The sequence below is a fragment of the Carassius carassius genome, chromosome 30 (genome assembly GCF_963082965.1).
Source record: "Carassius carassius chromosome 30, fCarCar2.1, whole genome shotgun sequence".
NCBI classification, from domain to species: domain Eukaryota; kingdom Metazoa; phylum Chordata; class Actinopteri; order Cypriniformes; family Cyprinidae; genus Carassius; species Carassius carassius.
Genome location: NC_081784.1, coordinates 7,447,278 through 7,681,771, shown reverse-complemented (window position 1 = coordinate 7,681,771; position 234,494 = coordinate 7,447,278). Strand labels below are relative to the sequence as shown.

General features: G+C 37.0%; 15 protein-coding genes and 3 pseudogenes across 26 annotated transcripts; 6 read left to right on the top strand and 12 right to left on the bottom strand.

The window, feature by feature from the left end:
- Positions 1–2,953: 2,953 nt before the first annotated feature.
- Positions 2,954–6,412, bottom strand: LOC132110513 (synaptojanin-2-binding protein-like). The gene is made up of 4 exons (XM_059517194.1): positions 6,244–6,412; positions 4,474–4,610; positions 3,883–3,978; positions 2,954–3,788 (listed from the first exon to the last, which is right to left on the bottom strand). Exons 1-4 carry the CDS (start codon positions 6,305–6,307, stop codon positions 3,621–3,623), a joined length of 465 nt encoding a protein of 154 aa, XP_059373177.1. The 5' UTR covers positions 6,308–6,412; the 3' UTR covers positions 2,954–3,620.
- A 1,924-nt stretch (positions 6,413–8,336) lies between these two features.
- Positions 8,337–14,327, bottom strand: LOC132110509 (galectin-3-like). 2 transcript variants are annotated; one of them, XM_059517188.1, is made up of 6 exons: positions 14,135–14,325; positions 13,847–13,864; positions 12,728–13,396; positions 10,376–10,464; positions 10,150–10,306; positions 8,337–9,102 (listed from the first exon to the last, which is right to left on the bottom strand). In XM_059517188.1, exons 2-6 carry the CDS (start codon positions 13,859–13,861, stop codon positions 8,947–8,949), a joined length of 1,086 nt encoding a protein of 361 aa, XP_059373171.1. In that variant the 5' UTR covers positions 13,862–13,864; positions 14,135–14,325; the 3' UTR covers positions 8,337–8,946. The 2 variants fall into 2 exon arrangements, with proteins under 2 accessions (XP_059373171.1, XP_059373172.1); XM_059517189.1 differs by lacking the exons at positions 8,337–9,102; positions 10,150–10,306; positions 10,376–10,464 and adding an exon at positions 12,144–12,456 and having other exon boundaries at positions 14,135–14,327.
- Positions 14,328–15,052: 725 nt separating this feature from the next.
- LOC132110515 (glia maturation factor beta) lies at positions 15,053–18,758 on the top strand. The gene is made up of 7 exons (XM_059517197.1): positions 15,053–15,208; positions 16,331–16,427; positions 16,524–16,573; positions 16,688–16,739; positions 16,842–16,922; positions 17,023–17,096; positions 17,215–18,758. Exons 1-7 carry the CDS (start codon positions 15,206–15,208, stop codon positions 17,284–17,286), a joined length of 429 nt encoding a protein of 142 aa, XP_059373180.1. The 5' UTR covers positions 15,053–15,205; the 3' UTR covers positions 17,287–18,758.
- Positions 18,759–24,815: 6,057 nt separating this feature from the next.
- Positions 24,816–29,446, top strand: LOC132110514 (protein cornichon homolog 1). Its single transcript, XM_059517196.1, has 5 exons — positions 24,816–24,977; positions 26,154–26,222; positions 28,448–28,560; positions 28,710–28,853; positions 28,976–29,446. The coding sequence occupies exons 1-5, from the start codon at positions 24,897–24,899 to the stop codon at positions 29,001–29,003; spliced, it is 435 nt and encodes a 144-aa protein (XP_059373179.1). The 5' UTR covers positions 24,816–24,896; the 3' UTR covers positions 29,004–29,446.
- On the bottom strand, positions 28,443–34,590 carry LOC132110511 (cyclin-dependent kinase inhibitor 3-like). 2 transcript variants are annotated; one of them, XM_059517192.1, is made up of 9 exons: positions 34,536–34,590; positions 34,115–34,200; positions 33,960–34,015; positions 33,562–33,606; positions 32,724–32,946; positions 31,476–31,507; positions 31,289–31,392; positions 31,087–31,197; positions 28,443–28,579 (listed from the first exon to the last, which is right to left on the bottom strand). In XM_059517192.1, exons 2-8 carry the CDS (start codon positions 34,189–34,191, stop codon positions 31,108–31,110), a joined length of 627 nt encoding a protein of 208 aa, XP_059373175.1. In that variant the 5' UTR covers positions 34,192–34,200; positions 34,536–34,590; the 3' UTR covers positions 28,443–28,579; positions 31,087–31,107. The 2 variants fall into 2 exon arrangements, with proteins under 2 accessions (XP_059373175.1, XP_059373174.1); XM_059517191.1 differs by lacking the exon at positions 28,443–28,579 and having other exon boundaries at positions 30,903–31,197; positions 34,536–34,587.
- A 2,248-nt stretch (positions 34,591–36,838) lies between these two features.
- LOC132110508 (uncharacterized) lies at positions 36,839–45,400 on the top strand. The gene is made up of 14 exons (XM_059517186.1): positions 36,839–36,964; positions 37,267–37,431; positions 38,060–38,145; positions 38,239–38,375; positions 39,296–39,343; positions 39,425–39,524; positions 39,624–39,762; positions 40,119–40,213; positions 40,413–40,494; positions 41,778–41,923; positions 42,062–42,250; positions 43,055–43,694; positions 44,237–44,325; positions 45,040–45,400. Exons 1-14 carry the CDS (start codon positions 36,923–36,925, stop codon positions 45,125–45,127), a joined length of 2,046 nt encoding a protein of 681 aa, XP_059373169.1. The 5' UTR covers positions 36,839–36,922; the 3' UTR covers positions 45,128–45,400.
- LOC132110504 (son of sevenless homolog 2-like) lies at positions 44,266–67,972 on the bottom strand. Of its 3 annotated transcripts, XM_059517165.1 has the most exons (24): positions 63,736–64,575; positions 61,457–61,582; positions 59,754–59,885; positions 59,504–59,668; positions 56,949–57,155; positions 56,677–56,820; positions 56,461–56,571; positions 54,833–54,931; positions 54,624–54,751; positions 53,883–54,538; positions 53,660–53,741; positions 53,300–53,422; positions 51,737–51,849; positions 51,388–51,610; positions 51,193–51,312; positions 50,892–51,054; positions 50,681–50,798; positions 50,389–50,561; positions 50,188–50,304; positions 49,354–49,615; positions 49,203–49,244; positions 49,007–49,113; positions 44,879–44,924; positions 44,266–44,373 (listed from the first exon to the last, which is right to left on the bottom strand). In XM_059517165.1, the coding sequence occupies exons 1-23, from the start codon at positions 63,808–63,810 to the stop codon at positions 44,880–44,882; spliced, it is 3,531 nt and encodes a 1,176-aa protein (XP_059373148.1). In that variant the 5' UTR covers positions 63,811–64,575; the 3' UTR covers positions 44,266–44,373; position 44,879. The 3 variants fall into 3 exon arrangements, with proteins under 3 accessions (XP_059373148.1, XP_059373147.1, XP_059373146.1); XM_059517164.1 differs by lacking the exons at positions 44,266–44,373; positions 44,879–44,924; positions 63,736–64,575 and adding exons at positions 45,386–47,332; positions 67,786–67,972; XM_059517163.1 differs by lacking the exons at positions 44,266–44,373; positions 44,879–44,924 and adding an exon at positions 45,386–47,332.
- A 3,915-nt stretch (positions 67,973–71,887) lies between these two features.
- LOC132110294 (putative nuclease HARBI1) lies at positions 71,888–73,094 on the bottom strand. The gene is made up of 4 exons (XM_059516863.1): positions 72,860–73,094; positions 72,745–72,780; positions 72,091–72,646; positions 71,888–72,021 (listed from the first exon to the last, which is right to left on the bottom strand). The coding sequence occupies exons 3-4, from the start codon at positions 72,560–72,562 to the stop codon at positions 71,888–71,890; spliced, it is 606 nt and encodes a 201-aa protein (XP_059372846.1). The 5' UTR covers positions 72,563–72,646; positions 72,745–72,780; positions 72,860–73,094.
- A 3,391-nt stretch (positions 73,095–76,485) lies between these two features.
- Positions 76,486–82,688, top strand: LOC132110293 (ATP synthase subunit s, mitochondrial-like; annotated as a pseudogene).
- Positions 82,689–82,738: 50 nt separating this feature from the next.
- LOC132110292 (cyclin-dependent kinase-like 1) lies at positions 82,739–85,803 on the bottom strand (annotated as a pseudogene).
- Positions 85,804–89,169: 3,366 nt separating this feature from the next.
- LOC132110502 (mitogen-activated protein kinase kinase kinase kinase 5-like) lies at positions 89,170–125,167 on the bottom strand. 4 transcript variants are annotated; one of them, XM_059517159.1, is made up of 33 exons: positions 124,970–125,167; positions 124,119–124,300; positions 120,236–120,293; positions 110,353–110,443; positions 110,154–110,218; positions 110,006–110,061; positions 109,826–109,873; positions 109,675–109,717; positions 109,524–109,596; positions 108,079–108,210; positions 106,123–106,185; positions 100,966–101,047; positions 100,309–100,428; positions 100,009–100,087; positions 97,000–97,058; positions 96,762–96,829; positions 96,176–96,220; positions 95,924–95,966; positions 95,626–95,842; positions 95,065–95,150; positions 94,931–94,972; positions 94,726–94,810; positions 94,226–94,305; positions 94,073–94,133; positions 93,524–93,641; positions 92,983–93,041; positions 92,799–92,902; positions 92,482–92,659; positions 92,281–92,349; positions 92,086–92,178; positions 91,898–91,968; positions 90,806–90,861; positions 89,170–90,116 (listed from the first exon to the last, which is right to left on the bottom strand). In XM_059517159.1, exons 2-33 carry the CDS (start codon positions 124,224–124,226, stop codon positions 90,029–90,031), a joined length of 2,640 nt encoding a protein of 879 aa, XP_059373142.1. In that variant the 5' UTR covers positions 124,227–124,300; positions 124,970–125,167; the 3' UTR covers positions 89,170–90,028. The 4 variants fall into 4 exon arrangements, with proteins under 4 accessions (XP_059373142.1, XP_059373143.1, XP_059373144.1 ...); XM_059517160.1 differs by having other exon boundaries at positions 93,524–93,638; XM_059517161.1 differs by having other exon boundaries at positions 100,309–100,410.
- Positions 125,168–127,671: 2,504 nt separating this feature from the next.
- On the top strand, positions 127,672–135,775 carry LOC132110500 (atlastin-1-like). The gene is made up of 14 exons (XM_059517157.1): positions 127,672–127,844; positions 129,786–130,036; positions 130,149–130,283; positions 130,576–130,680; positions 130,758–130,808; positions 131,256–131,312; positions 131,461–131,553; positions 131,645–131,783; positions 131,888–132,015; positions 132,912–132,968; positions 133,090–133,161; positions 133,242–133,673; positions 135,097–135,111; positions 135,244–135,775. The coding sequence occupies exons 1-14, from the start codon at positions 127,811–127,813 to the stop codon at positions 135,352–135,354; spliced, it is 1,680 nt and encodes a 559-aa protein (XP_059373140.1). The 5' UTR covers positions 127,672–127,810; the 3' UTR covers positions 135,355–135,775.
- Positions 135,776–137,310: 1,535 nt separating this feature from the next.
- On the bottom strand, positions 137,311–144,917 carry LOC132110501 (protein salvador homolog 1-like). The gene is made up of 5 exons (XM_059517158.1): positions 144,503–144,917; positions 143,582–144,040; positions 139,092–139,362; positions 138,854–139,003; positions 137,311–138,001 (listed from the first exon to the last, which is right to left on the bottom strand). The coding sequence occupies exons 1-5, from the start codon at positions 144,594–144,596 to the stop codon at positions 137,788–137,790; spliced, it is 1,188 nt and encodes a 395-aa protein (XP_059373141.1). The 5' UTR covers positions 144,597–144,917; the 3' UTR covers positions 137,311–137,787.
- Positions 144,918–146,276: 1,359 nt separating this feature from the next.
- Positions 146,277–171,219, bottom strand: LOC132110498 (ninein-like). Of its 4 annotated transcripts, none has more exons than XM_059517152.1 (26): positions 171,010–171,219; positions 167,935–168,126; positions 167,549–167,636; positions 165,825–165,997; positions 164,067–164,112; positions 163,823–163,995; positions 163,168–163,311; positions 162,930–163,088; positions 162,701–162,837; positions 161,540–161,680; positions 158,429–158,603; positions 158,158–158,268; positions 157,694–157,783; positions 157,487–157,613; positions 157,258–157,349; positions 155,907–156,985; positions 152,456–152,554; positions 152,327–152,378; positions 151,100–151,237; positions 150,906–150,983; positions 150,533–150,679; positions 150,166–150,333; positions 149,967–150,092; positions 148,855–148,950; positions 146,983–147,099; positions 146,277–146,897 (listed from the first exon to the last, which is right to left on the bottom strand). In XM_059517152.1, exons 2-26 carry the CDS (start codon positions 168,115–168,117, stop codon positions 146,682–146,684), a joined length of 4,155 nt encoding a protein of 1,384 aa, XP_059373135.1. In that variant the 5' UTR covers positions 168,118–168,126; positions 171,010–171,219; the 3' UTR covers positions 146,277–146,681. The 4 variants fall into 4 exon arrangements, with proteins under 4 accessions (XP_059373135.1, XP_059373138.1, XP_059373136.1 ...); XM_059517155.1 differs by having other exon boundaries at positions 146,983–147,096; XM_059517153.1 differs by lacking the exon at positions 171,010–171,219 and adding an exon at positions 169,172–169,257.
- Positions 152,569–155,686, bottom strand: LOC132110499 (uncharacterized; annotated as a pseudogene).
- An 898-nt stretch (positions 171,220–172,117) lies between the features above and the next one.
- LOC132110497 (glycogen phosphorylase, liver form-like) lies at positions 172,118–181,475 on the bottom strand. The gene is made up of 20 exons (XM_059517151.1): positions 181,197–181,475; positions 180,631–180,732; positions 180,481–180,559; positions 180,263–180,366; positions 178,072–178,206; positions 177,879–177,990; positions 176,882–176,964; positions 176,508–176,645; positions 176,231–176,323; positions 175,390–175,536; positions 175,006–175,169; positions 174,809–174,923; positions 174,613–174,714; positions 174,352–174,499; positions 174,107–174,165; positions 173,473–173,614; positions 173,190–173,397; positions 172,926–173,060; positions 172,786–172,852; positions 172,118–172,476 (listed from the first exon to the last, which is right to left on the bottom strand). The coding sequence occupies exons 1-20, from the start codon at positions 181,437–181,439 to the stop codon at positions 172,288–172,290; spliced, it is 2,565 nt and encodes an 854-aa protein (XP_059373134.1). The 5' UTR covers positions 181,440–181,475; the 3' UTR covers positions 172,118–172,287.
- Positions 181,476–183,250: 1,775 nt separating this feature from the next.
- On the bottom strand, positions 183,251–208,203 carry LOC132110495 (E3 ubiquitin-protein ligase TRIM9-like). 2 transcript variants are annotated; one of them, XM_059517149.1, is made up of 11 exons: positions 207,242–208,203; positions 201,276–201,371; positions 201,051–201,173; positions 198,514–198,624; positions 197,099–197,252; positions 196,820–196,965; positions 192,531–192,669; positions 190,532–190,570; positions 190,010–190,313; positions 184,956–185,118; positions 183,251–184,737 (listed from the first exon to the last, which is right to left on the bottom strand). In XM_059517149.1, exons 1-11 carry the CDS (start codon positions 208,070–208,072, stop codon positions 184,660–184,662), a joined length of 2,184 nt encoding a protein of 727 aa, XP_059373132.1. In that variant the 5' UTR covers positions 208,073–208,203; the 3' UTR covers positions 183,251–184,659. The 2 variants fall into 2 exon arrangements, with proteins under 2 accessions (XP_059373132.1, XP_059373133.1); XM_059517150.1 differs by lacking the exon at positions 190,532–190,570 and having other exon boundaries at positions 207,242–208,198.
- A 5,574-nt stretch (positions 208,204–213,777) lies between these two features.
- LOC132110494 (thioredoxin-related transmembrane protein 1-like) lies at positions 213,778–218,263 on the top strand. The gene is made up of 8 exons (XM_059517148.1): positions 213,778–214,014; positions 214,616–214,731; positions 214,815–214,860; positions 215,171–215,299; positions 215,532–215,577; positions 215,785–215,886; positions 216,601–216,664; positions 216,777–218,263. The coding sequence occupies exons 1-8, from the start codon at positions 213,842–213,844 to the stop codon at positions 216,953–216,955; spliced, it is 855 nt and encodes a 284-aa protein (XP_059373131.1). The 5' UTR covers positions 213,778–213,841; the 3' UTR covers positions 216,956–218,263.
- The last annotated feature ends 16,231 nt before the right edge of the window (positions 218,264–234,494 follow it).

Genomic DNA, 234,494 nt, shown 5'->3' with positions numbered 1-234,494 from the left:
CCGTCACAATCAGGAAACTTTCACCGTGTCTAGAACTGGCGCGAGCTGCCAGGCCCGTTTCTACGAGCTGTGTGTTAACAAAAGCAGTGCTGTCTACATTGGATGCGGCGTCGGGCACGCTACACAACAAATGACCAACAACTGATCGTGCGCGCGCTCTGTTTCTGACGCACTTCAAGCACTCGATGGGCGGGGGAAGATTGAAGAGCCGGACTTTTTTTTTTTTTGCTTTATTTGGTAGTATTTCGAATTAATGGTTTTTAAATAGTAGCCTATTATAAAAAAAGATATGTAAAAAAAAAAATTATTCACTCGTTCACTCATTCTGGCGCCCCTATGGATGAGTGGCGCCCTTAGCATTTGCCTATACCGCCTATGCCACGGGCCGGCCCTGGTCTTGCGTGTCCATCTATATTGCACCAAATGACACTGCACTCCCTTGTGAAGCCGACTGGATGAACGGTTCTCGAAATAAAAAAAATGCAAACGGACATACAGACACAGATTCCTGCCTTAATTAGAGAGAAAATATGTTAATTACTACCGAAGCTTCGAAGCTCAAAAAATGATATTCGGACCTCCTTAAACTTTTTTCCTCTTACAAGGCTATTCCTTAATTCAGTATTATTCTGGGGGCCGGATGGAAATCTCTGGCGGGCCGGTTTTGGCCCGCGGGCCAGTTGACGTTGCATGGTGTAGAGTATCTCACGTAAATACAGTCGGTTAGATTAAGTGAACTTGAACAGGTGTGTGAAAACTGAACGTGAGTCAGTATTTGATGCATGCCTTCCGTCTGAAAAGGACATAATTCCAAATAAAATACCTATGTCATTAATTTTAACCAACAAAAGACGGTAAATAAATGTATACATGTTAAGTAAAACCCACAGTATCTGAAAAATTTGTTTAATTTGTATCTCTATTGTATTTGTCTTATTGTGTTTCTTTAACACACACACACACACACACACACACATATATATATATATATATATATAAGTTGCTCCTTTTTCACTTCTGTTAAATGGATAGTTCACCCAAAAATTAAAATTGTCATAATTTATTCAAGATTTTCCAAATGTATTCCTTGATTCAAATTTCTCATAAGCTTAATTGATTTGGTCTAAAGAGAGAAGAATTAATGATTATTTTAATTTGAAAACTACATATAAATTAGCTACTACTGTGTTAATGGCTTAGCATCATTCCCGGGACTCCAGGGAGGCATAAGTGCCTTTCACCCTGTTACACTTGATGAACCACTGAAACGATTTTGGAAACATTATTTTAAGGTAAAAAATGTTACATAGTGTTGCTTTAAAGACATTTTCATGGTGGCTTTTAATCTTGCATCAAATAGTGAACTTCATACTGTATGCAGATTTGCATTTACAAATCACCAGCAGTAAATATTGTGCTAGTACTTGTATTGAACTACAAGCAGCAAGACAGTTGCAAGCCTTTGATTAGAGTTATGTAAAGCTTTTGATGGGACAGTTAGGTCCTAGAGATGTGGTGACAACAGCTGCGCAGAGGGGGCCCAATTAGATTTTTTTGTCATGGGGCCCAAAATTCCTGGCAGCGCCCCTGGGCTTGACACAAGGAATGCGACAGCTGAAACCCATGTCTTGCATACATCTGTGCGTAGTGGTTCTTGAAGCACTGACTCCAGCTGCAATCCACTCTTTGTGAATCTCCCCCACATTTTTGAATGGGTTTTGTTTCACAATCCTCTACAGGGTGCGGTTATCCCTGTTGCTTGTACACTTTTTTTCTACCACATCTTTTCCTTCCCTTCGCCTCTCTATTAATGTGCTTGGACACAGAGCTCTGTGAACAGCCAGCCTCTTTTGCAATGACCTTATGTGTCAATGATCGTCTTTTGGACAACTGTCAAGTCAGCAGTCTTCCCCATGATTGTGTAGCCTACAGAACTAGACTGAGAGACCATTTAAAGGCCTTTGCAGGGGTTTTGAGTTAATTAGCTGATAAGAGTTTGGCACCAGGTGTCTTCAATATTGAACCTTTTCACAATATTCTAATTTTCTGAGATATTGAATTTTTGGATTTTCCTTAGTTGTCAGTTATAATCATCAAAATCAAAAGAAATAAACATTTCAAATATACCAGTCTGTGTATAATGAATTAATATAATATACAAGTTTAACTTTTTGAATGGAATTAGTGAAATCAACTTTTTGATGCTATTCTAATTCTATGACCAACACCTGTATGCTTGGACAGTGTCATCACAGGAAATCAGAATTTATGTAAAATCCTGAAGGGGGCAGTAAAGACACTTATGCAGCTTCTTTTGGGTAGGACTGTGATGTGTGATGTTTTTATCATTACTAACCTTTGCCTGTGGCCAAAGGTCAACATGCCCTTCCACAAAACCAATTCATTTTAATAGCTTTTATTAATTCAGGTAAATGTTAATTTATAAACACTCTAATGTTCATTCCTTTTAAATTATCCAACTTGATGTAAAGAAATGCACTCATAAGTACATGAAGTCAACACAATTTTAAACCATTTCAAACACTGAGAAGCAAACAAACATAAACCCGTTTTTTTTTTTTTAAACAAATTATTTATTCAATGCATGATGCATATGAATGAATAACATTAGTCTCAATGTGAAGCGTGAATGAGCATTTCATGAAGACTTTACATAGGGCTTCATCCACACAGACCTGCAAAAGAACTGACAACACAAACACATTTGTCAGTTACAGAACAGATAATACAGTCAGAAACAGAAAGACTGCAGACAGGGAGCAGCACTGAGACCTGCAGCTCAATGTGGCAAGGCACGATTTGACAGAGGTGCAGAGAAATATTAGTGTACGAGACAAGACTATTCCAGAAACACAAGCCATATACAATATCAACAATATATCATTTTCATTCTGATTTTGAATTCTAACCAGTGCCGCATCAAGTTTATTTCCCCCAAGGGAGGAAAACCAAATACAAGGCAAAGCCATGATGGCAAATAAACAGTTTAAACATCTTTACCTCCCCCATCACTAATGCTGCAACGCACCCTGCATGTATGGAGTGAGAAATTAAAGTATTAAAAAAGAAAAAGCTGACTCCATTCACATCATGCACGCTTTCAAACATACTCTTGCACAAGCAGGTACCTGAGAAGACCTCAAATAATGTAATGGCACACCTTGGGCTCGTTCCAGCACTCTGGCAAGCCAGAAAAATCATTCTTCTGTGGGCCCATCTTCTGCCCAGAAACACAGTTCCACCTCGGCCTCTGTCTCCTGCCTGTGGTCCCTCTGTCTAGTCCAGAGATTTCTGATGCTGTTGATCCAAACACCGTGCTCATCATCCCTGTTCCCTTATTCCACCCTGCAATCTCATCAGGCATGCTGGGTATTCTGTTTAAGCGCCAGTGATTATCACCAAATGAACTGTGAAAACCTGTTACATCTACAAGTGTGTGGTCATATCATGGTCTAAACAATTAAAGAAAATCTGCAAGTTCTGCTTACATTAACTGGTTTCCATTTTCAATCCCTGTTAATGTTTGGGCCTTCAGCAGAAACGGTCCAAAAAAAAAAGAAAAATTTAGTCTGTAAAATGTCATTTAATCATGTAATGGGTTAAAATGGGCCTCGTGACGCCCGGGGATGCAAGCGTAGGCGTTTGTAAGCCATGAAACCTGCTGCTATTACTGCCAAGGCGACTACAGTATACATTGTCCATGTGCTGAAAGCAGATGAAGATTCTCCATCGGCACGAGAGCTGGTGGGGCCGTTCTGCAGGTTTAGCTGTAGACAAACACGTGTCAGTGAAGTGATTAATTTACTGCCAATTCTCAGAGACATCATCAACATCATGATGGCCATAGCCTGCAGTACTTACTCCCTGCTGTACTCGAAGATGCACTTCCTCTCCTGCAGACCGAAACAGCTCCACTGCTGCACCGTGAGACAGATTGTCCAAATTCTGTCCATTTATCTACACACACACATAACAATCAAATATACATTATTCAGTTTAAAGGGAACATATCATTTTCCTTAATATTTTGTATATACACTATTTCGTTCAAAAGTTTGGGGTGGTAAGTTTTTTTAGTTAGCATCAAAGAATCCTGAAAAAAAGTATCATGGTTTTCATGCAAACATCAAGAATCACAACTGTTTTCATATAAATAATAATAATAATAAATATTTCTTGAGCAGCAAATCAGTAACAAGTAATAGCTGCTAAAAAGATAAAAAAATAGATTCTGTAGCATCATTATTCTGAGGATTTGCATTAAAGCAGAGTAAGGTGATCTGCAGGATTACAGCGAGCATTGATTTTAAAATAAATCACTCATGTACAGTTGCGCTGTTGTAAAGTGAAGCGGCATTATTGATTCAAAGTTAAGTATAGTGATAGTCAAGCATTAAGTGTTAGTATAGTATGATTTTTTCAACAATGTACAGTAAATTACAGTGGTTTTACCGCAATAATTTTGTCTCCCTCCTGCAGACGTCCATCCAGTGCAGCTGCTCCATCTTCTTTGATTCTTGCCACATAGATTCCACTGTCATTCATAATATACTGCTGGTCAACTCCACCCACTATATTAAACCCCAGACCTGTCAGAGACAGAGAGGATGTTACACACACCACATGTTTGAACCACTTACATCATTACACTGAGCCTGAAATACGTTCAGAAGGCCTTAATGTGATTTCTGGAGAAATGGGGAAGGGAGAAGAAACAGACATGATCCCAGCCAGATGTCACTTCTTCAGACAGAAGGGTCTCGTTTCTCTTTTTAAAACAAACACAGAAACAACGAGACGCATGGAAAATATCAATGTCAAATGCAATCCTTGCAGTACAAAACACTTCATATCTTCCATAAAGGTTATGATTCAGAATTTAACATATAACGCATATTTAAGTAATGCTAGAGGAATCATTCACCAAATAATGAAAATTTGATGAAAAATTATACACCCCAAGCCATCCAAGATGTAGCTAAAATATAAATCCTCTATCCATAATATTGTTTTCTCCAATTAAGCAGTCATGAATCAGGAGAGAAAATTTTGGCAAGAAGTGATGGTTTAAAGTTAAAACACCTTAATGACGGAATTGTTGACAAACACATGGCTTTTGGGTGGATTATTGTGAATGTGATGTTTTTATCAGCTGTTTAGACTTCTCATTCTGACGGCACCCATTGACTGCTCCATCCATTCGACAGCAAGTGATGTAATGCTACATTTCTCCAAATCCGTTCTGATGGAGAAACAAACTCATCTACATCTTGGATGCCCCAAGGTTGAGAAAATTTCAGCAAAATTTCTTTTCTTTTTTTTTGTTTTGTTAACTATTCCTTTAATTAGTCACCAAAAATTGTTTGACATTGTGCAGTGGATAACCTTGTATCTGTAATTTTCACCAGAATAACCAATTATGACATTCTGATTAAACATGCATGGATCCTTCATAATAACATTTATAATATGGATTTTTAACTAAATAAAGTACAGCATGGCGACTTTGCATCTGATATGGTTTTATAGTAAGATAATGTGTTAAATATTATATCAGTACAGGGGGCTAAATATCAATTCATTTATCGGGATCCAAAACAGGATATTTTCTTTCCAAGACTGAGAATTTGATTGTCTATAGTGGCAGGTCTGGGATTAATTAAATTAATTTGACCCTGAGTGTTGATAATGTATAATGTCTCTGCTACCGTTTTGAGTCATACTATTTAATCACAAGTCAAAGTCCAGGGCACTCAGAGCGGTCCAGTCCATGCCCTCACAGAGGTCACACACACCAACGCATTATATAACAACAGTTTAACCAAAGCCAACAACAAGTGAAGACTGTCAGCCCTCGGAAACTGAACTAATGAATCGGAACCAGACCCACTACTGGGGAAAAACTTCATCAACAGCCAAATACAGTGTTCTTGAATGTGTCTGTTTGTACATGTAGGTCCATTATCATGCTTATGGCGTATTGTGCTGGTTATGATCTAAACTTAACTTTCGCTTTCATAACAACACATACGTCTCTTAATAAACCCGATCTGATCGTCTGCAGAACACATTCGGGTCAGGACTATCTGTTCGGGTTCACTCCGCCAGTTATGTCAGCATTTCTTTCGGGAGCGGGCCGAACCAGCATCACCGAACCGCCGGGCGGAACCGCTTCAACAGCTTCAACAGTGAAGGAGGAGTCGAAGAGAGAGCCAAACTTACCAGCCGGGCCTCTTTTCAGCGTCATTTCTACAACACTCGGCGCGCTGTGTGAGGAACCGTTCATGATGTCGGAAAAGTTTCACTTTTTATTCCCGAGCAGCTCAAACCCTCCTAAAGCGTGCGGAACCCCGCCTTCTTCCGCTAATGCTGCCGGGATACATGCGTACTCGCCAGCGCCCCCAACGGACACCACCGGAACACTTTCACAGTGAGGGCAAGACCATAGACGGTAAAAGACGTACACATTTCCGAGAATCGGTTCTTGCAAACAGTTCAACACTGGTTAAAAAAATGGATTCGGTAATTACGTCATGACGTGTTCCTTGACATTCCAGCGTGGCATTAAAAGTAATATGTTTGCATATATTGATACTTACGATAAACTATGTTTATCGTAATTTTTTTTTAGCACACAAAGGAAATAGCACATTAAAATATATATTTTTTATATCTTGGTTGAAAAAAAACCTGTTTTTAACCATTTACTTATTAATACACATTTTCCAGTAGGTTTAATTTGTAAGATTTTTGCTATTCAGATTTTATTAAGTACTTTCGCCAGACCGTTTACCAGTCAAATGCTGTCGACGCATCGAATCTGTTGTTTGACGGTTCAAGGTTCAATCAAATCATTAGATTCAAAAGAATGATTCAAGAATTTAATGATCAAAAAAATCGAATTGCTTCATCAATGCATCGTGTCCAGAAATTGTTCATATTCTGTCTATCAGAACATGTTAATGTATATTTTTATTTATATTATTATTATTTTGTATTGGGAGTTTGTTATCTGTCAAAAACAGGAAAGAGCATCATGGTCCCCAGGTTGCATTTTTAAATGTTTGAACCCAAGAGTGTAGTGCTGATATTGAGTTATAACAATTGTAACGAAGCTTATACTTACACACAGATGCATTCAGGACGGTGACGAGTCAGCTTACAGACAGGAGGTTAAAGAGCTGGCTCTCTGATACACTCTCAACAACCTGGAGCTTAACACGCTCAAAACTGTGGAGATGATAGTGGACTTCAGAAGAAACCCCCCTGCTCTCCCCCAACTCACCATCATGAACAGCACTGTGACTACAGTGGAGTCATTCAGGTTCCTGGGCACCACTATCTCTCAGGACCTGAAGTGGGACATTCACATTGACTCCATTGTGAAAAAGGCCCAGCAGAGGTTGTACTTCCTTCTCCAGCTGCGGAAGTTTAACCTGCCACAGGAGCTGCTGAAACAGTTCTACTCCATCATCATCGAATCTATCTTTTGCACTTCAGTAACTGTCTGGTTCAGCTCAGCTTCTAAATCTGACCTCAGAAGACTACAGAGGGTAGTCCGGACTGCTGAGCGAATCATCGGTACAACCCTCCCTTCTCTTCAAGAACTGTACTTATCCAGAGTGAGCAAAAGGGCTGGCAAAATCACTATGGACCCTTCAAACCCAGCACACTCCCTCTTTGAACTGTTGAATCTGGTCGACTCTACAGGGCTCTGAGCACCAGAACGACCAGACACAGGAACAGTTTCTTCCCTCAGGCAATCCATCTAATGAGCAATTGATAAAAACTGTGGAACACACTACACTATTTATATTTATATACACATACACTTATTTATCTAACACACATACTAAGTTTACACTTACATTTTGCACATTATATACCTGTACATACATAACTGCCTTTTGTAATATATCTGCCATACATTGTCAATTTGTACATTGTCATTCCTTACCTACTTATTTGTATTTTTTGTATTTTTTATTCTTTTATTATGTTTTTTGTTCTGTCGCTGTCATTCTGTTGCACTGCGGAGCATCTGTCACGAAAACAAATTCCTCGTATGTGTAAACATACCTGGCAATAAAGCTCATTCTGATTTTGAAACAGTATGGGACAAAGGCACATTTTTTGACATGGCAGTTTGTCCCAATACTTACACTTCCATCACATTTCCATGACCAGTGAAATAAATACTTATAGTGCACAGCAAAGCTAGTGTTTAGAAATGAAGCGTGTCATTTTTTACGTTAAATTACTTCCTCTTATCTCAGGTCAACATGCAGAATACAATATGACCAAGCACATTTCAATTGGGGTAGTACAGCATTTATTCGGACATAATTGTTTGCTTATCTCCATTATAACAATGGTATCATTAATATGGTTTTATTGAAAATAATTAACATTTTCCAATATCCATACTAAATCAAATAATTGTCAGCCATTCAGATCTGATGTAATTCAGCACAGTGTCACAGTTCTGGTTTGTAGTTTCCTGAATTAGAGTTTATGACCCCTCATGGGCCTTGGTACTGTACCATCCTAATACTTAAGGTCATATAATAGGTGTTTGGAACAGTACGCTTTTACTTTTTTACAAAAAAAAAATCTACATGCTGAAAAGTAACTAGCATAATGCATTCCGACAGGAAAAACTGAAAGTTATAGTAGACGTATCAATGATATCAATGTGCTGGTGACCTCTCAGAGGGGCCGGAACCCTCTCTACATTTGTATTTAATTGGTTTAGATCATGTGTTTGAGTTTGACTTATCTGCAGAGGCAGATAACAAATATATCATTATAGCTTTTAGAAGTTTATGTTCGGCACACTTTTTTGGAGATAATCTATACTTTTCAAGGACCAATGACTTAATATGTCACCTCAGCGATGTAAAATCGCTCCTATGCCCGTAGGTTTTAGATCATGCTGGGGACTGCACTGAACAGAATAAGGTCTCCCTCTATGTGCAGGCGAGTGACATCCTCCATCCCGCCTGTTCTGTGCTCAAACTCCAGCAGATGCATGCCATCAACGGCCACTTTAAACCCGTCTGTCTCCACCAGGATCTTCAGCTGTACACACAAATACATTATATGAAACCTCAACTGAAACCCAATATTACTTAAAGGAATAGTTCACCCAAAAAATTGGCTGAATATTTACTCTCCCCATCCATGATGTAAATACGTTTGCTTCTCCATAGGAACAGCTTTGGAGAAACTTAGCATTTTACGTCACTTGCTCACCAATGGATCCTCTGCAGTGAATGGGTCACAGAATGAGAGTCCAAACAGCTGAAACATCCCAACAAACCACAAGTAATTCACACAACTCCAGTCCATCAATTAACATCATGTGAAGTGAAAATCTGTGTATTTGTAAGAAACATATCCATCATTAATATGTTCTAACTTTAAACCATTGCTTCTGGCCAAAATATGGGCCCATAATCCATTACAACGCCTCCTCCAGTGAAAAAGTCCATGTCCTGTTGTCCTCTTACATCAAAATCCACCAATATATTTGTTTTGAACGATGCTTGATCTGTGCATATTCACACAGATCAAGCAACAATGCATATTTCTTTTCCAGTACAGAAGTAACAACAGTTTCACTGGAGAAAGCAATATTATGGATGGAGGACTCTTATTTTAACCAAAAGCATCTGTTTAATGATGGATTTCTTTATTACAAATAGGGAGCTTTTCATTTCGCAAAACATTAATTGATAGGCTGGGGTCATGTGGGTTACTTATAGATTATTGGGATGTTTTATAAGCTGTTTGGACTCTCATTCTGAATGCTAAATTTCACCAAATCTGTTCAGATGAAGAAACAAACTCATCTGAATTTTGGATTGCCCAAGGGAGAGTAAATTTTCAACAAATTTAAATTTTTGGGTGAACTATTCTAGTTTGTTCCATAGTATGAAGTCAGTGGGTACCAGAAACTGCTTAGTTACCCACATACTAAAATATCTTCTTTTGTGTTCAGCAGAAGAAAGAAATTAATTCATACAGATTTGCAACAACTTAAGGTTGAGTCAGTGATGGCAGAATTTTCATTGAGTAAACTATTGCTTTAAGTTCCTTCTCCATGGGTAAATCAGAAGGCTTTACCTCGAACTGTCTGCCCTGTACAAAGGGAAAGCCTCCCTCCCTCTCCTCAGGACCCCAGCTGCCCCCGAGCTGTGTGTTCCGTACGATGGTGTTCTCATGGAAACGAGGGTTGAAATGGAAAACCACATCATGCCCCCTCACAAAATCTACATGGAACCTGAAAAAAGAGAAGCGAGAGTTTGCTTTGGACACACAGAAGTAATGCTGTAGTCTGTTGTTTTATTACCTGTTTCCTCCTGGAACTGGCTCACCCACTATTGTAATCAGGAGACGGGGCATTATCCCCGCATGCAGCGGAAGATCATACGGCAATGGCTAAAACACACACATACACACAAATTATTTTGAGTTGCTTAACAGTAAGAACACATGAAATAATGGAGCTCCAGAATCTATCCTTGATCCTTGTTATTGTGCATTGTGCGATGTACAATATTTAAAAAAATCACCATTAACCAATATAGTATAGATATCCTAACCTATCCTAACATGAAGTCTATATCCCAAATTTTAAACAAGTACACTACCATTCAAAAGTTTGGGAACAGTAAGGTTTTTTATATGGTTTTGAACAATGAAAACTTATGCTCAAAAAAGTAGCATATTTTTTTTACAGTAAAAGCAGTATATTGTGAATATAGTGTTAAACTAACTGTTTTCTATTTTCATATTTTAAAACGTAATCTTTTTCTGTGATGGCAAAGCTGAATTTTCAGCATTATTACTCCAGTCTTGCTCAAGAAACAAGATTTGGTGCTCAAGAAACATTTCTTATTATCATCAGTTGAAAACGGTTGTGCTGCTTAATATTTTTGTGGATCCCGTGATACAAGATTCAACAATGAATAGAAAGTTTAAAAAACAGCATTTATTTGAAACAGAAATCTTTTTGCAACATTAAATGTTTTTACTGTCAGGGTTGATAAGTTTAATAGATCTTTGCTAAATTAAATAAATTTTTACTGACCCCGAGCCTTTGATTAAAATGATTATAAAGTATAAAGCACAATTTCATCATCTCAGTGTTGGATCAGCCCTATTACCCTGAGAGCTTTAACATGAAGTGTAGAGACTTGACAAGCTTCGTCATTGGTTAATACACTTTCCCATGATGTCTCGGAGTTTCTTCCATTCTCCATCATAAAATTCCATCTCTGACTTTTCCATAATGTACAAAATAACATGAAGCCCTCCCTGACATTAAACAGGACTGTTAAATTCAAAGGAATATTTACCAGCTTGAATTGAACAAACATTCTAAGAGAAGCTAGTTACCATTCCCCATGAAAACCTATGTATGCTAAAAAGTGAGTTTGGGATCAGTTTGGGATCAGTGGAGATCAGTAATTTTTTTGAAAGAAATACTTTTATTCAGCAAGGATGCATTAAACTGATCAAAAGTTACAGCAAATAAATTTATTAAATTACAAAAGATTTCCATTGAACATTGATAATAATAATAAAAGTTTCTTCAGCATCAAATCAGCATATTAGAATGATTTCTGAAAGAACATGTGACACTGAAGACTAGTAATGACTGCTAAAAATTCAGTTTTGCTATCACAGGAATAAATTACACTATAAAATATATTAAAACAGAAACAAACTGTAATAATATTCCACAACATACTGCTTTACTGTATTTCTGAACAAATAAATGCAGCCTTGGTGAGCCTAAGAGACTTCTTTCAAAAACATTAAATCTTTCCAACCCCAAAATGTTGAACAGTAGTGTAATTATTAAAAGGTTTATAATTATGTAATCATGGAATACAAATTAAAATGTATCAAATTGCTTAAATTCAATGTCAAAGGTTTACGTCCTTATACTCCTCTCTTCCCTAAATATCAATGAAGAACATAGAGTATGTCAATGTATGTGAACAACACCAACCTCTCAGTATTATCTACAATTTCGACAAAAGCTGATGTTGACAAAAAATAATTTAAACCCATAAAAAAAACTTTAATTACAATAATACGGATTTCATCTGTTTGTTGTATAAACACAAAGTGCATTATTTATTTGTCAAGCAATAATATAACAATTACATTTTAAAAGTATTATCATCTTAATAGCTAATGTACTGTGCAGAAATGAGGTAGCTCAGCTACATTAAATAAGTATATTTATTTGCAAAGGTGATATGCTAATATATCAGCATGAGTTATGTGCTCAGTGTCCAAAACTCTTTGAGCTCTGATTGGATGTAAATTGGGGACTTTGTGATGGCTGTGATGCAGTCCTCCTCCTTCGATTGGATGAGCTGTTCATTGTGCTCAAAAATATGGTGGTCTATATGGTGGCTGAAAAACAAGAAGAGGTGCTTTTGAGATCTGCATAAGAGATGCTTGAGTTTTAGATCTGCAGGTTTAATATGATCCAGAAGAATAAGACCAGAGCAGGAGCATCCCAGAACTCAAGAGCCGAACCTATAACCCTGAAAGCAACGTTTGTGTCACCAACACTCTGACAAAAACAAACTCCAGCAGATTAAAGCAGAGCCATCACCAAACCAACCCATAACATACACTTTTATGCAGACTTAACCTTTATAGACCCATTATAATTGCTCACCAGCATTCCACCTGGAGCTGCAGGCCCTTCGTATGGTCCCATGGGTCCTGGCCCGAAGCCTCCTGTTGGGCCAGGTTGAGGAGGGAAGCCCCCTCCGGGTGTACCCCAGGACCCTGGTGGAACTGGGGGAAACATTCCTCCTCCGTATCCCGGGGCTCCATCTGGTGGAAAGGCACCAGGGCCTCCTGGGCTGTACATGCCAGGCCCAGATGGACCAGCTGGGTAAGGCACGTTTGGATATGGGCCCTGTGGAGCCCCAGGTGGGGAGGGGAACTGTCCAGGAACGGGGTATGGCATGGGTGCCCCACCTGGTGGGAACTGACCTGGCATCGAGGGGAACTGTCCGGGAGCTCCAGGGTTGGAGGGGAACTGTCCAGGTACGCCCGGTCCTGGAGGGTATCCACCTGGGGCAGCAGGGGCTCCAGGAAATTGGCCCGGAGCTCCTGGGCCTGATGGAAGGGAACCTGGGGCAGACGGCCCAGTCTGAGGGAAGCCAGGTGCTGTTGGTTGGGCAGGTCCTCCTGAGGATGGGAAATGAGGGACACCAGGGGCCGCCCCAGGCCAGCCAGGATTAGTGGGTGGCGGAGCCCCATTTCCAGGAGCTGATGGATTGGTGTGCTTAGTTTTTGATGCTTCACTATAAACATCATCTGGGATTGCATCAGCAAGCTACAGAAAAAGAATGCAGGAAATAAAACACTAGCTGGGAGTTATCAGAGAGACAAAGTCAAAGACTAACTAGGGCAAGCAGTTGGGTCCAAAAGTCTGAGACCAGATTGAAAATATGAGATTAAAAACTAAATTAAACATGTAAAAGAAAAGAAAATTTTAGGACTTTACAAAAATAATAACATTATGACGTCAAATTAATCATTTTTAATATTCTGCAATACTTCTAGTAACTACCAGCTAATTAATTGAATATATTGAACATATGTGCTGAATAATATTACATTAATTAAACTGTCGAGAAATGTAAATAACGGAGTCTACTAGTATATTCATTTCTACTGCTGGTAACAGATAAGAAAAATAACACAAAGTTTATTTACTAACAGTCCAAACCCATAGAAGTGAACTACTGAACAAGATTATTTATAAAACAGTTAAAACACTTACCGAAAAGTCTGCCATGGCCTAAAAAAAGATACAAACAGTGACACTTAATGACATGCAACTGTATACAAATCAACCTTTGTCATAAATCAAGTACATGCACACAACTAATTATACAGACGCCATTAATAGAGCATAACGTCACTGTATCAAACATAATCTCGCAACTATTTAAATTATACTTTAAAATGTAAGATTAAATCAGGAATTCCAACTACACACAGAACAATCTGTGTAAGGCTATACATGCGCATTTGAGTGAAATGTAAGCAGTTTTGTGGGCTTCAGCACCTCGACTGTATCAGGGCCTGCGGTCCGAAGATTTGGGCTTCTGAACAGCACCAGGTCCCGTCACCCGAAAAGATCCGAGAGCAAGAATTACTAAACTATACGCAGGAAGTGAGGTAATAACTGGAACATTCAACGGCGTGTTTGAAAACATTGTGAGCATCAAGTAATCTGGATGACACATTAGCCACTTTAGTTAAAGGCACGGAACAATCTATTGCGTTTAGAGATCAGATATGAGCGCTATGCACGCGCACGCTCCCCGATGGGCGTGTCTTTAGAGGGATGGGCCGGCTCATCTGCGCGTGCGCAGGGGTCACTGTGACGAAGGGGGTATTTTCGACCCTTGGACGCTTAAAATTAAACAACCGTAATCAAATGAATCACAGCCTTACAACTGATTTAGAAACTTTTCCAGTTTTCTAAATACCACTATCCACGAATAGAGCCTGAAAATGTGAAGTTTTTTTCCAACAAATGGTGAATGTTGAAGTGAAGTTTGACAAAAATTTTCCTTTTAGATACTGATAAATGCATATTTCCCATCAATTAATAAACATATATTAAGATATTTTCTCAATGCATATTTCGTTTACAAATAAAAAAGACTCAAGTGCTTAAAGGATTGCGATTTTAATTTTTTTAATGATTATTATTTTCTGAAATTTGCTTTTTAATACGTTCTGTATGTTATTATTACTATTTTAAACGTCAAAGTACGTTGTTCATTAAATATTACTTTAAATAAATTAATGATGTCAGTATTTTAAGGCATTGAATGCATTCACTTGGGATACATTTGCGTGCATTCCATATCTAAATCCTCTGATTTCCCCCTAGGGTGCAGAGAGAAGCCTGCATCCGATAGTTCTTTCCATGAGCATCAGTTCATGCTTAAATGCTGCTGTTCTGGGATCAGACAGAGCTCGTCCTTCTATGGGTGAAGTAAACTGATCCTAGTACAGCCATTTATGTAAATCCTGGCGCATTCCAGCGCTGTGATTGGTCGAACGAGCGTCACGAGACGCGGCACGGTAGAACTCCTGCACTGCTGAGCTCGTGCTGTCTGTGAAAATGGTGAGTACAAAAACTGTCTTGGATTAATACAAATATTTTTATGGTGGCCCTCTCTTTCTAGGATGAATAGTAATACGGAGGCATTTACAAATAACGCCGTACGCCTCAATGGCCTGTGATATGTGTGTGATAGAAGGGTTGTTTTTTTGAGCCCTGTTGCAGTTCCACCCAGTGCTTTGTGATGAGCTGCATGTCAAACCCTCTCTTGCATTACACCGAATTCATAAAGTTGACCAAAATAAAGGCACGTCTTGCGTTAAATATACCCCAAAACTCTGTTTAGAATTATCATGAGACAGGATCGCCTTACATAACTGAAGTATGATGGAATTCCGGCGGCTCCGGGGGAATTCTCATTTCCTGTTGCAGACGTGCTCACACCTCAGTATTTCAAGGGAATTTGGGAAATCTGCTGAGCGACAAAGAGACGGCGCGGTTCCTTTGCTTTGAATGGCACGTCAAGTCACGATCAAACAGTGTAACTAAGTCAGAGCAGAAATGACAATGTAATTAAATACACGCGGATTCTGTGCATTCCACCGGCAAATGCACGTCAAAACAAGTTTGACCACTTTGTCCGCCACATCACCAGCTAAGAACGTGATTGTCCTTCTGATGACATCAGTGTGATGACCTACAAAGGTTGTCATGGTGCATGCCTTTTGTGAACTCTTATTCCTTGTGATGTTATATCAGAGTAGACATGTGTTTTATTGTTGAGATGGCTGCATCTAAGCTTTCGTGATTTAAAGTTTGTTAAAGTGTTACTCTCAACTTTTTGGATTTCATTGCCCCCTTTGTCCAGGACAATATTTGATTGTCCTGCTATCCAAGCTAATATACCTCTGGTACCCCCGAAACATTATAAAAACCACAACTCCGGCCCCTGTTGATGATACACTGCTTTAGATATACTTTCAATTGACAAACTCTCAACCCTGAGTGTGTCCCTATGGCTCATAATCAAAGAGATGAATTGGAAGTTTCTCAGGTTTTGTGGCTTTATGAATTATGTATAAACTACTACTAGTCAAAAGTTTGGACACAATTAACTAAGCAGCCTGACAAAGTAAAAAAAAAAATTGTAATAACATTAATGTGTTTGTGTGTGCATGCATGCAGAGTGAGTCTTTAGTTGTGTGTGAGGTGGATGAAGACCTGGTGAAAAAGTTGCGGGATTTCCGCTTCAGGAAGGAGACTAATAATGCCGCCATCATCAGTAAGTCGATCTGAAATTGTTTCATAAATGCTCACACTTTCGCAGATTCTGTGAGGATCGAATGGTAATATTGCTGTTTTTGTCCTCTGGTTGCAGTGAAGATTGATAAAGACAAACAGCTGGTGATTCTGGAGGAGGAGCATGAGGTAAAATACATACACAAGATCACTGTTATTTCATGATTATGTAATACACATATTTCGAGGACTAATAATTAAGCAGCTCAGTGGCATAAGCTAGGATTTGATTTCTTCTTGTAGGATATTTCTCCTGAAGACCTGAAGAACGAGCTACCAGAAAGACAGCCTAGATATCCTTCACTAAAACAAAACTCAACTCTGTGCTGTGCTGCAAACTCAAAATATGTGTAAATTCAACATTGACTATCATTGGATTCCTTAACCTCTGACACATTTGTAGTCTACAGCTATAAGTACCAGCACGATGATGGGAGGGTGTCCTACCCTCTGTGTTTTATCTTCTCCAGCCCCGTTGGTAAAGAAAATACACACATTCAATAGTCAACATGCACAAACAAAGTAATATAAAGCAGTGCTATTTCTCCAAGTCTCTAAAATGAAACCAAATTTTCCAGGATGCAAACCTGAGCAGCAGATGATGTATGCTGGCAGCAAAAACAAACTGGTGCAGACGGTTGAACTGACCAAGGTGAGTTCTAACTAACACACCTAACCTTACACATAAGTGATGTTGTTGTTGTTGTTGTTTTTTAAAGCAGTGTAGTGGGAATGTGTTTTTAAATTTGTCTGAATCTGCTTTCTCTCAGGTGTTTGAGATCAGGAACACCGAAGACCTGACAGAGGAGTGGCTCAGAGAGAAACTGGGCTTCTTCCGCTAAGAGTGACCCGAACAAACTAATACTCGTGTTTAAAGAGTGACCGAGATGGGACCATCACCTCCAAACGGAGAGAATACCATAGTCCATCTGATACTGTCTGTTTGTGTATGTTTGAATGCTTCTGCCCAAACTCTAAACCTGCCTGTACCAGTTTAAGATGACAGAAATTTAATGTGCAAAGAAAAGAAACCGTGAAGGCAAATTCCACAAATACTCTGAACTATTCCTTGGAGTTTTAGAACCATTCCGTTCTCGTCCCTGAGCGGTAATGTATGTACTGGCATGCAAAGGTTGTCCAGTCTTACTGCCATGATAGTTGGGTGACATGTTGCAATTTTAGGCACACTTATGTCAGCTGTCCTTCATGATAGATGACAACGCAACAGATTTAAACATGTTAAAACTATCATGTGGTATGTTTTGCCAGTTTTGGTGTAAAATCACATAAGTCTTCGTGTAAAGGGCCATACCTTTTCTTCTTTTGTAATGCATTTTCTACCTGTAATTTGACCAAACATGATTTTTTTCTTTTGATATCTGTTGAACTATAACAGTAGGTGAAGAGGTCGGAAGTCTTACTGATATTTTTGGGAGAAAGCATTTGGTTACTGTTTCTGGCCTGTTGTCTTGAGTGTCATAAATTCATTCTTTTTTGCCTTTTTAAATCTGCGCTCAGCCTGATAAACAAATCTCCACTAAAGATCAAGAATCTGTGAGGACAATTGAGTGAAAGTTCTTTGACTAATTTTTCTTGATTTAGTGTTTTTAGGAGAGGTGATATAGTATCTGTCACCCAGATGTCCTTAGTCACAGATCTATCTTACCTTTTTGGAAATGTGCAGGTTTAGATGTACAGTGGCAGAGATGTGCTATGGTGTTATTATGCCACAGGCAATCATCTTGTAATTAATTCCTCTGTTAGTTATTCTAAATGACTCCTTCTCACTGTCCAACTAAACGCTGGAATAAAGCTGATGTCACTATTCTTAAGTTACTGCAAAGCATCGCTCTTTCCATATGTTTCTATTGGCAAAATGTAAACACTCGAAATGTCTTAAATGTTCAAAGCTTAACAGGATAATATGAATCGTTTAAGGAAGTGATATTATTCTGGTTTTGATAAGTAATACCTCTGCAGATCTCAAGTTTTTCTGAATTTGTGAGCTCTAATGTGGGTCAGGCTCATCTCTGTACATCTGTAGAACCCGTAACACCTGTGATTAGTGCCATTTCCTATTAAATGCAGATTGCTCACTTTGGTGGTTTATATGATGTGGGCATAAAATGATATGTCCCATGCAGTAGTGAACTGTGTATATGTTTAACATTTAATTTTTAATGACTGAAGATGCTTTCCCTGGTCATTTATAACTCAAGAAAGCAGAAAAATGGTTATTCGTTCAATATGTGTCTCAATTACATTTGTCTGCTGTTTCCAATAATTAAATAGAAGGGTTTTTCCTTTGAAAATTTGACCATGTGCTTAACTGTGTTTTTGATTGATATTCACACCTTGTTTTATTTGAAAACTTCTTAATTGTACTGTGCATAATGTGTGTTCATGTCATGGTAGTAGTTTTTTTCCCCCAATCATTTATACTGTAAGCAAAGGATGAAATAATGTCTGATACAAAATATAATTACACTGAACATTAACATGTTTAATATTGCTATCTTGGTTTAGCAAAGTTTACTGGTGGGAGTAAATAATTAAATATTCAATTAGTTAAGAGTGAAATGGAGATTTAGTAAAGGATTTTCTGCATTCTACATATTCTGCTTACTCGGGTCTGCTAAGAGAGCAAATGTAATTTCATTACAAACAGACAAGGTGATTTAGCAATGGTCATTATTACCTTGTGGCAAGTCTATTTAGTGTCGCACATATGCTGGGTTTTCATTAGTAAACCAATGGCACAAAGCATTAGAAGATCCTACTATCATTTTCATGAAGTTTTGATTACATCAATTTGGTTTGGCTTTATTGATCTAGTCCTTAACAAACATGCATCATCTGATGACCACGTATAGTCACTTTCTTTGCCTCAGAAAGTGAAAATTCCAATCAGAAAGTGTACTTGTTTGTTTGCAGTTAGCTGACTTTACATTTCCATCCTATGTCTGAACATATCTCAGTGAATAATTCCTCTTTATTTCTCAATTTTATGTTTTACATTCAGCACAACATGCCATAATCTGCAACTTAAAAGATAAAGTTTTTTAAAAGATTTTTTTGATGTCAGTCACAATGGTGAGATTCAGCAGGATCACTTTTTTCTTTATGTTCCTAAGATAAGTTAAATGTGTTAAATTATTTTTTAAGATTTCATGATTTCATTTCAACAGTCGTAACCTAAATTTGATTCAGGCATGGTGGATAAAACGTTGCATTGTTACTTAACTTGGGATGGGCCAAAAAGACTTAACACATCAGTTTACAGGCAAAATAAAGAGAAATACAAGATGATCTCTGGCTCAGCAATTGTATATTTCTATATTCAAGCAGATTCAACTCGCTTCACTTCTGCCTCACACAAATCTCATAAAATATGAAACCCTTCACGCCTTAATGTTTGTGAATCATATTTATCATAATTTTATAAAGTTTATTAATAAAGTTTTCAGTTAGATATAATCAATAAAATTTGGAATGAAGATTGAGATTTTTTATCTTTGGCAGAGATAAATATTATCAGTGAATATTAGCCAACATCTTAGTCTGTTCCTCACACAAAGGCTATCATATGTCTTCAGAAAACTTGGAATATAGTAATATGTTTACTATGCACTATTTTAATGGTAATTTTAGTTTAGGAATAGAGCAGTGTAAACATTCTTCAAATACTGTCCTTTTGTGTTCCGTGGAAAAATGGGTTCCAAATTTCTTCTTCTTATTTTGTGTTTAATGACAATTTGCAAACCAGATTAAGGTGCATTTCCACCACCTACTGGGATGGAGTGTGAGGCCTCGATGAACGAAAATGGTATATACTATATAAAATAATAATTATTATTATTATTTTAATCAAATCTATTTCTCTCAAATATTTAAGAAGAAAATCATAAACCCTTAACTCTTTCTGAGCATTCTGAAATATATTCTTAACTGAAATGTCATTGATTTCCATATCTCTTGGTTTTTCAACAAGCTGCTTTCTTTGTCTATTATGTAAGAGGACATGTTCAACTGTTTCTGTTATTCTACAGTAATTGCAGCAATCTGACTCACTTTTTCCTGTTATATGCAATGAATAAATAAGGTTAGAGTGTCCTATAGACCCCTTAAAAGTTTGTAAACATTCCAACGTCTTCGGGTGGGCGGGGCTTAGCTGGAGGCAAAAAGAGGCGCGGACGCAATGTTGACAAGCGTAAGCTAGCATGTTTTAGGAGGGATTTATTAAACATGGATGCAGAAGAAGTTTCTGAACTGTCCGAATATGTACAGTCCCTGACTCTGCGGGACCGTGAGAGCTTGCTTTTTTTTTTTTTTAAATATTATCGGGGAAGTCGTGGCCTAATGGTTAGAGTCGGACTCGCAATCGAAAGGTTGTCCGGGTGTGTGTTCACAGTGTGTGTGTGTTCACTGCTCTGTGTATGTGCACTTCGGATGGGTTAAATGCAGAGCAAGAATTCTGAGTATGGGTCACCATACTTGGCTGAATGTCACGTCACTTTAACTCTCGTGGATGGAAGCAGGCTACCTGACCCGTGTGCCATATGAATTACTTTTGGGTGGTATGGGGAATTTTGTCAAGGCTTATTTTCTAATGTAACCTATGCTGGGCTAACTATGATTAGCAATGTGTATTATTTTAAGAGACCATTCAAAGGATGGCACACACATCTATCGCTGTATGTTTGTTTTTTAAACATTTAAACTCGCTAGTGGGCTGAAGGTTGGCGACTTTTCACCTATAAAAATGAAACTTGCTGATTTACTAGATAAAAACAACACACCAGTTCATATGCATAGATTATTTTACCTGATATGAAGTGTGCACTGCAAACACAAGCATTATTTATTATCATCTCCGTCCAGTCTGTACGCCGTATTGCATTCAACCAATCTTGATTTCTGTGAAGGAATGTCTGTCGGGATCCGGTAAAAAATTTAGTTTGAAACAAACGTGCTGTTCCTTCTATTCTGGCAGCCAAAAACCCAACAAGAAGACATTTTAAAGTCAAAACCTCAAACTTTTAGCGCACCTGCTATGAGTTTTGCCTTATGTTTTTTTTTTTTTTTTTTTTTATTATGCTTGCAAACAATAGAGATGACAAACATGGTATACAATTTTGTATCAGAATTACAAAAATGTCAATACAAAATATAGTAATAATGTACAGTACAATGTCATCTGAACATACAAATTATCAGAACATAACTAAGACAAATAAAAATAAGGAGAAATGAAGAAGAAGAAAAAAAAATCATGAGGGTAAAACATCTTATACATCATTTAGTGTATACAAATTAAAATCATTACAATTTGAAATAGTTTTAATAGCTTTCTTATTTACTGAGGATGAAATAGTGTTAAGGTACATTTTAAATTCTTTCAAAAAAACAATAAAAATTGGTTTGTTATTGGTGAATTTACATTTATGAATGTAAAATTTGCCAATAAAATAAAATAAATTAATAACAAAGCAGGCTTTTTTTTATTGGGGTCAGACTCAAAATATCCAAAAATAATGTCTTTAAAGGTTACTGATATATCTTGCTGGATATTATCTTTAATAAATATTTCAATATTTTTCCATAGTTGTTCAGTATAGAAACAAGACCAAAATAAATGATAAACAGTTTCTGTGTGAACTTGGCAAAATGAGCATTTTGTGTCAATATTACTTTTATATTTAATCATAAAATATTTAACAGGGTAGAATTTATTTATTATTTTAAAGGACACTTCTTTTACTTTATTAGTTAGAAAATATTTCTGTTGTAAGGACCAAATCTTGTTCCAATTTAAGTTTTTAAATAAATTACTCCAATAAGAAATTGCAGGAGAAACAGAAATGATATTATCAAGAAAAAGAGATCTAACTTTATTATTTCTTTCTTTTTTTCCTGAAAAACATATTTTACCTATTGGAGTTTCGGTTGGCTCAGGAAAAGTAGTAATTATAGAAGGAGAGTGAATGTAGTTTTTAAAGAGGACACAGATTCCTGATGGTATTGCTCCCATGACTATGGCAAACTCTTTGGGGGTAACTGGCATATTGTATTCAGAAAGAAATTCACTGTAAGTCATTAAAAAACCTTGGCTGTTAAATAGTTGACATACTAAAAGTAAACCGTTATTAAACCATTTATCAAAAAATAAAGATCTATTTTTGTATAAAATATTTTGATTATTCCAAATAAAGAATTTATGGGGGGTGAAATTGTGTTTATATATTAAAGACCATGCCAAAAGTACCTGTTGGTGGAAATTTGAAAGTTTGATGGGAATTTTAGACATGTTGTAATTGCACATTAATAAAAAATTTATACCCCCAATTTTTGAAAATGCTTGTTGTGGGAAGATATTCCAGATGGAGTCTTGATTTTTCAAATACCGATGAAGCCAGTTTATTTTAAAAGTATAAAGAACTAAAATCAATAAAATTTAAACCACCTTTGTTATAGTTGTTTAGAATAACTGATTTCTTCATATAGTGGTTCTTATTTTTCCAGACAAAATCTGTCAGATCTCTATCAATCAATTTACATGTGGACTTATCAACATAGAGAGATTGGGCCGCATAAGAGAGACGTGAAAGTCCCTCGGCCTTAGTGAGCAAAACTCTTCCTTTAATAGAGAGATCCCTTTGAAGCCAACAATTACGTTTTTTCTTTGTTTTAGCAATAATCGGATTAAAGTTTGTTGCAGTTCTGCCTTATGTTTTGCCTCCTCCAGCTAGAGCGGTGACGTCACAGTGACGTAGGCGATTAAGGGGTCTATACGGATCCTACTACATAATTTAATTGGCTAACTATTGTTCTCTCCATCACTTTGCATAAATTAGATGTTAAAGAAACTGGTCCATAATTTGATGCGTTGAGTAATCTTTTCCGGGAATTATCCATAGACAGTAAAAGAAATTATCACGCCGTGTTCACAACATTGACAGTAAAAGAAATGGACACAGCGACCCCATTGGAACTCAATTGAGACAAGTGAAGCCCATTTTTAGCGATTTTTAGCACTTCGGGTCTAGCACGCGCAGACTCAAACTAAGCTTGATGATGTCAGCAACCTGTCTGACAGATGTAAATCTTCTAGTAGCTGTGCGTGCAAACTGCCATCGTTAATCTTGCAGAGACGGCGAGCTTGAGTGGGGAGTTCTTTGGCATGAGTGAGCAGGAGTAAGTATTCGGATTAATTATTTTGTATAGTATTTTAAAATGTAATGCCAGTACGCCATAGTAAGTTTGCCTGCGAGCTTCTCCTCCTGTCTGTACGGTGATTTCTCTACTGTCCGACAGAGAGTCGAGTGGTTATGATGCAATCGTTAGCCTATTTTTACAAAAACTGTTTCTACGGGGCCATAATGTAACATAGAAGGTAATGGAACCCTTTATACATTGTCGTGTATTTTTAGAAATAAATAATGGACAAATGGAGTCTTTAAACGCCTCAGATGTAAAGTTATTCGCTGTCAAAGTGACGGCAAAATGAATGGGAGTCAATGGGATGCTAACGCAAGTTAAGTTCTGCTACAAGATGGCAACACGCGGCCGACTTCAACTTCCGGTCGACTTCCTTCCCGCCTGGTTCACAAGAGCTAGTGAGTTTTAGTCATAGACAGTAAAAGAAATGGACAAAGCGACCCCATTGGAACTCAATTGAGACAAGTGAAGCCCATTTTTAGCGATTTTTAGCACTTCCGTTTCTGCAGACTCAAACTAAGCTTGATGACGTCAGCAACCTGTCTGACAGATGTAAATCTTCTAGTAGCTGTGCGTGCAATCTGCCATCGTTAATCTTGCAGAGACGGCGAGCTTGAGCGGGGAGTTCTTTGGTGTGAGTGAGCAGGAGTAAGTATTCTGATTAATTATTTTTTATAGTACTTTAAAATGTAACGCCAGGGCTTGTATCTATGGGCTTCTCTCTTGACGTCTCCCCGATTGCCTGCGAGCTTCTCCTCCTGTCTGTACTAATTTCTCTACTGTGCGACAGAGAGTCGAGTGGTTATGACTCAATCGTTAGCCTATTTTTACAAAAACTGTTTCTAAGGGGCCATAATGTAACATAGAAGGTAATGGAGCCCTTTATACATTGTCGTGTATCTTTAGAAATAAATAAAGGACAAATGGAGTCTTTAAGCGCCTCAGATGTAAAGTTATTCGCTGTCAAAGTGATGCCAAAATGAATAGGAGTCAATGGGATGCTAACGCAAGTGAAGTTCTGCTAAAAGATGGCGGCACGCGGCCGACTTCAACTTCTGGTCGACTTCCTTCCCGTCTGGTTTTAGTTCCACATTTCATTCCGAATCCTTTTTTTCTCCCATCATGATCTCGCGTTTTTTCGAGTATCCATGTGACTTTTCCAGTCACGTGACGTACAGCTGTCTGAACGTCACAGCAGTCGTCGTCGGTCTGGATAATTCCACATGAGCGAAAAATGGCGTTCACATTCGCGGCCTTTTGTTATATGCTGGCGTTACTGCTGACGGCGGCGCTTATCTTCTTCGCTATTTGGCATGTAAGTATTTTGATTAAACTACAACCGAACTGGTGAGGCTTTGAGCTCACAGATAATTGGCGGAGCGTGGCATTAGATAGACACAAAGCAGAGCGCGAGACAAACCGCGAATGAATGACACGAGCGAAAGCTGATGACACCCATTGTTATCGACACCGCTATTCTTCCGTTAAACCTTTAGGTGCCTTCCGTTTATTTAACCGTGTTAAATACAGAGTTATACAGACTGTTTATCAATTTGTCATATCTGTTAGTGGTGACTACGGGCGGATGGGGCGCGCGCTCTCGTTTAACTCTCGTGCACGTGTTTACAGATCAGTGATAAATCAGAACTGCTTCTAAAATCAACAACATAAAGCAGACGATAATAAAAAAGAACCGACGCAGTGAAACCTTTTATACCTCTCAGTCTGGAGTCACTGGGCCTGTCTTTATCATTTTGGCCTTTAAATGTTAGATTTAGACCGAACTGTTATGTTAAAATTGGGAACCACACAATTTATTACGAGTTATTTACGAGTTATTTGCGAACTGAATAGCACCATTGTTCAGATCTCTTAGGCTGATTCATTGCTGCCTGTTGCTATTAACCTGTTTCAGAGATAACCCTTTCATAACCAGCATCACATTTCTGCCTAATATGCCAGATGCATACAAATGTGGACAAATGTTACTACAGTGATAGGAATATTGATTTCCACGCTTTTTTTCCCCAAGATTAAGGGTAAATGTTTATATTTCATATAATAATATTACTTTTGGTAATCAATTTGATTTTTAGTATTTATGACAACAATATATAATTTATATAATTCAAGAGTAAATTATAATCTGAATGATTCAGGTATAATTGATAATACACTGCATATGTTCTGAATTTGGGATGAGTCAAAAAGATTTAACACTTGAGTTTACAGACTATTAAAGCAGTTTACATTTACATATACGCATCTCAAAACACAAAATATTAAAGGTCCTCAAGCTTTTATGTTTGCAATTAATCTTTGTTAGCATTTAAATCATTCATTCAGCACAACTATATTACTGAATGTTTATATTTTTTTATATTTCTGAAAAAAAAGAATACCATATTCCTGACATATGATAATGTGGAAAAGTGATTGGATATTTACTCCTGGATCATGTACCCTGCCTTTTGTCACCACTGTTTTACAGATAATTGCATTTGATGAGCTGAAGACTGACTATAAGAATCCTATAGACCAGTGTAACACGTTAAATCCGGTAAGTGAGAGGTTTTTGAGGGATGATGTATAATGCATGCACTCCTGTTTCTTCTCTTCTATCTCAACACTGTTCTGCTAATCGATGAAATCATCTGCAGTGAATGTTGCTTTCCAACACTAACACTACTTTGGTTCGATTTGTCTGATTTGCATTTTGTCTTATTTTTCTCAATATTTGCTTTTTACCCTTTTTCTCTGACTGGCTCAAAGACAGTTGACAGGGTGAAAAAAATTAAAAGGGTCAGGCTTGCTCTGAAGGTTGGTACCAGAATTCAGTTTTAGACCAGTAACAGTCTCTCTTTGTGCACGAGCGGAGTGTTTACAAATGTCTTTTCAGTTAACTAACACCTCACAACTGACAAAACAACCCATGCGAAGAGACAGGACCTGGATTACGGCAACTAGACATCTTGAAATCAAAGGTCATCTTTGTTAGAAACGCCATCACATCTGCGGAGTGAACATAACCCAGATTGCTCCTTTAGGGTTGCTCTTATTTTGTTCATGTTTGGCTGGTTGAGTCCGTTACTGTGGGTCTGGGTACCATCTGCACAGGTGTTTATTTGAGTGTAGGAAAGACAGTGGTTTACAGGGAAAAGTGTTAACTGAAAAGACTTGCAAATGCTCAGAACATGCATGTGCCGTTCTGTCCTCCCCTCCGTTTGCTCTTTACCCAGAGCAACTAACTCCATTTATGACGTCTCACTTAGAAAGTGCATTTCTAAAATTGGCTCCTCTGTAAAACAATTGCACCATTAAGAACATGCAGAAGTCGTCATTATTTCAAGTGCACTTGAGTGATGATGAAAGGGAAAGAATAACGGGTGTATTGAGCATCTTTGGTGCACATTAATTTAGACTTTAGCAGTAGTATCCTTTAGATAGGGGTATTTCTGGTTAGATGTGTCCGATCACTATCTAAGTAAATGTTTGATGAATTTTGAGGCCATTTTACTTATGTTCTTCATAATCGCATAATTGCAAAAGCAGAATACACACACTTTCTCTTGCATGGGCTTCATGTGTTGTCTACATTTACTGGTTATGATCAGGCATGGTGGGGCAGCCTGGGGTCCTCGTAGCTGCTCCCTCCGTCAGCATGGCTGCTGTTTTCACTCTGCCTGGCATTGTATCCCTGTGAAAAACACAATCCTGCCTCTGTTCCCATATCTTTGTCTGTGGGCTGGGGGTGTAGTTAATGTCGACTCATCTGTTTTTTTTTTTTTGCAGTAATTTGCTAATGGCCAGATGTTCTATTTGCCTAATAAAAGAAACTATATCCAATAAGAGCACTCTATATTTAACTGAATCTAAAGCAGATGGGTTACAGTATGCTCTTTACAAACTTCCAACAGCTTTAGGATATGATAGATGGACTGTTTTTAGAGGTTATTGAGCAGAGATCATTGGCAGGTGAGAGGGCCTCTAAACTTGATGTTTTAAATTCTTAAATGGTTCAAAGGTTCTTAGGCCATGTGTACACCAGCACAAAGCATTATTAGCCTTCTGAAAACACCTAGTTGTGTGAGTGCTTGAGAGCATTTCTACATTTGCTTGCAAAGAAATTTGCTGAAACTGTACTTGTCTGTGGCCATGCATCGTTTAGACGAGTTTGTCTCTTCATCAGAGTTTATTTGGAGAAATTTTGCATTGCATCACTCGCTCACCAATGGATCCACTCTAGTGAATGGCTACCGTCAGATTCAGAGTTCAAACATCACAGTTAACTAACTACTAGTAATTCAGACTACTCCAATCCTACATTTAATGACAAAAAGCTGTATGTTTAATAAATCCATTACCTGTGGATTATTGTGATGATTTTTATCAGCTGTTTGTACTCTCATTCTGATGGCAGGGTTAGGGATCCATTGGTAACCAAGTGATGTGATGCTAATTTTCTACATTTTTACAGATGAACAAATTTAATTACATGTTGTATGACCTAAGGGGGAGCAGATTTACGTTTTTGGGTGAACTATTCCATTAATAGATAATTTATGATAATTATTCTTAGCAAATCCTGCTCTTTTGAGGTTCAGAGAGATTTAAATGTATTTAAGCAGATCAGTAAGTACTAGAGCTCATGGGATGTGGGTAATACGAATGCACCTGATTGGCTAGACCTGGGACGAAGGTTTCAGGCGCAGTAGATCTCTAGTCTCTGAGATAGATCTGTGTAAATGTGTTGTTCACTGACCATGTATTATTTGGCTTCCTCAGCTCGTCTTGCCGGAGTACCTCATCCATGTGTTCTTCTGCGTAATGTTCCTGTGTGCCGCAGAATGGCTGACGCTTGGACTCAACATGCCCCTGCTGGCCTATCACATCTGGAGGTGGGTGGGGCTCTCAGCCCTAAATGAATCACAGAGAATATATAAAACACCTCAGCAGATGTGTCACATTAGTTTCTCTAAAGTTAATAAGTGATTAGTCAACATTGTTCTTGCTCAAAGTGCAACGTCAACTGTTTGTTTGTGTGCAGGTATATGAGCCGCCCTGTGATGAGTGGCCCTGGATTGTATGACCCCACTACAATAATGAATGCAGATATTCTGGCGTACTGTCAGAAGGAGGGCTGGTGCAAACTTGCATTCTACCTCCTCTCATTCTTCTACTATCTTTACGGGTTGGTAGAGTTTAAAAATAAATAAGTTTGATATATTTTTATTTTAAATGTATATACACTACCATTCAAAACTTTGGGGTCAACCTTACAGCTTATATTTTTCTCTGGTGTTTATATTCTAGGATGATCTATGTTTTGGTGAGCTCTTAAACTGGATAGAGTTTAAGAAAGCATATATGGAAGCATTTGAGATGCTGATTTTAAAACCCAAATGGAGCTGAATTTGGACTCTGCCATCTCTCTGAGTTCTGCTCGGCTGTTTAAAATGGACATTGACTTGACTTCTCATTGGCAAAGAAAGATCCAGGAAATCAAGCAGCCTGCACAACTCCGGAACCACACACACAAAAATGAACGATTACCAACCCTTCAGTACAACTAGACTAGACTCATATACACACATGCCACACCAGTGCTAAAGCACTTCACACACTGAGCATTAGTAGATGAGAGGAAACGGTTTACATTGACCAGATCATGTCCAAAGCAGAGGCACAAGGGCTTCAACACTGTACTACTGAAGGATATGTGCAAAGACTTTACTCTTGTGTTTTCAAACTGTAGGACAAAATGAAGTCTTGATTTGTAGCATTTTTACAGACTTATTTTATCTTTTATATATATATATATATATATATATATATATATATATATATTACTAGATAAGTCAGTTCTTTAATTTATCCTTCAGAGTCTTGTGCTGCTTTGGTGGTTCATGATCTTTTAAGTCCATGAATTTGAACTCATGCTGGTGGTCTGCTTCATGCTGATGGTACTTATCTGATGGATGCTCCATTTCAAGTGTCAAAACCACTGTTTACTGTCTTGTTGGTAGCAAATGAGAACTGATGCTTTCGGTGTGTTGAAGGCTTTACTTCCCCTCATACACCCTGGAAACACCCTTTTTTTTGCGTGCATTTTGTATTTCTAAATGTTATTTGTTTTCTGATTTAGTTTTACTTCCGTTATGTTTTTGTGAGATAAAGATGAGTGTGGACACTGTTTTGAGTATTTTTGGTTTGATCTTAGCATGATCTCGGTGTTCCAAGATGCCATTTTATTTAAGACTGTCAGTAATCCCAAACAGGCTTCAGTCCTGAGGTGATGCTGTAAAGTTTTTACCACACTGACAGTTGTTCATAATCACCAAGGTTGTATTCCAAGTTATAGGTTATCTTTGATTTTGTATTTGATTTTCCCTGTTATTTAGATTTTTTTTTGTTTTGAATGTAATAAAGTCTGGCAAGAGCTGTAGTAAATTTATAGTAGATTTTTTTTTTTATGTTTTAAAGTTTAAAACAATAAAGCCCACCATAGACAAATCATGACAAATGCTCATAGCCTATTTTATGATGGCATTCTGTGTAAACTTGTATAAAGTGTTCATGATTAAAAATGGGTTTTGTTTAAACTAAAAGAATAGGACAATAGTTGTTTTTTTATATTATTAATATAATCATCTTATGAATAATATTGCTGATTTTGTGACGTAATACTTATAACAGTTTTTCAGCTTCGTTAGTCATTTTAACTTTTAACAATGAAAACATGATCTACATACATTTTCAGTAAAAACAATTCCAATGTTAAAATTGACAAAAAAATATTACACAACAGTGATAGTGCTTTTCACAAAGCTATATTAGTCATAGTTTATTGAAAAGTACACCCATGTGGCAAACATGAAATATATGAAAAATCTTTTTCATATTTCAGTAGTATGATAGCATTTGATTGTATGACAATTAGCATTGCTTTGTTTAAATGAAAGGTTTGGTTTACTTAAAAGGTAACTGATGCGATATATTTCTTTGGTAATGACCACTTTGATAAGAAAGAATTGTCAGGAATTATTGTAAACAGCTGCATAATGATTTGATGGGGTTTGGTCTGATCGGTCCAATCCACTTTGTTTTTCCCTTATTTACACGGCCAGGACTATGTTCAAACACAATTTGTTTTAGCACACACAGAACAAAATTGTTTGTTTGGATCTTGATAATTTCCAACAGTGTTTCTCAGAAATCACTTACTGCACCTTTAAGACTCACTGAACAAGACCCATTTAATTGCAAAATTAAAGCTCTATATTAAGCACAATATTATTAGATAGACTTATAAAAATACAGAATTTTTAAAGTGCCATCAGAAAAGAAACGAATGCATTCATAAAGTAGAGAAAATCTAGAGCAAAAACACCAATTAAAGTAATTTGTCTTTTTTCTGCTTTTACATCATCTGGATGTCAGGTTGATCATCGAGACACTGATCTCTCTGAAAGCCGCTCTTTGGTTTCTTGATATGCTTCAAACTTCTCACGAAACTCATGAAGGAAGTTGTATTGCTATAAGAGACGAATGAGAAAGCATTGGTAACAGCTTGGCTTTACGGTTAGGGGAAGTGAAGCATTTAGGTTTTTGGATGTTGCCTCTTACCTTGATGGTCTGAATGGCTCCGCCTCCTCTCAGCTCCCTCAGGGTCTCTAGAGCAGCGCTGGGCGTCATGGCGACGGAGAGCTGCAGCAGCAAACATGCAGCAACTGTGACAATGAAGCATAAGATAAACTCCTAATCACACACACGGGACGCATATTAATTGTGACATAGAGCATTTGACACTTACTTAACCCTGAGCGTCCCAGGCCTCCATAGCAACTGTGGGGGAATAAATGCACACAATTAAAACCTTTTCTTATATATATATACACACACACACACACTGTATATATATTCTAAGATTTAAGTCTCTTATTCTCACCAAGTTTGCAGTTAAGTAGTAAAATCAGTAATATTGTGAAAAATTAGATTTTTATTTTAATATACAGAATTTATTAATAACAATAACAAATTCATTAATTGTAATAGCTGTTAATAGTAATAGCAAAATTGAATTTTCAGCACATGATCCTTTATAAATCATTTTAATAGGCTGATTTTGGGATCAAGAAACATTTATCATTATTATGAATGCATTTATTGTTTATTTAAAATATAATGTTACAAAAGGTCTCCTACGTTTACTTCACTATATTACAAATCCTAATCTAATCATGACAAAACTGTATATCGTTGGAAAGGTCTAAGACTCCCAAATAGATATTTTACAACCCTCTACATTGCGAGTAAATCACTCGCATATGTGACTAAATCTTCACTCTGGCAACTAAATGATGTCTAATATTAGCCAATGGCTAATAAATTCTCAGATTCTACTTGCCAGTGTGTTAGTTGAAGGCTAAGTATAAGTTATAGTCATGGCGTCATCAATCTGGTGAGTAAACTAAAAAATTTACTAGCCAATGGCGATTCAATTGCCAAGGTGTCCGTAGAGGGTTGTTTTACCAATCTTTAAAAAAAAAAAAAAATTATGTAATCAAATAATAGATTAATTTATGGCAAGAGTGAACCTCAAAAACCTACATCATAACAGGAGTTCTGACCTCTGTCAAAAAAAAGTCACACTTTAGAAATCATCAGAAATGATAAATCACTTGAAAACTTAAAATCTCAAAATTCATCCTTTGAAACCCATTTTAAAATCAAACATTACTTTACCATGAAAATGGTACATCAAAGTCATGTTACAAAATGTTTTCAGTCATGAATTATAAAAATGTAGGTTTGGATCATGCACTTTCAAGTCTGTGTTTCAAGTCTGAGTGACAGTTAACAGGTTAAATAAATTATTAATATCATATTTTAAATAAATATAAAAATAAATAATAATAATACAGATTTTAAATATATTTTAAATAAAGGTCAATTAAAACAAAAAGGTTCGATTTAATATAAATATAAAATAAAAATAAATATAAAAAAATTCACTGGTGCAAGAATATCTCTGAATGGAGTAAGAGAGAGTGTTTTTTACTGTATGACAGTCCTGCGTTGGTTCTGCAGGCAGTCCTGCAGTTCTTCCAGAATGCAGCAGCATTGAGGAAGCTCTGGAGCGCAACCGTCTGGGAAGGGGGTGTGGTGCACTCTGAGTCCATTCTGAGAATAAACCTCTAACAGACAGGGCACCCTGTAGCGCACCAGCTCTCCTCTGGTACAGAACACAAACACGTCCTCCACACCCTGATCACACATCTCAGCTACACACGAGATGAATCACAGTCAGGACATCAAGCGGTGAACCAAAGCAGTGAAAAATTATTGTATTCAGAAAACCAAAAATATCCAAACACTGAAATGTATTAATATTACATAAAACAGCAGGCCCTGCTAAATGCATGGCATAGACTGAATAAGAAAATGAACTGGTTTGTTGAACCCTATTGAATTTTCTAATAATTCATTGCACAACATTTTTTTGGGGGGTTGGCACAAACCATACTCATGCAAATTAACTCATATAGGTCAAAATTTAATGGAAATAATTGTGGTCTTTTCTCCCTTATTGTGACACATCCAAATGAAACTGTTTCTTGCTTCAAATGAATGAACTTCTCAATGTTTTTATCTAAAGAATTTGTACCTAAATACCACAGATTTTGATTGATAAATGTGTTCTGGCATCACCTTTAAAAGTTAAAAAGACTATTTATTTTGCTACCCTAATTATTCAAGATCAAAAAGTTTATTTGTGAATTTAGCACTGATTTTACCTCGCTCCTTCACAAACCGATCAGAACAGACCTGTAACCAATCAGTCAAGAACCACTAGTTTTGACCATTACTGTATGTGTGTGACAGACAGACAGACTCACCAACATCTTTCTGCAGGTTTCGTCTGATGTCTTTATATCTGCATCCTGAAATGAGCAGAAATTAGGGCTGCATGATTAACTGAAATAAATGCGACATCATGTTATGGCTTAGTGCGACTATTCATAGTGAACCGCGACACTGTGTTCATTTACGCACAAGTAGCTCATGATCTAGTGTTTTAAGTTTGGTTTAAATTAGTATTAGTATTGCAATTTTACAGTTGTATTGAAAAATTAATTTATTATTTTTCTTGAAGTTTTTTTTTAATTACAACCAACATTTTCATAGGATTTATACATAAAAAATGTATTTCCCCAAATTATGCAGGCCTAGCAGAAATGTTTATTAATATTTATGGCATGAGCACACTAAGACATTATCTATACATTAAGTTTACCAGGTAAGGAACAAATGCCAAGAGACTGGGAACACTCCACCACTGACAGAGACAACCTGCAAAACACACACACACACACACACACACACACACAAATCACTCAATCTATGAATATTTCTCCAGCTGTTTAGAAAGTATATGCATGTTTTGCTCACCATGAGATCTGAAAAGGTGTAGCTTCCTCTTCACCGAAGTCCTCTTCGTCAGATGAATCAAACTCACTTGTCCTCATTGCCTCAGTCTACAATACACACAAGTGTAATGACACCAAGACCATTAATCAACCCGGACACTGACATATGAGAGCTGAAATGTGAAACTGATATCCAAACAGCAGCTTGTTCTGATTTCTTTGCTTATCATGTAGGAGTGGAACTGAGAAATTTAGATGATTTCAATGTAAATTGATGAGAAATAAAAGCATCATATGCTGTGAGACATTACTAACGGTTTAGTATATATTTTCGTATGCACAACTAATTCTATTTACGCACTTGAAGTAATTCAAATGAAGCATTCAATTTCTATATACAAACATAAGACTGTAAGCGACAGAGAATAAACAACCGAACTCACCTAAACACACCACTCCGCACTGCGCATGCGCGGCTATTTTAAAACATACTTAAAGGACTCGCCCAATCATGTCGAACATGTTTGAAGCCACGCCTCTGTTTGTAGAAGACACGCCCACCTGTCAGTTTCGCTTACTCTGAGGATTAAATATTAATGAGACTTAAACTTGATTATTATTATTTTTTCAGCTGTTTCGGAGTGAGCTACGACAATGTGTGTATTTATTCAAACTTTGATTATACCTTTGAATTTCAAAGGTGTAAACAAACAAATAAAATATTTTGACCCAAGTTAAAATAATCAAAAAGCACGTGAAAAGTCCCTAATCATCTCAGTGCATTCTAGACCTCTAATATGTGAGAGGAAAACAAATGGAGCTCTAATCAGCCGAAAAATTGCTCTTTTGCTGACTGCGCAGGAGCGCGTGAACGTTCCCGAGACGCTGGACGGCGCGCGCACTCGCGCACTCGCGCAATCCGTGCTCTGTTTCTCCTCCCGCAGTCGGAAAGACGCAGTGTACGACACCAGATAAACCGGACACCGGGACACAGAGCTCAGGGATAGACACAGAACTGCAAAAACATGAGGTTGTCGCTATGTTAAAGAAATGGAATAACATTTAAACTTAAAAAGAAATCTTAAAGATTTTCTCTCTGGTAAGTGAGCGTGAACTGTACAGTCACATTTCTCATAGTAGGCTATTAGGCTATTTTTAATAATAATTGCCTTAGTTTGATCATTATGATTTGTGTTGATGAATAGGCTGAAATACTTAATTTTTTTTAATGACTTTAGTGACGTTTTCAGGCTGCTACTTTTGATAGGACACTTAGTTTTACATCTGTATTGTACAATACTTTAAAATGCTTTTAATATTATGAAAATATGTTTGGGGAAAAAGGAAACTGAACATTTTAAAATCTTTTTTCACTCTCTGCTGTAGGGTGGAGCTCTTTGGCAGGTATCTTTCCACCACCTGGATCTCACTGATAGGGCGACCAGCTTAGGTAAAACACAAGCGCGCGCCTTGCTTTTTCATTGATCAGAAACATTCGCACGCATTATATTCTTTACTAATAATTGTAGTATTTATTTCAAGTTTTGTTCTCATGCTATGGGTGATTTCACGTTTTGTTATTCATGCACTGGAAAAAAAATTGCCAGGAATTACAGGATTAAACAGGATTATTTTACAGTAAATTACTGTAGTCAGAAATTTATGAAATCAATGCATACTGTGTCATTTTCTTACAAATGACTGTAAATGAACAGCACAATGATGCTAACATCACAGTAATTTACTGCTCTTGTTTTACTGTGAATTCAGATGATAAAATTGCCTTTAACTGTGCCACTGAGAAATGTAGCTGTTTACTACTGTAATTGTTTTAACCATAAAGGTGATTGGTGATCCCATTTGTTTGAGCTCTTTGACCTTGCATGTTCATAATCAAATTTCTGATCGAATCATGTCAAAACATTTGTCAAAACATTGACAAGCTAGAATATGAAATAAGCAAGTTTCCGGACTTTATGATAGTCAAAATATTCTTTGCATGAACATGAAGATTTTATTTTAGCATTGTTTAAGCATGAAGATTAATCAGTTACTTATTTCATATTCATAACTGTTTGTTCACAACAATGAAGCAACTACTGAGAAACATCTTTGAAAGATGTAACATCAATATTCGACACACAAAACATAACAATGGTAACACTCAACAAATAAAAACAACACTACCAATGTAAACCAACAGTACAAATTAAACATACAATATAAACTGCTATAAGTGAACCAAAAACAAGTTCAATAGCACAAATAAAACCAACAAGAAGGAAAAATCTATTCATGCATGCTGGGTGCCTTCAGACTACATCTGCACTGTGGAAACACAGACATTTCTGAGAGTGCAGTTAGATACAAGAGAAGTCCCACTGTGAAATTACTGTGAAAGTAATGCAATTATTAACCTGGAATATACTATAACTTCACACTAAAATTTGTAACAGTGTGTGATGACGAACTTGGATATGATGATAATGGGTTACTATTCTTGTGGTGATAATTTGTTAAAAAAAGGGATAAGATGGGTAGGTTAGTACAGGATAAGAAGGTTAGTATTCTCCTGGTGACTAACCTCTCAAAAACATACAATGGATAAGATTATCACAGATTGCTTCATGTATTGAGTAACTTCTTATAAAACATACAATGGATAAGATCTGCTAAGCAAGCATCAGACATAAGAACTGAACTGTTGTGCATCTTACTACACCAACATAAATCTCAGCAGTCATCTGGAGAATAAAGCCTCTCCACAGAGTGTATTTACAAACCCTTGAGACTGGGGCTTAAATGATGTTTGTGTATCCTCACACAGAAAATGAAATCTCATGAGGGAGAACTGGGGAAAGAGATCTCGAAGGTAACAAACACACACTGACTTTCTTCAATAGCCTTGAAAAATAACAAGAAATGTATATGAGCATTGTAAACATTCATATGTCTGTTAAAAACACATTTTGGGTTAGTATGTGTAATTACTTGTGATTACTAGGCCTGAAAAAGTCATGGAAACTATGTCTTAAAATCATGGACATTTCTAGCTATACTCCAAAATATTAAACTGAATAGAAATTGTTCTTTAACAGCTTAATCTACATAAAATGTTTTCACATCTACATTGGAGTGTTTCTTCTCACCTGATGGTCCTGTGGATGTGTTCAGGTTCAGGGCATGGTGTGTGAGTTGCGGGCAGGGTTTTCTCGAGCGCTGCTGGAACTGAATCAGATTCAGCAGGGAGACACTGAGCTGCAGAGCCAGCTTGAGGACACAAGACATGGCTGCAACAAGCGCTCCCTTCATCTAGAGAGTCTGGTGCTGTCCCTCAAGGTTAGATCAGATTTGATTCCTTTTAAATGCTCAAACTGGTGCTTCCTCGTTTCCTCGCTCCTTTATCCTCAAGCCCAAGACCCAGAAATGAATCAAAGTTTGATCTTGAAAGACATCTCAAATCTCAAATTGTACCACTAGAAGGTGAGGAACGAGGAGCTATAAGCGAGGTTATCCTTTGTTGAAGTCTTTCTTGTCGCAAAACTGGACACATGTATGAATTCTCCTCCTGCTACACATCTGTAATACTAATTTCAATTTATCTTTTACTTTTGCTGTAAATAAACCACACGTCTCATATATTTTTACACGGTATCTTGCTTTATTAATATTTATAATGAATGTGTTAAATAACCAAACTTTAACATGGGCAGATCACCTGAGCGCATTTGATGATGCAATGAAGTGACGCTTGAGTAATCAAGAATATAATAATGTACAAATAAGCTCTCCTTTGATACCTCCTTCCACATTGTCTTTCCTTGTATCCTTCCCTCTCATCCTAAGGGGGGTGGAGCTAAGACATGAGGAAAGGAAGCGAGTAAAGGAAAAGGGGATGTGCAAATAAGAAATGAGAAGCACCCTTTATGTGTTTGTCATAGGTATATTTTGATGTGTGTCTCTTTAGGAGGAGCTGGAGGAGGTACGTTGTCAGTTTCGTCAGCTCTGTGAGGCACAAGAGAGAACGCCACCAGAGAATCCAGGAAGAGAGAAGTAAACACACACTGACATGCACAAATTTACATTTAAAGTATGACTGAAACTGTGCTATAGTGTGAGTGCTGAGGTGTGTATGTGTGAATGCAGTAATGGAGTGGACGACAGTAGCGGACAGAGTAATGGTGCTGCAGAGGCTCCTCCCCTTTCATCTGTGGGTGGAGATTTCCTCATACACTGTTACCTGCAGGGATTACAGGTGTGGAAATGGGCCAGACAGAATTCAGGTGAGCTTTCCTTTTTTGGGGGGGTAAAAAGAAAAAAAAGGGTTTCAAAGTGAAAGTCATGTGCATGCATATTAAATTTTTATTCTACTGGAATGCATATTTTTGCAGGCGCAAACTACTGGCCTGGTGTGCCTAATACAGCATTTTTAGTCTTTTTACAGATCGTTTTGACAATGTTGTCAGTTGTACGCGTGACTTTTTTCAAAAACTTCTCTGTTTTTAGTACAATCATTGTTTATTAAACATAACCTAAAATATATATTTTTAAATATATGTTCAAACAACACTATGTAACCTTTTCTGCTCCTAACCGTGTTTTGTCCTTAAATCACTATGGGAAGCCTATAATAACTGTCTATATTTTAGAGTGGTTGGAATTAATTTCCTCGTTAAATGCATACTTTCATCATTTGTCTGTGTGCATTTCCATATTTTTACTATTGTTTTCCTATTTAATATATTCTGACCAATAGTGTGTAGGCATTGTACATAATCAACCCTACAGAAAGCGGTTAAAGCAATGCAAATATGCATATACATATACAGAGGACTGTAGAGAGCATGTCAGTAGGAAAATAAAGCAAAAATACAGACATTTTAGGCAATTTAGAAATCTCAGCCAGGACATGTCCCGGAAAAAGAGTATGGTCTTATGTTTAAGTAATCTCAGCATGGCCAAACTTTTGCACCTTATCAAATTCATCCCCAAACACTATATGCATAATTACTAAAACAGTGTTTCTCTGGAAATAACTTGTATTTTTATGCTACAGCCTACATAGTGTAGCTTTAATATATTGAAATAAAATGTTAAGTAATATATAATATGTGGCAGAAACTAATTAAGGTGATGTAAATAGTAAAAAAAAAATGCTTAAACCATCTAATCACAGTACAGTCAATTTTGTTTACTGTTTCAGGTGCAGATTCTCTATCCTGCCATGTAACACACAGCTGCCTACGGCGGGGTAAATAATCTGCCCCCCAAGCCTTTTAACTGCTCATCATTCACAAGTGGATCCTCATGTCTCTCTGTCTCTTTGTGTCAGGCACGATGCGGTGTGTGGTGGAGATGCTGTTGCAGTCCGAACGTGATTATGTGTCTAGTTTGAATCAGCTCTACGAGAAATACAAATCTGCTGAGCAACAGTAGAGAACTATAATCATTATCAGTGTGTTTCATGTAATCTTTTTATTTCTGTCTGTACCAGGCACTATAACCCGTGTATTTGTGTGTTTGTGAGACAGTGTGTCGTTTGTAAAGCATATTGATCAGATGCTACAGCGCCACCTGCTGTTCTGTAACACCCTAGAAGAACGACTGACCACCGATGAGAGAAGCTGTGCTGCTGGGGATGCTTTCCTCAACCTCACTGGACACAATAATGTAATGGCATTGACAACTAAAATAATAATATGGAGTCCAGTTTAAAACTGATCAAAAGTGACAGTTAAGACTTTTACATTGTTACAAAAAAAAAAAAACTGATATTATAGAATGCTGTTTTTGACCTTTCTATGCATCAAACAATTCTAAATTGATATCACATTTTCCACAAGTATTTTCAAGATTAATAATAATAATGAATGTTTCTTCAGCAGCAAATCAACACATTAGAATGATTTCTGAATGGAGTAGCTTTGCATCACAGAAATGGGTTAGAACAGAAAATGGTTATTTTAAATTGTAATCATATTTTACAATATTACCGTTTTAATATTTCATTGTTTGTCCTTGTGCAGAAGTCTTTCTCTGATGCATATCTTGGATACGTGGCCAGTCTGGGAACTGTCCTGAGAACAGAGATCAGTACAACTTCACCCCACAGCAACCCACAAAATGCACAGGCAAAATATTATGAAAGATGCTTAAGTACAAAGTGGTGCCTGTTTTGTGTTTAACTTTGCAGTAGTGAAAGGACTATCAAATTAATCTACAGCAACCAGGCCCAATTATATATGTTATAAGTGCAAGTCTATTGATTTTTTACTTTTGCATAATATTGGTTTCATGTGTTTATTTATGTTTTTCTGCTAGGAGGAGAAAGAGAGCTTCAGATTGCTTTCATTACTATTTGCTCCTGTTTCCCGCATCCACAAATACCTGAACATCATACAGGTGAGTCACATACTTAGGAATAAGCTTGATACAAATGAAAGAAAAATGTTAGCAGTAAAACACACACAATGCTTGGTAATCTATAAAGGCGTGAATCCTTTAGTTGAGACTATTCAGAGGCACGAACTTCAGCATAACCCGTGATGTGTTTGTGTAAACAGCAGAGATTTTCACAGGAAAAAAAGGGATTGGAAACTTTGGGTCTGGAAATCCATGCTTACCGGATCCTGTATGCATTGTAAAAATCTTGTAAAAACATTTAGTAATAAAAAGATCTGATTTATGTAGTGATTAATGCTATAGTAGCTGTCACAACACACCCTACTTTAACTTAAAACAGCTATTAATAATTTCATATCTCATATATACGACCGTTTAAAGGTTTGGGGTCATTCAGATATTTCATTGTTTTTTATATATATTATTATATATAAAAGAAAATTATTACCCCCCCCCCCCCTGCACTGCAGACGGAGTATGTGTGAAACAGGCGTAAGGTTGTTTGCACCTTGTACCTGCAATGTGGAATTAGTTTACAGCTTTTTCAAGCACTTTGTAAGGCATTTTGGAAACAGGAGATGAGCCCCTTTTCTAATGCACCACCTAGCTTGATAAACCCCTTCTCAAAGACTTACTGTTTGTCAATTGTTTGTTACAATTTTATTTGGGTAACACACATATTCTGAATGCCTTAGACAGAATTCGAATGAGCCATTTTAATCTAGATTAATTTCAAGATCACAGTGAGATTAATCTAGATTTAAAAAAAATTAAGCTATGCCCACCACTACTTCAAACATTTTTTTTTACTAAGTGTCTTAATCATTTTCTATGGTGATTGACAGCAGGACATAGACACAGTCAACAGGTCAAGAATCTTTAGTTTCAGAGTCAGTGCTGAAATGTATAATCGGACTCAATTAAACAACTGATGCTATGTTGAATTTAGGTCAAGATACTTCTGAACCTCTAAATGCAGAAATATGGAAAATGTTGTGATGCTAGACGTGACACTGGGGTTGTAGCCAATGAGTGGGCAGTGAATGCTAGAGCACAGTTGAGCAAGGTCCAGATGGCATTACCGCATTGCTGAACTCTTGCCACCATATTCTGCTTTGCACACGACTGCACTACTGTCTGAGACAAGTAGTGCAAGCAGTCCAGTACATACAGTATACATTTTCTTCCTGAAATGCAGTCTGCTATTTTCGAAGTGATTTTAATTTGCAGTGTTGCTACAAAAGATATTTCATCTTCTCTGTTGCATGCCCTGCTTCCACCAGGCTCTGTTACGCAGTTCTGGCACTCGACATATAGACTGGTGTTCACTGCAGGAGAGTGAGCGGGTGCTGTGGGACCTCTGCACAAGCTGTCACATGACTTTAGCAAAGAGGGGACCATGCGAAGAAGGGGAGGGGCCTGAACAAGGGTCAGTCTTATTATTTTGCCGGTTTGTCTGTCATGTAAAGCTTCAGTAAATGTAAATTTAATGAAGTGCTCTTCTATTTAACTAGATGAAACTGGTTTTTGTGGCAGGTGGTTGATGCTAATTTTAGTGTGTCTGCAGTTTTAGAAGCAGGTGCTGTGCCGAGAGTCCCGACTGTGGCCCTTCCGCTTTTACCAAGTACTGTGCCAACACTAATGCAGATACAGCCAGTGTCACAGCGGGAGCAGGCATAGACAGCACTGTACACCAGAGGAAATGCTGTCGTGTTGGCATCTCACAGACGCTACCTCGGCCCAGTGGCATTTTAAGGTACTCCAGCGTGTTATACAGAAATTAGAAGAAAAAAAAAAATTGATGCAGCCTAATAATCTTTTAAAATCTGACTGATAAAAAAAAAATCTGATCAACCGCGATCTGAAAGCAGTTTCTATCTGATCGCAAAAGATAAATATGTAATTCCCATATAAACGTTTGAATGTAGCTACTTTCATAATTGGATACAAATATATTATCATTGTTGAACACACTAAATAAACAAAAGAAAAATGTTGATTTCTATATTTAATTTAAGTTTGATACTAGACCTGAAAATTAATATTAGTCTTAAAATCATGGGCATTTCTAGTTGTACTTAGTTCTAAAATATGAAATTAGCTTCTTTTGACAGTGAATTGCTGTTGAAATCGTTCATTGATAGTGCAATCTGGATAAAATGATTTTTAAAATTAAATAATTTATAAAGAATTAATAATGAATAAAGAATTAATAATTAAATAAATAATTGCATCTCTCTCTCTCTATATATATATATATATGTAGTTTTAAGGCATTCCTTTTTATAGCTGCTTTAATGCATGACAAAAATGGCATAAAATTTGGAACTGCAATAAATCCAAATGTATTAATGTACTGAATAAAATAAATTTGCAGGTACAGATTATGTGTATAGGAAACAAATGGCAATTTTATTATTATTTTGTTCTTTTTTTTTTTTTTTTTTTTTTTTTTACAAATGTCTACTTTTGTAAACAGCAGTCAAATTGAATGGAATTTGAATTTATTCTTTCAAATAATTTTTTTTTCTTATTAGTAAACAACAATGTCTCCCCTCAGAAATGGCCGTGAGCATGTGTGTGATCTGACCCCTGGTGGCTGGATTGCAGAGTACATGTGGAATGGCAGCGCAGGGCAGAGCCACACGGGTCCCATCTGTGTACCCTTCGCTCGTCATTCTAGAGGAGGCCGCTTTCTGAATACTGTGCCACCTGTAGGTGTCGGGGGAAACCTCACTACTGCTGACAAGAGTAAGAGCTCTTCGGCTGGTCTGGCCGTGCGTGGGTCTCCAGGCCTCAACGGACGCATATACACATCTGACCTGTACCCTCCGTCACAACGTCTCGATGACGGGGACACAGACTGCGATGTGGCTGATGCATCCATTTTTGACTTCTCTTCTGTAACGACCTGTAGCCCAGATGAAACTCTGAATCGACTCAGGGGAGTGGAAGCACGTGATGATGAGGATAATGATGAAGAGAACAGTGAGGTTCCAGTTCTCCTCAAACCTTCGTACACTCACAATTCTTCAGCTTTGCAGACAGGGGGAAGCTTATGCTTGCAGTGGCAGATTCCTAGACGGGCTCCTATTCCTGCTGAGGTTTGCATTGGGGCTCAAGGAAAAACGCATGCCCCAAAACCACACAGAATCCTTGCCAGTGCCTTCCGGCCGATTTGGGACCCGACTTATTCACAGGTTTGAGACGTCACTCAAAAATTAGCACAAGCACCTCCTGCATCCTAAAATTTTGAATCACAATTTTGTCCATCTGAGGCCCACTTCTAATGTTGGTCAAGCTGTTTGCACCTAAACATGGTCTGCCTCTGAAATCACATACTTTGAGTAGGTACTCCTTTAGTAATTGCTTCATGACCTTAAAAAAAAAAAAACTATATTCTATATAGTATGAACATGTATAATATGAATGTAATCTGGACATCAATCTACAATCATTATGTTGTCATCATCATCATGTGACCTACCAGCATCAGTTTCACAAATTTTGTCCTGTGGCCTCATGGGATAGTAATGTATTGATCTGATGTTACTTCAGAATCATGCCAATAGTAGTAAGACATCCAGGAACTTTTCACCTGCTGTTTTATGAATACCATGAAGTCAAACATACTACTGTTCTCATGTTTTTGCTATGTAGTGGATAATTATGTGATTTTAGATGCAGCCACTGAAATATCACATGAACCATTACTAACAAAAACACTCACCTTCTCTTTCAGGGTGATGTGACTCCTGCAAAAGAGAACTCTGTATCTTTCAGCTCAACCAATCAGATCATTAATCAGCAGCAAGAGACTGACCAATCACGGTAAGGGGCATACGGTAGGGTTCAGGAATAGCATTCTACCTGGATGACCTGCCAAAATGTGCATCATACAACAGATCATTTAATAATCTGTTATAATAATCTGTTCAATTTGAACTGAAGGCCATTTATTTTGCATTTGGCATTCTGTGTTAATTATGGATGCTGGTGCCATCCATTTGTGTAAAATACTTAAAATAATTATAAAATAAAATTGTATACCGGTAATTCTTATTTTCTAAATGGAATATTGCAATGTTTATTTAGATTTTTCTATGCACATTATTAAAAAAATTATGTACCCTTTTAATCTTTAATAAAAAAAAATGTCCCTTGACACAACATTGTCTCCTTGCACAGAGGCAAGACAACAAATCCTTCCCTTTAGCAAAATGTCAGAATGGTTTTTTTTTTAATGATGCACAAGATACTGTAATGATAAAGGTCTGAATTACATTACAAATTGGCTTAGAATTCATCCTTTTTTTAGTGTAACTTTAGTTTGTTTAATTAAGTGTGTTTACTTCATTTTAGATACATATTAAACAGCACTTACCTCAGAGATATCTGCAGTTCCAATAGTATGCCATTCCAAAAGATCTCTGAAATCCAATAAAAATGTCATTAAATTATGCGCAGTAATTATGCTAAACTTAAAATGGTGTGATCCCAGTTAAAGTCACTCCAAAGTAGTAATGTGTGTACATGTTGTTTTAGATCTGCATATAGAGCGACTGGAGTCCAGCGGGCTGAAGCAGTGTGGCATGACAGTGAAGACAGTGAAGGACCCTGCAGTACAGTCTGACACACTCCTCTGCCAGCAAACAATTAATATTATGCACTGGTGCAACTAACACAGGGAACTTTTCTGCTTTATCCAATGAAATGACGGGAATCTTATCTGAGATTACAAATGATGACTTCTTCTCACTGAATTGACATGAAGCACCAGCACCCCGACCACAGCTAAATTCAACAAAAGTCTTCCAGCATGATTTGATCTGTCAGAGAGAAATAAACACTTTGATGTAACAGAATGCACATAAACAGAGGAATAAAAACGTTCAGTAGAAAATAAGACTGCGAGTTTATTAATGAGTCTCATGGAGAACATGGTACAAAAGCAGTTACAGGCTTTGTATGCGCACGCACGCACACACACACACAAACAGTGAGTTTTCGGGAATTACTAACACTTCAGACCAACTGACCAATTATCTCTGTGGTAGTGACCAGGATGAAATTCTACACATACAGGATGTGACATCACTACAAAACACTCCAGTCCCTCTATGGCTGATCGCCTCGGAGACCATTTCCGTGGTCGATTGGATAGGATTTGCTCTGGTGATGAAGCCCTTCCTGTATGGACCTGGTTTGGTTGATGAAGCGGACCTGAATGAGAGCAGGAGGCGTGATTTACAATAGAATACAATACAACATTCTGACCCCAGCGCGGTGTCCCAAAGTTCATGAGTTTTGGGAAACAGCCCGACGGTTGTCCTGACCAGCCCAGAGGACGGGGGTTAGCAGGACAGGGTCATAAGGTCACAGGATTGTGAGTTTGAGTCCTCTGCTTCTCTGTAACAGTACTGCCCTAAAGTGCAAAAAAGGCTCACCGCACACTATTAAGACACACAAACTAGACACTGGTCCACACAAAACACTCTACAACAGTGTGTGAATCCGGTGGGTCTCAGACTGCGATTGTCAGTAGATATATCAGCATCTGGGCCGCCACGGCACCGAGCTGAGCAGTGAGGGCAGATATGTCACTGTACAAAATACTTGGAACGCACGCACACAAACGGACGAACAGAGGTGTTGTCTAGACATTTGTTCTAAGCATGGTAAAGGCAAATTCTTTCAGACACTTCAATTTTGTTCAGTACTGATATTGAAGGCACATTAAGAGTCTGGTGCGGAAATCGTGGGTCGTAAGCATCAGAAGAGGGGTGTGGCTTGTGATGAATCCAGGAATAGATGAGTATGCCTTTGAGGGGAGGGGTTAAGACATCATATTGGCTTTAAATAGTGTAAGGAAAAAGCTCTCACCAAAACTTCAGGAAAAAAGCTCTCACCAATCTCTGGTCAAGGTCACGGCAATGAGTTAAAGGCAACCGAAGAGAAGCGTGCTGAGGGTGTTTGGGTTGAACCCTGGTTGACCCTTGAACTGCAACCAAATAAACATCCACAGCAGAGTCTGACGGTGGTGAAAGGTCTCAGAGCAGCATTCCCATTAGTGAAGTGGCTGTTGACGAGCACATGACCTTGCGTAGTTCTGCATGCTGAACATCATGTGACGGATGTGAAAAATGAGAGATAATAATATTCCTCAAGAGCAATGAGCATCTTCAGGTTTTTATTAGCTTCAGATTGTCTGGTTCCAGGTTAAACGTTGTTAACACACACACACACACACACACACACACACACTGTATTTCAGGGAGTGATGCTCTTATTCGTTGCTGTCCCTGTTGTCAACTAGTGAAAGAGTGTGTATGGATGGCTGTGAGAGCGTGTGTGTGGATTGAGAGAGTTCTCTTTTGTAAGTCTTGGGTGGCAGTTTTGGCAGCGCGGGGGTGGAGTTGTGCCGAGGTGGTATTGGAGGGGCCTGAGTGGGTGGGGGGAGGTGGACCAGCATGGGTTGACTGACGCTGTGTGTGCAGGGGCGCCGAGGCACACGTGGAGAAGGTGTGCCGGGGGCCAGAGCACGGGGTGAGGGAGTCCCAGGAGGGGTGTTGGGAGTGCTAGGCGAGCTGGTGAAGTCCCAGGCGAAACGGCCTCCTGGAGATGGCTGCATGTTCACTGGGTAGTTGATGAAGATCTCTGGTGGTCGTTGCGGAACTGGTGGAGGTGTGTCTGGAAGGGGATCGCGGGGCAGAGGGGGTGGAGGGCTCGGCAGTGGCCCATCTGTTGGCCCATTGATCACTGGAACACGTGGCTGCAGGCGAGGAGGTGGTGGCTGTCGTGGTGGAATGGCAGGGGGACTTTCAGACCTGAAACTTAACTTAAGACAGGACAGAATGCACTCATGTAAATGGGACAGCACATGATGCAATGATGAAAGCCTGTGAAAATGACTAAATATTATCTTAGTAAACAGGAGGACAAATTCATTTAATTCATAATTCATTGAAGTAATGAATTAGAAAACAAAATACAAGTTAATAGAAGCATTTTCACAAGTCTCACAAATGCTTAAAGTAATGTGCTCTTTTTTTCCATCTTTTTTAACCTTGTAGGTCAAAATTATTTGAATAGGGAAATTTGTCATTTAAACTTGAAATGGTATTTTGTTAGTGTGATCTGCCGATACCGATTTTTTTGCTGATTAAATTTTATTTCCCCTAAGAACTATAATTGACAGCACAAACAAAAATCTTTTTTTCTTCAACGCAAATAAAAATCATAAAAAAAACACAAGTGAAAAGACATTTATAAAATAAGAGCAAATTAAAAAATTGCAAACAACAGCACAAATTAATGCAATCGAATAAAGCTATGAAACTACATTTTTCAATTTTACAAAATTTTTATCAAATTTAATTCCTATAGTCTTCATTGTAAAAATTAAATACAAATTAATGCTTACCATTAAAGTTATAGAACGTATTCATTAAGAGCAGAAAGGATTTTCTTTGTCTTTTCTTCTTTGATTATCTTGACAGACAGAAGCAGGGATATTTGTCTGCAGTCCCTTTAAGAGTTTATCCACAGACCGAATATACTGTTACACAACATGCGTTCTCTTTCTCAACTATTTAATGTTCCAAAAACTGACTGTTTATTTTGATACTTGCCGAGACTGGCATTTTGACATAATTTAGTATGTATTTGAACTTTTTAGTGCAGTTAGTCATTTATTTTGGTATTTGTGGCCCACAAGCTCTTTTGAGACTTAGCATGGCTTGTGCGCTCCACTAATATAGATCAGTGAGTGTGTGCGCGCTTTTGGTGTAGGCACGAAAGCTGCCGGAATGATTAAAATAATGCGCAGTACAAGCACTATTTAACCGGTGCGAATGAGATGTGTGTGAAAGAGAAGTGGTCATCAGAGAGAAGAGAATGAGAATGTATGGCTGACATTATTGCCTGTAACAAAACTGATCGGCTTGAAGTCGGAAAGAAGAGAAGACTTATCGGTCAGTCACCGATACGAGGCAATCGTAAGGAAAAATCATCTGATTCTGATCCCTGGCCGATCGATCGGTGCATCTCTAAAGAAAACATCTAATCCTATACAAATTAAGCCAACTAACATGATATTATTTCGGTTTCTATACCTTATATTTAAAAATAAAAGCAAATGAAATTACAGGTATCGTTAAGTACCAAAAATACCTAAAAAAGTAATGATTAAAAAAAGATTCCATTTTGTAGTAAAATATTTTGTTAAAATATGTTAGTAGCTATGTTGTCAACTCTTTAAATCATGAGTATCATGTATAGTTTCAAAGAAATGCAAAAAGGTGAGCACAACCAAAAAGACCCAAAAAAAAAAAGGCTTAAGGAGCAGGACAGAAAATGATACATATAGAAAACAAACACAATGTCAGCGTGTAGGAAATTATAGCTCCATATAAAAACAATTTTTTAAAATGTTTTTTGGAGCTTTAATTTTCAGTGTGTGGACATTATAGCATGTTTCAAAGTTACTTCCTCAACACTGTATGCAAGTCACCTTGGTCTCTGAAGAGGTATCTTTCCTGCGGGGAGGTAATGGAGGGGGTATAAGCAGCTCATCCCCAGTCAAATGGTGTAAACTGCCACACGACACAGACTGAAACTCTGACAAAGAGAGAAAACACACAGTCTCACAGTCCATCACATAAAGCAAGAGAGCTCTGTTTTGGAAAAAAATATGACTTCACACTTACTGCACTGAGGCAGGAAAACTGAGGCAAATATGCTGTTGTTACCTGCAGCAAAACAAACAAAATGACATTTAAGCATGTCTAGGGAAAAAATGATGCACAAGTTTACTAGCTGATCCTTAACCCTTGAGTTACTGCCTCTCCCCTCTCTCACCATAGGAGCTGCTCAGGTCATGCTCCATGAACACAGAGTTGAGGTCAGAGCTGGCAGACTGTGGAGGTGTGGGTGTGTTTGGAGAGGTTGGGAGAGAAGGGGGGATCTCAGGTTCTGCTTCTGCAATGCTCCTGAAAGTGATTTTGTGAGGTGGTTCTCGTTCTAATGGCACTGGGTGACCTTTCAGAGTGCCTCCTCCTCCTGATGCTTGCCGCACTGGTCGAATGCCAGGAGACTTCAGAGAATACGTAGTCTTTCTGGGCTAAAAGACACCACATGCTCAATTGTAAAACCAACACACTGTTATAAACTTAGACCACCTCACTTTACTCATCAAAACAGTGAAGAAACAACACAACACAATCTCTCCATTATATTCATCTCAAGAGATTAATCTTTTATAGAAATCCATCTTGTCCCATCAATGTTCATAAAGAAGGCGTGGATCTGTAATAGGGATGTGCTAATCTACAGATTTCAACATCAACAAGCATCAACATGAACTGTATACATAGAAAATAGGTTTAGAAAATATTTCACGCAAAAATGATTTCCCACAAATGTCCAGTCGATTAGTGAGATTTTTTTTGTTCTTATTTTATTACTACTACTATTTTTACTAAATAAATAATTCATAAATAAATAAATACAATAAATAACCCAACCTCACCCAATAAACTATAAACTATATAAAACAACAACAACATCGCTGCCAAATAAATAAATTAGTTGTCAGTAGACATTTTTTGTTGTTTTAATTATTTGAAAATTAAAACTGATAAATTTAGACATATATATTTATATATAGACAATGCTTTTAACAAAAAAACTCACAAATCTGGGTGGCTGTCTGCAGTTCCGTGGTTCAATCTCTAGAGACTTGTTGAACAGGTAGTCAGAAAACTCCTTCTCGCTCATGTTTTCCATGGGATTCAGATTCTCAAAAAACCTCTACAAGACAGACAATCTCTTAGACACATAAGAACTAGATGGAGGAAAACAAAACAGCCGAGAGTGAGTGATGAACATGTAAACCTTTATATCGTATTCGACTTTGAGGCAGTAGGGTTGGTTCTGGTACTGCTGGATTTCTCCAGTGATTTCTGCTACTTTGCGTCTTTTACTAAAGTTGATCAGTTCTTTTCCATCACGTTTTAGAAAATCTGGATTTCCCTCTTCAGTCTTCAGAATGTTAGTCAGGTAGATACCTGAATACACAGAGCATACAGACAGGAAACATCACATATGTACACACACACACAATACTGTTCAAAATGTTGGGGTCAAAATGTATGCTAGTTTGTTACAAAGCAGCTCTTTCTCTTACCAAAGAAAGGTACACAAGGTGGGTTGATGGATTTGAGCTTGGCGAGGTATTTCTTAAAATGATCTTGACTGAGTTCAACAGCTTCCTCTAGAATCCTCCTTTTCCTCTCAGGCACGTACTACATATACACAACAAAACCACATATTCCATTATTATCTATCAGTTACTTTTCTGATTCACACTGTGAGTGCATAATGAATGAACAGGTCACCTCAAATGTGTGGTCGAGACGATACACCGGTACTGAGTTAATGGCGCTTACAATCTCCAAAACTCCATTAAAGTTATTGAGCTCTTGAAATACCTGCAGGATTTCAATAATACGAGAGAATACAGCAACCCTCTCGTCCACATTTTCAGCCTCTACTATACACCTGAGTGACAGAAAGAGAAACAAAGAATTTACTTACAGAACTGATAGCATCAAGAATGGAGATGATGTTTTTTTGCAATATAAAATGTGTTGTACTGTTTGTGGAGATGATCCAGCTGGCTATGAGCTAGTTACTCACTTTTCAAACCACAGTGTCAGGTTGGTTGTGTGTCTAATCATCCTTAGCAGATTAGGAGAATTCTTCTCTTTATCTTCCTTTGTCCAAACGCTTCCTACCAGCTCAGATGGACGAACGGCTCTACGTACACAAATGTACAATAGTCAGTCAGTGTATTGTTATCCAAACATATGCTTATAGTTCTGACTGGCTCACCTGTACAGATCAGACTCTAGAAGTGTTAACTGACGAGCAATTTCTATTGGATGAAGGGTCATGAGATCGAAGGTGTCAATATTTCCGGGACGGCTGATGTGCCATTCAATAGGAGGAGGTGGACTCTCAAAGGTGATGTTGTGACTGATCCCATTAGATTGAGTTTGTTTCTTCCGTCTCATGATCTTGATGATAGACTCCACCCACTTGCGCATCGATTTACCTGAAAAACAGAATATCAGAACCCAGTCTCTAAATCTGTGTTTGTCTCACGGAGTATGTGTAAATATAATATCTACATGCTCATACATCATGCATGCATCAGAAATGTTAGAGTGTGTGTACGTACCTCTAAGTTGTGTGGTGCTGATGAGGTATTCTTCAAGTCCACAGCTGAGTTCAGGATCATTCTCAAAGTCATAAAAATGATGTTCTACCCACTGACGGAATACATTCAGAACCCTAGACACACATACAGACATTAGATTGACGTGCTCACAGGCACTATCAGCAGGACTGTATGGGGTAACACTGACTGAAATGAACCAAAAGGGATGGTTGAGCCTTACAAAAAAAATAAAATAAATTATATATATATATATATATATATATATATATATATATATATAAAAGGGCCCTATGAAATCTGTTTTATTTTTTCCCAAATTGTAATGGATTACATTATTTTCTGTTTTAATTTTTCTAAACTACTTTTTAATGGTTAAATGTAATTGTATTAATAAAAAAGCATGTCTAAAAAGCATGTTTAATTAAAATCATAACACTTATACATTTTCACAACTATTTATTAAAAGTTTATCAAAAATTACATGTATAGGGCCCTATGAAATGTTACATTTTTTCTTCACCATATGTTTTATTGTTATCTAATTCTGTGTTTTAGCATCTAATTTTAGTGTCTAATTATTTAAATGCATAAAAACAACAATTTATTATTTTTTTTCTTCAAATAGCCTTATGAAATGTTTTTTTTCCCTCAGTAATTCTGTTGTGTATTTACATTTTTCTGTTTATCAAATGAAGGCATAAAACATTCATTTAATTTTTCTTTTAATTACTGAAAATTAAGCAAACTTAATTTTTTGGTAAACAAAGGGGATTTATTATTAAAAATAAAACATGGAAGAAATGTGTGATTATTCCTTAAAAAATATGATTTAATTTTAGTAGTAGTAGTAGTAGTAGGCTATAAACGTTCTGCTGAACAATAGTTCTGGCAAATACTTGCCTTTACATTAAACCGGATTTTTATTTTGACGGGTGACCGTGAATACCTTTACAGTTCTGTGTGATGTGATGTGACGCTAGTTTTACTCAAATCAAACGGTCAAATACTCATGCAGTGACTCTCAGTGCAATTCTGGAGATGTTCTTCATGTGTTTACGTCCTCATTTAGAGAGACGTCAGAAGCTGAAATCACCGCAAGAGTCACATGTGCTTCCGTGTGTGTAATAAATGAAGTCACCCTTCTGCGCCATTCATTAACACAGACACGCAGAACATGCATGCATTCAATTTATCAAAGTGACATTGAAGACGTTTTGCTGTTATATTGCAAAATATTTAAATTTCAACTAAATGCTGTTCTTTTGAAGCTTCGATGAATCATGAAAAAAATGCATCATGGTTTGCACAAAAATATTAAGCAGAACAACTGTTTTCAACACTGATAATAATTAGAAATGTTTCTAATTATGAGCACCAAATCAGCATATTAGAATTAATTTCTAAAGACTGGAGTAATGGCTGCTGAAAATTCAGCTTTGCCATCACAGCAATAAATCAAATTTTTAAGATATATTCAAAGAGAAAACAGTTATTTTAAATTGTTATAATATCACGAGTGCATCATGCTTGAGTTTGCTTGGCGAATGAGAATGTGTGTTTTACCTGAGCTGGACAGGCTGCACATATTCTCTGCGAAATCTCTGAAGCTCAGCTGCCATTGGTTGCTCTCCATTCCAGAGTGCCTCTCGGTCTGCTTCTGATGGCTCTGGCTCTGGAATCTCAATCCTGAAGCATCATGGGGAAACAAGTAAAACTAAATTGCATGCATATACACTGTATATCCTAACATGAAAGGGAAACAACAAGAAACAGCAAACAATGTTCAGTTGTGTAAATGCAACAAACTCCCTGATGGACAAGCAGGCATTTATAGAGTGATGCCAGAGCTATGAATAATTTAATTTAATTCCTCTCTTCTCAGTGGCTGAACATGTGTGCGACATAAGTGTATGTGTGCTTTACCTTTCAATCAGTAGTGTGAGCAGGTCTTGTGGTTTACAGAAAGAACGATATGTAGTCAGAAATGTACGCACAAAATTTGGGTCTGTGTGGAAAAGAAGAACAGTACTTATAATGGCATGCAGGGACAGACACAAATAACAGAGAAACACTAGTAGGCAAAGATTTGGTGACTGAATTTCTTTCTTGTAGACCCTTAGATCTAAAGGAGTGTTTTATTCTGTACCTGCATACATGTGGTACGTCAGTCTCTCGATAAGCTTGACAACTGTCCCAGCCTTAATAATGGGGATTCCAGTCTTGCGCTGTGCTCCCTCCTCAAATACAATGTTCTCCTCAGAATCCTGTATAGCAAACCGGTAGATGTCCGGTGACGGCAGCCTCAGCGGTTGTGCTTGTTCCTCGCGGTGCAGGACGGTGTCCAACATGCGGTCCAGAGTGGGACGGTACTGTAGCGTGACCAGCGCAGCCATCCATGCACTCTTCTCTTCCGCTGAACGCGCGCTGAACACAGCACTGCTTTCCTCGCGGCCCACCAGCTCAAATGCGTGACAAAAATCTGGTGAATCCTCACGATCTACAATGCAATACTTGCGTAAAACAAACTTCTCTTTCAGACGAAACTCGGCCCCACTGCCTGCTCCCGGCAACCTGGAGCTCTGGTTGGCTTTGCAGCTAATCATGAGGCCATCAAACAGGAAGTTGTGCCGTTCGTGTTTAGCTCCGGTCCGTAGAAGCGCCCCCTCCATGATGAACTGGCTGCAGCACTGGCCGATATCTCTGCCTTCCCAGCCATCAATGCACCTCTGGATGTCATTCATACGCTTTATTGCTGCCTGTTTGCTGCGAGATGCACGACTATATAACCGATACAGAGGCTCCCTAAAAAAGAAAGACACAAGAAAGAAAAATTTAAATGGGATTTTGTACTGACATATAGGTGTACAAACCATGAAGTTTGCATTACCCTTGTTTGCGTCGTGGTTGTTGTTTAGCATATATCCGTTCAATGCTGCACTGTAGGTTGATCAGTGCAGTCTGAGCCTGTTTTAAACACTCTCTGTCGTCTTGGTCCTCACTGCACTCCTGCAATTGCTACAGAGACAATGATACATAAACCTCAAGTAACACATTACACCGCTGTAGGTAACTGATTGAGTGAAGTGTGTTTAGTACCTGTAACAGTTCAAAGTAGTGCATGCAGTGGTAAACGGGAACCATCATCAACTGAGGAAGCACATACTGCACTGCCTCCTTAAAACCCTCTGCAATTGACTGAAACACACAGAAACACACCACAGGAGACAGAAGATCTGAGCTCATGCCAGCAGAGATGAAGGCTTTAATTCAAAATAGGGTGAGGCGATGTCTACAGTGAAACATCGCGATGGACGATGACATCGGGGAGTGGTGTTAGGGGGTGTGCCCGAAGCGTGAATCCTTATAAGGAAAAACAACTAATGATTCCTAACACGTGTCTACACCAGATGCGAGAGGAGCAGCATCACACCACAAATCCCTGACAGTAAACCTCTGCCGCATTCTATTTATGACGTGCTGACAGAGATTTCACTTGATTTTTAATGGTCGCTTTGTCGCGTCCAGTGTAGAAGACAACTATCGCATCTGGTGTGGACACAGTGTAAGGGGAGATGACTGATAGAAGAAGTTCAAGCGAACACAAATCTCAAAAGTGATAGTGAAACTAAAGCAATCGTGCATTCAAGTTCAATTAGTCTAATTTCTAAGATGCACAGTAGTGGATAAAAGTGAAGCAAACATGGATTAAAATGATCCATGCAACACTAACCTACATCTTAAAAACAATATCTCTACAAAAACAATTAAACTGATTAATAAAGAAGTTTGAAACTTAAAAAGAAAATAAACAACAACAACACAATCCCCAGTGTCTGGAGATATTACATGTTTTTAAACCGGTTTAAATTTATTAGGTATATATCAATTATCCGTGTTGATATTGTTAACAAAAACTAAAATATCAGATGAAAAAAGATAACTTAAAATCAGAAATGCTGTCTTGGCAACTAACTGGAATAAAATAAGTTTTAGTACTAAAATTACTAAAACTAATTTAAATCAAAGCTACACAGAAATATTCAAAAAGTGCAAAAAAATATTACTAAAACTTAAACTAAACCTAAAATTAAAATAATAAGCTAATTCAAATATTAACGAATACTAAAAAACATAAATAATACTACAATAACAGCTATCAACCAATATTATTATTTACATTAATTTATTAGTATTTGTTGAAATTGGATATTTAATTATGCATACTTCTTTCCACAGTAAAATGTAATCTTTATTAAATCTCAAAATTAATATCAACTTTTCAAACTGTGCAATGCTGTGACACCTAAATTTCAACAAAATTATATATATTTTTAATCTCACCAATTTAGTGGTTACATGCCATAGGTAGGCGTTACTCGTGGCCTAATGGTTAGAGTCCGAATTTTAACCCAAAGGTTACGGGTTTGAGTCTCTTGTCTGGCAGTGATTGTCAGTTGGGGAGTGAATAACCAGCGATTTCATCTGCCCTCCACGACTGAGGTGAGACCCTAGTCCAAGGCACCGAACCCCCAACTGCTCCCCTGGCGCCACAGCAATATGACTGCCCACTGCTCTGGGTGTTTGTTCATGGTGTGTGTGTGTGTGTGTTCACTACAAATTCCGAATGTGTGAATATCACTTTCATTTTCACTTTGAAACTTCCAAAAAACAATTCAAGATTGAGAAAAAAGATGAACCAATCAGAGGCCAGTATTGGTGCTGACCTGGAAGTACAGAGCAACAGTGGGGCGGGACATCAAAGTGTTGAAATGTTGACAGTATTCTTTAGAGAGGATATCCTGAGAGAGTGTCTCATAAGGATCAAACGCCTGTTCCTGTACACAACAGATATGCACAAAAACATTTCTAACAGCACAGTAATGTACATCATACATGTATTTCTCCGTTTTAGACTCTCATGAGTGTTTGAGTTTCTGTACCTCAGCAAGGTCTTCAAAGCAGCTGCCCACAAGGGGGTGCGGACTCCCATCGGCTGTCATTTCCACGGCATCCTCAATAAGACCCAACAGCTTAACCGTTAACTCGTGAACCTCTAGAATATTACTGAATGCCAGCTCCACATCCTACACACATTGCAGGCAGAGAGAAAACTGACAATAAATGATAATAAAGAGAAAGCAAACAGCGAATCTCTGCTAGTATGAATGCTTATTTCCATTAGCTCATGTTCTGATTGGTCAGAAGAACACACCTGAGTGGAGAAGAGTTTGCTATTGGACGTAAAGGCTTGCCGGAATACTTTGATGATGAGATCGAGTTCCCGCAGATACTGACGCTCCTCGGCGATCTCCAGACGCACAAGGTCATCATATGTGAGCACACCAGAGGAAGACACCTCCTCTACACCCTGAGACACCAGACCCATCTCCTCTTCCTGATCGAACATATCCATTAACACCTGAAAGTGACACACACACACACACACACACACACACACACAAAAGCAATACTAGGAATGTTAATACATTCAAATAAATAAAAACTATTCACAATAATTTATGCAGTTAATCTTTAATGGTTGTGGTATTCAGACATACAGATTCAAAATAATCTTTCATTATTATTTTTAGTTCTGTAGTATAATGGAATAGAGCAGATTTGCCTGAAATAATATTTGAAAATAACAGCAACAAGAACAATAATAAACATAATATAAAAGATCCCTGTACAGTCGTGGCCAAAAGTTTTGAGAATTACATAAATATTGGAAATTGGAAAAGTTGCTGCTTAAGTTTTTATAATTGCAATTTGCATATACTCCAGAATGTTATGAAGAGTGATCAGATGAATTGCATAGTCCTTCTTTGCCATGAAAATTAACTTAATTTCAAAAAAACCTCTTCACTGCATTTCATTGCTGTCATTAAAGGACCTGCTGAGATCATTTCAGTAATCGTCTTGTTAACTCAGGTGAGAATGTTGACGAGCACAAGGCTGGAGATCATTATGTCAGGCTGATTGGGTTAGAATGGCAGACTTGACATGTTAAAAGCAGGGTGATGCTTGAAATCATTGTTCTTCCATTGTTAACCATGGTGACCTGCAAAGAAACACGTGCAGCCATCATTGCGTTGCATAAAAATGGCTTCACAGGCAAGGATATTGTGGCTACTAAGATTGCACCTAAATCAACAATTTATAGGATCATCAAGAACTTCAAGGAAAGAGGTTCAATTCTTGTAAAGAAGGCTTCAGGGCGTCCAAGAAAGTCCAGCAAGTGCCAGGATCGTCTCCTAAAGAGGATTCAGCTGCGGGATCGGAGTGCCACCAGTGCAGAGCTTGCTCAGGAATGGCAGCAGGCAGGTGTGAGCGCATCTGCACGCACAGTGAGGTGAAGACTTTTGGAAGATGGCCTGGTGTCAAGAAGGGCAGCAAAGAAGCCACTTCTCTCCAAAAAAAAACATCAGGGACAGATTGATCTTCTGCAGAAAGTATAGTGAATGGACTGCTGAGGACTGGGGCAAAGTCATATTCTCCGATGAAGCCCCTTTCCGATTGTTTGGGGCATCTGGAAAAAGGCTTGTCAGGAGAAGAAAAGGTGAGCGCTACAATCAGTCCTGTGTCATGCCAACAGTAAAGCATCCTGACACCATTCATGTGTGGGGTTGCTTCTCATCCAAGGGAGTGGGCTCACTCACAATTCTGCCCAAAAACACAGCCATGAATAAAGAATGGTACCAAAACACCCTCCAACAGCAACTTCTTCCAACAATCCTACAACAGTTTGGTGAAGAACAATGCATTTTCCAGCACGATGGAGCACCGTGCCATAAGGCAAGAGTGATAACTAAGTGGCTCTGGGACCAGAATGTTGAAATTTTGGGTCCATGGCCTGGAAACTCCCCAGATCTTAATCCCATTGAGAACTTGTGGTCAATCCTCAAGAGACAAAACAAACAAAAACCCACTAATTCTGACAAACTCCAAGAAGTGATTATGAAAGAATGGGTTGCTATCAGTCAGGATTTGGCCCAGAAGTTGATTGAGAGCATGCCCAGTCAAATTCCAGAGGTCCTGAAAAAGAAGGGCCAACACTGCAAATACTGACTCTTTGCATAAATGTCATGTAATTGTCGATAAAAGCCTTTGAAACGTATGAAGTGCTTGTAATTATATTTCAGTACATCACAGAAACAACTGAAACAAAGATCTAAAAGCAGTTTAGCAGCAAACTTTTTGAAAGCTAATATTTATGTAATTCTCAAAACTTTTGGCCACGACTGTAGATCATAATGATGTGTCAAGGTCAGTGAGCCTCACAAAACTTTAGATCATTTGGTTTTAATGATATTATGGTCTCACAGTATTTAAAAAACAAAACAAAATAAGAAACATATGAAAACAGAATGAATAAAAACAACACTTCTCTGAATTTTTCTTTGAATCATCTGGATAAAGATTTATGTAGACCCTAGTGCCAGTGTCAACATATTTCACAGGCTTCAGATTTGATGAACTTAAATTAAATTTAGTGAGAATTATAATTACTTAATTGCAATTTCTTAATTAATTGCCCATCTTGATTTAATCTATAATTTAATTAGGGATTAAGAAGGCCTTTCTCCATCTTGTATCAGACATATTAGAAAGAAACGGTTGTAATAATTGTCATAATTAAATGTGTATCATCACTATTTATTTAATTTCATCAATAACTTCACTCGTAACATCCTTTAAAGAAACAAAAACTATTTATACAGACATAACGAATCAGTAACTTTTTAAACACACACACACACTTCTGACCTTGTCAGCACACATGGAGACAGTGATGTCTTGCTGGCTAATCTCGAAATGTCGAATGTTGCTCACGTAGTTTCCAGCCAACTTGAGGATGTCGGCTGCAATGTACTCCAGTACAGCAACAATATACAGACACACATTATAGTCGATCTTATAGCCCAGAACCTCCTGCACACACAAAACCAGATGCATGTTACTCTGTGTGCTAGCTAGCAGTATGTGAATACTGTTGATGTGTTTAAAGTTTTCGCACCTTCAGTAGTGGATGTATCTTATCAACTGGTAGCAGCAGTGGATTCCTTCGCTTGCGCTTCTCTATCGCATTCTGAGCATCTGACATGGCCCATTTATCGATGGGATTCGGGAACGTCTTCTGGACACGATCCTATGATAACACATCAAGCCAAAGGTGACAAAACTAATCAGGCAAACACATACTGCCAGAGAGTGTTTATATGCATTTGTGTTTAATTATGTCAGGTACTATTCAGGGTCATGGCTACCTCTTGATTTTACTATATTCATAAAAATATATGATTTAAAGAGATTTTGACTGAATGAGCTTCATTTGAAGCTAGTTCGCTACATCAGCTGAATATTATGTAATTTTCATGCTTTAGTAAAAAATAAACTTCCTTGTCTTGATTGTTTAGGTCACATACCAATCTGTATTTTTACATTCCTCCATGTATCTCCACTGTCACATGTAAATAATTTAAAGCAGTAATACTCACTTATAGCAGCAGAATTTAGAGGTGGGCAATATGGCAAAAATATCATATCACAATTTTATATTATTTTTTAAGGAATATCACGATTTAATCACGATTCTTCATGTTGGTTTTACTATTTTGCAAGTTGTCTGAGCAGTACAGCCTAATTTCCCTATTCTAAAAACAAATCCTTATATGGTAAAATATAAAATAAAAAAAGAATGGAAGATATTTCGGCCAAAGTGGGCGAAGATAAAAATCTTTGTCATTATTTTATCTTTGTTATTAAAAATAAGAACAAAAATATACATTACAAATACACATAATAGGCAAATAAACAAACAGTGCTTTATTTTTCAGGTACAGTAGGTGTATTTAGCAGTAGCATTCAAGAAACTGAATTAACAAATATAAATATAAAAATAAAACACTATTTACATCACTCTCAAGTTGAAACCCAAATGAGTTTCTTTTTTCTGTTGAACACAAGTTATTTTGAAGAACGTTGGTAACCAAACAGTTGCTGGTCCCAAGTGACTTCCATAGTATACTTTTCCTACTATCAAAGTCAATGGGTACCAGCAACTGTTAGGTTACCCACATTCTTCAAAATATTGTTAAAAAATGGTTCAGCACAAGAAATTAATACAGGTTTGGGACAACATGTGAGTGAGTAAATAATGACAGAAATGTAATTTCTGTGTGAACTATCCCTTTAATGGCAATCGGCAGCATGTTTAGTACTAGACATAACCAACTGTGTTTATATGTAAGCCTTGTGTATTTCTGACAGTATCAGCGCTATCAGATGCGAAAGATAACTTGGTCCAATTGTGTGCTGCTTCAGGTGTTCATGTCAGAACTGCACACAAATTTAATTTTTAACTGGCAAGGCTTTAAAGCACATGCAAATAATGTACTTTTGTGAGCAGTGTTCTGTTAGAGTAACTCTACCACTGAGTTAACATTTGTTGTGAATCTACGTCGCATTGTACAGTTTATTGAGATGGAAGTGCCAGAACTGCAACTGACAGAATGTGCGCTGAAGCACAGTACTACAATATTTCTTCAAAAGCAAATAGTGGAGATATTTTAATCGTCCACAATCAAATCACCATATCGCACATCCCTAGCATAAATATATAGATATGTATAGCACAACTGCTGCCAGCAAACACATTTCTCCCATAGTACACTATACAGTATCTCATAACGCCCATCCCTGATGTGTACTTATGTTAACCTCGACATCAGCTATTGTTCTGGGCTGTGTAACACACAGCTTGTTCAGGAGCTGTAGTATGAGCGCCTCAATGTGCTGGAGTGCGTCTTCTTTAGCAGACAGGTTTGGATGCACTTGTACCTGCACCTGCACATATAAAAACATAGCAGTGTTATAACTTCATTGTAACACTGAATCACGGATGCATTTGAATGGTATAACCAAGACAAATGCACATTAAAGAAAATAAAAGAAAAAAATGGTAAAAATAAAGTTAATTTTAAATATCTGGTCTGCGATCACAGCTCTCTCACAGATTTATAGATAGACATACTGTTGCAAATGCAACATGACGTCATCTGACATACACACTCACACACCATCTCAGCTCACAGTCTGTGGTGGACAAATAAAACAAACAAAAAAAACCCTCTTTCTGATTATATCCCCCTCCCACCTTTCTGGGCTGTGTCCTGAAATAGGAATGCAGTCTGTTCAGGTAGTGTAGCAAAACCAGTCAGAGAGACACAGCAAACAGAAGCGGTTTCAAATCAAATAAAAAATAACATTTGTGTTATGATGGGTGAAAGGTTAAAGGTGAACACAAGTTCACACACAGATTTAATCCACTTCTGCAGTGCAACTGTGAAATACTGACCAAAAACAAAGCAAATGCATGCAAGCACATACACACACTCACACAAATACACAGATGAGAGATGGCTTGTGCTCTCTGCTCTAGTGTCTGATTACATGCTGTCCTCCATTAGGCACTGAGAGCTACTCTACAGGGACCCCACAACACACACACACATGCAGATACAAACACACACTCTACCCCTCGGTCTTCTCCAGGGATGGGGGGGATGATAGTAGCAGACAGAAAAGTATTGATGTGGAGAATGGGAGAGCAGGCAGACAAAATGATAGATGTGAGCGCTAGTGAGTGTATGTCCAGAGTGAAAAACATACAGGATGAGATTTAAAACCAATTCTCCATATATTTATATTTTAAAGCTTTAGATTTGGATGAATAATATAACTTGTATGGAACAGTTCTGAGACTGATGGATAATTCTGATAATATTTGTTCACCCTCATAACGTTCAAAACATTTATGATCTTCTTCTGGGGAAGGCATTAATTATTTTGAAGAAAGTTGGTAACTACTGAGCTCCATTGTTAAAACTTAAGTATTTTCTTTTATGCTCCACAGAAGAAAGAAAGGCATAAAGGTTTGAAATGACATATGGATGAGTAAATTAATATTTTTGGGTGAGCTTTTTCGCATCATAATGATCAGTGAATATGTTGTTTATAATATATAAGTTCTTTATCTGTCTCAGTGTGTCACTCACTTCACATTTATTTTTAAGGATTTGTTTGGTTGGAAACGCAAATCATTTTCAGCATCAAATCAAATGCAGCCTAAATCTTTCGTTCTCTCACAGCCAAAAACATTCACAAACACCATCTGCTCCCACAGACTCCTGATGGTGCCGAGATATTTTTCTTGCAGTAGTGAGAAGATCAAGACGGAAGGGAGATCTGGAATACATTTTGTCATTTATTCTGGCAGGGAAGCCCTGGAATCCCTCAATCTCAAACATAAATAAAAAGTAATTAACTAAATTAGTGTGTGTTTGTGTGTACCTACTTAACTATATTTTGGGGACAAATTTGTACCAAAAAGTGACCAAAACCGCCAAAAACCTCTATTTGGGGGACATCCCCATTTGTAAAACTGGTATAAAATGAACGTTTTTTTTAATTGTAAAAATGCAGAAATTTTCTGTGAGGGGTAGGCGTGGGTTTAAGTTAAAGTGTATCGGTATATAAAACAATAGAAGTCTGTGAATTGTCCCCATTTAGATAGCGAAGTAAACATGTGTGCGTCTAATTTTTACTTTTTAAAAGGACTAACCTGATATTATACTTACACAGTGGACTGCTTTTTTTTTAAAGGTGAAACTCAACTAAAAAGTAAAAGCCAACCAACTGATCTCTCCAAACTAGACACTAGACCAAGACATGTCGTGTCAAAGTGTATGTCAATTATCAAACCGTGGCTGTATGGGGTTTAGGCCGTGATATAATTTTAAAGAAACATTATTTGCATCTTGCATAGCTGCATCCATTAGAAACGTCTCAAAGCAGACACTACGTACAGCTGTGCAAATCATCATACGGAGCGAACTCCAGATTTCAGTTTTGCAGAAATGCTCCTTAAAACTCACTCATTAAGCTTGAGATTCAATATAAACAACAAGAGTAAATGACGGGCCGAACAGGGTCAGTACCTTTCGTAGCGCCTGCACGAACAGGCCTCGCCATCTCGCGCTGCTCTCGTCGCTGGAGCTGAAGTCGTGCTGCATGCCTGCGGCTCTGCATCGGCCCCGCGCGCTCCCAGCACCGGGAACAACCACACAAGTTTATCCGCACTCACGGCGCGCACACACGGTCAAAACAAACTCAAACTCTACCACATTTACGAACCAATAAGGCTTTTCGACACGTGAAGCACCTCATTCTGTTGCGAAAAAACTGTTTTTAATCAATCTAAGCAGTTTTGAAGAGTGTAAAAGTGTCCGGATCTCTGTCCTGACAGCCGTTGGAGTGTCGCGGGTGTCTCGCGAAGCGCTCGTACGCTAATTAGCCGCTAACATATACCGAAATTAGCCGCACATGCTAGTCGGGCAGTTCCCCCAGCTGCTCCTCAAATAGGACAGCCGATGTCATGTCTTTCTCAAAAGGGGAAATGTTAATTGAGGCTTTGGGTGTCGTCAGGCTGGCGTTCGTCTCGCGCTACTATTGTGTCCCTGCGGTTAACTGCAGCACATCTGGCGGCGCGCGGTGGCTCTGTGGCCTCGAGACTTTTCATGAAGCGCGCGAGCAGCAGTTTCTCCAACGGGAGACTGTCATGTTGTGGGAGTCCTTCTGCTTGGCATATCCCAGTCACCAAAGCGACGTCGGAATCCGTTATAATCCGATGAAAATTCGGGGAGTGCTAATGTCTTTGTTTTTGTTGTTGGCAACGTCCCGATTCAACTCCAATGTAGTGCGCTCGTGTCTATGACGGAGTAATCACAGCTGCTCACTGCGCGCGCTTCCCGCATCTGCGCAGCCCGGAGGGAGGGATCGCCCGCTGTGTGCCCGCGAGAGAGCGAGCGAGCGAGCGAGCGCAGCAACACAGCACACACGAGAGATGCCTTATTTTGGCACAATAAACACACATGCACACAAGGGTATATTCCAAAATCATTTTAACAATTAAACTATTGTATTTGACTTTAAGAAAATGTCACTGAGTAATAATTAATTAAATAAATAAAATAATAATGAAATGTTTAAAATAAGTTTAAATAGACCGTGGCCTCTCGCCAGTGCTACTTCCTAATATTACTGATTATTTTAGTTACTATAAATCTTAAAAATCCCCCAAATTTCCAGCCAATCACTGCCATCGTGTGGTCAAGAGCGGAATGGTCACGTGGTACGATCATTTAACCACTTCATGAATCTGATCATGCGGTAATTTCATTTATCCCATAAGTTATCACACATAATTTACTCACCCTCCACTTGTTCCAAACCTGTATGAGTTTCTTTCTTCTGCTGAACACAAAAGATGATATTTTAAAAAAATTTTGGTATCCTAACAGTTGATGAGCACTATTGACTTACATTTCTCTAGTATGGAAGTGAATGGTGCCTGTCAACAGTTGGGATACTAACATTTTTCAAAATATATTATTTTGTGTTTAACAGAAGAAAGAAACACATTCAGGTTTGGAACAAGTGGAAGGTGAGTAAATGATGCCAGAATTTTCATTCTGAAAGAGAAATTTTCCTTTAATCAAATTATGCTCAAGAAAAGGGTTGAAAACCAGGGTTGCAAGGGTTGCAAACCTTTTAAATAAGACAAAACAAGCATTAAATTAGGTTAAAACAACTAAAAATCAATTCCTCTCAAAAACATGGATATATGAGATGTCTTATTACCAGACAAATATTCAAATATTATTACAGACAACGGGAGGCCTTGGAGTCAAAAAAGATGAGAACCCTAATTCTACAATGAACAAATCAGAAGAGTTTTTTTTTTTTAATGATCCAATATCTTTCTTCAGTCATGAGAGATTCGTGATCATTTAAAGACCCATCAGCTAACAAAATTTGCCATGCTTTATTTTATAACAAATTCAGATATGGAGTGAAAGCATACATTTATACATTGTTTCAAGGCAGTTCTTTTCCCTCATAAATCATCAGATTTACAAATATTAACATAATAAACCTCCTAAAATCTGCATCATTTTCAAAAGATACATTAGAAAAGAGCACCAGAAATGTCCTTTCATTATTACTGTTCCACACTACTATAAAAGTAACACTTATTCTATAGTTAAAGTTCTTTATACTCTGAATTGGTTATGGCAACATCACTTGAGGTATGTCTACAGTTGAAATCTTTTCTCCAGCTCATCTGCGATCATCTCAGTGATGGCCAGGGAGCAGCTTGCAGCTAAAATCATATTAACACACATTATAGGACCACAAAACCAGTCTTAAGTGTCAAATTTTTTAAAATTGAGAATTATACATCATCTGAAAGCTGAATAAATCAGCGCATTGATGTATGGTTTATTAGGATCGAAGAATATTTGGCAGAGATACAACTATTTGAAAATCTGGAATCTGAGGGTGCAAAAAAATCTAAATACTTTTGGCTATTGCTACAAATGTACCCAGGCGACTTAAATTTGGTTTTGTAGTCCAGGGTCACATTTAGTCAGGTGGCTATACTATTGAGTACAATGAGTATTTTAGCATTTAATGATTGACCTCATTCACTTCCACTGTAAGTACAGTATCTCACTGTAAACTTCTCACTATTTTTTTTTTAAGAAAACTAGGTGAAATTATTTTTTTTAGTAATCAACATTATGCCACAGGTGCTGTCTACTGAGATTAACTAAACCTTGAATATTTCTTTAAGTGCACTCTATGCATAAGAATGTGTTAATATAAGTATACACTACCATTAAAAAGTAAGGTCTGTAAGATTTTTTCATGTCATTTTTTTTTTGCGCTTGTGCATTTCTTTGAGCAAAAACACAGTTAAAATAGTAATATTGTCAAATAATAATGCACTTTAAAACATTTGTTTTCTATTTTTATATATTTTCAAATAAAATGTATTCTTGTGATGGCAAAGGTGAAGTCTTCAGCATCCCATGATCTTTCAGAAATCATTCTAATATCCTGATCTGGTCAAGAAACTGAAAAAAAAAATTGACACTTTGACAAGTATTTTTACTATCACTTCTGATCAATTTAATTTGTCCTTGATGAATAAGTAAATAAAGTTTACTGACCCTAAACTTTTCGAGTTATAGATGTATAGATAGCATTTCATTGTACCTGTAGGAGACCGCATTAATGAAGTCTTGTGTGATGAAGTCAAACAGTTTATATCCCTCCCGTTTAAAAACCCAACACAGCATTGGGGGCCAGCCAGATGCTACCGTCCATACGAGGGGTGAAATGGAATCCAAGAAATGGGAACCATGGGTTTGGCACCTCAACATACAAACAGAGGCCTTAAACACACGTTCTCATATATCTGTGCATTATGTGTGTGTGTGTGGGGTATTTCTATTCACAGGATAGATGTTGCCCCTGACCAGGTAGCTTGAGGACCAGGATTCATTAAATTGATCAAAAATGACACTAAAGATATTTATAACATTACAAAAAGTTTCTATATCTAATAAATTCTGTTCTTTTGAACTTTCTATTCATCAAAGAATGAAAAAACTCAGTATTGATGATTATAAGAAATGTTTCTTGAGCACCAAATCATCATATTAAAATGTTTTCTGAAGGATCATGTGACACTGAAGACTGGAGTAATAATGCTGAAAAATTAAACTTTGCCATCACAGGAATATATTCAATTTTAAAACATTAAAAATAGAAAACCGTTTTAAATTCTAAAAATATTTCACAATATTAAAATGTTTCCCGTATTTTTTATAAAATATACACAGCATTTTGACATCTTCAAAAACATCTTTAAATTCCTGTAGTGTATGTGAGGGCCAGTTTAACATAAACCGACATAACCAGTGAGGTTAAAACACGTTATACAAAATACAAATTCATACATGATAGTCAAAATTAAGTTAATGGGTCTGTGTTTGAAACAGTAGCCCTAAATTCACCTGAATCAGGTAAAAGCCTGATGACAGCACTTGCAATCTTCAAATAAATCAAACTTATGGATGGTACAAGAGTGGAAAATATGAACCCCATTTTTCATTAACACACAAACAGATGTCACTCACCCTGCAGTACAGCTCTGTCTCTCGGATGGCCTTGGCGTCAATCAGATGGAGATCTTGTACATCATTCATTTGACCGCGCTCATATAGAGCTTTCAGTCAGGGAATGTCCTTTCTCTCCACTGTTACTATGAGCTGAAGTCACATACATACACACTGGGTACTATAGAGTGGGAAGGAATACACAAAAGAAATGAATAAGAAATCAAGGTGGATATGAAAAAGTATCTAGAACACACACACACTTACCAAGTTGCTTTTCTTTCTCCAGCAGGGTAAAGGAGAGGTTTGGGTGCCTGAGGATCAGCTCTCTATAGGCCAGTCCAACAATCCCTACACAATCCCTAACCCTCCACAAGTTACACATTATTATGGTATAAAATCAGCCGATATTGGATATTCAACTCTGCACAATCATATCTCAGATTTATACATTTAGAGTACAACTGCCTTCATCTAACACTCTCTTAAAGTCACACCTAATATAACATCTAATTAAATTTTTTAATCACGTCATATCACTGCTAAATGAAAACTTTAGAAAACTGCATAATGCATATCCCTTTTTAATACTATTCATTATAATGCTGGGATGCCTAAATTGACATTTAAAATGTCTGATTTTAGTTTAAAGTGTTTTATTTTTCATTTGGTGCCATTTTAAACTTGTTTGACTTTCCATTCTCTGTGGAACACAAATTAAAACATTTTGATAAATCGTCCTTTTGGAATTATACGGTTCTATCTGACATTTTTGTCAAAATTGAGTTATTCACATATTCTTATTCTGTGTCAACGTATTTACATTATGTGATAGATTTTTTAATGTTGTGTACATTATAGGACTTTTTATTAAAAAAACAATAAGGTTCTAACTACACAGTCGAATGGAACACAAAAACTTTGAAGCTCAATATCTCAAAACTACTCGGAATGCAGATAGAACCTTTTAATTCCAAGGGGACGAAATGTCTCTGCCTTTTTTCTCAACTTACTTTTTTTTCTTACTTACTTGTTGTAGACCTGGGGCCTGTACCATGATGGTAGCTGAACAAATTCAGAGTTACAGGATTAGTTTTGAGTTGACATAACCAAACCTCTCCAATCCGGTTTTCTTGGTACCATGATGCTGTTCATCAACTTTCTTTGTCAGGCTTTGATCCTGAGTTTGTGGAGCGTGTGCACATAAATGTGTGACATCACTGGCGAACAGCCAATAATGAGCCTTGCAACACAAAACAAGTTTGATTTACTTCTTTCGAGAGACCATGCGAGATTCAAAACTAAAGGTTAAAGGTTTTGCTAAAGGTTAAGACATTGAAAAATATGACAAATTTAAAAGTCATAGGAAAAATGGAGGACAAATAAAATAAATAATATTGCTCTATCAGAACAGTGACAGGTGAAACTTGTTAACTTAGTTCATACATTTGAAAATATATAGTGATAGAGACTCGAACATGTAAGGTCAGATTTTTTATTTTTTAAATAGTGCAATCTTCTGATACTACAGCTTATTTATAGTACATTATCTGTATACATTAATATTTATTTAAAATAAACGATTTATAATAACTGTTAAACTAAAATTGCTTGTGTGTAAAACATTAATAATAATAATAATAATAATAATAATCACAATAAAATAAAAAACAATCATAAAATGAGTAATTATCATTAAAGCCAGAGTTCTTCAAAAAGTTTTTTTTAGAATTAGTGACCTTTAATTTGGAGCAAGATAAACTGGAGCGACTTTGTGTCAGACATGTGTCACTTCTCTCACATTTGATTGGTCCAACTTCAGTTTGAGATCTCTAACCCAAAACATAACCTGCCCCGGAGTAGGTTAGCCATGGAGTGTAAATTACTATGGCAATGAATGCTGCTAAAAGCCAAGCTAATCTAGCTTCATGGTACAGGCCCCAGGTATGGTCTAATCTCAGGTGAAGGAATCTTCAGAATCGGGTAACCCCGCCCCCGACGTACACTCACTGACCAATGAGAGCGCGAGACGTTGTGGCGTCACGGGTGAAAGATCAGCAAGCGCGGGATGTAAATAACAGACACTCCGCGCATATACAGAACAGGACAGACCCAGCCGCAGCATCAGGCTTGCAAATTTTACACTATATTACTATATGGGTTCTAGTTATGGTATGAACCGATTATCTCTGAGCTTCACGACATTTAGAGGTTTGATAAGGTACGTTGTCCTCCGCGTAACGTTACACGGATTATTCCATTAGAAAGAGTCATTGAACTATGCTTTTTCATGCGTTGACATCTCGTCTCTTTCTCTCTGTTTATCTCAGCCATAGACATTGTTCACCTGGGGCCTGTTGCACAAAACTAGGATAAGGGATTAAGCCAGGATATCTTGGTGATCCTGGCTCAATTGATCCGTTATCCGGTTGCACTAAAGCTGGATAGGGGGCAGGAGGATATGTTATGGTATAAATTACCATGGAGATTTATTCTGTGGAGCTAGCCTGCTCCAGACCAGGCTAAATTCCAGGATCTATTTAATCTCATCCCTAATGTCAGTCAGCAGTCACCACAAATGGAAACCAAGTTATTTCACTGCTCACTATACATTGTTATCACATATAACTAGACCCGCTGTCATTATTTAAACGTTTGTGATCATTAATTTCAATCATTTTGGATAATGATTTTTAGATGATGTTGCTATCATTAGATAATTTACAGTTTCCCATAGACTATAAGGCTATATATAAAATGATAGAATATTAGGGCCACAGAGGGAAAAAAAAAGACAAGTCATAATATTGTAACCAGTTGTTTTAAAGGAGGACAGTTGTTAAAATGACAGATGTGGGGCATTTCGTGAAATTTTACTTCAGTATGGTTTCATAAACAAAGACATGCTGATGTGTCAGAATATTAAGTATCACATTGTCATAAGTAATCAAAACTGTAAAAAGAATATTTAGCTTTTCTGCAGAAAGAACCAGCCTCATAAATTTATGACTATCCTTTTTCCTCAGTGTGGCCCTAGTACTCTGTCATATAAACAAATACACATTCCATATGAATATAAAAACACAATGTGTAACATTATGTTCCTTTATTGAATAAGGATAAAACAAAGCAGGTAAACCATCAGCGCCTTTCGAAACTGAAATCACAGTGACTCTACAAGATGGAAAGCACAGAATCAAAGCATATTATACAAAATGATACATACACATTCAAAGGTCTGTATAACACACCCTGCATGTCTGCACACTAAAATAAATGCAGGACAAATCCATACACATCAACTGAACAGACAAATGAATGGATGCAGTAGCCTCCCTGCAGCCTTGTATTACACACAGTATACCGCACAAACATCATAAGAGGCCAAATTCTTAAAAAAACGAACCCAAAAAAACCCAAATTCCTCTGCCACCGCAGGACATATTTAACCAAAATTGAAAGCACACATACTAACTAAAATAATTCAACACATATTGGTCCCTCAGCAGCCGACCACTGTCGTCATCAGGGAAGATTGCCGGATTGTCCCAGTCCATGGCTGGTGGCACTCTGGGGGCCCTCTCCTTCCTCAGGCAGGCCACATTGTGGAGGACAGCACAAGCCACAGTAATATCACATGCCCTAACAGGGCTGACCCTTAATTTGTTAAGGCAGTGAAAGCGTGCCTTCAGGAGGCCAAAGGTCATTTCAACTCTGGCCCTGGTCCTGGCATGGGCATGGTTGTAGGCCTGCTGTGCTTCCTGGGGGTCTGTGAAAGGTGTCAGGAGAAAAGACTGGCAGCCATACCCCCTGTCTCCCAGCAACACACCAGAGAATTCACCTGTCAACACAATCTCATCATTACTACCTCATAAACACAGTGATATTCTTGACACAGCCATGATGGTTATAAATAGGGGTTGTGTGGCTTACCTTGTGATAGGCACTGATAGATTTCAGAGGCCCGAAAGATTCTGGAGTCATGGACTGAGCCAGGCCATTTTGCCACGACATTGCTGATCACACAGTCAGCATTGCAGACCATCTGAAATCATAAGATGAGGAATATTACACCAATCAATGCACATCACTGGCAATGCAGAGTGTTCGTCAATGGACAATATCAAAAAGTTATGTTCACCTGAACATGAATGCTGTGAAAGGATTTCCTATTCACAAAATCGGCCTCATGGGCACCTGAGGGGGCTTTTATCCTTATGTGTGTGCAGTCCACTGCACCAATGACATTGGGGAAACCTGTCACACAAAGTAATGAGTATCCTACTATGTGTTAACAGTTGTCCTGTAATTTGTAGATCCTCTTACCTGCAATCCTATAGAACTCCTCTTTGATGTCACAGAGTCTTCTGTGGCCAGGGAAGGAGATGAAGACATCTGCTAATGCTTTGATAGCCAGACACACACTCCTTATTGTGCGGCAAATTGTGGCCTTGTTCAGCTGTTCTGCATCCCCCACTGAGTACAGGAAGGCTCCACTAGCAAAAAAGCGCAAGGCCACACAAACCATTTGCTCCACACTCAGTGCATGGCTCCGCGCAGTGCGGTGCTTAATCCTGGGACCCAGTAGTCTGCATAGATACCGGATGCCATCTGCAGAAAACCTGTATCTTTCATATAGATGGTCATCAGGGAAGGCCAGTGGGTCCAACCGGTCCCTGAAGACCCTTTCTTGCCTGAAGGCTCTCCTCAGCACAAGTGCTTCTTCATCCACCACATCTCGCAAGAATGGGCATGCCATTGTCAGAGCAGAAAGGAACACACAATTTTGGGCCTTCATATAGGCTAGTGGCCACACCTGGTGCTGGGGGGGGTGGGCAAAAGAGGCCGGTGCCTTATAACGATGACTTGGTTGTACTGATTGCTGGGAAAATAAAAAAAACCTTAGAAAGATGCCACCGTCCTGTGTGCTTACAATAAAAGCTCATAGGTCATGGCTCACTTGACTTTACGAGAATATACCTAATTTTTATTTTGAGCTGTGTCATCTTCTTGGAGCTGGTGGAGGAAAGAAAAATAATGATTAATACATTTGTGTTACAGTTAGCATACAGTGTACATTGAAGGTATATCTCACCTCCCTCTCAAGTTTTTTTATTTCAAGGTCCAGTTTCCTAATTGTCCTCTTTTTTTATTTCGGACTCCAGTGCAAGATTTTCCATCTTTTTCTTCTTGTACTGAATGTCTATGTCTGCCAGTTCTATTTGGCGCCGGAGGTGGTTGCCATACAACTTTCTGATAGCTTGTGAGCTCTGTGAACACAATACAATTAGCGCAGCTGGAATTTGGCAGGATGTGGTGTCCTTTTATTAATACGCACTATGTTGCCAGGCTGGTTTTCCCCACTGTATAGCATCTGGGTCCTGTAAAAGAAATTAGATTTTGATGAGGACTCCTCACCATTGTAGAGTAAATAGTACTTTCACAGTCTTAACATGATACCTCACGCCTTCTGGAATCCAGAGAGATGGTCTCCTCCTCATCATCGTCTCCATCATGTGCTGTTGCACTGGGGCTTTCACCCTATCACATTTAATCGGATTCATATTGAAGCTAGTAGACAAGACATGCCAGGCCTACAGTATGCCTTTGATGGAGTACTCACTGGATCAGCATCGTCTGGTGCTTGTGCTGGTGGCTCTAACAGGAACACAGTGCTGCCAGACACTGCAAGGCAATAGGTAAACCAAAGTCAGACAGTCCAAATTGATTCAATATGAATGTGGTTGTATCCCATGTAGAGATGGAAGGACATACCTTGAATGAAGCGGGTGGCATTTTGGGAGGAACCTATGCTCGTCTCTTTCCCCCCAGGGATCCCCTCTAAGACGGGCCTGCCTTTATTTAGCTCCAAGGCCATGTCCTCTGCTGGGGTAAGGTCAGCCTTTGGTGACCCACCACCCGTGCCTTGTCTGTGGGTATTCTTTTTCACTGCTAAAACAGTACAGACAATGTGTGAGCAGGCACCTTCTGGGTACAATATATGCTTGTGCTTTGTTAAATATTAGTCAGGGACCATACCATTCTGCAGAATGTTCTTGTATTTGATTTTGACCTGCTGCCATGTCTGTTTTGGCCTGTTCATGTTTAATCTACATCACACACACACACACTTTATCACAAGAACATTTAATGGAGTCACACTGCAAAAAATGACTTTGTGTTTTTGTCTTGTTTTCAGTAAAAATATCAAAAAAAAAAAAAAAATCTTAAAGATGTATTTTCTTGATTTGCTAAATGACCTAGCAAAATAAGTATAGTTTAGACAAAAAATATAAACTTTAAGTAAAGGTGTGCTTAAAACAAGCAAAAAAATAAAAAATCTGTCAATATAAGAAAAATTCTCTTGAAATAAGGTTTACTTTTTCCATAAACACTTAATTTTAGAAAAGTTCTCTTGTTTCACTGGCAGATTTTTTTGCTTATTTTCCTAGGTTATTTTGCTCAAGAAAATATTTAAGATTTTTTTTAGATATTTTTTTTTTTACTGAAAACAAGACAAAAATACTAAGTAAGAAAGACATTTTTGCAGTGCAGTAAGCAACCGACCTTGGGTCCTTTGAAAGGCGCTATATAAATTAAAGTGATTATTATTATAGCTCATCTATTTATTCAATTAAATTTTATTTATATAGCACTTTTCACAATTGTTTCATTCTGTCAAAGCAGCTTTACATTAATAAAAGCAGGAGAAACACAAAAAAACGGTGGACAACATAAGAAGCAGAGTACAACGGCTAAGATTAAACCGTACTGAGCGTAGTAACGTTAAATAATAATGTAAGGATTTAATAATAATTTATCATAGCTTTGTACAGTGTGATGGAGTTACTTTACACAATTTCACTCATATCTGCAGTGCATTTCAATTAAAAATTTAACCGTTTCATAATTACACTACAACTGCGTTTTTGGAGATGTGAATTAAATATTTGAATTGTAATTGTGATGTTTCAGCGGAGCGGTGAGTGTGTAATTGTGCACTACTTACCCCCAATTTCCACCAGATGCGTAACGGCTCCGCTGCGTGACAGCTCCGTGTTCCGTCGTCCGTCAATACCCACCAGGTCCGTATTTGTTGCGTAATGGCTGCGGTCATGACTGACAGCTGACGTCACGATGCCCCATGTAATCTCGCGAATTCTGGTGTGATCGCGCGATATGTAGCTTCTATAAACAGAACTACCAAACCAGGAACAGTTTTCCATCCGAGGGAGTATAGGATAGAACTCTTTTCTTTTCTCTTTTCATTTCTTCATCCATCGTGTCAAGGGGGTTAAAACTTCAACAAGCCTGTCTCTGCGTATCTGGTCCGGAGGGCTGCGGATCGCCGGAGTCGGAACGCAGCTGTAACGCATTCAGTGGAAATACACTCATTGACTTTAATGGAAACCTACTGACTCCGCCGCCGTAACGCAGCCGTTACGCATCTGGTGGAAATTGGGGGTTACGCATTCAGGCGGTCTGCAATACTTTGCCACGCTTTTTCTCTTTGCTTTATCACTATGGCGGTGTTGCCTTTCTTCTTAATTATATCTTTTACCTCCTCGTATGCCTCCATGAGGATTTGTGCTTCCGACGGGGAAAAGTACGCGGCTCTAGTTGCCATGGTAAATCAGTTAATTTGTGATCTGTGGCGGGGTCTATTTGAGTGAGCCGTGAGCGCGCACCTATCCAGGATTGGTTTCACCTGGCTTAATGAATCCGTGTCTGCTCATCCTGGCTTGGTCTTTGTGCAACCAATTAAGCCTGGACGCACATGTTTTGGCTTCATTGAGCTCAGCTGAGTCATTTATCCCGGATGTCTTAATTCTACTTTTGTGCAACAGGGGCTCGTTCTTCGTACGTCGCTAACTCAGTTAGCTGGATTTGATTGTTGACGATTTGGTATGATCTTGGATTGTTTGGTTCTTCGAAGCTCATCCCGGACTTGCTGTCATAGCAACAGGTGCGCAATCTTAAACCTGCTTGCGAGCAGGCTTATTTCATTTCATATATATATATATATATAATTTTTTTTTTTTCGTGACTCTTGAGATTGTCGTTTAAATTATTAATTTGTTGGAAAGGCACATTTATTTTCGACTTGTCGGAGTCGGGCTTTAACTACAGAACAAACTGCGAGTGGCTCTTTCCTTTATAGCCTACTATTGGAAATGCGGAGAACTTGATGGAAAGTGCTGTCTGTAGTGCCATTCGGAGTTTGCCTGGTGCTTTTAGGTTTAAAAAACAGTTTTAGTTTTTTTTGTGACATTTCCAAGCCACTTTAGACCCAAAGTTGTAAACTAGTTGTAGACTATTTAAATATTTTTTTAATGAAGATCATGCAATCATGGCCATGCTGATTACAGTATATGTCACTCAGGCTTATGCTAGACCATAGACTGCCATCAAGGCCTCAATGAAGGGGATTATGTGAACAGAAAGGGGGTTCACAATGTAAATGTGCAGCCCAATTACTATTGTGATTCTTAATATTCCAGATTAATAATAATATATCAAATAAAAAAAGGCAGTTGACAAATCTTCCATATCACAAATGTGAAAGCAAATGGCCAGGATCTGTGCATGACTTAAGAATTTGCAGAGATTCACATTTATGCACATTATTTGAAAAGTGGTAAGGAAAGTTCCACAATTAAATATCAAGCTATATTACACTTATGCTGATCCTAACAGAACTGCATTATTTCATAGGTGATTATGACATGTTCCTGCCTGCAGACAGGTGTTTTATGACCCCATTCCCTGACCCAAACCAGTTGCAGCTCCAGGACAAGGGCACACAATGAGATTAACTTTGGCTATCTAAAGGGAAGATTTCAGTGTCTGAAAAGTCTGAGGGTTGCACACCTGACAGGGCCTGTGACATTGTTGCATGTGCCATATTACACAACATTGCCAAAAAAACACTTTTCATTAAAAGTTTAATAAAAGACAAATATGCTTAGTTCCTTGAGTTTTATTTCAATTGTTCTTTGTAAAGAAAAGTCAGTGGTCAAGTGCCTGCAATAAGAGATATTAGACACATGCCTCTTGCAAAAAATAAAAAGGAAAAGTTGGCTATACACTGCCCACCTGTAGGTCTATGTCTCCACTGTCTGTGCAGACTATTCTGTAGGCCTTTCTGTAGATGTGGAATCCTGCAACTTATACTGCAGCCATAAAGCATACAAGTATAAATTAAGTAAAGTTATTATGCACTTGCAGGTAGGCTAGTTCCTCCATATGACAGTTATCTGAGAGGGTTTATTCACTGTCCAGTGCAATGGAAACAAATAGACATTTCAAAGTCTTATACTTTCTTTCCTTTGGAAAGTTAGAAAATGTCCACTTAAGTTAACAAGTGTTGGTGTATTATGTAAAAGTGCACAAAAGAGGAAAACACAATGTCATTACGATGAACTACACTTGGGAAAAATGTGATCAATAACTCTTTTTGAACTCTTCTTCAATAAATAGTTTTACATTAACATAAGTTTATCAGTTTTCACTTTCACAAGTCAAAGCAATTCATCATTACTCATGATTTAACAGTTGAAATGACTATACAGCCTTAATTTAATGCAGTATTTAATTGCTATTATAAACAGACAACCATTTATTTAACAGTGCCTTTTATAGAAGAGAAGAGACTATAATATAACAAAAAAATACCATGTAGAATATTTTGTACTTCACTTTTATTTGTTCCCATGTTCTAGTGTGGTGACTCTGACATTACAATGAACAAAATAATTATGCAATTATTAAAATACAAAAATATAGGCTAATAAGTGATAAAAAAAAACATATAACATGGCCACTTCTAACGGATTTAAATTGTCTGCTACTTTTTTGCCAGCCCTCTCTCCTGGCTTTTGCAGACTTTGAGGTGTTCCCTGGCGTTTTGATTAAACATTAAAATTCCGAATAAACTTCGACTATCTTGCTCTGCTAAGGAGAAAAACTGTGCGCGCTCTTTGGCCACGCTGAGCAGCCAATAGCAGCGTTTCTGATCAATGTTTCTACTATCGATACATATCCCCTTTTAAGCCAGCGCGTGAACGCACAGTTATCTCAGATAACTCAATCCAGCGATACTAATCATAAACAACAGGTGTGTTCGAAGAACTCAATTAGCCGGATTATGATTAGCACGATGAAATCATCTTGGATGTGTCATTTGATCTCGGATGTAATAAGCAACGTACGAAGAACGAGCCCCAGGCCTCTGGTCAACGCGGAGGATTTTATCCGCACATAAGCAGCCGTCAGGGGGCAGTCGTGAGTTCTGGGGGGTGGATCAATGCTGTTTTCAACAAGTAAGTTTTGGATAATTTTCAAAACAACAGTTATTTAACTAGTTTAACCCTCTGGGCTTCTTCGTAAATGGGTCACACTTAGCTTCCTCCCGCCCGAAAACGGGCGAAGCCTTAAAATTGTACTTTACTTTTTCCCAGGATAACCAATCAAATATATTTTTGTTCTATAATTTTTTCTGATTATTATTTAGAATTTTTAGATTTTTTTATGATACTTTGCATTAATTATATAATTTTTATGAGCTATTTTTTCCATTAGAATTAATATATCATTTTTTATTTTATATTTATTTAAAAAAAAAATTCAATAAATGCAGCATTTCACATCAAAATAGAGTGCCAGCCTAAAAAAAAAATGTTCCAGGAGAAGAACTTCATCTAGTGGCTTTAAAAAATAGCCACTTTTGTGTAATGTCCTGTACCAGCCTGTAGGCTGTCTATAGCTTCCTATATATCCTATATAGAAAGGCTTTTTGATTCCTTTTGTTGTTTTAGACATGATTTCTCTATCTTATTCGTTTTTTTTTATTTAGATATACATTTAGATATTCTAAAAGATGATTACTTTATTTTCTTAACAAAAATGTTTAGATAAGTATCAGGTTTTGCATTATGATTACAATCAAACTATAGCATTTGGTTAGAAAGGGAACACAATGTGTGTGTGTGTGTGTGTGTGTGTGTATGTGTGAGTGAATGTGTGTGTGTGTGTGTGTGTGTGTTGCATTTGAGCGAGTCTCTTTTTGTATTTTTTATTTATTTATTTTTGCATATTCTCAAAATTTGCTGTTGCAGTCTTACCAGTCTCTCTCTTTCTTTCTCTCTCTCTCTCTCTCTCTCTCTCTCTCTCTGTGTGTGTGTGTGTGTGTGTGTGCATTTGAGCAAGTTTTTTTTTTCATTTATTGATTTTTATGTGGAATATTCTACAAATTTGCTGTTGCAGTCGCCAGTTTATCTGTGTATGTGTGTGTGTGTGTGTTTGTGTGCGTGGGTGTGTGTGTGTGTGTGTGGGGGGGATCTTATTTGCACTCTTGATGTTCTAGAGTGTCACCCCTTCATTGCTGTACACTTTTTTTCAGCACAGTTGCTGATCTGTAGCTTGTACCACCAAAAGTTTCTCTGAGTTTTCCTATTTTTTCGTATTTCCCATTCATTTCCTATGTCGCCCGTTTTCGGGCAGGAGGAAGCTAAGTGTGACTTTTTTTTTTACGACCCTTTAACATATCAGAATCATCTCCTTGATTTTTTTGTGTGTTCATATAGGTAATACAACAAAAGTCACCAAGTTTCATCCCCATCCGATGAAGCAAAAAAATTAAACATTTCAAAACGTTCAAGTTTTCGCCCGTTTTCGGGCGAAGAAGCCCAGAGGGTTTAGTTTTATATTATTCTAATGTCATAATTTATTTATTTTCCAAATCCACAGTAGACTGTAAAGCACATGAGGCCAACAAAAATGTTAGAGCCATAAATATAAAGGGACTAATGTTATAGTGATTAGTCTGTTCCAGTGAGGAATCCCTACAGAGACTAAAATAAGTCCGCTGATTCACAACAACAGCTCTTATTTAGAGTCTGATCTTGAAAATAATAGCATCTAGTGTATGTTTAATGTGCTTTTACTGGCCATTGTTTATTTTTAGTTTCTGCAGTTCACTTGAACAGTCCTGAAGTGTTCCATGAAGAACATTGCTGTACAAAAAGTGAATAGCGGTCAACAAATTTTTTTCAAAGTTTTTCATTCATCAAATACCGATGCCAAAAATACAGATGTGTTGCTACTGGCTGCTATAATATTTAAAAATACATTTAGTGCAGTTACCGATAAGATCTACAGTGCCATTCAAAAGTTTTTTGATATTTTATTTGAAAAACAAAAATACTAGTATTAAGCAAATTGATCAAAAATGACAGTAAAGACATTCATAAAAAATAGTTTATCTTAAACTTTAATAATTTTCTGTAATATTACTGTTTTGCTTGTATTTTTGATGAAATGAATGCATCCTCTGTGAGAATAAGAAACTTCTTTAAAAAAATAAATAACGCAAAAATAAAAACTTATGAATGGTTTTCCAGATGTAGTGAAACATAAATGTTGTGTTCTTTGATCAATATAGAGTTAATTATGAACATATTAAAGAGGTGGGCCCTGATCGAGCTGCTGCCGAGTGGCTCCTGAGGTGTGGTGCAAAAGTTCGGTTCTGTGGTTTCGACCGCTGGCAGCACGACTACAATGGACTCCCGACTGGGCCGTTGGGACGGTACTAGATAGAAGCTATTGATGCCACAGAGTCCTGCATCATGTATCGTGGTTTTGATAATCTGGGTATGTGATTCATTAAACGCATAAACACCATTCTCATTGCTCTGACCCAGTTACCTTTATGTAGCAGAATTATCTTTGAACCTTAAGCATTGTGACATTACTTTTGTAATTTTGCAAATTTAATGAAATAATCAGTGAATGGAGAAGGTCAATAACCTGCTTCAACTCGAAGATCTCTTACTCCGTTTGCTTCAGCAAAACACTCATGCATTACATTATTTATTAAATTAGACCCCAGAGAGGGAAAGTTTGTGAAGACGCTTGTGTGTGAGAGATGTGGTGAGACACTGATACACCATGTGTGTGTGTGTGTATGTGTGTGTGTGTATGTCACAGGAGGATGAGACACTGTCTGTGTGTCACAGGTGAGGATGCAAGGTTCATTTGTGGGAAAAAGTGATGTAAAGCTGAGGGGTGTTTTACACAGACAGATACAGTGCAGTCCTGTCTTTCACACATCCAGTTTTACTATACAGTACACTACATTTTACATTTTTACACTTAATTTGAAAGCACCAGCAAACTTTGACCATTTCATCTAGTTATAATGCTGACCAAATGATTATCAGAAGATGGCAACCTTGCATTTGTGGTTTATTTTTGGATTTCTGTGGATGCAGAAGACAGAAATGATAATAAGTCGAAATATTTAGTAAAACACAATGACACTGACGCTTAAATTATTGTAATTTAATATTTATTTATACAGTTTAATGTATATGAAATTCTGCTATGTAAGGTAACTGATTGAAAGTGACATCAAAGACATTAATAATGTTACATTCGTTTTATACAAATACAGTTCTTTTGAACTTTCTATTCCTCAAAGAATCCTAAAAAACACAGTTACCAGAAAAATATTAATTGGCACAACAGATCAATTTAAGGCATTTATCTTTACTTAAAAATGTATTTCTTTAAAAAAAGACCTCAAACTTTTGAATGTATTAATTATATATAAATAAATTATACATACAACATATTTATTTGTTTTAAAAAATAAATAAAATGTACGTTTTTTTTTTTAAGAATTGAAAAAGTAAAAATGGTTGCTGACCTATTGGACTATATATTTATTAATTAATATTTACCAAAGGCATCTAGAATTGTTGGTACTAACACGCATTTGTTTTTGTGTTTAGAGGGTCTCGAAGCATGTAGAGGAAATCAGGTTTAGTAAGTGTATTTATATAGAAGATGCCTGTCTGGAGCATTTGAGTCAAATAAAGACGCTGCAGGACAGTTTGAAAACATGACGGTAGTTTCCTGTGGCAATGTGACAGATGAAGGAATCATTGCTCTTCATCACCTCAGGTATGACAACAGCATCTTCAATTTCAGTTTGGCTCTCAGTATTGCCCATAACTGTTTGTATTCCATATGGGCATGTAATAGTAATTGGGTGATGTTGATAATCTCAAATGACCCAACTAATGGAGAATTATTCAGCAAGGGTTGTGTTTCCCAGAAGCAGTGTAAAGCAGTTAAAGGGGTTGTTCATCCAAAAATGAAAATTTGCTTAAAATGTTCTCATTCTCAGGCCATTTTTTGGAACAATTTATAAGAACTGTAGCATTACATCACTTGCTCACCAATGGATCCCCTGCAGTAAATAGGCGCTGTCAGAATGAGAGTCCAAACTGATAAAAACATCATTGATTCATAAGTAATCCTAGCAACTCCAGTCCAGCAATTAATTTGTCCATAAATAAGTCTTGTGAAGCAAAAAGCTGCATGTATTATGATGTTTTTATCAGCTGTTTGGACTCCCATTCTGACAGCACCAGTTTACTGCAGGGGATCCATTGGTGAGCAAGTTATGTAAAGCTACATTTTTTTTTAGATCTGTTCAGATGAAGAAACAAACTCATCTACATCTTGGATGACCTGAGGGCAGATTTTCAGCAAATTTTCACTGCAGAGGATCCAATGGTAAGCAAATAATTGAATGCTAAAATTCTCAAAATCTGTTCCAAGGAAGTAAAAAAACTCATCTACATATTAGATGACCTGAGAGTGAGTAAATTCTCAGTATATTGTCATTTTTGGGTGAACTGTTCCTTTAAGTTGATCATAGAGACCAGTGCTGCCAAAAGAGTAAAATTAGTGGCTTCTGCTACTGACATAAGTGTTACCTCTGACTGTGTGCGTGTATTAGGAACCTGGACTGGCTGCTTCTCAGTGATCTGCCTGGTGTAAAAGATAAAAATCAGACTGTGGAAAGACTCCAGACTGCAGTTCCCAGACTCACCATAGAATTGGATCTCGATTAGCCAATCACAGCGCTTCTTAGAGCACATTTGGTAAACCACAACACTCAGCCTCATGACCCGGCCAGACATCCCTTCTGGCTGATGTCCATGACTTGCTGTGGCAACAGTATCCAAGTAACTGAGCATCCCAGGGTCAGATGCAGAGCGCTGCTCTGCTCGGTCAACAACACCGAATTAGCTTTGATCAAACAACATGGAGTTTTATTATATTGCCATTATCAATACATTACATAAAATACATACATAAAAACAGTTGTTGTTTCATTTTTATAAAGAAGCTATAGAATCAAATATTTGTTGCAGAAAGATCTTTAATGATTTAGTCTGAAAACAACCAAAAACTTTACATCTATTATTTTTAACACACACACAAAACAATTCACATATTTGTGCATCACATCTCTCAAATTTGGCATCTTGTGCAAGTAAGTGGCTCAATTACTAGCACCAGTCATAAAGGCATAAAAAACATGTCCACAATGGGGTAAGAAATGCCCACACAGAAAGATCCACAGATTTCTGCACATCCCCAAACCCTTCATTTATTAAATAATTTGGCTAACTTGATAATGCTTTCAGCAACTCAGAATTCAGATTTTTAAAAAGCCATACTGGAAATGTTTTCAAATCCATACTGAAAAAAATATCTAGATGCAAAAAAATGCATCAGGGTTATTATAGTGAACATTTTTTTAAATAATTTATGATTAATTTAAATATAATCATTTAATATTATTCAATAGTAATAAAAAAAAGATACATTTAAAGTTGCCAGGCCAACATCTATTTACAATAGATTTTTTTGTTGTTGTTGTTGTTGTTGTTGCTTGTTTTAATTTAGTTTAACTTGATGTACTAAAATAACATAAAACTGAAATAAAAAATAATAAAAACTATACAGACAAATAATAAAAACTATTTAAAAATAGCAAAAGTAGGGAAAAAAGTAAAAGTACCTCAGTGGTAAAATAACACTATTCTTTATAATATAAGTCAATTTCACACAAAAAATTATATAAAAGCATAAAAGTATAAAAGCAGCTGCCTTTGAATTTTATAAAGGGGGTACATTTTTACTCTTTAATCTGGGCTAAGGTATTAAATCTGAAAATAACACTGATTAGAAGGCAATAGAGTGTGAGACAGCAGCAGCAAGTTTGAAATTCTTACGTTTTGTTTGTGGCAGAAGTTCACAGCCTGAAGTGTTTGCCAGATGATGCTTTTAACCATGTGCTCTGGAACACTAAATGAACATACACACAAAAAGCATTACAATGCAGTTGAACTCAAACCTCACTTTAACCATTCATTCTTCTCCATTCCTTCTGTCTATCTCAACCCTCCTACTGAACTACACACTAGCCCTATAGGTTCTGAAGATATAGTGTGTATTTGCATGTATGAGTGCTCTATTGTGTGAGATTTGTTGATTCTTGACTTGTAAATCAAGAGGACAACACATAAAGAGTTAAATGCTGTTAAATGTTGTTAAGTGCACCACAGAGGACAAATGCATCCTGCTGTAAATATTCCACTAAAGACATGCTGGGCATCATAGCAACAAAAACAAGATATGTGTGTTAGTGCAAGAAACACAGAGCTGTTTTATAGGTGTGTGTGTTCTCACCCTCTTGGGTAACTTTCCAGCTCATTTAGGACGGTGTGGTCACAGTACTCAAACACCAGGTGCAGTTTTCTCTTTCTTCTGAACACCTCAGTCAGATTCACCAGGTTTGGATGTTTCAGTTGCTAAACACACACATAATGTAATGAATGAATCAAGATTTTTATGAGTGGAAAACATATCCAAAAAAAGTCTAAGAACACTAGAGAAAATGCTTCTTATCTGATTCTAATTGAATCTAGTTTTTCAGAGGATGTTAGTATTTGGTTAAGTCCCCTTTTTGCTTTAAAGATGAACGCTACAAATTTGGGTAAAACCTAGGTTTTAAAGAGCAATTTGTGCTTTAATGAATGGAAGAACAATCTGATCATCTGTTCAGAGGACTTCACATAGCCAATGTCAGAAATGTTCTTACTTTTATAGTGAGCAAAATACTGCAGAATCTGAATCAGAATACTGCAAAATATTTCTTATTCATTTTGCATCATCAAAATCCTAAAACTTTGAAATGTGGCATTCAAGCATTTACACAAATATGTAAAAAAAGATGAGCAGCTTTCAGTCTTATCAAATGTTTCATAACACACAATGACAAACACACCCCATTTCAGTGTTGATATTGTGAACTAAAACAAAAACTTAATTTCTGATAAGTATAAAAAAAGAAGCTGAAATAAAATAAAATATATTAAATGGAAAAAGTTTATTGGACTGAAATAAATTGAAGTGCTAAAATTACTCATAAACTGAAATAAACCAAAATAAATCTTGAACTGCAAGAGTTCAGAATAAGCTCCCTTTAGAGACAAAATAATAAATCACTAAATAAATCAAATAAATGGATTAAAGTCTGTTGTACAGTAACTTCTTGTAAAAAAAAAAAAGCCCTCAAGGGAAGAGAAGGGAACAACAAGAATATTCATCCATCCTTTCATGCATAACTTTATTAATTGGTAAGCCTGTGTTGGCTGATATATCAGATCTTCAAAGGGCCACTGCTTTGCTCTCAGCTCAAAGGAAAGAGTTTGCAAATCACACAAGAGCTCCAGACACTGATTATTAAAACATCCTGTCCCACTAATAAAACCAAAATACTACTAATACTATTCTTCAAGTCTACAAACGACGATAGTAACAAGACAAGAATCAAAAAGACTGCTTGGCTGGTCTTACTGTCTGGTTTTAAAGGGGATCTGGGCATACCTTGCCATCCAACAAAATCATCTTGTCCAGGATGGGAAATACTTTAAACCATTTCAGACCAACAAACCATTTTATGCTGGTTTAAACTGGGATTATTCCAGGAGTTTCAGACTGAATATTTACCTTCAGCATGCGGATTTCATACGCTATTTTCCTGATGATGGGATCATCCTCAGACTCCACAAACTTCTTGATGGCAATGATCTGCCCGGTTTATTTATTCCTGCACTTGAACACCACGCCGTATGAGCCTTCCCCGATCTTACTGATCTTCTCATACTTCTCCATCTCTGTGACACCAGCAGAACACACTTGAGAGCCTGCTTCACTTTGATGTTGATCTAAATGTTGAAAAAAAGCCATACAGGACTGGAGATAAAATGTTTATATTTTATTTCAACCCAGTTAGATGTAATTACACAAAAAAGTGTATATAATACATATAACAAGGACACTGTAAAATAAAGTGTTACCAAAAATTCTTACTGTATATTTTTCTGGGCCCCTTTCCCCTTTAAAAAAAAAGGTCCCCTCAGTTTATAAACCGTGCTCACAAATTCTTTTTTTTTTGTATCATATATTTATTGAATCTTACAGCACATTTAACAAACAAATATAACATAACATACATTTCAATACAAGCATACCTTATTCAAATCCCTCCCCCTCCACTATAACCCTGGCAGTCTTTTAATATATATATATATATATATATATATATATTTATATATACAGTACAGACCAAAAGTTTGGAAACATTACTATTTTTTATGTTTTTGAAAGAAGTTTCTTCTGCTCATCAAGCCTGCATTTATTTGATCAAAAATACAGAAAAAAACAGTAATATTGTGAAATATTATTACAACTTAAAATAATAGTTTTCTATTTGAATATACTTTAAAAAAAATAATTTATTCCTGTGATGCAAAGCTGAATTTTCAGCATCATTACTCCAGCCTTCAGTGTCACATGTAACATCCAGTGTATCACATGATCATTTAGAAATCAATCTAATATTCTGATTTATTATGAGTGTTGGAAACAGTTCTGCTGTTTAATATATTTGATGAATAAAAGGTTAAAAAGAACTGCATTTATTCAAAATAAAAAAAAATTCTAATAATATATATTCTAATAATATATTTTCTTTACTATCACTTTTTATCAATTTAACACATCCTTGCTGAGTAAAAGTATTGATTTTATTTAAAAAAAAGAAAGAAAAAAAAATTACTGACCCCAAATTACTGACAAGTAGTGTATATTGTTATTACAAAATATTTATATTTTAAAAACATAGCTTCTTTTTTTTTTTACTCTTTATTCATCAAAGTATCCTAAAAAAGTACCACATGTTCTGAAAAAATATTAAGCAGCAGAACTGTTTCCAACTTTGATAATGAATCTTCATATTAGAATGATTTCTAAAGGATCATGTGATAATGATCCTAAAAATTCAGCTTTGCATCACAGAAATAAACGATAATTTAAAGTATAATAAATTTAAAAACAATTATTTTAAATTGTAATAATATATCACAATATTACATTTTTTTCTGTATTTTTGATCAAATAAATGCAGGCTTGATGAGCAGAAGAAACTTCTTTCAAAAACATAAAAAATAGTAATGTTTCCAAACTTTTGGTCTGTACTGCATATATATATATATAGATATATATAGATATAGATATATACACACACACATAACTAAAAAAGATATATATTGTATACACACCTAAATATATATACTTCACGAATCTATAGCCTCTTCAACATCTGCTCACAAATTCTTAAACTGTTCCCTCGGTTTAACAAATCGTGCCCACACGGATAAACCGTACCCACAAATTTCCAATCCGTGCGCTCAGATTTTTAATAATATAAGATTTTGTATAATAATATATAATAATAATGATAAAAAGAATAGTTATTTTTATTGTTATTATTTTAATTTATAGGCTAAATAAATGAGTGCACTTAAGACACTAAAAATGTTTGTCATAAAACAATCCATGAATGCTTATACAAAAGTAACCTTTTACAGTTTTGGAAATGTTTGTGTACTCTTCTTTCTTAACATTAAGACTTGTTTTGGTGATTTTATTACACTAAGCTTCCCCCAGAGTTAGATGCACGCTTCACTGTTAATGTTATTATTAAATAATTAGGCCTATTATAACTTTACATTCAGTTAGAAAAGGAATGACAACATCATAGGCACATTTGTTTTGTATTGCTTTTTACCTTTTTTTTCTTCTTTTTAGAGTTTATTTTAGGCTATAAAACACAGGCGGCGGTCTTGTAAAATAAATTCTAAAAAGCTTATAATGGTCTCATAGGATAATATGAAAAATAATGTTTAATAAACAGAAATTAATCTGCCGGTGTGGGCGGAGCCACAAATTCGTGAGATTACAAATTCGTGGCAACGGATTGCGAAAGCGTGCGCACGGATTATGATTTCGTGGGTATGGATTCAAAAACCGAGGGTACGGTTTACAACATCTGAGCGCACGGTTTGTAAATTCGTGGGTACGGTTTATTAATTCGTGCGAGCACGATTTGTTAAACCGAGGGAACAGTTTAAGAATTCGTGAGTACGGTTTATAAACTGAGGGGACGGATTGTATTTTTTTTCTCCTACAGGTGACGTGCCGGGCTCTGTGATACGGCTAACATTTAGAAATCGTTTTGGGCCAGTTAAAGTTCAGTTTTGAGTCCACTAGGGAATCACATTATTTTTATTTACGTAATATCAGCAGGTCACTGAACTTTATTTCTTAATTAATTTGTATTTTGAGGTCTTCCTTGTGCTGAAAGACATTACTGTTATGTAACGTGATTGTGGTAAAGTTCCGTTCTAGTCAAGTCTGCTATAGTGAACTAAACTGTCCAGTTTACATCAATACCAAGAAAACTATAAAACAAAAACATACAATATGCATAACGTTACCTCTTATATTATCTAATAATATATAGAGAGCATGAAGTTAGGTATCCAGCTTACCTTCCGATGTCTCATCCAAATGACAGACGGACAGATACAGCCGCGTGTACGCGCACCGCTTGAATGTGTTCGAGTTCGCATGGAGATGAAAACAGTTTACAAGCGGCCAGTCGAGACTCCACCTCCACTCTGCGCGCGCTTCAATCCTGCATACCAGCAGCACGCTGAAAGCGCTAAACAATCCGCGCTATCTCAGATCAACCATTTCCGAAACGAGAGCATTGGGCTGGTACTGTAAATCTCTGCATCCGATGACACAAATAAAATGTCTCGCAGTTTTTTCCACCTGTACACACACACACATATATATATTTATATATGGAAGACCAAAAGGGTCAAAACACGTGCATTTTAACGGGCGAGCTTGAGGTGATTTGTGCACGCTCATGAGTTTCTCTTAATCACTCTTGCTCACACATAAATCCGCAAGATAATGTTATTTCTTATTAAATAAGGTGTAAGAACAAATAATCCCGTCCCTTGGTCAAAGCACACCACAAACTTGTTTATAGTGTATTTGTACTAATTAGTACAACTACAACAAAAATACAACCCCACTCCAATATTTGGTATATGTATGTGATTTTCATTATAATTCAGTGTATTTTTTAAAAATAGTTCTGAAATAAATTTCATAAACATCCCAAAATATTAACAATTGCCTTTTTATTACAAATGCTGCATACATTAAACCTAAAGCAACGGAAACACTTGAGATATCACAGTAACCTCACAGTAAATCTTCCATTTTTAGTCATTTTTAAATACAAAAAAAGAACATGTACAAAAGTGCTTACATGGTGCAACTATTGAATTAAAGTTACTTTTAAAAAGAGATAACTGAAATTTAAAAATTTTACTCAGCCGGAGAAAATAAAAGCTACAACAAACAAGGAGAAAATGACCTGCAGCAGAAAAATATTCACTCAGTAACATGAGATGCTGTACTCGCATGACTCCGCTGAATAAATAACACTCACTAATTCTCCCAAAACTCTCCCATTTGGCTGGCATAAAAACCAAACATTTTAAATCCACATTAATACAAAACATCAGAAAGTTAGTTATGTTTAATAAAACCGTTCCCTCATATGGCACTTTTTGAGCAGCAATGCATTTTGCTCAATGTTATATCTTAACAGCTTTAATGTTGGTTTAATGTTTAGAATGATTACATTTAATAGGGTTTTAAAAAATAAGTATTTAACACAGAGCACTATTGCTTGCAATTTCTGTCGATTGCTTGCTTGATTTGCAAAAATCGGATTGGCTGCTGTAGGACTGCATGATGTTTGATTCTGAATGCCTGAAGTGGCAAGAAGTCTGGGGGTCTCTGGCGGTGGGCAGCTTTTGGCATAAAGCGGCACTGAGATTTAGCACTAAACACAGTGTGCTCAGCAGCTCAGCTGTGGTTGTCCAGCGTTGGTGCCATTCCGAAAGTAATGCATCATGTGTACTGCAATGGCTCCAGGTTCAGCTTGCCTGAACGGCTGAAGGAGGCGGAGCTAATAACTGTTCTCATGTCCAGCCAGGATGTAGAGGTTACTGAGAGCAGTAGGGTTATCTGTAGGCCGGCTCTCCAAAACAACAACCCTAGAAGGCACAGATGCCAACAAATATTAACACACAAATACTATTATCAGAATCACCATGTGGAGATGAGTGTAAAAGTGTAAACGGGTGGAAGGAAAGCCATGATTATGCAAATATATAGGGGTTGTGTGAGTGCAAACGGGAGGCTGGTCGTGTCCCAACAGCAGGCGACAGATGAACTTACAGCACTAAGACACAAGCCTGGCACTGCCAGTGTAAATAAAATATGGAGATCTCAGAGGGAGAGTGAAAAAGAGACAGTATGTCCTAAAGAGGGTCTTAGGGTGGTGCAGGGCCATTGTGTATGTGGCATCAATGTATGGTGACACAAATACGTTTTTGTGTTGGCAGGAAACAGTCTGAGCCAGCAGAACAAAACCCTCATCTTTTAGCTTTGGTGTTAATCTGATAGACCTAATTTAACCCCGTAAATCATATAAAGCTCAGGTCCCCCCATAAACCCAACCCAGGGCTTCCCTCACTACAGAAACAAAACCAGTTGAGACACTATGTTTTTTCCCTGTTAGCTTTTTTTCCTCCTCATGTCTCTATTTTGGTCCATTGCATGTGCGCCAGTAAGAAGGCTAACATGCAGAGTTTCTGGGAAGACATGGAGGCAGAGAGTATTGTTTCCAGGACACAAAAGAAAGAAAGAAAGAGAGACAGAAATGATTTGATCCAGTTCTAACCTGTCTGATCCCAGGAGTCTGAACACTCTGCTTGGATCCGAAATCTCCTGTGTCACCTGCAGACAAGTGGAAAAAAAATATTCTTTGATAAACAACTATTATTTAATTAAACTTTTGTACAAGTATGCATATAAAAAAAGCTCTTATTTGTCCCCACATCTGAAAACTCAAAAAAATAAATGAAATAGAATTGCTGCTGGAGCTGTAACTACAAAACTATACAACTAGTTGATTTGTGAGGCTTAGGCCATACAAGGCATAGATGAGTTTATTCATCAGGACAGATCTGGAGAAATGTAGCATTACATAATTTGATCACCAATGGATCCTCTGCAGCGGATTTTGATGAGAGAGAACAACAGGGGATGGGCTTTTTTTTATCAGAGGGAGCATTATTATGAATTAAGAACTCTATGGGCTCTAGTATGTTGACGGTTGAAGTTAAAAATGTCAATGTAGGATTTGTTTGTATTACTAGTGGACTATTGTGATGTTTTTATCAGCTGTTTGGACTCTCATTCTGACGGCACCAATTCACTGCAGAGGATCCATTGGTGAGCATGTTATGTAATGTTACATTTCTTGAGATCTGTTCAGATGAAAACATCACACATGGGTTGTGTTCTCAAATTACAATGGTTGGCAATGCGGGTGCACCACCTGGCAGGCTGTAAAGTTCTCCCTACACACACACACACACACACACACTCTTTTGAGGGGTGTAGGTGCTGACTCCTTTTCATTGGAGTCAAGAGAGGAGAAAAAACAGCTGAATAATTTAATTAATTACTCTCTGCCAGCTGGAGCTTTCATCCATCACACCCTGTCATCTATGTCTCACACACACACTCACTATCATATTTCATAAACACTGTGATTCACCTCCAGAAGACCTTTGGCCTTTTATTGTTACACGCTACAAAGCCAAGGAATGTGAAACAAAATCTCACACACATTATACAAATACATACCACCTCTGCACAAACAAGATGTTTTACCAGTGTTTGTGCTAGCATCACAGGTTTGAATGCATCCACAGATAAATATATATAAATCTATACTAATAATGCAATTTTGACAATCTGCGTTTACCTCATTTGATTTGAAATTCTTTCCTTGCATCCCGTGTTTCCAGAAGGCCAGAACACTGTCCTGGAGACACACTGACACAAACACACACACACACACACACATATATAAGGTTACACACACCCATCAAACACTATACAATAGAACACAAGCATATCACAGCTGTACGAGTGCAGAAGTGAATCTCTCACCTACGGAGTCGACACAGAAATCGAAGCTCAGTTCAGACGCCAGTTTCTTATTAGACTTTAGCTTTCCCTGCAAGTTCACTATTTTTACGTTCTCTAAACACACACATGAAAAAAGAGAAGATTAGAAATCTTTTTTGTATTTATGTTTGTAAAATAATGATTATCAGTTTGCATGCTAAATGTTGTTTCACTCACTGTCCAGGCACACGAGTACAGTGTCTCTCTCTAGCTGCGTCACGTGGATGGCATCGACCTGGTTACCCCCTACACCAAGATAAACATTCACACTAACTCTTTTAGGTCCATTTGACAGTAATGAAATGCATGGTATAGGATAGTATGAAAGAGCAGAATAAAGTGAGTGTGTGTGTTTAAGAGAGCGAGATAGTGCCATACCTGAACCAATCTCAGTGAACCAGGACGAGCAGGAATTGAGGTTGATGGTCTGGAAGCGAACCACCTGTCCCGGCTCTGTGCCCTGACTGACCGCCACACACACCAGAGGATACTCCTGCTCAGGGACCACCAGCATCTCAAACACACGCAGCGGACTGGGCAATGGGAAATCAAAGTGCTGTGAGAGAGAGAGAGAGAGAGAGAGAGAGAGAAAGATTTAAAAGCTTCATCATCTAATGTGCCATTATGTTTTATTCAGTTGGGATTTCATTCCACTTCCCTTCTGATTTGCAAATATTGTTTTCTGCATGTCTAACCTTTATAAGCATGAATCTCTGCATAGGTTCGTACCACTGTAGCAAAACAATCCCAGACTGCAAAGCACCGCAAAGATACTTGTAACCTGTGTACGGATTCCGCACTGAAAGAGAGAAAGTGAGCAGATCAAACTCATTTCAAGTTTCTGTGTTTGTATTTGCACAAAAGTGTTTAAAGCGTTACCGATGCAACACTTGTGGCATCCCTTTGTGTCGGGGATCTTGGTGGTGAGAGCAAATCTCCTGTGAAGCACACAACAGTACTGTTATTAACTAAAATAATTAAATATAACTATCAGAAAAATTCTAATAAATTTGAAATAAATTTAAATATAAGATGAAAAGCTTGTATTCTAATGGAAAAATAAATCCATTTATGTTAAACTGAAATAAAAGTAAAATAGAACTATAATAAAAAATAATAAAAATGAGTATATAACAATTGATTAAACTAAAACTAAAAATATAAAAATAAAAACTACTTCAAAATACAAACAAATACTATAATAGTGCATAGATAATACTAAAAGGTTTAACTACTAGGTCAACTAAAACCAATGTTTTATACTATTAAATGATTTGCTCCAAGTGTAAGGACACTTTTTTTTTTAGAAATGGCTAACAACAATTTTCAAAGTGTTTCTTAACTTTATGTTGCTGATAAAATCATGCCAAATATACTGTGAAATGGCAAAAACGGTGTGTGTGTGTGTGTGTGTGTGTACCTGGGCAGTATCCTGTCAGGGAATCTGTGGGTGTGGAATTGCGTGGCCAGTCCAGGTTTCCTGAGCTGTTCAAACAGCCCAATCAGATTATGGGAATACAACTGAAACGTCTTCCCTTTAAACGAGAGATAACACACATCACACAGGGTATGACTACACAAAGAAATTCCAACATGTGACAATTCATATCATTTGTGCTGTTGAGAATGGAAAATGATGCCCCACAGAAATGACTAGTCATTACTCCCTGCACAAAGAAAAGCTGAGCTGTGTAGTTATGCAAGTTGAATCAAATTAGAATCAGATTAAGAATGAGGCCAGAAATATGATGTGATATTAGCTGTGTGCATGTGTGCTGTAGAGGACAGAGGTTTAACATTTTACCTTCTGATTATGGTGATTTAGGCATTAGAAGAGCCAGCAAGCAGTGAAATCAGCCGTGAACGCAGGGGGAAACGGACAGAAAGACAGACAGGGATCATACAGGTACTGCAGAGAATCTCAGAAACAGAAAGACAGAAGAGCCGCTCCCACATCACTCTCACTCACCTGATAATGACATCAGATTATTATTGATTATGTACAGCCATGTGCATCGCCGTGGAAACAACTGAAACATCAAAACGGCAGGTTATGAGTTCATGGACCTGTTATCTATGAAAGGTCAAGGGTAAAGGTGGAAGGTCAGAGTTTGGGCTGTACCTGCTCCATGGTGGCTTCATGTAGCTCATTCAGGTTCAGAGTGTAGATACCGTCTTCAGTGCCAAATATCAGATACTGGTCTAAAAAAACAAACAAACAGAAGTAGTAGTGTTTACAGGCTCATGTATAGAATCCACATTTTCCAATACTAAGCAGCAAAACTGCTTTCAAAACGAATTATATTAAGAATCAGCATAGGAGCATCATATAAGCATTTTAGAAGGATTTCTGAAGGATCACGTGACTCTGCAGACTGGAGTAATAATGGTGAAAATTCAGCTTTGCATCACAGGAATAAATTACATAATAAAATACATTAAAACATAAAATAGTTATTTTAACATTTTAGTGAGATTTTAAAAGCCTTGGTAAGGATTTGAGACTTACACTATACATAGAGAAGCCCCAAAAAATGCTATACATTTTTTATTTTATTTACTTATACAAAATAGTCTAAAATTTTATATCAGACAGACATTTATCGGTTATTGGCACTTTACCTTTAGTATCCGGGTGAATCCATGAAGTGGCACAGTTAATTTTAAGAGGACAACCATCAAAAACCTTTGAGAAACAAGCTCCCATCTGCAGACACGCAGAGAGGTAATATGTGAGCTTATGACAGTTATAAAATACAGAATTAAAATTGAATAGTGAGATATTATTAGCATTTAATCAGCATAAGTGATGTGTGATGTCACTCACCAGGACTTTGGGAGTGGGCGGCAGGCCGTTAATAGCAGATTTCTATAAAAATAGAACAGAAAAATTAGTAGAGATCAACATTCTTTTCCTGTATCACACTCGTCTCAGCAAGACACATATCCACACACACTTACAGGAAAATCGTTTCTCTCTTTCCTCTGTGGACGACTGGGAGGTGATTTTGAAACATCTCCATTTAAACTTCCGTCTGAATCTTCCTCTACAACGAGAGAAATTTGATCAAATTTGATAATTAATTAAGACTCTCTGGAATGTGTCAATTCTGATCAAGTCTGGTTAAAATTCAGTGGTCAAACATTGTTCAATATTAGCACCACATCAGAATAATATAATTATTTCTGAAGGATCATATGACACTGAAGACTGAGTAATGATGCTGAAAATGAAGCTTTTGCCATCACAGGAATAAGTCACATTTTAAAATGTAAAAAAAAAATATTATATTGTATGTGTATTATATTTCAATCCATTATTTAAACTGTAATATTTCACAATATTACGTTTTTTATTGTATTTTTAAGAGACTTTTGATCATAAGTATCATTTACTTATTCAATATACTCTCCAAGACATCTCCATGAGAGTGATACATGGACAGTACGGGTGTATAAACATGATTTGGAGAATGAGAGTGTGTGTGTGTGTGTGTGTGTGTGTGTGTGTGTGTGTATTACCATGGTCTGCGTTGTGTGAGAGCAGTCCTGGGCTGCTGACGCTCACAGACATGTATTCTGAGTGGGAGTGATCTGCGTTTCTTCCTCTCTCAGGTGTGCTCTGTCTACGAGCCACTGGTACAGGCCCGTTATCAGAGCCCGGGAGCCTCCGCACCGTCTGACAGCCATCGCTCAAAGCAAACTCATCGGATTCACTGCTCAACCGAGGCTGAGAAGGCTGAGAAGAATAAGAATTTCAAAAACACATCGATAAAAATGTATTATAGAGATGTACACTTATACACAAACTCACAGTTACCTTAGGAGGAAGCGGTGGAGGCCTGCCCTGTTTAAGAGTTGAACTGAGAAGGGGGGAGATGAAACGGAGAAAGAAAAGGAATCAAATGACTTAATTGGTCTTCGCTTGCAATTAATTTAGCAGTTTTCTCAGCACATCTTTTTTCAGTGCTGATTTTACAGAATATGATACTTTACAACCCCAACTGAGCAAGACCAAGAAGAATATAAAGTCTTTAAGATAATATTTAATGTGTAAGAGTACCACACTTACAGATCAACATCCTCAAAAGCATCTTCTAATGGAGCCAAATGCCCTCTTTCAGAGACAGAGAGAGAGAAATGGACAGAGAGAGAAAATATTCATTAACTTAATAGTTCACAGTTAAAAGAAAAGAATGGAATGAATATCACATTTTTTACCAAACGTGATATTGTGTTTTTCATTTTACCAGTTATAAAGCAATTATTTAGTACTAAAAGCCATTTTTGGCTCTAGGTGAGAGTTAATTTTAAACCCTGTGTTGAAGTCTCCATGGATCTGTTAAATAACAGCTACACAATCCAGTTCTTTACCGTATAAACAACTCCTCCTCAACGCTCTTCAGAAGACTCCTTCAGTGGAGGAGCGCACAAAAGGAAAAAAGTAAAGGAAAACGGGGAAAAGAAAGAACATAGAACAGTAAAAGTGGAGGGAATGCAGGCAGATCTCATGTGAGAGAAGGAAGTGCATAGACTTGTGGGGACAACAGAAAAATGTTGCAGACAGAACGGAAATGACTGCTTGTGGCGTTTTCATGCGGGGGGCAGTAGCGGGAATGAAATCATTCACAGTCACAAAGAAATCTTTTAATGGTTACCTGGAAGTGATGGGGCTCTCTGTAAACGGGCTCCAGGGGGATGAGAAAACATTGTCTTTCGTCACATCCTGCAAAGAAAGAACCATATATACACACACTCTCTTTTAAAAAGATGCAATTCAGGGTCATTGCATATTGGTTTTAAGATTATCAAACAATGAACTGCAAGTTTATTCTGTAGTGTGCATTTAATAGTAGTTATGTATTGACTAGCTGGACTATGTAATGCTTCTCTCACCATCTCAGCACTTGCTTCAGTCTCCTTCGTCATCGGCTTCTTAAACTGAATCTGATCAACTGAAAAACAGAGACGAAAGTAGACTTTTTACTGCATTTATTAACCTAGCATGCCACTGACAAGACAAAAACATTTCACCATCAATTATCTGCACGCTGCAATATTTTTGACATTCGGTTCAACAATACTGGAATGATTTGTTTGTAAAAAAAATGGCTTCAAAGTTCAAGCTGAAATCCAAACATGTAATACCACATCTCCAACCCCAGGGGGCTCTATCTGAACTAATGGTAACACTTCACAACAAGTTATTAATGTATTAACTAACATGAACAAACAATGAACAATAAATATTTTACAGTATTTATTAATCTTTGTTAATGTTAGTTAATAAAAGTACAGTTTTTCATTGTTCATGTTAGTTCACAGTGTATCAACCAATCTTAAATACAACTTTTGACTTTAATAATGTATTAGTAAATGTTGGAACTAACATTAAGATCAATAAATGATGCAGAAGTGTTGTTTATGCTTAGTTCATGTTAACTAATACATTTAACTACTATTACTAATGAACCTTATTTTAAAGTGTTACCGAATTAATAATAAAAGCTAAAACTCTTCAAGAGAAGAGTAAGACCAAGAGATGTCACTTATAATGAATATGGTCTGGTGTGTAAAATAATAATAATAATAATAATATTATTATATATATATACACACACACACACACACACACATAATTATTGTGTTAATTATTCCACTACTTAAGAAACCCACCCTCAACCCATCTTTTTTTAGAGAACTACAGACCAGTTTCCCTTCTTCCTTTCATTGCAAAAACACTTGAACGAGCTGGCTGTGTTCAACCAAGTCTCTACATTTCTCACACACAACAAACTCCTTGACAGCAACCAATCTGGCTTCAGAAGTGGACATTCAACTGAGACTGCCTTGATCTCAGTTGTTGAAGCTCTAAGACTTTGGAATCCAAATCTTCAGTACTTATCCTGCTTGATCTGTCCGCTGCTTTTGACACTGTTAACCACCAGATCCTCCTATCAACCCTACTGGCAAAAGGCATCTCAGAAACCACACTTCAATGGTTTGAGTCTTACCTATCAGATAGGTCCTTCAAAGTATCTTGGAGAGGTGAGGTGTCCAAGTCACAACATCTAACTACAGGTGTGCCTCAGGGCTCAGTTCTTGGACCACTTCTCTTCTCTGTCTACATGGCATCATTAGGTTCTGACATTCAGAAACATGGCTTTTCATACCACTGCTATGCTGATGACACTCAACTCTACATCTCATTCCATCCTGATGATCCGACAGTAGCTATTCACATCTCAGCTTGTCTAACAGACATTTCTTGCTGGATGATGGACCATCACCTTCAACTCAACCTTGCCAAGACAGAACTGCTTGTGATTCCAGCAATCCCATCGTTTCATCACAATTTCACCATCAAGTTAGGCACATCAACCATAACTCCTTCAAAAACAGCTAGAAGCCTTGGAGTTATGATTGATGATCAGCTGACTTTCTCAGACCACATTGCTAAAACTGTCTGATCCTGCAGATTTGCTTTACTCAACATCAAGAAGATCAAGCCCTTTCTTTCGGAACATGCTGCACAACTCCTTGTTCAAGCTCTTGTTCTGTCCAGGCTGGACTATTGCAATGCCCTCTTGGCAGGTCTTCCAGCCAGTTCTATCAAACCTTTACAATTAATTCAGAACGCGGCAGCAAGATTAATTTTTAATAAGGCAAAAAGAATACACATCACACCTCTGTTTATCAATTTGCACTGGCTTCCAATAGCTGCTCGCATAAAATTCAAGGCATTAATGTTTGCCTACAAAACCACCACTGGCCCTGCACCCATTTACCTAAATTTGTTACTTCAGACTTATGTGCCCTCAGAAGCTTGCGTTCTGCAAGTGAACGTCGCTTGATTGTGCCATCCCAAAGAAGCACAAAGTCACTTTTATGGACTTTTAAATTAAATGTTCCCTCCTGGTGGAATGACCTCCCCAACTCAATCCGAGCAGCTGAGTCCTTAGCCATCTTCAAGAATCGGCTTAAAACACATCTCTTCTATTTTATTTGACCCTCTAAGTTTAACACTCACTATTCTAATTCTATTCTCAAAAAAAAAAATCTAACTACCTTTCTAATCTTTTTGTATTATATTTTCTTTTCATTTATTATGCAATTGTGTGTGTGTGTGTGTGTGTGTGTATAAGGCCTCTAACACTAGCTTGCTCTATACTTTTTTTATTCTATCTGTTTTCTTTTTATTATATTATTTAAAAGCCCATGCTACGTGTACTGTGTTAACCTAACTGAGACTTGTTATAGCACTTATATTTTATTGCTCTTTTTGTTGTTTTTGATTGCTTCCACTGTCCTCATTTGTAATTCGCTTTGGATAAAAGCGTCTGCTAAATCAATAAATGTAATGTAATGTAATGTGTGTGTGGTGGTACATCACTTTCATAAATAAAGGTCAAACACATGTTGACTTGGCTATCTAAACAAGGACATATGATAGACTTATGTAAGCCTCTAACCATAAAAGAAACATTTCAATTTTTGAAATAAAAAACAAACACACACATTTTTTTAAATGAGGACATCCCTGAATGTCCCGAGTGTAAGGTTGTTTCAAATTTAACTCACTTTTAGGGTAACTATCTTCAAAAAACCCAATCTACAACTATACAAATTATAGAATAGCATGTATTCTATCTTAAATCTTAAACTATCACAAATTCGGTTACACAGGAGTTTACACAGGTTACACAGGTTTCCAAGGAGTAGCTTTTAATAAAGATAATACTTTATATTTCAATTGTTAAAGGGCCCTTTAAGATTTTTCCAGCCAGGAACTAATTAAAGCACACAAAATAAGTGCTGTCAACCAGTGGAACTGTTTGGACTTCAGTGGGGATAGGAAAGACAGTAAGACACTCATAATCATGCTCAGGCCTGTGATTGACATACAGTTGATCTGTGACTTGGTCTTTTCAGCACGAGAGCTCCTGCTGTGGGATGAGCGGATGGTGTGGCGCTCAGCAAGTGGCTAGAACCAGAGAGAGAATCATAGTAAAAATGTGTTGTACAAAAAACAATCGTTTGCACGCGTTTACCATTTAAAGTCAACTGCACTCACACTGGTACACTGAAACTCTGACATTTACACACAAACACACAGAGTAGACTCACAGACGTACTTACTAACTTGCCATCTCTCTCGTACATGCGCACATGCACACACATACACACAAAAGACACAAGGGTTACCTCAAGGTCATCTTCATCTCCCTGGCTGAAGTTAGACTGATGATTATCTGGGTTGTTCATCTTATCGAGTAGCTCTAAAGCTAACCGTCGAGTCAAACCTGTCTGAGCCACAAATAAGTGCTGCATGCAAACACAGAGACAAGTACAAGTGGCTGTAATATTCAGACAAAAATAACAAAATAGAGGAACGTAAATCAAGTAAATAATTAATATTGACTGAATGAACACAGGTGCATTTTTCATATTACACATATATTTCCAATTATGATAATTTTACGGCAGCATACGGTGATTTAAACTACCATTCAAAAGATTGGGGTCAGTAAGAATTTTTTACTTGAAATGTTTTCTTGAGCACCAAATCAGCATATATTTGGATGATTTCTGAAGGTTCTTTTAAATTTTAAAATATATTAACATTAACATAATAATTAAAAACATTACTGATTTTACTTTATTTTTAATCAAATATATGCAGCTCTTGTGAGCAGAAGAGACTTAAGATACAGATATCAAGATACATTCTCTAACACATAACTCTCATGAGTTACATGAGTTTGTTTCATTGCATGCACACATACACATCCACTAAGAGTTAAAGAACTGTACTGTGTGGAATCAGAAACATAAACATGGAGATTGAGAGGAAATGTTTACCGAGAGCAGCTTCTCAGCTGTTGGTCTCTTCTTAGGGTTTTTTGTGAGGGAAATTTTAACAAAATTGTGAAAGGCTGTAGACCTGCAGAAAAGCAAGACAGTTACAGGGTATCTGCACTTTTTTGATCAACAAATTTAATGACTTTTAAGACCTTTTTAAGACCTTCAAGAATAAAAATTAAGACCATTATCCCGGCAAAATAAATCAATAAATAAAAATATTTATATTTATATATATACAGTACAGACCAAAAGTTTGGAAACATTACTATTTTTAATGTTTTTGAAAGAAGTTTCTACTGCTCATCAAGCCTGCATTTATTTGATCAAAAATACAGAAAATAATGTAATATTGTGATATATTATTACAATTTAAAATAATTGTTTTTAAATGTATTATACTTTAAATTATCATTTATTTCTGTGATGCAAAGCTGAATTTTTAGGATCATTATCACATGATCATTTAGAAATCATTCTAATATGATGATTCATTATCAAAGTTGGAAACAGTTCTGCTGCTTAATATTTTTTCAGAACATGTGGTACTTTTTTAGGATACTTTGATGAATAAAAAGTAAAAAAAAAAGAGAAGCTATGTTTTTAAAATATAAATATTTTGTAATAACAATATACACTACTGGTCAGTAATTTGGGGTCAGTAATTTTTTTTTCTTTCTTTTTTTAAATAAAATAAATACTTTTATTCAGCAAGGATGTGTTAAATTTATAAAAAGTGATAGTAAAGAAAATATATTATTTTTTTATTTTGAATAAATGCAGTTCTTTTTAACCTTTTATTCATCAAATATATTAAACAGCAGAACTGTTTCCAACACTCATAATAAATCAGAATATTAGATTGATTTCTAAATGATCATGTGATACACTGGATGTTACATGTGACACTGAAGGCTGGAGTAATGATGCTGAAAATTCAGCTTTGCAACACAGGAATAAATTATTTTTTAAAGTATATTCAAATAGAAAACTATTATTTTAAGTTGTAATAATATTTCACAATATTAAAGTTTTTTCTGTATTTTTGATCAAATAAATGCAGGCTTGATGAACAGAAGAAACTTCTTTCAAAAACATTAAAAATAGTAATATTTCCAAACTTTTGGTCTGTACTGTATATATATATATATATATATATATATATACATACATACATAGACACGACACTCTAGGCTGTTCAGGTTAACAAAGCACATTTGTATGTGAACAACAGTGCAAATAGTTAGTGCATATTTAGCAACAAAGTGCATATCAGGCAACTGCCTTCTCAATACTACAACAATACTGCTGTAAATAACATACAAACAGTGCGTAAACAAATCAAAATTGCAAATGACAGGTTAAATACGGAGTAAAAAAAAAGGGAATTAGTGTCCAAACAACAGCAAAGAACCACAATATTCTTGCACAATTTTTACTGTTGATCCGTTAAGCATCTCACTTCAGTACCTGACATGCAAATACAGTTGTTTGCTTTTGGTGGTCCTATTCATGCTTTTGTCCAACATGAGAACGAAGCTGCCTTGATTCATACTTGACAGACGTTGCCTTTTTATGTACGGAAAAAGTCCAAATCGAGCAAGATAAGAGGTTTTGTCCTTGCCACAACTAAATGTTTTTGCACATTCCGAGTCAGGGAACATTGCCCTGAAGATGGTGCTCACCAGTGATGCGCGGGTTGATCCAAAATGAGCGGGTGCCTGCGGTCATCCAAAAATATTTTTTATGATATTCGGGTCGGTCGGGTCGTTTGAAATAAAGATGCCAAATAAACCTTTGTGATTTATATAGTACTAGACACAATCTTAATTTTGATCAATGTTTTATCAATCAATTGGCCGTATTTTATAAATAAGAAGGAAATATATAGCAGACAATGTAATGAGGCGCTGGCACGATCACTTGCATTGCATGTTAACTGGAGGGTGCCGAAACTCAGCTTGTGCCTCACAGATTTGAGAAATATAGGCTATATATTGCAGAAAGCTTGAAATGTCTATTTTAAAATAAAATATTCAAACCAAAATAGGTAGGCTACTCTCTGATTATGTAATCCGCATCACTGGTGAGCGCATCACTGGTGAGCACCATCTTCAGGGCAATGTTCCCTGACTCGGAATGTGCAAAAACATTTAGTTGTGGCAAGGACAAAACCTCTTATCTTGCTCGATTTGGACTTTTTCCGTACATTAAAAGGCAACGTCATAGATCGATTACAAAACTATACAGGTATTCAAGCGCAGGCTCTAAGATGGTTTAGATCCTACCTGTCCGATCGCTACCATTTTGTTTACTTAAATGGGGTGTCATCTCATTTATCATCAGTAAAATATGGAGTGCCACAAGGATCCGTCCTAGGTCCCCTTCTATTTTCAATATACATGTTGCCCCTTGGTAATATTATTAGAAAATACGGAATTAGCTTCCACTGTTATGCTGATGATACTCAGCTATATATCTCAACGAGACCAGATGAAACTTCCCAATTATCTAAGCTAACAGAGTGTGTTAAAAATGTAAAAGATTGGATGACAAATAATTTTCTCCAATTAAATTCGGATAAGACAGAGATATTAATTATTGGACCAAAAAACACCACACAGAATCTTGTAGATTACAATCTGCAACTAGACGGATGTACTGTTACTTCCTCTACAGTCAGAAATCTGGGTGTTATATTAGACAGCAATTTGTCTTTTGAAAATCATATTTCCAATGTTACAAAAACTGCATTCTTCCATCTTAGAAACATTGCCAAGCTACGAAACATGTTATCTGTTTCTGATGCAGAAAAGCTAGTTCATGCATTCATGACCTCTAGACTGGACTATTGTAATGCACTTCTAGGTGGTTGTCCTGCTTCGTCAATAAACAAGCTACAGGTAGTCCAAAATGCAGCAGCTAGAGTCCTTACCAGGTCAAGAAAATATGATCATATTACCCCAATTTTACAGTCTCTGCACTGGCTACCTATTAAGTTCCGTATCAGTTACAAATTATCATTACTTAACTATAAGGCCCTAAATGGTTTAGCTCCTGCATACCTAACTAGCCTTCTACCATGCTACAACCCATCACGCACCCTAAGGTCACAAAACTCTGGACTTTTGGTAGTTCCTAGGATAGCAAAGTCCATTAAAGGAGGTAGAGCTTTTTCACATTTGGCTCCCAAACTCTGGAATAGCCTTCCTGATAATGTTCGGGGTTCAGACACACTCTCTCTGTTTAAATCTAGATTAAAAACGCATCTCTTTCGCCAAGCATTCGAATAATGTATCTCTTAAATTGTGAGTGTAGTTGCATCTGCATTTTTATTCTTTAGCTTGGGTTAAACTAATTTTACTTCAGTTTCAGCAGCTATGCTAATGATGTCTCTATTTTGTTTCTATGTTTTGCCACGGGATTAACATCCCGTGGTAACTAGGATTTACACAAGCTCCAGTCTGGATCCAGAACACCTGAGAAGAGATGACGCTGACCCTCAGAGGACCCCAGATGACGCTAACCTTGAATCAACAAACAGAACTAACAAATATTGCTACATGTGTGACTGCATCATATAATTACTATTAATTAATAATATTGATAGTTCATCATCTAGCTGACTACGTCTTGTATTATTATTTTTATTTTTCTAAAATCCTGTCAAACGTGCACAAACTACTAGCTACTACTAAATATTGTAGAAACATAATTTTCTGTAAAGTTGCTTTGTAACGATTTGTATTGTAAAAAGCGCTATACAAATAAACTTGAATTGAATTGAATTGAATCTCTGGCATTCATGGCGAGTAAGCATCGTCAACTTCATCTTTGCAGCGACACAGAAAACACTAGTTTATTACTAAACAATTACATTTCTCGAACCAGCAGGCCATTCTGGGTTGAGTGAGCGACCCCACGGAATGAGTGAACTGAGCGGAATATTCAGAAATGCGCTTCTCCGCTCACGAGCTCTGATCGGAACAAACCCGAACCTCTGCTGAACTTCAAACATCAAAATAGACATAGCCAGACTAGACTACTTTAGTACAAATTATGATCTTATTGACGATTTTGTATAATTCTTAACAAAATTAGAATATATATATATTTTTTTTTTTGCCTAGTTCCTATGTCTATGGCCCAATGACGCTACAATGAGCATTTTTTACTGCTTTTAAAAAATGCGGGTCAGGAAGCGGGTCGGGTACAATATTTTCTTTTTTTGCGGTCCGAGTTGCGGGCGGGTCAGTTGAAAACGTCGGTCGTGTGTGGGTTATTAATACATTGACCCGCGCATCACTGGTGCTCACGTCTTCGTTGGAGTGATGTCGGCTAACCATGTGCAAAGCCCACAGCATTTCGGCCTTCAGTGTAGTGGTTGGGGAGAATGTACCGAAGGCATTACTTGTACTGGGACCCGAAGACACCAACGCGGGTGTAACGTTAGCCTTTGAAGAAGATACCGATGCTGCAAACATCTGAATGGGGACAGTTGTTGCCTGACTGTCGGCATAGCGCTTGTGCTTCTCCACTTTCATATGTGCGTCAAGGGCTTTGCAGCTCATGGTTCCCAATTGTATGGTCTTTTTGCAAAGTCTGCACCGCACTTCGTATTCCGTCGTTTTTTGTAACCTGCTATATTTCTCATCATCGAGCCAGTTATCATTAAACCTGCACTTTCCCCTCTTGGCTCGCGTCTGCCACTCTGAATGAAACACTTCTTCGTCTGTTTCTATGACAGGCCTACTGGGAAAACACTGCCCCCTAAATGGTGTATGATGCCTGTGCTATAGGCACACGCTACTTTTTACTGTCTTCAGACAGGGACGTGCGCTGGTGAAATTACGTTAGCATGGAAAATAATTTTTCCGATATCTTTCTTTCATTCCGCCCGCATGAAATTTAATACCGCCCAGATGAAATTTAATGCCACTCTTCAAAAATTAGCGCAATTTAATACATTTTAAGACCTTAAAAAATGTATATTTTATTTAGGACATTTTAATACTTTTTAAAGATCCGCGGAGACCCTGAGTTAAGACAGAAAGGGAGAGAGACAGGGATTGAAGATTGTATCTGTTAAATACTCATTCAGAACACACAGTATAATTCTCTATAACTCAATTATACAAACAGCCCAGAGAGACTCACCATTTGGTCTTGTCCTTTAACTTGGGTGGCTGGAAGTTGCTTTTAGACATCAGAAATAAAGCCCTACACATACACAAAAAAAGTAAGAAAGGAGGAGCTCACATAAAGATACAAATCAGAGTAAATATGTGAGGATTTGGTGTAGTGTTGTCACGGTACCAAAATGTCAGTATTCGGTACCAATACTAGTGAAAATCCACGGTTCTCGGTACCAATTTCGGTACCAAAGCAAAACACAAAAATATGCTAATGAAAAAAAAATAACTTTTTATCACTAAAAATAAAACCAATGCCATTCTTTATGCTTATTTACAATTGTGTTTAAAGTTCTTCTACAAGTAATATAATTATGAAAAACAGTAAACAAGTTTCCCCCAAATTTAATTTGTCTTTTAATTTATGAAATTTAAACACATTTTATTTTTCTGGTAAATAAATGGGATTTGCTATTAAAATTAAAACATGGAAGAAATATTGTGTGATTAATTTTTAATATTAACAGTAGTAGCAGTATCACATACATTTTACAAAATAATAGTAATATTTTTAGCACAATGCCTTTATGTAAAAATTAATTTGTAATGAATGCATATTTGTCATTTATCTGAACTTAAGACTGGTGGTGGTGCTTAAGATATTTTTGTTCATTGAGGGTTTCTGTAAAAAAAAAAAAAAAAGTAATAATCATAATAATTATTATTAAAAGATAATAATACTACTAATTCTACTACCATACTAACAATATACAATGCACTATGGATTGATGAGCTGCTGGTTCATGAATATTAATCACGTTGTCTGCGTTCGGTCGAATTGATTTGCTGAAATCAAAACAGGGACGTTAATAGATGAGCGCCAGCCAATGAAATTGCCATTTGCGCATTAGCTCCGCCCACTACCGGAGAAACCAGCATATCTTCTGCTTGTTCGAAAATATGAATAATTCTAAATGAACTCCATTATTTTGACAGGAGGAGACAACAAAGAATATAGTTTACATGTAGCATGTCGATTCAGCGTGTTAAGACTCTCGCTCTCTCTCTTTGCATGTGTGAGAAACAGAGCTATCAGCAAAGCGACTGCGAGTCGTGCTCCTTCACACAGTTTACAGTTCGGCAAATACCATAGACAGTAAAAGAGGCAAATACAGGTGTACTGTGCGTCCATTGAGATGAATTGAAAAGTACAGATCGCTTGATGGAGAGAGAACTCTGAAGCGCTCAGTGTTCAGCGAGTGAAAATATATCTGCTCCAATCTTATAATAGCCTCGAACACACACACACTGGCGAGTAAAATCTAAGAATTTATCAGCCAATGGCTAACAATAGACAATTTAGTCGCCCTGAGTAAAATTTATTCACATATGCGAGTGATTTACTTGCAATGTAGAGGTTGTTTTGATGGTTTTCCATGAATACCTTTAAATTGACACTGGTTTTACTCAAATGAAATGGTAAAAAGCTTGTGAAGTGATGTCAGTTCTGGTGATGTTGTTTGTGTATTTATGTCCTCATTATTGCAAGCGTCATGCGATTCAGTCTATGTAGTAAATAAACCATCATTCATTCACACAGAGACATGCACGCAGAACATGCAGGATGCAGATTTCAACCAACTTTTGCGGCTTAACATTTTGAGATTCCGTCTGGGTTTTCTTCTTCGCGGAATTCTGTATGCATCCAGAACCGGGTTTGAACGGGTCCTCGGTACCACTGGTACTTACAGAAACCTGGTACCGTGACATCTTCATTTTTTTTTTTAGTACCGACTTGGTACCGAAGTACCGGGTCTTTTGACAACACTAATTTGGTGGTAGTCTAATGGTTAATTATAATGGCTTCAAACATTTTTGCACATAATTAAGTTAAGATTCATAACCACTTTGGGCCTGGAGCAAATGAATTGGTTAAAAATATGTCTGCTCATTGATAACAAGTGTGTGTGTGTGTGTGTACCTCATGGGATGAAGGTCAAACATGGGAGGTTGTAGTTCTGCCAGTTCTATGGATGTGATTCCAACAGCCCAGATATCACACAGATGGTTATAACCTCCATTCTTCTCAACTGCCGCCACCTCTGGAGCCATCCTTTAAACACAAGCACAGAGCAGACAAGACTTTAAAATCCACAAACACTACTGTTCAAATGGTTTTTCTTTTTAAAAGAAATGAGTGCCTTTATTCAGCAAGGACAGGTTACAATCTGGATAATAATCAGAAATGTTTCTTGAGCACCTAATTAGCATCATAGAATGATCACGTGACACCGTCAATCACAGGAAAAACTAGAAAACAGGATTTTAATTGCAATAATATTTCACAATATTTCAGTTTTTAACTTAAATTTTTTTTAACTCTTTGATCCAAAGAGATGATGCCAACCCCTCAGAGGATCTCAGATAATGTTAACCCTGAAACAACACACAGAACTACCAAATATTACTACAAATGTGATTACATCATATAATATTTTGTATGCATTCAGCAGGCGCTTTTATCCAAAGCGACTTACAGTGCATTCAGGCTAACATTTTTTACCCAACATGCATTCCCTGGGAATTGAACCCACAACCTTTTGTGCTGCTAACGCAATGCTCTACCACTGAGCCACAGAAACACTGTTTTTCAAGAACGCTTAATTGCTGTTAATAGTATTCATCGTCTGTTTTATAAATTTTTCCGAAAATTTCTGCCATATGCACATAAACTGACAGTCACCACTGATAAGCTACTACTAAATATTGTAGAAACATAATTTTCTGTAAAGTTGCTTGCAATGATTTGTATCGTAAAAAGCGCTATAAAAATAAACTTGAATTGAACTGAATCCAATAAATGCAGCCTTGGTGAGCCTAAGACACTTCTTTCAATCACAACTTCAGGTCTGATAATTTGCTCAATTTTTACTGAATTTTAATGAGTTGGGGAAAAAGTTTCTAAAATAATAGCAAAGCGACTGGTTCTGCCCATGTGCTCAGTTATCAAAGCTCATCATGAACAGAAATACACACAAAGTCTGACTAAGTCACAAAATGCTATTAAACTCTCCTGTTTATTGAAAGTTGTAGAGCTGCATTCTTGCCTCGTGAGCTGAACTTCACATGCACTTTAAGTGTCTAGCCTCGTCTAGCCGACAGTAGGTCATAGTTCACAGAAATCTACTGCCATGTTTCTTTGTTATTTTGGAAGTCATTCAGCATTTGGTCATTTTACTGTTTGAACTGCACCTGCTGTTCTTATGGTAGACTTCTATTTTATAATGTGGATTATGAGATTCTACGGACGTTCACAGAGTCTTAGACATTTTATTATGATGTTATTCCATTTTTTCCCTTGTTGTAATATCTTTTCCAGACTTTTCAAATGTACATAGAGCTGAATCATCACAGAACAGGTCTTACCAGTAGGGCGTCCCAATGAAGGATTTCCTTTTTGCCATGGTGGCCGTTATTTTAGCAGCGACTCCAAAGTCAGCTGTAAAACAGGAAGATTTTTTTAACATTCAAATGGCACACAAACACACACCCTGCAATTATTGTGTGACCATCTCACCTAATTTGACATCTCCATTGTCAGTGAGCAGAATATTCGCCCCCTATTGCACAACGAGTTGAAAGTTATTAACTAGCAGTTAGAAAGATAGTTTGAAACAGGTAGAACACCAATATAATGAATAGATATAATTATTATAAAGCAGTATTACCTTGATATCTCTGTGCATCTTCCCTTTGGAGTGCAGATAAGCCAGACCCTAAACACACACACACACACACACACACACACAAATCATCTCAAGATGTTTAAAGGTTTAATATAATAATACATAAAGTCTCTACAGCATTAGACCATGTGAAGGATCTGAACCATGTTTGAAGGACCTTACCTGTAATGTCTCTCTGCACACATAGGCAATCTGAAGTTCAGAGAGTGGACCTGTAACTGAACGTCCACAAACACACACATATTTAGCAGTGTCATATGGGATAAAAAAATGGAGGGTGTATATTTTTTAAAACACACAACCAGTTTACCATGATAAATGTCTTGTAAGGATCCTCCACCGCAGTATTCCATACAAATCCACAATTTCTCACGGCTAGAGAGACAGAGAGAAATATATATATTTAAGCTTAAATGTGGGGTATTTAAATAAATCTTTTAAATATCTGAAATCATATGTTTTATAATCTAAATAAAATGTAGTGATCTAAAATTTCAGTTATTTGTTACCAGAGGTAGCTGCCAAAGTAAGCCACAATGTTGTGATGGGTGCATTCCTTCACCATAAAAATCTCCTGCTGGATGATTGAGAAATCATCACCTAAAAGAGAGAGGAATTAATATATGAGAGCTGTATAAATTAAACAGTGAAAATAAAGTACTTGATTCAGATATAGACAGCATATCAGAACTCAGTCAGTTTCATTTACTTCTCCTAAGTGGATTTTTGTGATTTAGTTTCCACTTACAAAAAAGAACTCCTAAGCTGGCACTCATTCACTCTTTGATCTCTTTACCCTCCTCGTCTCTAATGCTAAATAAAGCCTGTAAGTGTGATGGGTTTCCCCGTTTCTTCCAGTAATACAGATAATTAGCTTAGCTTCCTACTGAATCTGTGTTAATACCAACACATGTCATGACAACACTCATTTCTGGACTCTTTTTTTATGGTTAAATTACTTTTATCAAAAAAAGTGTCTAATGCCTAATTAATTAAAATCATGAAACTTGCAATTTAAACATCAATTAAAACAATTTAACATCAATTTATTAAAAGTTTAACAAAAATGACACGTCTAAGGCCATATGAAATTTTTTTTTTCACCTTCTGTTTTATTGTTACCAAATTCTATTTATGCATGTCTAATTATTTAAATGCATAAAAAATATTTAATTTATTAACATTTATTTTTACAATTGCCTATTATATATATTTTTTCCCCTCTCAGAAATTCTGTTTTGCATTTAATTTATTTTTCTAGTTATCAAATGAAGACATAAAACATAAAAAAAGTATTAACATTAAACCAAGAAAAAAATATTGTGTAATCATTAGTATTTATATAAAATAAAGTTTTAATTATTTTAGTAATAGTAGTAGTAGTAGTTGTAGTATTATTTACTGAACAACAACAGTAATATATTTCAGGCACAATAATTTCTTCAAGTTAAACCAAACTTTTATTTTGATAGGCTGCCATGAACAAATAAGAAAATTATATTATTTGAGAGACAAAACTTTTGTATTTAAAAACATATTTGTCCCACTACAGGACCACTTAAGTGAACTTTTATGTGATTTTAAAATTTATAATAAAAACTTGGTGACCAACAGCATCTAAAACATAGACTGAACAATAAAAGAACAACAACAATAATATAATATAATTTCATTATATAATATAATTTAATTTTGGCAGATGCTGAAATCACCACAAGCGTCGCATGTGCTTCAGTGCGTGTAGTAACTGAAACAGCGCGTCTGTGCCTTTCATTCACACAGAGACACGGAACATGCAGAATTCATATTTAAACAGTATTTTTGTTGCTTCATATCTACAGATACTAGTCTGTATCGCGCTTTGATTTAAGTATAATGCCTACTTTTGATTAATTCACCCAAACTCTGACAAATTCTGTGACGTTCTGCGTTAAACAGTAAATTCCTTTTTTATGACTGGATTACGCGATTCTGTATCATCAACTAGCATCACTCTCTATGACCGGTGTATATATATACTCGATGACCTATGTATGTATGTATGTATGTATTAGGGGTGCGCTGATCACGATCGATCGACTGCGCAAATCCACGTTCATTTTCAGCATTTATTTGCGCAGCTTCTCAGTTAACAACGGCTCTGTGTAGTAACAGCTGCTCTATGTGAAATCATGCACCTGATGGAATTATCGCTGATTAGAGAACTGGGTTTACTGACGAGATGTGCATTAATGATCGGAGCACCCCTAGTATGTATATCTTTTTTTTTTTTTTTTTATTGGCCAAAGGACACGATACATTTAAGTATTTGACTTAGATTATAGATTACAGTGCATGTGAATGCATATGGATCTTCTACATTTTAGATGCTGTTGGTCACCAAGATTTAAATTATAATTTTAAAGAATATAAAGATGCTATAAGCCAAAATTTCACACCTCAAGCTTCACAACCTGCCCTGTTAAAGGAGTGACACACACACAGTGTGAAACTGAAAATCTCATTACTCATGAAACTCACACAAAAATGATACAGACAAGAAAATACCACTACGATGGAGAAACGCGTCCTCCCTTAAAATATAAAACAAGGTGAATCATGAGTTATTAGATTTTAAAGTTATTCACAACATTGTAAAAACTGCTTTTTAATACGATGACAGAGGTAGTGCAGTTTCTTAAAACAGCCGTTTGATATGTTCTATAACCTCAACCCTGAAAAAGTGTAATAGATGTAAACCAGCTATAGCCACTTCTCTATTCTGCTGCCGACCTTTAACTTAGAAACTCACACACAAAACACAACCACCTCTTGTTTCACACAGACTCCATGCTAAGATATAAAAAAATAACATCGTGGTCAGAACAGTGGCAATGACTAGAAAGAACAATCAGTCACACTTTTGCATTTTAAAACCTCATCCATGGGACATCTGCAGAATCACAGTGTATGTTTGTGTGACAAACAAGAATCAGCACAGCAATGAAGTCAAGCCTCCTAGCTCTGACCACTTCCTCTCCACTCAAGAAAAACAGGCCATGGCCAAGAGTGTGTGTCTATGAGATAATGAGAGCCTGTGTGTCAGAAACAGCAGCAGGGCCTGAGGGTTTGTCTGCTGAAAGCTGAACTCAGGCAGCTTCCTCTGAGCTTGATGCACTTCTCAGAAAACAAGCTGTTAGTATTTAGTAGTGTCAACTATAATAAATCAAGCTAGCCATAGCTAAACCCGTCCCGTTGGCTACAATCCCCCAGCTCCTCGATCTTTCGGATTGGAAATCCCACACAGACTAAACTAATTACAGTTTGGGAGAGGATACATCACTCTGAGATTTTTACTGTAATTCAACATCATTATACAGCCATTTATATTGAACTGATGGACACTTTACAAAAATCACAAACTATGTACTGAATTCACACAGCAATGCAGATGTTTTTTTGACTCAAACTTTATTATACTTTTCTAGCGAACAGTTACCAGCAATGACAATACTAATTTCCATCAACTTAAATCCAGTATAACATCTTTACTAATGCAATCCTCCATTGCAATGTCAATTTCAAAGATGACCACCGTTGTAAATCTGACAGTGTTTTATTCTTAAGTGTAACATAATTCTCAGAGCTGTCATTTGAAAAACAGGGAGGAATACATAGACCAAGGTAAGTAAATTTTGAAGTATGCCACTGAAGAGGTAAACTGTTAGGAATAGGAAGCTTCTTCACTGCGTCATTTAATGGAACTAATAGGGATTTCTCCCAATTTATTTTATATCATGAGAAGGAACTAAATCTGGAAAAAACATTCATAATCGGAGAAAGTGATTGTGAGTATTGCACATCATTTTACTCATTACCGCAGGTTTTGTGCTTATAATGCGGAAAATTCCTACATACACAACAAAGAAGCTCAGGACACTTGATGGAATTTATCATTTGTGCATTTTTAAGTCTTGCCAATTTAAAAATGCCTTTGATTTTAAACCATATGGTAAAAATACAATAAAAAGTATTACAGTAATATTGTAAAATATTATTACCACTTAAAATAACAGTTTTCGGTCTTTTAAAATGTATAAATATATATTTTATAAAGTAACTTACTAAATTAATATGTAAAAAAAAATGAAACTAAACTTTTAAACAGTAAAGTATCTTATACTATAATTACAGCCTAATGTGTGGTTTGTTTTGAAGGGAGACAATTCCATTTGTTTGTCATGAAATTGTTTTTTAATCGTCTTTTACACCAATACTTTATTACACTTTTCTAGCGAACACAGTTACTAACAATGACTAATTGCCCATACCGTTGTCTTAACCAATCAGAGATAGTGAAGAGCGGAATTTAGTTCATCAGTGTTCTATGTGACAAATTTTTACTGATGTATGATACAGGTTAAGAAATCAATGGAAGATGCCACTTTTTTGGCCTTTTGCCATTTTATTGCAGACGTGTTCAATGCCGTTAGTAAGTTTAGCCTCCTACTTCAGTAATGAGATCATCCTACCACAGGTAAGGGAGATTGTGTTTGTGGTCATGTTCAGCTGTGTTAATAATACTGCACTGTTATATCTAAACCTTGAAAAACTGCTGGTGACCACAGAGGCAATGGTTGCGAGTCCCGAGCCTAGTGGCTAGTTCCAGGCTGATATGAGGCTGCAGAGAAGGCAGCAGCAGGAAGAGGGTTTACAAATCTACAAATTTCAGGTATATATGTGATTCTTTCTCCCATTTAAACAGAGAACAGTCTATTTTTACAAATATTTCTTATATTTAACTCACAATCTCCATTTATGGTTTATGAAACACACAGACAATAACACTCAAAAGTGGCATCAAAGCTGGCAGGAAATTGTGTTGCTGCCACTAAACTTAAATTAATGGATGCAACAATCAAATCCACTGTAAAACATCTGAAAAACAGATTCAGTAGCCTCCTAGTCACCGGTCTTATAAACACATGTGGATGAGAAATATTGTTACTCATTTACTAAAACGTATTTGTTCGTACAACAGGGGAGAGTGCTTCTGAGTCTGACACAACCAAGGCTGTCAAATGCTTCAACATTTTCAATCATGATAGCTGGCCAGAGAACCAAGAGGACTAACTGGACCATGGTGCTGATGACCTTGTTAAATGCAAAGCGGTTGAAAATTTGGGTGCACCTATGAAAAAAAGTTAGGCACACCTGTGCAACTAGTGCAAAAATTTAGTCTAGAGCCCTGAAACGTTATCTGATATTTGACAAGATTCAAGATTTTTATTCATCACATACACGATTATATATAGAGCATATATAACCAGCAGTGAAATGTGAGTCAGGTTCGCTCCATGGACAGTGTAATTATTAAAGAACACAACACAGATGAAAATATACATAAATATAGCTATGAAAGAATGAAATAAAAGTAAACAATAAAAATAGAAGAATAAAATATAAAAAAGATGAACACTGTAGAATAAAATATAGAATAGAAAATAATGTGCATGAACGTATAGTGTAGTCTTAAATATTAAGATCAAGTAAATATTAAGTGGAGACATGTAGATGTTAAGAGGCTGGTTTTGAGTTTAGGAGCCTGATGGCCTGGGGGAAGAAACTCTGGACAGTAAGGACAGACACTAGTACCAACTATCTAATATAATTGAGTTTATGTAATAATAATACAAATAAAAAATAAATAAACAAAAGGAAAGCTGCAAGAATAAAGAGTGATTAGATGAATTGCATAGTCCTTCTTTGCCATGAAAATTAACTTAATCCCAAAAAAACCTTTCCACTGCATTTCATTGCTGTCATTAAAGGACCTGCTGAGATCATTTCAGTAATCGTCTTAACTCAGGTGAGAATGTTGACGAGCACGAGGCTGGAGATCATTATGTCAGGCTGATTGGGTTAGAATGGCAGACTTGACATGTTTAAAGGAGGGTGATGCTTGAAATCATTGTTCTTCCATTGTTAACCATGGTGACCTGCAAAGAAACGCGTGCAGCCATCATTTTGTTGCATAAAAATGGCTTCACAGGCAAGGATATTGTGGCTACTAAGATTGCACCTAAATCAACAATTTATAGGATCATCAAGAACTTCAAGGAAAGAGGTTCAATTCTTGTAAAGAAGGCTTCAGGGCGTCCAAGAAAGTCCAGCAAGCGCCAGGATCGTCTCCTAAAGAGGATTCAGCTGCGGGATCGGAGTGCCACCCGTGCAGAGCTTGCTCAGGAATGGCAGCAGGCAGGTGTGAGCGCATCTGCACGCACAGTGAGGCGAAGACTTTTAGAATCGCCTAGGGCTGTCAAAATAGCTGAAAAACTAAGTTCGAATTTTTTACTTAAATATGATCAATATTCGAATTTAAAATGCATAATAATTTCAGTTAGGGTGAAGAAAAGCTTTTTGCTTCTCTTCTGAGGCCTCAAGATATTACTTGAGATATTACAAAATATCACTGCACGTTTATTCAAAGCATTAGAATACATGACTGAAAAAACAACAATATTTAAAATTTTTATGAACAATTATTATTAATTAAGTTGCTTAAAGAACTATAAAAAAAACAGCGTCAAGTATACATGCATTGTTAAATAAATAAAAAGGGCGGAAAACCAGTCACACAGAATACATTTTTTTTTTTCATTTAAAAACATGAGATGCAGTGGTATGGGGAACAAAAACCCAACATAAAGTCTCGAGATATTTTTAGAAAATTTAATTAAATACATAAATTTTACATGTCTTTCTAAACATGCGGCTCTCTTGTGTGAGACGCGAGTCCAGCGGTGTCCCTCTAGAAAATGTGCAAAATATGCGTTCTGTGTGAATGGTTTGGTTTCAGTTTTGATGTAAACAAGATATTCTCCACATCGATGTTCTCTCCTTTTTTTTTTTTTTTTTTGTAGTGGCTTATAAGTAACCTTATAATGCAATGCCACATACATCGTCATCGCATCTCATGCGCTACTGATAAAGATCAAGTATACTTCGGCCGTCCGCACACTGTCTGCATTATGTCCTTTTCGTCATCCGCGTGCTGGCATTTTTTGAGACCGCGCGGACTGTGCGCGTACACGAGGTGAAAGATGAGACAGCAAATACTGCGTGTCGAGCTCGTTCGCCTTTGAAAGATGTGTAGACACTGCTGTGCGCGCGGCGAGATGGAATGGAACACCGGCTGTGAAGTGCCGGGGCTCATAAGGCAGCTTCCTTATATTACCTATATTTGGTGTTATTTGCCGTATAAAACTTATTTAGACATGCAAAATCGATTTTACAATCGATTCAATGAACACTTGTCACTCAAATCAAACAGGATTTTTATTCACAAAAGTGACAACCCAAGAAAGCAAAGTAAACGGTCTCTCATTTGTAGGTTGCATTGATACCTAGCGTTGGATGCAAGTAAAACAGTATAACAGTACCTCATTTTTTTCTTCTCACCTGAAATTCATGCAATAAACATGTTTTTGACAAAGATTTAAATTTGTTTGTGGTCCATATAGCCTGCATCAAAATGAGGTTTGCAATCATGCGCCCGAAGGCACGGGTTGAACACCCAGTCAGTGACGCCACGATATACTAATTTGTTTAAATTCATACCTACGTCATCACCATCACCAAAATTTTCCTCTTTTTTTTTTTTACATTGAAACTTGAAAATAAAATATAGATACCTACCGACCCTTTTTTTTTTTTTAATTACTGTTACTGCAAACCAAAATATTTTTAAGGATGGCCTCATATTTAACATTTCCACAAACAAAACTATGAACAAAACCACCCATCTGCTCTCAGCAGTGAAATGATAGCCCAGACTTCCACAGTAAAAAAACACTCTTGACAGATGTCCCACTGGTTAGAAACAGTTGCTATGCTCTGACTGGATCATTTCTAGGTGGTGTAGTGTAAAAAAAGTCAACAAACAACAAAGAAATCTGTCCTCGACATCGAAAAGAGTCTCTCCGCGCAATCCAAGTGTTTAGTTTTTTTTTAAGATCCTTCCATGCAGCAAGGTAAGAGTAAGTGCAACAAAAGTTACAGTCAGCTTTTCAGTTCTCCATTCGATACCGTTGGTGGTCATGCACAATTCTATACAAATACACACAGATACTGCAGCTGACGGGCTTCTTTTAAAGGCGAATGCTAAACATAAAAGAACAAGTCAGCTTTCTAAAAAGGCAAACACACACAAAAGCCCACACCTGCTTTCCAGGTGGATATCAGATCAGACACTTTGTCCAGATGTTCCTCTGGTGCCTCCCTTCTCAACCTCAGATGTTTGATTTCACATGACATTAACAAAAACAGCAAATGACACAACCAACGGAAGGAATCTGATAACAATCAGCAGGATCATGTGATCTGACACTTTCTGACAAAAACGCACACATCATTCAGTTCACCCTCAGAACTATAAAAGGTCAATCAGCCTCTATTGGGACCAGAGTGGGAGTGGAGCGGAGTGATTTTGCCTGGAGCTAGGAGTGGATTTTTTTAATTTTTTTGGTTTTCACTTGCTCCGAGAACCCTATATTACTGCTCTGTCACTAGCACAATTTATGCCAACTCATGCATTAAACATAATTAGTTAGCTTGACCGATATGTGGATCACATACGATGGTTAAAATGGTGATGGATGAGAGCAGCAAGTTAAAGCATGTTGTAAGTTGTAGTTTGTTAATCTCTGCTTTAAACTAATGTGCTGCTACGCTGCTGCACATGGACAGGGCACAAACCTCGCACCTAACGAACAGATCGAGTGCATACATTCAAGAATGAAGAAAAACTGAAAAGTTACAGCACAATCTTTCTGTTTCTGAAGTAATTTCCCCTTAGCTTCGCCATAGTAGAGAGAGATGTTGTACAGACATGTAAGCTAACCGAGTTAAGCAGTCATTTAATATGGACTTGGGCTAATTGTGGTGTTCCAATAAACAAAGATAAAACTATTATTCTAGTATTATGCATTTACTTTTCATTTAATATAATTTCTGAACAGAACTTTAATTTTTCAAGCACAGTGAAATAATTTCTGATCAGTGGAGTGGGAAATGGTGATTTATAAGTTTATTGGTAAGGGATGCCAAAGATTAAACTTTTTTTAGCACCTGCCCAAGCAAATTTCAAGGGACTGAGGCGATATATGCTTGTGTCTTCATATTGCATTTTATGGTTTTATACAAGAAGCAAAACACTTCAAAAGTCTCAAACAGGGTTGTCCAAACCTGTTCCTGGAGGGCCTGCCCTGCAGTGTTTAGCTCCAACCCTAATTAAACACACCTGAACCAGCTATTCAAGGTCTTTAGACTGACTAGAAACTTCCAGGCAAGTGAGCTGGAGTTGAATGAAGCTAAACTCTGGCGCTGGTGTAATTGGGATGAGTAAAATAATAAATAAATAGGGCTGCACAATTTGACTATAAAAATAATAATAAATTATTATTATTGTCAAAAATGTAAACAAAATGAATACAATTACTATTGTACCAAATAAAAAATATTAAACAAAACAAGAATAATTACATCTGTAATACTTCACTGTGAAATAAAAAGTATTCAAGATAAACAATACACGAAAAATACAAATAAAAATCAATTGTATACTATACAACAGTGTCTGTGAATTTAAAAAAAAAGTATTTTTAAGTTAACCATTGAGTTTATATTTTGTCAGAAACCATTCCCAAAATGCATGTTATAATTATCCAAATATAACATGCAGGGATGAGACACTGAAAATACCAGATCATGAGCTCCTCAAGTGAAAATGAACATAGTGCCGAACTTCACTCCAAAACATGCAGCGCATATATTTATATAGAACTTATTGCCATATTGCACCCTACATCCCTATAGCTGATCATCCTTTATTAATGAATACATTTTAACATAAGCACCCATTATAAATAAGGGACTGATTAAAATATTTTGACTTTACCCATGGTAAGACCACTTTACTAAGTACTTCCAATGACAATGTTTGTATCTCTTGATCTAGCTCTTAATGATTTTAGTCATCTCTTGGGATATTTTAAGTCAAACAAAGCCTGACAGCATGAGAACTGAACAGATTTTACACAAGGGGGAAAACTGGCAGTTTTGTCCATAATTCAGTGCTATAACTTGCATATACATTATGTTAAATATGAACTAACTGCAATTGGACATGTGCTTGAGCTATCACCACAGACCATTTCCAAGCAAGTATAAACCCAGCATAACTCTGTACACTCGGACAGGACTCTGCTGAGAGGTGCCAGCAGAGCCTGAACAATCTTAATTTCTCCTTTCATTCTCCATTTGTAAAAACAAAACAGGATGTGTCATATGAGCTACAACACAGACTTCACATACCACACCTCCTCAAGCACAAGAGAATGGCGTCATACTCACCGGGCTCAAGTTTGATGATCTTCACTGCTGCAAGTTCTCCAGTGGAGATGTTACGAGCCTGCAGAATACAAACACAAGTAGGGAAGAGTGATTCAAAAAGGAGAGAGCGAGAAAAGTTTCTGATCAAAACAATGGAATGTGAGCGTGTAAGTGAGAGCCGTGTCTCTGATGGAAATAGTCATCTTTTCCAAATGGAAGTAGGTCGACAGCCATCAAAACACACAAGCACACACAGAAAAGAGACTTTCGTGCCGTCCTGGGTGAAATTACTATTTATTATCTCTATTCCAGGGGAGCAGTTGGGGGTTTGATGCCTTGCTCAAGGGCACCTAAGTCGTGGTATTGCCGGACCGAGACTCAAACCCACAACCCTAGGGTTAGGAGTAAAACTCTCTAACCACTAGGCCACGACTTCCCATGTGTTCCCTAATCTTAATACCATTTAAACTACATACTGTAATTCATTATGATTCAAAATACAATTCCTTAACTATTTTGTCTCCAGTAAACCAGCCCATTCTGATATGTAAACTAAGGCTGAACAATATATTAAATAATCACAATATATTTGCAATGGTTTTGCTGATGAAAACAAATTAAGCAACTGTGAAAAAAGTGTTCATTTTAATTCAAACTTTTATTTCGATAAATCAATTCAAGATATAATTTTTCATTATGTAAACAAAAAAACGTACGGGTGTTTTTTAATATGTATTGTTCTATTTAGGGCTCTTTGAAATCAGTTTTATTTTTCTCTAAATTATGTTTATTTTCCCCCAAATTCTATGTTTCTGTGGGTAAATAAAATTTTAATAATGAGGTCTATGCAGTTAAAAATAAATGAATAAGTAAATAAAATAAGCTGTTTAAAAACAAACACATAATGAGTTATTAAATAATTAGAACAAATCATGTGAAAAGGAAACAAATATATACATTTATAATTGAGAATATAGTTTTAGGTGTATCATTCAGCCTTATAGTAAACAGTAACCTTATGACCCTAAATGTAATCGGGCGGATCAATAGTACTGAACTCTCAGATCACCCACACACCCAGCCAGGAAGTGTGTCCAGCGAACAATAACAGAAGCAGTGCATGTAATATGCAGACAGTCCTGCATTTGCTGAATGAATGGAAACTACAACATTCACCAGATTTCTAAGTACTTCCAGACCGCTGGCTACATCCAAATTCCTGGGGGACAAAATGTGTGTGTGTGTGTGTTTAGTCTTCAAATAAACAAATTAAACACTCATGTTGCACTCAGACTCAAGCCAAATTGAAGGTACATGATCAAACTTTCCATGAGATCAAGTAAAAAAAATTTATTCAATCTCATTCAGATCAAAAACTCACAGATGCCAAATGCCCTTTTCATTTTCTAATATTTATTTCTACTTAATTTATTAGCACAAATGTATGTACAAACTCAAAAAGATTAATTCAGTTTTTATCCAGAAAAACCAAGAAATAGGTATGAACATTTTCTGAAGAGTTATGTTTGCATGAGTAAACAAAAATTGGAAAGGTTATATGCTGAAGTTCAATATTAAAGATTATTGGTTTGTTCAAATCTATAACTTAAGTATGAGCAGAAATAATAATATTGCTGCATCACTTAAATATTACATTTCCTAATGGTTTCTATCAGCTTTTTGCTTTTTAACTAAGACACTATAGAAAACTTCACAGGAGTATTCGCTAGGTCTACTTATATAATAAAGTTCAAACCAAACTGTTCTTTTTTTACGGAAACAACAAACCACATATGTCCTTAATACACTGAAATGTTATTCTTCTCACAGGAGCTGCTACTGAGACATTTTCTGACCTTATATGGCCTTTTTTTCTTGAGGGATTTGGAAAGGCAGTAAATGAACTCATGCTGAGATGCTGATGAAAATGTAACCTTGTGTTATAAATATATTTTAAAGTACACACAAATTTAAATTGCAATAATATTTCACAATATTACAGTTTTTTTCTGTATTTTTACTGTATTTGTATCAAATAATTATAGCATTCATGAACAGTAGAGAGTTCTTTAAAAACATTACATTACAGCAGCTTATATACACTCACTGGTCACTTTATTAGGTTCACCTTGCTAGTACTGGGTTGGACCCCCTTTTGTCTTCAGAACTGCCTTAATTCTTCATGGCATAGATTCAAAAAGGTGTTGGAAACATTCCTCAGAGATTTTGGTCCATATTGACATGATAGCATCACAGTTGCTGCAGATTTGTTGGCTGGACATCCATGATGCGAATCTCCCGTTCCATCACATCCCAAAGCTGCTCTTATTAGATTGAGATCTGGTGACTGTGGAGGTCATTTGAGTAAAGTGAACTCATTTTCATGTGATTTGTGCTTTGTGACATGGTGCATTATCCTGCTGGAAGTAGCCATCAGAAGATGGGTATAATGTAGTCATAAAGGCATGGACATGGTCAGCAACAATGCTCAGGTAGGCTGTGGTTTTTAAAGATGCTCAATTGGTACGAAGGGGCCCAAAGTTTGCCAAGAAAATATCCCCTACACCATTACACCAGCACCGCTAGCCTGAACCATTGAGACAAGGCAGGTTGGTTTTATGCTTTCATGTTCTTTACACCAAATTCTGACCCTACCATCTGAGTGTCGCAGCAGAAATCGAGACTCATCAGACCAAGCAATGTTTTTCCAGTCTTCTATTGTTCAATTTAGGTGAGCCTGTTTGAATTGTAGCCTCTGTTTCCTGTTCTTAGCTGACAGGAGCAGCACCCGGTGTGTTCTTCTGCTGCTGTAGCACATCTACTTCAGGGTTCAACGTGTTGTGCATTCAGAGATGGTATTCTGCATACCTGGGTTGTAATGAGTGGTTATTTGATTAACTTTTGCCTTTCTATCATCTTTAACTAATCTGCCTGTTCTCTTCTGACATCAACAAAGCATTTTCATCCACACAACTGATGCTCACTGAATATCTTCTCTTTTTCGGACCATTCTCTGTAAACCTTAGAGATGGTTGTGTGTGAAAATCCCAGTAGATCAGCAGTATTTGAAATACTCAGACCAGCCCATCACCAACAACCATTCCACGTTCAAAGTCACTTAGAGCCCCTTTCTTCCCCATTCTGATGCTTGGTTTGAACTTCAAGTCTTCTTCACCACATCTAGATGCCTAAATGCACTGAGTTGCTGCCATGTGATTTTGTGAATTTGTGTTACCAAACAATTAAACAGGTGTACCTAACAAAGTGGCAGGTAAGTGTGCGTGTGTATGTATATATATATTGGACTATTGCAATGCCCTCTTGGCAGGTCTTCCAGCCAGTTCTATCAAACCTTTACAATTAATCCAGAATTCTATTCTTTTGTATTCCATTTTCTTTTCATTTATTATGCAATTGTGTGTGCATATATATATTTATATATATATATATATATATATATATATATATATATATATCTCTATATCTCTATATATATATATATCTATATCTATATCTATATCTCTGTGTGTGTGTGTATGTAAAGACCTCTAACACTAGCTTGCTCTATTCTTTTTTTATTATATCCATTTTCTTTTTATTTATTATATTATTTAAAAGCCCATGCTGTGTTAACCTAACTGAGACTTGTTATAGCACTTATATATTATTGCTCTTTTTGTTGTTTTTGATTGCTTCCACTGTCCTCATTTGTAAGTCGCTTTAGATAAAAGCGTCTGCTAAATGAATAAATGTATATATATATATATATATATATATATATATATATACATATATATACACACATATATAAACACATATATCTCCATTACCATGTTACTGTATGCACTAAAGGAGATATATAATAGAGTTGTCTCATGACTCTATTGTATAATGGGACCAGTACCTTATACACATCTCCATAGGTCCCGCTGCCAACTCTCTGGATCAGCTCAAAGTCATGCTGTGGGTTTCTGCGCTGAATCTCCCCTCCGGACCGGCCCAGGGGATCCATGCTGTCGGACTGGAGGAATTATAACTTTAATGACCCAGATTCAGTTTTACAACAGACCTGCAGTCCACATCCCCCTGAAAAATAACAGAAACCAGAGCATAATGTGATTAATAACAGCAAAGCTTAAAACTGACAGACAAACCGTTAGAAAGACAGACAGACAAACAGATAAGATAGATAGACTTTTTATAAAGACTTTTCCAACAAATACATCTGTTAGCAAACTATACCTGCTTTTAATAGTGTAATTGGTGCAGATGTTTCTACATTTTAAAAACAATTATATTTTTAAATACAATATTGGAGATTTTAAGCTGAACATTCATTTGTACCACATGTGACACGTCAAAATTATTGACGGGTGTCAGGAAGTGTTTACTGTAAAAAACATGTGGTTTGTTTTTAAAGTTTCCCCCTCACTGTAAGAAAGAGGGTTATTTTTATGTTTTAATAATTAAAGTTCATTTTCTGTCTGAATCTCCGTGTGTAGAGCTAACTCAGCTAATTTCTGCTAACTAATCTCACATAATCACTTCAGTTAAACTTCATTTTTAAAGACAAAATATAAACACACAACGATGTTCATAAAGGCATAATCCAGTTTTTACAGATATAGTTACATTTATCTGGTGATTGTTTTGTGATCCCTTGGCTCTAGTAACGTTAGATCAGCCGAAGCTAATGCTAATGCTATCGACAGCGTCAAAATACAACACAAAATAACTTCAATTCAGAAACTTTACCATTTGCGCGATTAATCTTAGTCCTAGGAGCTCATGAAGATTTAAATTTTGTCCCTAAATGCTGACGTTCATTTTGCGTCGAAATAACCATCCAAACAGGAACAGAGAGAAGCGCAAACTAATTTCAACTGAAAACAGTTCACCAGACCTCACTCACTCACTCACGCGCGCGCGCGCACACACACACACACACACACACACATACACACACAAACACACACAGAAAAGCAAACATAATATATAAAAGCAAACACAGTGTTAAAGCATTGCACATTATCTCTTTCACTTTAATTCACTCACTGAATTTCACTGTGCATTATGTGAGCAATAATGCCACCAAAGTAGTATCTGGTTAGACAAAAGTTACAGCCAATAGTTAAAGTGAAAAATAAATAACTAAAACAATAACTGGTGTTAGGATTTTTCATGTGTAAGCGTATGAATATTACTATTTTAAAAAAATTATGAGACCAAACCGTATACAGTTACTTGCAAATTCGCCGTCCGAGTGAATACAGATATTAAATTAACATAAAATCAGTATTATAATATCAGTATTATATATCTGTGTATGTATTTTTGGAGACATTTGTACGATTAAAAACAAATATACTATTATCAATCTATTATTATGAATTTATCTTACATGTATATATAATTATGTTTAACTTCAGCAGAGGTCTGGATGATGATTTAATCCAAAATAATGCCACTGAGAACAATAAAAACACAGAATTGAAGTAATTCAATAAAAAGTTAAAATATGACTATTACCTAACCAATTGCAAACAAGAACGGTCTCTAAGCCACGCCCATTACAGTTAAAGGGTTACTCCACCCCAAAATGAAAAGTTTGTCATTAATCCATACTTGCCAACCTTGAGACCTCAGAATTAGGGAGATATTCAAAAAAAAGGGGGGGGGGGCCCTCATATCTAAACAAACGTAAAGAAGAATATAATTCATTTATTTGTACATAATTTATACATACATATTATAGCCATCTTTGTCTCTGCATAAATAACACCATCGGGTCTACCTTTGGAAAGATGGCCAAAAATACTGGACTGTGACCGGTGCTGCATTGCATTGCTACAAAATTTGCAGGCAGCATATCCCTTCCCCTTCGAGCTGTCCTGGATGAACGTGAATTCTTTTTTCCATTCAGTTAGGAATTTGCAGGCATATTTTCTCTTTTTATTCGCCATGTCTCTTCTTTCTTCCTTTTCCCCTTCTTCTTCTGCTTCTTTTTCCGTTCTGAATTTGGCGCGCTTGATTTCGAGGTGTAACCTTTATTATTGTTCGGTCTGAAACGGCGCCCAGTGATGGATGGTGTAGCAATATTGTTGTCCGGGTGGAAAATCGGGAGAAATTCGGGAGAAAGGTCGGCCCGGGAGATTTTCGGGAGGGGCTTTGAAATTCGGGAGTCTCCTGGAAAAATCGTGAGGGTTGGCATGTATGGATTAATCACTTACACCCATGTCAAAATATTCTCAAAAAAGTCATAAAAAAAATTTCTTCACATACATACAGACGTTCTGGGAACGCCCCCAGGAACTCCCCGTCAAGTGATGTGAATTTAGCCCGTGGGGGAAAACATTGCCTTGGCGACAATTGAAATACATGGGACAATAATGCCGAAGAGTTGCTGTGTCGTTTTCTGTACCTCCAATAAACTAACAAATTATGAATTGAAGTTCTACATACTTCCTAATAAACATACAGAACCGGAAAGGAGGACAAAATGGCTACAAGCAATAAATTGTGAGGATGATCAAGGGGAAGTTATGGAATCCCAAGACTAAGCATGTGTGTATGTGTAGTGGGCATTTCATCACAGGCAGGCTACGTTAACATTGTGTTCATTATTAACCTTATCAAAACTGTGTAAGGTTGTTTCAGAAAGTGGCATGCATATATAATTTGCCTTATCATTCTACCTTAAGCAAAACTATGTAGCCTAGTGTCGAACCTAAACTTGCATGAAAACGCATCTGCAAAGAGGTGTGATTTATGTGATTCGCCGTTACCCACTAGAAAAGGCCAAGGATTTCCGTATAGCCACTTAAAAAAGCATGAGGATACATAACAACTTCGTTTTGTGTCAGAACTTTCACACTTTCATTCATAAATTCACCCCGTCTGTGTTTACGAAACGATTGAATCGCGGAATCCAGTCAAAAATGGAACTGGCTACACAAAGCAGAACGTCATGGAATTTGGCTATTTTTTAATAAATACGTCTACAGTAGGGCTGTACAATGAATCAAATATCGATATGGACTAGTGTATATGAATATTAAAGTTAAAAGAGACTACAATTGTTCTACGTGTCTCTGGGAATGAGCGCTCAATATGTGCATTTTTGTCATTCAAATACACACGATGTTCGCTGTGTTTTCCCCCACGCCGACTCCACCCTCGCCACGCCCCCAGCTATAACATTAAGGTTGAACCACTGACTGCAGATGGACTATTCTGCTTTTCATACTTTTCTGGACCTTGACAGTGTAATTTACTTGGCATTTAATGGGACAGTCACAGGCCTTTCGGTTTTCATCCAAAAAATCTTAAATTGTGTTCCGAAGCTTTTACGAGTTTGGCGTTTAATGACAAAAATTGTAATTTTGTGGTGGAGTATCCCTTTAAGTCATTACATTATAGATGTCTACACCCGAGCGTCCCACAGCGCCACTGCGCGATCTAATGATGCGCTACACACTCATTTCAGATGAGAATGAGCCTCCATCTCTGGCTGCTGATTTCCAGCATCGCATTCGTCTAATGATCGCTGTTTAGAACCGAGTCGACCCGAATACAGAACGAAACACCCAGTGCGACATGGCACGAGACAAAAAGGACAGAGACAGCTGGGGTAAGTCCATATTTAATATAATAAACCATCTGGACGTGAGACACACTACGAGACGGGTTATTGTGCGATTCTGTAAATCATGAGGATGCTGTTACATAGACATTCTGTCTGAATCTTAAGGAACACACACAAATAAACACAAACAAAACAATGCTTTTCCCCTGCCCAAATCAGCTGATTTGCTCCGGACCACAGCCCTGTATCTGTGCGTGTGTCTGTGATGACAGCTATTTTACTGCAGTAATAGGCTGGCTATATTTAAAAGCAATGTAACATTTGCGCTATTGTAGGCCTAATGTCTGTGGAAACACAAATTGGTACTCGTTTGTAAAATGCACCCACCCATTTCTCACAAATCTCAGTCAATAATATACTTAATCATTTTTTAAATGAAACATATTTGTGTTATTGAGAGTGATGTTTCAGTTGAATTTATTAGATCACACGTCACAGTTTTTCTTCTTTGCAGTGGTTCAAATAAGAAGTGATCAAACTGTGTGTGAAGTGGTGTGCATTGATGCCAGTCAGTGACCCACATAAGCAGAGCTCTCTACATCTGCCACAGGCCTGCATGGAGATGCTGGTTTATATAATATACATGGTAGCCATATGAATGTTTGCTGCTCTTAACAACCCTGACCAGGTGAATATGACCTGGTAGATAGCAAGAGGGAGAGAACAGGAGAGATAGAGAGCTCTACAAGGTAATTTGAATGTAAATAATTTACAGTGTTGGGACAGTATTGGTGTTGCTTTGGTGCTAGCCAATGGCAGAAGTGTAAATGCAATGCTGTGAACAGCTTCATAACATCCATATAAGTTGAATTAGCCCTGGCTAAAAATATCTAACGTTAGAAATGTTGTAATTCCCCTGTCAATATCCATTACTGTTCAGTTGCATTTAAGAAATTCTTGACAAATGCATCAGTTTGAGGGCAGATCAACCAGAGCAACCTGGTGTTTCACTAGTTCATATACTTATATCATGCTTAAAGACCCATTAACCATTAGGTTACTAGCTGGTATATTGTTTGACCACCAGTTTTGTTTTAAAATTAGGTCTGAGATGTACTTCAGGACCTCTAAACCATTAAAACATCTCTATGAGCCACATCAGACTAGCCTTGAGGACAGGTGTTATAAGATCATCACTAAAGCTCCATTAGGATTGTCTGCTGCATTAAGCCTAACTAAAACATGACTCCACAGTTTCTCCCAGGAGAATGCTAGATGAAGAAAAGAGAGATTTGATCTAGAATCTTTGCAACTAAAATATTTTTCCACAACATTTGTCTTATGATCCCTTGTCTCTGATGTGGATTTAACCCTCATTTGATGTCAAATAGATGATTATCTTAAGCATAATGTGGCATTAATGCTCCATTAATTCAGAAAAAAAATTGTTTCCCACACACACCCAACCAGAGTTATTATTTTTAACTGAACCTAACTATTAAAAACATTTGTGTTAGTTAAAAAAGTTGAAATTATATATATATATATATATATATATATATTACACAAAAATAAAGAATTAGAAAAATGGAAATAGGTTAAAAATATTAACTGAAATCAAAATGTATGAATAATAATAATAATAATAATAATAAAATGACAAAGACATATCAAAATGACCAAAAATTATATTAAAATGTAAAGCAAATTCAAAATATTAATATAAAATATTCTATAAATAACACTAAAATAACACTGGACGACAGTTGGTCATTTGATATTGAGGTATCAGTACAACTCATACATTATGATCCATATAGAGCACTGCATTTAAAACCAGCAGGTTTAAAAACATTAACAGTACTTTACAGTACTCTTTTGTTTGCGGTTTGCATACCTTGCTGAAGATTATATTTATGGTTACAAGTTACCACTGTGGCAGTCGTTGCAACTGTAGAAATAACATTCAAATGTGGTTGTGTTCAGGGTCTTTCGTGGATAAAAACGTGTATGACTGGAGCTCAGAGGAGGAGGAGACAGATGGACGGGCACGTCCCGTGCAGGTGTTGGTGGTGAAAGACGACCACACGTTTGAGCTGGACGAGGCTGCGCTCAGTAAGATCCTGCTGACTGAAGAGGTCAGAGACAGAGAGGTAGTGGCCATCTCTGTGGCAGGAGCCTTCCGCAAGGGCAAATCCTTCCTCATGGACTTCATGCTGCGTTACATGTACAGCCAGGTGAGATTGGCTATAATTCAGAGTTGTATTATTGCTCTCAGACTAGTTCCAAATCACGATCAGTTTCTTGTTTTAAGTTTGTGTAATCTGTAATATGTGTGTTTGCATTCAGGCCAGTGATGAGTGGCTGGGAGACCCGGACGAGCCGCTGACGGGATTCTCATGGAGAGGAGGGTCAGAGCGGGAGACCACTGGCATTCAGATTTGGAGTGAAGTCTTCCTGGTGGACAAACCAGATGGTAGCAAGGTAACATAAAGAAGTCTCACTAAGGAAAGATGCTTATCATAGCTGCATTGATTTAATTAAAAATATGGTAAAACAGTAATACTGTGAAATATTATTACAATTAAAAATAACTTTCCTATTTCATATATTTGCAAATGTGATAGAAGCGTATATTCATTCTCGTGACTTGAGTGAAACTATAATCTAACATATTTGTGTAAGACAGAGACTGTAACGCAGCCCTGAATGTGAAAATGAAACAAAGCTCGACTAAACATTGTGGTAGAAATGCATTTTGCCGTTTTTCCTTTAGGCGGCAGTGCTGCTGATGGATACTCAGGGGACCTTTGACAGCCAGTCCACTCTCCGTGACTCAGCTACTGTATTTGCCCTCAGTACCATGATCAGCTCTATGCAGGTAGCACACAAAAGAAAACAGTGACCATGTTTTCAGTGATATTGAATAGGACCTTGATGTCATCTTTTGTTTTTAAGGTGTATAACATATCTCAGAATGTTCAGGAAGATGATCTTCAGCATCTGCAGGTAAAGTGGCACTCATTTTACCACCTGCAATGCTGTTATACTGTAGTAGTTATCTTATCAGACTTTTAAATGAGTTTTATGAGATTCAATACTATTAAAATGTTTTCATAAAGCACTATAAAAGTGCTTTGAGTGTACCAAAAAGTGCTGTGTAATTACATAAAGATAATATAAACAAATAAAAAATATATTAATAAAATATGAAAGGCAATTCCAGGTTTATTCTTGTAATTAAATAAAATTGAAAAGCTTGTACGCCACGATTTTTTGAATATTAAACAGAAAGGCAACAGGTATGAAATGAATAAATATTTTGAAAGGACATTTATATAGAGTGCAGTTTTTTTTTGTTGTTGTACTGTGAAACAGCAAAAATGGATGACTATAATAAAATGTGTTTGTTTAAAAAAAAAAAATCTGTGCTTTTATTTTCGTTGACCGTTATAGCTTTTCACTGAATACGGCAGACTGGCCATGGAAGAAACATTCCTCAAACCATTTCAGGTATAAAAAAATAAATAAATCTGTTTGCTTTTTGTAGTTTCATTCTGAAACAGACTGTTCTTCACTAAAAGTGTCATTATGAAATGCTCTGTCATTACATTAGTATAAATGACCATCACTACTTATGTGGTATGTGTTATTTCATTAGTCAATGATCTTTCTGGTGCGGGACTGGAGCTTTCCATATGAGTTTCCCTATGGACAGGAAGGAGGAATGAAATTTCTGGAGAAAAGATTGAAGGTCAGTAGGTTAATATAAGGAAATTTGGAAGAGCTAAAATGAAAATCCTAAAATCATTCAAATAGAACCACCTCAATGTGTTTATGTGTAGATCTCAGAGAATCAACATGAGGAGCTGCAGAACGTGAGGAAACACATCCATTCCTGCTTCACCAACGTCTCCTGCTTCCTCATGCCACACCCGGGACTCAAGGTGGCCACAAACCCACACTTTGACGGCAGATTGAAGGGTATGTCTACAGATGTCCGCTAATCAGTAGAAGCTTTGGTGTCCTTAGACTGTGAAGTACAAAAACAGTGTACAAAGACACCTGTTTCCGATCATGTGTTTCAGAGATCGATCAAGAGTTTATCAATAATCTACAAGTGCTTGTTCTGTGGTTACTAAGCCCCAAAAATCTGGATGTAAAGGAGATAAACGGAAGCAAAATCACCTGCCGTGGACTTCTGGAGTACTTCAAGGTAATAGTTTGTTTGAGGTAAAATCACTACTAGGAATACAAAATGAATTAACCAACAAACTTGTTTATTGAGAATGCACCAGCATTAAAATTTTATTAATAACAGGCCTATAGTAATATTTTATGTTTTGTCTATCACAACAGTGTTCATAAAATAAAAAAAATTGATAACTTATACAAGCTAACCTGTTATTACTTATGCATAAAAATTACATGGTACATGCATAATACTAAGCTAACAACAATTAAACAGCTACCAAAAGCGAGTTATCTAAAACTCAGAAAAGTAAGCTTTTATAACTAGTCCTGGAATTCAGTAAGCCCTAGAATATTCCAGAATGTAAAAAAAACATGTAAAATAGTACAAAAACATATCTGTGCTAAACCAATGTTTCATAATTAATGCAAGAGGTTCTTAAATTGACCTGACCTAAATATTTACCAAAATATTGGTGCTATGTGGAAAATAAATAGGATAGAATAATTAGCATCACAGAATTACAGAAGAACCATAAAAAATTAAGGGAAGTAGATTTTTGTGACATTGTGTAAAATTCAAATTAATTATTTAAAGTGAATTTAGGCATCAAAACATTATGGCTTTACTGTATAAAGTATAGTACAGCTTGAAAAATTGATATTTTAAGATTTGCTAAACATTATATTTAACAGTGTTAAATGAGTGAGAGATAATCTAATTGTAAAAACAGAGGAAATATCAGATGAGATCAGTAAATTAAAAATCTTCAACCAACAACCAATATGGTCACAATATATCCAATAATAATAATGAAAAATAAAAAATATAAAAATCATTTCATGTAGTTTATAATTATTACAGTACAATTTGATATTTGGAATTCTTGGAGTGAACTGAGCAGCCGTTTATGATTTTAGGCATATATCAAGATTTACCAGGGAGAGGAGCTGCCACATCCAAAATCCATGTTACAGGTATGACCTGTTGACCTTTAGCACACACGTTGCACATCCACAGCCTGACACACAGTAAATGCACCCAAGAGCTAATAGCATCATACAGTATGACCGGGTTAGGGTGTGTTTGTGTGCACAGGCCACAGCGGAAGCAAATAATCTGGCCGCAGTGGCTGCAGCTAAAGATCTATACAACAAGAAGATGGAGGAGGTGAGTGTGACTACTATAAACAGCTGATTTCTCATGGTGTAAGTGTGACTCGTCTTCGTCAAATTTGTTTTACGGCCCAGGTGAGCGGAGGAGATCGGCCTTTCCTTGCACCGAGCGAGCTGCAGGCGCGTCACTTGAACATCCGTGAGGAGGCGTTGATGTTGTTCCGTAGCGTGAAGAAAATGGGTGGGGAGGAGTTCAGCCGGCGTTACCTGCAGCAGCTGGAGGCGGAGATCGATGAGCTGTTTGTGCAGTACATCAAACACAATGACTCCAAGAACATCTTCCACGCGGCACGAACACCCGCAACGCTGTTCGTGGTGATCTTTGTGATGTACGTGGCCGCAGGGATCACGGGGTTCGTGGGTGTTGACATCATCGCAAGCATCTGCAACATGGTGTTGGGCTTCGCTCTCATCACTCTGTGCACCTGGGCGTACATCCGATACTCAGGAGAATACAGAGAACTGGGCGCCGTCATTGACCAGGTGGCCGGAGCGCTGTGGGATCAGGTAAAACACAACATTTCAGAATCAGAATCAGAAAGAGCTTGATTGCTAGCTAGGCATGTTTATGGTGACAGAAGCTTCCACAGCACAAACAGAATGACGGCAACAGACAATAAAAACAGAATAAATAAGAGGAAATAGCAATATACAACACATTTTTGTAGAAAAGCATAATATACAAAATAGACATTAGATGGTATTTGTGTGTACAGGTGCAAGGAAATGTAAATAAGGAGCATGGTGTGTTAAATAAATAAATGTATACATGTTTATTGTAAAGTTAACTGTTCTTGAGATGGATTGTCTGAGGGAAGAAACTGTTCTCATGCCTGGCCGTTGTGGTGCTCAGTGCTCTGTAGTGCTGACCAGACGGCAACAGTTCAAAGAGGAAGTAAGAGGAAATAAAAACTTACTGAACTTTAAAAACAAATATACATTTAGATGTTTAGAATTTTCAGCAGCCATTACTTCAGTCTTCAGTGTCACACTATCCTTCAGAAATAATTTTATAATATGCTGAATTCGTGCTTAAGAAATGCTTTATATTATTATCAATATTGATGTTGTGCTGCTTAATAGTTTTGTGTAAACCGTAAAGAATTTTTTTCAGGATTCTTTGACGAATGTAAAGTAAAAAAACAACAACAACAAAAAATAGCATCTGTTTGAAATAAATTATTTTTTATTTACTGTATTTAAATATTTACTGTCACTTTTCAAGCAATTTCAGTGATTCATTGCTAAATAAAAGTATTAATCTCTTTAGTAAAAAATCTTACTGACCCCAAATCTTTGAATGGTAGTGTATATACATGGCATATATAATAATAATAATTCATAAAGTAAATAAAATAAATTTCCTAATTTATAAAATGTATAATGGTGTGTGTGTGTGTGTGTATATATATATATATATATTATTATTATTATATATGCCATCAATATACACTACCATTCAAAGATTTGGGGTCAGTAAGATTTTTTTACTAAAGAGATTAATACTTTTATTTAGCAATGAATCATTCTTAAAACACTTATGTAAATGAAAAAGTTGTTATATATATATATATATATATATATATATATATATATATATATATATATATATATATAACAACTTTTTCATTTACATAAGTGTTTTAAGTGTATATTTTGATCACCATGTTTTTGTGGATCAAAATGTTTTTAGTTAAATGATGCATGAACAAACCCCTCAGTACTCTTTGAAACTCTTCGAAATATAGATAAGAAATAAAACTGTAAAATCTTTGATGAATTAAAAGTTCATATATATATATATATATATATATATATATATATATGTTTGTGTGTATGTGTATAATATAAAATTAAGATTAACATGATAAAATTAGGTCACATTTTAACCACAAATCTGTTAACTGTATTCCTCATTTCTTTGTTTTAGGGAAGCACTAATGAGGTAAGATGGGCTTTACTGCACCTGCACACACCTGAACTTACTATTTAGACATAAACACAATTTCACAACATCTAACAAATATCAAGAGAGATCTCACGTTAACATGTCATATCTTTCTGTTGGCTCCCTCAGGCTCTGTATAAGCTGTACAGTGTAGCGGCAAACCACAGGCAGTTGTGTAATCACGCCTTTCCTGGACACCAGACTGACCATCAGCCTGAGCAGGACAAGAAACAAAACTGACCCACCATGGCTTCACACAGACGCACCGTGGACAGTGACAGTGGAGCATACAGTCGGAGAGAGAAAGAGACGAGAGACTGTTCGGCACTACAGCAGCAACATATCACTACAATCACACATTACATCAACATCCTGCACCTACAGTTCAGGCCCAGGGTCAGACAGCGAAGACGCTGGTGTGGAGAATCTGACTGATAAGAGTCTCAAACGATTCAGTCTGACTGTGTCACTTGCGCCTGCATTAGAAGATCACAGTATTAGTTCTGACAGTTCACCATTTTGCCATCTTCTCACTGTAAATACTGATACTCTCTCTTGACACTCACATGAAAGCAGTCTGTTCTTATTTTGTAATGGATGTCGTATGTTGAGTTCAGTGCTATTTATAAGGGAATAAAACACTAAATGTTTAAAAACACAAGTATTAGTCATTATCATGGGTCGAACCATGTGTTGCAGTGATTTCACCTTCCATCCCATCATAATTGGGGTGGTATCATTGTCCAGTTTCAGAGGCATAAAAACTGAAACAAACTCATTGGTAATCACAGTAGAGCTCATGGGCTATTTGCATTTGCCAAGTGTTTCCATAACAGAAAATCACAAGATAATCTGACGTTTATAGTATCATAAATTTAGTTTCGTTAGCTCATATCAGGCTAAAATGTATCCAGCTAATGTTCATGATGCGGTCACATTTATAAAGACTTCTTTTAAACAATAAAGGGATATTTGTGGGGGTTCTGTTGATGGAGTTGAATCCATTGAAGACAAACTGTTATTGATGTATTTAGGAAAAAATGTTGTGCTTATAGACAATTTAGAAATCACAGCAACTTTCCAGAAACTGTTGTATATTCACATTAAGAATCAATCTACATACATCTTTATAAATGAGGACCTCTGTCTTTATGGAAACCCATAGTCTATCACAAGCATTAACCAAACACATTTTAATCTGATATGAGCTAATAAAACAAAGTTACTGGCATGAGCGCAAAAGTTAGTATGCTACAATTTTTCATGGCAGTTTTTGCTTTTATGAATCTCACATTTTCCCCCCTCACTTTTAATGTAGGAAGAAATCCATGGAATTTAAGAATTGAGGCCCTAGATGATTCCTTTCGATGCTACTAAGGATTGGCTTTTCGAACAGTAACATTTTGATAATGTCTCTCTCTCTCTCTCTCACACACACACACACACACACACACACACACACAATACAAGGTCCTGGTTTATTTAGTGTTGATGCTCAAAATAGATTTTACAGTCATTATAACTGAAAAATAAAGGCAAAACTAAAAACAAATGCCGTAGGCTCAAACACTTCATACAAAGGGAAATATTCACCTTTAAATATAAGCAGCAAATTCCTTAAAAAAAAAAAAAAGGAATCCACCAAACCTTAAAGGATGAACCTCAAAGAAATGCCCAAGTCTTATTTCACCATGCCAGAAATCACAAGAAACAAAAACATATAGTTTATAAGAAAATAAAGCACCATGTAGATTATTGCATTACTTTCATTATAAATATAAATAATGCGAAAAAAAGTATTACTGTAAGGCAAAACTATGATTTTTGCTTTTTTTTTTTATAATTGTAAAGTAACGTTTTTTCCGGACAATAAGTCACACTTTTTTTCATAGTTTGGCTGGTCCTGCGACTTATAGTCAGTCAGGTGCGACTTATCAAAATTAATTTGACATGAACCGAGAGAAATGAACCAAGAGAAAACATTACCATCTCCAGCCGCCAGAGGGCGCTCTATGCCTCTCACTGCTCCTGAAGCCTACACTAAGCAGCATATAGCGCCCTCTCGCGGCTGTAGACGGTAATGTTTTCTCTTGGTTCTAAATAAATGCGACTTATAGTCCAGTGCGACTTATATATGTTTTTCCTCGTCGTGAGGTATTTTTGGACTGATGCGACTTATACTCAAAATACAGTATACATCATGATTGTATTTGATGTAAAACCATCTACAATTTCTTTATGCAAACTACAGTATAAATTCTATATATAGATTTTTTTGAGGTGAAATGTGATCTGTATAATTATTATTTATTTTTTAGATGAAATTCACCCAAAAAGCAAAACTATAATTGAAAATATGAGTCTGATTAAACATGAAAACAATGATATCTTATAGTTGTGTTTGTCCAAAAAAACACAATGCAGAAGGAATGAGTCCTGACAGTCCTGACATGCACAAAGAAACACTTTCAACATGGGCAAACACATTCATAACACAGTCAAACCAAGAATAGACTCGTATTATGGCTGATCAGCTATATATAAGTTCCCAACAGGCTTTATGTGGTGTCTCTCTTTGGGCTTATATTTGGAGCCGTTTGAGGGAATAAATGAGAGTATGCAATAGCAGATAAGGCACTGATAATGATGGACTTTGGGTATGTCTTATACAAGTCACATGTTAGCAGGGAAGTTTTTGGCAGGTTGTTGGGCATACCACTGCTGCCACTGTTTGCAAGTGTCGAGTTCGCTGAGCAGCGCTTGTCGATATGCTTCATAGGATTTAACGATGCACTCCAGCTCCTTCATGAAGAGCAGCTTCAGCATCCCCTGATACGTGTCCAGATCTATTAACTGGAAGAGTTCCCACTTCAGGATGTGGTCATACCTGAGACAAAGCACAAACACACACTAATATGACTGAAGGTTAATGGCATTGGCCCTTATTGTCCTTCATTATAGCCAGTTTACAGCCTCTGATGGCTTCCAGGAAACAGCCAATGAAAAAAAAACTTTCAATCAAGAAATCTTCTGGCTGATGTCCCCTCTGAAAAAACATAGGTGGCTAGTCTCAAAGCACTGGTCTCTTGTCCAAGGATTTGGGGTAATTTTCAGATGTTCAGACTGGAAAAGCAGCTAAACCAAGACTTAAAATCGTAGAAAAATATCTACATAATTTCATGAAAACTATCAATAAACAAAATGGATAAAACCTATTTAACAATCAAGGATACTTCACAGAGACAAAAAAACAAAACAAAAAACGTAACAAATGTAAATGAAAATTTTAATAAAAGCTAAATAGAAATAAGAAACAAATACAAAATATAAAAATAAAAGTCCATTCAAAATACTAATACTTACTATAATAATAAAAGTATAGTAATAATACTAAAATAACACTGTATATGTATATGTAACTTCATTTATATATATAAAACTCAAAATACTAATACATTATAAATATATAATTAGAAGAGTTTTGTTTTAAGTCCCCCCAAAATAGCTCATATACACAGCTGCATACCTGTGACTGCACATCAGCTAAATTCTATATTAATGCAACTAGTAAACTACAGTTACAACATGCCAACACTGGACACATGCAGTGTAGGTTGATGCATCAAAATGAAAACACTACTATTACAATCAATGAAGCTGCCTACACTGAAGCGCCCATCTGTGATGCAGACTGCAGTCTAGGTGATAGTTTTAGAGCCTGACAGTGTGTGAAACTTACTTTAGCGGGGCTCTGGCATACACCTGCAGCCAGTCTGGGATCTCGGCTGTGTGATATGGGTTAGCTGGTACCAGTACGGGCTGGTTGCGTTCTGGTGGGCGGGGCTGGTAGGTGACTGGCGGGGGAGGGGGCTGGTCGTAACGTGGAACACTGAGCGAAAGCAGAGTTGGAATGTGTATTTTAGATACAAAATGGCACCAAAAAGTCTCCGAGTGTACTGGAACGTCTCGTCACTCACCTGGGTGCGCAGGGGTGTCTGTACTGGGCACATTTGTTGATGTGGTCAACATAATACACTCCACACTCAGCTGACTCCATCCTCTCCCAGCCCGGTGGAAGCCCCTCCCTCTCCAGCGGGTGGCTCCAATGAGTGGTGTTTGTGTTGTGATCGATGAAATACTTTCTGCCTCGAATCGTCCAATCAACAGTCCAGCCAGGAGGAAGAGCCGCTTCCTCCCCACTCATGGTCGTCAGATTACCCACCGACTTTGCTGGAACACGGCCGATTGCTAGAATAACAAAGACAGAGGGAAGCATTATAGGATCTGTATGCAGGAAATGTTTTTGTGTGTATTAGAATGAGATTTTGTATTTATTTTCAATCTGAACACATAGGACGTGGCATGAAATGAAAGAGAGAGGGGGAAAAAACAAGTCACAGCTGCATGGTGAACCCCAGAAGAAACACATCAGTGTAGGGTGAGGAAAAGGGCAACCAAGAAAAATCCACATTTCTGTCATTCTCACACACAATGATAAATACTACATGAGAATGACAGCCCAGAAAGTGTATGTGTATTGAGCAAAAACGTACATGAGAAAACAATGTACTGAGTAAGGCTGGCAAAAAAAAGATAAAGAGTAACAATGTAAATATCTCATCTCTCGTTTATATTTTAAAGGGTTAGTTTACCCAAAAATGATAAATTAGCCCATAAATTGCTCACCCTCAATGCATCCTGTGTGTATATGACTTTCTTCTTTCAGATGAATCCAGTCAGAGTTATATTAAAAATTTTCTTTGATATTTCAAGCTCTATCATTGCGTCAGTGGGTGATGCATTCCTTCAGTCCAAAAGTGAAATAAAAAGCGCCCATCCATAAAAAGGTGTCTCACACAGCTCTAGGGGGTGAACAAAGGCCTCCTGTAGCGAATCGATGCATTTTTGTAAGAAAAATGTCCATATTCTAAACTTAATTTATTTTTTTAGATGGGTGCCTTTTATTTCACTTCTCTTGAACTGAAGCAGTGCAACACCCACTGACTGGCATTAAACAGCTTGAAATATCAAAGATAATATTTTATATAACTCTGATTTCATCTGAAAGAAAAAAGTCATATACATCTAGGATGCATTGAAGGCGATTAATTTATGGACTAATTTTGGGGTGAACTAACCCTTTAATAGCAAAATTATGTTATAGTTTGTTAGATTCATTTTACAAATCTGTTCTAATGCCTTGTTTGCATCACTCAAAAACACTTAAAAATGTTTTGTCTGAATTTTTTTTATTAAGGAATATATGCAGAGGGTAAATGAAAAAGTTGTATCATATTTAAGCTTTATTATAAAAGTTTTATGCTGTTTATTATAAAAGTAGGAAGGAAAACATATCACAAATAATTTATATATAAAAAAAACACTGAACAGTTCTGTAGTGATATATATATATATATATATATATATATATATATATATATATATATATATATATATATATATATATATATATATATATATATATATATATATATATATATATATATATATATATATATAAGCACCACAAGTGTTTTAACATTAACAATACTGAGAAATGTTTTTAGCACCAAGCAGCTAGAAAGGCAAAGAGCAAAATTCTTCTCTAATATAATCAGTAAATATTCTCATACCACAAAAATCTTGTTCAGTACTATAAATTCAATAATTACTACCCATAATTTCCAATAAAGCAGAATCATCTATAGACAAAGATTTTTGAAGTTTTTCATTGAAAAGATTGATTGCATTAGATGCATCAATGCTGATGTAAAATGTCTTAATTATCGCCCTATCTCAAAATTGCATTTTCTTTAAAAAGATATGGAAAAATTTGTCCAATCAGTTACTTCCGTTTTTAAATTCGACTCTGGTATTTCAAACTTTTCAATCAGGTTTTGCAACCTATCATAGCACTGAAACGGCTTTGCTAAAAGTGATGAAAGCTTTGCTACTTGCTGCTGACTGTGGTGAAAATGCAGTTTTGATTCTATTGGATTCGAGTGCTGCTTTCGACACAGTTGATCACGACATCCTTTTATCATGCCTTGAACATTGGGTAGGTATCAAGGATACAGCATTATCGTGGTTTAAGTCATATCTTAAATCCAGGACAATTTCAGGGGCTGTCGGACAGTTTTCCTCATCATCAGTTTCGCTCCCTTGTGTGGTACCTCAAGGGTCTATTCTGGGGCCATTACTTTTTAATCTGTACATTTTTCAAATTGGTAATATAATTAGGAATCTAGACATTCTTTGCAGCCTCTTATGCACTGTCTGAAGGACATTAAATCTGGATGGCAAATAATTTCCTCCAGCTAAATAATTAAAAAACGGAGGTAATTATTTTTGGTCCCTCTAAACCCAGAAACTCTATAGTTAATAATTTAGGCAGTTTGAATCAAAATGTTAAGTCACATGCAAAAAAAAGTTGGTGTTATTTTTTACTCTGAGCTTTGCCTTGAAAAGCTAATTAGCTCAGTTGTTAAAAACAGCTATTATCAATTGAGAATCATTTCTAGACTTAAATCAACATTTTCCTTTCAAGACTTCCTTTCACATCACGATTGGACTACTGTAATTTCTTATGCCTAGGTCTTCCCCAATCTTCACTGGCTCGATTACACTTTGGTAAGTGTAAGCTGAATTTAAATGTGCTTTATAAATACAATTTACTTACCAAATTAGAGCATATTAGAATGACTTCTGAAATATCACATGACACTGAAGACTGGCAATTCCCCTTTTGCTGTATTTTTTATAATAATTGCATAAGAGACTTCTCTGAAAAACAAAAAAATTAACAGTAGTGTATAAAGATATTTATCAATACATAATTTAAGCTGTATCACTCAGCTCTAATAATGAGCATATGTTTGTGAGGGAACTGTGTGTGTTTGTGTGTGAGAGAGTGTCAGAGCTGGAATGTGTGATGACGTCGGTGTACAGTTTCACATCTCTTCTCCTGCTCAATAGCATTAGAGATTCACCTCACTCATACACCCATTAATATACACTGGTCCCAAAAACTATTTGAACACTTATGCTAGACTTAAAAATGTCATTTATATATCACCCATTAATATACAATTCTTACATTCATTCCACCCAACCACATTACTGCAAAAGCTGTTCATCAAATAAATGTTTAGTATACATTTATTATGCAATGAAGGATTTAGGACCAAATAAATTTCAGGGTAGGCATGATGACACTAAAAAAATAGAAACCAGCAAAATGTCATGTCACTCATCATGGCTGGTTAAGCTGTATTCAAGGCAAATGATTCCATAAAGTGTCTGTTTAAATATTTTGTGAAAAAAGGGTCTTCAATGTGAATATTTCAGGTTTGTTGTCACTTTGCTGCAGCAGTTCTGTGTTGTTTAGACACAATTCTTCTTAGTGTTTGACTGTTCCAAGCATTGACATTCACTTTCGGTTTTTGGCCCACTATTCTTCTTCACCGATGAAGTCATGACAGGCGATGTGTATGCAGTCATAATCATAAAGTCTATTGATTTTAAGATTACAAAGATTTCTGTTAAGTTTGCCCTTTTTGGGAGCCTAACAAATCACTCATTTTCACTCAAGGCTTGTAGTAAACACTGCCGAACACAACTTATACCACACTGATATACATGCAGAATAAAGACAACATAAAAATCATTAAAAAATAACTGCAATAACTGTAGCCTTCACAAATGATATTGACCTCTATAATAACGGGTGTTCATATTGTTTTGTTTCAACCCAATATAAATAATAATAATTTTAAAATAGAAAAAAAATGTAATACAAAAAAAAAAATACTAAGTAAAAAGTTTAACTCTTTCCCCATCATTGACGAGTTATCTCGTCTTTGAGAAGACAATACTTCCCCGCCAAAGACGAGTTTTTATGGCTTATATAGACCGCATATAAATGAAAACTGCATAATTTTAAGGAGTAAAATGTAGATCCAGGAAGTGGTATATGTCTGTGCAAGCTTTGGAGGTGTTGACGGAAGCAATTTACTTGATTTATCTTTTGATAATCGTACTGAATATTATTCAGTTTTAATATTTGATAAAAAAAAATTATTTTCTCACCAAAATCGCTGGTGGTGGCTGGCAACTTTAAAAGAAAAATGCTGGCAGGGAGAGTTAACTGAATGTCAGGTGACCATTAACTGACATCATCCAAGAAGCATGAACATTCAAATGTGCTGTTAAATTATTTTAATCTCAGGAGGTACTTCAAGTAAGTATTTAAGGTCAAAAGGGTTTGGTTAACAAAAAAAGGGTGAATACCTGGTTTAGACAGAGGAGACTGAACGCTCCCATACAGTCATCAGCATATGGTCTCATAAATAGTGTATTTAAAGTACAGAGAGACAGTCATGTCTGTTATTTCATGAGGAGCCAATTATAATGCATGTGAATCTGTGTGGGTTGTGTGTGAACGCACATGGGCTGATGTGTTACTCACCTGTCGGTGGGCGACTGTGTGGCTGGGGCGTCTGGGGCTGTCCTGGGTTTCGTGGGTAGTTGAGCTCATTTTGCTCATAGTACCTGTAGTTCTCATTAAAGTGGTCTGGTCTGCATGCTCGTCTGGGTTGGTTATTGTAGTACGGCTCTGGAGGGTAGTAATACGGGCCACCGTCTCCATTCTCCGTTACTGAAGCAGCATCGCTCATGTAAGAGGGCGAGGAAGGGGAGTAATCACGATGAAGGTGTGGTGGGGCAGACAGCCGATGACTCTCCCTGCGTGACACCTCGAGGGGGGTCCGTGGCGGTGCGTTGCGCAGGAAACTCTTGGGGCCGCTAACATCGCCAACAGAGCCAGAAGAATACGGACCTGCACCAGACACCTCGGCCGGAGCTGGCTCCACTAACGGGGGCTCACGCCGAAGAAATGTTGGATGCCGGATAAACGAGGGCATCAAATCTGGAACAAAACATGAGGGAGGCATTAAATATATGTACTACATAACTACATAAAACCTTTTAAAACTGTACTCTGTTATGGCTGTGACAATCCTGAAAAAATAATTCAGGGTAAACTGTAGGACAAAATATTTACAGAATATGTAAAAAACTGTAAAAAAAATTATATATATATATATATATATATATATATATGACATGACATTTAAATTACAGTATTAAGTAAAAACATATGGCACATTATCATTTTTTACGTTCTCTTAAGGATTATAATAGACGTATATTAGGTTGATAGCCTTTACATTTAATTAATAATGACACAGACACTTAAATTAGGTTTCATTTTCAAAAGATTTATAATCCAAAAAGCGACGAATGACAACATTATAAGAATGCAGATTATTTAATGGCGTTTTTTGTACTTAGTGGGTTTTGTTAGACAGACTGACTGAAGTTTACTCACTTCTCAGAAGCGGGGACGTTTCTTTCTTCACATATTTGCCCTGAACTTCTGCTGGCTTGGACGCTTCGTTTTTACTCTTTTTTCTAGAGAGCATCGTTAATCCGATTCGATTTTGGACCGATTAGATCGAGATTCGCACTGACACTCAGAACCGAGTCCATTTCGGAGCGTTTAGCAGGAAAGCTAGTTTGGAGTTATCATGGCTAACGTTACAATCTGAAAGCATAAACCAAACATAGTTCTGGCGATTAGTTTGCATTTAGCGAAAGTTCCGTTGTTGCGAGTGTTTAGTCGAACATGACGAACGTTTTCGAAGATTAATTAGCGCTCCCCGCGCGCCCTGTCCAAATTACGCCCAGAGAAAAGCGCAGGAAAACTTTAACCAGCTGAATATGTCCAACCCAACCCTCAGCTCCCTCTGATCCCAGATCAGCTCTCACTGGATCTCTCCTCGCTGCCTGATCTCAGATCGGCTGTTTGGATCCATAACTTCCAACTGCCTGATTCCGGATCAGCTTACTTTACTTTTAGATTCAAGAAGTTTTACTAGTATCGCAAAAAGAGTTTACATTGTCACCGCGTCGCGTACACAATCATGTTTATGAGATTTATTTATTCTTTATTTTTTTTGCATTACGTGGAAATCTGTTGAACCGTTCCTCCGCCTGATCCCAGATCAACTCTCTCTGGATCCCTCTTTCCACAGCGGCCTGATCCCAGATCAGACCTTTTCGTAAGCCAGGTCATCATAGAAGCAAAGCATTGTGGGAAATATTTGACTCTCGAAAATGTTTTTAAACATTTTTATGGTTTAGCAGGACAAATGTGGTTGTTCATTCAACAAATTAGGTTCGATATAAATTAATATGTTACGAAACAGGGCCTAAACTCTTAAAAGTTTATCAACAAGTGGTCAGTGAAAGGGTTAGTTACTAAACCTTCAGAAGGTCAAACTAAATTTCATAAAAGCTGTTTTGACTTAGAAATTCTGTATTTATTTTTGTGGTATATATATATATATATCTCAAATGGAAAACATTTTTTTATAACAAAAAAGAATGTTTAATGTGTTATACAATCAAAACTTCAATGGTCAGTTCAACGTCATTTTCATAAATAATGGTAAAGCATATCTTATACTTAACCTAAATCTGCAACAATACTAAAAACACAAGGACACATATTTTAAAGCAATTTCAAAATGTTAAATGCCTGCAATTTTCGGTGCATTTTTTCCCCAAAGCATCAAAGCTTGTAAACCGTACTCCTTCAGAGATGCCGGAAATGAAACATCATAACCAGTCATTTTCCTCTCCACACACAAATTACACAGTGGTTACCACAAGGCTGACATCTCCGAGCTCGGAGTTTCTTTTACTCCACATACATATTTTAATGTACTCCGTATTATTCATATTCACAGTGCTCATAATACATGATTACAGTTCATAAATGAAAAATAGGTACACAAAATAAATACAAACTAAAGTAACATTATGGGATGTTTTTTGGCGCACATTAAGTGAAAAGTGTTTATATGAACTAAACAATCACAAAGACATAAAATGCACTATAACAAACAGGAGAAAACTGTGAAGAAACACTGTTGCATTTGCCCTTTAATTTCCTTATCTGAGATGCAGGGAATCAGTGACTTTGTTTGCATTTCAATAATACGATGTAATGATAGGTGGCTGTGCGTGCATGCGTGCGTGTGTGTGTGTGTGTGTGTGTGTGTGTGTGTGTCTGAACATGGGGGCCTCAGCTGTAAGACCAACTTCCAGTTGCAGTTTGAGGTCCAGACTCACCAGTAATAGTACAGTATGGCTTATTCAAAAGAAACTGCTATAAAATGAAACTGTTAAAAGCACTCAAACTTAAAGGAGACATTCACCCAGAAATGAAAATGAATGGGAATGAGATTTGGGATCTATGGCAGAGGAGAGGACTTTCAGTAGCCTAAATAAAGCTTAATTTTAATCTGTTCAGTACAAAATTATTTTGTATGGCTTTAGTGACTTAGAATATAGTGCACAAGTCATATGGACTACTTAGGGTTTTTTTTGGAGCTTGACCTTGTTTAAAAAGCAGCTCGGACATGCTGCTAAACATGTTTTTCAGAGGAAAATCATACTGGAATGCCTTATATGACTAAAATCATGTGTAATACAGTTTAAAATCAGGAGTGTGTTAAGTGGTAGGGCGCAGGAGTCATTGGTGATGGGCCGAGCTCACGGACAATCTTATTGAGGCTGGAAATTTTCTCGTCCAAGAGGAAGTTCTTCTTTTCTGCTACTTTCTGACGTTGTTCGGTCTTATCCAAGGCTTTGAGCAGCTGAGCATTCTCCACATACAGGTCTTTGATCAGCACATCTGATTCGCTGTTCCTGATCACCTGCAGAAGCAGAGAGAACAGAACTGAGAGGCTGATTTGGACACAGGGTTAAAGGGCAGGGGAGAACGTTTGTGGATTTCTGTACCTGTTCTTTCAGCTGAGAGACTTTCTCCTGTAGCAGCAGCTTGAGGTTTCTGAGCATGAGCTCCACTTCTCTCATTCTCTCCTCCATCTGTAACAGCACCACCTCCCGCTCGTGCTGCTGGGCATACAGACCAAGGTCAGATGTCATGACAGAATATGATGGTTAATTGGTCTGCTAGAAATACACTACCTTAGTTTATGTTAACGTTAAGTGCTCATAGAATAATGTCCTTAATTTTGCATGGTTTCTGTACATTCCCTTCCCTACAAACACTAAAATGTCTAAAATAGATTATATATGAGCAAAACAAACAAATCTTCTAAATTAGATTATATGAGCAATTGAATTTTTTTTTATTTTTTGTAATGTAATATAAAAATCAGGAACATCTAAATAAGTCACGGACAATTAAGAGAAAGCTTTTTATTATTATTAAACTTAAATGCAGTACACAAAATATTTCACCTAATAGTTTATTTGATCTGTTTTATATCTAAAAACACATTCACATCAATAAGGGACATAACACATTTAAACAGTAAAAAATCCAACAGAATTCAGCTAATAATAAAATCTGTAAATTAAATGAATGAATAAACACCATTCATTTATTATAAATCAGTGATGCAAAATGTCCAATAAAACAATTTAGAGGTAGATAAGCAATGGATTGAAGTTTAAATAAATACAATTAAACTAAACAAAAAATAAAATGAAACAATACAGATTTATCTCAGAACAATCATCCATTACAACTGAAGTGCAGGATCACATGTTAAAACTGTGATGGCATAACAGTGCAAACTTAAAAACAAATAAAACAATACTGCTTATTTAAATGTCTTATGATCTTAAAATCAATTCATAATCATAGATTGTACTGCCCTTAAATGGTATTGATGTCAAAATCCTATTTTACTCCATGTGTGGCAGCATCTGGACCAAAGAGGAAACAACTCACAGCCAGCATACATGCAGCATGATGCTGCCTTGTGGCAGATTCAGGTCATTACCAGCAGCAAAGCTACATTGACCCAAACAAGAACAACCAAATCTGGCAGGAGTGATTCTGTGATTGTACCATATAGACTAAAGATCAGAGTTCAAAGGGGAGGTGATCTCACAGGTTGCAATTCTTCTGTTATTGATGATGTCACAGTTCTTACACCTGTTAAAACACATACACAGCACTATATACAGACTTCTTATATCCATATCCACACACACACACACACACACAGAGTTGTGATAGAACAGACTTACACAAACAAACCCCCAAACACTTTATATAGATACACCAAGAGTGTCATCCAACACCATTCAAATTAACAACATAGGGGTCTCTTTAACACTGCTTCTACAAATAGAACAGGCCCAGTGCTGCCCACATGCCTCCTCAAGAGTCTGTAAACGAGTGACGAATGTGTTTTCCAGAACAGAGCAAACAAACAGAGACACCAAGCGAGCCCAATTCACCGAAGGGCCAGACAAACAGTAAATATTCCCCAGAAACTGCTGCATATATACACCATTACAGTGACCCCAAGAGAAATCTCATCCCGGTGTTCTATCGATTTGTCCCACCCTGTCAGATTTTACTACCTCCCATTAAAACAGTGGGTAGTACAAATCAACAACATAAAAATGCTACTGTAAAGTTATGGTTTATTAACGTCTACACCTACCACATCACTAAACCAACCCTTACAGTAATGCAGATACATTAAATATTGTTGTTCAGCATGAGAAAAAGGACTTAATATTGATGTGTGCATGTACAGTAAACCCTGGTAGGACAATCTGACAGGTAGGATAAAGTGTCAGGACACCGGCTGTGATGCTGAGTGTTTTGGTGCAAGTGTGCCTTGTTACCTGCATGTTGAAGTCTGGGCCGTCGCTATGGTACTTTCCTCTCTGTTCCCCTGGCAAATGTAGAGGAGATGAAGGCAAGACTGCAGCCAGCTGAGCCTGAAACAACAGAGGATCAATGTGTTATTATGAGGAAACATGTGTTTGTCAGGGTTTCTGCAGAATTTTAAAGCTAAAAATTTAAGATTTTTTAAGACCTGCATAATTAAAATGAATTCCATATAAGCAGAGAAGGGAAGTATCTATGGTAACATTTAACTGCAAAATGATTGTAAAAAGCATGATTTACAGTTCAGATACCGGTTTCAACAAAAACAAGAAATAAGTTTAATGTTATAGATTATAAAGTTTTTTAATAAAAAAATTATTCATGTAAACAACTGACCATCTGTTAATTAAATATATTTTACTGTCCTAATTGTTTACATTTTTATAATGCATTATCTCCTTGTGAATCCATGTGAATCCGTGTTTTGCAATGCATGTTTGCAGCATAAAAACATGGGTTGAATTTTATATTGGTGGCAGAAATACACCGGTTTCCCCGGTAACAGCAGAAGACAAACAGCACTGGACTCTGAAACATGCAGCGCTCATGTTTATTACTGCTATTAATTTATGTATGTATTTTTGGAGTGTTTACTTAAATATTGACTATCTACTTACAAGAAATAATTAAATATGTAATTATTTATTAAAATGAATATTAAGGACTGTATTCAATAGCTTCATAATTTTTACTCACATGCATTAGCCAACATTGTCAAACATGGGCTAAATCCAAAATCAAGAAACTAAATATTAGGCAAAAAAACAATATGAAAAATGTGTAGTACGTCCAAATTCACAGTTCCCGAATTACCTACTACTTGCATAAGTGTGCATGTGATGTGAATATGTGAATGGCAATAAAGTTACAACTGATGCTGACAATGACAACATGACAGATATAATGCATCAAGATTTTATTACTATATCTAAACGTTGCAAAGTAACTACCTATTTAAAAGTAGTAACTACCCAAAGAGTATGCAATTTTGAACACGTCAATGGACTTTGATCAGCATTAAAAAGCATGTTAAAAGTTTAGTTTGGGGACTTGAGGTGGGTATAACCTTATTCTTTGTTGACAGTAGCTGTACATGCAGAGCCTCCATTTGACGTTTCAAGGCTGATTTTTCTTTTTCTGCAGATTTCACAAGTCCTCTCTGTTTCAAACTTAATGCCTCCAGCTGGCAGATCTAACAAAGAACATAAACTTCATCAAATGCTTGCATTCATCTTATGGCTGGTGTTTATTAAACATGCTCTGACCTGCTCCTTTGACGACTGCAGCTCTGAACTCATCTCGTTCATCTGTCGCTTGAGTTGTAGGTTCTCCTCTGTAAGTGAGGCATGCTCCGCCTCCATCAGCTCAGAAAGCCCCGCCCACACACGCCTCCCTTGTTGCTGACCAGCAGACACAACGGAAACCTCCAACAACTGATATGAAGATAGAGAGGAGATGGAATGAGAAAGGAAGAGAAAGTTAGTTAAAGGGGGTAGCGGAGATAAAGAGTTGTTTTAGTGTCTCCATATTAGCTGATCAAAGGTGCAACACTCAATCTTCAGAGTTCAAGCTTTATTAATAAAACAACATTATATAAATGACAAGATCTCAGGTGCTCTACAGTATACTCACCTTCTCATTGGCAGCTTGCAATTGTTTGTGCAAAGAAATCACTTCCTGTTTAAGTGCATCTCTTTCTTGCTGTGTGATGCGTAGGTCAGATTTGAGATGAGCGTTCTGCTGAGTGACTGTCTGTAAAGATGAATCCAGTGACATGACCTGAAAGAAACCAAGAGACATTTGCCAAAGAAGTCTCTCAAGCTAAAAAACAAAACCAAATCAAATCAAATAAAAAAATCTAAACAAACACAAAAAAAAAAAAAAATGGAACAAACCACCAAACAAAACAAAAACAACACAAAAAACACACACACAAAAAAATAAAAATAAAAACACAGCGAGCTTAGGGCGTGAAGTGGTTTTTCATTGATTTTGTTTTTCATACCTTTTCTATGCACCGATTGAGTTCCGATCTAAGCAGTTCCTTTTCTGTTCTGGAGACAATCTCCTCCCGGTCACACAACTGTAAGCAATTGTGTATGTGTGCATAGAGAAAGACAGAAACAGAGAAAAAAAATGAAATAATTTCATCCCACTCAAACTTTTGGACATATTAAACTGATGCATTTAAAACCATACCCCATTCTTCTCATTGGCTGAGCTGTCATGTTGACGTATCATTTCCTGGAGCGCATGTCGAAGTACATGATCTGCATTCTGCTGTAATAAAAAATTCTTCTCCTCTAGCTGCTGTCCCAGGCGGCGAGGCTCAGAGAGCTGAAGAAAATGAAATAAAGAGTGTGTTGGTGTGGACATGTGCAAATTATTAAATACAAACATTTAAACGCGTATGCAAATTTTCAATATTATATTATTATTAAATATTAATTCTAGATGTCAAAAGTTATTTATACGACCCTGTCCATACAGAGATGCGTTTAGCTGTATATGCTTTTAACATTTTGTATTGTACAGGCATTTCGTCCAGTCGGATCCAACGTTTTGGGAGAGTGAAACCGATATTTTTTTAAACCGAGTCCCAGAGTGGATAGAGCTGAAAGCGCCACCCTTGCGTTTTTACAGCAAAAAAAAAAAAAAAGTTTACAGCCTGGTTCAAATAATTATTTTGGTCTATATAGCCAATTTTGCCCTTCATGACAACTGTGAGGGGGCTGTCTTTTTTTTTTTTTTTTTTTTTTTTTTTTTAGAAGTCATCCGTTTAAATTATATTAAGCCTTAAAGTTCTTCATAATTAACTAGGTGGGCGTGGTTTCAGAAACCAGCTCCCGCCTCTTTGCCCATTTTCGATCACCCGGGATTGACACATGGTGACACACTGGCAAGATGGTGACGGCTCGCTCCGCCTACTTTAGGCTTCAAAAAATCTATTCGGCAGCCTATGGGTGACATCACGGACACTATGTCCATGTTTATATACGGTCTATGGTCTCACCCCTAGTCAGACACCGCTACGTTACGTAACAGCAACAAAAACATGAACAAACAATAAACGATTGTCTTTTTTTAACTAACATTAACAGATTAATATATGTATTGTTCCATGTTCATTTGTATACCACGCACAAGATTTATGTGCATAGTCCAGGTCTCCATTTTTAGTACACCTCTGTGACAGAATTACAGCACCACATGCTGGTCTGACATATATACTACATCGCTTTGTGTCGGTTTCGTGGTTTCATGTGGACGCAGATATTTCTTGACAAAAGGAGAAAAAAAATAAAGATTGGATAGGGAAAGTTCTGGCTTCATGTGGATGTAGCCTAGGTGTAAAAGGAATCCTACTTCTGAGAGTAACTCCATCTAAGAAAGTTTAACTACCTGGGTAATGGAATTAAACCTTACCTGTCTCCTAAGAGCTTGTACGGATCTCTTCCCTTGCTTGATGTGATGTAATCTGGCCAAAGACATTTGTCACATCATTTACCCGCTCTTACATAGAACAGTTAAGAACTCTCGGTGTGCCTATCTTACCGCAGGTCATCCTGGTTCTCTCTCAAGTCCTCCTCTCTTACTGTCGAGATCTTGTGCCTCAGAATGATGTTCTCTTTAGCCAGTCGACAAACTTCACTCCTAAACACAGAGTGCACTGTAAATCTACTTGGTGGTACAAAACTACATACTTGCATTAATGCTTGGTGTAAACAGCCCCTTAGTCTGTTAAACTTACAACATGCTCCACAGTGCACTGAACATTTTTAAGAGTTTAGAAAAAGGGTTGGGTCAAAAGAGGTATGTCACAAAACTTGAGAAAATCTCCACCAGAAAGTAACAAGTGTGTGGGAGGGAGTAATGATGGTGGATGGAGCTCTATCTCTGCAAAGAGGTTGGGTTTACAACAGGCACTCACGCAGAAGTGACGGAGCAGAAGGGACCAAGAGCTGGGATACTGATCTACTGAAGCAGGACACAGGAGACAAGGACACATGGTACCTCCGCTCTTGTATTTGTTCATAGATCCTAAGAGATTTGCCCTGCAGATCAGAAAGCGCTCGGCATAGTTGTGAGTTCTGTTTCTCAACCTTCATGCAGAAGAATTCAAGCTCTGTCATCGCAGCAATCTTCTCCTTCAGCTGGGAGTTGTGTAATGAGTTGTTTGAAGTATCTGAAGAGTCAGAGTCCCACTGCTGCACCTTATCCTGCTTATCAAGTTCTTGGATAAGTACCTTCGGTTTGGAATTCTCCATTCGAACTTGTGCAGTCTCTTCTAGCACAGATGCCAGCTGTTTGTGGAGATCCTGGACTATGTGCATCTTGTCCTCCAGACTCTTGACTCTCCTCTCCAGATTTTTGTTGTGCTCTACAAGCTTCAAATTCTCTTGGATGCTTTGCTCAAAACAGATCTTTATCTCAGCAAGTTGCACATCTTTGATTTGCTTAAAGTGCTTTGGTACTTGAGGTGTGATATTCTCTTTCTCCAGATCCTGCCATTTAGGGCTCTGCAACTGAGAACTATTGCATTCTATAGCTTTGCTGGGCTGCATTACGGTTTCTTGAAGGTCAAGGATCTCCTGCATGCACACATCACTCAGATCAATCACTTTGTCCTGCTCTGTGTCAAATTTTAGGGTAAAAACCTCCTTTACAAAAGCCATGATTTCATTTTTAATAATTGTAATACTGATACGGTCCTCTCGACTTTCTTCTATCTCAGGTTCAACTGGTTTGCCATTGTATTCAGCCTGGGTGTCATGTTTGCTTGGAGATTCATGGTGTTGCAAGCTCTCCTGGTTATACGAAGCTTTAGATTGTGCAAAGAAATTCACTTTTGTTTCTGTGCAATTCAAACCCTCTGTCATTTTCAAAGTGTCATCTCTTTGAGTCTCTGTGCCGTTGCTCTTTTCATTCTGCTCTTCTCTCAGTTCTGGATCTTCAAAACCATCCACTCCAGGATTACTGAGATTCTCCTTACTCTTTTCATTCTCTACTTTAGGACAATCAGGGGTTTCTGTTCCACTGTTGTTAGATTCTATGTAAGCTATGTCTAATTTAACATCAGCACAACAGTTCAAAGTTATACAATTTGTAACTCCGACCTCTGGACATCGGAGTAGCTGTGGATTTCCAAGTTCTTGGTCAGTACCTTCAAGCAGATATTCCTCTTCATCTGCTCTGTTTAAAGAAGACTCCCCACATATGACATGCTTTGGACTGACTTCACGACTTTTTGGACTGAGTTCATCAAAGGGGTGTACTGTGGATTTTTTGCAAGTTTCTTCACTGTCATCTCCATTGGGTTCTACAGAAATTTCTACAGTGGACTCTATGCAAGGTTTGCCAAAAGGTTCTGTAGAAGGTTCTCCAGTGGTTCCTGTCAAATGCAACAAAGTTTCCTCCAACTGCACCACTCTCAATGCCAGTGCATCTCTCTCTGTAAGCAGAGCCGCTCTGTCGTCCTTTAATTCCTGACAGAGAAGCTCTTCATCCTCTCGCATTCTGCATTCAAGCTCCACATTTTCAGAGAATAAAATTACTTCCCTTCGTTTGCTCTCCAAAGCAGACAAACTCCTTTGCAGCTCTGCTTGCTCCTGGATAAAGTCATCCACCGCTTGCTTCAACATCTCTTCTAGCTCATTGGACTTGTGCTCTGCTTGTGCCAACAGCAGGTCTTTGGCCTCCATCCTATGCTGCACATGCTTGTGCAGCTCATTGAGTTGACGGCTCAGCTCAATTTCTTTGGTTTGAGCAACACTGACGAAAGCCTCCACCTCAGCCTGAAGCTGTAAGTTCTTGTCTGTCAGAGCTTTAATATTTTGCATGTGTGAGAGTTCAAGGCTTTGACGCTCTTTTTTAAACTCCTCCCTCTCCAGCTCCAGCACCTCCCTCAACAGATTCCACTGTTGCTCTGCTTCCTTGGTGGCTGCCACTGACTCCTCCTCCCAGTGGGCACGATCTGCAGCATGCTGTTGGGTAAGTGCTGCAATCTCATTTTAGTAATGTTGCTCGTGTTTATGTAAATCCACCTGAAAACGCTCAGACACTGCCTCTTGGTCACCACAGAAACGGATTTCCACCGCTTCAATTCGCTGAGAGAATAGTTTCTCCAGCTCTCTCCTGTACATGGCCAAATCAACATCAATAACTTATAACATTACCTTATAGAAATATGCACCAACTATATTGCAGAGTGGAGACAAGAATAGCTGATAGGGGTTTCTGTATATTTCAAAATGACAAGTTGAGTGTTGTTAAATTCAAAAGCATGACACATTATCTTAAGAAGCATGACTTTGCTGCCTTTAAATCAGGGTTCCTCAAATCTTGTCCTGGAGGGCCAAAGCACTGCAGAGAGCTACAACCCTGATCAAACTTCCCTACCTGTGATTTTCTAATGATCCTGGAAACACTGATTAGCATGATCAGATGAGGTTGACTGGGGTTAGAGCTAAACTCTGCAGGAAAGTGGATCTCATGGGCCAGATTAAAAGTTTTTCAAATGATTTTTTCCCCAAGTAAAAAAAAATGCAAGTATACTTGGTTTTATTGCAGAAAAAAAAAAGTGTTTACACTATAAAAATCTACAATATAAAATTGCCAGTGCAGTAAAATATTTGTTTGTAATTTAACACCATGGCTACCATGGCATTAAATGGGTAAAACACAATAAAATATACTGAAAATTAAAATCTATACAATATTTGTAAACGTTTGTATTATTAAAAATAAATGAATAAATTAAATTAGAACCACTACAGTACAGTTAAATTTGCTTAATATACACAAAGATCCATTCTCTGAAAACAACTCTTCTATTCTTATACAGGTCATTTATCTTGGTTCAAGAATTCTAGATATTTTAAGGAATTTTTACCTACAATTTAAATTTGCACCTACCTTAAAAGAAAATGGCTAAATAAATTAGTCTTAATTAACTTATAAAAATGCCAAAGGTTTAAAGTTAGTAATTCTAACTAGTGTGTCTTACCTCTGTTCAGCAATATCTGAGCGTAGTTTCTCCAAAAGGCTGCTGAGTCTTTCTCTCTCCTCCCTGTGTTTGGCACTCAGCTCCCGCATGGCCTCCCTGTGCGCCACCTCCATCTGGCTTTGCTCCTCGTTCAGCACCTGCTGCCACCTCCTCTCCTGCTCCTCTCTCTCTACTTGCAGTCGCTCTCTTTCCTGCTTCAAACAGGCTTGAAGTGCTCCCTCATGCTGTTTCTCCAGCTGAGCCCGCTCTCTCCCCCAATGCTCCATTATAATGCTCTCAGTCTCCTCCTGCTGTGAGTGGAGGCTTTCCCTCTCCTCCTCCAAACGCTGTAGGAGCAAAGCGTGATGTTTGTTCTCTAAAGAATCCCGCTCCTCATCCCACTGTTGCCTGAGCCTCCTCTCCCTCTCAAACCTCTCCTCAAGCAAGGCCTTCAGTGCCTCCTTACTGATCTCCTCTAGCTCCTGCCTCTCCCGCTCCCATTCCTCCTTGAGCCTCCGCTCTCTCTCCTCCAGCAAAGCTTGCAATGCCTCCTTACTGTTCTCCTCTAAATCCTGCCTCTCCCACTCCCACTCCTCCCTGAGCCTCTTTTCCAGCTCAACACACTCCTGTTCTGTTTTATGCTGCATCTCCTCAAGCTGAGCACTTAGCACCTCCTCATGGCTCTTTTGCTCTTCTTTCCACTGCTCCTTGAGCCTCTTCTCCTCCTTTTCCTTCTCTTCTTGCAGTCTTTCTCTCTGCTCCTGCAGATTGGCCTCCAGCACCTCCCGGTGCTTTAATTCCATCAAATTCACCTCCTCAGCTTGCACTCTTATCTGCTCCTCATAGGCAGACTGTTTTTCCTCCAAAACATTCACCTTTGCTTCCAGCTGCTCTGCATGGCTTCTGGCATCCTGCGCCTCCTGCGTGAGAGAGTGAAGCTCCTGTTGGTGGAGAGTCTTGAGGGCAGAAATTTCCTGCTCCAATCGGTTCACACTCTCTTGTTCTCTTGCAAGCTCTTCCCTCAAAACCTGCACCTCCTGTTGGTGCTGCAGGTAGAGATGACTCCTCTCCTCCTCTGCACTGCGTTTTTCTTCATAAACCTATAGAGGGGGTCAGAGAGCAACAGGAAGAGACAACTTTTATTCTTTGAACAATCTGGCATATAATTTAATCTTTAAAGTAAAGTTCACCTAAAAATGAAAATCCTTAAAGGTACAGGTCACCAAAAATGAACATTTTCATTTTTGGGTGAACTATCCTTTCAAACTGATCTTAATGCAAATACACTAACCCCTCCTTTGGTTTCATTCAACTCACAAAAACTATACTGCTATCCTTTTTTTTTTTAAGTTTTAGTTTATGTGTGTCTCACCATTGCCCTGATGTTTTCTATCTCTCGTTGGTGCTGCTCCAGTAACATCTCCGTCTCTAGACTCATGTTTAATGGCTGCTGCTCCTGAGAACCTACAAATGCGCACACACACACACACACACACACACACACACAAGCACAGCTGAGTTCATGTGACAGAAGATGGAATCCAACTGTAAGCATTTAGTGTTATCTATGAGTATTCAGTATGAGCAGTCATGTAGGTTACCTGGGTCTGGACTCTTGCTGGCCAGTTCATCAGACAGGCTCAGTCCGGGACGTTTTGAGGGTGTGTGGCCAGAAGTCTGATATTCCTCCAGCTGAGCTTCCAGCTCATCTATACGATCCTGCAACTCCTACAACACCCATTCAGATATAGATGTGAATTTGAGTGGGAAACAATAGACTGAAACAAAAGGAAAGAGAGGTTCCAGACCCTGCACTGCTCCTCGTAGCTCCTGCGCAGCTGTCTCTGACGCTCCTCCTGCTGGTAAAACTCTGCACTGTCTGGATCCAAATCACCAAACTAAAACACAAAAGCATTTTTCTAATGTTCATGATTTACTGGACAAGGATTTTCAAAAATAAATAAAAACTTGGCATTAACTAGAACAATGTTTATTCATAAAAATGTATAAAATGTCTACAGAATTTTATGTTTTAATCAATTTACTTGACTTTTCCAGTCCAGAAAAAAAATCATCACAAAACAGGCTACCTTATATACCCAGATTTATGAAGACAGTATGAAACCTGCTGTAAATAAATAGACGTCTGTAATGTTAGCAGGCTTGAGTAAGTGATGTGGGGAAGTTTGGTGTGTCTTTGGTGATGTTACTATTGACATATGCAGGTTTCTCCTGTCAGAACTGATTTCTGTGTCCATGCTAATTCCAGTACCTTCTCTTTCAAAACACCATCCAGATTTTTTTGCACTTTGTTCAACTGGTTTTCTGCCTCGACCAGTTTCTCTGTGGTCTCAATAAGCTCTGACTCCAGACGACCATTTTCCTACACAGTACAATGTTAATAAAGACAAACAAATACAATACATTTTGCAATTCAAATAAAAATTAAAATGACAGGTTGCCAGGAATGTGATGTGAACATGTAGCAGGCACCTGATGGTGTTAAAAAAATAAAAATAAAAAAAATGCAAAATGCGGATTACTTTAATGGTGAGAGATAGATGCTCTCGTAGGAAGGTTTCATCATTTCTCATCTTGCCAATTTCCTGTTCAAGCTCATCTCGCTGCTGATTGGCCTGCTGCTGCACAAGCTCCACCTCTTTACTAAGCTCTGCCCTCAGAGTGGTCATACTGTCTTTATATTGCTGCTCCAATTTCCTGTTTAAATGGCATGCATGGACATAAACACACATGCATTTGACATATGAATACACCCAAATGCATCACCCAACAATGTCCACAGAACAGCCTTCTGTGTTTAAGCAGCCATTTCTACAGGTAACATCGATACAGCTGTGGAAAAACATCTCATCACAGACAATATGCAGAAAAGAGATGGATTGGAAAATTTGAAATCTTATAAGTAGAGGTCGACCGATATATCGGGCCGATATTTGTCATTTTTTAATATATCGGCATCGGCCGATATGAAGTGAAGTGACATTCAGCCAAGTATGGTGGCCCATACTCAGAATTTGTGCTCTGCATTTAACCCATCCGAAGTGCACACACACAGAGCAGTGAACACACACACACACACTGTGAGCACACACCCGGAGCAGTGGGCAGCCATTTATGCTGGGGCGCCCGGGGAGCAGTTGGGGGTTCGATGCCTTGCTCAAGGGCACCTAAGTCATGGTATTGAAGGTGGAGAGAACTGTACATGCACTCCCCCCACCCACAATTCCTGCCGGCCCGGGACTCGAACTCACAACCTTTTGATTGGGAGTCTGACTCTCTAACCATTAGGCCATGACTTCCCCGATATCCGTGTTAAGTAGCGCCGATTTAAAGTCAGGCATGTCGGCGGGGAGCCCCGTGTTATTGGTGCGGTGGAAAGTGCTGCTGCAGCAGCATGTGAAGCACCCCAAGCCAAAAGTTTTGGAAGATTCAACAACAGTCCTGGGAGATAAATGTAGTCAGAGAATTTCACTCTGTAAATGGGGTGGAGAAGTTGACAGCTCTAACAAACACTGCAGCGTGACGTTACCAAAGTAAACTGTCCAGAACGGTGAATGACATTTGTTCAGAAGCATGGTTTGATGCAGACAATAAGCAGTTTTCCATCCAACTCATTTGTATTTAGGGATGTCAATATTCGATAATTTCCATTATCGATCGTCGTTTAAATTAATGATCAATTAATTACCTTAATGCTGCAAAATGCGTCTGCAGCGGTATTATTATTATGTGCAAAAGCCACTTGAAACAAAAGCTTTCTCACCCGAATTAAAGGGGTTTTAGTCTGAATAAAATGCTAGTAGCAGGACTATAAAATGAATAGATGTGATTATGATCATTTGATAAAATGAAGAGAGCGCGCCATACGTTGGAGATCATTTTACTTTGTTGACTGTTTCCCGTCAAGGAAGACCGCTGAATGCGTCTCTTTAAATGGTTTCGTGGTGCTTGTTGTTGTATTTTAAAACGCAACTGCAATGTTTTCAAATGACACACTATAGTAGTGGTGCAACGGATCATCATTGATCAATATCTTCGGTTCGGCACACACGTGACCCCCGGATTGATTTATGAAAAAAAAAAAGTTGCGCATGTTCAGTCCACACTCAGTGGTCATGCCGAGCGGAGGAACAGAGGAGCTTGAACGACCCGTGCATTTTGGATTCCCTGTCAAATATAATGATGAAGGAAAGAGGTTAGAGTGAAAAGATTGTGCCAGATCTTTATGAACAGGAGAACAAAAAAAGTTGCGGATGAACTATCCCGAGCATCCTCTGTTGCGCTCACGACAGAAGGGTGGACGTCCAGGGGGACGGAGAGCTCTGTGACAATAACTGCTCACTTCATCACAGCTTACTGGAAAATGAGAAGTCGGGCTATTATGTTAAAAAGAAAATATTATGTGCACTTTAAGTTGATTTCATATATTTTAATTTAATAATTTAATGTTAATTTAAAAAAATGACAAAACGTATGTTTATTTGTCTTGGCCTTTTTTTTTTTTTTTGATCCGATCCATACGAGGATGTGCGAGCGCGGGTTTGAATAGATGTATTTGGAGGTTATTGCTCACGTCTCGTTCCGCACATATCCAAATGTTTCCATATTCGCAATGTATCTGAATGTTAAACTATAATATTTTTTATTTATTTAATGTAAACTAGACGGAAAGATCATCCTCTACACATGAGCAAAAACCTCCTTGGCATAACAGCAGTGGACAGGTATACTACGGTCTATTTAAACTGACCAGTGTAACCTTTTATATGTTTGGTTGACTGTACTTTATTTTAATAATGAACAGACTGCGATGTAAGTTTGAAATTAGAATGCACTTTAGATGTTCTGTGTCATTTATACCAAACACAAATGTTGCTGGTTGCTAGTGTGTTTGCAGCACTACTGTTATTTATTTTATATATATATATATATATATATATATATATATATATATATATATATATATATATATATATTCAGTTTAATTGATTTTTATTTCTAAAATTGTATTTATTTAAATGTATATTTAAGTTTACATTTATGTTCAAACAACAAAAAAAATTCTACTTGATAAATGCTCTAAAACTTTAATGCAAATGATTGACTTTTATATATATATATATATATATATATATATATATATATATATATATATATATATATATATATATATATATATATATATATTTATATATATATATTACCTGTTTTATATATTTAATACTTGGTCAGTTTATTGATTTTGTTTGGTTAACTTTGGATAAATTTTTTATTTTAATACCGTGCAGTGCACAAAATTAAGATTCGAGAGATGGTTCAAGTCAGTGCTCAATAAATGATGATAAGTTTAGAAATGTTGTGCATCCACTTATTATTAGCGTTTCATTTTAGCATGCAAATGAAGGGGAAAACTTCAAGATATCGGCCCTAAAAATCGGCAGCACATATCGGCCATCGGCTGACCCTGACCTCTAAACATCGGCATCGGCTATAGAAAAACCCATATCGGTCGATCTCTACTTATAAGAGCTTTCTGCTTTCTGAGGTATAAAGTAATATGGGTTCGTTCATGAACAGGGTAAAAGGGGATTATGCATAAAATGCATAAAAGCTGATTGAAGATGAAAGGTTACCGGAGGTTGAGTTCGTTATTGCGCTCAATGGCAGCATGGTGGTCGTCGACTTCAGACGCCAGCTGAGATTTCAGTTTCTCTGCTTTGTCCAGATCAAAGCGAATCCTCTCCTTCTCACGCCTTTCCAGGTCAACACACTCACTGTCACAAAGAAGTATGACATTAGAAGCAAACTGGAGTTCTGATGGTTGTAAAATGATCTTGAATAAATCTGAATAATGAACACAAGTGTGTAAAAACAATCTGGAGTGAGTCTGAATAATGACCTGGATTGAAGCAGAATAACAAGATGTGATTCAGAATAAGAGAAAACACTAGGTTTTAGCATTCTAGTCTGTGTCATAATAGCAAGTTAGGGTGATGTGAAATGAAGTCCTCATATTAAATTAGAATCATCTCAAGTAAGTATGAATAATAAGCCAACACAATTTAGAGTGATAGAAAAGAAAGGGCAGGAGTGATCTTCAGTGAGTCCGAATGATGACGTGGAACAGTGGTTCTCAACATTCTCAACCTCCAAAACCCCCTCCATGTTCCAAAACAATATTTGCAAAGCCCCCTACCACACAAAACATTTTAGACCTTGACATAGCTAGAACAAATATAAATTCATTATATTAATTACCATGACTATTGAATATTTAATTAAATTTCTAACATTTCATCCTCTTATTCATTTTATCCAAGTATTCCAAAACTTTTGGAATCCTGATTCTTAAATAAAAGCTGAGTCAGGGTAACAAATTAAAATATGAAATATGTCAGTTTTCATCATGTTTTTAGCTTTATAAACTTATTCTAAAACATATTTTGTCTTATTTTAAATCCTTTTGTGCCATTTTGCTACCCCCTTGGAATTGTACTAAGCCAACTTAGTGGGCCCCAGCCTCTTGGTTGAGAACCACTGATCTAAGTGTGAATAACAAACTGATCTAGAGTGATGCAGAGTAGACAGCTTAAGTACTCTAGAGTGAATGAGAATGATGAACTGGTGCGAATATTAGTATATTAGTTGAACTTAATTATTATTTGGATGATCATACAAATTATAAATATGAATCATGCAGTAGTACGCTGGAGCAGTTTTAATTCTAAACCTGGCCCGTGCTTGAGTGACCTGTGAGAGTTGGAATGAGCTAGAGTTCAGATGCATGGACTCACAGCAGATGTCTGATTTCTGCCTTAAAGCTCACTAGCGCCGCCTGGTGGATTGAGTTCTTAGTGCACAGCAGCTCATTCTCTAAAGCAACGGTCAGCTCTGACAGATTCACTTTACCTTCCACATTAAAATCCAGAGCCTACAGACAGACACACACATATATAACACTTGGTACAAATATCTCAGTTTAAATGCAGAATTTTGAAGACGCTCGATGTCTATATATGTTACCTGTAAGATCTCTGAGCTTTTGTCCACTCCCTCTTCCATCCACCTGTAAAGCAGAGATTCCACAGGAGCGTGTCCCGATCCATCATCTAAATCTGAAAACACCCGCAGACTGATTGTACTGCTCAAAGCACATGAGATCCTACGGCCCGACTCATCAAACTTGAAAGACAGATGGAGAAAAGAGGTTTAACACTTATATTTAGGCATGATTTGCATACAGCCTATTTTTGTGTACTACCTGAGTGGAATGGAGTCTCTTTAATTGTCTGTAGGGTGTAGATACTGACGGTGTGGGTGGTTTGCTGTGGTTTATTATGCATGAGATGAACTCCTGTACATCCATTGCGTTTTCATCAGTACACTGCAACTGATCCTCGCCCACCTGGGAATATTCAAACACACAGAAACCACGTGTTAATATGGTACGCGAAGGGATAATACACCCAAAAACTAATTTTCTATTTTCATTTACTCACCCTGTTGGCCCAGACCCATAAGAATTTGGTATATCTTTGAAACAAAGATTTTTAAATGGAACCAAAAAGATCATAAGGGGATTGTAATATGATTCCATATGAATCAAGCTGATTAATCCAGGTCTTGTGAAGAGATATAACCATTTTATATGATGAACAGATTTGATTTAGGCTTTTATTTAGATCTAAACAATGATCGACACATACATTCAGTGCATCACACATGCTAAACACTGGATTTTCAGATGAGGTACAGAAACCTCTGAGGTTTCATTGAAAATATCTTAATTTGTGTTTGAAGATTAACCAAGGTCATATGGCTTTCGAACGACATGAGGGTAAACGACAGTTTTCATTTTTGGGTGAACGATCACTTTAACCACTTAATGCCCCTCAGGTTGTGATAATGGAAAATACCTCAATGCCTATGTGCTGGCAGAGTGTGTGTAGCTGTTGCAGTGTGGCCGTGCCGTTTATGGGCAGAGAGAGCTGATGGCAAGCGTTATGCAAATGCTCCTCCAGGTCACAGAGTGGCACTGCATTGCCACGTGGTGTGCTGGGTTCATCTGGGTTCCAGAGGTGCAGCTGACCTGCACACAATCCAGTATAAATGTCTTGCAAAAGGGAATAAAAAGATTTTAAAAAAAGTATTTAAACTAACCTTCTGCTTCAAACTCTTCAGAAATGCTTATGTCAGCATTCCAGCGCTATAAAGAAAAAAATAAAATGCACAAATGAAAAACTTTGATAATCATAACCACAGGAGGGGCAGTACCAAGCAACAATAAGAAAGCAGCAGATGTTAATAAAGAGGTAATCTTCATCTCTATTGCACTGATATGAGCGGAGAACACATTTAATAAAAAAGTGTTAATGATTATATTGTTGATTGTTTATCAATTATAATGAAACCGTTTAATTGTCAATTAATCAATGTCAAAACAAATGCCTGTATTTATTGATCCACTTAATATATACACTATGGTTTCAACATTTGGGGTCAGTAAGATTTATTAATATTCTATTTTTTGAAAGAAATGAATGCTTTAAATTGATGAAAAGCGACAATAACAACATTCATAACTTTAAAAATGATTTCTATTTTCAAATAAATGCTGTTCTATTGAAAGAATCTTGAAAAGAAAGTAGCACACCATACAGAAAAATATTAAGCTATTTACATATTAAAATATGAATGTAATTAAATATTTTTAAATATTGATGATAATTCTTGATTTTGTATCAGCATATTAGAATGATTTCTGAAGGATCATCCGACACTGAAGAATGGACTAAAGATGGATGAACTACATTTTAAAATATCTTAAAAGAGAAAAAAATATATTAAATTAATTAGTGAATAACATTTCATAGTATTACTGTTTTGCTGTACTGTTAATCAAATAAATGCAGCCTTGTTAAGCATAAACTGTTTTTAAAAAACACTACAAATTTTTTTACTGACATACACACAGAGTAAATTTTTTTGTGCTTTTTACATTTTATATATATATATATATATATATATATATATATATATATATATATATATATATATATATATATATATATATATATATATATATATATACACACATTTTATATATATGTGTTTATTAACCAAAATAAAAAGTAAAATAAATATACTAAAATAATAAATCTGCCATAAACCTACATCATTGAATGCAAAACTAGCCAAAGGTTGTGAAAAAAAAAGCCACTCAATCAACTACTTTTCTATAGTTTGGTCAAGATCATTGTGTGTGTGTGTTCAAATATGGACAGAGTGAATTTCTGGGGGTGTAGGGAGCAGATGGAGAATACGTGCAATGGAATCCAGGGGGTGGGGAAGGGTCATTGTTAGTCAATAGAAAGCCCCCCCTCCCCCCAAAAAAACATCACACACCCCACACATCTGCTGTTGTAGAACTGGAGGATTGTTCACACTTCGGACTATCAGAGAGAGCTCTGCGCAGCAGATCAGTGTGTATTAATGTGCACCTGCTGGGAAGTGTGGCCAGAGTCACACACAAAAGCTCACAAACACAAGCCAGAATGAATTTTGATCAAATTCTTGTCAGCATGAAACGTCATTGCCTGATAGTTTGCATTAAAGTGGGTGTATATTCTGAGAGTCTGAAATCTCATTAACTCAAACTAAACTGCTATCAGAGCAGAGGGCAAAGACACACACACACACACACACACACACACACAGTCACACCGCAACTAGCGCCAAAACCCAGACTATTCGTTTTGGAGCTAGTTGTGGCTGAATAATTGAGATTGTTTCTGAAGGAAAATAGCAACTTTAACCTTCAGCTTTATCTGTGTATTCAGATATGCTTGATTCCAAACGAGAAGAATGTGGCTTAACGTTTAAGCTTCACTGTTATTCGTGTTTGTGTGTGTTTGTTACCTCACGTTTCCTGGGTACAGTCCTGTCATCGCTCTCTTGAGCATCTTCATCCTTCCGCTCCTCATCTTCAGCCAGTGTGTGTGAATCAGTCTGCGTATGAATGAACTCTGGAGCAGAGCGTCGGCCATAGCGCTTACTGCCCTTTACAAAGCGTGGCTGGACTTCTGGGGAATCTAGGAGAGAGATGATAGGACTCTTACAACACAAAATAAAGGCATTCCTCCACAGTGGCATCTAACAAGAGTTCAACTTTCAAAATACTTGCTACTCTTTCACAAATTTTGCACAATTTTATATATCAGGTCAGACAACTTTATAAATAATTAAAGATACCGTAAAACACGAATATTTTGAAATATAACAAATTATTGTAAATAATGTAATTTAAATTAAATTTAAGTTACATTTCAGAAATCATTCTAATAAGGGGTTTTGAATTATTATCATCATCAATGTTTAAAGCAGTTGTGCTGCTTAATAGATTTGGGAAAACCATGATACCTTTTTCAGGATATGCTGAAAGTTCAAAAGAACAGCATTTATTTGAAATATAAATCTTTTGTAACATTATGTATATATTTACTGTCACTTTTGTTCAATTTAATGCATCCTTGTTACTTTAAAGTATATATTTTCACATCAAATGTTTGAACAGTAGTGGATATGGGCACCACAGAGAGTTTAAACAAACTATATCATAAACTCTGCAGATTTCATTACAAGATCATTCATGGTATATAATTAACAATCAAGCCAGTGGCACATTTTGATAAGAGCGGAAGACATTTTTAGGACCAAAATCGGTGAACCCGAGACTGAAATGCAATTGAGAGCATGAAAGAACAATGAGTGCCAAGTTTTGTAAATTGAGGCCCAGGGTGGGTAACACATGAAAGTTGCCTACCAAATGTTTTTAAGCAGAAATGATTCACAAAGAAATAATGTTTACTAAGCATCACCATTTCTATTGCTTATAATGAGGCAAGCATTTAGAACACTGCAGCAACCACAGAACAATGCCCTGGCTAACATCATTAACTGTGAGATGTCATAATTAGAGAAGAGCTTGTTTTAAGATAGAATAGTCTGCATTTACACTCTCACTGTTCTCAGAATAATCCTCTTAAATCCAGATTAAACCTTACATCCTCTCTTCTGAGCTCAGGCTGTCTGGTTTGTAATACATTCTCGATTACATCATGATTTCTAAATGCTAAGCAGAACCGTTCTATCAAAACCTGTATTAAAAACTGTGTGTTCAATGTCAATTATAATAAATAGACATATTTGTTAAATAGATGTATTTGTTTACAGCTGTACACTATTCGGTCTGCTTGATTTATAACTAATGAATGACTGATCTGATATATGTATGACTGGTATATATATATATATATATATGAATATATATATATTATTTCTAAAGGTTAGGTGACTTTTAAGTAACATCACAGCATGTATAGATATTGTATTAAAAAGGGTGCTTCAATGGTAACACCAATATCCAAAGATTTTTTTTTTTTCGATTATATTTTTTAACTTAATGAGACATTCATAAAACTGAGGATTTAACCCGCTCTTTTTACACAATATTGGTTCCAGCAAGCAAGCTTAAATGATTCCAATAATCTAAAATGATCCATTAAGTTTAATGATCTCCATTCATTATATGGTTTAAAATTGCAACCTTTCGGCTACCAGCCGAGATATTATAAGGATGTTACCTGGTCGTTCAAGACATTCTTCTGGATCGCTTGTGTTTGTGCTTGATAACACAAGGATCAGTGCATCCTTAAACTGTTCAAAATCAACCTGAAAAATCAGAACAGTAGCAGTTAATCACTCCTCAATGCTGATCAAGCTTATTCAGTCTTGTGTTTTAAATGCTCTAAAAAGTTCTTTGGTTTGGGTTTTGAACAAATGTTATTTTCTGAAATGTAAACCACACTCTCTTGACCATTAACAGTATTTAATGTCTCATCATTAAATTTAACACACAAATACACAAAAAATTACATTAAAATGAGTAAATAAAATAAAACAAAAATAGAAAATGCCACTAAAATAAATCAAATCGAAATATCGCATGTGTATCTATATTATCTCTGACCCGTGCATGGATCTGGTCCTCCAGCAGTGTGTGTAAGAGTGTGTTCAGTGTGTTCTCCTCCAGCTGAAGGGCCCGGCAGAGATCGGTCAGTTCTTCAGGACTCAGAGAGCCCAAACCACTGCCATCAAAACTCTCAAAGACCTCTTTCAATCGTTCCTCATACTGGTCCCTCGCTCCATCCATCAGCCTTTCCTACAGAAACACAGACAGAATTACAAAATCCCATCCACTGATGTCTAGCTTATTAGGAAGAAAGTTCACCTCCACACTCGTAATAACTCCAACATCTTGTTCAAAACACAAGGATGCAAAAAGAGCCATCAATAACCAATAACAACAATGTGAGAGACAAAAAATGGACAGGAGCAACAACGAGATCGAGTGCTTGACACACTCCCACCGATCACTTTTACCAAGGAGGCTGTATTGTCAGCCATTTAAGGACTACAGCTTTTATAACAGCAGAACAATGTTCCCACACTTAACTAACGGATTTTTATGACCTTATCAGTTGGATAAGTAGTATATAGAAATCTTTATATTTCTGGGATTATTTCCATTTTATGTCAGGTACCAAATTTTTTTTAATCAATAAGTATACAGAATTATGCTTATTAGGGGTGCACAAAATATCTCTACCATACACGTGATTGGGCAATATATTTCTTTTTCAATATATGTCACAATATTTAATTGTGCATGCTCATTTCCCCGGTTTAATATTTATTATATTTTATTTTAATAGATACAATTTTATAATAAATAGGAATTAATTTTTATACTTTGACAACATTTGTCAATATTTAACAAAATTGAACAATAGATTTTTAAAAGACACCTAATTGAACATCCATTTATACTTTTGTTCATACTAAACATTATAATGGTGAAGCTGAAAAATTTTCTTTGTGCCATTTATTTAAGTAATTTTAATAATCCGTCATTTATCAATTATAATCAATTTATCAAGCATCATAGTTATCAGTATATCAGTTTATAAGAGACATTCCTAATACTTGTTAATGCACAAACATCTCCAATAAAAGTGCCCATGGACAGACATAGTTAGGCTTGTTTTACTCAACGGCTTTTTGTTTTACTATATATGGCTCAGTTTCCATGACTTTTAAGCCATTAAACATTTCCCTGAACTTCGTGCTCATAGATATCAAGAGTAAATAAGATTCAAGATGGAACATTGAAGCTTGAGCCACAAAAATGGAGAGCGCATACAGACCTAGAGCACTATTTCTGACACACACAATCCCTCCGCTCAGGAAGAGAAGAGATCTGTGGGCTAAATGCAGAGCGGAGCACAGATGAGAGAGGCCAACGTCAGGACACACAAGTTCTAACATCTGAGATGAACACAAACACACTAACTATGCAGGCCGCAGGTGTCTTTTGTCCCAAGGAGCCCTGACCTCTCTGAAAGCCTTACAAGCATTGAAGTCTGTGCAATCATTTATTATTCTTCAGTGGATGGTGCACACACACAAACACAAAAAAGGGGAGGAGTTTGGTATCCATCTGCTCCTTGTCAATGACATCATGACCGGCCCCTTACAAGGACGTCTGAGAGTGGCCAGGTGTCCCTCTATTCAGGAAGAACAGATTCAGAGTCACTCAGATATATGGAAGAGGCAATGTGGAACTGATACTCAGAGTTTTTTTTTCTAACCATATAAAAATATACAGAATCAACATTTGAGTCAAATACTATTAAATCACAATCTGAACAAATATGACTGTAATATGTAATATCAATTTTGATACAAAAGTAGCTGTTAACAGGGTAACCACACCTTTTATCCAATTTAATTATTTGTCTTTTCCATTCATTTGGGATAGCCATATTTAATTTTTTGCCATTCATGAAAATTTTATTCATAATTATTTTTGAGATTGGCTCAAAATTCCACTTTAAGAAATTATTTCAGACTGAGCATAACTGGATCGAATTAAACTAATTATTTAAAATTAATATTTTTTATATTATTAAATAATTCTTAAATTGTACTCATTTTTATGCCACATATAAATGCAAAGTCTGATATCTGGAAATCACAAGCATGTTTTCTATGACTAACTGTAAAAATGCAATGCATAAGTAAGCACAATACTACAAACATACTACTGGAATATATTTTAAATATTTTTCCCCAAAATAATTTCACTACATAAAAATCATATACATGTATAAAGTCTGCTTTGTTGGTCATGAGCGAGTGGCACCCATTGAAGCTATGTTATAGCATCTGATAGCAACAGGTTAAAAACATAGGGCTAGAATAGAAAGAGAGAAATCAGAGAAATATTTCTATAATAATTCACCAATAATAAAATTAAAGAATCATCAACATTTCAGCAATCCAATAAAAAATAAAAAATAAACAGCAATCTTTTTTGATTTCAGCATCACACAAGTGTACAGCAGGGAGACACAGACACAAAGGAGGACAATGACAGACACACACACACACACACACACACACACACTGATCATCAGAGACATTTAAATGAACAGATGGTTTGAATCAGTAGCAGACTCATTCCTTCACTTTAGTGCCTAACTCGGTTTCCACTTCATTTAGCATGGCTTTTAAACATTCAGTCATTATAAAAAACAGTGCCACAACCGGTTGAAAACCAAAACTCCTTCCCTCATCACATGGCTACAGTTCTGCAATCTCAGATGATCGAGGTCATCAGTCCGTGACAGAGAATCTTAGCAACATACACACACAGCAACATTAAATACACAAACACAACATTAAACACGCAAAAAACACATCCATGCTAAGATCACTGACACTTCTTTTTCACTTCATTTATCTAACATGTTTAGTGATTAAAGAAAATAATAAACAATCTTTCACTGTTAAATGAAAGAAAGTTCTGAACCTCAATACTGCTGCCAGTCACAAATGAATCGCCAAATCACGAAACAGACTCAAACCATATGCAGGACACGTAATATTACAGGTTAATGCCGAAGAATGCATGAATTTATTATGAGTTAGATTACTGTGATTAATGTGTGGTAAAGTCAAAGTGAAACCCATCAGAACATACCTCACAGATGCGCGATCTCTCTCTCTCTCTCTCCGTTACTCGGCTATAAGTCCATTAGTTTGATCCGGAGCTCGCGCACAAACTGACCCGATCTGTGTGTGTTTGGATCTGATGCTGGAGCTGAAGCTGTGAATGTGGTGCCTCTTCGCTAAATCCTCGGGTCAGTGTGCAACATTGTCTGTTATAATGGGGCGGTCATTGAGATTTTGAAAGGCCGTGCAGGAGGAAGAGGAGGAGACGAGGAGAAACAGCGCGCAACAGCGACCCCGGCAGGGCACAGATAAAACTACACACCTGTTCAACTTCTGGCTTTTCTTTTTGACTCTTGCTCCAAGTCAGTACAGCGAGGATTTATTAGCTTGATTTACAGCATTTACCAAAGCACTGCAGATTAATAATACAACTTACGCTGCAGTTAAAAATCATTTATGCTCACAAAAGCTGCTTTTACTTTATCAAAAATGAAGTATAACAGTAACATTTACTGTTAATAGTAACTAACAGTATATTCAAAAATTCAATTTACTTCTGCGATGGCAAAGTTCAAGTAACATTTCTTATTCTCACCGCTGAAAACGATTGTGTTTTACTATGATGTCTATTTTATTAGTATGTCTTATTATTTTTATGCAAACCGTGATACCGTTTCAAAGATTCTTTGCTGAATAGGCAGTTCAAAACAAGTGTTTTATATATATATATATATATATATATATATATATATATATATATATATATATATATATATAAAATTGTTTTTCTTTTTTGTTCCCCAAATATAAAACATTGAACAATTGTGTATATTACATTTATTTATTTGGTGGATGCTAAGTATATTCTGGGTGATTTGTTCAGCATTATGTTTCAATGGAATAGAACCCACAACTTTGGTGTTGCAAGCCCTTGTTTTGGAAAATTTGAAATTTCATTTTCTATATAAGTACTATATAAGTGCAGAATGTCTGTACTTTATGTTGACCCGTGAAACTTTTTGTCCTCTGCCTCTCATCCACTCTTTATTCACTATTAGTCATTTTGAATTTTTTCTAATGCATTTTCCATCAAATCTAAATATTTACTAAGACTATATGAATAACTGTCTCAACTGTTTAATGAAAATTTTAGATTTATTTGAGCTTTTTGCAAGTACATGGCACTCCTTTAGAAAGTCATGCATGAACAATTGAAAAATGTAAAATGAATTCATACAAAGTTAAGTAATTATATTAATTACTGTAACAAGTCTTCTCATGATCCTATGACACTGTGCTGTTGTGTTCAGTTTTTGCGCAGGGCGCGAGCGGTTTCCTCCAGAGCTTCACGGGGTTCGCTGGGTGGAGGAATCTTCAGGTCAGTGGGCTCCACTCCCCAGATCTCAGTGGCGTACTCTTTAATGGTGCGGTCACTAGAGAACTTTCCAGATGCCGCAATGTTCTTAATTACCACCCGAGTCCACTCTCTCTGATCCTGTCCAACACAGAGAAATATGGACTATTTTAATTGCACATGTAGGCTCTCTTTGTATATTTTTGGAGCTTGACAGCCCTCACTTTGAACTATTGCTATATAGAAAAGAACCGTGTAATCATTATTAAGTCTCACGTACAGTAAATCACAAGATTCTTAAAATTTCACATTTTGATATGTGCTGCAAATCACTGATTTGAAACAAACGCTTTGAAACTTCATGAAGCACTATTCAAAAGCACCCATTACTAAACAAATGTTGAACATTAAATGAATCTCTGACGTGTTTGGTTGTGTGATAATGTTCACCTTATACAGAGCGCTGACTCTCTCTTGACACTTCACGTAAGACTCGTAGTCTGCGAAAACTTTAAACCTGGAGGACAGATTTCGAGAGCGTGAGGGAGTTGTAGTGTAAGAACTTGAGAAAGAAAGCTTGAGTGTTTTACCGATCATGATGGAACAGCATGTTGATGATGTCACTGAACATCTCAGGCTGTCTCGGTGAGAAATAGCCACTTTTAATCTGATTTATGGCTTGTTTCAGCTCCGGAAGACTCTCATAATATTGTAATGCATCATAGCTGCACACACACACACACACACACACACACACACACACACACAAAGGAATTGTTAATGTCTTCAAAGATAGCATGAAATTTACTCAGCATTTATTTCCATGCATATAATCTCTTCGTCTCATTCCCTACCCTTTTTTATCCATCTTTGCTACATCTTCCACCCTCATGCCAAAGATGAAGAGGTTTTCTTCTCCGGCTTCTTCTGCCATCTCCACGTTTGCACCATCCATTGTGCCGATGGTCAGCGCCCCATTCAGCATGAACTTCATGTTTCCGGTCCCTGAAGCCTCTGTACCTGCAGTGGAGATCTGCTCTGACAGGTCTGTAGCTGGAATCACTGCACATAAAACACACATACTCAAACATGTATTCATCTAAATACAGTAAAGTTAGCTGTGAGGGTGTATGTTACCTTTCTCTGCCAGTGACACTCTGTAGTTCTCCAGGTAAATGACCTTCAGTTTACGGCCGATCACAGGATCGTTATTCACAACATCAGCGACAGAGGTGATCAACTTAATGATCATCTTGGCCATGTGATATCCAGGAGCAGCCTGCAAAAACATATATGTAGTAAATCATACACTCTTATTCAAATGTTGAGGTTAGGAACAGTAGTAAAAATAAAAAGAATCCTGAAAAAAAAATGTATAACAGTTTCCACAAATATATTAAGCAGCACAACACTGATATTAATGAGAAATGCTTCTTAAAGGGATAGTTCACCCAAAAATGAAAATTTGATGTTTGTCTGCTTACCCCCAGGGCATCCAAGATATAGGTGACTTTGTTTCTTCAGTAGAACACAAACAATTTTTTTTAGCTCAAATCGTTGCAGTCTATCAGTCTTATAATGTAAGTGGATTCAGTTTTATTGTATGTTTCAGACTGATAGACTGCAACTGAAGATTTCTGAAGGATCATGTGACACTGAAGACTGGAGTAATAATGCTGAAAATTCAGCTTTGTCATCACAAGAATAAATTACATTTTAAAATATATTAAACTAGAAATTGTGATAATATTTCTCAATACTACGGTTTTACCTTTCCACCGATAATCACAGTCCGTGGTACAAACGGTTTAATGGGGCTCCTTTTGATGCCTGTGTGTGAAGAAGTGGAAAGATTCTTCAGTGTCTTATTTTGTGTTGCACAGAAGATAGTCAGCCAACGATAAGTCAATAATGATAAAATGTTCATTGATTAGTTAAAGGAGTGTCTAAAACATTAAGTAAAATGACACAGCTAAACTAAGGTGTGTGAGTATGTGTTTGCGTTTCTGAACATACGGTTGTACATGGTGATGACGTGGAGGCAGTTGAGCAGCTGTCGTTTGTATTCATGGATTCTTTTCACATGGACATCAAACATGGAAGCAGGATTTATGTCCACCTTGTACACCTTCTCTAAATACTGTGCAAACTTCAGCTTGTTATCCTACACACAAATAAACATGGCAAAAATAAAGAGGAGGAAAAAACAAAGACTCCTACTGTAGATTAATAAGATCTACAAATTTACTGACATGAGAGGATTGTGTGTTTTCTAACCTGTTTGACTTTGGCTACATCTCGGATGAAAGTGTCGTAGTCAACCAGATCATTCAGCTTCTGCAGCTGATTTAGATCTTTCACATACTCTTCACCGATAGCCTATAAGCACACAAACCAAACATTATGAACATTTTATTGGGAAACTGAAAAAAATATGTTATAAAAATAAAGAAAAACATTGTGTGTGTTGGACCTCTGCGATCAGGTCAGCGAGTCCTGGGTTGCAGAGAAGCAGCCAACGTCGTGGTGTGATGCCGTTTGTTTTATTCTGAAATTTGTCCGGTTCAAGCTCGCTGAAGTCTCGGAATCTAAAGGATCAAAATTTTAAATCAGTTTCAAAAAACATTGTAAGATTGTATGTACGTGAGAGAGCAAGAAAAACAAGCCTACACGTCTCTTTTGATGATATCAGAGTGAATCTCTGCAACTCCATTGACTTTGTGTGAGCCCACAATGCAGAGATGAGCCATGTTTACTCTCTTCCCCCCTTCCTCCTCAATCAGAGACATCCTGCGGATTCGATCCAAATCATCTGGAAACAGAGATGCTATATGCTACAAAGACACACGCACATACACACATATACATACAAAAACATTAATTTGGTTTCTGTTCTAAACTTAAGTGTTACTTAGCTACACTTTGAAAACTAATTTGTCCACAAAAGTTTACTTAAAGTGACAAATCCTCTATTTTGAACATATATAGCCATCTTCAACTGGATGATGGCTTATAAATAATTAAGTAAATGCAGTTTCCTGTAAGTGTACTTACATCCAAGTGTATTTGGTTGATCTTGTATATGATTTGCAGGTGTCGGGGTAAAAGTTTCTCCATCAGTTCGACCGGCCAGCGCTCCAGAGCTTCAGGCAGAACCGTGTGGTTTGTGTATGCAAACGTTCGTTTAGTGATATTCCAGGCCTAGACACTCACAAAAAAGAACTCTTTTTGAGTAATCATGTTGCTTTGACAAAATCAACATAAAATGACTATCACTGACCAGTATTTTTGTTGTTAACTACAACTAAGATGATTACAAATAGTTTTTGAGAATTAAAATAAAGCTAATATAAAATAATAAGATTAGAAAATAGGAAATAAGAAGAACTAAATGTAATAAAACTAAAACTTAAATAAAAATGAATCAAAAGCCACTGTAGATAGAAATAAAAAACGAATAAAAATGACAAATGCATATAACAAATTACTTAAACTGAAATTCCATTAATATTAAAACATACTTAAAAGTATTAACATAAAATTACAACTGAACATTTAAATATAAAAGCTAATACAAGCTAATATTAATTACAAACTCCTCTTAGAGACCTTTAGCCTGTTCTGACTTAATCTTAAAGTACTTCAATTGCATAAGTATGATTTCATAAAAGCATTTTAAAATATGTTTAAGCTTTCAGGCCTGGCTATGTCAACATTTCATTTATACATTTTATATAAATTTTTGTTTTCTTATTTCCTCCATCAACAAAGTAACAATACTAAACATTTAAAATGTATGATATGAATGTTGTATCATTATTATTCTATTGTTTCAGTAAAAGTGTGTCATAGGATTATTAAGATTAGAGAATCATGAATTATTCATAAATCTTACTGTGTCCCAGTCTAGATTCTCAATGTCCACAAATATCCTCATCAGCTCAGGGATGGCCATAGCAGGATGAGTATCATTCAACTGGATAGCAACCTGACACACACACACCCACACACATGCAGAATCACACAAGTACATTACTTAAAAGTTCATTATATAACACAAAGTACTAATGAAGTGACTAGCGTGGGTGGTAAGTGCCGGCAGAATTACAGTGTGGAATGATTGTTCCAGGTCGAGTGAGATGTGTAGTGTAAAGTGTATAGCAAAAACAGACCTTATCAGGGAAGCTGTCGAATGACAACAGTTCAGAGCAGTTCCTCTTTGAAGTCTTAAAGCGCCGAATCACATCTTGTAAAGTCGCTGCCACCACAAAATATTCCTGCTTCAACCGCAGCTCCTTTCCTTCAAAGAACTACAACACCCACAAATTCCAGTGTCAGTGTCAAACTACAAAATTGCATAATGGAGAGTGTGTTTGGGCTACAATCTCAGATGTGAGATTAACCTTCTGATGCATTTACGCTGGATAATTGAAACCTAATTTTCTATACACAATAACTAATGCAGATTTATACAGTTAAAATGCAGAAAAGCCATTTAAACTTCAATGTGCCTGAGCACACAGAGAAAAGGGTGAAAAAAACTTACATTGTCATTTGGATAGAGTACGCGGGAAATGTTTTCTGCTAAGTTACGGTCCAAAACTGCCTGAATGTAATCACCAACATTAACTGTGAGGAGAAAACAAAACATCCGTTGATGAATTATTCCATATAAATTCCAGTGGCACTGATTTCAGGTGTCTGAAGAAATTGTGCAGGTCAGGACTACAAAAAAAAAAGAAGAAAAAAAAATTATATATATATATATATATATATATATATATATATATATATATATATATATATATATATATATATAATTATATATATTGGTAATCTAGATTGGTAATCTGTTCTGTTGTGTGAATGGATCATGAACTTGTATTACCGAGCTAAAGAGGATATATTATTGAACATCTCGAATGAATAAAGACTTCAAGTTCATCTGTAAAGCACATAAAGCTATCGTTTGAGTTTATAAACTTCTATTTCATGCATGATTCGTATTGATCTGTTAACTGAAAGCAAAGTGTGAGTTCTAGGAGAATGTCTGTGTCTTGATGATAATTTGATATTTAACATAAATTTTAATTTAATAGTAATTTCCACCAGGGGCGCTGCACAAGATCCCGGGACCTATGCATAGGCAGTCCGAAAATATAAATTCCAGACTTTTCAAGGGCCCTTCCTTCCTTTGGGGCCCTGGTAATCAGTACTGGTTTTACCCCAGTCTGACGCCCCTGATTTCCACTTCAAATTGTTAAATATTGGTCAAATTGACTGTTTAATATTTGATAGTAATTTTAATTAGTTCAATTTAATATTTAACATTAATTAGATTCCATTTTGAATTGATAAATACAGGTTAAACTGAAGAAAAATATGATTCGTTCACAATAAGACCAAGGAATGGGTTACATTTTAATTTTGAAGCTGACTTTAGTTAAAAATTGCTTTTCTCGTGTTTGTCTTATATGTAATCACACATAAATGTCTGCAGTTAATATGGATTGGTAATCTGTTCTGTTGTGTGAATGGCTCACAGTCTCGCAGATTGAAGTCTTTGGGTGCGCGTGCAGACCACAAGCGCATAGTGTTCACCGTGTTGTTCATGTATCCAGGGATTGGCGTGTCGTACGGCATGGCCAGGACCACCTATACCACAAACATGCATTACAAACCTGGCCAGGGTACTGCTATCTTGTTAGTTTGTATTTATTCATATAACTTTGATACCTGTGTATTGACCCATTTCGGCTCCATCCCATCCTCTTCCTCCACACGGCCGTAGAAATGCACGGGCAGCATGAACTCAGGACGGGCTTTCTCCCAGGGGTTACCATACCTCAACCAATCATCTGCCTCCTCAACCTAATACACAGTGATATAGAGATGATGAAAGAGGACACCAGTGTCGATCTCAGGGGGCGGACTGGCCATCTGGAGCACCAGGACTTTTCACACAAATATATAAATATTTTTTAAATGACAGAAATCATAATATTACAGCTCTTTTCTACGCAAATAGTTGAGTGAGTCGATCGCGTGTGCGCGTCCGTGGCCAACAAGGAGTGTTTTTTGTTTGCATGTGAGTGTTTTGCCCTCCCTCCCTGTTTAGTTTGGTTTACTACATTGCGTATCTTGAAACACGCCCCCTTTCACATCGTCTAATTTACAGAGAGAGAGAGACAGATTTATCCAGTACAGCGAATTTCTCTGAGCAGCAGGCCACTGTATACATTCACTTAAAACATAACCGACTGTGAGAATACTTGCAGAAACAATTATTTTGAGATAATTGTGTGTGTATGTGTTCATTCAGAAATTACGATACGTGAAAGATGAATTAATTCTGCGTACGCGCGTTGTCTGAAACACTGCTCTCAGCACGTGCTTTGAACGAGTGCGCGCAAGCTCCGAACGCACGCGAATTGTTTAAAACGCTTGAATTGGGAAGATTTAAACAAGTGCAACCGATAATCAACGATCCATTTCACCCATTCAAGCGAGTGAACAGCGCGAATCAAGTTAGGAATTTTACATCACTATTCAAGATAGACCGTCAGGCAGGGCGGTGATATATTTTCCCAGACAGCAAGCAGTTTCGGTCCAGATCTGGCCCACATTTGGCCTGCATGCATTTCACGCGGGCCAAATGTTCAGGGCCGAAACTCCTTGCTGTCTGGGTTGGAGCCCGACTGGAAAACACAATAGCCCCGTGACGTCGGACTAGCAATTTTACGAGCCCTGCACATCAGATCTATCCAGTTTGTGAACCATTGGTTTCCACACTGGTTTCGTTCAACAAAATAAATGATTATTTTAAAAGATTGACTCAAAAGAATCATCTGTTCACGAATCGGATCATGAACTTGTATCACCGAGCTAAAGATGATCTATTATTGAACATCTCGAATGAATAAAGACTTCAAGTTCATCTGTAAAGCACATAAAGCTATCGTTAGAGTTTATAAACTTCTATTTCATGCATGATTCGTATGAATCTGTTAACTGAAAGCAAAGTGTGAGTTCTAGGAGAATGTCTGTGTCGTGATGAGCATGTATTGCTCACTAGGAGTTACTAAATAAACAGCTGCTGCACGCAGTTTTTTTCTTTAGTTTTTTTTTTATCAGTTGCCCTATTGGGATAAAATCCCCAAACGGTTTACTTAAATATTAAATTAATAAATGACATCAAAACAATGGCGGATGCATTATGATGTGGTGGGCTGCTGTGGGCCAGTAAGTCCAGGGCCACTTTTTGGTCCCAGTCCGCCCCTGGTCGATCTGCACTCAAATCTAGGGCAGGTTAAAGTTCAAATGTGTCTATTTTTTTTTTTAAATTAGGATTTTCACTGCACAAACACACCATTATCACTATCCTTTTGCAAATAAATCGAGCTGCTGTTTCTTATCAGCCTACTACTGCTGGAACAAGATCCCTATTGGTCCAGTATTATCAGCTCTGTGACAAGCTCACATGCATCAGGCCAGTGACCACAAATGCAGTGAACTCCTGGCCCATATAAGATACACAGATTTTTATGCAGACACTGTCCTACAAGTATTGCAAACTGCAGAGTACCCAAAATGTTGTGGATATATATATATATATATATATATATATATATATATATATATATATATATAATATACACACAATTATTATTTTTAAACATAAATTATTAAAGTAAATTAAAAATATACAAAAAGTACAAGTAACTAAAACCACAGAAATGTATTTAAATAGGAATATTTTTGACACTATTTTGTATTCCGAAATATATTAAAAATTATATATTTTTAACTAAAAATATATTTTTGCTATACAGGTCAGAACTACTATAGTTAATTGTATTAGGACATCAGAAGTTTGCATATTGGAACTTAATGCATAAATTAAGGAAATGTTGGTAAATTAATTCACCTGCCAGCCATCTTTGATTTTCTGGTTGAAGATTCCATACTCATATCGAATCCCATATCCATAAGCAGCCAGACCCAGAGTCGCCATGGAGTCAAGAAAACAAGCTGTGGATTGTGCACACACAGTTAATATCGCTAACTTATATTATGGTATATTATTTGTATAGAATGTATGTGTGTGTGTGAGAGAGAGAGAGAGAGAGAGAGAGAAAGAGAGACCTGCTAATCTTCCCAGCCCTCCGTTGCCTAATCCGGCATCTTCTTCCATCTCTTCCAGATCCTCCATATCCAACCCCAGCTAAAAGGAAAAAGAGAGATTTACAGAAAGCCAGACACAGATGGATGGACAAGTGTCTAGTCCTCTCTCACCTGGTAGATAGCCTCATCACAGGCGTTCTGCAGACCCAGATTAATCATGGTGTTCTGGAGCGCCCTACCCATGTAGAACTCCAGTGACAGGTAATATACACGCTGAAGCACACAGAAATATATAGAACACACAGAATAAATAAATAAATAATCTAACAGAGAATTCTTGCATTATGCACTGGGTGCAAATTATGCCAAATCATTTTTCATTTAAAAAAAAAAAAGGAAAATTAGTGATTTTACATAAGCAGTGCATAACTAAAAAAAAAACTATTAAAACACCTTAATCTTAGACCTTGGCTGAAACAGCGCACGCACACTAAAAGCCTGTCAAACAGCGCCTGGTAACTGGACTAAGTTATTTTTCGAGTCTGAATGAAAAATAAAACACTGTTTTTTCATTTGTATATCATGTGTATTTGTAATGTGTATCTTTGTTCTTATTTTTTGATAACAAAGATAAAATAATGACAAAGATTTTTTTTATTTTTGCCCACTTTAGCCCAAATGTCTGCTATTCCTTTTTATTTTATATGTTTACTTTGTAATCCTTTCATTGGACTCACCTTAGGGTCGGCCTCATGGTAGAACTGCTGTGTTCGGATCCAGCGGCCCACCAGGTGATCACGCACCGTGTGCGCGAGCGCGAAATAATAATCCCGCGGCGTCGCGACGTTTCTGTCTTTGACCAGCGTGAAGTGCAGGTGCCGGTTGAAGCCCTTCTTCAGCTCTGCCACATTCTCCACACCGACGATCCCTCTGATGCTGATCTGCTTGCGCTTCTCCTGGTCCGTTAAAGGAGTCGCCATCCTGAAGATCACCAGTTCACCGAGCGCCTGTGGTCACGAGCCCCATATTTTTTATAGGAGGCACAGAGGGAGGAGCAGATTTTTTTTAATCAATCACTTACACATGAATCACATAGATTCAAAGTCTATTTTTTTTACAAACATTAATATGTATTCAGAAAAAAAAATCTACTTATATGGCTTTGGTTCACCTGAAAATCAAGAATTTACTTGTAGCATTTTTTTTTTACTTTTTTTTTGACCTGTAAAAACTATTGATAAAGTTAATCTTTTTTTTTTTTTTTTTTTTGAAAAGTTGCATAAATATGGTTTTCATGATTTTATGTATGTGTATATATATATAAATATAAAAAATAATTAATATAAAAAATGTAATATTTAAGGGTTGCTATAACAGCAAAGCAAGATTAATCTGTGGGGTTCCTCAGGGGTCTATACTTGGACCATTACTATTTCTTATTTATATAAATGACTTGTCGAATGTTTCAAGTATTCTTACTCCAGGAATGTTTACTAACGGCACAACCTTAGTTCTCTCTCACTCAAATTTCAATTAATTGATTAAGAATGCAAATGATGGTCTGATTGCTGTCACTATTTTTTTTAATTTAATTTAATTTAATTTAATTTAATTTAATTAAAAATAATACCCTTTATGAAAAATTGTCAATTGAGGTGCTTCTACAAAATTCTTAGGAGTTTTTGTTGACGAGACTTTGAATATTTTTCAAATGTGTGTTTTCATGTGTAAGATATATTCAAGTGAGGGTAACATTCCAGAGCAAATTAGAATGCATTTTAAAGTAAATTCACAGGTTCATTGTCACTGTCACTAATTCACAATTTTCATATTTTCATCTTCCAAAAATTCTCACTAGTAAAGGTAAACTCTCGATAAGATTGAGGGTTAATAAATTTTGGAATGGTTTATCCCATCTACTAGCAAAAATAATATTATTCTTTAACATAACATGTTCCCCCGGTTTCACAGACAAGGCTTAAGCCTAGTCCTAGACTAAAATGTAAATCTGAGCTGTTTTATCGAAAAGAAACTTGCACCGACTGATCTTAAAACATGTCAGTGCTTTTATTTTGTCTTAAGATGCACACCAGTAATACTTTTTTCGAAGGAATGTTTATAAAAATTACTTAAATGTCCTAATTGAACTATGGCCTAATCCTGGTTTAGGCTAAGCCCCGTCTATGAAACCGGGCCGTTATGTATTAAGATGTATAAAAGTTCATTTTAGTGCTGCTTTGTAATTGTTTTTTGTTCTTTATGCATTTTATCTACCATATAAGGTTTGTTTTTGGAGTACATCATCTCTGGGTTTTTAACATATGTTGAATTGAGTTTGCAGTCATTCACATTTACATATTTGTTACATATTGTTATTGTAATTTAGCTTCTATCTTAATTTCTTTATTATTATTATTATTGTTTAGTTGGAGGCTATACAAATAAGCCATTTCAGGTTTTCTGTATCTCCCTGCACAGTATATGTACTGTACTTTTTCTTTTTTTTTTATTGTATATATTTAGATTTTTGTACGGATAAACTTATTAAGAAAACAACAACAACTAAACTTTAAAGTAACAATGAAATTGTTTTTTATTTAAATTATTAAAATATTTGTGTGTGTGTCTCTCTCTCTCTCTGTGTATATATATATATATATATATATATATATATATATATATATATATATATATAAAACCCTCATTACGATTTAAAAAATTAACATTATTGCAAACTTTGCCGTTGCAAATTTGCACAAACATTTTTCAAAGGGAAATAACAGAAGACAGCTTTATATTGCACCTAATCCAGTTTATTGAGCATAGAACTTTACAGATAACAACAATTCAGACACAATATGAATAATAATAATGATAATAATAATAATACATTTGTTATATTGGGATTCATTTATTAAAAAATACAATTTACAATGGGTGAAATTTTCCCTCACTGCACCCACACATTCAATTGTTTGTTGAGCATAAACCATCTGCTCAACAAACAGATAAAGTACAGCACCTGCTCCATATTCTAACCCCACCAGTGGGATTTTAAATATTTTTCTTAATGCAAAAGTGCATCCTTTATGGTAAACTAATAGCCAATGCTTCAAGCAGCTACAATGTATGGTCTCGTTTAAAGTCCTCTCTCTTTTGGATTTGCAGCTCTATTCTTTTATATTGCAATATTTTCTCACATTGAACATAAGCAGCACCAGATATTTGTTTAGCATTTGCGTTAAGCTTGTGCAGATTTGAGGCAGCAATGGAGAAATCAAACAAAGAGAGAGAAACAAAACATTTATTCATTATCATCTCTCCATAAAACGACACGCAAGGCTGTGAAAATGCCTGTGTGTGTGCATGTATTTGTTTCAATTAGTGTTTTCTATTCTGTTCAACAAACAGAAAGCCATTACCTCCTCACTGACACACATTCAGCTCATTCTGGAATTGTCTTATATGTCCCAAATGTATGTTTGATCATCCACTGTGAATGTGGTAGGAAGGCTGGAAATTTCTCATGTTGATTGAGGTGTAAGATGACAGAGTTTAGGTTTAGGGATCGGGTTTGGCTCAGGGTTTACAGTTTGAGTTTCAGGGTACGGTTTAGGATATATAACATTAACTGAGGCATAATATACACGAGGAGGTTGTAACATTAGATATTTTACTCTAGTTTCTGTCCCCATCAGCAGTTAAAATGACCTTTATACGCAACAGAACATGTTTATGTAATGTAAAATGCATCCTCTAAGGTCTAACACATCAGTAACTTATTTCTAAGCTTAACTTCACACAGAGGATTTTATCATGAAACAACAGACAAACATCTGTTCATAACCAGTAATCTGGGAGATCACATCCATGAGCACCTTTTCCATAAAAACAACAATGACAACATTAATAATAATAATCATATCTAGAAAAAGTGTAAGAAAGAGAAAGGGAAATGATTCAAGAATTTCAATATCAATTACCTCACTTACATCAGGGTCAGAGTTATGGTTCAGGTTAAGTTAACACTAACCCTCACATAGAACACGTCCATTTACATTTCAGAGCTCTCAGACCTTGTTCAAATGAATTAATGACAGTCTGCAGCAATTCCCCCGCAAAGCACTCACAGCTGAATCCATGCACACTTGTCTGTGCGTGTGTGTTTGTCTATGAGTGTGTATCAGTTGTAATGACTCTTCAGCAGACTGAGCCTGCAGCTTCAGATTCTCCAGGTGTATAAAAATCAGGAATAGGCAGACCAGAATGAAGAGTCACCTATGAAAAGAAACACACACAAAAATTAAGATATATCTTATTGCTCAAAAAAGCCTTTTGGTTCAAGTTAGCATATTAGTACTTCATATAGAACTTTTTGAAAGCAGATAGAAAGTGTGTTGCATCATAAACTTCATACAGATCACATCACATCCATTTTCACCTAAGTATATTCTTTTATGGATTTTATTTTATTGAATTAATGAAATTAATGTTACCTGAACATTGCGGTTGAGGCTGATGGCCGGGTAGTACATGCCCTCCAGTGTGTTGAAGGCAACGGGTCCCTGTTGCTCATCATTTATCAAAAACAACAGAATCCCACGAGTGAAATCCAGCAGCACACCCACAGTTGCTCCTTTACTTATTCCTCCATCCGTACTGAGAGAGTGAGAAGAGAAAATAAAATTAAATGAAAAGACAATGCATTGATTAAATAGAGTGCAAGACCTATAACAGACCCTCATGTTTTTCAGTCAAACACAAAGAAAATGCAAAAGTGTCATTTTTATAGTCAACATTAATATGAGCATTTCCTACAAATATATTACAGATACTGTTAGACTGCTCTCTCCTCTGCGTGAGAATAACATGAACCAGCAGCAGGTGGCAGTAATGCATCACGTTTTTTTCCATCAACTTGAATGTGCTGTAGTTTTGCTCACCAGCCCCATCTTTCCAGCATGTGCATTTTGTCTAAAACCATGCCTCCAAAAACATGATAGGCAACCAGATGTAAGCAAGCCTGAACATACACATTCATTAAAAGGCAGAGATATTTTTGCGATTCACAGAGCCTAGGACCTTAAATAAACTAAAATTCCCAGGACACCTATTTCAGTGATATCCCTCAGATAGTAAGGACATTTTAAGCATGTTAATCCACAACATACGGCGCCTTAGAAATAATATTCAGATCCAACAGCTGATTCTACCACACCATCCATACACAGGTAAAAACACTGAAGGTGGGAGCTGCCACTGCCAGCTGACGGTACAACTGCGGTGTGATTTATGAAACTGTAACACTAGTATTGTATTTGCAATCTCTAGAAAAAAAGCTTTTTTTTAAATGTAAGTGGGTGTATTTTCTGTTTTGACAGAAAACCATGTTTGCAGGATTCTTCTGTGGTGGCACCTTGTCACAACATTGGCAATAATTTTGTCGACATTTCACAAATATATCTTTTAAACGTACTGTAGTTTATGAGTCATTATTTGACTAAGGACTATTACAAAAACATTTAGAGGACTATTACAACATTTATTTAATTATTAAAATTAGCTTCATTCATTGCTTCATCTAAGATTTAAATAGCATCCACTTTGTAACCAAGGGCAACAGTGAACATTTGTGATGAGGCGTTTTATCAGGCATCTTTCCAAGAATTTCTTTCTATGATTTTAGAATAATATAATGTAATGCATTTTTTAAAAAGGTGATTGATATCTGCACTGTAAAAATATATATTTTTTGAAGTTGTGAATAAAGCAAAGAATATTTGGAGTATACTGTTTCAGTTTTTCTATAAAAGTTCACATTTAATTCAGTGTGTTCCTGTCACAGTGTCTGGGTTGTGTCCCTGGGTTTCCACTAGATGTCCCCCTTTCTCACGGTGTCTGTCACCTTATCACTTCCTGTTCCCTTATTTGGTCACCTTCCTCCTTGTTAGTAATTGATTGTTCCCCACCTGTCTCCTGTTCCCTCATTATCCTTCTGTGTATTTATACCCGGTCTGTCTGAGTCTGTGTTACGGAGTCCTTGTTTAATGTCCTATAGTTATTCATGTCCGTCGCTTCTTGCCTTGCTTTGCCTTGTCTTCGTGTCTTGTTTATGTTCGATATTCTGGTTTTGACCCTGCCTGGACTGTTTACCCCTTTGGTTTACCCTTTAATAAATGACTTACCTGCAATTGGTTCTATCTCCGTGCCTCATTGGATCCCTGCCGTGACAGAAGGACTCCGTCACACTAGGAACCAGCGGTATGTCATTTTTCCGTTCCCCAGCCAAGATGGCGGAGCGGCGAACCAAGTACCTTCGGTTGATCGCCCTCCGCCAAGAGGGCAATGAAGTGGGTGCCCTGGCTCAGGTGTTCTGGTCCCTGGCCGAGGGCATGGGCTACAACGATGCGGCCCTCAAGGACTATTTCAATGGCGGGCTGGATGATCCAGTGTCTCATGAGGAGATGGCGCAGTTAGAGACACTGGAATTCTGGGAATTCGTGCGCTACCTGCAGCATCGGCTTCGGTGGGATGCCCCAGCCACTTCGGTCTCTTCCGGCGGGGTGGTCGTCAGCCCAGCACCACTGCCCAGGATGGCAACCAGCCAAGCGCCACAACCCAAGATGGCCACCAGTCCAGCACCACTGCCCAGGATGGCTAACAGCCAAGCGCCACAGCACAAGATGGCCGCTAACCCAGCGCCAATGCCCAAATTGGCCACTTTTCCAGCGCCACAGCCCAAGATGGCCGCCAGCCCAGCGCCAATGCCCAAATTGGCCACCGGTTCAGCGCCACAGCCCAAATTGGCCACCGGTCCAGCACCACAGCACAAGGTGGCCGCTAACCCAGCGCCAATGCCCAAATTGGCCACCGTTCCAGCACCACAGCCCAAGATGGCCACCAGCCCAGCGCCAATGCCCAAATTGGCCACCGGTTCAGCTCCACAACCCAAGATGGCCGTCAGCCTAGCGCCACAGCACCAGATGGCTGTCAGCCAAGCGCCACAGCACAAGATGGCCGCTAACCCAGCGCCAATGCCCAGATTGGCCACCGGTCCAGCGCCACAGTACAGGATGGCCGCCAGCCCAGCGCCAATGCCCAAATTGGCCACCGGTTCAGCGCCACAGTACAAGATGGCCGCCAGCCCAGCACCACAGTACAAGAGGGCCGCCTGTCCAGAGTCATGGCCCAAGATGGCTGCTTGCCCAGCGCCGTTGCACAGGATGAGAGTCTCAGTTGACCCTTCCGGAGTCTAGTCAGGTGCCAGTTGACCCTCCGGAGTCGAGTCAGGTGCCAGTTGACCCTCCGGAGTCGAGTCAGGTGCCAGTTGACCCTCCGGAGTCGAGTCAGGTGCCAATTGACCCTCCGGAGTCAAGTCAGGTGCCAATTGACCCTCCGGAATCGAGTCAGGTGCCAATTGACCCTCCGGAATCGAGTCAGGTGCCAGTGAACTCTCCAGAGTCGAGTCAGGTGCCAGTGAACTCTCCAGAGTCGAGTCAGGTGCCAGTGAACTCTCCAGAGTCGAGTCAGGTGCCAGTGAACTCTCCAGAGTCGGGGCTAGTCACCGCTGATCCTCCAGAGTCGGGGCTAGTCACCGCTGATCCTCCAGAGTCGGGGCTAGTCACCGCTGATCCTCCAGAGTCGGGGCTGGTCACCGCTGATCCTCCAGAGTCGGGGCTGGTCACCGCTGATCCTCCAGAGTCGGGGCTGGTCACCGCTGATCCTCCAGAGTCGGGGCTGGTCACCGCTGATCCTCCAGAGTCGGGGCTGGTCACCGCTGATCCTCCAGAGTCGGGGCTGGTCACCGCTGATCCTCCAGAGTCGGGGCTGGTCACCGCTGATCCTCCAGAGTCGGGGCTGGTCACCGCTGATCCTCCAGAGTCGGGGCTGGTCACCGCTGATCCTCCAGAGTCGGGGCTGGTCACCGCTTATCCTCCAGAGTCGGGGCTGGTCAGCGTTGACCTTTCAGAGTCAAGTCAAGTCACCGGTGGTCTTCAAGGACTGAGTCAAGTCACCGGTGGTCTTCAAGGACTGAGTCAAGTCACCGGTGGTCTTCAAGGACTGAGTCAAGTCACCGGTGGTCTTCAAGGACTGAGTCAAGTCACCGGTGGTCTTCAAGGACTGAGTCAAGTCACCGGTGATCTTCAAGGACTGAGTCAAGTCACCTCTGATCTTCATGAACAAAGGCAAGTCACCAATGATCTTCATGAGCAGTGTCAGGCCAGCACCAATCTTCTGGAGTCCAGTAAGGACACCAGGGGATTACCAGAGTTTTGTTGTCCCATTGATCCAGCCGCACGGAGGTCTGCTGGGGGCCTTCCGCCCTGACCACACGGTTGTGGGGGTCTTCCGCTCCGCCCTGGAGGACTCTGGCTTCGTCCACAAGGACGTGGTGGTCTTCTGCTCCACCCTGGGGGGCTTCCGTCCTGACCACACGGTTGAGGTGGTCTTCTGCTCCGCCCTGGGAGGCTTCCGCCCTGACCACACGGTTGTGGTGGTCCTCTGCTCCGCCCTGGGGGACTCCAGTCTCCACCACATGGACGGTGTGGTCTTCTGCCCCGCCCTGGAGGGGCTTCATGTTGTTTTTTGTTTTTGTGTTCACTCCTGTCCCTGTTCCTCTCTGTGAGCCTGGCCCTCCGTCCCTCCCCCTGAACCTCCTCCGGTCCTCCTCCCTCCTGGTCTCTCTGTTTTGTGTCTACACTTCTGGTATCTGTTCCCCATGATTTTTTTTTTCTGGCCCTCCGTCCCTCCCCCTGAGCCTCCACCTGTCCGCCTCCCTCCTGGTCTCTGTTTTGTGTCTGTCGTGGAGCGTCTGGGAGCCGCTCCGTAGAGGGGGGGTACTGTCACAGTGTCTGGGTTGTGTCCCTGGGTTTCCACTAGATGTCCCCCTTTCTCACGGTGTCTGTCACCTTATCACTTCCTGTTCCCTTATTTGGTCACCTTCCTCCTTGTTAGTAATTGATTGTTCCCCACCTGTCTCCTGTTCCCTCATTATCCTTCTGTGTATTTATACCCGGTCTGTCTGAGTCTGTGTTACGGAGTCCTTGTTTAATGTCCTATAGTTATTCATGTCCGTCGCTTCTTGCCTTGCTTTGCCTTGTCTTCGTGTCTTGTTTATGTTCGATATTCTGGTTTTGACCCTGCCTGGACTGTTTACCCCTTTGGTTTACCCTTTAATAAATGACTTACCTGCAATTGGTTCTATCTCCGTGCCTCATTGGATCCCTGCCGTGACAGTTCCTAGCTGTATCTTTGTAACTGTTTTAAAATTTATTAGCAATTTCTGAGTGATAATTCTTTCCACACCAATCGGTTTTCAGTGTATGAGAACAAGCTGGTAAGCAATTAATTGCATTAAATTGGCTTCTTTTTTAATTTTGCTAAAATTGTGAGCAACATGGCTTTTAATGGTCATGGCTTCTGAATAAGTAAAAGCATGATGTATAGAAATGTAATTATTTAAGATTATCATGCTAATCATTTAATCCTAATTTTCATCTAAAGAAGTTCCAAAACACACATGCACACATTGCCAAACATGTATTCATACCGATTGGTGTGCGAGTTGTTATGCATGAACCAGGAGCGGTTGTTGTCCACATACATGGCCCAGGCTTTGTCATCCTTCCCCAGCATCACATCCTTCATGACATCCGCACGGGCGATTCCAAACGCAGGGTCGGGGTGATTATCATATCGATCGATGGTCATCTCCCAGTAGTGCACGCCACGAGAGAACCCTGTGTTGCCCATGACAACACGGTCATCGTAACTGTTACACGTCACCGTGAGGTTGTCGTTAGACAAGATGATGTCAGGGTGGGCCGATGCAGGGTCAAAGGTGAACCAGGCAACTGCAGAAACAACACACATACATACAGTCATGAAGGCTGGTTGAGCTTTGATTTACAGTAAGAATAAAAGTCCAGATGAGTTTAAGAACACAGAGACACTGCAAATCAAACTTGCAAACACACACTCATCTCACACACGCCAACAAACATACACAAGCAGACAAGAAAGGGTCTATGAGTTTAACGATGATGATGTTCTGATATTCAGGCATTCATACCTTCTGCCAGAGTTTTACTACCATATGAAGGTGGACTCACTGAAATTAAGAGAAAGAAAGAGGGGAAAAGAGCGAGAGAATGTTGAAGAGATAAAGAAAAGTGGAAAAGGCAGAGAAATGCAGAGGACAGGAAATGCAGAGGGGTTAAGGAGAGAAAAAAAGAAAGTAACAGAATTGGGTACTGAAAGAGAGGAAGGAAAGCAGCAGATCAGGGAAGCTGGACTTACTTAGAGCTTATAAGTAATAAATGGCTATAGAGCGTTAGTACAGTTAACAGCACAGTAACAATGATATTCATTTATATTAGTAACATACAATTAGACATACAATGGTGTTCATAAAGACCTCCACAGTAGACTGTCAATGTGACGTCACTGGCACTTTCCATGAATAGGGCAGAAAAAAAGAACCAGAACTTACTTAATATTTTTTTTTCATTAAGTGATCAATGGTAAATGCCCAAAATTCCAGGAATTCAAACTAAATATAATAAGACCTGTGTGATTTTTTATTTATTTTAAATGATGATTTTGCAACAATGCAACAATTTGTGGTTCCATTATTTTCAAGTAATTTACAATTAACCTGTTAAGTCTGACTTATTTTATTTGTTATTATATTATTATTTTATTATTAATATTATTATATTATCATAAGATGATAACCAGAATGTGACGAGTGGGGCGGGGGCGAGGGACATGGGAGAGAGGCCGGTGGAGTGATTGGAGATGAGCTACACCTGTTCGACCCACCGGTCTCGAGGCCCACGGAGGAGATGGAAGGATATAAAACTGGAGCAACGACAGTGAAGGACGAGAGAGGACCAAGACCTTTTATATCCTTCCATCTCCTCCGTGGGCCTCTAGACCGGTGGGTCGAACAAGTGTAGCTCATCTCCAATCACTCCACCGGCCTCTCTCCCATGTCCCTCGGCCCCGCCCCACTCGTCACACAGAAAAATTCTCACTTTTTAAATGTAAGAATGTAATGCTAAAATATAATATTATAATATAAAATGAAAAAATAAAAGTTTTTATTGAGTATTATATTTGATACATCAGGCTTTTGTAGCTCATATAGTATGACATACGAAAATATGGAGCTTAAATATAAGGAGGAAAAGCACCATCATTTTATTGAGCTATTTTATTTTATTACATTTTAAACTGAACATTTAGAAATTAGTGCTGATGTTTATATGGAAAAAAGTCAGATGAAATTCTGATAGCTTGCAATACAATGATGATTGAGAGATATACTAATAAATATTCCTCAAAAGCCTGATGTATCATATTTGATACTCATCTTTTAACATAAACATCAGAAATAATTATACAACAGCTATAAAATCTGACAACAATATATGTATAAAAAAATCTTAAAAGGTAAAGTGAATTAGTTTTGAATAATGTTTAAGGGTGAAACATGCATGCAAAACGAATCTAATTTTAAGTTAAAAACTTGTTTATAAATTGTATCCGATGGCCTAACAACAAAAACGTTGTGACGAGTGGGGCGGGGCCGAGGGACGTGGGAACGAGCGAGGCCGGTGGAGTGATTGGAGATGAACGACACCTGTTCGACCCACCGGTCTTGAGTCCCATGGAGGAGATGGAAGGATATAAAACAGGAGCGACGACAGTGAAGGACGAGAGAGGACCGGGCCTGGATTTTAGTTTGTGTTTTGATTTTTATTTGTGCGCGTCAGTCGTCCGTGAGGGGCTGATGCGCTGTTTTGTGTTTATGTTGATTATTAAAGTTTCATTTGATTGTCCGCCGGTTCCCGCCTCCTTCTTCCCGATGATTAGGAAGGTTTTATCATTACAAACGTATCCCTCCCATTGCTTAAAAAAGACACCAAAGTATATTCTATTTGTGGAAACTGCATACTATATCGACAGAACTAATACAATTCTGCTGTATTTTTTTGCACTGACATGCTCAAGCTTCCCTGTGTATAGAGTGAGTGTGTGTGTAACAGTGAGGTAACATCTCTTACCCTCTGATGTCTGCATGACAAGCGTTTTGCTGTACTGGCCGACTCCACTGGAATTATACGCTTTAACACGAGATTTATAAGCGCTGTTGAAGTGTAGACCATCCACAGTGCATATCATCTCTGTACCAACATACACTTCCTGCAGAAAACACACTTTAGTTATTAAACACACATGGTTAACACCCTTACAGCTTACTATATACTGCACATTATATACTGAATACTGCCTACTATTTGTGTTAAAATGTGTTAACGTGACAGTCTAATCAAAGATTGAGTGCACTACATTGTCGAATATGTACCCAACACACAGTGCTTTGTTGTAAACTGCATTATGACTAACAAATTAAGTCTATATCAGAATAGCATGCCACCATACTCTATTACTATAGTAAGAGTAGTATGCTACTTCAAATTCAACTAGGCATTCCAAGGCATGCAGAAAGTATACATTCTACAAAAATAAAATGATGTAGTATGCTATGTGTATTCTATTTCTGCAGTATGTAGTACACATACTTAGCATAGAATTCACATTTCTATATGCTGATGAATATCTTGGGAAAAACACAATGTGATACTGTTTCTAAAAATCTACCCGAAAATGGAGCAAATATGAGAACACATGAACCTGACTTTCTAAAATAAGGGCTTGGCCTGTTTAGAAGATAGTGTGTGTGTGTGTGTGTGTGTGTGTGTGTGTGTGTTTGAGTGTCAGTGTGTAGGTGACAATATATGTGTCTAAGAGAGAGTCATTCAATGCATATGTGTAAGTGTGTAAGTGTGTGTGTGTGTGTGTGTGTGTGTGTGTTTGTGTGGCTATATATGGTAAAAGCATCTAAGTTTGATCTCAGGTGATTCATTTTATGATCAGATCACTCAATTCGAATCATTATTCAAAGACATTTAGAATATTTAGAAATATTTTTATTTATTTATTTTTATTAAATCAGTAATATTAAAGTAACATTAAAAACTTTTATTTTGTTACAAAAGATTTCTATTTCAAAAACATGCTGTTCTTTTGAGCTCTCTAGTCATTAAATAATGCTGAAAGAAAATGTGTCATGGTTTCCACAAAAAATATTAAGCAGCACAAATGTTTTCAATATTGACAATGATAAGAAATATTTCTTGAGCACCAAATCAGCATTTTAGAATGATGCCAAGAATCATGTGACACTGAAGACTGGAGTAATGACTGCTGAAAATGCAGCTTTGTTATCACAAGAATAAGTTATATTTAAATAGAAAACACAATATTATATACATTTCTCAATACTGCTGCTTTTACTGCATATTTAATCAAATAAATTCAGATTTGATGAGCATAAAAGAATATATGAACCCCAAATATGTAACTTGTATGTAACCCCGAAATTAAATGACATTAAAGGTACAGGTTGTAGGACCTGTCACTAGACGGCGCACTACCAAAACAATAACAATCGCGTGGTTTGATGATGCTAAGAAGGAGCATGGAATGATGGGATTTGTTGTCTTCTACCCAACCCCTGACGGTCATCAATCAGACGGAAAGATAAATCATGGATTTAACGCGAGTTCAACGATTTGCGCGAGTAGAATACATACAAAGTCAATGCAAAGACACGATCAGACTATAGATCAGACGCGTCCTCGCATGGGTCTAGAGACGCGATGCCCCCCGTTTGGCGTGTATGCCCCATTATACTAATCTTGTTAGATACGAATCTCTGTAAAGATACGAATCAAAACAACTCACCTGTCGAGTAAAACACAAGCGAGATCGACATCTCTTTCTAGTTGAAGTTTGGCGCAAAGCTACTTCCGGGTTTGTCCACGACACTGTTGTCATGTGGTTTCTACGTCAGTTAAGGCGGTAACAAAGGGTAACTAACGTCATTGACAGGCGACTGCACTGCCCCGTGTCACTGTTTAGAATGGGAATTTTCTCATGATTTACAAGTTGAAAACATTAGAGATATTGTTAGTAATCAGCTGGACAAAATATATAACACTAGTGGTTTTTGGATATTTTACTGCAAATATCTTACAAATTGTACCTTTAAATCACAACTGGCCACTTGTGATCATAGACAGTAAAAGAAATGGACACAGCGACCCCATTGGATTCAACTGGGACAAGTGAAGTCAATTAGAAGCACGCACTTCCTGGGGGTCGGGCGTACTGCGCAGACTCAAACTGAGCTTGATGACGTAGATGTCACGTGAGCAACCTGTAAGTCTTCTAATCGCTGTGCCAAGAGAAATCTGAATCACCCACCGAATCTTGCAGAGAAGGCGAGCGTGAACAGGAGCAAATTTTGGTAAGTATTTTGATTAATAATCTCCCTTGACTTCATGCCTCCACGTTCCCCCGATTGCCTCATTGACAGTAAAAGATTGTCTGCGAGCTTCTCCTCCTGGCCATACAGTAATTTCTCTAATGTGCGACAGAGAGTCGCTGGTTATGACGCAATCGTTAGCCTATTTTTTTACAAAAAATGCTTCTACGGGACCATAACGTAAGATACAAGGTAATGGAGCCTTTTATACATTTTCATGTTTCTTTAGAAATAATTAATGGACAAATGTAGTCTTTAAACGCCTCAGATGTAAAGTTATTCGCTGTCAAAGTGACACCAAAATGAATGGGAATCAATGGAATGCTAACAGCAGGTGGGGGTCTGCTAGCCAATGCAAATATGAAACCCTGCCCCCTGGTTGTGATCAGAGTATGTGAGTGGAGTGGAGCATCAACAAATCCTTGCTCAACAAATTTGTGGCCAAAGTATTTCATTACGTTTGGACATATCACATAGTTCTCTTCAGAACTTATACTAAACAAAAAATAAATACACAATACTAGAAGAATAGTTTAAAAAAAATATATAAAACATTTAAAATAATAATATAAAATACTAATTTATCAAAATTATTTAATCAAAAATAACTTAATTTATGTTCCTAAGATGAACAAAGGTCTTACGGGATTGAGGTGAAATGATGGTGAGTAGTTAACGACAGAAGTTTCATTTTTGGGTGAACGATCAAGTATAAACGGGGCCAGAGAGTGACAGTGGTTGTGTGTGTTCATGCAAGCATTTATGATCGTGTAAATCTGTGTGTTTGTGGGTGCAGTGGTCCTCTAATATAAATAGACTTCTGCAGTGAGAGGCATGAATCATCTTTAGACTCTTCAGGCAAATGTGAGATGAGACACAATGTTTGTGGACTTGACTTAATCTATTGGAAATGCATGCGCGTTCCTCATCATTTATATGAACTTCCCTCATTCTGACTGCTCAGTGGCAAATGACAAACCCACGCTAAACAATATCACTATATTAATACAATGAACACTCACATCAGATGTGTACTTGCGTGTGTATATGCATGAATAATGTTTACTCAAATTTTTGTTCCTTTAGAGCAAAACCTCTTTCTCTGACTGATCATTGAGTCAGCTGAGCAGAATCATCATGCAGTGTCCAAAAAATAATAATGTACGGTCTCTGTAGGATTCCTCCATTTCCTTGGAATAGTCATTATTATACCAGTTTTGCTCGATGCTACTATGAAAATATCTGTACTATTCTACAATGTAGTACTTTTATCATAAATTTAATCAGTGCTGTGTATTTCCACACATGATTTTGCACAGCTTCCGTTCCATATCGAAAATGAATGCATGGAGTTGAAATGCCGGCTGTTCAATTAGGCTCCAATTTAGAAAATATAAAGCTTTTCTAGCCCCACACTTTTTTTCAAACAATCTGCTAAGAAATATTTTTGGTGTGCATGCAGAAGCGAGATGCCCATTCAAGCTCAGAACTATCTGATATCTGGATCAAGAATCTAATAATTCCCATTCATCCTCATTGCAAAATAATGACTTCAGAATGGCTGTCAATGCTGAAAGATGCTTCTGAGCAGCAGAATGGTAGTTAAAAGTTTGGAATAATTGACCATTTTTAAACTGAGGTTAACATTTTGAAAGTCTCTAATGCCCACTAAGGGTGCATTTATTTGAACACCGAATTAGCATAATAAAATGATTTCTGAAGGTCCATGTGACTGGAGTAAAGGCTGCTAAGAAAATTCGTATAAAATTAATTAATTAATTAATTAATTAATTACTTTTTTTTCTTTCTTTTTTTTAATCAAATAAATGCAGTCTTGGTGAACATAACTTTTCATCCTTTTCAAACATTTAAAAAACCTTCATTATTCCAAACTTTTGACCGGTAATGCATATCTAATCTAATGAAGCACTGAAGGGTCCACTATGTTCATGTGACACTCACTCTGAACTGGCCTCCATTCCCATCATCCAGTTCTAAAATGTAGCCATCCACAGCAATGTTGGAGAGAGGCGGCTGTTTCCACGACAGAGTCGCACTGTTGGTTTGAGTACAGCACTCCTCTAACTGAAGAATAGGAGCGGCTGGAACTAAACACACACACAAAGCCACAAACAAAGACAGACTGCGTTATTTTGGGTCCAGTTTTCTGTCTTACTGTGTCATTAAGGAAAACCATGCAAAATAAATGAAACACACCCTATCACGTACACACAGACTCACCCTTCATCTGGACGAAGTCTAACTGGTGTATGGTCTGCAGCAGGGGACCGCTGTCCAGCGTCAGGTCAAAGTCACTGCTCATGCGAGGGGTCAGAGAGCCCTTCCCCCACTGATTCTCCGTCATATGGACCCGTCTTATCAAAGCATCTGAAATCTACACACACATACACACAAACTGTGATTCAGAATATATTACAAGGCATTAAGTCAAATTAATGAAGCATTGCCATTATGTAAATGTATGACCTTCTGTTAATTTAATAAGAATCCTTGGAGCAAGATACATTTTGTGATGAGAAAAGTTTTAAAAGGCAAGGTGTCATTGAGCAAGAGTGCATGTATTTGAGGAAAAGTTTTATAGGATCAAACACTTTTTAACGAATACATTTCCATGACCTTTCCATGCCCTCTCCACTCATTTATGAGTCATTTCTAGACAGTTTTCCATTTCAGTATCAGGTACCAGTCTTTTTTTAATCTTAGTGAATTGTGCAAAAGTCTTCACCAAGGTGCTCAAGAGACCAATGATGTTACACTGGCTTACAATAAGTTTTGCACAACACTCACAAAGAGTAATATAATAATATCTAGTACATATATTAAAGTTCTGGCCAACAACAATAAGCCAATTATTTTCATGTTATGGTTGATACTTGAAAAAAGGTTTAATAATTTATTTAAATTATTAAAACATGTATATTAATATATATTAAATGTATTATTATAATATATAAAAACTACTACTAAACAAAAACATTTAAATAAATAATTTAAAAATGAGACACTATAATTTATTTTCAAAAAAACTTTAAAAAAATATGCAAATGAATGTAGACTTCACCAAACAATAGAGTATGAAATAATGGCTGATGACTATTATTTAAATCATAATTGCATAATTTAACTGTTCATTGTATCATTTAATCATTTTTCAAATAAAAACACAATTTTGTAAAATGTTAAATAATTGTAAAAATTACATTTTTAGGGTTGAAATATTTTTTTTTACTTAAATAAATCCAAATAAAATGTTTTATAAAAACTGATAAAATGAACATTCACAAATATATAATACTGACCAATACAGAAAAATAAACAATTCAATATGGTACCAATACATATGTTTCACCCCTAATATCTAACCAATTAAATATTTTAGACCAGAGCAAAAGTTGAAAAAGCACTTGCTGCAGTGCACTCTGATGAAGGACTTCACTGAATTTCAGAGAAGCGGTCCAGTTTTTGGAATATCAATTTGCTCTACAGAAAACTGATTTGGATCTTGGTACACCCTTAAAATAGATCTCATGCATTCCTATCTATTAACAGTTTCATCTGATCTTTTTCTAGTGTATAATCATCCTAACTTTCTAGCAGATGAAGTTTATTAGTGTGATACTAAAAGGGTCAATGACCTGCAGGAAGCCGCTGGGGTCATTTTCTTTGATAACTTCCAGACAGTATTCCATTAGTCCTGTGGTCTGCCTCAACTTCACCGTGCAGTGGGATATCTGATCACGAACCACCTGAGACAAAAAGGAGATAAAGAGGCATAAAATAAGAGAAAGAATGAATTCATGATAACTGTGCTGTGGCAGGGTTGCTAGGCAACAGCAAGACCAACTGTCGGCATCCTCTCAGAGCAGCAAACACATCACTGACCTTTTACAAAAAAAAAAACATTAAAATCCATTTGCACTTCATGTCTGCATATTTCAGTGGATGAATGTATGTGTCAGTGTGTGCCTCTCCATCTTCTACTTAAACCTACCAGTTATATCTCCTTTACATGATGCACAAGTACACACTAATACGCACACATCCTCTAAAGCTGTAGATGAATGATTCCACACTGAATGATTCAAACATAAAACACTTCACATGAGAGCCATTCAAATCCAAACAGTATTAAACAGAACCAGACAGAACTGAATAAATGCAGTCTCATCTCGCAGAGCCACTGGTCAAAACTAGAACCCCAACATCTTTGTAACCATGGGAACAGGCCTGAGGCAGCATGGAGACAAGGAGGGAGAATAGGCCTATATAAGATGCTAGCAAAAGCACCTAATCTCAAATACTAGACCAGGCCCAGGACAACTTTAACATTACATTTCCCTTCATAACTCACAGACAAATATATGTGTCATCTTTCAATGTAAAAAAAAACATCTACATATGCCAAAAATAACAGTACCATTAATTGAATTGTACTGTGAAAAGTAGACCACAATTTAATCTTAACTGAAAACTATAACTGAATAATAATGCTGCACTGGAGGAGTTTTTTCAGAGAGAAAGAGAAATCTACTGCAAATGAGTTGAGTTAATTTCATCACTCAAGCTTGTTTGTTTGTTATTAAAGAAATTTAGAGATTTTTAAAATGCTTCTGTAATTTAATTTATAGATTATAGAAAACTTAAAAGAAATGGTAAGCAATAAAAGCACCTCAAATATGCAAATCAACATTTACATTTGCATAAATTTCGATCTGGACATCTAATTGAACAACTACCCAAAATCAGGGTCATGTTAGCGCTTTATAAGGTAGATGAGCTGACTAGAATTCTTCAGACTGTTTAAAAGCACACTGATTTCACATTTAGTTTCTTTCAGCTGCATTTCAACCAAAGAGAACTGCAGCACACTAACTATAGAAGCAGTCTCAGTGGATCAGCCTGGGATTCAGAATCTTATTCAAGGACACAATGACTCGAGGTTAAACCTAATGTCTCTGTGTTAATAGCCCAGATTTGTATCCATTAAGCTGCATTCCCCACATGAAAGAAACCCTTTTTATATGGCATAGGAAAAGAAAACAGGCTGTTTTGACACACCAACAATGGCTGGTGCCTGAAGAATGAGTCCATTCTGAATCCAACTTTGGCAGAAAAGAGATTTAATGAATTTTTAATGGGGAAATAGAAAGGATCCACAGTGCCCAGTCATCTGTTGCCCTAATACATCAATGTGTTGAGATTTCCATGCATGTCGGGTAAACACATTTTAATAAACTAAACACTAAACTAAATTCTGTCATCATTTGCTCACCCTCACGTCGTTTCAACGTTGTCCGTGTGATTTACTTTCTTCTGCTAGTCAGAAGAAGATATTTTGAAAAATTAGCAAATAACAAAACTCCTATTGATTTATTTTTGTCCATACAATGGATGTCAATGGGAGCCAAAACGACTTATTTGTAAACATATTTTCTTTTGTGTTCCACAGTAGCAACAAAGTCTTACAATACTGTTGGGTGGACTATGTGTTTTCAATGTATTTATTCCTACAAAGCTGAAAGATTCAATAAAACAGAATCCTCTTGCAATTAAAATAAATAAATAAATAAATAGAAAAACCTAAGTGTTAATCTAATTCATTCATCACTTCTATTAAAAAGCTTTAAGGTGGCAGTCGCTAAACCTCCAATTAAGAAATCAAATCGACTTGTGTGATTTGGGTAATTAGCACCAGATCCATTTTCCCCCAACTTTCCTTTACCTTGAAAATAGTACAGAGAGCTGTCATTCTGCTTTTGATTTTTATTAATCTACTCCAAAAAATAAGGAATTAAACCCAATAACTGAGAAGTGAATGTTGCATGTTGAGAAACATGAGAAACTCTAGAAAAAGCAGGCTGGATAATTGGTTTATGCATCTTGCCATGTTCTGTATGATAATGCATAAAGGTCCCTGCTGCCATGTACTTCATGTCACTACTACAATACTATATGACTCAATAATAAAAAAGGACTCTTCTATATTGATATATCGCAGGTGTTTTCTAATATTTCTATTTCTAATAATATTTCTAATAAAATATTGTGTTTTAGGTTTTAATGGAAATGTATAAACTCAGAAAAAATCCTGTCACATTTATATTAAACAAGCGGCATACTATATTCATCTTAGAGATTCTTTTTTGAGGATGTTTTGTGTGGTTGTGCTTACTGAGAGTTTGTGTTCATGTTCTTTGGTTACTCTGCTGAGAAGCTGAGCTTTCCTGCGGTTGAGAGCTTCAATTAGAGCATCACACTGTGCGACCAAACAAGCCTCAAATTCAACTCCATTCTCCTAAAACACAAGGTGAGGAAAAAATCATATCAGAAAAGTTGATATAGCACTGCACAGGTGTGTGTATGAGTGCATAAGTGTTAGTGTGTGTCACTGCTGTACCTGTATGTGTTGTACCATATTTCTGAGCTGCACCAGGAACTCTTTGGCCTCTGTGGCTCGATCAGACAGAACATTCAGAGCTTGAGAGAGCTGTCCCTGGAAATATAAAGACAGAAGGAGACATAGAGATGTGAGAAGACATAGAAACTTTATATAAAGAGCACTTGAACATTACTAACCTAATTTTACTAAAGATTTAGTAAATGACAGGTTATGTGTGAACCTTTCTAAAGCTTTTTGGATAAACCAGTTGTAAAATCTTACAAGAGAAAGGGGAAGTGACATAATTTGTGAGAGGTTAGTCATTAAATCTGTCATTTAAAGAGTGGGTGAGAGAATAGGAAGAGGAGTGAATGTGTGTGCATCAGGCAAAGTCAAAGAATGTTACTTTAGAGTGGGAAAAAATATCCTATTATAAATGTTCTCACATTGCTATGACAACCATCCGCCAAGAGACCTCCACTTTCATTTGTGGTCTGTCTCAAACGAGGAACAAAAATGAGAGAACAAGGAATTAAACAGAGTGCTCCAAATATCAAATTAAATAACAGCCTTATACATTAATCACTAGAACATTACATACTAGAGTCCTACATATGACAGCCTCACACACTAAAGCCCAGCACATTACAGCATTGCACGCTAATACAGTACATTAATACATAACATCCTAGACATTCTAAAGTCCTATGATGAGAACCCAGCAGGGACTGTGTTACAGAAACATCCTATCTTATGCATTTGTCCTGACTGAGAGCTGAAATCACCATTGTTGGTAAACAGATAAGACAGGATTCTAGAGTTTGGTTGGTTCTGCATGTAATAAGGGCCCAGTTGCTACAAACCCAATAGTTAAATAAATAGGACAAAACACCACAGGCAGAATGCTTTTTTTTTCTTGCACTGGTCAGTTTGGAGATTATATCATGTCTTATTTCAGACAAGTGGAAAGAAAACATAAAAAATTCACATTTAAGAGTTTATTATACTTTATGCATTTGCATATGTAGATTTTAATTGCAATGTATATCTTTAAAATGCCATTTTTTCAAAACGAGTTTTTCCTTCTGCACTGAACCAGAAATCTCCACTTCAATATATTCTTTGTATATTTAAACATAACACTTCAGAAAACATGTAATACAAAACAATTGTCTTAATGTACTGTGATTAATCAACCTGGAATACAAGATGAGTGATGTCGATTAGTTCAAATTTATACCACATTCACCAGTGTTGTCGGTCCGTGTATATTTTGGTCATTTGATTTTCTATTTAAAAATAAATAAAGATAAATGAGAAACGGTTTGATTTTCGTTTTTTCGTTTTGTTTAAGAAACGGAAAACGAAAATTTAGCTGCATTTTTCGTATTTTTGTTTGTGGGTAAAAAATGAGATTATGCTTTAATATTTGTTTGAATGTGTGGGCGGCGCTGAAACGCCCCTTTTCATCCCTTCTGTACTGCACCGACAAGCGGCAACCGCAAGCTCAGTTCATTTTCACCAGGAGAGAAGCGGCAGACAGCAGAGTATATTAATCCCGCGGATACTTTGCTAGTGGTGCTTGCAAGATAAAATAATAATAATAATAATAATAATTAATTAATTAATTAATTAAATTAATAATAAAATAAAAAATAATATTATAATTTTCCAGCTGCTGCATGTTATTGACAAAGCAGACTTGACAACTTTATTATTTTAATTATTTTAATTTTTATTTATTTTATTCTAGGCCATTCATAAAAAAAATAAAATGGGAAAAACCCAACCCCACATTTATAATAAAATTTATATTAAAATAAGTTAAGTTTTCCCCCATAATTAGTCTACTTTAAATGTTTTAATTATAGGCTATAGGCTACTTAGAATTATGTAATTCTATTCATAAGAATTCTGTAGATGACAGTATGAATATAGTGATGGTGTGACATCATTACAGATACTGAGTTCAGACGGGAAACACTGCACCTCTCGTTGGTTTCATTTGAATTACATAGGCCTAAATATAAAAATATTATTATTATTTTTCTATTTAAATGGATTATTTTAAAAGTAGACATGTCCAGCTAGATATGGTTCGTCTGATGCATGAGCCTGGTTCATTTCTGACGTTTCAGAAAGAAGCTAATGTAGACCGAGATGGCAGAAAGCACATCGTGTTGAGTTTTGTAAGGTTTTCGTGTTATTTAGGGTGTTTTACGATCCAAACTGACGGAGCTGAAGCTCTTTCCCCTGTTTTCGGGATGGAAGGTGTGGATCGGGATCCGCCGATCAGAGAAGTGCAGCAGACTACACTCTACAAGATAAAGCTTCAGTTGCTGTTGTTTGTAATAGCAAATGAAAACATAGGCTACTTGTGAGGTTTTTCTTAAATAGGTATAGAATAAAATTAGTAGGCTAAAAATCCGCATATTTCATGTCATTGTAGATCATATTAATTTCTGTTTGGTCAAAAAAAATGTATATATATATATATATATATATATATATATATATATATATATATAAAGCTTGCAAGCACCACTAGTATAGAATCCGCGGGATTAATATGCTCTACTGTCTGCCGCTTCTCTCCTGGTGAAAATGAACTGAGCTTGCGGTTGCCGCTTGTCGGTGCAGTACAGAAGGGATGAAAAGGGGCGTTTCAGCGCCGCCCACACATTCAAACAAATATTAAAGCATAATCTCATTTTTTACCCACAAACAAAAATACGAAAAATGCAGCTAAATTTTCGTTTTCCGTTTCTTAAACAAAACGAAAAAACGAAAATCAAACCGTTTCTCATTTATCTTTATTTATTTTTAAATAGAAAATCAAATGACCAAAATATACACGGACCGTTGTCTTACCATATAACCATTTGATTGCGTTAGTGGTGCAAAATTGCACACTTTGAGAGAAACGATTAAAATAATCCACCTCTGCTCTGGAACCATTTGAAATCATAATTCTGTTGAATTTGACCTTTACTACAAATCTTTAGCACTGTATGTTTTGCACTAGTAATAAACCAGTTTCAAAATCGAACTGGGAAATAAACAATTTATGTTTATATTTTAGTAAACTGTAAGTAAAATCTGTAATGTCTGAAAAATAGCCATGCAAAATGAACTGAACTTTTAAAAAAATACAAAATATTATATATGGCATAAGCTAAAATATAAAAAATTAAATATTTTGCACTTTTGCAAAAAGAAGGAATTTCACTTTTGGAGCATCAACACATCACAGGTCCCATTTCCTGCTTGCTGTGTAAGTGTCTATGTATGTAACATGGAAAGATAGATGGAGAAATGGAGAAAAGAGAAGCATATGGTGCCCTGAGGCTACAGCAAATCTACAATCTGTTTAGTGAATGATGAACAAGTGTCTGCAGTGCAGAAAGAGGCCATTTTCCTCTGATATGAGGCCAGCTTGCCAGTGTTCAATGAAACAGCTACATATGGGACCACAGTAGAGGACACTGATCCAAGATCTGATCTGTGCGTGCATGTGTGTGTGTGTGTCCCAGGTGCTAAAAGGGGGAAGCCGTATTTGGGTCTGCCGTGATGCTGCTGCTGTCCCAGTTCAAACTGATACTATGTAGCCACAACATCACACATGAGTGTACAGAGAGTAATGTAACTGAAGACACAAAATAATGTAGCTCAACACATGGAGTAATGCAGAACTCGAAATGAGGGGAAGGAAACAATGAATAGGAATGGTTTCCTCATGCTCATCTGTCTGCATCTGAAAATGTCTCCTTACCTACTTCAAAAGTGACAGAGGGTTGAATGTTAGTACCAAACAAAAGCAGTTTTAAAAAGCAAATAACAAAATAATAGGAATAACAAATTCCTGAAATGTACTATTTTTTGATTATTTGATTTGATTTCTTGATTAACAGATTTGATTAAAGTTATAGTAATTTAATTTCTGTCAATATTAGATATACATAACTGTCCAAAAGTTTGTTGTCTGTAAGATTTTAAATGTTTTTTTTTAAGAAGGTTGCCTTTATTTGATAAGAAATACAGTAAAAACAAATGTTATGAAATATTATGACAATATATGTATGTATTATAATGTAATTTTTTCCTGTGATGGCAAAGCTGAATTTTCAGCATCATTACTCCAGTATTCAGTGTCACATGATCCTTCAGAAATCATTCTAAAATGCTGATTTGGTGCTCAAAAACATTCCTTATTATTATCCATGTTAAAAACAGTTGTGCTGCTTAATATTTTCATAGAAACTTAGAACTGCTTTATAAACATTGATAATTTTAGGATTCTTTGATGAATAGAAAACTCAAATGAATAGCATTTTTCGTCTATTACTGACATAAAGTTCATCTTTAAAAATATTTTTTTATTTTATAAAATTGATTTAATTTAATAACACCATTAAAAGTAATCTTCAGCAAATATCAGAATGAATATACATTTTCATACTAACAATGTGGTACATTAGCATTTAAAATGACTGGTTTTACTTTTCAGTATATTAAAACATTGTGACGAGTGGGGCGGGGTCGAGGGACGTGGGAACAGGAGCGAGGCCGGTGGAGTGATTGGAGATGAGCGACACCTGCGACACTCGCCGGTCTCGAGTCCCACTGTCGTGCACCGGTTTTATATCCCTCCATCTCCTCCGTGGGACTCGAGACCGGTGAGTGTCGCAGGTGTCGCTCATCTCCAATCACTCCACCGGCCTCGCTCCTGTTCCCACGTCCCTCGGGCCCGCCCCACTCGTCACAAACAGAATTTTAATATTGCCCATTTATCACTTATCAGCCATGACATGACAATAATTATCAGGTTATCATATCACAAAGAATATTTAATATTGGAGGATCACTATGTAGTCTCACACCAACAATATTTCTAATTCTAAAGTAATGTACAGGCATAACCTGTGTGAAACCATGTACTTATTGATCCATCTCCCTCCCTCTTGATTGCTCATGTTTATGAATTAAATAAAACGGTATTGCTGGTGGTTTACCACTAAATTAACTCACTCAGAATTTATTAACTTGGATAAAGCAGCATGTTAGAACTAGGAGAGAGAGCAGGGACTCTTTCATTATTCTTCGCCTCTCCTATGGATACAGTCTTTCTCATCTACAGACAAGACATAGTAAATCAGCTCACTGCCTCACTGTATAATGTTGCTACAACAACAGGCCTCGTCCACTACATTTTTACATGATCCCTGAGGAACCCAGACACACTCAGTTAACACAAGCATCATGTACGATTTAATTCCCATCAACAGATATTTAGAAAATTACACATTACAGGAGCATTAAACCTCCATAACTTTAAAACAGCACCGCATGTGAACTGCAGTTATGAACATACTGTAGATGCCTCAAAATCCATGCAAATATATATTTTCCAAAAGAAGGTTTGCCTTGAATACTTGGATTTGATTTATTTTGTTTTTTTCCGCCTACTGAATCTGCTAGAGAGCTGGTGCGCAAGTGTTTTTCATCTGGCCTGAATCATGGCTGGCTGTGTCGTGCACTGTGTTTTAATTAGACCGGTGGTGTCTCACCCGTCTTACTGCACTAGACCTCTGATACTAAAACCAGAGTGCTCAGCCCACTGAAAAGAGATAAGAGCTGGTTTTAAAATGGTTTAGGGCACTTTTCAGCTGGTCAGCCTGCACACTCTTAAAAATAAAGGTTCTTTATTGGCATTGTTGGTTGCATGAATATCGTTTGCATGAACATCCATGGAATCTCTCCACTCCACAAAAGATACCTTACAGTGGAAAATGATTCTTTAGAGTATTCTTAACACTAAGAAAATAATGTTGTTTTTTTTAAGAACTGTTCATTGAAGGATTCTTTGGGGAACCAATAATTAGAATGTTGAAAACTTTTGTTAGTTCAGCTTAAACCAGTTGGATAGGCTGAAAGTCATCAGTAAAATCTTTTAATAGTAAACAACAATCTACACCAGTCCCCACCTTGTGGAGCTTCCACATGGCCCCCAGAGCTTTGACCTCATGAGTGGAGTGTTTGCCGTCCTCCAGACACTGGTAGCACACGGGGGTCTTACACTGGACGCAGTACATACTCAGGTTCTCCAGCTCGTGCTCGGTGCAGGTGGAGATCTTCCGGGGACTCGCGCGGCGGCTGATTCTGCCTTGCGCCGGCGGTACGAGACGGTGTTTGGCTAGTGGACCCCGGGGCGGGTGGCACCGTAGGCGGCACGGGTCGCAGTAGAACACGTCGCACTGCTCGCACATGACCGTCGCCTCGCGGGGGCTCTTCTCACACAGCTGGCACTTAAGCGCGGCCGCTTTACTCTGCTGGTACCGGTCCACAACCCCCTCCAGAACACGGTTCTTGGGGAAGCCCCGGAGCCCCCGGTCATCCAGCGTCAGGCTGCGATGGCACTGCGGGCAGGTGAGGCAGGAGTTTCGCGGGACAGGCGGCAGGACGCCGGTGTGAGGCAGCAGGTGGTGTTGCGCCTGGGGCGGATGAGGCACGCTAGGGGGGAAAACGCGCACCCCGTTGGGGGACTTTTGGCACGGGGTGGTCGGTGCGCTCACGAACCCTCCGTAAGAGCCGTATCCGCTGTCCGCCTCGCTGTACAGACTCATCTTATCCAGGTCTAAGTAATCATAATCGGAGCCTGACGCGCGGCTGCTCTGCGGGGATTCGGCGTCGGGCGTCTGCACCAGGATGTTTCTCGCGCAGGCCAGGCAGATATTATGCGAGCACGGCAGGATGATCGGCTCGCGGAAAAATGAGCCGCACACCGGGCATTTTAACTCCTCTTCCATTTCATCCATCTTGTTGTTCCAGCAGGTTTCGGAGACTTCCTATAAACAAAAACGGAATATTCCCTCCGATGGCAGCTCTGTACGTACGCGTCTCCTCCGTGTTCTCCGTATGTACCGGAGGATAGAGGAGGGGGCGGTATAAATTCGGTGGGCGTAGGCTGACTGCTGCACGAGCGCTAACGGCTACTGCTTAAAATCGCTGTCAGTTTACGTGATGAGCTCTAGAAATCCAATCACACTGATGATGCAAAGTATCACAGAAGTGCTTGATGAATTTGAGACACAGCCAATGTTTGTGGTAGTGCACCTGCTCTCACAGCCATCCAACGCCGCTTAAGGTGTGTTTATGTAAACTACATCACACGTCACTCTTCAGCTCTAGTGTTTGAAAGCAAAAAAAAAATCGGAGCTAAATCTGAAACGTACTCTCTTAATTGCAAGGTGGTGATAATTGCCTTAGGCGTAATTTTCATGGTAACGACAAAGAGAGCAGAATAATTCAAAAGAGAAAATGTGTCCAAACAGGTTACTGGAAGGTTGTTGAAAACGTTGTAGGCTAAACATAGGCCTATTTGAAAATGTGTAGATATAATTTATGTACATAAACAGCCATCCAATATAGACACTTGTCTATATCTCGGACCTTATAAAACAAAACATAGTCCTGCTTTAATTATTTATCACATTACTATAGATTTACACATCACAGCAACAGGCTATCACAATAACTGCAATGTTTCTTTAAAAGCTTATTTAGATAGTTCACCGTGCTAAAAAAGGTTGACCACCCTCAAAGTCATTGAAAAACGGTCACAGATTACAGTAAAACCTGGAAATAATGATATTATTGTTTGTTATGCACTGACTTTTTTTGCAATCAATAACTGACAGGAAGGTAATGCTGTGTTTTAGAATAATGTAGGTGATATTTGTCAGGTGTATGATTTGACCAGATTTGTTACCTCTGTGTTGTATTGTGTCATGTGTTTTAAGCACGTGTGAGCATCTGAAACGTGAGAGCCAGTAGAGGAGTGCAGGAGAGTGTGTGTGGGTGTATTGAGGTTGTTGAAGAGTTGAGTGTGTGTGTGTGTGTGTGTTATAAGGCCGTGATTGAGAGCCATGTGAATTTTGTCCATGTGCCACTCTCGTGAGTATCTGTGTGAGAGAGCCTTGGTGGGGGGAAATTAATTGCTTAATCATTTTTATTCTTATGACAGTAATTGGGACACAGAGCAGGCTCTAAACTGGGGCCAGTATGTTATTGAGGTTCTCAGAGTAGAGAATCAGCCATATGTGCATGACAGTCTTCAAGGAGATCTTGACCTTAAAAACAAATGAATCCAATAAAATCATGAGAGAATGAATATGTCTATGGAAAAATTCTAAAGATGTGTGCAAAGCCAACTCAAATTGGACACAATGCAACCAACATGTGTGCACTGCACACACATATTATTTCTTTAAAATATTATCTTAGACTACATGAAACTGTGTTTAGTATCGTTGATATATTCTCATAGTTTTTGTTAATATTTTGAAAGTTTAGTCATTTTGTTGTAATTTTGATAATAATAAAAAAAATCTGTTTATTCATTTATTTATTATAGTATTTCAAATTAAACCAAATGAAAATGAGAAAAGTTGCTTTGGGAACTAGCTAGATTTTTTTAAATATATATATTATATATATATATATATATATATATATTTATATAGTGGGCGGCAGTGGCTCAGTGGTTCATGTAGGTTGTCTACAAACCGGAAGGTTGGTGGTTCAATCCCTGGGCTCCACCTGACCAAGTGTCGAGGTGTCCTTGAGCAAGACACCTAACCCCAGCTGCTCCCGACGAGCTGGATGGCGCTTAGAATGGCTGAGTGAATGGGTGAATGTGAGGCAAATTGTAAAGCGCTTTGGATGGCCATGGGGTCTGTTGAAAGTGCTATATAAATGCAGTCCATTTACCATTCAAAATCATTCTCACGAGACATTTTCCTGGGAAGGTTAATATCTTAATTCAAGCAGCTGAGTGTTTAGCCATTTAAAAAAAAACTTTTTTGCCAGCACCCGACCAATTAATACTAGCACTTACCTATTCTATTCTATTCTATTCTATTCTATTCTATTCTATTCTATTCACTTTAATTTTTTTTAAAGTAAACAAACAAACAAATAAAAACACCTTGCTATGTGTACTGTGCTAGACTAACGGAGACTTGTCACAGCACTTGTATTATGTTGCTGTCTTGTGGGTCTGATAGCTTCTATTGTTCTTCTCATTTGTATGTGGCTTTGGGTAAAAGCGTCTTCTAAAGGATTAAATGTAAATTTCATTTAACGTTTATAAATGAATTCTTCTTTCACTAGATATTTGTTTTATGTTAATATAGAATTATTTATTAATAAAAGTTGATATATTTAATTCTCCAAGCTTCAGAACAACTTGGAGAAACTAGTACTATATTAAAGGCCTAAACAAAAAACTAAACAAAACTAAACAAAACAAAAAAACCTCTAATGAACTCTGACCAAACTGTGCTTTCCCTCAAGCTACTGATCTCTTAATACTAGTAGGGAGAGTGATTGTACTCGCAGCTGCACAGTAAACATCTCTGCAACTGCTCTCTTTGGCTCTCAGCTCCAGTCTGTCCATCTGGAGCTGCTCTTGCTCAAGGAGATGATGCTGAATCTTTTGAAAGATTTTAGAGACATAAAATCTCCAGGCAGAAGGATTTGTACTATAAAAATTGGACTATAAATTAGCTTGGATTCTATCCCTAGATTGCTCAGTCGACATCTTGGCTGTAGAGATTTTGCATCAAATAGGAATCAATCAGACTCCTGTGTGTGGATTTAGTGTTACGTTCTTTTTTTTCTTCTGTCTGTTTGCACAAGCTGTTCATCATCCACAGTTATATAAAAGCTGTACTGCAATCTAATGAAGACAACACGCATCTATAATAGCATTTTTATGAGTATGCTTGTCTATTAGCATATGTGTGTGGCAGTAGTTCACAGAATGGAATTTATTTTTGGCAGGTCTGAAAATGAACCTGTTCTTTCTATAATGCTGAGAGTAGGCAGTGCCTTGCATAACAGGTAAAAGCCTTTTTCAGATTGAGGATGAGAGGGAGAGGATGAAAACTAGAGGGGAAAGTAGATTTCTCTATCCACCTACTCCTATTCATGCTGTCTCCGGCATTTTCTCTCCTCCCACATGCATCCTGTCGTGTGTGTGTGTGTGTGTGCACAGACATCAGTAAGAACTGTCACTGCGTAACACTCCGTACATGGTGATAACCGGATGGAATGTTGAGATATCACTCGGACAGAGGCTCTTTTAATTACATAAAAATTTATTCTACACATTTGAGATTTTTTTCCTGCCTAGTTAAATATTTTAAGAACATTTTGCTAACCAGTGTTGGGGGTATCGCATAGCATAACTACAGATTACTTTTTTCAAGTAACTAGTAAAGTAATGCATTACTTTTTATTTTAGAAGTAAATATCTGAGCAAAAGTAACACAATGCATTACCTTGCATAAAAAGTAACTAAGTTTACTTTTTAAGGGAGTAGCGCAATATTGAAATGCATTACTTTTATAATTAACTTTGCCAAACGCTGTTGCTAACGTTACCGTTAAGTTATGGAAACGTTATTGTATTTATTGTAATGTTCTGAGAACATAATCAAAGATCAGATAGCTTTTCATTTCTTTTCTGTCTTTTTTTCTGTATTATTTGATCAATCTCAGACCCAGATATGCTTTTTAAAATACATCATTAAACAATAATTATTATATTTTAAAAATTATTATAATCTACAAATGGAGATAAATAATGACAGACCATTTCATGGTGTAAAATGTTTATATATATATGTATATGTATATGTTTATATAGCTTACATATATACATTTTTTAAATTATTATTTTATTTCTACCACAGTTAATATCTTTGGTTACCAAGGAAACAAAATGATCAGTAAAGAGCATGCTTGAGATGAGATATGAGACATGGTGAGTGAGGACACTTGACATGATGTGTGAATGGAAGATTTTTATTTCATGCCATTTCCAATGAGCTGTAATTTTGTCAAATTATGTGTGAAAAAAATGCCATTTGAGATGCACAAAATGCTAGCAATGAATCCTAACTAGCAAAAAATATATAAAATAATAATACAAAAAATTAATCAGCTGTTTTCTTCCAAAAATGCTTTAATTTCATTTTCACCACTTTATGTCCACCACAGAATGTTATCAAACATAGTACCTTACTGAAATGTTGTGTAAATGACATTTCAGATAAATTACAAGTGAGAGTATGAAATGTGTGTTGAGAGTTTTTATTATGAAATATCCACAGGGCCAGACATATCCATTTTTTATATTTAACTTTGTTCACACAACATACAAAATGTCCACGCACTGGATCAAACCATGCCTTGTTATATATATATATATATATATATATATATATATATATATATATATATATATATATATAATAATTATTATTATTATCATTATTATTTTTTTCAGCCATGTCAAAATCTGTTTATTTCCAGGATCAAACAATGAGTCTTGATTGAATAGCACATAAATATGAATAAGAAAATTCTTTTTCATCTGTGGATTCTGAGTAAACAATTCCGTAACTCCACCCCTACATAATCATAACCCTGTCCTCAATAAATCAGTTTAAACAATTACATCAAACTAATTTATACACAACACTGTGACACGGCCATTATCACAAAAGTGCTGTCATTATCACTCATTTAATATCAGCAGAGAGAGAGTAATAACAACATCCTCTGAGGATGTGAATGCATGTGTTTGCATGTCTGCATTCCTGTCTAATTGTGTTTGTTTAGCAAACTGTAAAGCATTCTCCTTTGTATTGATCGGTGCATGCATGCACACACACAAAATCTGAAAAATCTCTTTGCATAATCATTAAAAACCTTGGCTTGACCAGGTTTCTTTAGGAACAACAAATGAACAGAGTAGACAGCTCAGGGGATATATGTAAGCAAATATATAACAAATATAAGTACATTTTCTCTTCTTGAATAGCTTTTCATTGTAAAACACTTAATTTCCAGCTACTTTCTTCGTGATTTGTATATTCTCCTAATGGATTCATAAATTAAACTCAGGTTTCTCTCACAAAACTGTGCAGTAAAATTATTGTAGGTTACTATTTGCTTTTTACAAGAGCTCATAGCGCCACCTTGTGTTCTTTTCTTTCTTTCTTTTTTTTCAAGTATTTCAATAAATAAACTAACCCCCCCCCCCCCCCCCCCGTCAATTTCATACAACAGGCGGACATGGTATTTATTTGTTACAAATTCTGAATGCTAAATCAAAACTTTTGAACTTTTGAACTTGAAAACATTATACGTTACTCAAATAAAAATTACATTAAATACATTTAAGAGTAAAAACACTTATTGAAGTATATACATAGAATATGTTTATAATTTCAAAACACGTGCTTAAGCAACAGCAAATAGCAGATAAAACAAGAAAAAAGCTACTAGTTTAATAGACTGTAATATAAATACAATGGGCTACATATAAAAAATACAATTAATTAATCATATGCTGTCATTATATTTTATACAACCAAAATAATAATAATATCTGGCAAGAGGTGAAATAGTTTTTAAACTTTGTCAACCGTTATTGGACATGACGTCAATGAAGCGGCAATTCGGAGTCGAGGCGGAAGCGGAAGCGGAAGGGAAGCAGTCAGTGGCCGCTGAAACATGGCGTGCACATACACACGCAGAGTCAGGATGACAGCCAGCGCGTGTGTGTTCTCTGCGCTCATCGCAACATGTGTGATGCAGCTGCCCGCGTCGGCCAAACCGGGCAATTTAAGACTAATCACAGATGGAGACTGGGAGAAGATCCTGACGGGAGAATGGATGATCGAGTTGTGAGTTATTCAATTGAGTTTCTGTGTTTATTTATGTTTATCTATGCGTGGTGATTAGTGCTGCACATCTAAATGATCTAAAATATCTAGCTTCAGATTATTAGATTATTACTTATTGAAGTGTTCTTGTGCTGCTGGGCTCAGGATAGAGGAAGTCCAGTGGTCTGACGTTAAAGGCATAGTTCACTCAAAAGTGACAATGGCATCATCAGTGCCTCCCCCAAATGTCGATTCAAAACCTCACGACTTTCTTTCTAACTCGCAACACAAAAGGAGATGTTGGAAAGAATGACAGCTTCAGTCACCATTCACTTTGATTGCTTCTGGTGACTGTCATTCAGTCTAACATCATCTCTTTTAACAGCACGACTGTGAGGTAATGATGGCAGAATTTTCACTGTCCCTTTAATGAAATCTCTTCTAAAAATGTTTAAGTCGAAATAAACCGTTGTTTCCCCTGCACACTTCCTCCAGCTAGAGCAACCGAACAAGAGGATAAGTTAAATAGATCAGATAGAAAACCAATGAGAGTCTGTCTCTTTGCGTCTCCTCTGGCTGGGATTGTGTTATTGGGTTTAAAAGGTTTGCCTGTCTGCTACAGCTTTGCTCCGTGGTGCCCAGCCTGCCAGCAGCTCCAGCCTGTGTGGAATGAGTTTGCAGAATGGGGAGACGATTTGGGAGTGAATATTGCCAAAGTGGACGTCACCGAGCAGCCAGGTGTGCCTCTATCTGTACACATCTGGTTCCTCTGCTCACCTGTCTTTAAGAGTCTCACACTTGTCTCTCTCTCTGTGCTGCAGGTTTGAGCGGGAGGTTCGTTATCACAGCTCTCCCAACGATCTACCAGTGAGTCTCGTTCCGTTTTACACACATTTAAGCCTTTCGTTAGAAGTCAGTGAGCTCGTAGTTGGTGACAGATTTGATGAAATTAGGAAAAGTAAAAATAGTTGTTAACTATTGAAGTCTTTCCTGTCATTTTTCATCAGTTTAATGCATATTTGCTGAATAAAAGTATTAGTTTTCGATTGTTTTGGTAGATACATGCCAGCATTTGAATTCTTTTTAGATGTTGCACAGTCTCTGTGTGGTGTAAAGGCAGTTAGAAATGGTTAAATATAGCTGTCCTTGTGTGTGTGTGTGTGTGTGTGTGTCGCAGCTGTAAAGATGGTGTCTTTCGGCGATATCAAGGAGGGCGATCTAAAGATGACTTCCTGAGCTTCATTGATGAAAAGAAATGGCAGAGCATAGAGCCGGTCTCTTCCTGGTTTGGCCCCTCATCCATCTTGTGAGTACATGCAGTGTGTGTGGGTGTGTGCCGGGGCTGGTTTCAAGCTGTATAATAATGCAATGGCCCTGGGCGAGTCTTGCAATATCTCTAGAAAAGGGAGTTTAGAGACTCCACAGCATGTGGTTAATGCTGATTCGCAAGTTAGCTCCCTTTTAATGTAATACTGACAGGCTATCTTTACATTTGATTTGATACAATTTATTTTCAGTGACTGATATTTTTATTTTAGGATGAAAGCCATGTCAGCCCTCTTCAAGTTATCCATGTTCATCAGGGTGAGTGTGTATGCCTATTAATATATAACTGCTGCATTCTTGTCAGTTTTGAGAATACATTTTTGAAAGAATATATTTTCCTAGCAATTTGAATAATTCCGAGTTAATTTCGAGTAAACGCCTAACTTGATGCCTTTATAGTTTGCTCATGGATGTTTTTTTTTAATGCAGTAATTTAAATGATATTTTAACATTGTTTTGTTTCAGCATTGCCATAATTACTTAACAGAGCAGCTGGGCGTCCCAGTTTGGGGCTCGTATGGGATATTTGGTCTAGCAACCCTCATCTCAGGATTGGTCCTTGGATTGGTGAGAATGCACACAAAATACACTACTATACACAAAAAAAAAAAGTTCTTTAATGGTTTTAAAAATGGTCGTTTGTGCTCACCATAATTGCTTTTGATCATTAGTTGATCAAAAATGCAGTGAAAACATCTTGTTTGTAATACAACTTTTATATTTTAATCTATCTTTACAAGATTGTAATTTATTTTCAATGGCAAAGCTGAATTTCTTGCAGCTATTACTCCAGTCTTCAGTGTCAAATGATCCTTCAGAAAACATTCTAATATGCTGACATTTGTTGATAAGAGTTGCTCCTGATGTTGAGAAGTCAGTGTTGATAAATGTTGCTGCTTGATCATTTTTGGAAACAATGATACATATTTTTCAGGGTTCCTTTGGTGAATCGAAAGTTCAAAACAACAGTATTTATTTAAAATAGAAATATTTTGGAATGTTATAAATGTCTTTACTGTCAATTTTGATCAATTTAATGCATCCTGGCTAAATAAAAGTACTTATTCCAGAATACATTGCAACAGACTCATTCATTTATCCAAAATATTAAATGTAAATGTCTTAATAAGTAGCTAAAGTATCAATAAAATGCTCAATTGAATGTTGTGTGCTTTTAACCTTATTAGAATATTGCATCATTAGCTTTGAACATGCTAACATTAAACTCTATTGGAGTTATTTATAAATCAAATGTCTCTGATTTTATTTTCTTTCTTTCAGTTTCTAGTTTTCATTGCAGATTTTGCTTTCCCATCACGGCGGTTTGCACCAAATTATCACCACAGTAAGTGTCAATGTTTCTATGAACCTGTCTGCTTGACTACAGGAATATGTGATGTACCAGAGATTCTTTAAAACTTAAACTATAATGAAATGACGTGTAAATGTTTCTGTAGGGAAACTGCCTGCTGGGCAGGTACGTCTCCTGCAGCAATTGGAAGATGAACAGGAAGCAGATGGAGAGGAAGAGGATGATGACGATGAGTACGGTGGAAAGACTGAAGAGTGGCAGCGAGCAGACGGTGCCGATGTGCTCCGGAGAAGAGGTGTGGGTGTGCCGGAGGAGGACACCTAGTGCACCAGACAGAAACTGCCTCTCGCTCCGAGTGCACAAAACCACCACGCAAACCACATCGCTGCAGCAATGCACTGGCAGTGCTCATTGAGCTTGATGATGTCACAGCTCCCTCTGAAAGATTGATGTGGTTGTGATTTTCTCTCTTTCTTTCCACTGGTTTGTATGTTTTCTCTTTTCCACCTGTCCAGTTTGAATTATTACACTCCTTGCTATGCAGTATCTCTAGAGTGTGTGTGTCAGAGGAATATTAGGACTTGCTTAAAGGAATTTCACGACTCACAGTTGCATTATTCCCCATACAAATTCTGAGCAAAATAACCAAGATCAAACAACGATTTCACTGTGAATCTGTTGTAAATGAGGGTTTTGGGAATATGAAAGCTTTTGTGCTTTACATTGTAAATATTTTATTAATTGAGCTTTTTTTGGACGCCTGTTATATAAAGCCAGTATGTTTAATTTGCTGTTTTAAATGTTTTTTTCTTCAAGACTTAGAGCTTTTTTTTTTTTTTTTTGAAAAACTAAAAAACAGCTGAATTAATACTTGATTATAAATGCGTGTATGTGTGGTGATTGATTTATTATTTGACACTGAAAGATGCTTCCATTAGTTCATGTCACTTTTTGTCATAATTTGCTTTAAATGAGTTTCACTCCACACCATGTTTCTTTTAAATTTAGTTGGTAACACTTTATTTCGATTGGCCACTTTAGACATTCTACTAAGTAACTTTGCAACTACATGTCATCTAATTCTCATTAGTGCATTTGTAGACTGTTAGGTTAGGGTTAGTAAAATAACTTGCCGTACTTGCAAAATTACTTCCGGTCATTAGAACGTTTGTTGAATGACCATCAAAATATTTTGAGTTTCAGTAGATATTAAGCAGGCAGTATACACTCTAATGACTGCCATTTGACATGGAGTTGCATAATAGTTATTTATAGGTAGCTGAATGTATTAAGTGAACTACCAAATGAATTGTTACCTTCTATATTTTAGTGGATTTTAGGATGTCTTGGTCTTCCAACTTTTTTGGATGCAGTTTATTTGTATCCCTTTTTCGTTCTAATAGTTTTCTTATTATCGTTACTATAGTTTGAACTGACCTCTGATCCGTTAGAATTAAAGAGCTTCTCAGTGTGTTCTGCTCATTTATCCACAGCAGAACAAATGTAACGTGTGAATGTTTGCGTTTACAACTCTTTTGCTTAAAGTGTGTGTGTGAGAGAGATTGGTTTTGGAATGTTTGTGTATTTGAGACCGTGTGAATCTGGACTGTTAATAAACAGTTTGAAGCTGCAGTGCTGAGTATTTTCACAGACCTGTAATCAACAGGAGTGTTAAATGCAGATTTGTTGACCTGTATTTAACATTTTACATTTCAAAGTCTGTGGGCAGAAAGGTGCTTTAAAGTCTCTTATGCTAACCCAGGCTGTATTTATTTGATGAAAAATACAGTAAAACTGCGATATTGTGAAAGACCATCAAAGTGTAAAAGAACAGCTTTTATTGTAATACATTTTAAAATGTCATTTATTCCTGTGTCTGCAAAGCTGATTTTTCAGCAGCCATTAATTCAGTCTTTAGTATTACATGATCCTTCAGAAATCATTCTAATATGCAGACTCAGTGCTAAAGAAACTTTGCTGTGCTGCTTAATATTTTTGTGGAAACCATAACCATTTTGTGCAAAAACATTTTTTTTATTAAACCTCCAGGAGAGCCCTGATAAGTCTTACAATTATTGAGCTGTATTTACATGATCTTAATGAAATTTTTTATATATATATATATATATAATTTTTTTTTAATTATTATTACAGTAATACATGCCTTCTTAGGATGGGCAAAGAGTGGCCTTGAAATCAAAATGGTTGAGAACCACTGCTCTAACATGCATGTATATTCACTGCATACATGCAAATTGGAAAATATGTTCATAATGCTTTTACATCTGTAGAGGGCAGTATTTTTAAAGTTTTCACTACTCCTCATATGGCCTTAGATAAGAGCTCTCTGTCAGGGCCTCATCAGTGAGCTTCACTACATAACTCTGCAAACCACACAATGAATTTAAGAGCTCTCTGAAAAGCATGTTCTAATCTATGCCAGAAATATGCAAAGTGATCCAACCAGTTTATTATAAGTTTATGATATGATCCTTTAATTAACCAAAAAAGTTGCCACTTTAACTGAATGGGTGTTGTTGACACATCACACATTCAGTTTATTTTAGGGGTTTCAGATTGAAGTGCTGTGGTTCATGGATGTTCAGGGATTCTCCAAGCGCAGTGTTTATCGGCGGGGTGGTGTACACTCACTGATCCAGAACTAACATCTGGAAACTTCTTTCTCCTTTCTTGTCTCATACACACTTTCACTGTTCCAGAAAAACAGCTGCTACTGCTGGAAACATCACATGCTCTGAACGGTTTTCACATCTTCTGTACATATGTTTCTGGTACTTGGAATACACATTTATGTCCTTCCTAATTTACACAAAAAAACTACCCAAAGGTATGAACATTTTACATTATTGTCAGTTTGATCACTAAATCAGTAAAAAGAAATCAGTAAATCCTTAAACGTTTTACAAATTGGCTTAATTAAAAGTTTGACAAATAGTGTCAGTATCTTTTTTTTAGGCGATAATTTTATTTCCCCCCCCCCCATAGACACACCTCTTCAAATGCTTTATCAGTGTGTTTACAAAGCACTATATAAATACACTATCAACACGCTACATGATCTACATATTTATTGTTTTTATCAATGCACAATGTATTTTGGAACACTGGATGCATGCATTTTAAAGATTTTCATTGTTATGTTCACATTTTATGGCTTATATTTATAAAACGTTGGTTAAATGTTAAAAATATTGAGATTCTTTGTCTAGTTCCAAGCATATATGTGAAATCACATGCTAATACACAATATTACATGGAATTATCTTGTTTGTTTAACCTGCCAATTTGTATTGTGCAAGCTGTTCAATGATGATGAAGTTCAAAAGAATTATTCATTGTCAGATACACGTACACACATTGCTGGAGGCGGCCTTTGCCTTTAACTTGTGCCTTTAGTTGCATAACCAATGACTTTGTCTAATATTGAAACTCTATCACACACACACACACACACAAAAAGAGCTCTCTGTGTCTGATAACCTTCTCTCCTGTCCTCAGGGACATGCTAACCTCCTTTTTAGATGCTCTACTTTGATTATGTTGCTCCACACTTTTTATGCATTTATATGCATGATGTTCACAGTCTTTGGCACAAAATCATTGGCACAACTTTGAAATCTCAGGAGACCAGTGTTAATGTGGATTTTTTTTTTCAAAATATAAAGTCCTCATGTTGATACAACACTGCTGTCTTTCACTCATACAAATGGTGCACATAATCTGCCATAGTTGAGACACTGATCTCAGTATTGTGAAAATTAAATGGCATTACAGCTGGGTCAAGCTGACAGCAGTGTTGAATTATCAACATAAGATAATATTGCATTGTAATTTAGCAGTGAGAAATGAGAATGTACCATTAACAAAGCATAAAATTAGTTTGGCATAAGTTTAAAAAATAAAAATAAAAACTTTTATTTAGCAAATATTTAATTGACTGTTAAGACATTTTAAATGTTTCAATATATTTATATTTCAAATAAGTTATGTTCTTTTGAACTTTCTATTCATCGAAGTATGCTGGGGGGGGAAAAAATCACAGTTTCCACAAAAATTTTAAACCGCACAACCATTTTCAACACTGATAATAATAAGAAATCTTTCTTAAGCATCAAATCAGCTGATTTTTGAAGGATCATGTGACAATGAAGGCTGGAGTAATGTCTGCTAAAAATCAACTTTGAATAAATTACATTATAAAATATATTGAAATACAAAACATATTAAATAAAAAGTATGCAAATTAATATAATTAAGTTCTTCTTATTGTGAAGACAAAACTCGGATAGAATTTTTACATTTGCTTCAAAACATCTATCAGCCAAAATGTAGTTACAGCAGAAAAAAAATATAGTTAAACGAAACAACACACACACACACACACACACACACACACACACACACACACACACACACACACAAACATTTTAACAAAAGATACAATTAAATCTATAAATACAATATGTTATACTATATTGGTGTACATAATATCAATATTAATAAATTAATTAATTTATGCAAAAACAATTCATTCATATTATAAATGACACCTGATTTCTTATCATGCAGAAAGTTTTATGCTTTTTCAGTCTGTGAAACTGATTGTATCAGAATAGTTTAATTTAGAAAGTGCATTACAAAGATACAAATTTAAGACACAAGATCTCAGATCTCTAAACTTATGGCATCAGAGAGAATCACGTATGTTGTTTACAGGGAAGGTTCTCATTGTGAGCTGACTGTCATTAGAGGTAATTACTGTAATTTTCAGCATGCATCGCTGCCGCACAGAGCAACCTGGGGAGGGACAAAGACATCATGGGACTCTGAAGGGAAGGACATACGTATTATTTTAGTTCCTGCATCAGAGTCCACGTTCCTCTTACTTTTGGCATCCCAGTCTATTAAAGACCAAACCTGCTCTGCAATTCTGTGTGTGTGAAACTAGAGATTTGCAGGAAGACAGTGATTTGACCAGCAGGTGCAGGAGTCACAATGTTCCTGGTTGGAATGTACTTGTCTGATTTATTTTCCCATGAGCTTATGCCTCCTAAAAAGACACATTTGCAGACTCCAGTGCATGGCTGAAACATGGGCACACTCAAACAAATAATCAGTGCTTAGAATTGTGAGATAGCCTACAGTATATAAATCCAGAATTGTAAGATATAATTGCAAATCTGAAAAGATAAGTCTTGAGTCATGAGATTTTGCAATTACAATTGGAATTTTTTATTTCATGTCAGAACTTCCCCACAGAAACTCTATATAAACGCTCACTCAGAATTGCGAGAAAAAAGTTTGAATTGTGTGATATAAACTCAGAAGTGCTGCTTATTGAGAAGTGTGCTATTCCTGGTCATTTCCACCTAAACGGGCCTCATCTATATCTATAGACTAGTTCATATCGTCGCAAATTTGAAATGCACCTTATATATTGTAAGGTTATATAATACCTCTGTATATGACCTTATGTAATTTAATGTCTTAAAACAAACAGCAGCTGTTCCGCTCTATACAGATTGTTTACTACTATGGAGCTGTAGAGACATTGTGCTTTTCGCTGCCCAATTTAGAACTGTTTCTGTCTCTCCAACCCCATATTAAAGCCTCACCCAAACCCATTTCCTGAGGAGGCTTCACAATACACACACACACACACACACACACACACACTAAATATACAAACACACACGCTCATAATGTTAACCCTGAAAAGAAAATTTGAAATGAAAGAACCACTAAAACGCAGTGATTTTCTTCTGACTGCGGCATTGCGTATGATGCTAGGGAACATATGATTACAGAAAAAACACAACAGACAAACTGAACAAACATATTGTGTGAGCTCTCTTCTGTAATGCATGAACAACATTTGCATGTTTTATGTGGTTTTTTTTTTTTAAGTTGTATGCATTGCATTGATGGTTCCATAAAAAACCTTGAACATCCATGGAAACTTTCCATTGCACAAACGATTCTAGTGGAAAAAAATTTCTTTACACTTAAACGGTCCCTTTATGAATTGTTCACTGAAATGTACTTTGGGAAACCAAAAATGGTTATTCGATGGCATCACTTCAAAAACCCTTTTTTGGAACCCTTATTTTTAATAGTATGCTAAAAATAAGCAGAAGCAAATGCATCCTGCAAAGTTAAAGCTGTTCAGGCTATGCTATAAAGTTTGAGTTTTGGCCCTGCATGTTATGGGTCTGAGTGATCTGTTAGGTCCAGTGGTCTCTAGTTACAAACGGCAAGAACATCTGGATGTATTTAGCTGCTTGCTCTGCCCAGCTACAGTACAGCCTTGCAGCTCACATTAAAAGTTGCATTATGCTGTTTCTGAAATATGATTCTCAGCAAAAAGATGATGTGACTGGTAAACAGAACATTTCAGGTCAGATAGTTTACACCAAAATAAGACAGGTCTAATTTTATCTAAAAGTACTGTGGAACAAAAAGGGAGGAAATGCTGGGAATGGAAAGGGTTTCCTTAGAGTTTCCTGTGCCTGGGCCTGATTCTGATTCAGTTTTGTCCTGGCTTTGCCAAATCAGCAGTGTCACGGTGGTGGTAAGGACATGGCTTTGCCTTCACATAGCTGTGGACTGATACGATAAGGTTAAGCACTGACCAACACTAAACATAAGAAGTGTTTGTGAATAAGTAAACTGTTGTAGGCTCTAAAAGTCTTGATTGTTTGAGAGAAAACAATGCTGCTTTCCCCTCTGAGGTTTCACAGTTCTTCTTCAGAATAGAACCACTGGAGGAGAGAGCAGCACCAGTTTGTATCAGCATGCTGTGTCATCTCATACACATACACTTTTCATAAAGCTGAAGATTTATTGGTGAATGCACGATTGTAGCAGAAGAAACTGATCTGGGGACTGTTTTGGAGTTTCAAACAGAAGCATAATCAGCTTTACAACATGACACTGGAGCGTTTTTCCAACTCTAGAATATTTTAAACGTGGCTCCAGTTGCATTTGGGCATGATTCAGCATGGTATATGATTACAAATCATTTCCAGCTGGCCATTACAATTAATGGTAAAATGAATGTTTGGAAATGTAAAATGATATATCCTACTGACACACTACAGCAAAAGCTAAAAAATTACTACGATTTTTCATAGTTTTTTTGTTGGGGAAAATACTAATGGCCCAAGAATTTTGCACAATACATTATGTAGGTAAGTATTCACGTATTTGGCAACTTTCTCACCTGTCACTGCTATTGTTAGGCTTTTCCAGATAAAATCTTTAAGATTATTTTATCCCTGCACTTCTAAAGATGGTGTCTGTAAAACAGATTATACAGTGGTCATGAACAATGATTCTTTTCATCAGGAAAGCCTCTTTGATGATGATGCCCACCACATCCAACAGGGAATTTGTATGCTGTGCTGACCTTTCTATCTGGTGCATTTGTATTCAGATTAGTGTTCGAAATATTCAGCAAATTTGAATTTAAATGTCTGTCCAAACTGTCAAACAGCAAATACTTTCTGCAATAAACTGTGCAGGTGCTATAAAAGGGTTGCTGACAGAATTAGATTTAAAAAAAAACAAAAAAAAAAAAAAACCTTCAAGCATCTAAAGATGTATTGAGGAGAAAAAGGCACTGCCTTTCTTTTCTGAATACAGCAGAAGTTTTAAGAAGCTTTGATCATGTTAAAGAGAGATATTGCGTGTACAAAGAGTTGTAGGATTAGTTTTGTTGTTAATGCAAAAACAAAAATAGCAACTATTATAATAAAATAATCTCACCATTACTATTGTTCTATAGGTCACCTGCAAAACAATAATTCACAACACATAGGATTTACACAAGCAAGTATAATTCTATATTCAGACGATTTTAATGTTAATATATTTTTTTCAAAGACATTTCTGTCCACACACACAGGGCAAATATGAGTCGATCAACCCAAAGAACAGAGCTTCTATCCAGCTCATCTGGGATGATAACAGGAATTCAGGTCACACATAAACACAGCATTAAATCTTATGCTAGACAGTTGATAGGCATGTTTAAGCAGGTTAGGGGTAGCATAAAAATAAAAGTTGTTTTGCGAATCACAGAAAAGCTGATCTGCCCGATCTTTACCAACAACAGCATGACTTAAAGGATTATGGATATTACAGAGGGGAAATTATGAAAAAAACACTACACCTGCACAGGCAGAGGTGTGTGGAAATGAGTACAGATGTACATTATTAATAATGACACTAAACCAATCATTTAACTAGAGGCAAATCTATTTATTTTCAAAATATTAATACACAAAAAATTTGCAGACCATGTGATCAAAACCAAACACATATAGCAGGATTTTACCCTCATGTTTGACTTCAGTATGCTTTGTCTTCAGGGAAACTAAATAGGAAGCAGTAATGTCTCTGGACTCTGGACTGTACTGCGCACAGAAACCCAAACAGGACCAAATATTTACTTCAACTCTTCTCTGTTTCTCCCTGCAACATAAACTACAAAATTTTCCCACTATAAATACCTGATTTTGTGTTTCCCAGGCCAAGCTAACTCTTTAAAATTATCATTCAAAACCCCATTAGAAACTGAGACACATGAAGAGAGACAGCGCAACAAAAAACAACAGAAGCTCCTTGACATCAGATCTCTTTAACGTCGAACATGATGGAATTTGATGATAAACAGTAATTATGTGGTGTCAAAAATCAAGCACAATCAATCTGCCTCATCCAGCCTGTCTTAGAGAGCCTATTTACTCATATGCAAAAACAAAGATGTTATTGATATTATAATTAAGTATAAAGACAAATACTTTTGATTCATATAGTTCTGTTTGTAAAAACAATCAAAAATCACGTTTATAGCAATCCATTTACAATGGAAGTCTAGGAAAACATTGGACAGAGGTTAAAGTTATACAAGAGACTAGTATGATTATATTATTATTAACCTTGTCTGTGCAAAGTTAAGTAAAATTCTGAACTCATGTCCTGACCTTGTAAATGCAGCTATGGTAACTCTTGCATATGAACAACTATAAAGCTACTGTTTATGTTGAAAGAAACCACTGTAACTCACATTCATACATTAATCCACACAGTATATAGACCGTTAAAATATAATAATATAATATAATATAATGATATAATGATAATAATATAATAATATAATGATAGGTAAAAATTGATAGCCTGAATGCACTGTAAGTCGCTTTGGATAAAAGCGTCTGCTAAATGCATAAATTTTAATTTTTAAATTTATTTTAAATTTAAAATATATTTTAAGCCAATTACGCACATTTTTCCACAGAACAATCATTGTACACGCACACACAAGCGGCACATTTCTGCGTTAAGCGCCCCCACAGACTTCGATTAAAACTATTCTGTCAGATGTCAGATGTTTTTAATCACTTGCATGGCACTCAATTTTGAGAGCTTCTTTTTTTGTTCCTGAACACTTCTTTGAATGTTTCTTGCCTAATAGTTTTTTTTATTAATAATATTGAATTAGCTTTTAGTTTTATATTTTCAGTTTTCATTTTAATGTGAGGTTAAGTTTTAGAAATTTTGTTGTGCACTTTTGTTGTTGTTTTTTTTTAATTTAATTTATTTCAACATTTATTTCAGTTTTAGTTTTAGCTATTAGTTCAACTTAAAATTATGATGTCACTTCAATGAATATTTCTTAAATATTTCTCATTGACTTTTTTAAAGTTAAAATTTTCATCTAATATTTGTTTTATTTTAGTTGTTTTTATTTTAATTAACAAAACTGACTTTTAATAGGTTGTATAACTTTATTTGTGTCTGAATACATCACAGTCATTCTGCTCTACTTTCCTCCTCTGATGCCGTTCTTTAAGTGCAGTGCTCTGGGTGACTGTGTTAACATCAAGAACTCATCATGAGGAATCTCATAACAACATGTTTGGGCCTCACATTCGCACAGCTAGAATGAGGACAAACAATCACTCCAGCGGTGAGTCTGTGTGTTCTCACACTACTGAGGATCGCACTCAGGGTCATGACCTGAAACCGTCTCCATTTGTTCTCTTATTTTAGTCCTTTACCCCTTCTCACCTAGCAAAGGTGTTTATTAAGTGTAAACAATAAACCCATGCAATCCCAACCCAAACAGTTCAGAGCAAGAATTCCTAATTATAATTCCTACATCCTAAACCCTGCTCACAACCTTTGTTGTCATGAATCTTATCTTCCTAGGCTCCTAAACTAAACTTGACAAATTCACTTTTGGCAGCCTAGAATTTTTTTTTCTCTTGTAGAAAAAAGTGGACCAACATATTGAAGACTCATCCTGCATTAGACAGTTTTTTCACCAATCAATTGTTCTGAGAATGAGATTTCCCCTCTTCCAATCCCCAATCAAATGCATAAGGGTTTCATAATTACGCCTTTAGTCATTTTTAAAACTAAAAAAATACATAAAGTGATGACAAATTTAGGAAAAAATAAAACACAGAAAATAAAATCACTCCTTATTCACTCTATGTGCAAGGGAACTATGTGTGTCGATGATTTGGCAACACCCGCAGTTATTCCAGTCCACTCCCGGCTCACTTACTTACTGCGGTCCGAATTTCTATTACACGCGCAAATGCGCTCCAGTTCTCAGCAGGCTGTGATTACGAAACTCTACTAGGGCTTGACTTATGAATAATAATCACGTAAAGTGACGTTTGCCTAATAGGCGTACGTGATTGGCTGCAATGCAAAGCGCGCTAGACTGCTGACGAATTGGGGAATAGTTCCATGGTGAAGGTTTGGTTCATAAAATAAATATTTAGATTACGTGACTGGACGCTCCAAGAGGGTTACCAAGCAACGTCTCACTTCATTAATATTCATAATGTAATCCGTCGCTTTAGTATCAGGATCATCCTGCTGGTTGAGGGAAAAGTATGCTGAGCAGCGGTGGACACTACCAACGTCAACTGCAGAGAGGGGTGGTCTTTCGTCCACGCTTGGTTAAATGTAAACACATCGACCGAACAAAGATAGCGCATCCGCTAACGTTACTTTGCTTTTAAAAAGTGAGGGAAAGCGGCGCCGTGTGGAAGACGCGTTTCCGACCGAATCCTTTGGAGTTTGTCACCCCTCCTACACAACGGTTGGGAAATTCCCTCCACATGTGATATAGTGATTTGTTGGTGGTGGGGACTGGGAGCCCGATGGGATTGAGTTCGCAGCTCGGGATTAAGTGCTAGACTGGCGAGCGCAGAGAGGAATCACATCTAGAGTTATATGGAAGAAGGTGTCTTTGGGAACACGCGGAATTACCGTCACCAAGAAGGTGAGTTTTGTCGTCTTACTTTAGTATTTCGTCTGCATGGGTGCCAGGGTTTAGAGAGGAATCAGTCTAACGTTACTTCCATTTTCCCAAATAACTTATTCTACGTGGCAGCCCGCTGGCCCGCGGAATCGCACACACACTCGCGCTTGACCAAAACACAGCAGTGTTTACATTCTGCCTTGCAGATTTACCATGGTAACGATAGCTTCCACCAAGAAGCCAGATACTACAGTTAATTTTACAATAGTAAAACTGTGGTCACTTGGCAATAGTCACCACTTTCTGAAATGTTTTACAACGAAGTGGCAAGATCCTGAAGGGTTCTTAATTTGTTTCACGATATTATCCATTGATTGTGGTCATTTTGGCGGTTACTATGGTAAGTTTCTACTGCTCAAATCCGTGTTTTAGATCATAAAACTACTTCTAGACCATACTATCTGGCATTCCCTATTGTTGGAGTAATGTGTTGGTTTATAGCACCCAGTCAGCTCAATGGACTACACAACCCTTTGGATTATGTGGGGCTTGTCCAAGTTAAGGACTCCCATCGGATGTGTCTTAAAAGCTGATGTGCTGCCTTATTAAGACAGCGTTTTGGAGCATTACAGCAGCATCATTGACATGTTTACTTCCATATGGGTTCTGAGAAACTCAGAGACCCCTTTTAGTATCTCATAAACATTCAAAATAAAATATTGGGTAATAATATTGAATTTTGTAAGAATTAATTTCATTATAAACAAACTTTAATGATTCGTAAAGGATGCCTCACAAGTCTGCCATGACAAGTTTGAGATTTTGGAGACCTCAAATCTTAGACATGAACATTGCGTTTGTGTGGTTGGTGTACATTGGTAGAGGTCAGTTTTTTAGAATATATTTTATTTATTTTATTTTTTCGACAATGTGTTGAAATTGACTCCATAACAGTCACTAAGATTTATAGATTAATTTTTAAATTACTATTTTAATTTTTACATTCACAGCACAGGGACCCCAAATCATCAGGAAGTGATGTCAATCTTGGTGGAACATGCAGGTTAATTGCATCACAACACCGCATGAATCAGAAAATATAAATTTTTATTCTTCCTCTCTCTCTCTTTCCTTGTCTCTTTTGGATTTAGGAATGTTCACAATTTCCTCTTCGCGGTCAGGGCGGGTTTAATATTAGCCCAGTGCAACTCTACACCGACCGGTGTTTAAGGGTCTCACCACGTTTATCCTCTCTTGTGTTACAGTGATTTTCTCTAAGCACTGAAAATCTTTAATGCGTAAGGTTGAATTGTAGGTCTCTAGAAGGGATTTATGCCCTCTTTTAGTTTTTTTTTTACCAGCAGTTTATGTAATTTTATCATTTGAATCTCAGTGTTTGTGATTTTTTTTTTTTTTTTTTTTTTTACCCAGAGTAGAATTCCATCCTTCCAGTCATACGTGTCAAATTGACTTTGTCATTGAAGATTGGTCTGTGTGTTTGCTTTGATGCGGGTTTGCCTGAGTCGATCTGTAGTCACATCCTGTGTTTGTTCTCATGTCGTGTCCTGCAGAATAATGAGGTTTAGAGTTCCCAGGCATACACTCTTAAAAATAAAGTTTCTTCAAAAGGTTCTTCAAGCGATGTCATAGAAGAACCATTTTTGGTTCTACAAACAACCATTCAGTCTAAGGTTCTTTAAACAACCTTTTTTTCTTACCTTTTAATAATCTTTTAATAAAATTATTTCACCACAAAGAACCTTTTGTGAAACAGAAAGGTTCTTCAGATGTTAAATGTTCTTTATGGAACCATTTAGACAAAAAGGTTCTTCTATGGCATTGTGAAGCACCTTCCTTTATTTTTAAGAGTGTAGTGTTAAATTTGCTTTTGTGTCTTTGTTTGTTGTTGTTTGGTGCCAGGAAGCATTTTCTGCTCTCCTTTTGTTTCCTTTCCTTTTTCTTTTTTTAACCTCAGGATGTTTTCTTTGCTGTGCTGCTCTTCGTTTGTGTTTGTGTGTGTGTGTGTATGTGTGCTTGTTTGTGAGTGTGTTCGTGAAGTCTTATTTGCCTAAAGGGAGCTAGAATAGATGTTCAAAAAAAGATTTCTCCCAAGTGAGTAAAGATTTCTCTGCCATCTCTGGTCTAACTCATCCATGTGTTTCTGGAGAACATGGCTCACCTGATTAATCTATCTTCTAAATGTCTCTTAAAGAATGTTCCATGATTATGCATCTGGACTGTAAACACAAGGTTGCTGGTTGGATCTGCATGCTGCCTAATTAATGCTGTTGAGAGACATTTAAATCCAGGTATGGCTAGTGCTTTTAGGGTCTCATCAGTGTGACCTTCTCTGATCCTCAAGTGAATAATTTTTCCAAAAAGGTTGTCGTCACCTTTATTTATAAAGCTCTTTATACAATACAGATGGTTTCAAAACAGCTTCACTGTAACAAACAGGAAAAATAACATAATAAATTATGCAAACTTTATCAGTTATGAGACATACAGTAGATATTGAACTTCCTTGTGCACCTGCATGAGCATGTTTCATGATCTCACTCCTCTTAAAGAAACCGTATCGCGCACATGACATGTTCTTTTGGTATATCTCTTTAAAATTTTAAAAGAAAGTTTGCGTTCTGATTGGCCATCTCTGTGGCAGTGTAGATGTGGTAGAGATGGGTTAGTTTACCAGCTCGCTTGGTTGAGCTGACACTGCTATTGTTTGTAGGTTTGTTGTTATTGTGTGTGTGTGTGCAGCACACTAGTCCTTTTAATGTGGTATGTATGTAGTTCTTTGTGTTGCCTTTTATTATTTGCCTGTGCAACAGCTGTGTGTTAGTATGTTAAAGTTCGTTGCCTAACAGTTATATTGAATGGACGGAATTACTGTAAAAGATTTTAGTTAATATTGTCTCTGCATTAAATCAAATATTGCATTGAAACTTGATATTTTTCATGGTTGCTCAGAATAACATGTATAAATAATGTTTAATGGTAAAGTTGTTTAGTGGTACTGTTATGATGCCTGTCCAGATTCAGCCAGCAGCCTTTGTGTTCACAGTCTGGATGCAGAATCCTTAGACATCCTTTTAAAGATGTTTATAAATCAAAGTAATCTCATGAATCGGTTCACCACACAGTGATACATGAACATGGCATAGACCAGTGTTTCCATAATGTGTAGATATGAGGAATCATAACTCTTGATTAGGGATCTAGATTTACAATTAAAATATAGTTATATAATAATAATATATTATTACAAAGTTTTGGATCGGTAAGATTTGTAAAAATGTTTTTGAAAGAATGCTTACTAAAGCTGCATTTATTAGATCAAAAACACTTTAAAAACCGCAATACTACAAAAATGATTACAGTTTAAAATAATTATATATACAGTACAGACCAAAAGTTTGGAAACATTACTATTTTTTATGTTTTTGAAAGAAGTTTCTTCTGCTCATCAAGCCTGCATTTATTTGATCAAAAATACAGAAAAAAATGTAATATTGTGATATATTATTACAATTTAAAATAATTGTTTTTAAATGTATTATACTTTAAATTATCATTTATTTCTGTGATGCAAAGCTGAATTTTTAGGATCATTATCACATGATCCTTTAGAAATCATTCTAATATGATGATTCATTATCAAAGTTGGAAACAGTTCTGCTGCTTATTATTTTTTCAGTAATTATTTTTTTCTTTCTTTTTTTTAAAATAAAATCAATACTTTTATTTAGCAAGGATGTGTTAAATTAATAAAAAGTGATAGTAAAGAAAATCTATTATTAGAATATATATTATTAAAAATCTTTTTATATTTTGAATAAATGCAGTTCTTTTTAACCTTTTATTCATCAAATATATTAAACAGCAGAACTGTTTCTAACACTCATAATAAATCAGAATATTAGAATGATTTCTAAATGATCATGTGATACACTGGATGTTACATGTGACACTGAAGGCTGGAGTAATGATGCTGAAAATTCAGCTTTGCATCACAGGAATAAATTATTTTTTTTTAAATATATTCAAATAGAAAACTATTATTTTAAGTTGTAATAATATTTTACAATATTACTGTTTTTTTCTGTATTTTCGGCTTGATGAGCAGAGGAAACTTCTTTCAAAAACATTAAAAATAGTAATGTTTCCAAACTTTTGGTCTGTACTGTGTGTGTGTGTGTGTGTGTGTGTGTGTGTGTATATATATATATATATATATATATATATATATATATATATATATTTATAAAATGTAAAAGCTTTGAATTAAATGTGATTTTATTCCTGTGATGTTAAAGCTGAATTTTCAGTCATGTAAACCTTAAAAAAAAACATTCTAATATGCTGATTTATTGCTTAAGAAAAATGTATCATTATTATCAATGTTGAAAACAGTTGTGGTGTTTAATATTTCTGTGGAAAATCTGATACTTTTTTTTCTCATTTTTTGAATAAAGGTCAAAAGAATATAATTTATTTGAAATAAGAATCTTTTGCAAGCATTATACATTTCTTTGTTACTATTGATCATAATTCTTTATAAATAAAAGTATTCATCTACTTAATCTTACTTCAAATGTTTGTAGTCTACATGACAGATATAGATGTTTATGTCATCTCCCTTTTTATCTGACAGATTACCTATGTTCCCCGTTATAATCATCTAATCATCTACTAAGTCTGTCTTTTATTTTGTCTTAAAGTCTTAATTGAAAAGAATCTTAATGCTTCAAAGACGAAGTTCAAAAGCAGAAAAATTACTCTGATCTTTTTAATTATTCAGACAGGTGTGGTTTAAAATGGTTTAACATGAAATTAGGTCATCATTCCACAGCTGATATTTTTTTAGTTAATGTCAAAATACGAATAATATTTTGTGGTTCATTTAACTTTCTTTTTATTTGCCCTAAATGTAATAAAAAAATAAATAAAAAAAGGTCTAACTGCTGGATCTTTGCAAAACATATTGCCGAAAGTTTTGTTCTGATGTTTGCTTCTAAAAACACTACTACCAAGATTATTGTATATTATTAGTAATAAGCTGTATCATGAAAACACAACTGTATTAAAAAACATCCAGCTGAACTGTTCACACCAGATTCCTCTTTTTTTTTATAATCCTTTATTACATTCTTTTATTTTGGACATTAAACCCTCCTTTGCCAAGGGCTCTTCTTTATCTTTTGTGTAAGGAGAACTTATTTGCTTTCTTCATTGAATTAAGAACTTTATACAGTAGCTGTACAGATGATCTGATACCAAACTACTCAACTAGTTGTCTTCTACTGCGGCAGAGAAACAGTTCAGTGCTTGTGAAAAGGGGAATGTGTCTGGGATTACAATCACACTAAATAACTGTGGACCAACAGTGTCTGAGCAAGTCTGGACATGCCAATTCCACCTATCACTGGCATTTCCTTACCACTCATACTGCCATGTTTGCTTTGTTTTTTTTTGTACTTGGAAAAGTTAGTTCATTTTCCTTACCTTTGCTTGAAGGTTTTCTGTCTGCATGGGTTTTAAATGTTTCCATTCTGAGAGGTTAAAAAGTGCAGTGGATGATGTAAGATCGTTCGTAAAACTAAACCCCAGTACTTTAGCACAGCTTTTAAGATAAGGTAAGATTTGATCCCTGAAGGCAAAACGAGGCATTAGCAGGATGACATAGATGACAGGCGTAACATAGACCTTAATACTGTAGCAGATTATAACAGTCTGTGACTTTATATGTGTGTGGGTTGTATTTGTCTCAAAAATTATCCAGGAAGTTTCTCCATCTTTTCATCAAGGAAATGCTGCACATAACGTCATGCAGATGTCACACATCCTGAAAAATGTGGAATCATGCAGTCGTCTCTTCCGTTCTTCTTCAAAATGTAACCTTAATCATTCACGTCATAGATTATATGATTTTAGGGCTGTTATTGAGCCCCTTTGGGCTGTTTGCCTGCTTTCCTTTTAACTATTAGTGTAGGCAATGTTTCTAGAAACCTGAAAGTCAATCCCTTATGAACTCCTCCTATCCACAATATGAAAAGCCAGAATCCATGTCATTGTCATCTGATGTATGCATCCGAATGTTACACATCTGTAGTACGTGTAGCAGAGTGTGTGTGTGAGAAAAATCAAAGGCCTCTATTGTTGGAATGAGAAGCAGATGTTGGGTGGAATTCTCCTGACTGCTGCACATTTTCCTTTTTCTCTCTCTCTCTTGCTCATGCATAGTCTACTCACTACTCCATTTTGCCTGACATTGTTTTCTTTATGTACTGTATACTTGCTTAAAATATTTATTTTAATGTTACAATAGAACAAGCTTTAATAAAGGCTGAAAATGTCACAGCAGCACATACACAGTTTCTCAAACCACAAAGAATATTTTAAAATCAGTTAATGGAGCCATACAGAAGTGTCTACTTGTGGGGAAAAAAGTTTTGAAGAAAATAATTTAAATTCAAGTTTAAATTACTGTGGTTAACTTGGTTTGGGTAAAACAAAAAATAATTTTAAACTGATTCATTTTTTTCAGTTTCTGTAGGC

What these genes read in the sequence shown, in the direction of transcription:
- LOC132110513 (XM_059517194.1), bottom strand. Translation starts at nt 6,307, where the DNA reads ATGAACGGTTCCTCACACAGCGCGCCGAGTGTTGTAGAAATGACGCTG. An exon ending in GCTGAAAAGAGGCCCGGCTG is followed by an intron (nt 4,611 to 6,243) that starts GTAAGTTTGGCT and finishes TGTCTCTGACAG; the next exon opens with GTCTGGGGTTTAATATAGTG. An exon ending in ATCTTCGAGTACAGCAGGGA is followed by an intron (nt 3,789 to 3,882) that starts GTAAGTACTGCA and finishes GTTTGTCTACAG; the next exon opens with CTAAACCTGCAGAACGGCCC.
- LOC132110509 (XM_059517188.1), bottom strand. An exon ending in CAGCTCCAGGTGGAATGCTG is followed by an intron (nt 10,465 to 12,727) that starts GTGAGCAATTAT and finishes TGTGTGTTTTAG; the next exon opens with CCATTGCCGTATGATCTTCC. An exon ending in CCAGTTCCAGGAGGAAACAG is followed by an intron (nt 10,307 to 10,375) that starts GTAATAAAACAA and finishes CTCTTTTTTCAG; the next exon opens with GTTCCATGTAGATTTTGTGA.
- LOC132110515 (XM_059517197.1), top strand. An exon ending in TAATAATGCCGCCATCATCA is followed by an intron (nt 16,428 to 16,523) that starts GTAAGTCGATCT and finishes CTCTGGTTGCAG; the next exon opens with TGAAGATTGATAAAGACAAA. An exon ending in ACCAGAAAGACAGCCTAGAT is followed by an intron (nt 16,740 to 16,841) that starts ATCCTTCACTAA and finishes CCTCTGACACAT; the next exon opens with TTGTAGTCTACAGCTATAAG.
- LOC132110514 (XM_059517196.1), top strand. Translation starts at nt 24,897, where the DNA reads ATGGCGTTCACATTCGCGGCCTTTTGTTATATGCTGGCGTTACTGCTG. An exon ending in CTGGCCTATCACATCTGGAG is followed by an intron (nt 28,561 to 28,709) that starts GTGGGTGGGGCT and finishes GTTTGTGTGCAG; the next exon opens with GTATATGAGCCGCCCTGTGA. An exon ending in TTCTTCTACTATCTTTACGG is followed by an intron (nt 28,854 to 28,975) that starts GTTGGTAGAGTT and finishes TTTATATTCTAG; the next exon opens with GATGATCTATGTTTTGGTGA.
- LOC132110511 (XM_059517192.1), bottom strand. Translation starts at nt 34,191, where the DNA reads ATGAGGACAAGTGAGTTTGATTCATCTGACGAAGAGGACTTCGGTGAA. An exon ending in AAACCTGCAGAAAGATGTTG is followed by an intron (nt 32,947 to 33,561) that starts GTGAGTCTGTCT and finishes TCTCGTGTGTAG; the next exon opens with CTGAGATGTGTGATCAGGGT. An exon ending in CAACGCAGGACTGTCATACA is followed by an intron (nt 31,508 to 32,723) that starts GTAAAAAACACT and finishes ATTCCCCCACAG; the next exon opens with TTGCTATGGAGGCCTGGGAC.
- LOC132110508 (XM_059517186.1), top strand. Translation starts at nt 36,923, where the DNA reads ATGAAATCTCATGAGGGAGAACTGGGGAAAGAGATCTCGAAG. An exon ending in CGGCCCAGTGGCATTTTAAG is followed by an intron (nt 42,251 to 43,054) that starts GTACTCCAGCGT and finishes GTCTCCCCTCAG; the next exon opens with AAATGGCCGTGAGCATGTGT. An exon ending in CAAGAGACTGACCAATCACG is followed by an intron (nt 44,326 to 45,039) that starts GTAAGGGGCATA and finishes ATGTTGTTTTAG; the next exon opens with ATCTGCATATAGAGCGACTG.
- LOC132110504 (XM_059517163.1), bottom strand. Translation starts at nt 63,810, where the DNA reads ATGCAGCACGACTTCAGCTCCAGCGACGAGAGCAGCGCGAGATGGCGA. An exon ending in GAACAATAGCTGATGTCGAG is followed by an intron (nt 59,886 to 61,456) that starts GTTAACATAAGT and finishes GTGTTATCATAG; the next exon opens with GATCGTGTCCAGAAGACGTT. An exon ending in CAACCACGACGCAAACAAGG is followed by an intron (nt 54,539 to 54,623) that starts GTAATGCAAACT and finishes TTTCTTTTTTAG; the next exon opens with GGAGCCTCTGTATCGGTTAT.
- LOC132110294 (XM_059516863.1), bottom strand. Translation starts at nt 72,562, where the DNA reads ATGAAGGCCCAAAATTGTGTGTTCCTTTCTGCTCTGACAATGGCATGC. An exon ending in GGAGTTCTATAGGATTGCAG is followed by an intron (nt 72,022 to 72,090) that starts GTAAGAGGATCT and finishes TTTGTGTGACAG; the next exon opens with GTTTCCCCAATGTCATTGGT.
- LOC132110502 (XM_059517159.1), bottom strand. Translation starts at nt 124,226, where the DNA reads ATGGATCCCCTGGGCCGGTCCGGAGGGGAGATTCAGCGCAGAAACCCA. An exon ending in GACCAAGTCACAGATCAACT is followed by an intron (nt 97,059 to 100,008) that starts GTATGTCAATCA and finishes TCTGTTTTTCAG; the next exon opens with TTGATCAGATTCAGTTTAAG. An exon ending in CGCCCACTCCCAAAGTCCTG is followed by an intron (nt 94,811 to 94,930) that starts GTGAGTGACATC and finishes GCGTGTCTGCAG; the next exon opens with ATGGGAGCTTGTTTCTCAAA.
- LOC132110500 (XM_059517157.1), top strand. Translation starts at nt 127,811, where the DNA reads ATGGCACGAGACAAAAAGGACAGAGACAGCTGGG. An exon ending in CTTTGACGGCAGATTGAAGG is followed by an intron (nt 131,784 to 131,887) that starts GTATGTCTACAG and finishes CATGTGTTTCAG; the next exon opens with AGATCGATCAAGAGTTTATC. An exon ending in ATCCAAAATCCATGTTACAG is followed by an intron (nt 132,969 to 133,089) that starts GTATGACCTGTT and finishes TTGTGTGCACAG; the next exon opens with GCCACAGCGGAAGCAAATAA.
- LOC132110501 (XM_059517158.1), bottom strand. Translation starts at nt 144,596, where the DNA reads ATGCTCTCTAGAAAAAAGAGTAAAAACGAAGCGTCCAAGCCAGCAGAA. An exon ending in AACGTCCCCGCTTCTGAGAA is followed by an intron (nt 144,041 to 144,502) that starts GTGAGTAAACTT and finishes GTTTTGTTCCAG; the next exon opens with ATTTGATGCCCTCGTTTATC. An exon ending in TATGCCAGAGCCCCGCTAAA is followed by an intron (nt 138,002 to 138,853) that starts GTAAGTTTCACA and finishes GCTTTGTCTCAG; the next exon opens with GTATGACCACATCCTGAAGT.
- LOC132110498 (XM_059517152.1), bottom strand. Translation starts at nt 168,117, where the DNA reads ATGGATGGAGCGAGGGACCAGTATGAGGAACGATTGAAAGAGGTCTTT. An exon ending in AAAGCTCAGAGATCTTACAG is followed by an intron (nt 162,838 to 162,929) that starts GTAACATATATA and finishes GTCTGTCTGTAG; the next exon opens with GCTCTGGATTTTAATGTGGA. An exon ending in GCTACGAGGAGCAGTGCAGG is followed by an intron (nt 157,614 to 157,693) that starts GTCTGGAACCTC and finishes TGGGTGTTGTAG; the next exon opens with GAGTTGCAGGATCGTATAGA.
- LOC132110497 (XM_059517151.1), bottom strand. Translation starts at nt 181,439, where the DNA reads ATGGCGACTCCTTTAACGGACCAGGAGAAGCGCAAGCAGATCAGCATC. An exon ending in AGACTTCAATCTGCGAGACT is followed by an intron (nt 176,965 to 177,878) that starts GTGAGCCATTCA and finishes TTCTCCTCACAG; the next exon opens with TTAATGTTGGTGATTACATT. An exon ending in GAGTCAGCGCTCTGTATAAG is followed by an intron (nt 172,477 to 172,785) that starts GTGAACATTATC and finishes TGTGTTGGACAG; the next exon opens with GATCAGAGAGAGTGGACTCG.
- LOC132110495 (XM_059517149.1), bottom strand. Translation starts at nt 208,072, where the DNA reads ATGGATGAAATGGAAGAGGAGTTAAAATGCCCGGTGTGCGGCTCATTT. An exon ending in GGAATGGAGGCCAGTTCAGA is followed by an intron (nt 192,670 to 196,819) that starts GTGAGTGTCACA and finishes TGTTTTCTGCAG; the next exon opens with GAAGTGTATGTTGGTACAGA. An exon ending in AACAACTCGCACACCAATCG is followed by an intron (nt 185,119 to 190,009) that starts GTATGAATACAT and finishes TCACTCTCTCAG; the next exon opens with TACGGATGGAGGAATAAGTA.
- LOC132110494 (XM_059517148.1), top strand. Translation starts at nt 213,842, where the DNA reads ATGGCGTGCACATACACACGCAGAGTCAGGATGACAGCCAGCGCGTGT. An exon ending in GGAGAATGGATGATCGAGTT is followed by an intron (nt 214,015 to 214,615) that starts GTGAGTTATTCA and finishes TGTCTGCTACAG; the next exon opens with CTTTGCTCCGTGGTGCCCAG. An exon ending in CAGGATTGGTCCTTGGATTG is followed by an intron (nt 215,887 to 216,600) that starts GTGAGAATGCAC and finishes TCTTTCTTTCAG; the next exon opens with TTTCTAGTTTTCATTGCAGA.